Consider the following 288,358-nt stretch of genomic DNA (forward strand, 5'->3'; position numbering starts at 1 on the left):
GATGGGTCGTTCTATAAAATTTATAGAGCACAAAAACCCCGTAGCCAAAGACTTACATCTATACATGGCCCGCATGGACTGGTATATACAGATGAAGATAAGGTAGAAGTATTTGCAGATACCTTTGAACTGCAATTCTCACCAAACACTAATACTTCAAATGTTCAGGTCGAGAGAGTGCTTAGAACTATTAATGAATATTTTGATAATCCTCCACCTGAAACACAAACAGCTCTCACTCCAACAGATATCAATGAATTAAAAACAATAATAAAACATTTGAAAATTCGGAAAGCATCTGGGCATGACCTAATTTCAAATATGGCACTGAAGAATTTGCCCAATAATATTTTAGAATATATTGTCAAAATTTTTAATAGATTGCGTGAGCTCAAATATTTCCCATCTAACTGGAAAACAGCAATTGTTAAAATTATACCAAAAGCTGGCCAAGATTTACACTTTCCAAGCAATTGGAGACCCATCTCATTGCTTAGTAATTTTGGAAAGTTATTCGAGAGAGTTGTGGTAACACGTATCAACACTTACGAAAAATCTCATCCAACAATTGGGCCCGAACAACATGGATTTAGAGACGGTCATTCTACAACCGCACAATTATTAAGAGTTATAGAAACACTCCAAGAAGCTAGAATTTATCATGATACAGCTGCAGTTGCACTGTTGGATTTAAGTAAGTCATTTGACAAAGTGTGACATGAGGGGTTGCTCTATAAAGTGATTAGAATGGCCCTACCCTTTAGCATAATTACAATTATACGTCATTATCTAGCAGCAAGAACTCTTTATGTAAAAATCAATGACACAATATCTAGAACTAGACGAATTAGATCATCTATAGTGCAAGGCAGTGTTATAGGACCTTGCCTCCTCAATTATCACATGAATGATTTTCCAGTGGCAATTAAGGGTATTACTGCGCTGTACGCAGACGATTCAATGATAATTTGTACAGATAGAAAACCACAGAAGGCATTAAGTAATTTACAAGAATTAATTGATCAAGTCGAAACATGGTGCGAAAACAGCAGAGTTGAACTTAATGCAGACAAGACAGTATTTATGTGGATCACAGGAAAATTAGATCTACCCCCAGTTGCCGGAATAGTGGTTGAGGGGAAATTCATTGAACCTGTTTTAAGTACTAAATGCATGGGAATAATAATTGACAAACGATTGACATTTGTGCAACAACGCAATTATGTAATACAAAGAGCAGACGTAGCAAAACACACTTTAAAACGCATACTTGCAAGCAGATCAACATTGAATATCAAGAACAAATTAAATGTATACAAAATGGCTATCAGATCCATACTTTTATATGCTGCACCAGTGTGGCTCTACTCGAGCAATCAACACATGGTTAAATTAGAACAATATCAAAACAAAACAATAAGAGCTATGCTGGGAGCCAATTGGTTCATCAGGAATAGAAGTATAAGAAACGATATAGGAATGCCCACCATACACGCCTTTGCTCAAAAGCTGGCTAATAATCTCTTCCAAACTCTTGAAGAGTCAGAATACCAACATCTTAGGGAAATATCCACTTACCCAAAAGATCAGATATCAGCTTTCTCCAGACCCAAAAACTTTCTGGTTATGAAAAGACCGGAGGTACCGGGATTATGAAAAATGTATATAAGCAACTATATATAGTGTAAATAATTAGACCAACTGCAAAATATCAAATTTTGTAGATAATATATATTTAATCAAATCAGCATAATTAACTGCATTTAATAACATACAATCGCATTTATTAATATGATATATAGTTGACGCTAAATATAAAAATGAGATTAGTGTTAAAAGAATAGCATTAATTATAACTTAATGACGTCCTAACAGGCTGATGAAATGACATTCTGTCACTGCCCTGTTGAGTGACACTTTCTGCTTTCTATTTCCCCTCCAGCCTACTTCAGCTTTCTTTCCCCCCTAGCTTAATAACCCAATATGGGTAATATTAAACTCTAAGTAGTTTAAAAATAAAACATATGCAACCATGGCGAAAATCGCACTACTAGTCCAGGATGGCTAAGAAATGACTCAGGGGTATGCACTGTTTGCCAATTTCAGTCGGAACCCACAGGCCACTATGTCATATTTAGGATTTAGGATAGAACTTGAATTCTTCGCGCCACCATGAGTTTCTCATAATTTTGGCGTCATACATCGAATCACTTAGAAACGGTTTTTTATTTTGAAAGAATATTTTCACTTCTTAAACAAAATTTGGAGAAGTAAGATTGGATTTTGATGCGTGAATCACGCATCTAGATACGTTCTGGCGGTCGCTGGTATTCCCTTATACATCAATAAATTTTCGGGCCACGAATGGTGTTCTGATAAAAAGTACCTATGCAAATACGAAGGCCACAACAGACAAAATGCCAACGATGTGGGTGAAAAAACATGCCCATAAAAATATGGATGCCGAATGTATATCTAAACTATGTCAAAAATACAGCAAACCCAATAAGAGTAATAAAGAAACCAATAATTATGATAAATACTTGGGTTGACCATAAAAACACGGGGAATCGGAATCCATACAGCATAACCTAAATTATCGTCAATTTTTGCATTTGTCAAATGTAAGTACAGCAGACTCGCGACTATCCGGCCCAGTTAAAAAATATATATTAAAATATTAATGAATTACAATGCAACTTTTCATATTTGTGTAACCATTTATCAATGGTCAGCAAAATAAATTTAAATAATTTTTGTAAGAACTTAGCCCACGTTTATGACATTAGTTCATTCTGAAGGTGTGCATTGTCAAAGGCAAATATTGTTAAAGGCAAGTAAAATGGTCGAGCACTAATGAAATTATTGTCAAAGGCAAGTGAAGTTGCCATCTATCGCTTGTTGAAAATTCGCCAATGACGGGAAATAGAGGTCATGCTGCAAGTCACAATGGTTCAAAACATAATTCACAAAAAAATATGTTTGATAAATATTTGGTTATATTAATGTATTCGACAAAATAGATTATATGATTACTTATATTAATTATAATGAAATTCATAAGTCATGAAGATATAATCTTAACATAAATTTCAATAATTCAACTAATCCTTGTAGAAAATAGGGAATGAAAAGGACATATAAGAAAGTTTTGATGACCAAAATTACGGTCACGTACTATGTATATGTTACTGCCAAAGCCCGAAGTACGGCCAATTCGCGACGGGACCGGCTAATTCGTGAATTAACCAAGAGTTTTGATCAAAGTCTGAACTCAATAAATATTCGGACTTTGGCCAGCCATTTCGCGAAGTGGCTGAAAAAAATGCCCAAAGCTCGATGTGATGATGTAAGACGACCCAATAGAAAATTTCTGGCACAATAACGGAATGTACAATGTAACTGGTTGATATACAGACAGACATAACCACTGACCGCCCAGAGAGAGACCATCTTGGGATGGATTGCGCTCTTTCCCAAAGGGATGGACGGTCTCGGAGAGCCTGATATATCAGAGTTCATTGTGGAGGAAAAAAACACCTATTTTACCCCAGGAAACACCATTAACATTTCGCGAGCAGACATTTAGTGCCCCCTAAGGTTTAAATTTTTGCATTAAAAAAATACAGTATTCTAACAACGTTTCAGTATTACATTCACTGACTGAAAAACACTGTCGCAAATCAGTCCAGCTCGTCATTCCTCGACACACAAACTCTCAAATATTGACACGTTGATATTAATACATAGCCTACTACAACTCTTGTAGTAGAAAGGCGATTTATTTATTCCAATTTATGTACATTGTATGCCTATATTACCTGTACCTTTTGCATACACTTTCGATTGCCACAAAACACATATTATAATATTGCACTCATTAAAACATATGCACAAAGCAAAATAAGATTGTGGGAAGAAAGAAAAAAAAATTGTCAAACTCAGTTAGTTGAATCAGAACCAGTATCCAGCTAGAGCGTGCGCATCCACCAGAGCAGCGCGTTATATCACAGTATATCAACATGCACGCCCGCGCGGAAAGTCACAGCACAGATCACTGTCCCCCACGGATGTGCTTGATATATTTTCAACTTCCTTTCTTCGCTGCAGTCGTGTATAATATCTCGCTCGACGTGGTTCGGCGTCGTAGGGCTAGTCTTCGGAATCCTCAAGCGAGTCCCTCTGCCTTCTGATGAGGAAGTCGTCGTGTTGTTCAAAAAAAAGTCATCATATCATGTATCTTGTTGCAGTCAATGGGATGATTGAGGAGTACTTTTTCCCAACTTCCTGAGCTATCTTCAGCTCGTACTTTGACGTGATAGGACGATGTAGTCACGCACTCCGACATGTAGTGTCTGAGGTCTCCCTTTTGTACACACACACACACGTTATAGTGGGAACAGTGCGGAATCGGTGTAGGTACGCCTGAAAGGGCCCGTGTTCAGTTACGAACAAAGTGTTACTTCGTCTCCACGGATGGATTCTGAGATTTATCCTTTGTCGTACAGCGAAGGTGGACCTTCAAGTAATTGCGTGTGTCCATCTCTTCTGCCATGTCGAGAGCAGGTCTTGCTGGAGGATTCGTTTGGTCACACACACACTTATCAGTATATAGACAATATTGCAATTATGAAAAGATACAAAAGAATTGCGAATGATACATGGTGATCATAGATGCAACAAATACGACGTGCAAAATCAAAAATTAGAAAAAAAAGTCTAAAAATTCAAAAACATTTGATTTGTACAAACAAAAATACAAATATAACGAAAGATCGGCGAAAAACATCAATATGCGCCAAAAAAACTCTGTATGCAAAATTCGGTCCAGCAGACGCCAGTTGACTTTCCTTTCCGACCGTGGAATCACCAAAATGAGACGGATCAGCGCGTAGACGAGGTGTCTCGGGAGTGCAGCTGTAATGATTGATCTTGTTCACTTTCTCGTGAAAGTAGCTCACCGGGAGATGTTGTCAATACATATAACACTGGTAAGTGTGAAGTTAGAAAATTCTATCATTGCAACTTCATTCCCTATGAGTGTCGAGGCGGTCCTTATTGTATTTTCGTCGACGGACTGACTGTTGATTTTCAGTTTTATATTGGAGAATTTCAAGCCTTTTTGCCTTTTAACGTCTCTATTATTGAAATACGAGAAATCTCGTGAGCGGTCGATTAAGTGTTAATAATTTTTTTTTTTTTTATGCCAAGTGAAAATTCATTTTTGGTGGAAAAAGTAATCTCTCAGAATTTATCAAAATTCATATTTGATGAAAAGATTTCAAAATTATTCGCTAATACAGGACCCTCCGCGGCGGAGGAGCGGCTCCGCCCCTTAAAACTCGTAGCCCAGGGGCTCGTTGGGCCTACCTGTTAAGACGCTCTAATCTGTATAAATTATTTAAAAAAACTTTTCCTAATGTGTTCTAAACTTGTCTAAAAATGGGCAATACTTTTTCATATAATACAGTATTCTTAATAAATTGTTATAGGAATTATTTTCAGAGAATGTGTGTATGTGCTGCCATCTATCAGGATTATATGATTTCTCTGATTGTAAATATCATATTCTCTGATTGTATATATACTGCAGTTTTTGAAATTTTCTGTAAATAAATAGAGATTTTAGTAGAAAAATAAAATAGTAAAAACACAAATTTTAAGTTTTTTCGAAATGTTACAGACAAAATTAACTCCGATCTGAATTGTGTTATTACATTTAATCTCCCTCTACTGCTTCAAAACATTGTCAGGAATTCTTTTAAGGGAATGTTTGTGCTTCCATCTATTAGGATTATTTAATTTTTCTGATTGTAAATTCTGTAATTTTCAATATTTTCTGTAATTAAAGATTTTACTAAAAAGTTTAGTAAAAAAAACTCAAGTTTTAAGGTTTTTAGAAATATTAAGGACAAAATTGTTTGCTGATTTATTGTAAAGTTGGTATCTTACATATAATAAAAACTATTTGTAACTGTGTAATGAAATTTATTCCAAAAAATCAATGTAAACAAGTATGGTTCACGACGTTGTTGCTGCGTAACTATGTTTTTCTAATTGTGCGGACATTCGCTAAAATTACGTTAATTATCATCATCAAAATGATGAAATAACTGTTTTGTCGATTTCGTTCCTGCGTGTTAGAGGAAAAGTCCGTTCGGGGCTAATCAAAAGTATACTTCACGTCTGGGTACTTCTGCGAGCATCAATGGTTTTTACGGTCGCCGTACAGTGTCATCGTAAAACAGTTCCTCTTCTGCTGAAAAGTGTCGTCTCTTTTTGGATGGTGGTTCCGGTCTTTGCGGATATTTCGAATTCTTGAAGCAGTGAAAGTGAAGTGTCGTCGGAACTGGGTGCACTTGCTGCTTTTTTGGGCTGAAAAATGGAGCTGAGATTGGTGGCTCGAGGTTTCTCCTTCGCCGCCATTTTCTGGTAGCCCGACTGGGGTAAGTACAATTGTTGTACGTGCTCTGCCGCCCCGCCCCCCCCCCAGTAAATATTCCGCTTAATTGCCCCTATTCCGATAAGATTGAGTAGGTAAAAATACTTGAGCTTTGTAGATTTGCTGATAATATTGTTGATGATGAGAATAATCACTTGGAGTTATTTGTACAAAAATTCAAACCATGGATATGTGAAAAATATGATTTTGCTAATGATGGTATTGTTGATAACTATAACTGTGAATTACAAAATATTTGCAAAATGTTATTTCATCTTATGTTGAATATTTGGCAGAACCCTCAAATGGGTATATTATAAATAATTTGATCACACTAATGGGGTATGAAGTTCTTTAATAATATAAATGTTTATGATTGTATCCATAAGTTGCAAACAGATTCAAGAAAACTAAAGTTGTAACGTGGGCCATACGGACCAATCCAAAGTAAAATCATCACATCCGTTAAGCAACAAGCTTAAAAGCTCTGTACTTTGTGACCCAAAAGTACCACCGAAAAATACCCTAGCAAAAGGGCCTATGTACCCAATCGAAGGATAGATGTGATTGAGTTCAGTCAAAAAAGCTTCACACACAAATGATGATGATATTACTCCTACCGTAGAGGAGGGTAAAACCAAAAAAAGTACTGGCTAAAATAAAAACTCGCGATGAAAATGTTATGTCCATGTACACCGAGTGGTATCACAGTCGAAGAACTACGACATAATAAAAAAAGGAAAAAAGCTAAAAATAAACTTTACAGTGTTGAAAATTCTCTATCTTCCTTAGCAAAGGAAACAATTAATACTAAGGGGGCAATGAATGTGCCCTAATCACCCACTGCCGTGGATGGCAACTCTGCGACTGAGGACCGCGCCGGTGGTGTTGATGATGGTCCTAGTGGTGAACGTGAGGAAGACACTTCCTCATCTATCAACGGAGATGTGAAAATTGCTCTTGAGCAAAATACTGATGTCAACGGGGACTTTACTGAAGTAAATCGAAAACGTAAAAAAATCCAAAGTTACTCAAATAGTACTTACTAAATGGGGGGATAATTGGATATCAAGTTTTAAGAAAATAAAAGAACTCTGTGAATTCGTTCCTGTATCGAAACCCACCAATAAAAATATATTACTTAATGTTTTTTCAGTAAACGACCATCGTACTACAACCAAATTTCTTAATAGTCAGGGTATGGAGTACCACACCTATCAACTTGAATCGGAAAGGACAAACTTATCGACATGGGTTTCCCGGAGCATTTTATATTATTCTTCCACAGCTATGCTATCTTTCAGGAAGAACTTTTAGAGTAAAAAATGAGAAAATATTATCAAACGTGCACCCAGTGAGAGCCTCAGTTCCGCAAGGATCCTGTTTGGGCCCGCAACACTTCTTACTTTATATTAATGACATTCCTGGACTTCTGGTAGGAATCATAGCACTTTTTGCTGACGATACCTTCATACTCACCAATCATAGGAAATCTAAAAAATGCCGTGATAATCTTCAAGAAATAGTCGAGGCCATTGAGAATTGGTGTGGCATCAACGCCATTGAGCTGAACCACAGCAAGTGCCAATTTATTTGGTTCACAAGAAAAACGGACCCAGAAAACGCTCCCACCTATATCGGTGGAGCGGCCGTGGAACCAATGAGAAAAGTAAAATACCTAGGCTGTATTCTGGACCGGCCAATGACTTTTGGTCCGCAGATCGACTATGTCAGGAACAAGGCCACCCAAGCCTTAGGCATGCTCTCCAAAAAGGGCATTTCCTCAAGCTCAAGCTCGTCTCTACTTAAAGAATAGGAACATGCAAAACAGAATTCACACGCCAAATTAACCAGACTGACGATTCCAACGACTCTGAAAATACCGCTTCAGAACCAAGCCCGAAACTTCCTAGATTGCATCCCATGATAACAAGACGCAGGAGTAAAGAAAGATCAATCCAGGCAGCCCTTCCTCCCTCGGAGATACCCTCTACATCCCAATTTCAGCATCCAGATGTAAATGTACATTGTCAGTCAGTCTAAATTAGCGTGCCTTTAATCTTTTTCTTATAAATATAATATTTTCTAATAAATATATATATTTCAGTATTATTTCATTTTTATTTTATGTTTATCTTGATTGTATTGCGCTCAATGTTTTCTAATGGATTGTTTATATAGAATGTATATAACGGTGCATAGAGTTATTTAGTGTAAATTAGCGTGTGTTTTGTCCTATTTTCTTTGGTACATATATTTTATTATTTTTCTGCTATGATAATCCTGTATGTACACTGGTGAAATAAATTAAGAGAATTAGCATATTTTTTCGAATTTCATGAAAAGAACTGAAAATGTAAAACCACTACTTCTAGACAAAAATGCAAATCTTGTACGTCAAATACGTAAGCGTACACGTGTGTGTAGGTGGAGCCAGTAGAGAAACAGGCTTTATAAGCGCACGGTGCGTAAGTTAAGACGCATTTCGTTCACTAGCACACCTCGGCGAATTTCTTGGTGTTATTTTGCAGCAATCGGTTAATTTCAAATTGTAACAGTAAAAATGAGTAAACACCAACGTTTAGATGATGGAATGAGGTGGCGAATTGCGGGGAGGCTAGAAGCAGGCCAATCTCAGGTCTAGATTTGTAGAGAATGTAATTTAACGCCCAGCGTCGTGCGTAACTTATGGAAACAGTTCCAGAATACCGGATCCATCGAGAGAAAGCCTGGACAAGGTCGTCCAAGAGCCACGACGGCCAGAGAAGATAGCCATTTGTCGATTATAGCGAGGCGTAACAGGAGTGCTACAGCTTCTCAGCTCTCTCGTGACTTGTACGCAGCCACAGGAACCCGTGTATCAAGGGTGACTGTTTCCAAAAGACTTCATGAGAGAGGGTTGTTTGCAAGACGACCTGCTGTTTGCGTCCCGCTCACTTCTACGGACAGGAGAATCCGTTTATCATGGTGCAGAGAGCATAGAGATTAGAGTATGGATCAATGGGCGACCGTTCTCTTCACTGATGAGTCCCGGTTCAGCCTAAGCACCGATTCTCGCCATACGTTCATATGGACAGAACCAGTGACCCACTACCTACCCTCCAATGTCCGCGAAATCGACCATTATGGCGGGGGAGGTTTAATGGTCTGGGCAGGCATCATGTCCATGTCTTTGAAAGAGGCACTGTGACTAGTGTGAGGTATAGGGATGAGGTCTTGGAGCCCTATGTTCGCCTTTTCAGGGGTGCAGTTGGCCCTGAGTTCATTTTAATGGACGATAACGCGAGGCCACATAGAGCTCTTCTGCTCGACGATTTTCTAGAGAGTGAGGATATTCGCCGGATAGATTGGCCAGCCAGATCTCCAGACCTTAACCCTACAGAGCATGTCTGGGACGCTCTGGGGAGGGCAATTGCAACTCGCAACCCCTCTCCGGGAACCATCCAGGGAATGAAAACAGCGTTGCTGCACGGGTAAGACCAATTGCCACAGGAAATGATAAACTGCCTTATTTCAAGTATGAAATCGCGCTGCGAGACCTGTATATCTGTAAGAGGGGACCATACCCCCTATTAACCCATTTTTTTGTTTATTCTGCAACCGCTGTTTCATACCTTCCGACTCCAACGAGTGTTAGGGTACGTCCATACTGCACCGCTTCCCGCTTTATTGCTTAAACGCGGCAGTTGTAGAAGGCGAGATGATCCCGCGCGATTCTAGCCGGTGGTGGCTATAGTGCACCGCTCGCGGGAGCGTCTGCCTGCATGAGCAGTTGGCATCATGGAGCTATCACGTGGGAATCTATTGTGTTTTTGTTGACAACAAAAAATATTTATCATAAAATTAAACATGAAAGAATGACGAATGTACATAAAATGAATAGGACTCGCCTTGAAGTTGCAATGGGTTCAGTGTAATCGCTAATTATAGTTAATTAAATAATTGATAAATTAGCGATTTCGCTTTTAGTGCCACAACAAATTTTCGATTGGAAAAACAAGAATTAATCGTTACAAAATTCCGCTTGATTTAGTTTTATCGTTAATTAGTTTATTAACGATAAAACTAAATCATGATCGATAATTAGTTAATAAACTAATATCTTTAGTTATCGTTAATTAGTTAAAATGATTAACGATAAAACTAAATCAAACGGAATTTTTATTAATTAACGATATCGTTTTTATTCTGTCAACTAATTAATTAACGATTAGTATTAACAATAATTATTCATAAAAACTCCGTTGGATTTAGTATGATCATTAATGATCCTTAATTAATTAATGATTTCGCTTATTATTGTCATAACTAATTAACGATTAGTATTAGCAACAATTATCCAACAAAAACTCCGTTGGATTCAATATAATCGTTAATTAACCTTAATTAACGATATCGCTTTTATTATGCCATATTTAGTTAACGATTAGTATTAACAATAATTATTCGTCATAAAAACTCCGTTGGATTCACTATAATTGTTAATTTTCCTTAATTACTTAATTATTAACGATTTCGCTTTTATTGTCATAATTAATCAACGATAATTAATCATTACAAAAACTCCGTCGAAATTTACTATTCCACTATAAAACGAGCACTTAGAGGAAAGTATCCGTTTTAAAGTGCAAGCGGTGAGCCGGTCGAGCGAGAAAAAGAAATAATAATTCATTCCGGTTAAAGCGAGTAAAAGCCGTTTGAGCCGGTAAAAGCAGGTAGGCGAGCGCACTATGGCCGCCTCAATGAGTTTTCACGATCTTTTTTCAGCCGCGATAAAGCGAGTAGCGAGAAGCGGTTCACTATGGACGTACCCTTACGCACAATCATGCGTGTGTATTACAATTATTGAATGGTTATTTGTTGTGTATTGTATCAATGTATGTACATATCAAATTTCATTAAAATAGATACAGTAGTTCTAGAGATAATCGACCAAGTCTGCGAATTCTCTTAATTTCTTACACCAGTGTATGATAATCCTATGATTGTATTGTGCTCAATATTTTCTGATGGATTGTTTCCATAGAATGTATAAAATGGTGCATAGCCAATTTGTGTAAATTTGCCTGTTTTTCTTTGGTACTTAATTATATTTCATTTTTCTATGTTAATATTGATTGAATTGTGCTCAAAGTTTTCTGATGGATTGTTTACACAGAATGTACATAATAGTGCATGGCAAATTAGCGTGTATTTAATGTTTTCGCTGGTTTTGTATTTCATTTTTATTTCATTTCTCTGTAAGTTAATCTTGATTGTATGTATCCTCAATGTCTTCTGATGGATTGTTCCCATAGAATGTATATAATTATTTCATTTGTTGAATAAATAGAATATGCGCTCTTTTCGACACGACCCAGCCTCCTAGGAGGTGAAGTTGTCTTGCACAACAGCTCTGGACGTGAGCGGTCATCAATCAATCAATCCTTAAAGAATAAAGTCATACTATATAAATCTATACTTCTACCAATTATGACATATGCAGCCCGTCTGGGCCTACGCAAGTCATAGCAATAGCAAAAAACTGCAATCTCAGCAAAACAAGATCCTAAGGTCTCTTGCGAGGGCACCTAAATTTATGGGTGGAGCCAACATCAGGAAAGACCTGGGTATACCCCTTATACTAGACTTCATCAAGGAGCTATCTACAACCCACTATGACAAACTGGGGAACTCTGAATATGGCCATCTCAATGAGATAGTGGATTACGACCCATTACAGAAAACAATATACCATAGACCAAAAAGGGTATTGCACACTGACTGGACACTACTGATAAAGAAACATGTATTCTATTATTATTTTTGTTATAAATGTGTTCGAGAAAAAAAATGAAAAAAAGGAATATGAAAAAAAAGAAATTTAAAAAAAAAGTGAATTAGAAAAAAGAGATAGATTTGAAAAAAATATATATTTATATCGAGCATTTCTATTTTCATTAGTTCTGTATAAGTCATCCTATTATATCCCACTTTATCTAGTTTGCCACTAGTATATTGTACTTATTCTTGTATCCGTATATGTTGTCTATATATCTTATATCTATTGTATGTATTATAACAATGGTTTTGTCTTCCAACGATAATTACTGAATATTTTAATATATTGAATATTTTAATACATGTGCAAACTTGTCTTCCTCCTTCACAACGCCTCAGAAAGGCTATTTTTAAGTCGTCAGACAGCCTCATTGCCTGGGAAACGACGAAATAAATTATATTCTGTTCTGTTTTATAATTGTGCACTCTCTCCCACTTTATACTTATGGTTCACAGCTACCTCGGGGATAGGACATTTCTACTCGACGCCCACTTAAGGCATCTATTTGTTAAGGGTCAGTAATTGACCCAATACTCTTCAATATTTTTATTAACGATTTTCTTGCTCTACAAAGAGGAATTTTAGCTTTTTATGCTGACGACTCGAAAATCCTTATGGCATCCAGAGACCCTCAGCAAGCTCTGAGGAACTTGCAAAAAATGGTCCAAAAGGTCGGTGTCAGATGGTGCAGTGGTCTTAAACGAGAGCATATATAACTTTATATGGTTTGCGAGAAGGCAACTCTCGCCGAACAACACTATCTCAGTGGAGCGGACCATATTACAACCCAAGTCTCAGACAAAATATCTTGGTGTTATTTTGGATAAAAAGCTCTCTTTCAAAGCTCGCATTCATGAGGCGAAAGTTCGAGCCGCTAAGGCTGCAGGACTTCTAAACAGAGTCTGTTACACACGTTCTGTGCTTAGCCCAAAAACAAAACCATTATGTACAAGTCAGTCATTAAGCCAATTATGTACTATGCAGCACCATGCTTTTCCACAGCGAAACCCTTTATCATCAAACAATTACAAGTGCAACAAAATAAAATACTTCGGCGATATACCGGGACACAATATCAGAAATCTTGACATAATGAAGGATTTGAACATTGAAACCATACATGACTATTTAGTCAAACTATGTACAGGATATTTCGATAGGACTGAAACATCAGAATATCAGCGCAAGAGACATCTCGCCTTATCCTGCTGGAGAGATGTTGAGGTTTCTTAGACCTAAGAACATACTGACCTGTTATGGGTCAGTGAATTTGTTTGGTTTTGTTAAAAGTGTAAATAGTTCTCATTCTCTCTTCATTGATTGGAGGCATAGTGTTGCATATATACTGAACGCTACTATCAATATTTATCGCATTTAATCTTGTATCAACATGTAATCATATATATATATTGTATTTAATCACACAATTCATTAGAATAAACTCTGTTGTAACCATTAGGTGCAGAATTCCACACGTTTTTGTCAATTATTTGCTGAGATAATTGACAGTTTAGATTTTGTAATTGCATATGAAATACGTTCTTGAATTTTGATACTTCACCTCCTTCAGACATAGCTCTAAAAATTCCAAATTTTTGTGATAAGTAAGCCACAACTTATCGAATTCATTTTTTTTTAATGATATCAATTAATTTGACATATACTGACTCTGAGTACAGCAAAGGCTGTAAATTCTATTATCTTTTATTGGCACGCCTCTTATGCACGTACACACTCAACTACAGTATCACATACAAACAGTTTCTTAACTTCTTCATACAGCTCGTACGGAACAGCATCGAACAGGGAAGCTTATGGGAGTCTTAAAGACTCGGTACACCCTGAGAGAATGTATCTACCTCAGTCAGTCAGTCATCATTACGCACAATTAACTCCGATGTGAATTCTGTTATTACTATATTACTAGAACTCGGAAGTTTAAGCAGTTTCGTTTTTCAGGAAGTTTAGAGCACTAAAAGTTGTCAAAATAGGCAGGCAAAAATTCACTAAAAAGCATTTATAATAAATGGAAAAAAGAAAAGTAACTGAAAAACTAAGGTATTAAGGGTCTAAAAACTAGCTCAAAAATTGGTTGCATTTAATCCCCTCTACTGCTTTACTTATGGTTCATAATAACTGCATTATAATGCAAGTTAAACTAATTTCAAGCCCAAAATAAAATACCAGTAGACCCTCATTATTAGGTCAATTCCAGGACCACAATGCGGAGCCCGTAGAGAAATCGACACGTCAGACTCCTTCAAGTTGTGAATAATGTCGTGTTTTAACGAAATTTACTTTCATCCCTTCGGATTTCCATGAGCGTGAGCATGCAGATTGTAAAAGTAAAGGAATGACATCAATGTTTTACATGTACCAGCATGTTTTATTATATCGACGTCTCAGCAGAATAAACTTTGTACAACATTTAATGCTGCAAATCATAACAAAACAAAAACGTATACATTCAATATATATTTTGTATTTATATATAATAATATCATGTTCATATATTTATGACTATTTACAAAAAATAATAATGATGATAATTCCCCTCCAAGTGAATGTCAAACCTATTTACAATATGTCATCATACAAAAATGATTACGAACAGCAAATCATTGGCGTTAAATGCTAATTAGCTCTGTATGGCTAGATTATTTTAATCATCACATTTTTTTCTCGATCACGAACATGAAGTATCAGCCATAATATTTCGTACCGTCAACACTGAGAAAACCTATACTGTGTATTCTATAATAATCCATTCGTTCAAGCTAATTGTGTACAATTGGGAATCTGAGAATCGATTTCATAAGTGTGATTTTATAGAAATACTTTTAAAATTCGAAATTGTTTGTAGTAAGGTGCAATTTTACGTAAACTTTCGTGCAAGTGAATACCGAAGATACATCACTATGAACCAGTGGTTCTTATCTAGAGGTCCTTGGACAGAGTTCTAAGGTAGTCCGTGAGCTTGGACATTTTTTTTACATTGTTATATGCTGGATATTTTTCGGTAAAGGGGTCAGTTGTATTCAGCTTAAAGGCTCGGGGCGGGTGATTGGCCTCCGTGTCATTGGCACAATGGGTCCGTGGAACATAAAGGGTTACGAGCCCCTGCTATAGGGGATTTTGGGGGCTGTAATATATTTGTCAGGTCACATTTCCTTATATGTTAGGGACTACTAAGGACTATATCGAGAATTCCTAACGTATTTTTTTGAGTTTCTTGATAACGACTTAGATTAAAATATCTCCAATTAAAATCCATCTAAACACGTTGACCTCAATGATGTCTATGTAAATCATAAGAGAAGATGTAAAATATTTTGTGGACTTTGAATGCCTTGCAGAAAGCCACTGTAAATAGATGACAACCATCCTAAGGTATACTTGATCATAGAAGCTTTGCTCTTCACAGAAAGCTTAAACAATGAACTTAGCTTAACTTTCGAGGTGGTTGCACAGAAATCCCAATAATATAAGCAAAAATTCATTACACAGATTCATTTCCCAACTCACATTTAGAAAGAATTTTTGTCTCAATATTCAGTAGCAAAAGTCGGATTTCGAGGAATGAAGATCTAGATGACAGTGCACTCTTAATGCATTGATATATCCGGGCATAGCCTAGGGGCCTCATAGTAATGAGATCTGTATACAATTTTCGAGAGCCGTTAGACGGTGTTTCTAGCCAGGTGAGAGACCTCAGAAAAATATACTTTGCCCAAAGCTTAAGGTGCTCTTATGACGGTCCAACCTGGGCAACCACCCTAATTGATAAATCGCAGCTTTTTTCACCAGGGCCTGCTATATCTTCAGTAATATCCTGAATAATGTTGGGAATTTCACCTCGAACCGTGTAATACGTTATTCTTTTAGATTTATCATACTGAAAATCATTCTATGACTTCTCAATGATGAACATACCATCAGAGTGAGAGAGATTTGATGAAAGCATACCTGCATGTGGCTGAAAGCCATGTAATCACAGGATGAATGTAGAACGATGGATCACTACGGGAATAAATCAATTTCACTTTTTATACGATGGTTGGTGTCTTCTTCAATGTTTTCCTTCAGGGATACCTCAAACTGCCAGAAGAATCTTGAAGGACTCATAACTCCAAAATATACGTCTACGGCAATGATTCTGACGCAGCCCTGATAATTTCATTTCTAGAAATGGTAGTGCAGATGCAAATTTGAATGTTTGTGAAAGGCTTTGGTCAGAGAATATAAATGTGAAATGATGCTGGTAACCGTAAAATACCTATATGCGTCTAGCAATTCTCTCACCGATATAATGGCTGAATACTGCTCTTTTTACTTAATTCTTCTTTACTTTTTATAGAAAAATACTACTTTTTCACATCTCAGCTAGGAGCATCTCTACACATAGAAGCAAAAAAATATTCCATACATATCTTTTTCCCCTCAAAGCTGCTTACGCTAATTTGTCTCTAACCTATGTTAAGATGTAAAACAGTCTATAGAGTTTTCTCTATTCGATTATAAAATGCTCTATTTACCATTAAAAAAGCTGCTTTAACGCATTTGAGAATCGGTAATTATTTTTTGTACGTTGTTCAGTGATAGTGTTACAGAGAAAAGTATGGTCAGGGGTATGTGCCTGCCAGACGTCTTCTTTACGGATTAAATACTCAATAATGGGACAATAAGTAATCAGTACCTCCTTTGAACGGTAATGATGAAACTCCTTTAACGGTATGTCCGAAAAATTTCTTCTCCAAATCGAGATATGTGATGTTTTACTCATATAAGTATAAGTATGATCCGCATTTGATAAGAGTGGGATGTTTTCGAGAAATATTGTTCGTGCCATTAAGCAATTTTTTTTCGCGAATTTCATGATCAGTCACACCCCCTGTCCATACTAACAAGTACGAAAGTTTGAATCACGAATAAAGCTAGCGATCACACTAGTGTCCAGCCTGACTGAATAGTCATTGGAAAATATTTGCTTCCAATGTTTCCCTCTCCCCTGTGCTGCAATGAAGCATTAGTAGTATAGGCTGGTTACATTTGTCCAGCCTCGCCTAATGTTCCTTCTTGAATATTTCCTTCAAGAACACTCTCCGTAACATGACTGTAGACGTTCTTTGACCAATGTGAGGGTACCAGGCCAGACGAATTGGAAGATCGGAAATGAAGGTGGGCTCCTTTGACTCGGGGTGAGACCTGGAAGATCGTAGTCGTTCTCTTCGACCAGCCTTCCAATACATTCCTGCCTCCACCATTTGCCGATTATTACCAATTGTGGTGTGGCTACTACTCCCCATGACCTACCCTGGAACATATTGGGCCAGACTGGACACGAGGGTGGCCCTAGCTTAATGGAAACAAAAAGTAAACGGGAAGCATCATTTTACACACAGACGTCTCATCTACGCTTATATACACAGATGATGAGCATGTGTACGATGAACACACATACAAACACCATGTCATAATATCATGCGTCGGTGATCTTCGGTCGGATGACCACGAGCCGCTTCTTGTCGACGCATCCGCTGAAGCTGAAAGACCTTTCGAACATTGCAGCTCGTTCCCTGATCCGCGAAGTAGGGGGAGAACCACTGCTGATGTCCGTAGAATGTTTTGGCACTTGTTTGTACTCTGCGGGAGACTGGAACGCGTTCGAATTCGGTAGACGGAAATCATCTACTTGGACAGCCGGTGCCGCAGCGGACAGCGGGAGCCTGCTGACCGAAGGTGGGACAGACCGGGGCCTTTGTTTCACGGGAGACGAAGAAAACTTGTGCTGTCTGTGGGCAGTCCTCGCGAATCTCCCGTCGCTGGATTCAAAGGATGGCTCACTCGTGGCGGGCGTGTCTTGTCGAAGGCCACCGGTAACGTGGTCTTCGAATTGAGCAATAGATTTGAGGAACTCTTTCTTGAGTCTGGCACTCGGCTTCGTGTCAATACCCGTCGTTTCGACATTCCGCAGGAGGTATGGAGACGTGAGATCGCTACTTCTAGTCGCTACACATTCACTGAAAGGTTTCGAAGAGGTGGTGGATTTTAAACACTGCTGACCCGTGTCCGGTTTTTTCTCGTCAGTATCACAGCTTTTGCCAGTGAATCGGAACACTGGTCTGTCATCGACAGGGTCCCGATCCCCGTCTTGTTTGTCGGGAGTGTTTTTGGAAGCGCTCTGATTAGGTTCCTGGGCACTGTTCTCGCTCCGGCTTCGCAAGTAGGTGCTGAGGAATGTGCTCGAAGAGTCCACGTTGGCCCTGGTTTGCGAGTTCGTACCCGCGGATGAGATCATTGCTTTCGGATGAGGGAATCGCACCACGCACTCGGTCTGAAAAATATGCTCGTGGTTATTCCTCACTTTGAACTGTTCAAAGCTCTTAGGGCTGCCGTGGATGAGATCAACGGATGATTCTTTCGATGGACTCTGGTGGTTTATAACCTGTACGTTGAGGAACATGTTCCCTCTAGTTCGTGTTGGGGATCCGAATGCCTCGGAGACTTTAGCGTCGTCACCGCTCTTGCAAGATTCGAACTTCGTCAGCAGTTCTTTTACAGAAGGCTTGTTCTCTATCCGAAGATAGTGGGGGTAGTCCAGCGTCGAAGACCAGTCGTTCTGCTTCTTGTTATCGTGATTGTCTCTTGGCACAACGACCGACGAATCTTCGAGGCTGACCAACTTCTTTTTCGCTGGTGATTTCTTGAACTCGCTCGTTTCCTTCCGCTTGTCTTCTTTGACCTTTGGCATAGTGCTGTAAGCGAACGTATTGCTCAGTCTGCGGGCGTTGTCGGTTTTCGGTCTGTAGCTCTGCCGTTCTGCCTGCATCCTCTCCATTTCTAGCTTCATCTGCCGATCGCGGACAATCAGTCGACCTATTTCGGATTCGAATCTTCTCTTCGACTCTTCCATGGGAGACATTGGTGACACTCTCTCATTGATTTTCTTTTTGTTACCAGCGTTCGCGTCCATCGAATCTTGGGCCATCGGTGTTGCATGTCGTTGCACGAAACTCTGAGAAGCAGTGATACCAATGTCTAACTTCGCGCACATTTCAGCGGTTTCTGTTTGACTTCGACCCATGACTTTGACTATATCGTGGTGCGTCTTGTGTTCCTCATGGTCCGAAATCTCCCGATTACCATGTTCTGAAGTCTCTAATTCCTCCTCGAATCCATTTTTAGAACGTAATTTTAGAGTTTTCGCCTTCTCTGCTAAAATTTCATCATCAGGCTCAACACCTGTGCGCTTATCAGAAGTACCATTCGTCATGCTATGGACTACAGCATCAGATTTCTTCTTGAGATTGGCCATTTCTCCATTAGAATCATCGGTGGACCAACTTTGCTTGTGTAAACTCTCCTCGTAATCGAATCGTTCGGATGGCCAAGATGCCGATAACTGCTTTTCGATCGCTTGTACATCCGCCGGGCTAACGTTGATTTCGGATCCGGCACTGCTGGGCATTTCCGAGACATTATCCATCGTCGGGGAATCTGGCGTTACTACGCCACTTCCGAAGCCGCAAGCTCCCAACAGTTCCTGGGAGCTCCCTTGGCCATTCTGTGACTCGTAGGACAAGAGCTGGGATATGCTAATCGTGTCTGACAGCGTCGCAGCCATGGACGCACTGATTAGCCGATCTCTAGCTTCAGACTTGTCTTCGACGCTGGATAGTGACGGCAGGTAAGAGCTGCCGTCGTCACTCCTATTATCTTCGTCGGTCGCTTCTATCACCGAAGCTGTCGCGCTACTTGTTTGCGATGACGAGGCAGCTGCAGAACTCTTTATCCTGTCGCTGCTCGATGAAGTCTTTGCGGTTATTACTGCGTCGGCGGCACGCGTACTTCCACTGAAGCTTTCAGTTCGCCTTGCTTTCGTGATTTTCGAGTTGTTGTCGCTTTTGCTTCTTCGAACAATTGGTGGGGAACTCAGGGTATGGTACAGACGCTTCAAGCTTAGCTTCTGCGCTTTCGGACTGGGTTTCCCAGCCTCAGGAGGAGCGGGTACCCGTTGTTTCATCGAAATCTTGCCATCATTCTCATTAGCAGCGCTGTCGGTTTGTTTGTGGCTTACCGATGTCACAGTGGAAGACATTTCAGAGAGTTTTCGATCCACGTGTTCACTATCGCTCGAACACTCTTCAACCGGTGAGGTTTTTGGCTGGCGATAGCTCGTGCTCACGTCGAATTCGATCACATTCTCGAAATACGAGTCGTGCGACGTTGACCTCATATGTTTCTGATATCCTGGGGATTTGGATGGCGAGGTGATGGATCCAGCTTCTTGAAGCGGAGTGTATTCGACGGATGTCGCTTGCGAAGACCCGGTTTCATCTGAAAGGAGTAAAAAAAAATATTGTACATAACAAGTTTAGGGTAAATGGGGTGAGCCCCCATGATATTGCTCCACAACAAACAAATAATTTTCATGAAAGCCCCGTATAAGATATTTCTTACCGATCGGACTGCGTAAGTCATTGCTGTCAATGTCTTGACTCGTCAGCGTTGCTCCAAACAACAGCGATTCTGCGCTCTTGACCGTCCTCAGCTTCTTCGTTGCTGTGTGTGGAACTTCGATCTCCGTTACATCTTTATCCTGATTAACAATGGATAATAAGTGAAGTCATTAGTATTCAGCATACCGTAGAACGTAACTGAGCAAAACAAAATGTAAAAGCGAAAGATTTCGCCCGATACTTCAGTCGGATCGTAAAAGTTCAAGAATCCGATGAATGATGCTACAGCTGCCACAATTACCTGACTAGAAAGAGACGAGTTATGCACGAATATCGGACTGCTGATCTTGGGCCTCTGGCCGCCAGTCACCGTACCGCTCCTTCTCCTAGTTTTGCTTCTACCGCTAGTGGTGTGCCAACCCCTGGAGAAAAAGGACTTCCATCCTGATGGCGACTTTTTACCCTTTCCACCAGAACTTCGACTGTCGTATCAAAAATACATGAGAAAACGCAATATATATCCAATGCTCGAATGTCAATAAAAGTATGTCTCGAAGTACATATAGAGTGATTCAGAATTTCATTCATGGGCAAAACTTTAAGGACTGATAGAACACCTTGAAACATGCAATGCTTATCATACATGGTCGTATCGCAAGCGGTGGTGCGATAGTCGGCGCTGTCATTGAATGCAAGAAGCGCTAGTTCTGTCTGGCGTCATCATTTCTGTCATGGATTGCAGAAATAATGGTTGGTTTCACAAACTTCAAGAACGTGGACATATATTCCGTGTATGGTGCTGCGAATGGGAATATTTTGGAAGCTCAAAAACTGCCTCAGCAGTTGCTTTTGACAAGAGGCGTGACAGAGACCGAAAAAACTTTGAGTCATTGAACCGGTTCGGCGTCTGTGCTAAACATTCTTCTTGTGGGTTTTCTCGCATGCCTGACACACTCTGTATCTTGTACGCCACTGAGACACATCACCCCAAAATTTTCGATCTGGCACGCATCTTGTCGAGAAACGCCGGTGCAGTCTTTGAGATCCCAGAGCATTCCGGTCTCATCCTCAGCACCGTACATGAAATGAATTTCACTTTTTCCTTGGTTCGTAAGAAACCAGTCATCCCTCCTGCAATCCACGATAGAAATCACAATAATTGGAAGAACCGGTGCTTTTCTTATGCATTCAATGACATTTCTGTCCGGTGGTTCACCGCTTGCGTTATAACCATGCATTGCACGGCAAACATTATAGCAAACATTGTTTGTTTAGATTTTTCTATCATTCCTTGAAGTTTTGAAGTTTATCCCCGGGGTTCCGACAGGGGCGTACTCACGATCGACCTTTAGAGAGGACGCGAAAGTCTTGGGGGGTGGGGGAGGAAATATTTTCTTCCCGAGAAATTTTGAGTTACCACCCTTCGAAAAGCATTTAAATCGACAGAAATTGGTTAATATAGCATATAAAGGGTATTTTCTTTTGTTTTTTTAATTTTTCACTCAAATATTCATTTTTGGTCGATTTGGGGTGGGGGGCCTCCCTCTGCCACCCTCTCCCTGCGTGCGCCTCTGGGTTCTGAATCACCTGTATATGAGCTAAATCACAAAAATATGACCATTTTGTTTTACCCTGGTAAGTCGATCACTGTATGGTATTTGATCGGGAGATTGTCGGCTCCACCTCCAACTTCGATGAATTTTAACTGGGCCGACGGCGCATTCGATGCCAGGGCTCTCGACCTGGCTTCTTCTAAGGACAAAAGCTTTGTGGGAGTGGATATCGCCAATGATTTAGGTCTCGTTTTCTTGGGCGTTTCTAAAATTAAAAAGTAGAAGATATTCCACATTGCATTCACTGATAACTCAAAGTAAAAGTCGAAGTCTAGACTAAAATTACAAGTACACTGAAATATACAGGGTGGTAATAAAATAACTTTGTCGATACGCGGCCCCTAGTGGCCACAAAAATCAACGGAGAATACGAATTATATTCGAGGTTATATACGGGCTATACATAAATAGTTAATTTTTCTATTTTTTGAAGGATTAGCATTAAGGCTTTCAGAAAACGGAATCTAGCAGTAAGAGTGTTGTGCAGATGACGAGCAGTGAACACGAACAGTGTTTGGGACTTCAAAAAAGGTGAAGACACCTCGAGTCATACAGGCTGACCCAAATTGTTTGCACAGCGGATATCTCTGTAACCGTTGACTTCAGAAATATATAATACTTTCAATTACAGAATTTTTCAATAGACGTGTGGGTTACTCAAAATTAAAAACTAAATTAATTACTAAATTTTCCGGGGGGAAGGGGGTGAAATGTAAATGCGGCTCCGAAAAGTTCACGTACGTGCAAAAAATTACATATTCTTAATTAAAACATTAACGGAGTTATTTGCCTTTGAAGTTTTGTCGCCAATGATTTAAGTTGTTGTTAGTAAATTGCACCAATCAAAACTTTGAGCCAGTACACTGATAAGTTGCAAAACCACGGTGATTTTACATATTTAGTATCTCGATAAATATTTCATTTAAAAACATGAGATTTTTTGCAAAGGACTTTACAGAGCGGGATCTAAATTTCATTCTAATTAAAAGCGTGCTAAAAGCACACTGGATCTACATAAAAAGCTGATTTCTTCTTTTTTTTAATGTATACGACGCGTTGGAAAATTTAAGACATTTTGAGTAACCGCACTTCATTCGAAAACTTTTTGTGATTGAAAGTACGTTTCTAAAGCCAGCGGTTGCAGAGATACCCACTCCTGCCACATCATATCCATTTCCATGTATCCCAGATATATGCAAACACTTTGAGACAGCCGGTATATAAGAACATTAAGTCGTTAAAAGCGATATGGAAATCATAATTTTACAAAGAAAAGGCACATCTGCTATTCATTTAATTATGTAAGTTTATCTCAACGGAAATGCTCACCTTCACCGGGTACAGGACTTGGGAATGCCGGCATTTTGGAGCTGAAAATCAGGTCTGTATAGCGTATAAGATACTCAGTCAGCACAGCTTGTACTCCTACTACGTGGAGAGCACCCACGCCGCCGTTTTCAATCTCCCTTGATCTGTGAGGGGAAAAAAAAGAGAGTACATAACAATTAGCGTCTTCATACATTTTAGATATTGTGGCGCATCAATAGAAGATCAATGGCAAAATATTGTTTCTCAAAAAAATCTAGGCAAAAGCTGCTACTTCTATGGCACAGAAAAATCTAGCGCTATAGCTACTTTCTCTAGTTGCCTGCAGGTACATGAATTGTTCAGTACTCACCGGTAACGAGATCCAACGGTCACGAAAGCATAATCAAAGTACATAATTTAGCAAATTTTCAGTTTAAATATAGATTGAAATTCGATAGGAAAATTATAAGCGTTATACAACATAAATCAAACACGACACACAGGTAGGCCGGCCTACTCGTAAAACTTTCAGTGGAGGAAATGTGATCCAAAGATTTAGAGCACGGATTCACAGCCTCCGGCCCGTAGGACAAATGCTGCCACGAAGAAGTTGTATCTGGTCCGCGGAACGTGTTCCGGTAGAAAAGCATTAATACATTCCGACGCATCAATACATACCATGATGAATGCCTAGAACGACCACACACAGTAGAACCTCTCGATAACGGACACTCATGGGACCAAATAGTTTGTCCGCTAACGGGAAGTGTGTACTGATGGGGCAGTATGATATACAGTTGAACCTCGTTTACACGACGTTGGGCTTTGGTCGCAAGTGGTTCCCATACATTTATTGTTACAATGTATGTATATGTTACTCTGTGAAAGCGATTACACCAGAGGTCATGCATAATTACCAATCACCTCGATGTGAAGAAAACTTGATCAAATTTCGCAACATTTATCACTTTCACCGTCGATTATGCATAATTCCTAACTAATGTTAAAAAGTTTAATAAATGTCGAAAAATTTATACGTATTTTCAAAATTTCTCGGAAGGAAAAATTTCGTGCCCGCTCTAAAGTTGATCCCGCGTACGCCCCATCCCCATATCTACAAGTTTCTGCCTCGCGAGCGACAGAGATTCTGCATATCTGGCCTGTAGACTGAAAAGTTTGTGCTCCTCTGATTTAGAGGATCTGAGGTGATTTCCAAATCCCAGTTTATCATAAAAATCACTGAATTGAATAACTATGAATTCGAAACTCACCTCAAGAGATTCGGTGCCCACACGATAGCGACATTCTTGGGCGTCATTCCAGTCTGGGAGCCGTGAGCCGCAACTGCGCTGAGATGTCTCATCAGGTATTCCAGCGACCTGTAGTGCGGTGGAGGCAACTGTTGGACGACATCTCTCAACTTCAACAACCTTATGTCTTCGTCAGCCTGAACTGCGCTCTGGTAAAAATAAATGGAATAACTATTAAATAAGGCCATCATAATGACCACAATATTCATCATTAACTTTTCCGGACAGTTAAGCGATAACCCATAACAATAAACTACAGAACTTACCACAAACTTATCGTACAAATGGAATGTCAGGAGAGGATTCGGTAGCTCCCGGAAGTACATCTTCAACAGCGAGGCGACGCAATGAATGTCCTGTAAAATGGCTTCGTCTAACAGGTTGGGAACTCTGTCTTCATCGAAAGCATGCCTGGAAGTTGAAGCCGTATGAATTCCAATGCCAATATTCCTTAGAACTCAAAACTCAACGAAGTCTTTTAAGTTGCACAAACGGCATAGGTGCCAATTCCCGGACTTGAAAAATTTGTAGTTTATCAAGTTATCAAAAAAAACATGTCACACAAATAAACAGGGAACGCCTAGGGATTTTTTGGGATTGCAATAGGTGACCATATATAAATCCCGTTTACCCAGGACGCATCTTTGGTCGTCCCGATTTTTTTAGAAAATACATAATTAGCAAGTTTTCTTTTTTTTGGCATCATATTTGGCGGCAATTACTGATTTTTCGTACTTGAAAAAACTATGATTTTCCCATATTTTTTCCTGAGAAAACGAGGTCAGCCTGGAATTCCAAAGACTGAAAGAGTATCCTCTTCAGGGATTCCCCATTCAAACGAAGCGTAATTTGAGGACTTTTAGGGGATTTGTCTATGAAGATACAAGAAAAATCGGAAGAACCCCCTTATTTCCGACCGAAAGATTTTAATAAATTTGAAAAATCGAAAGCATTGGCACCTATGGAAACTGGAACCTGAAGACATGGAACTCACCTGAGTTTCTGTATGTTAGACGTTACACCTGATAAACGGTAGATGCCATCGACTATCCCATATTCTTCTATGAATTCAGCGCAACATTTTAACACTAATGGAACTGCAAAAAAATGAATGAAATTCCAATGAGAAAAAACGTCTACAACCAAAAACTAACAAGTCTCTATATTGTTATTCATTGATAAAATTTTGATTTAAAAAATATATATTCATTAGTTTATACACAGTCGAGTCAAATCAATGTGACCACCACATATTATTCAGAATAATCTTATCTGCTCACTACTATTACCAGTACTAAACCACACATGTACCCACATCATTCTTCTGGTGAGTTCATAATGAATTCGTACTTGTTGGAAAGTGCGTGTACGTGTTGTGTACCTAATGTGAAGTTTGTTAGTGGGTAATGTTTGTTATGCGTAGTGTAGCCATCTGCCATCAATTTTCCCAACTATGAGTGAGGTGTAATGATTGAAAAAAAGACACTGTCGTAGTCCTTCCCTTCCTGTTGCTCTCTGCGGCGAGACCGGCCCCCTCGTAGTTGAGAACCACAGCAAACCAACTTCAGTCGATCATCACTGCGGCGAAGGTGGCGTTCGAGTCCGGTTCCTTGCGATGCACGTCCATCACTATGACCCCTCGAACACCACAGTAGTATCTGCTCACTGCAATCTGCTTCGAAAGTGACAAAAGTAAGAGCTCTTGAAGTTTGCTCGAAGTCTTTGTTGTGGTAGAATCGGATTGCGGTGCATTCGAGGTGCATTGTAGTACATTACAGGTCATATTGATGGACTCGCATCGCCGCTCCATTCCATCCCATCCATCGCGAGGACCCGAAACCGACCATGACCCCAGCTCCGTCCCCCATAGGGGATAAAGCTGGTCACCCAGAGGGTTTGGGCCATGGTGAAAGAGCGATGCAACGTCCGGAGCACTAAGCACCGAAAGACAATCAGCGGGCAAGAAGACAAAAAGTTGAGGTTACATGGGCAGGTGCATACGCACGTCGCCAACAGGCCGCGAAGGAGGCCCACAAATAACTATAGACACATATATATATATATAAGAGATATATAAATATATCTCGGCTCCACTCACTCGTGCGATTCAAACGTGGGATATACACTGAAGAGCGAAATTCGGCGAATTGGAATCTGGGGACCCCCCCCCCCATGGGGAAGTTTTCTGCAGTTACCTGATGAATCACATTTGTTTTAATTACTTTGTTATTGTAAAATTCGCTTCTTCAGTAAGCTGGTGCTTTCACGTGTCCTTTTCCATAGCACGCTGATGAAGTGGGAAGAAATAAACAAGACATGTTGTAAAGGAAAAAGGGGGGAAGGGCCTTACAAAAAGATATACACTTATTTTGCATGATTGCATGATAATAAATCTTTCCAAGAGGCACCAAGAAAGTCTGTCCGGGTCCCAGAGAAGGCACGCTACGTCCCTGGGTGGACCCTCATAGGCTTCTTTCCACAAGCAGGGTCGCAACAGAGTCGATGCTTGGTCAGCCGGGCAAGATCACATTTTGGCGCCCTTTGTAATGTTGGAAGGAGGGTTAAAATTTGAAATTGGTGCCCTCTCTGGTCCGGCATATATCCGTCAGATATTTTGGTTATAATTTGGAGGTCCGAAAAATCATGAGACCCCCCCCCCCTCTAAGGCCCTCATCACAGGCCCCTCTAAAGTGAATTTACGGCGGTAAAAAACAAAAGTATGATAATAGAACCGTCCCTGGGAGCAGGCCAGTAACCAGAAATTTTGTTTGAAGGGGGGTTATTTCCATTTTGGGAACCAAAGTGATAAAACAATAGATTTGGCCATCTTTTCCCCTTTTTCGCTCATTTGTCACATTTCGGGGGTGGGGGGGGGGGAGAAAAGATCCCTAAGTCCGCTGACTCCCTCCCACTACGGTCCTGCCGGGGCCCAAGGCCATTGCCGTCTTAACGCATGAGCCCACCCGGGCACAGCACAGGGGCTGCGAAATGAGATCTGGTTGAAATTGTAAAAGACAAAAGTGAAACCGGTACGCTTATTGGTTGAATTTTTCAAGTTCTATAAAAGAACTTTTGTCAATCTCTTATAGTGTAATACCCGGACTTACGATAAGAATTTTATGGGCGACTCTATATTGATAAGTATTTTATCGGCTTCCCCCTCCCTCTTCCCCCCATTCTCGCAAGTGTCGTCTTAATGCGGGGAGGGGGGGGGGCACCCGAGCACGACCGGGAGGAGACGGGGTTCAGCTGTAGAAAGGGGACCTCATGAATATACGATCTGATATAAACATTTGAGAATAAACACGCAAATTGGTAGGCAGGTATTTTTTTCTGGGCAGATAGGAGGGGGAGGGTGGCTCAGAAAAATCACTTCACCATAGGGCTTGTGCAGGGCCGCAACTAGGGCAGATCCGGCTGGTTTGGTGAATCGGGTGCTGGACCAGAGGGGGAACAAATTTCACCGTTTAATCTGTGCTTCAACATTACAAGAGGGTGCCAAAACGCTTGCCCGACACAGCTGACCAAACCTCTAGTTGTGGCCCCGGGTCTACGATGGTCTTAAGTTTTCCTTGATGTACCAATGGGTAGGGGCAGAAAAGAGAAAGGGGGATATCTGCCCATGCGGGATCTATTCTTGGTGCCCCCGATGACGCTTCTCAGCTCAACAAATTTTTTTATTACCTTCCAACTCGGATTTGGCACCATTTCCTGGAGATGCGCCCCATGTGGCTGCACAGGTCGCACGGCCTCTGTGGGGCCTGAAAGGCTTCAGCCTAGTTTCTTATAATTTTCGTTTTTTTCATACTATAAATTCTTTATCGAGGGACCAGTGAAAAATCTGGCCTCTAAGGCCCCAACAAAGATCCCAGCTTAGCGACCCCTGCGGCAGGACGTGGGTGCGATAAATGCATCCAGTCTTCCCGACTAGGCCAGTGTTTATATGTATTCGTTCTATAGATATTTTATCTATGAAGTAATGAGTCCCGTGTATACCGGGTGACTCGAAACGTTACTCCGTCCGCCAATAACAGGTTTTTTTTTGCCTTGTAGCATTTGCAGTGAATTCGCAATGGCACTAACAGTTTTAAGGGAATTAAAATTAATTTAATACTCTAGAATACCTTAAGACATTCATTTTTAAAAATATTGTTGGTGCTGCTATTTACTTTCAAAATCAGAAGTGCCTTATGGGGTGATGACGAAGCTCAGGTATAAAAAACTAAATTCCTCATTCAGCTTTGCTCCTTATAAACTGATCTGAACATCGAGCTTATATACGGCGTGATTATAAAAAAAACTATCACGACATATGGGCCCCTAACTATCATACCATTCACAGAAACTGAATGAAATTTTGGCATAAGGTATTTTGATGTATGCGCTCAAGAATGATATGGAAAACAACAGTGTCACTCTAACAGTTACGGTTACAGTCAGAAAATTTCGAAAATATCAAATGGCGACACCAAGTTTTTTGTATTGGAATGCGATCTCCATACTGAAAAACACTATTTAAAACAATGAAAGAAATAATCTCAGCATCGATGAGATAATTCCAGCATTAACCAAAGATAATTTTAGCATTAATGAAACATAATTCCAGAATTAATTAAAGAGATACTTTCAGCATTGACGAAATTGATCATTTCAAAATTAGTGAAAGTAATAATTCTGTAGTTAATGAAAGATAATTTGGAATTAATGAAAGTAATAATTCTGTAGTTAATGAAAGATAATTCGGAATAAATGAAAGATGATTTCGGAATAAATGAAAGATGATTTCGGAATAAATGAAAGATGATTTCGGAATAAATGAAAGATGATTTCGGAATCAATGAAAGATAATTCTGGAATTAACGGAAGAAAAATTCTATATAATTAATGAAAGAGATAATTTCAGTTCCAAAATAAATAAAAGTGATAATTCCAGCATTAGTGAAAGAAAACTACAAAATTAATGAAGGGAAATTCCAGAATTGAGGAAGAAATTATTCCAGTATTAATGAAATAAATAATTTAATCTTTTTTCACCTTTAGATGAGTTCCCAATCCTTTTTTTAAATCTTTAAAACGCAATATTTAGAGACTGAGCTGTACATTTCTATGAGCAAACGAACTTTGTTTTCACCGAGTCACTGTCCAGTCAACGAGTTCACCGAGCTACCGAGTTTTGACTGGTTTCCTTGCGTTTGATGTTTCTGCCGTCGCGGTGGCTGGACGCTCCCTCTCGAATAACATAAAAGCTCGATGGACCTGAAAGATCAAACTTCCAGTTCAGTTATTTTTTCAAGACCCAAGGAAACATCCAAAATAAAGCACCTCCACACAAGCAGACGACAGATAAGATCGTAAAAAGTGAATTTTTCCGCACTCCACTTCATAGTAATGTGCTGCCATCTAGTCTCAAATTTAAAAGTGACTCATGTGGTGATGATGAAGTTTAAAGTAAATAAACTATGTTCTTCATTCCGCTCAGTTCCTTATAAGCAAAGATCATAAACTGAACTGGAAACTAAAACTGAAAGTTCGGTTATTTTATTGGAGCATAAGGAGACGTCCAAAACAAAAACCTCTTAATGAGCAGACGACAGACAAGAAGTCGGTTTGTTCGGTTCCCTACAAGCTAAGCTCACAAACAGAACTGGCAGTTCAAACTTGCAGTTCAGTAATTTTTTCAAGACACAAGGAGACATCTAAAACAAGGAACCTGAAGAGAAGCAGACGACACAGATTCTGAGGCTTTATTTATATACTGTTCGTGCTGCCATCTAGTCTCGAAATTTCAGACAACTCATGCGATGATAAAAGAGAGAAAGAGAGAGTTCTTTGTTTTTTTGAGCATAAAATTTTTTTTGAGACGAAAATTTCGGTAAAAAAATTTCGTACATTTGCAATAATTGATTCTTATTTTATGTAGAAAAATAATTATTTCTTTCCACAAAAACATTCGGACGATATGGATGATCGAACAAATAAGTGAAAATACGGATTATGTGGTCTTCAGATAGGGTTACCAGATTCAAAACTGAAAAAGGGGAACGCCTGGCTCGAACCTTAGGCAGTGCCGTCTTAACGCATGCCTCCCCCGGGCCGTAGAGAAGAGGTGCCTCAGAAAAACGAGACATAGTTGAATTTTTCAGGTAGGGCCTCCAAAAAATCCCTTGGCTCGAAGGCCCATGATGTTCTTAAGACGATCCTGCCTGTCAGCCTCTACCGTTGTGGGGGTCATGGAATTCCAGTATTTGATTTTTTTAATTCAATTAATTTACGTTAATTAAGCAAAAACACCGATAAAAAATTCGAAAAATGATCTGTTATCGAATTGCAACGTATCTACTCTATAACAAAATCAAAAACTCGAAAAGGGCCTGTTTCTATGCAACGAAATTTAGTGACGATTTTATGTAACGGAAGTTGGTGACGTTTTTGTGAAACGAAAATCGGTTACGATTTTGGGCCAACTTTTCATTCAACTCTTGCATATATCGGGGCCCATTTGACCCATCAAGATCAAGTTATGTGCATATATACCGAGAGGCTCTCACATCCTAAAGCAGGGCACCTAGGCTGGAATAGATGGCGAGCCCCCCCCCCCAAACCATCTTTTTCACGGGCCCCTCTGTGGTTAATTTATAGTGTGAAAAAAAATCAAAAAGTGATAAGACACGTTCCTGCCCTGCGTACAGCCCTGCCTTTGTGGGGAGTCATGCCGGATGTATGTATACGTATAACATAAATATCACTGCTCGCAACACACAGGGTCGGGATACCCGGGGGGGATTGCACATCCCCCCGGGGATTGCATATACCTTCATGGGGAAATTAAAACGTTTCATTTCCAGGGGCCCTTGATGGATCTCATTGTTTTATTGCTGCTTTAGCATTGAAAAACTTGCTATAGCGGAAGCCCAAGATATATCCGGGCTGGGGGCTCCATAAAATTCACGAATTCACGGGTAATTGCGTGGGGGGGCCAGATTTTATTCGTTGGTAAAATGAATATTTGCTGTGGCCCTCACAGGGGTATAGCCGATAAACTTCCGAGTCAAGGACCCCGTCTCATTTTGGGGCCCTGGATGAATCTCATGCTTTTCTGTTGTTTAACATTGTAGAATTTGCAAAAGCGGAAGCCCGAGATAAATCCACTCTGGGTCCCTCACTAAAAATCTGCGTATTGGGTCCCCACTACTGGATGTGGGGCCCTCGATATTATTCGTTGTAAAGTTGATAAAAACGGAAAATTTTCGTGGCCTCTCGCAGTGGGGATACCCGACAAGCCTCCAAGTCGGGGCCCCCATGGAAAAGTTTACAGGTTCCATTTCGGGGCCCTTGGATGAATCTCATTCTTTTCTGTTGTTTAACATTGTAGAATTTGCAACAGCGGAAGCCCGAGATAAAGCCAATCTGGGGGCCCCACTAAAAGTATGCGAACTAGTGTCCCGGGTAATTGGTTGGGAGTCCTGGATTTTATTCGTTGGTAAAATGAACACAAATAAAAATATTTCATGGCACTCGCAGCGGGGGATGTCCGACAACCTTCCAAGTCTGGGGCCCCATATTTACAGGTTCAATTTTAGGGGCCCTGGATGAATCTCATTTTTTTCTGTTGTTTAGAATTTTAGAATTTGCAACAGCGGAAGCCCGAGATAAATCCAATCTGGGGGCCCCACTAAAAGTATGCGAACTGGTGTCCCGGGTAATTGGTTGGGAGTCCTGGATTTTATTCGTTGGTAAAATGAACACAAATAAAAATATTTCATGGCACTCGCAGCGGGGGATGTCCGACAACCTTCCAAGTCTGGGGCCCCATATTTACAGGTTCAATTTTGGGGGGCCCTGGATGAATCTCATTCTTTTCTGTTGTTTAACATTTTAGAATTTGCAACAGCGGAAGCCCGAGATAAATCCAATCTGGGTCCCCCACTAAAAATCTGTGTATTGGGTCCCCGCTACTGGATGTGGGCCCTGAATTTTAATCGTTGTAAAATTGATAAAAATGAAAAATTTTCATGACTTCTCCCAGGGAGGATGTCCGACAAACCTCCAGGTCGGGCCCCATGGAAAAGTCGATAGGTTTCATTTCGGGTGTCCGTGGATGAATCTCATTCATTTTTGTTGTTTAACATTGAAAAATTTACATTACATCGCTATCCCGAGATAAATCCAATCAGGGACCCACTAAAATTCAGCGAATTGGAGTCTGGGGGAAACTTTCCTCACACACATGGGGAAGTTTTCTGCAGTTACTTGATGAATCACATTTGTTTTTGTTACTTCATTATTGTAAAATTCGCTTCTTCAGTAAACTGGTGCTTTCACATGTCCTTTTCCATAGCAGGCTGATGAAGTGGGACAAAATAAACAAGATATGTTGTGAAGAGAAACGGGGGAAGGGTGGCGGCCAAAGGCGACCCTTAATATTTCATAAGAGATGACGAAGCAATTTTAAAAGTGTTTTTATGCAGTTAATGCAGTTAAAAACATGTAATTTGTTTGTTGGGCTCAGAAGAGAAAGAGCAACAACTGTCCAATTGGAGGGGGGGAGGTCGTATAAAAATGTACATTTTCTATTTTGTGTACACTGTATTTTCCCCCCTCAAAACTCGTACAGGGTGATTTCTGGTCACATTTTGAGAATTTTTGAAATTAGAACCATACCACTACGATAACAGTTGATGAGATAAAGGCTGTAACAACACTCCAAGGAGAAACCACTGAATCTTAGAATGGCCATAATATTACCAATAGGGAGGGCCTCAACTAGTGGGGGGGGGGGGAGCAGGTGGGTGTGGTGCCCCGGGCGCATCATAGAAGGGGGCGCAAATTTAACCATTTAACCTATCCTTCAGCATTACGAGAGGGGTGCCTAAATGAGTAGTTCCCCTATCCAACCAAGCATCCAGTTGCTGCCCTGCCAATAGGTTATCTTATTTCTGACGAATCACCGTTATATTGGATATTTTTCCTTTTAGATACATTCTCATGTTTGTAATTTATACCTGGTAGTATCTTTTATTTCTATAGATCAAAACACAGTTGATCCACTAATGACCCACAAAAATCATGTCCTTATTCTGTAGAACTTGGTTTACTGCATTAAATCTGGTTCCGATTTTCAACAGTAAATATGCAAATAGGTAGGTAGGAATTTGTAAGCTATAGGTAGTGGTGCCTCTCTCAGAAAAATCGTTTTGTATGTGGGCGTATGATAATGTTAAGACAGCCCAGGGCGTACTTTATGAAAATTGTGAAACGCTAATCGAGAGAAAAACTCAGCAATAATGTGAAGTCTATTTTGCAATATCATTAGTTTCTTATGTTTTGTGCCATCCTTGTGATAACGATCTTCAACCGTACAATCAAGTGTTCTTAAAATTTTAGGATCTTCTATTGGACGATCGATGTTGAAAAAACATTGTACATTAAAACAAAAAATATACCATTTGATATCTTTTTGTGGTGCCGCTTTTGTACAGATGCCCTAAGCACGTGCTTATTTTGCTTAATGGTTAATCCGGCCCTGGACCACCGGTAGATGCCAACTTCATTTCCCACCCGACTCTACTGATTGGAAATTGATGTACGGTGATATGATTTGGTGGGCGGTAAATTAGTAGATCCCACAAATAGGTTATAGGCTACCTTACAAGACGTGGGGACAGGGGTGTAGCACCGTGGATATTTTAGACAAAAAAGTGCTCAAAATTTCTCAATCTAGTTTCAGAGATACCGTTGTGCTCTACTGGAAAGCTGACAGTCAATTTTTCTATGCAAATCGTCCGATAATTCACTTGTTAAAACTGATATAGCAATTTTCATAGTGCACATTAGTATCGCACATTATATTAATACCAAGAAAGTTCGCGTTATGTGTTATACCGCATCAGTAAGGCGCTATTGATGTCATAAGTAGGCAGTGATCACAATAATGTGACTCGACTGAATCCAATCACTGTGTGGTCATGAAGTGTGAGTGGGTATGATTCGGTCCCGGTATCCTAGGACCTGCATAGGATATGTACTCATTCATATTTTGCGAATAAGGTACATAACAAGCACTCACTGTCTCTGCCAGAGTTCATGAGGTGCTCGCCGAGATCACAGCCGAATACCCTTTCCTTGAGAATCCCGCTCTGTTTCAGCTTCCGTCTGGATGGCCTGGACAGCAGGAATTGCCGGAAGAATGCGATCAGCTTGCCGTGCTTTCTCAGAACTATTCCAGACACATGAAGAAATAACTGTCACCGAGGACACTCAACATGAATCATAACTCATAGATCATAAAATCAGGGTACGCCGATTAAATCACTAGATTATTTTTTAAATCATTGACTTAAATTTCATTGTTCCTTTACATAATTTCAAACATATTGAAGTAAAAGTAGCCTAGTATGGTATGCATGGTTATTGATATGTAATAAAGTTTGCGATTTAAAGAAGTATACATCTGGTATGTACAGGGCGATTCCTAAATTCATGGGACAAACTTTAAGAGGTGATAGAGGACTCGTAAATAAGCGTTTTTGGTCATAGAACGTGTGGTCAAATCACTAGAGTAAAGGTGGTCGAGGGTGTTCTTAGAGGGTTCACAACAACACTTTACCAAAAACAAATATCATATTTTTCCGGGAGATTTGCTGCGATACGTGCTATCAACTACTCGAGGGTGCCTATGTACCTTCAGATCGAATTGGAGTTTGTTTCTTATTCGTGGAAAATCATCGAAACACTTCAAGCGGTACAATCACTTGTGGTAGAATTCACGTTACCCAGGTTGCAACATGAGAAGACCTACCACATTACAGTACCCTGCAGCCCCTCGAATGGTTGAGTGCACTTATTGCAGCGAATCCGTCAGCAAAATATGATATTTGCTTCTGGTGAAGCGTTGTTGTGCACTCACCAAAAACCACCCTCTACCGCCTTTGCTATTGCGATTCGACCACATGTTCTATGATCAAAAATACTTGTTTAGATGTCTCATATCGATTCTTAAAGTCTGCCCCTTTAATTTAGAATCACCCTGTAGAGTGTTGTTGAACCTAATCCCTAGAAGTAGTGCAGAAAGATAGTTGTTCCATTCCTAGAGTTTGTGAATGGAAAAAATGCAGAAAAATATAGGGAGCTGAGTTAGATGTAATTGCACTAAGTATCTTCAATATGCATTTCAGTGGAGTAATAGGTCTCTTCTGATAAAAAGTGAAAATGTCTGGAATTTGCTCGCTCATTTTAAAATCAAAACTCATTAAATTTGTGAAAGAATACAAATGTGTAAATTATTAAGTAAAATAATTCAAGTTGGAAACACATAGTAAATGTATTAATCAATTGCGCAAAAAACAATCTTGTCAATTAAATATGTTTTTAGTTTACTTGATGCTGATTGGTCCTTTGTTTATACATCCAGTTAATAGAGAAGTATGCATCATGTCATACCGAGTTGCCACCAGGCATTGACTTTGGGGGGGGGGGGACAATCATGAATAGAAGCATTTTCTCCACAAGGAAAATGTTAATCCATGACTTTAATTCAGGCTCAATGACATTTCATGTTACGAAAGCACAGATTTTTTTTATTGATATTTTTTTGCATGTAGTTCATTCATTAATGCAGAGCCGCCCTTACGGGTGTGTGACAGATGCGATACACCGGACCCCGCGTTTCTGGGGGACCCCTCACTCTTATGTAATTATTATTAAATAAATTTTCCTTATTTTCATCAACTCTGGGAATTATTACTTTCATTTATTCTGAATTTTCATCAATACCGAAATTATTTCTTTTATTTATGCCGAATTTTCATGGATGCCAGAATCATCTTTGTCAATCGTTTCTCTTATTTTCAATTCATCATTTCTGAATTTTCATTAATTCTCAGACAATTTCTTACATTTTTCCCTAAATTCGATTTGTTTTGGAATTATTTCTTCCATCAATTAAAAATTTTCTTCAGTTCAAAGTTTTCATTAATTATTTTGGTAATTTACATCTATATAAGCGTGTCTATATTATTATTTTTCAGCATTCGTGTACATTCTGTAATAATGTATGAATTTTTGGTTGTGCCGAAAGACGCAGCCGGCCCCTCTATTATTATCGCACCGTGCGCCGTGTCTGATGAGGTCGGCCCCGCATTAATGATGAATTTAATTTGATAGAATAGGAGAAAAAAAACTAGGTAGGTGATACGAAATATTCATTCTTAATAATTAACTGCTGTTCTAATTGATAAGCAGTCAACTAAATCGTCTAATTAATAAACTTAAATCAAAAAAAAATCCGATAAAAAATCAGAAAAACATAATTTAAATTAAAACAACACTGGTGAAATAAATTAAGAGAATTTGCATATTTTATCGAATTTCATGAAAAGATGTGAACTGAATGTGAAACACTGCTTCTAGACAAAAATGCAAATCTTGTACGTCAAATATGTAAGCGTACACGTCTGTGTAGGCAGAGCCAGTAGAGAAACAGGCTTTATAAGCGCGCGTAAGTTAAGACGCATTTCGTTCGCTAGCACATCTCGGCGAATTTCTTGGTGTTATTTTGCAGCAATCGGTTAATTTCAAATTGTAACAGTAAAAATGAGTAACCACCAACGTTTAGATGATGGAATGAGGTGGCGAATTGTGGGGAGGCTAGAAGCAGGCCAATCTCAAGTCCAGATTTGTAGAGAGTTCAATTTAACGCCCAGCGTCGTGTGTAACTTATGGAAACAGTTCCAGGATACCGGATCCATCGAGAGAAAGCCTGGGCAAGGTCGTCCAAGAGCCACGACGGCCAGAGAAGATCGCCATTTGTCGATTATAGCGAGGCGTAACAGGAGTGCTACAGCTTCTCAGCTCTCTCTCGTGACTTGTATGCAGCCACAGGAACCCGTGTATCAAGGGTGATAGTTTCCAAAAGACTGCATGAGAAAGGGTTGTTTGCAAGAAGACCTGCTGTTTGCGTCCCGCTCACTTCTACGGACAGGAGAATCCGTTTATCATGGTGCAGAGAGCATAGAGATTGGAGTATGGATCAATGGGCGACCGTTCTCTTCACTGATGAGTCCCGGTTCAGCCTAAGCACCGAGTCTCTGGAGAGAACCAGAGACACGCTACCTGCCCTCCAATGTCCGCGAAATCGACCATTATGGCGGAGAAGGTTTAATGGTCTGGGCAGGCATCATGTTGGATGGCCGCACACCTCTCCATGTCTTTGAAAGAGGCACTGTGACTGGTGTGAGGTATAGGGATGAGGTCTTGGAGCCCTATGTTCGCCTTTTCCGGGGTGCAGTTGGCCCGAAGTTCATTTTAATGGACGATAACGCCCAGCCACATAGAGCTCTTCTGCTCGACGATTTTCTAGAGAGTGAGGATATTCGCCGGATGGATTGGCCAGCCAGACCTTAACCCTATAAAGCATGTCTGGGACGCTCTGGGGAGGGCAATTGCAACTCGCAACCCCCCCTCCGGGAACCATCCAGGGAATGAAAACAGCGTTGCTGAACGAGTGGGACCAATTGCCGCTGGAAATGATAAACTGCCTTATTTCAAGTATGAAATCGCGCTGCGAGACCTGCATATCTGTAAGAGGGGATCATACCCCCCCCCCCCTATTAACCCATCTATTAACCCATTTTTTTGGTTATTCTGCAACCGCTGTTTCATACCTTCCGCCTCCAACGAGTGTTACGCACGATCATGCGTGTGTATTACAATTATTGAATGGGTATTTGTTTTGTATTGTATCAATGTATGTACATATCAAATTTCATTAAAATCGATACAGTAGTTCTAGAGATAATCGACCAAGTCTGCGAATTCTCTTAATTTCTTACACCAGCGTATTTTTTCCTACTGATGAAATCATGATTTTTCCATACACTGCATAACATTTTTATGCATAGGTGACATGAAAAATTGCATTAATTTCAAAGGTAAAAAAGCAAATTTCACGATTTTTTTTTAAATTACTAAAACATAGATTTCTATTCAATAGTAAATAGTACTACAGATGAATACTGCAAATTTAAAAAAGATGTATCGAAGGTAATGCTGCATACCTGGCTTAGCTGGAGCCTTGGGAATCTTTATGGTGTTTGGCACTTTGTCACCAATGATTTCTACGCATTCACAAGGGAAGAAGCCGACCTGAAGAAAGTATAAGTAATATTTCAATTGCATGCGCCTATTACAAAATGTATATATGTTACGGTGTAAATGTGATATATCGGTTATTATGCATAATCGCCAATCATCTCGGTTAGGTTGATATATGTATCACTTTGTCCGGTGATTATGTCCCATATCCAAGTGTCGTCTGTAAAGTTTATAAACACTCAAAAAAAATTATACGTAATGATAATTTGGTAAAATGGTACGTAATATGGGGGTATGATGGTGAAATTTGTTAAATGAGATTCATTATATGAGGTACAAGGGTTAAATTTCTTAAATAAAAGTTTTTTACATCGAGGTCCGATTGTAGAATTCGTTATATATGAGTTTGTTATGTTGGGTCTGGCTTTACAAGCACAAAACTTGTGAAATTAGAAAATCAAATAATTTGTTAAATAAGAGTTCGTTATATCGGCGTGTGATCGTAAAATTTGTTACATGAAAGTTTGTTATATCAAAGTCTGATTTCAGAATTTGTAAAATAGAAGTAAATAATAGGAGTTATGTCGGGGATGGTTCGTTAAATCAGGGATCATTATATCCGGTACAGACTCCGGCTCACACGCACGCACGATAATCTAAATAACAAATCTTATCACGGCAATGGGACGGATTTATCATATTTACCAATACAAAATGGTGATTATGAGTTATAACGGCATATGTGATGAATTTAGTTTGACTTTGTTTAGCAGCGATGCTTGGGTACTATGCATAATCACCGATACTACAGGGAAATTTATCAAACTTATCTAAATGGTTCACGATTATACATTATAGATAATGACATTTATCACATAGCCGTATTATAAACAATTTAATGTATTAGTAAGATGTATGATTTGTAATTTGATGTTTCCATGGATAATTACCTGAAAACCTTTTTTACCACGCCACCATGTTGATTCTTCAGGCGGGGGCATGTCTATCACAGATATTATATCACCAACCTGTGAAAAGCGTATCAAATATATCTTTATTATTACGATAATGAAATACACCACATTTGAGTAGGGCTCCATGAAATCCCAGTCCGACTCATCCTTCATCTTCGAGCCCAATTGTGGCATCAGTATTATTGCTATAGCCAATCGCTGTGCCCTATCCTACTTTTTTTTTCAACGATCAGACGTCACTTGAAGTGGTAAACCCAGTTTTTTTGTTCTGAGATGGAGGACGATGCATCCGCTCTACTTTCTAAGAGCTTATTTTGCGAAACTCGATGCCTAGGTTCAGAGCTCAGTTATACCGAGTGCGGCCAGAAACGGGGGAGCGGATACATCGTCCTCCATATTTGAACAATGGAATGGTTTTATTGCTCTAAATGGCATCAGTCGTTAAAAAAGCAGGATGGGGGAACAACAATTGGGCTAAAAATGTAATACTGACGCCCTACACAGATCGCGGATGAGTCAGCCTAGAATTCCAAGGAGCTCCAATTTCACAATTGTATACAGACAATCTAATTCATACATGCTCAATGCGGCCCACGACAAATAACCGAACCACTCCAGTTGCCCACTAAAGATTATCAAATCACTTGAATGTCCCGTGGCACATTTCCAGATTATTCAGTGGCTCACGCTACATTTTCAGATAATTCAAGCTGCCAACGGCATATTTCCAAATCATTTGAGTGGCACGTGACAGTTCTCGGCCTCAATTCAGCAAATTACTCGAGGTGATCGCGACACGCTTCCAGGGGACTTCAGCGGCCCGCGACACATTTACAGTTCACTTAAGCGAACCGTGGCGTTTTTATAAATCACTTGAGTGGTTTTTAGCACATTTCTAGATGATTTCAGCGATTCGAAGAACATTTCCAAGATCACTTCAGGCTCTCAAATCACCCGAGTGGCTCAAGGCCTATACAGGGTGTCCTGTAAGTACTAATGCGGCCTTTATCTCATCAACCATCCGTCGTACAGTTATGATTCTAATTTAAAAAAATACTTAAAAGGTGTTAAAAAACTACCCCGCACCAGTTTTGGGAGTAAGAGTACAGTGTCACAAAATAGATAATCTAAATTTTTATACTGTCCCCTTGTCCTCTAACTTTCAATTAGAAAGTTGTTGCCCTGTTTCTTCTGTGGACAACAACAAAAAATTCCATCTTTCCAAGTGCAATATTCGCTGACATATTTGATTTCAAAAGCAGAGGAAAAAGGGAAAAACAGCACTAAGTAACGGACGACATTTTATTGTTTTTACCCTCATTTATGCTGTCCTTTTTCCAAACCTTTCTCTGATTTTTGTATTCAATATATGGTGATATTTTTCTCAGCCACTCAGTTGGGCATTTAGCCTATTGTTTGGGCATTGCGCCCCTTGTATTTGAATATCAATGACATAGGATTTTACCTCTAACGGTATTTCATCATTGGCTTGAGCCGCGTAGCGCTTGATGACATAAGCAGCCGCAACGGCAGGAGTGTTGATCGCTGCTTCATCCGTCACAATTAGACGGTACCCTCTGTTGTCCAGCTGCAAATATAGGTGAATTAGACATGAATACATAGATGGAGTTATAACAACAACAGTTTATGCTAGTCCAAATGTGCGAATCCTACCTCAAGCCAATTGAGCACCGGCCCGCAGTTTATCAGGCTTCCGGCCAGTTGCGAGAATCTCTCCAAGTATTCTTTCAACATTCTTCGAACCCCATCCTTGAAAGAAAAATGATATCATATATAACCAAAGGTTGTCTTAGGGTATCTTATATAAATGCGGTCTTAACTCTTTACGGGTCAGAGGTTTTTTTTCGGTATTTCGTTGGTACGCGGTTCATACTTTATAGCAAAATATGGAAATTTCTCGCAAAATAAGGAAAAATAACGGGGAAATTTGTCCCTTCGCAGTTTTTGCATAGCTTATTTTATAAGACAACAGCAATCATCACTAAAATCATGTTTAACATTCTCAAAACGCATTTTGTGCAGAATACAAAAACGAGACAACAGCAAATGTTATAATGGAGACAATAACACTAGTGTTAGGCGTATCCTGGATGTTGAACCCACGTAAAGGCGACACCCTGAGAACAAAGAGAAGCTGAAAAATATTGAATAATCATTCAAATTAAAAGACCACGAAAAACCCGTCCGAATCACATTTGCCTTTCAATTTCGTCACGAGTAGGACACACGATAAATACAATAGCCGTATACAAAATACACAATACATTATAAAGCAACACGATCCTCTGTCGAAGATTGAACGTAACTTTCTTGAAACCAATGACAACAAGAGCTTTCTTTCATCTTTGCTAATGGCCCGCGGCTCGATCCCCGCCACCACGACCGAAAGAAAATCCCATAAATCCTGAATAAAATCCTAAAAGTGAATTCAGTTTATCCAAACAAAAGGACGACCGAAAAGTGAAAAAAGTAAAATAAAAAAACCCGTCACGTTCCTTTTGACAAATGGCCGTGGAGAAGAGAGGATATGTCCTATCTAAGTTGCCTTTGATGGTACCACGACGGCGTACCGGAACCTGATGTAATCACGAAAATTTGGATCCCTTGTATTGTAAACGTACTCATACGCTGTTCCATTTAGATTAGATCGCGGGAGAAGGGAAGCACACCATGCTGTGACTCACGCGAGAGGTACCTACACACACACACACACACCAAACATTGGGGAGAGAATGGTTGGGAGGCGCATATGGTAAATGACTCTCTCGGCTGATTTGCATATTGCCTTTATGTGTAAAAAAGGATACGTATACGTACACGTTTCTTGGTAGTAAGGGGACGTGGAACGTAAATCATTTCTGTGGAGAAGGGGAACGTTGAAGGGGGTAATGAGATTAAAGAAAGAGTGCATTTCTTCATCGATCCTCGTGGCCATAAGAGAGCATTATGGACTTTTGATATCAATAAGGTAATGTCTGACTTTGTAACTTTCGTAATTTCAGAATTTAAAACCCATGATAATATCCACGGAGGTAGCGTGTAGGTATCTATAATGTCAATTGCAATGGTCCTCAAAGCCTTACATGTCTGACATTGGCCATGTGACTAGATTCAAAGCCAAAATAAATTATCTGTATGTCTAAATTCTTCTTTCCGAAGGCCAATGTTGAACGTCAAAGTTTAAAGGACGTCTACACACTACTCTGACGTGACGTGGGATCCCTGCCACGTCACAGTAGTTTGTAGTGGCCTTAAGCCTGGAAGTAACATTTTCGTTAGGTGCTACTGGAACATAAAGGCTGGTGCAGACGGAATTAAACCAGAAGTTTCGTATACACCTACGGTGCACTTTATGGGACGTCTACACCATCAGTGCTCAGGAAGAAACTGACTGAAAGTAAAGACTGGAGCTAAATTTGTGTCTTCGAGGGCTACCCTCATGTGAAAGCCGAAGAGGTCTGTTTGCCGACTTACTGAAACTTGTACTGTAGGTGTAAAGTCTAAACTAAACGTCTGGTTCAAATGCACCCGGAACACTGTCCCCCCCCCCCACCACCACCACCCCGCAAAGGGTTAGATTTCTACATGGGTGAGTGGGGGGGGGGGCATCTGTCCAGGGCCCCCTAATTTGAACATCTTATATTCATCTGGCACTATGCATGAGATACTGCATGACATACCACGTATAGAAATTTAGAATTCCATAATTCCTTATTCGATGACGTATGAGTATTTTTAGTAAAAAAATTTCAATTGCGCTTATGCACAGGAAGAACACCCATTTTTCATAATTTGGTTGTTGGATATATAATGAAACGCAATATAAAAATTCCAGTTGAATGTCGTGAAAATTCAGAAAGATATACGCGATATCGTGAGTTGTAAGAGAGCTGGGAGGCTGGCAGTACCTGGTTTATAAAAGACTAGCTATAATACCCGGCGTCGCCCGGGTTTTCTTCAATGAGGCTTTATGAACCACGTGATATCTCCCTCTTTCTTTGAGGGACATGCAAACCGTGTCTAAAGATAACCAATATGGCGACGTCCTCCGCGACTCATGAAATAAACAAATCTAAATTTAAAGAAACGTAGAAATGAATAGTCCCCTCCCCCTTTTTTTTTGATGGGTGCTAGGTATTTCGATTCCCTCCCCCTGAACTTCAAGTTATCCATCTCTGCCGGTTTCAGCTTCCAAAAATGCTTAATTATAGCTGTGAAATTTTTTCGATGCACTTTACGGGGCCCATAACTAATTTTAAAAACATCCTAAACTATGTGAATTTATGCAAATAAATATCAAAAGACAATAAGGAGACATTAATTTTCATGCTTGAGGAGATATAAATAAAAAGTTGAAATCAATGATATTGCATGGATATCCAACTCAAAAGTAGATCCGGCTAATTACTTCATACTTAATTTTCTGGGCTTCGTATCTCCAAGCGAATTCAATATTTCAAAAATCAATTTAATTTCATTCAATTTAATTTTTAAAATTATTGATGTGGCAGGAACCCCCCCCCCCACTAAATTTCCGTATTTATGCAGTTAAATCGAAAATTTTAGCACTGATTTCTATGAGGATCACCCTTTTCCTGACTTTCAAAGCGATGCTGATGATGATTATGACGTCTATTCAAAAAGCCTCATTACTGAGAGTATATTGAAAATGTGGCAAACCATTATAAAGGCATAAACTATTATACATATACTAACAGGATTAAAGAAGTGACAAACCGTTGTAAAGGCGTATACACGTCTGAAACGCATTGCTAGGGAACCACGGTAACCAAAGTAAACGTTCGGAAAGTGATTGTTGAGGCCCAAAAACTATTGTTGCCGGGCAGTTTTTTGCCCATTTGGGGCATTTGTCCTAGGCTGACGAAATTTTAAATTAGCCTATCGTTCAAGTCGGGTCCCATTTGGTATATATGCAAAATTTGGCGACGATCGATCTAAAATTGTAGATTTGTATAGAGAACATACACACACACAGACACACAGACACACAGAAAATCAATTTTATATATATAGAAGATAGATAGATTTTTCACACAAATTGGTATTTCGATAGTTTTCTGTCGTTTGATTATTTCATTCAGTTTCTTCATTTCGACACGATCCAATTGTATTATGTTCAAGCATTTCTCTTTGGCCGGTATTACACTATAAGAGTTTGATAAAATCCCTTTTATAAATCTCGAAAAATTCAACCAATAAAGCTCATAGGTTACATTCGAGCAAATTCAACTGATAATTTTATTGGTTGAATTTTTCAAGTTTTATAAAAGGACTTTTAGAAAACTTTGATAGTGTAATCCTTGCCTAAGGCCGGTATTACACTATAAAAGTTTGATAAAATCCATTTTATAAAACTTAAAAAATCTAACCAATAAGGTTATTGGTTACATTCTAGAAAATGTAATCGTTGATCTCATTGGCTGCATTTTTCAAGTTTTATAATAGGCTTTAGGCCGGTATTACACTATAAAAGTTTGATAAAAGATCTTTTAAAAAACTCGAAAAATCAACCAATATTAATATTGGTTACATTCGCTCAAATGTAACTGATTATCTTATCGGTTGCATTTTTCAAGTTTTATAAATGAACTTTTATGAAACTTTTATAGTGTAATCCCGGCCTTATATAGCATCAGATACGTCTTCGCTGATTCGCATAAAGGTGTGGGCTTATTTTTGAGATAATAATGAAATAATCAAAACAGCAATTTGTGGAGAAAGAAAAATCCCTTATCTTTTCCGGGTACTCTTAGCAAGTAACTTCGATATCATTTCGGAATTTGCACGACACTCAACTAGAATTTTTACATTAAATGCACCAAATATCTGGCAACCAAATTATGAAAAAATAAAATATATATTTAACTTCTGCGCATGCGCGATTAATAATCATTTACTAAAAATGCTCATATCTTATTGAATAATGAATTGTCACATTCTAAAGCCCTACACAGGGTGCCATGTGTGATGTCAATTTTTCTATGAATTTTTTCCACAAAAATTTGCTGGAAACTCCAAATGCTATAAGCAAAAGAAAATGTGATGTAAATTGGAACTTTTATGGAAAACAATTTATATCTTCGCGAATATACATGCTGTTCCCACGAAATTGTATACAAGTATCGCACGAAGTTGGTGCAATATGTTGTGAAAAAATTACAAATTATTTCTGTTTTTTTTTCTCACCCCAGGGTTGATCAAAAACCTTTTTTTTTTCCTAATTTCACATTTTGTCGATCACTTAAACGCACTCGTTACTAAATTTTCACTGGAAATTGTGAGAACAAGCATAGAGTTCACATGACCAAAATTTCAGAACGTCACACACATTCACATTTCCTACAGTGCCAAGCATTGTTTCTAGGAATTCGAGGACTTCCAAAAGGACGGGCATACTTTTAGCAATAAAGTGTATATCCATGCCCCCCCCCATCCTGGAGCAGGGCCCCTAGGCTGGGTTCTTTTGTGGGTCCCCCGGTCAGACTTCTTCACGGACCCTTCTATAGTTAATTTATAGCGTGAAAATGCAAAAAAATGATTAGAATTGTCCTGGGCTTCAAATTTAACAACTTATATTAGAGCCTTGTCAGACCCGCCCTTGTGGGGGCCCATGCCTCTGAAGCGTTAGTTATACAAACATATTTTCAACCATTGAGCGTTTAAAATAACGTGCCCATTTTTGATTGTCATTTATTTTCTAGAGACAATATATGTCTGAGCACCCAAGTGTCGTGGTAATAAGATGCTCGTCTACCACCGTGAAAGTTGCTGCCACGGTCCCGGGTTCGAACCCGAGGGAGAATATATACAAGATATTTTCCCTAACGAACTTGAAGCGACCACCGATACACATCGCCTTCATGTCCAACCCATCTCATTAATGGCAATAGCGATATGGCCAGAGTTGGAGTTTGGTAATGTAATATATATATATGTACTGAAATACACATTTTAATGTTTTATGCAATCTCCAGTTCTCTAAGATCTAAGGGAATTTCTCTCCCTTGAATATTCTTAGGGAAAATGGAAAAAGCAGCGTGTGAGGCCTTCCAACACCTTCTGAAGCAGACCAACACCTTCTGCTTTAGAAGGTGTGTTGGGCCAGCACCTCCTAGAAATAGAAGGCCTCCGCAGTCTGCTTGCGTCGTCAGTAAGTAGTCCATTTTCCCTAAGAATATTCAGGGAAAAAATTCCTGTTCGTGCCAGTATCATCGTTGTGCGATATCATCTAGATGCCCGAGTGGCATGGTGGTAAGATGCTCGTCTACCATCTCGAAGGTTGTTGTCAGGGTCCCGGGTTCGAACCTAAAGGAGGATATAGTTAAGATATTTCCCCTAACGAACTCGAGGAGACCAACGATAGACAGCTCCTTCACTTCCAACCCATCTCACTAATGGCAGTAAATTGCAATATAGCGAAATGGCCAGAGTTGGTGTTTGGTGAAGTAGTAGTATCATCGTTGTGAGGAAAAGAAATGATCGGAATTGGCGATTTCTATGCCCCCACATCCAATCACTATGCGGTTTTTGTGAGCCAATCAGGACTATTTTACGCCAAAATAAGAAGAAACGAAATAGGATGCTGTGTTTCAAAATGCGTCAAACTTGCTATGTAGTTCTGAATGACGTTTACGGCAAACACTGCAGAGACCTTCTATGACTAGGAGGTGCTGGTTGAGACAGTGTTTGTACGTCACGGCTCCTGGGGGAGTAGCTCGAGATATTGATTGTTTGTTCGTTCTTACCTAGGCTTTGAAATGGTTATTTTCTAATTGAAAATATCTACTGAACTATTCTAGGGAACCACGAATTGGGCAAGGGAGCAACGGGTGACAAAAAATTTGAGAAATATTGGGTAAAGGGGAACGTTTCAGAATGTGGAAGAGCTTTAATGAACTGCAACTACAAAAGTAGATTTCGATTTTTTTTTTTTTTGAGTTTGCAACTTACTACTGAATGTACTGTTGTTTTAATCATGTTTAGAGATTTTTGAACTGAAATATCTCGGCTAATATTGCACTTAAATTTTATATTAAATTACTTTTTTCTTCTCTTTTTTGAGCGGGGCTTGCAAAACATACAGGGGGAAAAACTTTACAATTGGAAAGTAAAGGAGGGGTGGGGGAACCAAAAATAAAATTTTGTATCTCAGTACATATGCGGATTCGGCTCCTAGTACAGGGCATGGCATATTCGAAATGGGGACGTTATTTGGATACTTCCATAATTGAAAGTATGTTTCTCTATCACCAGCGGTTGGAAAGACAAAGGGATAAGGATATATATGACTTTATACTTTGGTTAATTATGCCAGGGTTATATTTCCAACAACTATATTAGTGGTGTAGGTGTTGAAGGTAAATGGACATCTAGTGAGAGGAAAAGAAACAAATATGAATCGAATGATCACTAATAGAATTACACGATTTTAGATTTTATTCAATTAAAATCCAAATTTCATGTACCAAAAATGAATTTCTATATGAAATATGTATCTGAAAAAAACAAAAAAAAACTTTTAAATTTTCAAATAGTTAAAAAATGATATATAAGTTTTTCGTAGTTATACTTTTCCTGTGGGGACTGTACATCTTAAAGTTTTTCGAATGTGGGAGTGGTTAACTCTCACCTAACCGCTTGAAAATTCTTAACTGTATCCCGTTTTCACGACAAAGTGTTTTCAACCCCCCCCCCCCCCCTTCAAAGTATTGTGGAACTCCTGGCGGCCCTTAGAAGTGATTTGGAAAAACTATCAACAGAAATATATGACTTTGAAGTTTCGAACATTTATCGCAAATGTATGAGGGTGTAGTTCACAAAATTCAAAATTGTAAAGATTCTGTGTAATTGTCAACATAGGATGTCAACAAATAAACTTATTATTTATTATGAATAAAAAATAAATAAAATGGTTGTTCTCATTCTGTTTGTGTACAATCCGCTGAAAACGGCACGTTTCGAGCCAATGAAAACTTGCCAACACAGTGGTCAGTTGCAAAATCATTTATTTTACACCTCTGTGTGTGTGTGTGGTTTCTTTATTTAATTACTGACTGGATTAAGGAACTGACAAGCCATTGTAAAGGCATATGAAAGTCTGGTAACCAAAGTAAACATTCCGAAAGTGATTGTTGAGGCTCAAAAACCATTATTGCTCGACAGTTTTTTGCCCATCTCTGACAAACTTTTAAAATAGCCTATCGTTCAAGTCGGGAACCGTTTGGATGTATGCAAAATATGGCGACGATCGATCTAAAATTGTGGATTTGTATAGAGCACATACACGCACACAGAAAATCAATTTTATACATACAGATTTAATATCTCGATAAATATTGCATTTAAAAATATTGTGTCTTTAGCAAATGACTTACCAGAGTAGGATTTCACATTTCACAATAATTATAACTTTTATCTCACGAAGACTGAAAGAAAATTTAATTTCTTCATTTTTTTTTCTATATATTTTTTATCCCTTAATTAATGTATTCGCGCTAAATGAATTTTGAGATTCTAAATAACTATTTTTGGCTTGTCAACCGGGCCGCGTTGCTTATAAGGACGGCCCTGACTTGGCGGACACCCTGTATGCAACTAAACACCACGTGCCAGTATGTGCCAGGGACCGAGAATAGCCTTCTTCTTGGACATCGAATGAATAATTATTAGTAGCTGGTAGGCTCATTCGAGATCGACTAAAATCTGAAAATTCACTTACCAGGAATTGATATCCAATCGCCATCCATTCTGGATAACAAACTCAGGGATAAGAATAATAATCTACCATGGGGATACGGGGGGGGGGGGGGCACAACTATACGTATTTCTTGGTAACAGCTATTGGGAAATTGTTAGGGGTTTGCACTGCAACAGAGAGTCGAGTTGAGCACGATACACACGCACTGGACACAGGTTCGTTCCCTTGTGTTTGTATGAGAAAGAGATGGCGACGGATTTTTCCGTCCGGGATCGGGAAAACGCGTTGTTGGTGAGGGAGGTAAGGACATCTATGGGCATACATACATTAAACTCAAAATGATCTAGGGAGGATAGGAGAGGCTCCGCGATGGGATTTTATGAGGGGAGGAATACAAGCGGGAGAATTGCCAAAGGATGCGGGGGTGGCCACGCTTGCCGATGGGTGACGTTGTCACAGGGGGAATAAAAAACTTACACGCGCGTGGACGTGGGAGTCCAGTGACGTCATCTTCGATTCATTCATGAGAAGGGTTTCGTGCGATCTCCCCAAGTTTTTTTTTCGATGTTTTTCAATATTATGGGCTTCATGTTCAACATTTCCGCAGAAAGGAATTTCCGTCGAGAAGATGGTTGATGTTTTAGTGGGAAATGGATTTGTTACTTGCGTTTTGAAATCATTCGAAAATCGGGCCACGTGAGTGTGGTGAGTGACCATACGAGTGAGAGTGTGTAGGTGAGCGAGTGATGAGTCTTTCATACGAGAAGTCATTCAGTCGCTCGCTCTGTCAATAACTCACCGTCTCACTTGGTCACTCATGCGGTCGCTGATTCGCTCAATCGCTCACTCAGTCGGTAACTCACCTACTCACTCCATCACTCAATCGCATTGTTACTCGGTCATTCACATTGTCACTCATCTGATCACTCACATCGTCACCGAATTGCTCAATCATCCAGTTATTCGTTCGTTTGCCCATTCACTGGATCACTCATACTGTCACTCAATCACTCACTCTTCCACTCACTTGGCCACTCTTACGGTCACTCACTCATATGGTCACTCATTCACTCGATCACTCCTACGGTCACTCACCCACTAATTTGGGCCCCATCCGGGGGCAAAACGGCGGGGCTGTTTCCGTAAACCGGACTCAGATTCTCAGACTATAGACATTCTCCAAGTGATTCTTAGACCACGTACATTCTGTGGGCGATTCCTAGAACACGGACATTCCGTAGGCTATTGTTTTTCCAACCTGTAGTCCGCTGGCCCTCAGGGATCAGTAAATATTTTTGGGAGAGGGTTCGAGGGATCATCTTAATTTACTTCCATTGCAAAAGTGGCAAATTTAATGGCACCTTGCTCCAAGGTATCCGTGATACTGAAATGGTTTGAAAACACTGCTGTAGGAGAAGCGCAATTCCTAGACCATGGACATTCTCCAAGTTATTCTTGGATCATGAACATTTTCCTGTCGATTTCTGTGTCATAGACATTTTCCAGATAATTCCAAGACCAGGGATCTTTTTCTGGTGATTCCTAGACCAGAGACAATCTCCAGATAATTTCCAGACCTGAGATATACCCCTTGGAATTCCTGGGACATGGGCGTTCTCCAAGTGATTACTGGACCACCACGGACATTCTCCAAATTAATTCTACACCATTATCATTTTCAAAATGATTTCTAGGCCATGCACAGTTACCCAGGTAGTTCAAAGCAATGGGATCTCAGAGACCATGTTCCGGATTCCTAGGCCATGTAATCTCTGAGACTATTTCCGGATTTTCTGCCACTGATTCTCTCTGAGATCATTTCCCAATTTTTTACCACTGATTCTTTGAGACCAGATTCCTAGATCACAGTTTTGCAGGTAATTCCTAGAACCACGTATGCTGACTTCGAGTAATAAATGTTAACTTCCACGTCACTTTTGACTTGATTTGTATAATGTGGAATTCCGGTTTTTTATGCTTCGTACTTTTTTTTAATGAAAACAAGAAGTTAACCATGACATCTTAGAGGGGAAGGAAGTGATTATACCCCGTATAAACGGGATGCATGGTCTATGCGCTTGTAAAAAACGTCGCCAAACTCTAAATTAAACAATGTAACCCTAAGTAAGGACAATATTATTGAAAAGTCAGAAACTTTCAAACATTTTTTGCCTATTTGAATATTTACAAGTTTGTTTTTTTATTTTTTTACGTACCTAGAACATGCATTTTATTTAATAATCAATTTTATAGCCATTAAATTTGAATATTAATTCAATGATATCAAAACTAAATAAATTTTATGAGTCACATTCTGTTCAAATTTATTTATTTTCCTTTCACTAGATGGCGGCATATCTTCATAAAATCTATTCAGGATGTTTAAGGGCCCTTTCACACGGAGCGGATGCGGGTCCGGAAGAAGTTTTAACAATTGGAATATACTGCGCCTTTCAGACGAGCCGAAAAATCTCCGCACCTAGGAAATGTTCATGCGGGTCCGGACGTCGTCCGCATGTGTCAAAACCTAAGTGCGGGCTCCGCATCCGCACATAGAAGTTTTGACAATAGGTTTATTCGCGGCTATTCAGACGATGCGGATGCGGAGCGAATTCGTCCGCATCTTTGGCTACTTTTTGAAGGTGATTTTGCACGGAATTTTTTTAATTATTTGCCATAAATACCCTTAAAAACACCATATGATGGTCCCTGCTCATTAATATAATGTACCTACATACGTGTATCCCTTCGTTTCCTTCTGAGATTGAGATATAGCAACTTCAACTGCCTTTTGTCCATATTTCACAATTTTATACAATAAAACCTGCCAACAACGGCCACTGACGGGACCAAAATTATAAGCCGTTCTGTTCATTACGAATATTTAATTGACTAAATACTTTAATAACTTTTAAATTTAATTTAAAAATTTTAATTTTTAAATTTTTAAAATTATTTAAAAATATAAATATCTGAAATATTATTTTAAATATTTGTTATTTTTTTAAATTTTTAATCTGTTAATTTTTTTAAATTTTAAAAACAACTTTTATTAAACAACGTTATCCACGTACGGTGTTCACTCAGGGCCGGATTAAGACGTTTGAAGACCCTAGCGCTTGAATATTTTTGGTGGTTCCCTCAATACCTACAAGTATATTTTACTCAATATTTAGTCTATAAACTTAAAAAAATGAAATTTTATATTTCAGAAGTGACTAATCTAAGGATGGGATTTCACTCTAAAAGGTTTATGAAAGTTATTTTATAAAACTTGAAAAAAGCAACTAATAAATTGCAAGTGCAACCGATAAATTTATTAGTTGCTTTTTTAAAATAATTATTATAAAATTTTTATAGTGTAATCCGTACTTGAGGCCGGGATTATACTATAAAGTTTTGTAAAAGATCTTTTATAAAAGTTGAAAAATTCAACCAATAGGCGCATCGGTTGCATTCAAGCAAATGCAACCGGTGATTTTAATGGTTGAATTTTTCACGTTTTATCAAAGAGCTTTTACAAAACTTTTATAGTGTAATCCCGGCCTAAGACAGAATCGTGATGTGAATATTTCTAAGCACAGACATTTTGAAAGTCCCAACCCCTCCTTTTTTTTATACTTGCAAATTCTTTGATATTTGCTGAATTTTTTTTTTTTTTTTTGGAACATCGAATGTTTTGGATATTTTCGGATTGGATTTTTCGAACATTGGATGTTTTTGGAATTTTCTTTCATATTTTTCCGAAAAGACAGATTTTTTTTCAAAATTTTTTGAAAATATTTTAAGATATTTTCTCCCATCGACTACTTGTGAGGATCGGAATGGAGGCATCTTTAGGCTCAATGATAAAAACCACCAAAGAATGCCTCTAGGCTGCCTATGGGCACTGAATCAGGGGTGAAGGAGAAAAATAATTACAAAAATTGCGAAAAAACAGTTTTTATGCACGAATTTCGAACTAAAGATGCGGGCGATTCGTCCGCATCTTCAGTGCTCGTTTGAAAGGGTATGCGGACCCGCATCCGCATCCGCTCCGTGTGAAAGGGGCCTAAGTCGTACCCTTATACAGAGAGCAGTGGTTTTTTACCGGGGGTGCGGGAGTGTATTTTTGCGGGGTGCGAGAAAGAAAAAGAATTACATGTTGACTGATTATTTAGAAAAATTTAAATTATGATAAAATTAATAAATTTAAATTATAATAAAATTAATTAATTTAAATTATGATAAAATTAATTAATTTAAATTATAAAATTAATTAATTTAAATTATGATAAAATTAATTAATTTAAATTATATGATAATTCTTCAAATAAATATGAATCGCACTGAAATTTTGACACCTCAGTTTAGCTCTCGTTTGCAGGAAATATGACACGCGAAATTTGCATTGCTAAGATTTCGTTGTCAACTAGAGACTGTGCTTGTTTTCTGTTCCGATTGAAAAACAATACCATTAATAATCAAATCACCCTAGATCCGCCTACCTCGGCTTTATTCGCAGCTGAAGATGTTTCTACCTCGGCTTCATTTACCACCGAAAAACGAAAGACGTTTGCATTCGCAGCTGAAGAACTGAAAATGCCTGTCTCCACTCACAGTGAAAGAGCTGATGATGTCTGAATTCGCTCCATTCGTAGCTGAAGATATCTCCCTTTGCTTCATTTGCAGCTGAAGATACCTGCTTCGGCTTCATTCGCAGTTAAAGATGTCTGTCTTCGCTCTATTCTCAACTGAGCATGTCTGCCTTAACTCCCTTCGCAGCTGAAGTTGTCTGTTTTCACTCCATTCGAATCTGAAGATGTCCGACTCCGCTTCATTCACGGCAGAAGATGACTGCTTTCGCTCGGGCATGGATCTAATGTGGGGAAATAGGAACGATTGCCCCTCCCAAGAGCCGAATGATGTGGAAAAATTTGTCTGTCCCGTAAAATACGGGATGAACCACAGAACTCACACGATTCGTCCCTCCCAACTCATCGTCTTGGATCCGCGCCTGGAACACGGATATTGCTTCAAGGGTTCTGTAGATTCTAGTTTCAAGGATACATAGAGAACATAAAAATTATTTCATGGGACTAAAAAGGGAATATAGCACACAAATGCTGTTTTGGTCTATTAAGCCATTATCTGGAATTAAGAACAGAACCAGACTCTTGTAGGCAGCGGCAGACTTCCAAAATGGTGACACAAGCATTCGTAATGACAGAGGATTTAACCACCGGTGTCCCTGAAAATTAAGACAGTAAATCCTCTGGACTTATGCCAAATTTTCAAAATTCTATTCCCTTTTTTTTTTTTTGGTGGAGATGAGCTTACGTGATGGCCATCTGTATGTGAGCGACTCACTTATAATCTTCCCTATGTGGAAGAGATTCCAGGCATCGAAGAGGCTGATGCTCAACAGCTGATCTCCACGTTACTGTTAATAGAATTTCAAGGGACAAATAAAAAACGGGACACGTGACACAAACGTTAAGAACTTGACGAAGACAAAAAAAAATACAACAATTCGTCAGCTAACAAAAAAATTTAGAAGAGGGGGACATTCATCCATCGGTTCCGACACTGAAAACAAAAGCTGAGTGTGTAGCTGAGGTATCTATTAATAAGCATGGAGGGAGAGGGACGATTCAGCTACTCCTGTCGGTGTGTGTGTGTATAGTGGATGGAACAGCAGTAGCGACATCACTTTTTGCTGCTTATCTGAGCGGTGAGTCACGACGCTAACGACAAGAAGAATGGCAGGGAGGCTGTGCTGCTGGATACTGATGATGATGACAGGCACACACACACTGTCGTCGACGCTGGAGGCAGGTAAATGAGTCACGTGACATATCTCTACGGGGTACACACACACTTGAGAACTGATTGCTTGTAGCAGAGATTTGCTTCTTTTTTTGGCTCCCTCCCCTGATGAGTGTAGAATCTGTCAACCCCAAAGACCCGAGTTTTGATAATCATTTTAAAACTGGTTCGATTGGTCGTAAACAGGTCACGTGACTCAGAATAGCTTTTGATCCTGCGTAATTATACAATGCAAGGTGTCTCCAAAATAAATGTAGACATTTCCAGGAAGATAAGGTGTCCAAAGACAAGCCAGAATCATGAGCTAGTGTACAGAGAGGACAACAAATGAGGAACAGCACAGGAAAAAGTGTTTCCATTGCCAAAGAGGCGTGTGTGCGGAAATTCCACCAACAACAATTCATCGCCACGCAATTCACACGGCTCTCAAAATTCACCGCCACGCAGTTCACCGACACGACAAACAATTCATAGACAAATTATACATAGTGAGTGAGTCACTCATTAATGACGCTCTGTCACATTTCTGCTATCACTGTATATTTGTTGATATCGATCGCAAATTTCTTCACTGAATGTACTTAGAAGCAAAAGTGCAATTCTTTATAAATTGTTACCGGTTATTTAAGGTATTTTTTTTTTTCAAATAACTATGTCTGTATTGCAGACATCTTACGGAGTTTAGCATAACTCAATTTACGAAGACGCGCAGTTGAATGCGCAAGCGAAACATGCAATTCCGCTTTTCTTTCAGTTTTATTTCATTAAAAAATCAAATGACATCAATCAAACGCAGACTTGCGCAAGTCGGACCAAATCAGAAATAGAGGATTTAGGATAAAGGAGGAAAAAAAAAAAATATATAATAGAGTACGAGCAAACCCTGTCAGGAAAATAATGAAATGAATTTAAAAAAACAAACTAGATTACATATTCGCGTACGCCATCTGTAATTCATTTCAAGTAGTAGAACGATATGGAATTTTTTGTAAAGATAAAATGTTAAGGTCGCACACTTTTCCTTGTATCGATAAAATGTAAGCCACAGACCCCCCTGTATTAATATAGTGAACGTCGTGGATCCCTCGAATGGATGAAACGAAGTACGTGAATTCCTTGTGTAGATAAAACAAAGGTCGTGGACCTTTTCTATCGATAAAATGAGGGATACGGACCTCTTCACAGAAAAACATTCGATTCACTTACACACTATAAGTATGAGTTGTTTTCTCAACATCATCCTTGGAAAACCCCTGAGATACAGCGTCCACGTGGAATGCCCCTTACAGCCAGGATCATTTAAAAAAAGCCATATTGGAATGATCTTTGAACCTTCACTCGTATATCGGGGTGCCGTAGATGAGAGTTTAACAGCTCGTACTCTCTTCATCGTCGCTCTGCCAATTAAATGCAGTTGGGCATTGACGCCATGGTTGGTACAAGAGAATAGGGAATGATGACAATTTAAGACTCCTCTCACACCATGTGATGAAAAATTTCGAAATGTAGCTGGAAGTACCCCGGGAATTAACAGCCACCTCTCTCCACAGGAACTGATAGATATCATATATTGATGATAATTGATGCTAACTAATTATACGTGATAATATGACGGAATATGAATAAATGATAATAAACTCACCATACGGTGAGTAAGGTTATGGAGATGCAATTACTGCTATATGGATATGATAATGCAGATAAAAATAATAATGGTGAATAATACTCAACTTTAGGTTAAATAGGGGAATATAATATGTGTAAGAGTCATGAAGTATTTATAATGACATATGCAGTACATCAATTCTGACAGTACAAGAATGGACAGAATCAGCCATCTAATACAAGTACACGTCAGAATATTGGATCTGGACATCTCGAGAAAATTTTTAGGCTTTTTAAGTCTAAAAGTATCAATGCTATTATAATTGGTGCTTTCGCAAAGATGTTCATAGTCAGAGATTGCGTAGAGAATCTAAGCAGTTTCTGGAGAGCCTTTCGGCATAATCCATGATTATTATAATCTTGGTATTCCTATTTCTGATGAACCGGAGGGACCTGGCAAAACTTCTAAGTGTTACGTTTCGGAAACGTTCTAGAGCAATAATATTAGGATTTCTAGCATGTATCCAGGCAGGAGCTGCGTAAAGTAATGTAGGGTAGTGTACACACTAGGCAGTGACCAAGCCGCATGACTTCAAAGGATAATAATTATGAGTGATTGGGAATTTCCGGGCAATATAAAACCCCTTTCGACCATTGGACTCGTTGGTTTTTACCGTTGGCCATTATTTATGGCCAGCGGTAAAAACCTCTAGCAGTCCTATTGCATTGATTTAGTATAACTTCTCAGAAATGAACGGAATATTTTACACATGCGTGGCGAATATCAGCGGCTAATCAGTGAAGCACCTACTGTATACAGAAAATAGCGTGTTTTGAATCGGTCATCAAGGTTCAACATAACTACGTGTGATAACTCTAATACTGTTTTCTTTGCAAAAACGCAGTGAATTACGTTGCGAGAGTTTTCGTTTGTCCAAATGATAGGTTCACAAATCTAAATTTTTGTTAAAAAATAGAGAAAAGTTTAAGTTTTAGAGTAGAAAAATCGCGATCAAAGTTTTGAAATTTATCGAGTTACACAATTTAACACAAGCATCTATCGTGACTATACCGAAAAGTGTTTCGAAGTTATTAAAAAAGTGTTGCGTCGATGTCAGCACAAATAAATTTAATGAAAACTTATTTTTGTACACACTTTGCGAAATTTAGTCTATAAAATTGGATATTAAGACGTTTCGTTTGACTTGCGATCAATTGAATTTTCTAATGAGACAGAGGGGGTGGGGGCACCGAATTGAAGAAAACATTGAGGGGGCTGAAAGTTGTCATTTGTCCCGTATATACGGGCTGAAACCCTTATGCAGAAGAGGGAGTGGTACTTTGCATTGTATATTAATTAATCATTGGGGGTCAGCCCCCAATATTAATTGGGGAAATTATTGGGGTGCTCAAACAGCCTCAGTATCCGGCACCTAAGCAAAGAGAATGTTTACTGCAGTTGCTGATGAAACGCTCTGCTTATGTTATGACTTCTGCACGTTATTAATACATTACCGAAAAAAAGGTTTTACATCACTCCTAAGATAATAATGGATTCAATTCATTAAAATGGTTTTAACTAATTAAAGTGATTTAAATTATTTAATCAATTAATTAAAATGGTTGAAATTAAATAATTTTAAGGGTTTAAATTAATTAATCAATTAAAGGGGTTTTAATTAATTAATCATAATTATCTCGCAATTAAAATGTAATTGGCTGTTTATCAATTATTATCTTATGAACGAGTAAGCTATTCTAGACCGGGCCGTACGTAGACTCAGAGAGAGAACCAGTGATGTAGGGCATACGATCAATTTATACAAAATGACTGTTGTGTTGATAGAACGGGCCGCAGCACGCCTGGAAATTTTGCTATGAGCCACCTCTGGCTAGTTCGGTTTTTTTAATTACTTCAGAATAATGATAGGCGAACGAAAGACGTTTATTGAAAATTACAGCAAGGTATTTATATGTATATCAAACGGATGAATATAATGTTTCCTCGCACATTTATAAATGCATTAGGGGGAAGCTCAATTTTATATTGCAATAAGGATACCACACACACAGCATATCCGAGATTGGTACTGTAATTGCAATATAAATAGTAAAAGAAAAATTATATAGATCAATTAAATTTTTTTTACCTCGTCCAACGTCGGCTGTTGCACAGCATCCGTTATGTCCACCAGGCCGCTGAACTTCCGCTCGAAGACGCATTTGTGGAGCTGATGATCCAGCATCTGGAAGTTGTCCAGGGACCTCTTAACGTCCCAGCTACGGCCGTTGCTGTTGACCCTCGCGCAGAACCACATTTCGTTGCTCGTCGAATCGTTCAAGGGAGCTTTGGATGTCGGTTCCGGTGTTTCTTCACACAGAGACACCTACCGAAAATGAACGAAATGTATATAAGAATGGTAAATTAAATAGTTTTTGCAAAGAAATTGGTAAAATTCGATGCATAATAAAGCATTCAAATCGAACGCAATGGTCGGCTGAACTTGATTATCTGTCCCTTACGTCCTTTGGAACTGTGCCGCGGGTCACTGAAGTGATCTGAAAATGTGCCGGGAGCAATCAAGTCATGTGTGAACGTGCTGTGGGCCACTTGAGGGGTGTGGAACAGCACTGCGGGACACTTAATTGCTCTAAAACTGTGTCACGCAACGTTTAAGTGATCTGTTAATATGTCGTGGGTCACCTAAGTGATTTGTAAATGCGCCGCGGGTAGCATAAGTGATCTTTCAATCTGCCGCGGGCCACTTGAGTGATGTCGAACTGTACCACGGGAGATTTAATTGATCTGTAGATGTGCCGAGGATCACAGAAGTGATCTGAAAATGTTTCACGCAGGCCGCTCAAGTGCTCTGGCACTGTGCCGGGCATCACTCAAGTGGTTGGACCCACGGGTGAAAATCAAGTGAAAGAAGAGCCACGCCAGGTCATTGAGGGGGTTGCGACAGCACCCTGCCCGAACACCCCTAAGGGCAGCAATAATAACAGTCCAAAAATAATTCCAACTGATTTTTTTCATCTAACCCACTTTGCTTCTTGGTTTTCATGATCTAACAACATATAGCCTATACCAATCGTTCTCAACCTGGGGCCATATGGCCCTTTTGTGGTCCTGGGATATTGTAAGAGGACCACGGGTGAAAATCAAGTGGCAGGAGAGCAAAAACGGTGGTTATGGGTACCACAAAGGCGTGTAAAGGATTAGAGCATTTTAGTGTGAAATATGTGGTGGGAAAAAAAATCCGAATACTCTTCAGAGCCTATAGAACCCGGATCATCTTAATGCATGGGCTCATACGGGCATGACCCGGGGCACCTAATACCCATTGGAGACTTGGGCCTACATCAGGATATCTAATACCGCACATGATTTCCGCAATTAAGTATAAAAACATGCAAGTTGTAACTTTCTTCTAAATGTCAGGCTACAGAACATCACTTTTCCCGAGGACTCGTGATGTTGAGACTGCCCTGCATTCCGCCCCCCCCCCCCTCCCAAGAGGAAAGAAGATCGACGAACGCGGATCCGGGGGTGACATATCACGAAGCGCGATTTATTATGTAGATAGACTGGATCGACCCGTTTACGGGACAGACCATTTTTCAAATATAATTCGGCTTTTAGGAGAAATGACTACTAAAACACACATGCACCTCATTTACATTCCTCTGCGGAACTTCTAACGAATAGGAACATGCTGTTGAATCGTGCGTGTACGCATTGTGAACCTGACGCGAAGTTTGTTTCTGTGTAATGCTACTAATCATCAATTTTTCTATCAGTTAAGTGTAATTATTGAATAATTGTATCGTTGTAGGCCTGTTGTTCTCTGTGGCGAGGCTGTGACGAGAATCTCCAGATAGGAGAAATAACTGCCTCTATCGCCCCTACAAGGGTGGGGCTGACTAGGCCGGGGGAAATTCTCATCAATTTTTTGCTTTTCACGCTATAAATTTATCATGGAAGGGAGGGCCCGTGGAAAGTCTGACAGAGGGGCCCCCCCGTAAATGATCCCAGCCTAGATACCCTGCTCCAGGATGTGAGGGTCATGCTGCTCCCTATTACCCAAGAACCCGGAGATCAGCCTTATTTATAAAATTTTTATTCGTATTTAGTGTTGAGACTAAATTCAATTCAATGAGTAGAAAAGCTCCTCTCTCTTGGGTGAGGTGTTCTGGATGAGCCGGGGGTCCACAAGAAGAAAATATGGTCGAGGAGGAGGGGGCCCATGGGCAAATTGACTGAATAAAAATTGACTAATGGGAAATATTGAGATGTTTTGATGATGATTTAAGATGTTTTTGAAATTTATGCATACACATATATTTTTTTTAACTTGAAAAATTCATAAAATTTTAACGAATTGTCAAATATGCAAGTTCGAGGTTTATTTTACTAGCACATGTCGGGTGAACATTTCAACAAAATTCAAGAATTTTTGGCGCTCTGCAGGTTTTTATTCTTACGGATGAGCTAAAAAACAGCAATCTGAAATAAGCACGTTTAAAATTTTTCCTGTTCCATGCATTTACCCTACAATTATGATTAATTTTTTTCTTTCATTTCGGAAGAATTACTTCCTTCGTCAATTCTGTGGGGAATTATTTGTTTCGTCAATATTCTGGAATTACCGTCGAATCCCGTTATGACGAACTCCAAGAGAAAGGAGAAATCACTTCGTTTTAACGAAATTTCGTTAATAAGGACTTCCACACAGGTTTTTGCAATGTTCCCATGTAAACTTATCTGGGAGGGGATTAGAAAAGTGTTCGTTGAAACGAATTTTTTTTCGCTATAACGGTATTCGTTATAACGGGTTTCGACTGTATTCCTTTCATCAATTCCGGAATTATTTCGTTCGTCAATTCTGGGGACTTAATTGTTTCATCAATTCTGAAACTATTTCTTTAAATAATTATTATTCTTTTCATCCCTTCCGGAATTATTTCGTTCATCAATTTTGGGGAATTATTTCGTTCATCAATTTTGGGGAATTATTTCTTTCATCAATTTTGGGGAATTATTTCTTTCATCAATTTTGGGGAATTATTTCTTTCATAAATTCTGGGCAATTATTTCTTTCATCAATTTTGGGGAATTATTTCTTTCATCAATTCTGGGCAATTATTTATTTTATCGATTCTGGGCAATTATCTCTTTTTCATCAGTTCTGAGCAATTATCTCTTTTTCATCAATTCTGAGCAATTATTTCTTTCATCAATTCTGGGGACTTAGTTGTTTCATCAATTCTGGAACTATTTCTTTCAATTCTGGAAAAATTTCTTTCATCAATTCCGGAAAAACTTCTTTCATCAATTCCGGAAAAATTTCTTTCATCAATTCCGGAAAAATTTCTTTCATCAATTCTCGGGAATTATTTCGTTCATCAATTCTCGGGAATTATTTCGTTCATCAATTCTCGGGAATTATTTCGTTCATCAATTCTCGGGAATTATTTCGTTCATCAATTCTGTATTATTCAATTATTCCATCAATTCTGTATTATTCAATTATTCCATCAATTCTGTATTATTCAATTATTCCATCAATTCTGTATTATTCAATTATTCCATCAATTCTGTATTATTCAATTATTCCATCAATTCTGTATTATTCAATTATTCCATCAATTCTGTATTATTCAATTATTCCATCAATTCTGTATTATTCAATTATTCCATCAATTCTGTATTATTCAATTATTCCATCAATTCTGTATTATTCAATTATTCCATCAATTCTGTATTATTCAATTATTCCATCAATTCTGTATTATTCAATTATTCCATCAATTCTGTATTATTCAATTATTCCATCAATTCTGTATTATTCAATTATTCCATCAATTCTGTATTATTCAATTATTCCATCAATTCTGTATTATTCAATTATTCCATCAATTCTGTGTGATAATTTCGTTCAATTCTGGAATTATTTTTTTGATGCAACATTTCCATGAGTTCTGGAATTATTTCTCCCAGTAATTCTGAATTTTTACCGATTGCCAAAAAAAAACGCATTTGATTAGCAATTGAATGAAATATTATTTCAGATCCATTTTTTAAAAAGAAAAATCGACTTGAGGGGTCACGACACCACTTGAACTACTACTCAGTACACGCACCTAAACACCCTTCAAAAATGTTTAAAGTCGATCATAATTACCTAAAGGTGACGATAGTCCATTGAATGCACATAACCTGTCATATCCAAAAAGCGAAACAAAAAACAAATACAAAATCCACGTTTTTCGAGAGTCACGACACCACGACAAAAGCCATCTCACGCAGCGTCTACACCTGGCGAAATGGGAGCAAATGCTTCAGACTAAGAATGAAAGTAAGCAGTAACAGAGCATGTGTGCGCGTCCCTGGCACATTCTATTCCAAGAAAGTATTAAAAAAGAGCGAAAGTCCTCTATGTTTCCCCCCCCCCTCATATCACGGGGAAGAGATAGATGATGGTTACAGTGCTCAGTGAGTGGAATGGGAAAGCAAAAAAACTTAAACGCCCCGAGCGAAAAGACACGAGCGTACAACGTTTGTAGAGGCTCGGTAATAAGTTCCCTGTGCGTTAACATGTCACCCAGCACGAGACGGAAACCCTATTCGAAAGTATATTCACCAAATACTTTCTCTCGAAAAGGGAGGGGGCGGGGGGAAATGTCACGATGATAACAGTTATTATTATCATGCTTGAGAGGTTTTTTTTATTCACGAATTAGTCGAATAACAATGGTTTTGAGAGCTTTTTTTTTTTTAACTTTTAACATCCCAGGGGCTACGGGTGTGTGAACATTACTAGATGGTTAGAATAGCAGTGTGAATGCGTCCAGCCACGTAATGTTTGTTGATAATTCACTCATTGAAAGTATCAACGACCGGCCGAGTAGTATAGGCTGGTTCGACTCTGGACCACAATCAACATTAGGGTAAATTATTTCGCGTTTTGATATTCTATAAATTCCTCATCCGACTCCAGTTGTTTTACAATACGTGAACAATAACAAAGAATAACCATAGATGAATGTTTAAAAATTTAACATCATCTCTTCTTTCACTATGAGCATCATGTAGAGCAGCGGTTCTCAACCGGTGATCCGCGGAGCCCTAGGGGCTACGCGGCAGCTCGATGAAAAAAAAAAACACTAAATTTGAAGAACAAAATTATAAATATTTTAAATAATAAAAATAAATCAGTAACTTTGATGAATAAATAAAAAAATTAAAAATAAGGCCTACGGAGCTCCGCCATAGAAATTGTAGATCAGAAAGGGCTCCGCGTGTCAAAAAAGTTTGAGAACCGCTGATGTAGAGCATAGTTTCCCAACCTTTTTTTTGTCCCAACGCCCCCTTCTTCAGAAATTTTTATTTTTCCCATCGCCCCCCAACGCAATCTAACCCATAGAATCCTATATTATATCCGTAGCTTCTACCGCCCCATCCTGGAACATTCCATCGCCCCCCAGGAGCCCACGTTGGGAATCAGTAACGTAGAGAAAAAGGCTATAAATACTTCTTGGAACTTAATGTGTGTACTCGAAGTTTTGACGGAAGAGTCTACTTGCTTCCCGCCTATACTACTCGGCCGTACAGTTAAATTATGTACCACGGACGCGTTAGCGTCGGACGTTTCATCCCTGGGACGTTCCGCCCCTGGCACTCTTCGCTCCTTCCGGACGTTTCGCCCCTGATATTTCGCCACCCTCGTTTCACTCCGGACCGGACCAAGTGAGTGGATGGATGAGAGTGACTGTATTAGTGAGTGAGTGAGTAAATGACCGTGAGAGAGAGTGAGTGAGTGAATAACCAAGTGAGTGACCATATGAGTGGTTAAATGAGGGGTCGTATGAGTGATCAGATGAGTTACCGAGTGAGTGAGTGAATGGCCGTACGAGTGCGTGAGTGACCATATGAGTGATTAAATGAGGGGTCGTATGAGTGATTAGAGGAGTACCCCTATGAGTAACCGAGTGAGTGAATGACAGTATGAGCGACCAAGTGAGTGAGTGATTGACCGTATTAGTGACCAAGTGAATGGGTGAGTGGCCATATGAGTGATTAAGTGAGTGACCATATGAGTGAGTAAGTGAATGACCATATGAGTGAATAAGTGAATGACAGTATGAGTGATCGAGTGAATGACCGTATGAGCGACAAAGTGAGTGGCTGACTGACCTTATAAGTGATCGAGTGAATGACCGTATGAGCGACCAAGTGAGTGGCTGACTGACCGTATAAGTGATCAAGTGAATGAGTGAGTGCATCTTTCATAAATTCCCTTACTCAATCGCTCGCTCCATCAGTCGATAACTTGCCCTCTCACTAGGTCACTCAATCGCATACACATTCAGTCATTAATCCGATAAAAAATGAAACCAATTTGGCTCCAATTCACTATTTTCAGATCAGAAACAGAAACGAGGGAGGCAGGTTTGGTCGAAACATTTCCGCAAAGTATCGCCAAAGTCAGTTTCCAGTCCGCTAACAGAGCCAAATGGTTCATTTTTTGAATGGTCGATCTAAACCAGGGGTCCACAGACCCCTTAGAAATCCTTGGAGACGTTTCAAGGTGGTCCGTGAGATTGTTGGTGAACAAACTTACTATTTTTATTTTATCGTAATATACTGATATTCCATGAAGAGATGGCCTCCAACTGATTGAGAGAGGATGTCCCTCGCATCTGTCTCATCGACCCGAAAGGTCTGTGAAGCACGAGCAAAAAGTTAAGAACCTTGACGCTTAATAAAATGCATTATGACAGGAGTTCTTAACCTTTTGCTTCCGTACCCCTTGGACCAATAAAATGGAAGCCATGGGGCCCCTTCAACCTGATGGCCACAGAATATTTCCAGCATTTAATATAAAAATAGAGAGTTAATCATTTTTTCTTGTGCAAGCGCATGGACCCCTGACACCAGCGTGGACTACCGGTTAGGAACCTACGTACTATAATAAAAATTGCAAGATCTGGAAGCACATGAAAATGAATACTGTTAAATATTATCCTGAAACTTATCATGTGAAGAGCGCCATCTAGTAACGGTATTCAAATAACCAAAAATTCTCAACTTTAGGTACATTTTATCACAAGTTTGCCAGGATATGGTGGATTTTAATGTCAATAATAACCAGATTTATTTGGTGAACAAAAACTTAGATCACACACATAATGCTGAGGCTGTACTCAGCGAGGATCCTTGTAAGCTAATTTATGAGAAACTTTGGTTCTATTTGTTAATAACCGCCTCAGCATTACTGATGCGAAATTATAAGGTACGTGTTGCGTTCCAAGTCATACCAATTCGCGAATCGACCGAGAATTCCCACTAAAGTCCGATTTTCAGAAATGTTTCAGGCTTTGACCGGGGAATAGGCTGTTGATCCCTAGTCGAAGTTCGATGTGCTGACGTGAGACAGTCCATTGGGCGCCATGTATATTTTTTTTATAATCGCCAACGGGTAAATACATCGTTACATGTAGCAGCTGTATTGGAAGCGCCACTTTTAGCCTGGTGGTTAAAAATTGAATTTTTTTTTTTATTTCACGAATTTCTCTCCCATGGTCTTAATTACTACGTGTGTGTCCTAAAAATTTGGCTGCATTCAGATAAGCAGTTTTTTGAGGAAAAACTACTCGGAATACGGGAACTTTAATTATAATCACCCTGTATATCGAAATTATGTTTTTCATTTGTTCTTGAAATTAGTTTTTCAATTTTCTTCAGCTTCTTACTTTTCAATTAGTTCTTCTGTAACCTTTGACACCTTGTTAAGACAACCCTGCTAATTTTTCAGATGCACAGCGCCGTTAGCGATTTTGTTATAGGTATTTCTTAAAATTAATTAGCTGGCCATGGCGAGGGCCACATTTGGCCCGTGGGCATTAAATACACCTGCTACTGTCTCTATAGTTTTCCAAAGTTTTCTCTTGTATCGTCCCCTTTCTTGAACAACCTAATAGGATTCCACATTGTAACCGGAGCTACTAATCCCTACTTTGGGGAACACTGCTATAAACCTCCCTACAGCGGAGAGAATGCCGTTTAGGATTCCTGATATACACTGTAACACATTTATTAAGACACATTTTACGTCATTTGACTCCAAATCTTACCTCGATGAGTCCAAGCTCGACGTTATCGTAATGGAAATGGGCACATTCATCCAATTTCGGGAATCGGCTCGATTCTTCGGATTTATTGCTATTGAATAACAAGGAGGAAAAAAAATAATTAACCAAATTAATAACCATTAAATTGCACCAAATATTTCTACTGATAACATTAATAACAAAAAGTATTAACGAGATTCATGTTTTTGTTATTCAACCCTTTCAGACAATGTTGCCACAAATGTGTGTGAATTTTTTTTTTGTTTTGATCTCAGAGAGTTAAGCCCATGGCTTAAAGAGTTGTGTAAGTTTTGAGTTAGAAACATGGTGGAAAATGAACTTTAAGGGCTTTTATCAGAGGGCAGCACTTTCAGGAGGTTTTCAAGATGGCTCTTTAGGACAAAGAGCCTCCGGGGAAAAGTATGATTTATTGCATTAAATTTAACGATAAAATTCTGGAAAAAAATTGTATGTGAAAATGAGTATATATTTTGCATTATCTTGGCTGAAAAATACTCAACGAAGTGAAGTATTTTTTTAACAAAAAAAAATTGAAAAAAAAAAGTTCAAAAAATGAAGATTTTTTGCTCCGACAATCGATGTTTTCCAGGAACTTTTTGTGAATCGAAAATGCCAAAACGTTTCGAAAATTTCAAAAAGTGAATGTTCGGGTCTAAAAGGGTTGAGCAGGAAGATTTAGTTTTCTAGGAAAATGCCTAAATCGGATTAAAATTCATCAAATCCCCACGTTTTTGATAAATCGCAAATCTCAAGGAACACAATACTGTGCATTTTTTTTTTTTTTCCTGCTTAATTTTTAATCCATTTAAATTCAGTGAGTATTATTTTCCTGAGCCATATTTATTCGGTAGGTAATCCGAAATAGCTCGTTCTTCTGAAGTGGACTTTTGTTACCATTTCCCCCCCCCCCCCATAAGGATGGGACCCCAGACAATTCTCATTATTACTTTTTTTACACTAAATTTACTATACGAATGCTCGTGAAAGTCTGGTCTGGAGGGGCCTACGGGGACTTCCAGCCTAGCGGCCCTGCTGCAGGATGTGATGGGGCATGATTATTATTTATGTTATATGTTATTATTAATTTATTTAGTTGATTATTAATTTATTGATGTTATTATTAATTTATTTAGTTGATTATTAATTTATTTAGTTGATTATTAATTTATTTAGTTGACTTCATTTCATTTATGTGACTATTATATACGGGATATCGCTAATAATGGCTAAAAAACTAGCCGGTTTTCGGCAAAATTTCTAAAAATGGTGAGAGTCTATAAAGGCTAGTAAAAGTATTATTATTTTATTTAAATGTATTTCATGAAAAAAAAACACTGAAAATGACCAAAACACTGAGATGGATATTTAATCTCATATATGAACCGTAATTTATACAAGTTATAAAGAAAACGTTTTTATAAAGACAATCAAAATAAGGGGATGATATAGGAACGTGGTGGTCATATAGCCCAGCCCTGAGGCCCCAGACAATTCTCTCTTTTTTCCATTCTATAAATTTACTATAGGAAGGCTCGTGAAAGTCTGCCCTAGGAGGCCTACCGAGAATCCCAGCCTAGCGGCCCTGCTGAAGGATGTGTGGGGAGGGGGGAGCGTGATTATTATTTATGTGACTCTTAATTCATTTATGTGACTATCATTTTTATTTATACCCTACATAAGAAGATTCTCTCCCTGGGTGATGAATTTCAATCCTATCTCTCTGGGATAAGAAAGTTTGGCTACATGACATCCATAAAAGCTATTATTTACTTTCGGATTCATGGGAATTCCTCAAGAGAACAACCTTTAAAAATAATAATCGCTTTCCAAAAGTTCCGTCAATGCACCTCAGTCACGTGACTGGCTGTATCAACTAACCAAAACGCCCCCGGGATATAAAGCTATCTATATCAATATCAGGTAAACAACGCCATCTTTGTCAGGGAAGGATAAGTATATCCAGCATCAAGAAGGAGGGGGGAAAAAGAACGAACCAACCTCGGTTTAATGGCCTCTTTATAGAGCGTCCGTGTTGGTGTTTCAAAAAGGGGAAAAGAAACAGTTGTTAAACGCTCTGCTAAACTCGAAGAAGGTACACACATGGAAAAGGAGAGACGGTGAAGAGTCTCGAGTTCTACAATGAATTTATGAACTTGGAAAGGCGAGACCTCGCCAAACTTGATCAGCAAGCAACATGAAGAAGATACTTTTTTCTGATTGTGGAAGAATCATCTTTGTTGTGAGACAAAAGAAAAAAACGCCAAACTCTTTTCTTGCATTTCTTGTTCCTCCATGTTAGGCATTGGCATCCATGCTAAGTACGCGTAAGTCAACAAATTCGGCATGAGTTCCAATGTCTTAAATCGAGCTCAAAATGCAACTTAAGTAAGCGAAATTCTAATTATCCGTTCGAATTTGGTCGTCATGACCAGTCGCATATTATTTGAGCCGTGTGGTGCAGTAGAGCCCGTTTAATCGGGTAACCGATAAACAGATAAAATCCTCTGGAACGAAAATTTCTCACGTAGAGACAAAGTTCCCCGTTCAAGCGAATAAATTCAACAACTCCGCCGCCTGCCCCCCTTTTAATGGAAGATAATGACTATTATAGGACAACTGTTAACCCTCTATTTGGCACAGAGCCGCACTAACGAGTGTAGTGTGCGACAGGTGCGGTCACACCGAGCCCTGTAGTTTGTGTGTGCTGGGGGGGGGGCATACTTACCGTAATAGAGGTGGAAAATATATACGTATAATATATCAAAAATATTATTTTTTTTTGTAATAAAAAAAGGTGTCTGAGCTTCAACTGATTTAATTCTAGGATTTTCAGCAATTCTAGAATTATTAATTTTATTAATTCTGAATTTCCATCAATGCTGGGATTTATTCTTCGATTAATTCTCAATTTTCATTAATGAGTTGATAATTTTACATAAATAAGAATAATACATTAATCTTTGCATGCAAGATTTTCCCAGCTCCCACAAAATATAGCCCATAGAAAGCATTAATTTTCGCAAAGAAAATTTAAAATCTCAAGTATCGTGTGATCGTTGTAATTCAACGTAGTTGTCATTTCATTTTTATGTCTATTTTATTCCAGAAGCTCTATTAATTTTGATCCTTCATCAGTTTTCAATATACAAACTATACAACGATGTTAAACAACAATTGAATTGTTCCCTGTATAACGAAATAACCAAACAACTCGTTTAATTGGATATCGTGTGCTGGAACCGTTCATATCTGTGTGAGTGGAGCTGAATCCATTTCAGTTTGACTAATGAGTAACCTTGAAATCCCTTTTCCCCATTCCAGAAATCTATTTCTCACAACGCACACACACACACACACATATCGGTCATGAATGAATTTTGTTTACGACAGCGTTTCTACTTCATTTTGATGCTTAATAAATCCATAAAAAATGGTTGTACCTGGTGACGTGTTTTATTCGGACACTCGGCTGAGCCACTGGACTTCCTCCACCGCCGCCGGCGTCTTTGCAGCTGTCCAGCACATCAGACATGGAACACAGTCCGCCCTGCTGAATACAAAAGAAACGAATGAGGATCAGTCATGTTTAAATCCAACAGACATCATTAAACTTGCAAACTTGTTAAATTCGGCCTGTAGTGGAGGCCAATTTATGTTTGCTCAAGAGTCGATAAAATTCAAGTTACAGTATATGGTAGCATCAACAGATCGGTCATTGTTTTTATTCGATGTTAATTAATAATGCGAGGATTCAATAGACATAGTTATTGCTTAAGACACGGTGGATCAATAAAAAACTGAAACATTAATAGTATACTGTGACTGTTAGTTATATTTGTAGCAATTTGGTCAGTTAAACAGAAAGAAAAGTGCAGCCAAATCGACGAATGTGGGAAAGCTATAATTCCGTGAATTCAGTCTCATTAACAGTCTCATAAGGAATTGAAACATGCCGGAACATGTTACGTTGTCAAAATATTGCCTGTATTGTGTTATATATTTGTACTGCGATCTGTCTTCTAGATTTTGAAGTGCAAACGACTACTTCTAAAGGATACTGCAGGGTGTCTCAGAACTCGTTGAAATGAGAATTGTGCTAGCATACACCAAAAGAAACGATTCTTGCAATTAAATGTTTCTCTCGTGATGAAACCCACCTATTTGACTTATACGTGCATTATCCCACTTAAGACGTCACCAAAAATGGCAACCCTGCTCACATCATGTGGAATGACAGAGACTCTTTTCTCTCGTGCGTATTAGGAGATATTTTCTTCTTCTTTCCCTTCCTGGGTTCTAAACTAGCGAATTAAAACATTCCGTCGTGATTTGGCTATGTGGCGAATGGTAGATGCAACCCTGACCAAACCGCAGTTGGATAGTAAATGTAAAACGCATTCTGGAGGTAATAAAAAAACTTATTTTTAGGGTTTTGCTCCGATTCATCAACTTTGAGAGCTGAAAAAAGCAACTAGTCTAACAGAACACGCTTGCAGATGGACAATTCATGGATGCTCTTCCTATTTTGCAGGTATCAATCATTCTAGGGAGACGGTTGGCCTGGAGGGATCAATCATTGACATTTCATTTACCTACGTGCTGTATGTATAACGTGTCTCGGAACTCTACCGCTGAAATGAAGGGGGGGGGGGGTAATACACATGAAAAATAACTTTGCGATGAAACCAAGAATAGCAAATGATTGTATTTTTTTTTTTTTTTTTTTTTGTTCAGCGCATGTTAATATGGCGGTCAAGAGAATGGCCCGAAAAAAAAGGGAAAGAAGAGGTCCTGAACCCAGGAAGGGAAAGAAGAGGAAAATATCTCCTAATACGCACGAGAGAAAAGAGTCTCTGTCATTCCACGTGATGTGAGCAGGGTTGCCATTTTTGGTGACGTCTTAAGTGGGATAATGCACGTATAAGTCAAATAGGTGGGTTTCATCACGAGAGAAACATTTAATTGCAAGAATCGTTTCTTTTGGTGTATGCTAGCACCATTCTCATTTCAACGAGTTCTGAGACACCCTGCAGTATCCTTTAGAAGTCGTTTGCACTTCAAAATCTAGAAGACAGATCGCAGTACAAATATATAACACAATACAGGCAATATTTTGACAACGTAACATGTTCCGGCATGTTTCAATTCCTTATAAATTCTGCAAAAGAATGCTTACGAGGCGCACGTGCGGTCAAGTACTGGTATGCTTTTGAAAGGGAGAAACACACAGGAAGAGATTGTGAGTGATGTTAATTGAATACATATAAGGTTTAATTAGTTTCAGCATCAACTGCAGCCATAGATTAATGATATGGGAAACTCTGCGAAATTTAGTATTAATACAATCTTCATCAGGTTGCATTTGCGATTTTCTTGCAGAAAAAATTAAAACAGCCAAATAAAATGCGCTCTCATCATGCCAATACCGTCATATCTACAACAGTCAAGGGTCAAAGAATCTAAGCCATCATAACCGAATACGAGAGATTCATAGATAGCAGTCCATCGCGTTATCATTCACGTACCAAGAAAAGAATCTAGTTTCGGTCTCTTCAGCGGTGGCCTCCACTTGATGTGAAAGGAGCCAAATGAGAACTCTGCCAAACATGAAACAGAGTCAATGTCATCAAGTGAAATTCCAACTTTCCTCGCTGTTGCCGCGCATTAAAAATTTCTCCAAATATATATTTAGTTCATGTGTGAAAGGAAAGGCCAGGGATTCCCTCGGAGATATACACGAAGGAGAATTACCAGCATTGGCCTGGATTCCCAAACAGACAGACAAGACACACAAAAAAACAAGATAAACCGAAAACTTGCTGACGGTTACGCAACCTGAAACCCCCGCATCGTAAAAGATTATTCAAACGCCAAAAACTTTAAATGGCTGCTATTTCCAGTGACATCAGACGGTTTTTTTTTAAAGTTTGTTTGACAGCTTGGAGACCTATTTGTCAGAGTTTGTCCAAGGAAAAAAAAAAGTTTGACATAAAAAGTCAGAGAAGGCTTAGGGTCAAACACCTATTATACACTATATTCTTTTCAACCAATTTCTTATATTTTTGTTTGGCGAGGAGGATTTTTTTTTCTTGTGACTTTTTTAGAATAGACTGCGCCAATCGATCATGTCCGTCTTGACAACATGGCTGAGAAAATGATATAAACCGATTATATTTAATTTTTTGAGTATTTATGCTTGAGCGCATTTGAATTTCGTGTGTGTAGCTATTGAAATTGATTAAAGAATTGATTCTGTATTTCCCCTCGTTGTCAATAGATAGCGCTTTACACCGTTGTGCTTGGCTTTGGTTTCCTTGTAGATGGCGCTCTAACATTCTGTTCTCAAAAAAAAAAAAAATTGTTAACGGATTTAGTATTTATCTCTCTTTTCAGAAGCATTCTTTCTTTCACCGCCGAGCACACAACTCAGGTCTATCACCATCTATTGGTGATTTACTACCCAAGTGAGTTGCGCCGGAAGTGTAACTGTGTGTGTACCTAACAGTCTGGGTGCGTATGTAGCGTTGTGTTTGATTCGTCAGTGCTGCAATCTATATTTCAGAAGTGAAGCCGGGATTACACTACCAAAGTTTGATAAAAGTTCTTTGATAAAAGTCGAAAATACAACCAATAAGAGCATCGGTTACATTCGAGCAAATGTAATCAATGGGCCTATTGATATAAGATCTTTTATCATAGATCTAATAATGTAATCCCGAGTGTGTTACATGATATTTGCAATTACATTTTTATACCGTCTCTCTCTGTTCTCTAGCTTCCAATTAGAAAGTTGTTGCTCTGTCTCTTCTGAGGCCAACAAAAGTACTTCACTTTTCAAACTGCAAAATTCGTCAAGATATTTGAACGCTCCTTTCCTTCATTTATGCTGTCCTTTCCCTTCCGATTTTAATATAGCTCAGTGAATATTGCAGTTAAAAACATAGGAGTTTATTTGTTTGGCTCACAGAACAGACAGGGCAATAACTTTAATAAAAGTTAGAGGACAGGGGGAAACCGTATAAATATTTTCGTTTTTTTTTTTTTTTTGCTTTGTGGCACTGTATTTTCACTCTTAAAACTGGTGCAGGGTGATTTCTGAACATATTTTGAGCATTTCTTAAAATTGTACCGTACTTCAACGATGAATGGTTGATGTAGGTCGAATTAGGACAGGACTAAAACTTACAGGACATCCTGTATTTCTCGTTGAGGGGTTTTTTTCAGCAATATTTGGTGATTTCATCTGCAATTTGAAACATTTCTTTCGAGAATTCACAATGTCCCGTACTTGTGATTTCAATTTCCCGTATTTTTACTCGATCAATCGGCTGACCATGTTTGATCGAGTAAAAATACGGGAAATTGAAATCACAAGTACGGGACATTGTGAATTCTCGAAAGATATATATATACATATATATATATATATATATATATATATTTTGTCAAAAATGATCCTGAAAATATTAGCTTCGGTTGTAGCGACATCTTGTTTTAACGACAAAAAATTTACGGAATCTTCAGTGGCGTTGTGACGAAAATTTGAATGTATCACATCAGAAGCAATCGGAATTTATTTATTTTTTCATTAATAAAAGTTTTGAAATTTTTAATATATGTTAATGGTTAAAAAAATTAATAATTTTCATGAAAAATATGTAACTGAATTCTGTAACGTGACGTCTTAAGTAGAATGGAATAGTTCAAGACACGTCCTTACGCGATGTCTCTTGTGGATTGATTAATCGATGTAATCCAGGAACGAGACTTTCTCTGAATTATAGTGAACAAAAAAACTTATCTCTGGGCTATCAGCGAGGTGTCAATGCATGGTCATCTCCACGTCATGGCCTTCCGGACAAACTGATATTCTGGATATGCTCCGTACTTAGTATGTAAGGTAACGCCCTAGTTATAGCACACAAACACCAAACATATGGCCCCCGCTCTGTCCCTTGTGGGATATAAGCAGGTCCTAGTTATAGCAGGATAATTACATATTCAGTCTCCACTGGTGTAGAGTACAGTAGAATCTAGATCAGTGTTTCCCAACGTAGGCGTTAACGCCCCCGTCGGGGCGATGGAATGTTCCAGGGGGGCGGTAGAAGCTACGGGTATAACATGGGATCCTATGGGTTAGATTGCGATAGGAGACAAAAATTTCTGAAGAAGGAGGCGATAGGACAAAATAGGTGAGGAAACTATGGTCCAGATGAACGCCACCGAGGCCAACTCGGATAACTCAATACTTGAATTCTCCAAAAAACAATATAAGTAGGCTTTTAGGGGGGGGGGGAGAGTCAGGGGACTTAGACTAACGTATTCGTACTTTCTCTTTCCTCTCACCTATTTTGTTCTTAATTCTTAGCTTTGCTCATTTATTCTCAAACTTTTTCCACCCGCGGCTTCCTTGGCCTTATCATCGTTCATCCGCGGCTCTCCATAATAGTTTAGAACAGTAGTTCTCAGCCTAGAGCTATATGGCCGCCCTTGCGGTCCTGGGATGTTCTGGGGAGGGGGACCACGGTTGGTTGAGAATAATGTTAAAGGATGAGTCACGACAAGTGGTTAAGGGGGCCACAGAGAGTTGTGAAGGCATAAAGCTATCAAGAGAAATGCAGTGGGAAAAAATGTGACTATTTTTTCAGAATCAAACAGAGCTGTTCATAGAAATCAGGGCCATCTTAACATATGTGGGCATGACTGGAGGCCTCGTGTCCACAGAGTCTACATGATGAGATCTGGTACTATGATTTCAAATGTAAATATATAAGCTGTTACGTCCAGCTAAGTATGGGGGCACCCAGAGCATTAATTTGCCCGGTGATCCGCAATGTTGAGACGGCTATACATAATCCCCCCCCCCCCCACAAAAAAAAAGATTACCGAACATTAGCCGAGGGTAGGCGTGGACCCATGTTGATGTGTCAGGAGGTTTGATTTATTGTGCAGGTTCTTTGAATCGTCCCGTATTTTCCCCAGTCCTATTTTTTTTCAGTATAATTCCGGTCTTGGAAGGAATAATCACCCACTTTCGGTGGCCGTGCCTAGCCCAGGGATCCAGATATCGATCTTATTTATAAACATTTTTGTTGATCATAAATTTAGTTTCGATTAGATTGAATAAGTAGAAAGGGTCTGGCTCTTGAATGAGGGGGGGGGGGAGCGCTCATCAGTCAGGGAGGCACGTGAAGAAAATGTGGTCTAAAGAGGGCCATGGACTGAAAAAGGTTGAGAAACACTGGTCTAGAAAAGAATCACAGAGCCTAAACAGAGGCCGAAATCATTACACCAGGAATCTTGAACTCGTGGGTCTGGGGGATACTCGTATTTCGCCGAGCTCTTTGATAATATGTGTGAAGTATAGCTCAGTTAACCGCGGACTTGGCTATAACGTCAAATATGTCCCGCGGTGTGTCTCAGCGGTTACACGCAAACTCCTCGCGATGCCCATGACAGAGGTTGCTAACGGCCCTAGGAAACGCGTTGCTCGCTTTGAGAAACACTGGCTTAGTTCAGTGTTTCTCAAAGTGTGCGTCAGCAAACATAGTTCGCCATACGGGGTTCCCCGAAGGGAGCATTTATTTTCTCCACAAAAAGAAAAAAAAAATCATCAACTCTACATCTTACCCCAGGGAGCAACCATTAACAACTCGCGAGCAGCAATTTAGTGTCCCTGGGATTTAGAATAATTACTTCACTTAAGTATTATATTTTACATTGTAATTATCACATTGTAGATATATATATTTTCGTAAAAAATCACCCTGTATAAGTATAATTCATACAGGCATTTGCTACCGATATGCTCAAGAGAGAACTTCTTAGAACAGCGGTTTCAATGCATGCCCTGCTGGCCACATGTAGCTTTAAAAACGTTTGTTCAGTGGCCCGATGACAAAAAAGTTCTTACGCAGTTGAAGAATTTGATAGAAAATGCGCTGGAAAAAGAACCCAAATACAAAAAATGCATTCCAGAATCGGTGAAAGAAGTCGTTTCAAATTCACTTCTAGAAAACATTTCTAGAGAGAAATAATTTTGAAATTATTGAAAGAAATAATTTCAGATTTATAGAGCGGAAAAATAAGTATTTCGCTATTCGTTAAAATTCACAATTAAGAAGAATATTTGGAAAATTATTGAAAGAAATATTTCCAGCATTATGAATATTTGATGGGGTGAACATTTAATTATATGAAACCAGAAATAAAACATGGTCAAAAGTGGGGAAGGACTCTCTCGAAATTATCGTAGGGCACCCGGTCAAAGTCAATTCTGAGACAATTTGCCTGAGAGACTGGAAGTAGTATAATTCGTATACTTACTCCAGAAAAACATATCACCAGATCGCATTCAGTGCCGTCTTAACGCATGCGCCCCACTCGGGCATTCAAGAAAATAGGGTCCTCACAAAAAATGAGAACCAGTTCAAATTTTCACGAATTCGCCTGGTAGGGCCTCAGAAAAATCACTTGGCCTGGGGGCCCATGATGCTCTTAAGATGGCCCTGATCGCATCATCATCGCCCCCCCCCCGTACACCTGAAGCCTTTCTGACTGCCCTAGGGATGGATCCCATGCCTTAAAAGACGGCCTCGGCACGGATGGGAAGGTAGGGTGGGGGTTTTGCTGAGTTGCGTGCGTTTGAGTTAGCGCATGCCATTCGTAACATAGAATTAGGATGAGATAAAATAAGGGCCCTTAGACTGAGATGTTTGGTTCCCACCCCCTATCCAGTGCATGAAAAGTATTATCAAAGAAGTGTTTAAAAATTCTGTAAACGCGCGCATGCGCAATTTCGATTTTTTTTTTTAAAGATTTCTGTGAATTCTCGCGATTTAAATTTATTAACGCTTCGACTTACGGACGATGCTTTGAACGAAACCTGTTCTTAAGTCCGAAAGTGACTGTATTTGTTATTCTTCGTGTCTTGTGAATTCAATAATATAGTTTGAACGCAAAAATAGAATAGAAATGAGCGGTTTCAGTTCGAATTTATAATAAAAATGGTTATTGGCCTGCGAGTAGTATCCGAAGCACATACTTAAAGGGTTGTGGTGCACCCCTGGTATAAACAAACAATATTAACAAACCGTGATAAATTTCGACACTGAGAAAATGCAATTCAGCCAAAAAAGACAACGTATATCTTTTCTTGGAGCATCGATTTCATTCAGAGGACGAACAAAAAGGTCCATTTTTCTCCATTTAATACCACTAACAGTGGTTCAATGCTTTCAGGAAAACTCAGGCAACTCGAACCAGATTTGATTAGAACCGATTCCCCACTCAGTAGAATTGTCCTCCTCAGTAGAAAAAAGCCCAGGCTTTTCAGATTTTCAAACAAAAACATAAAAAGTTGTGTAGTATCGAAAGAGGTCATTGCTACCGAATGACCAATGGCGAAATGGGCTCTTCTTTTGTTTCTTCCTGTATACCATACCCATGAGAATGAATCATTCAGCTTCAGAAGTGTTAATCTAGAAAGCTGATTCTTACCGATGAGGATAGCCCAGTTTCGTTTTCTAATAAAAAGAGAATAGAATAGGAAACACAAGAGAGAGCTAGCTACACAATCAATTATTCTCTTTCCTCTCTCTCAAATGTGGAAACCATTGTTCTTCAAAGCTCTCAAGAAAAAGCGCTTTTCTTTTTGTTTTGTGTTCGTTTCAGCCTCAATGAATGGAATGGGTAGTTATGGCCGACTAGAAGTTCAGTAAACGATTGGCGTTCGAAAATCCACTCGATGTGATTGTGAAATCTCGAAAGGGAACTTCACACAAATTCTATATTGTTCCTATTTTTACGGATCAACGTTTTTAACATTGGCTGCTCCATTTCATTAACAATGTTGAATCTGAAGTTAGTTCAGGTTCTCAAAGAGAAGATTCAGATCTTCTTTGTGCCGTATTATGATGGTAGTTAGCGAACATGTTACACACTATTGCCGAAACGATTGCTTTACACTACATTGCGTTAAAAAATAGTCTTTCAATGTTTCTGTCACCGAACACTATGAAGTGCTTCAGGGGTGCCGTGGTGGTACAAAGTCTTCCGAACTCATTTTTCTTCATCCCTCCCTCAAAAAAAAGAAAGTGATGAATACAGTCGAATCCCGTTTTATCGAATACCGTTATATCAAAAATCTCGTTTTAACGAACACTTTTCTAATCCCCCAAATAAATACAAATACAACGCCACAACAGGCAAAATGCCCAACGAGGTGACTGAAAAAAAGATGCCCATAACACATATCATATAAGTTTACCTAGGAACAATGCTAGGTAACCTGGAATTCCTTTATAACGAAATTTCGTTTTAACGAAGTGATTCCTCTGGTCTCTTGGCGTTCGTTATAACGGCATCCGTCTGCACTTATCACACTTTAACTATGCTAGCCTAAAAGATCCTCTGTTGTACCAGTAGCTTATACCGCCTTCCTGGAGCGTTCCATCCCTTCCCATATCGCCCAAGACTACTGATATAAGCCATTATCTTCACAATCCGTAAAGCTCTCGTTATAAGCTGCAACATTTTGTGAAAAAATTTGTTGTAGCGCCAGAGGGATAAATTGCGCCTAATATTTGTACCAATTTATGAAAGTAACTCAGATAATCGATGTGTTCTACTGTAGCTGTTTACGTTAAGTTATAATTGAGGAGGTTGAAGTCAGGGATTGGTGTAAGTTGATGAATCCCGATTTTGAGGAAGAGGCAGTTTTGCTAGAATTGTTGTAATCAGTCCCAAAAAAGTTTATGAGTCCCAAATTTTAGGATTTCATAATCTAAAGTGGATAAACTATTGAAGCTGAAACTTGGTTCATTTTTTCTTTCAGTTTAGCATCTCTGGATGGCATTTCTGGACTTGTCAGAATTGTTGAAAATGTAACTTACATCACTCTAACTTTAACCCTTTATTTGGCAGTGTTGCTGTCTGGTTTTTCCCCCTTCTCCGACAAATTCCCCGCATTCAATTTCAGTATCTTTGCGCTTGTATGATTTTTATTCTGCCCAAGGCCACAGCTAGGGCTTGGGTGCCCCGGACGCTGAACGAGCGAGTTGTTCTTTATTCTTCAGAACTGGCCTTGGGGGAAGTCTTCTCGCAAAGTCAGTCTCTGCCCTGGGGCCTAGCAGGCAGCAGTCGAAGATTCCTCGTTAAAAAGTCTTGCCACAGAGATCAACAGGTCTATAACGGTGCAATTAATCAACCATCACACTTCACTCATGGTTAGAAGAATTGATGACAGATGGCAGCATTACACAGATACAAACTGCACGTTAAGTTCAAAACGCGTACACACACAAATTCTGGCATGTACCAATTTGTTAGAAATTGATAGCAGAATGTGTTCGAGGTGCATGTACAGTTACGCAGTATCAGTGTTGCTCTCAAAAGCAACATGAGTTTCTTGAAATAAAGGAATTGTTTATTTTGAGCTCGTTTTGGCATTGATGCTTCTAAGCAACTCGTAATCATTCGATTTTTACTTGTAAGCTGTTCACGAAGTTTCTGCAATTACCAGCAGAATTGCTCAAAAGTACTCATGTCTCCTATTTCTTAACAAGCCAAGCAAGAATGATTTTCGGCCCTTGAATTTTAGAGAAAAATACCATGTGTGGAGGAGACATGGATTCCTCACCAACGTAATTTGGCAAACAATAAATGGCAAGTTTATACTACTCAAATCCACATAAATCATATATATTCGTGTTCCCTGAAAAGTGCAACATACCATATATAGGAAACAGTTATTTTCCGGATATTATGCTGAGGTGAGCTCGGAAAGAAAAGTCATCACGTCTCCGCCGGGACTCGAACCCAGGCCCTCTTGCATACCGGGCAAGCATGCTACCATCTACACCACTGGAGACACATGAATCTGCCTTCCTAATTTCACGCACTGTGTCGTGAGGCGCTGAAGTAGAGGCATTAGTAGCCTCTCTTAACTTCAGGAAATGGCCCCCGGGTGGGACGGTTTAGAGAGATATAGATGGCTTCTAAAGGTGAGCTCACCTCAGCATAATATCCGGAAAATAACTGTTTCCTTGATATCTCTGGCTGAGAAAGAAGCCATCTATATCTCTCTAATACCATATATATATATCGATATTTTAAAACCTCAATACATTATTTTTCTCGTGTTTTAGCATTCAGGGTACCTCATTTGCTTAACATTACCCCTCAAAAGTTTTCGCCTCATTCAATGCTTGCCAATTGAAGGGTTAACCGCCTCAATTATGAAAATGAACAAACACATTTAGACTGTTTTCATAGCATCATTGTACAAATCCTGTAATAATTATTTTTAAACAATCATCAAGAAAGCACCGATGAAGATGGTCTCAATCGTGGCAAAGTTAAAATAACTGAATATATGAAACTCAAGTTTTCATAGATTAATCAGCCATAGAGTTTTCATAGAGTCATGAAATTACTGAGTTTAGCTTGTATCATTGTCACTATGCTTTTATAATCGGTACAAAATCCACAAAATTAAAATGATATCCAGTGGCTGAAGTTCTAAATCAACTCAGATAGACCCACTTGAAGAAGTTTTCAAAATGAAAATCTGTTCATTCAATACAGCATTGATTGAGATTGTTGAATGCTATGCTTGCCAGATTTAAAATGCTTGCTGTAAGGCATGGAATTAGAATTACATGTTTCACTGAATCATTAATGCAAGAGGTAAAAAAAAAAAGAAGGAATCGCACAAACTTTCGGATCTGCCGGTAAATCAAATGCGTCTCCTTGTACAAAACGGTATAATCACAAGACATACAGAATCTGAATCCAAATACTAAAAACCAAGGAAACCTCAATACGGTCTACAAGAATCGTCCGTACGGTATAGGGAATAATAATAAAAAAATAACCGCGGTAATTTATTACTTGGGCGTAAAAATCCAAGACATTTCTCAGCCGTGTTGTTTGTGAATTACGGTCCCTTTTTCTTTGCCCAGTTTATGACGACCTGCTTTCTTATTTTATGACTTTCTTCTAGTAGTTGATGGCAAAAGGAAAGCGCTTTTCTTAGATTTAAGCTCTATGGAAATGAAAGGAAGGGAATTCTTTTTTTCTTTTCTTGAAGAGAATTGACCTGAGAAGCGAGTGGGTGTGAATTAGAACGACTTTTTCTTCCGAGCAAAATACTCGAAAACGCCCTCCTTTCTGTCGAAATATTTCGAAAGATTAGATAAATTATTTCAAAAAAAAAAAAAAAATGTCTAGAGAAAAACGGCCTGAAATGCCCTCGTTCGAACTGGACACTTCGGGACAAACGCCCACGTAATGTCCGCGCAACACTGTAGGCTTAATACAAGTATTCGTACTAGTAAGGTGAGATTTTGTGTCACAATATAAAACTTCCGGGATATACGGTTACTTAGGTTTCTATTTGAAGCATGAATCAGAAGATGTTCGCAGTCGAGAATTTGTCAAAGAATCTTCGCCCTTATTAGGTGTTTTGTAGTATAATAGAAACCTGTTAACTCACACCTACATCTCTAGATCCTCTTTTAAGTGATCCTAAGAACCCAGGGGGTTCCTCAAGCTTTTGCTGAGTGCTCCATGAAATTTGTTTCTGAATAAAGAATAAATTAGAATGAAAATTTAGCATGAAGCAACGACTATGGCTCAATTTGTCGAAAGAGTTGAAAACTAATTTTTGTTTGCCAAAAACTTGTTTTTAATTTTCAATTAATTTTTTTTTTTTTTTTTTTTTTTTTTTTTGCTGTAGTAGCTCTATCTGGCGTTTCGAAATGTACGTTCGACCTCCCCTTAGTAGCCAAAATCTGTGCTAGGCTTCTCTCAAACTTCCATAATCTGCACTCGGCTTCTTCCGGGCTACAAAAATCTGCACTCGGCTTCTTCCGGGCTACAAAAATCTGCACACGGCCTCTCCAGATTTAAAATCCAGATACAATAACCTTCATTCGGCTGCTCCTGGTCTTCCAAAATTCACTATCGGCTTGTCCCGGAGCTTCCAAGATTCGCAAATCTTACAAATTTGTCCTGTTTTAGGGTATCTCTGAAACTGTATTTATGTTCAAGGAATATATGATATTATGGGAGGTCACACACGCACAATTGACATAGCTATGCATTACTGTAATTGAGGAACCCCTATATATATATTTTTTTTTTTTCCTTTATTTTACAAAAAATTTTCTAAACCGATATTTTTTTTTAGCCCGGTTACTGACACTCACTCTCTCGCGGAACCCTTTGGCTTTATATCTTAAGGAGTATTCGTTTTCAACCTAACCCCGGTTGAGTTCAATGAGAGATTAAAATTTCAATCACAATTCAATTTTTCAAAATATTCAACATACTACCAGTAGAAAATATTATTGGAAAAAAGAGCCTAAAGCACAAAAAAAAATTCGATTAAGGCGCCATCCGGTTCTATTTTTCATCGTTTCATCACATTGTTTGTTTTGAATAAAATTTCGAGCCTTTTCCAGAAACAGAACGTAATTTGTCCAATGAAGTGCAAAAAGAATTATAATTATTCATAATTTTGTTTTATTTTCGATATTCATAAATGTCTACTTTCGTAAAAAGGTAACATTATTCATGAATATTATTTATATAGTTTGGAATTGTGGGATTACACTTCACCCAGGGTATGTAGTGCTAGTCCAAATTCTGCGATTAGCATCCTTTGTCTTTCACTTGTGGCAGCAGCAACATTCGACTCCGTTTGTTGCTTTGTTGCACAAGTGAATTGTGACTAATAATTCCCTAGGTGCAGCACTAATTACATTCATGAATCCGTGCTTTTCAGGTACGTCACCAGCACTTCGCAAACGTGTTACAGTTGATCGTACTCTGCCTCAACTGCTGATACAATTAAAGAGAATGGAAAATATATAACCACACTATTATTCGCATATTCACACTAATAATTCTAATACTTTTCACTATAATTCGTACACTTGGCGCTTTAAATTTCGAATACATTTAGACATTGATAAGCAAATGGATGTTTAAAATTCATATCCATAATAACCGCAACCAAGTAAGTTTCTGCTAATTATAATTATTTAATACTTATAATTTAGCAATGAATTAATTAACCACTATAGTTATTTAATTAATTTACTCTGAACAGTAAAAGCCGTTTTTAATGAATCAATTAGCCATCATGGACTAGTTCCTAACACTTGTTATTTAATAATCATAATTCATTCATAATTAACCAATCGTGGGTATTATTACCACGTTTTAATATCCATTCTTTTGTGCTGCTCTAACGGTTTTAAAACATTATTCTAACCTTTAGACTTGTACTATCGGTCCGAAGACCTATAGTGCACACCCATCCCGGCATGGCCCAGAGGCTTAGGGACTTTAGAGGCTTTAGATCTCCATAGGAACCTAGTGCCTATTTGGTGAGATCCAGTGCTAAATCTTGAATTGGTCTTAAAGGGAGCCAGGAGAAGAGGAGAGCTCATTGAACTCTTGCCCGGTGATCCAGCGACCAACCTTATAAAAAAAGTTCGCTATAAAAAAACCAGTGAGTCCAATAAACGGAGGGGGTTTAGGGAGGTCATCCTCCCAACTGTGAACATGGCGAGACGGGGGGGAGGGCCTAGGGGCACCTTGTATCGCCGGTTTGTCTATAGTGAACCACCGGGCCAGAGCTCAATGTGAGCTCCCTCTCCTTCGGATTCCCTTCAGACCCAATTAAGCATCATGGCCCATTTTTTACAGGGCCCCACCCTGTAAAAAATTTTCATAGGGCTCCGTATTTATCTGGAAGTAGCAACTTACATGTCCAAATAATTATTCTCGTAGCGCTAGATCTCATCATATAGGCTCTAGATCGCTACGGAGATGACGACTCCGGGCCATGCTCGGATCATGGGCCCATGCATAAAGACGGCCTTCACCCTATGGGTATATTATGAAAATAGTCACACTTTTCACCATTTTCCATTTTCTGTAGCCTCTTAACCCCTTTTCATGGCTTTTCTTAAAATTGATTTTTACCCGTGGTCTCCCTTGAAATATTCTAATACTACAAAGGGGTCATATGGCCCCAGGTTGAGAATTTCTCAACCTGGGGCCTATTCTCCTCTCTGTCTATTCTGTCTCTAAACTGAAATTAATCGCTGAAAATGCATGAAAAAACAATTATGCACGACAGTGAAGACTAAAGGACTCCGAAAGACTGAACTCGTAATTCGAAATCAAGGCATATACAGGGTGGTCATAGAATGACTTTTCCGATATACGATCTCCTAGCGGCCGCAAAAGTCGAGTCCGCAATGCGTGTGAAATTCGAGGTACAGCTGTTTCCCAAAATATGCGCTCTAGAAGAAAAAAAAAGATTTAAAACAAAATCCTAGCTCTCGTGGTTACGGTCACAGGAAAAATATTTTGAAAAATTCAAACAGCACAGCACACTCATTTTTAAGCTTTGCAAAGTTACCAGTGCGGAGGAAAACCGCCTCGGAATTGCACCTGTAGCATGATAAACGCCGCCGCAGGATGCAGGCGCAAAAACATGCCGAAAAAAAACCAATGCAAATCGCACTACTACCGCTAGACGTCCCCCACCGAAATGTTAGCGCACCAATCCTTTGGTGTGACCTTTGTGTGCGTCCTCCGCCGGCGTTTATGGTGCTGCATGTATCGTTCCAATACCATCCATAGTTTTTTCACTGCAGGAAGGCATAAAAATGAGTGTTGGCATTTGTCATTTGAATTTTTCAAAATTTTGTTGTGTTGACCATATCCACGAGAGATTGGGTATAATTTTTTTTCTCTTCATTCTTGAGTGCATACTTTAAAACACCTATATCTCGAATTTCATTCGAATTCGTTGTTTTCTGCTGCCACTAGAGGCTCGTACATCGGCAAAGTTATTTTATGATCACCCTGTATAGTCAATCTCTGTGGTAACTACCCCTCGCCACAAAACATCAATATTCGACCGCTCCAGCTAATTCCAATGAAGAATAACTCGAATGAAACTCGCTTATAACGTCGATGCAGACGTAACGGCCTCTGATATAACTACACATTTTTCGTCGCTTTGATTCTTTTTCTTAAGAAGTTCCTAGAAAACTCACAGAGAAATGTCGTATCTTTTCGATGAAGCTTGATTTAATTCAAATACTAAAACCTAGGGATGTAGATAGTCCGAAATTTCTCACAAAATATGTCATAAGAATATGATTATAAATAATAATAAAAAATCGTAAACTTTTGAATTCCTCATAGACTCGCAGTTGCACTTTATTTCCAGACTATGGTAATTTATAGGTAATAATTGGCAGTTTTTTTCCGAAATCGGCAGCATCTTTGGTGAGTATAGCCGATGTCCCGTGTTTATGAGAGATACCATTTTCCCGTATTTTCCTCGGTAAAACGCGGTAACCCAGCACCTCCTAGAAATAGAAAGCCTCTGCATGGGCAGGGCCGTCTTAAGAGTATGATGGATCCCCGGGCCAATTGATTTTTTCTGAGGCCCTACCAAACAAATTCTCGAAAATTTCAACCAGATCTAATTTTTCTGAGGCCCCTCTTCGCTTGAAGACCCCCGGGTCGTGCCTGGTCAGGCCCATGCCTTAAGACGTCACTGTGCACGGGTTTCCAAGTTCATCTGCGACGTCATGAGAGTCGTTCGATAAGACTACCAAAAAAGTTTGCCACATAATGAACCACAGTACCCTGTTTCGTTTCTTCTTATTTTGGCGTAGAATCTTCGGGGTTTGGCTCATAAATATCGCACGGTTATTGGATGTGGGGCATAGAGATCGCCAACTGTGTGCCCGATCGTTTCTTTTCCACACAATGATGACACTAGCAAATGCAGCGGATTTTTTCCCTCCTGAATATTCTGAGTTAGGATGAACTACTTGCGTGACGTCACGAGCAGCGTGCGGAGGCTTTGCAGGGTCACCACCCTGTATCATCATTTCAGATTTATTTCACTCTGACGGAGTCTAAAATAATACAATCCAATGACAATTAGCTTATCGTCACCGCGTCGATATTCAAATCAACGAGGGGACTCCAATTGACGTGTCTGGATGACTGATTGTCACACGTCGATTATCTTCATTAAGAATCTGACGTCACAGACAGGCCGACCACGACCGCCTTTTAATTACGCGTATCGATTCGTATTTTTAATGAGGAAATAAAAACAAAGAGCGATGTCACCACGAGACGGACAAAAATGGCCAAGTGATGACAGATAGACAGTCGGTCATGCGTCACAATCGCCTCCGTAGACACAACAAACAAGACATAATCGTTATTTTGCAAGCGCGTCAATGTTTTCGGGCTTGGGTTATTTCTCAGAACAACCAGAGTGAATGAATTAATAGCTCGGTAACTTATGGGGGAATGAAATAAAGCCGTTGCGGATTGCTGAGATCATTAGCGTATGTTTATATTTAATAAAATCTCTGATTTGTTGACAAGGAGGTTAATAGATAATTAAGGGACATGAGGAATTATATATGGGCGGGTTCCTTTCACAGCGTACAGCCAAGTCCTGGGTCTGGGGACTTTTCTAAAGGCCTTGATAAACAATTCGAACCTCTGACTCGTTCCTTTTATCACTGGTTTCGTTCGTTCTGGCATCACCGTCAAGGGTGATAGTGACAGCAACCGAGAGACACCCCAGGCCCCGTCACACTAGGTAATGTAAGCACATTGTTCCGGGGGAACTCGGATGCCTCTAGGGGAAGCCTATCCCTTCATTGATCTATGAAAATAACAATGCTTCTTGGCCTCTTGGTCTGCAGTGATGGAAGACTTCAACAGCCTTCATCACTGGAGACTTGAACAAAAATGTATGTACATGGGAAGGTGCATGGAACCTTCATGCACATTGTCAGTAAACAAAAATGTAAAACCGATTTATAACCGCAAAAACGATAGGGAGAGGGGGGGGGGGTAAATTAATCGTATAAATCTTCATGATTTTTACAGGGGTGGTCACTGTTCAAGGGCCAAAACATAATATTCAGCTACAGCGCACCAGGGACAACACTCCGATGTATAAGCCTCACCAGTAAAATTGACTAGAAAACTCGCAGATTTGTGTCAGCCATAAGTAATATGGTGAAAAACGGGCAATATTCAGCAATTAAAATTTTATCATTGGCTCCACTTCATAAACTGATACGTATCAATTGTTTTTCTGGTTCCCAGCTAGTTGATGCAATACATCAAAAATTGCTGTTTCTCTAGCGAATTAGTACATTCAATTATATCCATAATTTGAATTTTACAGACAAACGGTTTTTTTTTTCTACAGCTTTCTGCAATTATTTTTATCGCTTACTTGTGATTTGGCAACCGATGGGGCCACACGGGTCGAATAGACGCTCAAGAAATTGATTCACCCATCGTTAAGCTCGAAACACCTTAACACCTTGTAACGTGATTTCATGTCATGTCAAAGACGTTGTGAGTTCTTTTTCGTGGGAATTACACGTCACATAATTTCCATGTCATAGCATTTCCACGAATCGGAATTCACAACGTCACGTCAGTGCAGTGCGTTCCGATCTAGCCGATATCTCCGTTAAAAAGTCTCGCCGCAGAGAGCAACAGGCCCACAACTCTAAAACCGTCAATATTACACTTCAATCATAGTTAGAAAATTTGACGGCAGATGGCAGCACTTTACTCAATAAGCAATACACAAAAACAAACACTTCACGTTAGGTTCACACACACACAACACGTACTCTCACATTCTAACATGTACCAATTTATTAAAAGTTCCACAGAAGAATATGGACGACGTGCATATGTGTGTAGTTATTACCTGTCGTTATATTAGATAAAAACGTTAGGTGGTCGTTATAATGAGCGTCGACTGTATTTTGGTTTGAAAAAGTGTTAGTCTGCCTCGATGTGAAATGCCACCAACTCGAAATTTAGAGATGACGGCTTCTCTGTTTTCGACACAAAAAATCATCATGTGTAATTGTGGAACTGTTTTGTTCAACGGCAGGCACAATATGAACCCGTCCATCCCATATTTTGCTCTTTGGAACCAGAGTGTTGGGGTATCCGTAGCCTAGTCGGTTATAATTAGGAGGTGTCATCGTAAGTTGGCATCCACTTCGAAATTTCGTCACTGTGAGCAGAACACCAAATATACATTCAGATAAAAATACAGGTTCCTCAAAAAGGCAACTTGCCCAACGAAATAGCAGAAAGAAATGGGGTAAAAATGCGTATAACAACTTTAAGAGCAATGCGTGTGTACGAAAAGGCAGTGTGATGAGAACATGGCTAATTACTATCGTCACCAGAAATAATGAATGTAAACAGTCTGTCAATCAGGCTCGCTTTAGAAAAATGATGATTTATATAATAAGAAAATGAATTTGATGCACACAGTATGTGATCGCGGGCCGCACAAAATCACCTAACGGGCCAACTGTTGGGCACCCCCCTCGTTTAGTACTATGGAATTGTTCTTGGTAATCGGCATAATATTTCTTTTCGGGATTTCCATTGGCTACTTTTGAGCTGAATTTCATTTCTTTCTCTCGCGGCCTCCTAATAATAACTTAATCACCCTGAAAGCAGGGTTGTTCCCGGTGTGCCACTGAATTTCAAAAATTATCTCAGAAACACCACCCCTCCCCCAGGAGCGTAAGCATTATCGACTATTGGAAGGGGCGGGCGGCCACAAGGAATCTATTCCAGAGAAATTTTCAGTTACTAACCTTCAGAAATTGACTATGATATCGAAAAATGGTGTTTTTTCGATATTTTGAATTTTTTTCTAAATACATTTACAAATATTTAGATTTCCCATTGTCTTGGGGGGGGGAGGACGGGTCACAAGGGTCCCGCATTCCCTCTTTGCATATATACGCCTCTGACCTTCCTTTCCCGTTTACAATCATTAATGACTTAGATAGGACCCTATGTGAGCATGGCCTTTACCTCATAATCAAGGGCCGTCCTGGGCAAATATAAATTTTTCAATAACTTTGTGTATAGTGTTCAGCTATTGCGTTTTCAAACGCAATCCTATTGCTTCAAAAGTGTTCGCGCAAATTTTCACGTCATTCTACCCAGTGTTTTTTATTTGACGGAGTTTTGAAATCATAACTTTAATCATAATCGCCCTGTATATACTACTCTTTAACCGTACATGCACCTCATACACATTCCTCTACGGTATTTCTAACGAATCGGCACAGACCGGAATGAATGTTCTGAGAGTATGTGTAGCCCTAACGTATTTATGTGTGTGTGTTGTCGAGTTGCGCGCAATATACTACTATTATTAAACCGGACATGGGCCTCGTCCATATTCCTCTGCGGAACTTCTAACCCTGTATATACTAAAGTTTGACTCGTGATAATGTCAATTAAATTTTTTTTTGAAGAAATATTTCTTTATTACATAATCGTCATTGCAATTCAATGCTTTATGATTTGGGAATTTGAATATGCCAAAAAAGGCTTTAAGCGTACATGATCACGTGACTGGTCCACACCATTTTAGTGACTCGCAGTACTTTCCATGTAACTTAAGTAACCCGCGGCACATTCCCAAATAAGTCTGTACTAATTACAGAAATTAACATGAAGAAGACGAGAGTTTTAAATGCTCGGTACTTCGCGTACAACTAGAAACGGCACGATTTGATGTGTTTGTAAAATCTCAACGCTCTGAAACAGAGCAGCCCTTAAGCCAGAGCCACACTTATGTCCAAGGCTTGCACAATACGTTAAAAGGTTGGCCATTGGCAAGTGGTGTAGTCACTCCACCATTGGCAGCGATCGTCAAATAGTGGAGGCTGGAAGGTATTGTAAGGCTCGTCGAACAGAACAACCAGTACCTTCCAACTTCAAACTCCTGTGTGTGTACCGCCTTCCTTCCCGATCTTCCAATCCGTCTGGCCACACAATGGACGAAGAACGCCAACAGTCACAACACGGAGAGTGTTCCGGATGCAAATATTCTCCAAGGAATATTGGGCCACGCTGGGCCAGTGTGTAGCTGGCCTATGCCGCTGCTGCTTCTTTGTACCGGGAGAGGCCAGGCTTGACACGAGTGTGGCTCTGAGTTTAAGGGTGTTGCAACATGTGCGGTTGCAACGGACCCCGCACTTACGGTTTTAATGTCTTTCATAAATTCTGAATTTTCCTCAATATTCTTGAGTTATTTTGTTATAAAATCTGAATTTCTATCAATTCTGTATTTAATTTAATTAATTCAATTCTAGAAATACTTCATTCATTCTGAATTTTCATTGGGTCTGGAATTGTTTCTTTCATTTATTCTGTTGCCGCTGTGGTGGTCGAGTGGTTATAGTGACGGACTCGCGATGCGAGGATCCGGGTTCGAACCCCACAGTGGTGGTCGGCTGAAGTTGGTTTTCTGTGGTTCCCAACTTCAAGGCGCAAATGCGAGCTGATCTCCCCGTTAGAAAGTCTCGCCACAGAGAGCAACAGTCCTACAACAATAAATCATTCAATCATAACACTTCACTCTTAGTTAGAAAAACTAGTGGCAGATGGCAGCACTACACATAACAAGCATTACAGAGAAACAACAAAAACTTCACGTCAGGTTTCACTACACGTACACGCACATTCCCGCATGTACCGATTCGTTGAGGGGTTCCGGGGGGTGTGGGCGGGGCACATGTGTGGTGTAGTAGTAGTAGGTAGGGCCTCCAAAAAAATGGCTCGGGGATCCATGATGTTCTTAAGTCAGCCACCTCGTTGGGCAATTTGCCTGTTGTGGCGTTGTATTTGTATTTGATTTTTCATTAGTCGACAGACAATTTCTTTCAGTAGGTCGTAATTTTAATTTCTTTTGGAGTCAGTTCTTTCATCAATTTAAAATTTTCTTCAAATTTGTCATTAATTTTTTTTATTAATTTACATTTAATTGTAAGTACAGTGGAACTTTGGTTAAAGAGCTTAATTCGTTCCGCGAACGTGCTCGTTATTCGAATCAAATTCCCCCATAGGAAATAATAGAAACACCGATAATTCGTCCCACAATTATTCATTCACATAAAAATGACTAATAAGAACGACATTTAATGAATATACAATGCAATAATAATAATATATATAATAAAATATATAAATCAGACGAGACAATGAATTTTCAGATATATTGACCTTGACCCGCGCCTATCCTGAGCTAGAAATCAGTGAACTTCCCTCTTACGGAGAGAGCGCGTCTCAACATCATGAGACGGCAGGAAAAGTGCAGGGTCTTAAGAGCCCCATCGGATTCCCCCTTAGATACAATAATTTTTCAGGCTCCTCACTTAGATAGAAATGCCTGTCTAGTATGATATTCACATATTGAAGCTCTCGAAAATTTTGACCAAATATCGTTATCATGAGCACCTCTTCCAAACTTGAGGCACCCGGGCCGTTCCAGGGTGGGTCCACGTATTAAGACGACTGACAAAGTATTCTGGGGCCACCCGTACTTGGCTGGATGGAAGTGATAGCTTACATATTACTTACGTTCAGAAATTGTAGTATTAGATCTCATCATGTGCCCTCTATGGATCATGGGCGGAGATACGGGGGGGGGGCGACAAATGTGGAGTCGACTGATCTAATGTATACATGAATTTAAATCATCATCGTGTCCTCCAGGAATAATGACCGTGCCCCCCCCCCAGACTTCTAGGTCTATCTCCACCTATGCTATGGATATGAGGGCCCGGGCCCTACCCATATAGGCCCACGGATTTAGATGGTCCTGGTTCCATGCTGTGCTGGATTCAGGACGTATTAACATTTTCTCCCACCATAATTCACTTGAAATCTATCACCTCTCTCTCTGAGGGCCCCTCCATCTGATATTCAGCTGTGCTCCCCTTTCCAGAATATCTCAGAGACGCTAGAGCAGTGATTCCCAACGTGGACGTTAACGCCCCATTGGGGGCGATGGAATGTTCCAGTGGGGCGGTAGAAGCTACTTGTATAACATAGGATACTATGGGTTAGATTGCGTTGGGGGGCGATGGGAGGAAAAAATTTCTGAAGAAGGGGGGCGTTGGGACAAAAAAGGTTGGGAAACTATGCGCTAGAGGGTCATATGACAATATGTTAATAAGAACCACTGCAATCTAACATGTTAATAACTTAATCATTGATATGAAATATCTGCTGCCATCTAACGAATAAAACTAATATGATTTTTCAATTGACATTTTTAAAAAAATTTCTGATTGGTTAACTATATCGAAAAAATAATATAATGGAGTGTAATAAAATGTTTTTATAAACAATAATATTTATTAAATTTTCAAATTAGCTTCAAAATTTTAATCGTTAATATTTTTGTGAAGTAAAATAATATGAGTATGCTTCCAAAGTTGAGTCGTCCTTGCAAGTTTCTTCTTTGCGAGAATGATTCTTCACAAAATTCATGTCCTCTTTAATTGCAATCGCTCATTAAAACCGTAGACGACCCGGACGGCACTTTTGACTAAATTTATCGGTATTACATTACTGTACACAAACATTAACAGGTAAAAAATTATCAGTAAATTCGATAATTTTATATATATTATTGTTTTTTAAGATACTATTAATATGATACAATATTTTTTTTATTATTTTATAACGTTATTTAGAAGCTAATCAGCAACTTTTTAATCGGAAAATTATAACAGTTTTGTTCGATAGGTGACAGCAAAAGTTTCAGTGAAATGATTTTTATTTGCATATTATATAATACTGCAGTAGTTCGCAACCTGATGTCATGTGGCCCTGGGATACTCTGAAAAGGGGAGCCACAGATAGGAAGGAGACCAAAAATGGAAAGGGGAGCCACAAGTGCTGAAGGGGGCCACACACACAGAAAGAGAGGTGAAGAATTAGAGCTTTCTCTCTCAAGTGAAATATGCACAGTATATATAATGTAATAACGCCGTAAACAAACATGCGATATACGATACTGTATACAAATTAACTTACTCTAAACTACGAGAGAGAGAAGAGGACTATCTCGTGTTGGACGATTTACGGACTCGCAGTTGTTTGTATTCTTATTTTTAGATAGATAGAAGCGCTCACAACCCCGGATAACCACCTTACTTCCGTTACCTCAAAAGAGGCAGAGTTGTTTTGTCGGTCCTCCTTTTTAGGATTTCTTGGAGATGGGAAATTGCATTGTCGTTGGACAGATTTATTGCTTGCTTTACTGTGCTTCTATTTCATTGGTACTTTTCTACAGAATTTTGCACGGATTCCCACATTTTACACATCTCTAATCACATTTGAAAAGTTAGGAACTTCTCACTTCTCTAGTCCTCAGAAAAAGATACCTTTAATATAAGCTCTTGCTGTTGCGTGCAATGGAGGTCCATCAGTTCGTCTATAGTCAACTCCTGACCAAGCAGAATTTATATAAAAAACAAGCGCACATACGCGCAATTACAGTGCGACATCTAGTTTCATATAATAGTCACACTCAATTTTTCCGGTGAGGCACGCTGACCGGATATATTTTGTAATGAATGGATTTTTGGAGTTGATTTCTCCCCCACAAGGGTTCGGGGGGGGGGGACAGAAATTATTTTCTCACCGATCCCCGCATCTGCGTGGAGACATTTTGTTGACGCTCTGTAAATGCATGAAAAATAAATTAGAAGCAAAAGTTGTTCGTCCTTCGGATGAGAAGGATTCCTGCCGAGTGTGCATCTGATCACTTCGAGAGTGATGCGCGAGCCCCTGGGCACATCGACAGAAACAAAAATGCCTTTCACAGTAGGACACATCTCTGCAACTTCGTAGGAACTCGCTCAGAAACGCAGTATGCATTTAGCATCATTCCCAACGACCTATGCTGTCAGGTGTTTCCTGGATAGCAAGCACGTGTCTGCTTCGACTAATTTAACCACATCTCTCTACATATTCTACTAATTTATGATTGTGTTAACGCATTTCCAGCCACACAAGGAAAGATAAATTAAAAAAATAAATCTCTAGGGGTAAAAGGGACCGCTACCAAGTGTTTAAGTCAGCACATTTTTAGTCATCACTTTTGACCTCCCTCCCCCTTCGGCAAGATTTCGTCATTTTCCCTACGCCCTAACATTGGCCCTAACGCCCTACGCCCATTCCCCCCCCCCCAGGTGATCAAAAATTTATTTTTTTGATGAAAAAAAGTTTTTTTAAATAAATTTTTGCATTTTTCATTTCAACGCTCTAATGATGCTTACGTAATCAACCGTACTCTATAAAAATATGAAGTATTCTTAATGACAACTTACTTGGTGTGACAGAAACGAGAAAAACCTTTCACTATTTTTGTGGGCACCTGAGCTAAGATTACCCTATTGATATGTCCTCTACAGAGCTACTTTAGTGATCTCTAAATGTTCCACGGAGCCTTTAAGTGATATGGAAATGTGTCCGAGCCGCTCAAGCGCTCTAGAAATGTATCGCGGACTCTTCCCCCCCCCCCATCGATGCTAACGTAATAATCGAATGAGATGAATGAAAATGAAATGAACTGAATTTTTGAATTATCATGTCTAAAATGGTCTAATTATGTGATAAATCACATTTTTCAAAATAAATCACATAGGCACTTTCTCCTTGAACTCATCTTAAAAAATCCCTTAAAGTTTAAGGGCTGTCCTCTGATGAAAGCTTCCCAAAGTTCATATTCACCACATTTCTAACTCACCACTAACACAATCCTCTAAGTCAGAACTTAACTCCCTGAGGTCAAAAGAAAAAATTCTACAGTGAGAAAAGGAACCATTTGTGGCATAAGGATCTGAAAGGGTTAATCAATGTATGTTAATTGAATATTCTTTTTTTAAAAGTTGATAACCTGGAAGAAATTCATCGTGGCCCCACTCCAAAGGTCAATTCTGCGTACGCCCCCAGCCCCCGACGATATCCAGCTCCACTATTCTCATGGCTCCTACAAAAAGGCTGAACGTACTACATTTAGGCTTTTCGAATCAACTTTGAAAAAGTAATAAGGTACACCGGGCTAAGTGGGACCCAGTGTTGGCCAATACGCATCTAGATGCGTGATTCACGCATCAATGTCCAATTTTACTCCAAATTTCGTTGAGAGTGATTTTTTTTTCTTCAAATTTTAGGTGTTTTTAATAGAATAATGTATCGGTTTTTTTATCAAAAAACGTACCCCGCTTTTTACAAAAGTGTCCCTTAAAAATTTGGAGAGAAGTGAAATTACTTTGTAAAAATTATTTGTTCCCGGACAACACCGGTGGAACCCAATATGGTCTGTGAAATTATTCAGTTAACGTCTGGGAACGGTCAATAAAACTGTTCTTGGTTCACTAGCGCTGCTCGTACATGATTACAAGGAGGTTCCATATTGAGAAGTTGGGCTTGTAACCACGTTGCTGCTACCTGTTGTGTTCTTTCTATTTCAACTATTTCCGAAAGAGCAGATTGACCTAATATCGATATTTCGATACAATTTTTTACTTGTTTTAACTTCATCTCGATTTTTGCCGAGGGTCAATTATTTCGTGTATAAAATAGTTTGCTACCCATTAACAACCGCAAATTTTGAAGGCCACCAGTCTTCCAACGGTTCCATGGGCCATCCTGAGTCATTAGCACCAGTGCCGTCTTAACCCATGGGTCCACCCGAGCACGGCCCGGGGGCCTCAAGAGAATGCGGGCCTCACAAAAATGAGAACCAGTTAAAATTTTCGAGACAAGTGGGGTCTCAGAAAAATCACTTGGCCCGGGGGGCCCCTAGATGCTCTAAAGACGGCCCTGCCTACAACAGTCAATCACCGCTAATAGCGAAATAGCTTCAAGGTTATATACAACTTATATATCCAGGAGTGCCGAATTCGATCTCTGGGGAATCAGAATTACTCACCGAAGGGTTTGTTGTTCGTGTAATCTTACACTGGAATCTTTGAAGCGAATAGCATCAGTCTAAAAATAACTGAAGGAAAGATGAATTACACTGTAATATGACTTCTTACATTTTCAATTGCGTAGACAATCCCGGATGTTTCCTCCTATGCAATGTCACAAGACTGAAAAATCTGGTTGTACAAGAGATGAGCAGGTTAACTATATGTAGAACGCATTTCAAGGACACGCAACAGTCACACAACACATTTGAAACTGTCATAATTGCGATGCTTGTTTTGCTCAGTAAACTAAATTCATGGTTGGTTTGATCCAAAATAACACTGTAGTTACATCCCATGCGTTAGGATAAAATCCCAAACAGTTCAAGACAGTAAAGAAAATTAGGTGCGTATATATCCATCATATTTAGGAGTACTTGACATTATAACTTATCATGTCACGGATGATGATACTTGAATGAGCATGATAACAGCATCACAATAGAATGATAGTTTTTTAGTGCTTTTTTTTTTCCTCCTTCAATGTGGTATATTTTTTTATTTTAGAGGATTTTGTGAAGCGTTGTGCCAATTGGTTTCCAATGTTTAATGTCCTGTCATAAAGTGCAACATGCGTCCAATGTGATTTGTCCAGAACCACTGACAACAAGGACGTACCCATTCGGTTTGATGACGTAGAAGAAATCATATTGTTGCAATTTGTGACATTACCTGGAACAAAAAAATTGAGGATGTCACACAAGAAAAATGTTCTAAACCCTAGTCTCATTCCCAAAATGCCGAGAGAGTTACCAAATCCCAGGCATAGACAACATGTCAAGTATTCCCATGACTTCTATAGAGATGGAGCACTATACTGACTCAGAGTAATCGTGGATGCATATGTTTTAGTTAGGATAGGAAATACCGACCTAACATCGGGCTTACAAGCCCTTCATCATGAAAAATTGCAGTCGAACTTGCTTACTTCGAAGTCCAAAGTCACTTGAAAAAAAAGTTCGAATTTTCCAATTAATCTTCCCTGTATCTGTGAAATGACTATAAATTGCAACTTAATCATCAACATTCACACAAACTGTTTCTCAAATTTTAATAATTTATGAATAACTGATCTTATCTACTACACTGTTCAACTGCTCTGGCGCCCCAGCATCACTGTAGAATTTCTTGGCATGTTCAAATCCTGGATACAGAATACGGAAACAATTCATGATCATCCGTTATGAAACTTTTAATTTTATGCAAATTTCGAAGAGCTTTTGATTCGCAAATCTATTCAGGCTTAGGATCGAAGACATGTTTCCCAAAATTTGCTATCATTCTTATGGTATGAAGGAAATATATTTTCATTAACTTATTAGAAATCTGAACTTTCCGATACTTCCCATACTCTTGATGAGGACAGAAAGATTCAGATTTGTAATTGCACATCTATAGGTTGAAAAGCCATAATCGGTATTAAGTGTAGTACATAGTCTCGATGAACTCCAGCTGAACAATGTAAAAAAAGGGCACCGCATTATGTCAAAAAAGAGTAGAGAAAAACAGAATTTTCAAACTTCTATTGGTCTTTAAATTTTTTTGTTTAACAACTTGATCGAGAAAAACAAAGTCTGGCATCTTGTAGAATTTTTCCAAACTAAGTTTGCTAATACAAAAATCACGATTTTTCCCTCCAACTGCGAATCATCGAGAAGAATTCGGAAAGAGTTCGAATTAAAAATAAATTTCAATATTAAATTTAGGTGGAAAGCTCAAAGGGAAGTTCGCAAAAGCTCAAATTTGAATCAATCAAGTTCTACTGCATATTTCTAAGAGCCTCTCATAATAATCGAAGGAGAAAATGAAAACCAATGGCCAACACAAGCACGTGTTTCAAATAATTCCTCCAATGAGATTAATTAGATTTTTTTTCTAAAATCTAATCACGTAAAATTGCCTAAACTGGGTCTAATCCTGTAATAAGGTCATAAATATCCAACGTCGATCCCACCCCCCCCCCCCAAAACCTCGTCGTAAATATGAAAATTGGTTATTTTAAACACATTGTCTACGTACAAAATCGATCACGTGAACCCCTATCACAGATAATAGGGGAAAAAATGTAAATTTAAAAATGGTAGTTTTTCTCTCATTTTTCAGTTACGGTACACACGTTGGTACCCTGTCCCGCCCCTAGAGGCATACAGGTTTCAGTTACAGTGCATATTACAAGGGGATTTAAGAGGCACGACTTTAACCCCGAGGAGCACTACAGGGCTGGACAAATCTCCAAACATTTGCATGCCCGGTCGGGCATGGACCTTAAAATAATAGATGTCCGAATCAAAAAAAAAAAATTGTCTGTCCAAATCAAAAATTTACGCACCCGAAAAATATTATCACTGGATTTACTTGAAAAATTTAAAAAAAAAAATTGATTCATTTGTATGTAAGTATCAAAAGTGGTACAGTTTTCGACTAAATCGAAGTTTTGAAAGAAATGCGAAAATTTAAGAGGAACTTTGACACCAATTAAAGAGCTGAAATTAGTCAAGCCTTAATTATAATTTTCAGCACTGTTGGCATCGGAAAAGAATTCACCTAGTTACAATACACCTCTCGCTTATAAAATCATACATAATCTACGGTAAGAGACGGGATTTAGGCAGGCGCGGGCCTAGGAAGGGTGTCCAGATCGTGGGGAGTCCTTACACTTTTTGAGAGATCAACACTTGATCGTGAATCTACTGGAGACATCACGATAAAAAAAAAATGATAACCCTTTGCCATTGTAACCTTATGATCGAAGTGATCGTGTAAAATAACTTACACTCTTCTGCTTTTAAAAATTTTCTTCGAAAGATATTCAACTCGGAAATATTGGAAATAAACTAAAAAATATATATTTTTTAAGAATTTCTTAACTATCTTTCAATAATTTCTTGTATGCTGTCTCGATATTTCCTGCTACTGTATTATAATCTACGCTAGAGGATGCAACGCCCGACCCGCAAAGAAAGTGTTCCGATAGAAAACTTTCGATACATACAACTTGATAAATGCTTTAGGCTGTGTGAATATATTTCCGTCATAATACTAACACGGGAAATCGATATACATACGGGATATCAACAATTATCGCAAAAAATGACAACGGAAGCTGCCAATTGAAGTAGAAAAATTTGTCAAAGTTGTCAATTGCCATGAAAGAAATTCTCAAAGGCAAGCAAAGTTGACAATTGCCGTAAAAGTAATTTTCAAAGGCAAGAAAAGTTGTCAATTTTGGCCAAAAAATTGTCAAAGACAATTAAAATTGTCATCTGTCGCTAAAAACTGCTGAAGTATCGCCGATAGCGAGAAATGGAAGGTTATTGCAAGTCGCAATGGGTATAAAATTCAGCAAAGAAATATGTTCGACAATATGTTTCAAAAAAAGTATATGCTCGACAAACAAAATGCGAGGTGAATATATATATTTATTTATACGATTATAATTAATTATGTTAGAGTAATAATTATCATAATATTATTTATAAGTCGCGAAAGAGTAATTTTGATTAATTCCTGATCTCAAAAATCAAAGTATGGCTTGTAAATTAAGGGAAGAAAACGGAGCATTTTCTAAGAAAAAAAAATCGGGACGGCCAAAACTGCAGAATTATCCTATGAAATACGGGTTGTATAGTGACCTTATATGTACAACTTTCTGGCCCGCGGGCTGAAAAGATTGTGCATCCCCCTGATCTACACAATCGCATATTGAATCCATATCAATTTGTCATCTCCACCAACATCATTTCTTGGACACCGAACGGAGGAGATCAATATAAATGAATAACCAGCATATGGTTCTACCATGGAGGTGTCATCACAATCCATCATAATAACGTAAAAAAAAAAAAAGCCCGGATGTAGGACAGAAAAGGGGTCAAAAAACTCTGTAGAAAAAAAAGGTGCAAATCTCTCGGGTGTCCGATAGTAATTTCTGTGTATCATTTTTTTTTTTTAAACACACAAAACACATACGAATCCTTTTTCATTCATAGGAGAATGAGAGAAGGGCTCGTTTTTTTCGTACTCTTCTTGCACGCAATCAAAGAAAATTGCACGTTCCAGAACAAAATGTATATTCGTTCTTTCCTTCAAAACTACATGCATAAGAAAGTATTGTAATACAGGGGAAAAATAAAATAAATGACTTGGGAAATCATGCAAAACAAATCACGCGATTCTCTTCAAGAGGTTCTTATTTTTCTCGTGCGTGTCTTTTGTGGCATCGAGGAAAGAATAAGAAAAAGACGGTGGCGAGGACGCGTGATTTTTCTTACGATCAACAACCTCTTCTCTTTGCAATTTTATTACAATTACTTTTTTGTTTTTACTCTTTCGAATTTCCTCCTGCAGTTTTTCCTTTCCATGAATTTCATTGAAACAGTTGTGGCTAAAAAAAAACACATGCTACCGGTTGGTCATGGATTGAAACACTTCCAAAAGACGTGTTGAATGGAGTTATCGTTTGACGATTCGGAGAGTGATGTGAATAACTCAAATAATAACTCCCGGAATTGATTTTTCTCTCGTCATCTTGAAATGAATGGAACGATTTGGATTTTTTTTTTTAAGGGATACCTAGAAGGCATGGTTATAACTACACAGCGAGATCTATTATTATTAATTCCAATTTATTTCCGTACATGAAAATATTACAGTGCGTTATAGAACATGTATGATTATTGATGGAGGTGGGAGCATTGAACAATATGACAGAAAAACTGTGCATGTACAGTCGAACCACGAAGAAAAGGGCAGGGAAATGCCCTGACGAGCTCCGTGGCCGATTAGAAGGGTTGGTAAAACAAATGGAAAAGTCGGGAAAAAAAACAACAATACAGATTGATGCTATTATAATGAGGAAAAAGAAGGAAAAATACTACATCACTGATGGCTGTTGTGTTAAATAGATTTTTAGACGGGTCTTAAACATTGCGTAGGCTATTGATTTCTCTTGAAGCGGCAGGTAGCATATTCCAGCTTCGTGGGCCCGTAGTATTTATATTGTTGAAAAGCATATTAGTGCGAGCCGCAGCGGGGTAAAGTACATTACGACTACGGGTATTATATTCATGGTTAATCGAAGTCAATTGTATAATATCTGAGAACATATGTAGTTTAATTGCCTTGAACATAAAAATTGAAAGATAATCGTGGAACATATGAACAGGAAGGATCTTAGTATTATGGGAGGGGGAATGACGCGAAATTGTTCTCAGGAAGCGTCTCTGGATGGTGGCTAGATTATTCAGGTTTTCGGACGATGTATACGGCCCCAAATCAAGTGACAGTAAGTGGGTGTAGGAAGTATAAGAGTGTTGTACAGTAAAAGTTTAATTTTTAACGGAATGATAGTAGATAACTTGGCAATGACACCCGTTGCCTGTCTCAGTTTAATACGGGTGGTATGTATATGGTCATCCCATTTTAAGTGAGAATTGAAAACCACACCCAGGAATTTTACTGAAGAATCGTATTGAATTTCAAAGTTATTTATGGAAACTGGTTGGATAACAAGAGGAATCGGCTTGTTAATTTGTCGAAATAAGATACTTTTGGTTTTTATGTGATTCATTGTTAAAGAATTGCAACAAAACCAATCGAAAATTTTATTAGGCCTATACTGGGAAATTATTTGGCCCAAAAAGGGAGTGAGCGCATCCGAGTGATGTCCGTTAAGAGGGGTTTTACTGTATTTACATAAACATAAGATCTATTCTTATGTGGCTTATATATTGTTATGTGTGGTACGTATGCGGACGACTATATTCATTTTAGTAGTTATATATATATTTTTAGTAGTAATATTATATTTCTACTTTAGGCCGAAGCCCGTGAGCAAACGAACACAAACTTACATTAAGCAACAGAATTGGGGGGAGTGAGTGAGTTGAGATATATACTCATTAAAGACAGATGATAAGAGAACATCAAATCATCAAATATCTACAATTAAAAGAATATAACAAGCATAATTTACATGTCAGAGTTGGCAATTCGCATTTTCACAGAATTGACAAAATCGCAAACCCGACCTGGCTGGGTATTCAAGAAACTGATTAAATCCGATAGGGAAAGGTGAGAAGTATCGAAAGGTGATCGCGTAAGGAGATCAACATACGGCAGGTGCAAAAGACATGTAAAAAATCTCTGGGACTTCGCCCGTCAGAGCGGGACAGTAGAGGTTGAAACGACTGCAACCCAGTATAGAATTATAGCGAGCCTACAAAAGGACTGATATGTAGGTCTTATTATTAGAAATGTCAAGATACGGCGCAGGGTAGGAGGCGGAATCGATATATCTGTAGAGAGGATTGGGGTTGCTAACGCATATTTTTTTGGGTAAAATTCTTCACATAAATATCAATTAGGGATTCCAAAAGCAGTCCAGAAGAAGAAAATTCAGTTCCAAGTTACGCAATTCGGTGGGAAAAAATTCTGACAAAAAGTTACAAATCCGGTTGCTTCGGCCCTGTTTGGTATGGAGACACCAATTTAAACTAGGTTTAAGTATAAGATTGTGTGAATTTTTTGCTCTATCCAACCACTCGAGAGTACGTTCAAACATAATGAAAGAAACTGGGAGCCTTCTGAAAACTCCATGTAGATTATATGGGAAGAGGTGTGTGTCGAGACATAGTAACTTCTTTTCTGTATTCATTTTCTATTTCTGGTTCATTTTACTTTTTAAACATAATTGTTGAAAGCTGTGTAAAAATAAAATTTCTAGTTCTTTTCTTGAACTTTAAAAGAACAAAAAAAACTGTATTTGGAGGAAAAACTTAAAAAAAAAAATGAAAAGTTTAAGAAAAACAAACTAAAGAAATTAAGACTTTTTTTCATTTTAAAACTCTACAGGCGAGTATTGAAGTAACAATCAGACAAGAGTACTGATAATACTTTCAGGGAAGGAACATAAAAGCTTATCCTAAAGTTACTCAGCAATGCCGGATAACTTCGGGAAAAGATTAATTTTTTGTCTCTCCATATTTATTTTATAAATAATTTTACATAATCGGGTATGGTAAGCAAGCAGAAGCTTATAGCTATACTTTCCTCTAGAAATCATGTTGTTAACACTCACAGTATGGATACGATATTCAGTATTGGGCTATGCATGTCAAAGTTATCAGTTTACGGTGCTCCTAAAATTACAGTCAACAATCATTTTGTGAAACTAGTTGGGGGAAACTGCCTGAATCGATGATCAGTAGGAGATTTTCGGTACCGTTTTCCCCGTTTCAAAGACTTCTAATATCCCAGGGTTTTGTCAGTAGAGAGCATATTTTGCTTAGACGATATCATGATTAACTTCAATAAACGGGATCATTTTTCACAAGGATTCCCAATAATATGCTATCCAATACATAAATTAAGAGCATGCAAAAATGCATCTAATCCAAGACTGGACAAATCTGAAAGAAATCTAGGCGCTAGCCACCAGAAAAAAAATTTAGAATCCAAAACATTTTTACTCGGAGGAAAAGGTCCAAAATAATGTTTCTTTTGGCTTTTTCGGGGAATAGTGGCCCTCTTTCACATGTTAGCAGGCATGCTGCTATAAATTGCAAACATTTTTTGCTGTTCTCAGCCTGTAATTTAGTAACTACACAAAAAAAATATTAGGAGCCAATACCAGTTTTTTAGTCGCCATGGTGACCTGGCGCCTTATATTTGTCCACCCCTGGTCTAATCTATTTTCAACCCAATAAAGACGGCATTTCCGGACACATCCCTGGACAAAAAAATACTTTGGGATTACTCACTACTACTGGCCAGATATTTACACGTCGCCCTGTACATACTATTCCAGTAGCAACCCGATTTTAGTCTCTCTTGGTATTAAATACGTTCTCCTCAGAGGGTGTTTGTTTATTGTAAGTTGTGTAATTCGAAACGTTTATACACTCGAGAATCTTTCAAGAACTGTTTATGCACTTGACACGCATTTTCAACACTTTCAATGGTAATAGAAATGCGCACTTATCTCCAAATAACTAAATAAAACGCCCACATTCTAGATTCATTTGCTTAAAAAAAAAATAATCGGAAATAATTCACGGAAAAAAATTCGTATCTAATGCCCCCACATTCGTTTAGTCACATTTTTTCCTCGAATGAGGAAAATTTTGACATTTATTCCAGAATAAACTGGGTGTTCCGCGAATATCGTTTGCTTTGTTTGTCATGTTACCTGACGAACCTTTTCATTATTTTTATAAAGCATTACATAAAAGCTTGCATAATTAATATTTTTCTTTGAATAAAATAATGTCTTTCCAAAATAGCGACAAAATATGAAGATTTACAGGGTGCCCAGTTATTTGTAAGTAGTTCAAAAATTTAAAAAAATGCTTAAATTGGTGTGTTAAAAAGCGGTTTGCAAAAACTAAATTCTTAAGTAGATTTATTTTGTTTTCTAATTTTCGAAAAGAATTAGTTCAAATTTTTGTCGACAGATGACGCTAAAGGAAAACAAAACACCGGATATATGCCAATCAGTCCTATAATATGTATGGTGTACGATTAACACTTACTTCAACCTGGAATCACCGGATAGAGCTTTACGGACACAGAAGAGATTGAAGAAAGGTTCGGATCCAGCATGCTATGACTAGCTTTCGTGCAGCGCCCCCATCGATAAAAGTATTAACTAACTTTTCTTCTGGACCAAAAAATAATCCCCCCTTCGTGAGAATAACTTTTCTCAAAAACCACACATTCAAATCTTCCAATTTCTTCAACTTTTATGAATTTTTAAACTACTTTAATTTATGGGACACTCCGTAAACTTATTATTTAATTTCCTTCTTTTATTTTTTCCGTCTCATTTTCAATAATCAATCCTGTATAGATATCATATCCCATATGTTCAGACTCTTAGTTAATATTTAAATTATTACAGAATTTTTTGAGTTTTGTCGATTCAAAACAAAAAATCTAACACTGTGGGATTTTAAATTGAAATTTATTATTATTATTATTATAAAATATAAAAGTAGAACTCGACTTGTTCGTAACTCCCTAGTTTCTTGGTTGTTTGGAGCGTGATGTATGTAAGAAAAAAAAAATAGGAACGAACCGGTTGAAACTGGTTTTCCTTTTTGCACAATTTCTTCGATTCCCCTACCCGCTATTGTGCCTGGCCTACCTTTTCTTCACGGGCCTTCCACATAGGCGAATAATAAAAAATTATATACCTACAGCATAAAGGGGGGAAATTACAGGCAACAGAGCAGGGTAAGATATAATCTAGGCCCAATGTAACAAGCACATTTTTCAAAACTCTTTTTAAGCATTTTGAGAGAAGATTATACTAAGATATACAATATTTTTTGAAAAATATGATTTGAATAATAAAACTTTCTTAATATTCCAAAGACTTAATGACTCACAATAGAAATTATTATCAGAAAACTAAAGTAATCTAAAAAATGGTAATCCCAAAAATTATTTAACTAATAAAATAAAGACAATAATAATAAGCTTGAATACAAATATTCAAAATTTTCACACACCGTACGTATCACCAGAGTTTTATCGAAATTCATTTCAATGGGGTTTTTTTCATTGAGATAGGAATAGCGTTGATTTGGTTATTTGATTTGATTCATGGAGCCCAATTTTTAATATTCAAAAAAAGGATCATATTGATTAAATAAATGATTTTTCCCATTATTACATATTAACATATGTTCTCAGCATAGTCATTTTGAATATTTTTGATACCCATACCCGAGATATATTACCGCTTACTCATACTCAGGATACATTCCATGGTTTTTAAATGTCTTTTATAGTATATTATTTATAATTAATATAATTTTATTCAGGATATATTTCATCATTCTTTGTTAACCAAGATATATTCCATATTTTTACCTATAATATATTTATTCATATTCTCTCTCTCAGAATGTGTTCCTTATTATTCAAAAAAGACACTAAATCCCCAATTTTGTTCGTATCAGGATATATTCCATATTCTGTTCATGCTCAAGATGTAGTACCTGTTATTCATACTCCGTGTACATTGATAATTAGAATAACATTCAGGATATATTCCCTGTTATTCGTACTCAGGATAAATTAATAATTATATTTATACTCGGGATATGTTGCCAATTACATTTGTATTCGGGATGTATTGCGTATTATATTTATACTCAGGATATATTGACAATTTTCACTCAGGATATGCTCCCAATTATATTTATGCTCAAGATATATTTTTTCCCCATCATTCATAATCACAGATCTTCCATTTTTCACGTGTTCTATCCATCTCTCTCTCTCTCTCTCTCTCCCTCTCTCTTTCAGAAAAAAAAAGACATTCCTTATTATTAACTCTTCAGGATGCATTCCGCGTTTCTGAAACGCATATTGCGTATATTATCCCCTTATTAATTATACTTGTTCAGAATATACTGTATTCAATTTTTGTATACTCTTGATATATTCCACTGCAGTCTTTCCTGAGTTCCAACAAAAAAAGAAAATAATAATCAACGATTCTAAGTGCAATATTCGCTGAGATATTTGAATTCAAAATGGAAAAGAAATTGAGAAAGAACAGCATAAACTAAAGAACAATGATTTTTTTTCTCCCGCTTATGGTGTTCTTTCATAACTGCGATTTTCGAATTCAAATATCTCAACGAATATTGCACTTAGATAAGTGGAATTTTTTATCCACATCTTGTAAACTTTCATTTTTGTAAACCATAAAGGAATGTTGCCTTTCTTGGTTGTTTTTGTCCATCTGATGTATAAATGTGAATTGTAATCATGTATGTTTGTTCTTCATACAAATCTACAATTTTAGACCGATTGTCACCAAAGTTTACACATATACCAAACAGGACCGGGATTAAACTGTAGTCTACTTTAAAAGTTCGTCAGAGCAGGACAAATGGGCAAAAACCCGGGCAACAATTGTTCCTGGCCTACAACAATCACTTTCGGAATATTTACTTTTGTTACCGTGGCTTCTAAACAATGCGTTTCAGACACGCATAGTATGCATTGTAAATATATGCAATGCATATATGCCTTTACAATGATTTGCCTCTTCTTTTATGTATGGTAGTTCATTCCATCATAATGGTTCGTCACTTTTTCGATCCCATCAGTAACTGAAGAAAACCCGGACAGCGCCGGGTATTGTAGCTAGTAATCAATAAACGGGTAAAAATAAAATTTTATCAGCAAAAATATGCCTTCTAGAAAATAGAGATAGACTAGGAAATATAAAGGAGTATGCAGTTTACATGAGTTTTTTCGGAATTCATTTCAATGGAGTTTTTTTCATTGAGATAGGAATAGCGTTGATTTGGTTATTTGATTTGATTCATGGAGCCCAATTTTTAATATACAAAAAAAGGATCATATTGATTAAATAAATGATTTTTCCTATTATTATATATTAACATATATTCTCATCATAGTCATTTTGAATATTCTGATACCCATATGCGAGATATATTACCGCTTACTCATACTCAGGATACATTCCATGGTTCCAATTATTTAACTAATAAAATAAAGACAATAATAATAAAATGTGTATAAGAAACATAATTTAAACTAAACCCTCTGCTGCCACCTATCAAACAAAAACCACAACTGTTATAATTTTCTCATGAAAATTGGTTACTGGTTCTTCCTTTATGAGTTTCATTGAAAAAAAAATGTGGTATGATATCACTGAATGATTTATAAGCAATAATTATAGTTGAATCATAAAGTTTGCTTAGGCATTTAAATAGTTGTCGTAATAAGATAAAGTGGCATGAGTAAACCTTGCACGAAAAATTTACTTGGTTTGCACGACCTTTCATTTGCATCAAATGATAGCTACGGAGGACGTGGACATGAACCGGTCACCAATATTGTATAGGATAATAAAAGCAGTTGCGTTTTTATTTGATAGGTGGCAGCAGAGATTCGAATGATGTATCTTACACTCACATATGCATGACGATTACTTAATTCTCCTAGCCTCATTTTACTGGCGAACCGTTGATCTTAGACGCACACTTCCAGTTTAGAAAGTATCTAAATAACGTGTAGAACTCAGATACGTAATTTATGTTGCAAGGGGTTGTATAGTTTTGGCTCCAAATCCCAGTTGGAATACCTTTGCCCTTTCTCTTCTGACCAACAAAAAACATTCCCCGTTTCCAAGTGCAATATTCTTATAGATATTTGAATTTAAAAAACCATAGGTAAGTTGGGAAAAGAACAGCATAAATCAGGGAAAAAGTAGCCTTGTCCGTTAGTTTTTTTTTTATGCTGGTTTTTCCCACCTTTCCTCCGTTTTTGAATTCAAATTTCTCAGCGAGTGTTGCGCTTGCAAATGTGGAATATTTTTGTCAGACTCGGGTAAGACAGGACCAACGACTTCCCAGTTGGGTTTTTGAAGACAATGTGCCCGTATAAAAAGTTTTATTTATTTATTTAATAACTACACAGCTCCTTGTGACGTGAATGACGTATCTGAGTTCTACACGTTATTTGAATACTTTTCTAATTGGAAGTATGCCTCTAGGATCAACGGTTCGCCAGTAAAATGCGGTAAAGATAAATTATGGAATCGCCCTGTATATCTAAATCGGTATCAGCGGTTCTCAACCGGTGCTCCGTGTGCGCTTCCCAGGAGCTTCGCTGCCACTCGGGGATAATAAAAAAAATCAATAAATTTAATAAACAAACAAATAAAAGAGGCCTAAAGGGCACCACCATATAAATAATACACTAAAAAGGGGTTCCTCGAGTTAAACAGGGCTCCGAAATAGAAATTATACGCTGCAAAGGGCTCCGCGAGTCAGAAAAGGTTGAGAACCGCTGGTATGGGGAACCCTTCGAATAATATTAACTTCTTCACTTCAAAATGAGGTGAATTTCGAAGATAAGATTTTTACAGTTACCGTAATCGGTCTTTGATATAATTCCACCCACTAGGCCGAACCTAGATTATCAAGATGCCGCGTCCAGCCCATCATAACAAAATACAATGAAATTCGCTGAAAAGGCATTTTTCAGTTTTTATTTCGAGTAAAGGTCGAGGTCTTTTTATATGTTTATAAATACTTCACTTTTTCTTTTGTTTAATTACATTTTCTTTTCGTTCGGTATTTGTGTATTGCGTTGGTGGAGCGGTTGGGTTCGGCCGTTTGACCTTATAAGTCCGTCTCGTTCGAGACTAGAGGCGTGTTTTTCGTAAGCGTAGGTAGGTCGCCTTATAAGCCGAGTTTATACGTATAAAAAAGCTAGTTTTCCTCTCTCTTTTTCTCTGAAAATATATTGGATCATCGATACTTACTGATGTATCGGCATGATACCTTAATCATCGCTTAAATTACACGAATTAACAGCTGGTATTTATTTTTTCGATATTTATGAGAATTTCAGAAACATCAAAATGTTTGATGCTTTTAAAATTGTAGGAATTTCCAGAACATTCAAAACTGTTTGAATTTTTGGTACTGCAAAAACTGTTGTAATTTTTTGATACTGTCAAAACTTGCAATTTTTGGTACACTGAAAACTGTTGTAATTTTAGGTACACTGAGAACTGTTGTAATTTTAGGTACACTGAAAACTGTTGTAATTTTAGGTACACTGAAAACTGTTGTAATTTTAGGTACACTGAAAACTGTTGTAATTTCAGGTACTTCCGAAACTGTTGTAATTTCAGGTACTTCCGAAACTGTTGTATTTTCAGGTACTTCCGAAACTGTTGTAATTTCAGGTACTTCCGAAACTGTTGTAATTTCAGGTACTTCCGAAACTGTTGTAATTTCAGGTACTTCCGAAACTGTTGTAATTTTTTGATACTGTCAAAACTTACAATTTTTGGTACACTCAAAACTGTTGGAATTTTAGGTACTTTCGAAACTATTGAAATTTTTGGTAATTTCAAACACACAATCAGCACTTTTTTTTCATTATGTGACAAACAAAAACACATATTTTTACAAAAAGACAAAATTTTCACATCTACGCTTTGCTGCCGTAACCCATCATTTGGAAATCACCGGCGATTAAGCACACATAAATGCTGTATCAATAATAATGTCCTTAAGTAATTTTACCAATAATGTCGAATAATTTATAATTTACGATGTTTTTATCGACACAGGCGGAAGTTTGAATCTAATTTATTAAAATTTTCATTTTTGATCACATTTTAATTGATTAAAATTGCAACTTATTTCTTGTTTTGTTCTTTACATCACAAGTTTATTAATTAAAATTTTAATTTATTTCTCGTTTGTTTTTCTTTACATCACAAATTTACTAATTTCAATTTTATTTCTTGTCTCTTTCATTGCACACTAAAAATACTGGAAAAAATTATTGATATTTATAATTGATCAGAAAATTATATAACTTTGAAAAATATATTTGTTGAAAACATCTTTATAGTTCTGTACTTATTTAAAAATTGTAATACAATAATAATCACAATGAAATACAAGCCAAACGAAAATATCTATAGGCATAATATTTATCAATTCGGTTCTGATTTTTATGATTTTGTTCACCAATAATCATCTCATTTTTCTTCCACTTGGTTGAGGCGGCAAAAACAAATTATGGGTGCCCCGTAAAAAAGTATTATGTAAGAATAATGTTTCTAATTAATTTAAAAATCATATTTTCATACCGATAAATTCGGAACTATAGGTACACTTCTTTAAAAATCTAATTTTTTCTATCAAATTCCAGTGAGTTTAAATTTTAATTTATATTTACTTTTTTTATCTGTACAAACTAAAAATTCTTGTTTTTATACAGATATTTCTAATTAAGTTGTAATATTGTTTTGCAAATCATATTCGTTGAAGGAGTCGTTATAGAGTGATTCGTACTTATTTAAATTCTAAAACGGCAATAAAATCAGTGCCGTTTTAACGCATGCAGGCCCGGAGGCCTAGAAAAATTAGATCTGGTTGAAATTTTCTAGAATTTACCAGGTAGGGGCCTCAGACAAACCACTTGGCCCAAGGGCTCATGATGCTCTTGAATACAATTAAAAAGCCATGGAATACAACCCGAATGAAAATACATATAAGCATAATACTATTTATAAATTCGGTACTGATTTTACGATTTTGTTTACCAATAATAATCTCATTTTTCTCGTACTGGGGTGCGGCGGGAGAAATAAATTATGGGCGCCCTGTGTAATAATAAATTCTGTTATCTGTATTTTTATAATTTTGTTGTACAAACTTTCCCTTACATTTTTCCTCTCCCTATCGTACTACTTGCTAGTTATTATGCTAAAATAATTCCTATAGGCTCGTAGGCCTCGTCATTATAGAGAATTCCTGACCCTGACAGATGGAGAGCGGCGCTAGGCAAAAAAAAAAAAGGTACATAAGAAAAATCCGGCCGCGGGTTGAAAGGTCAAAGACTGGCAGGTGGGACGTGATGAACGCGAAAATACGAGAAAACCTCCCGTGAACTCATGTATATAATGAGTGGGTACTTCTATAGGAACCCTACTTTGTCCAGTACCTGAAAATTTGCTTTCTCTAGATGAACAGAAAATTCCAGAGTTTTTCAACTCATTTTTTCTCTCCCCAAAAACAGTTCGACAAAGATCATTTCATACTAAATTGTGGGATAATTTACACAGCAATAATTTTCTTATTTATTTTGTCCAGGAAAAAAAAAAGTTTAATGTATTTTTCGTAATTATATAGACTTTCTCTTGGTGCACAGGAAATTTCAGAATTTTCCACTCATTTTCTCTTTAACACAAATTATTCAAAGAATTTCTTAAAATTTGACAGTTTGACCCATTTGCATTCGTTTTTTTTAAAATTTCGATACGTTTCAAGGATGGTGAATCATAGAAGGCCAAAAGTTAAGAAATTTCATTCTAAATAATATATGTAAACGTTATAATTTAATACATTACTTTGTGCAAGAAAAATTTTTATGTATTTTTCGTAATTGTATAACAATTAACCCTCTATGATCAGGAGTATATTCGAATATGCATGGCAAGTTCATGGTCAAAAGACCTATTGTACCGATTTCTTTCCTCTCTTTATTTGGCATTTTACAAGATTTTTATTTAGATCTTGGAGTGTCATTTCAGTAAAAAATACGATTATGTAAGCACAATACTTTTTAGTTAATTCCTTGTATTACGATGTATTATTAGGTCTCATTTTGCGACTGCTGCTAAAATTTTACGCGTTCAAAGATTTATAACATCGCGCTAAATTGAGGGGATTGAAAATAAATCTCAATGTGACAACTTTTCAATTAACAAAGCAATATTTTCTTAATTTACATGTAACCGTAAAATAGAGGAAAACTATATTTTACCCACAATTGGCCATTTTTAACTAATTGAAGAACCCACTCTTAACTAATTAAGTTTCTATGTTGATTTAAAGGCAATCTGAGACACTATCCATTTGCATCCGTAATTTTTTCCAATACGTTTTTATGTGGGCTTAACGATAAAGAATGAGTACTTTCATGACAGTCCACATCACATATCAATACGATCCATAGTTTATAATAATTATTATCGATTTTCGATATTAAAATACATTTTTTTTTTTTTTAGATGGTCATCAAAAGTATTTAGATACCTTAATAGGAACTAACTGAACCATCCTGGAGTTTCTGGTCATAGTAGAAGCCGTCGTCGGCGGTGTCCATGTCCACCTGATGTTGTCCAAATCGCCGGATGTCGAGCTAACATTTCGATAAGATCGATCCTCGCAATCAATCGGTGAAGTATCCAATGACCATAGCCTTCCGGTAAACATTCGGAGTGTCTATATCCATAATTTCTGTCATTTCCCACCACTGGTCATTCGCTAACTCCTTAAATGAAGTTTTTTTGTTTTTTTGAGCAGTGGGTTCCGTATTGAAAAAGCTTCGATGTTTTTTCAGAAAAAAAACCACTAGTAACAGAGTGTGTTACATCTCAATTTACATCAACACGGTTCCTACTTTACCTACACAACACGGCACGGTGTATCCAGCCTCAGCAACAAGCGGCCACATAATAAAGATAGCATTAAAAAAAAAAAAACAAGCCCCATCTCTTTTCAACCTAAATACTGAAAACCCTCTCTTCTACTATATCTGGTTGCTATTGGCTACGAATTGGGACGGATCCGTCGCCAAAGCAATGAGACCATTTACGTACGTATATCGCTGGTGTTGGCGCGTTTTTTCAGTGCGATCAAGTAAAGAAACAAAAAAATGTATGACTTTCTATACGGAATTTTTTTTTTTTTTTTTTTTTTTTTTTAAATAATGAATGATTTTTTTTTAAAAAATTGTGAAATTCAATTCATTGACAGTTTCGTTGTTTGAGAAAAAAAATTAATTGTTATTGAAAATTGAGAAAAAGAAATTTGCGTGAGTATAAATTTGGAAGATGTATAAGAATTCAGATAGTTTTGAATTAAGTTTTAAAAAATTGTTAAATTAGATTAAAAAAATTAGTAAATGATAAAAAATTGTTTGTGAAAGGTTTTATTTTTTTTTTTAAATCAGGAAATTTTATGAATGAAATTTAAGAAAATTTAACAATTGTTTTTTGGTTTTTTTAGGTTTTTTAAAACCTAGAAAAATTTAAAAGAATATTTCAAAGGCTTTTTTTTTAAAGAAAAATTATAATAAATTGTGTGAAATTTTTTTTTTGGAATATCAAAAACTGGTAAGAAACTGCGTGAATAAAGTATTGGAGAAATTATATTAATAAAATTTTAGGGGGAAGTTGCAAGAATAAAATTTTGAAAATCGAGAACTAATAGCATATTAAGCATTAGCATTGCATTAGTAAAATTTTAGAAATTTAAGAAGTGATAAAAGAGAGCGAAAGAGAGGAAATCACATGAATAAAATTCTAGAAGTTCAAGAACTGTTAAGAGAGAGAAAAAAAAAATTCATGAATAAAATTTTAAAAAATTGTAGAAATTTTTCGGAAAATTTATTGTTTTGGAAAATGAAGAATTAAAAAGAAATCCCATGAATAAGAACTTCGGAAAATTGAGAATTGATAAGAAGTTGCATGAATAAAATTTTGGGAACTTAACAACTGATAATAAATTTTTCATAATTTTTTTTTAATAAGGAAATTATACAAACGAATTTAAATAATCTAGAAAAATTAAGAATTTCTTTGAATTAAGTACTTTTTTAAAGAAAAAAAAGAGTAATTATTTTAAGAAAAATTGAGAAATTCTTTGAATGAAACTTAAAAAAATTAGGAAATTATATGAATAAAATTAAAAAATGGGGAAATTGTGAGAGATCATGATTAAACCATTCGAATGAAGTTTTAAAAAAAACTAAGAAATACTATGAATAAAAGTAAAAAACAATAAGAAATTTTTTCAGTAAATTTTTGAAACAACGAAAATAAATTTTCACAAAAATGAAAACCAACTTAAATACTGTTGCAATGTATCTATCAATTGCTCAATTATATCATAACAAATTAAATTTTTTCAAATATACTCTTAAAAATTAAGTATTTGCGGTCGAAAACTCGAAGAATGCACATAAATTTCATACACACACACACACACACACACCATGATGAAAAATTAGTTAAAATTCCATTAGAATCTGAGAAAACTGATCTCGCGTTCCAAACTATTATGAAATAAATAAATTTTATTTTGGAAATCGGAAAAGAAAATGTAAAATTTATAGTAAACGTAAAAATAATAACAATAATATTAAAATAAAAATATTTTAATAAAAAGTAAAGATATTTTGGAAAATATATATAATTTTTTTTAATTTTATAAATTTTTGACTAATATAAAAGAGCAGCTTTTGGCGTAGAAATTGATCCAAATCTATGAGATATTGTAGAAGCCATATCTCATAGACATCCGTATTGATAATAAGTAGGGCAAGGATTATATGTAGATGCATAAGCGCATGTATAATTGCATGTAATTTGCACTTTTTAAAGTAAGTGCACATAAATGCATAAAATCATCGAAATTTTTTAGAATAAGTTCGCTATTTTCAGCATTTTTTTTTCTTAAATGCGTGTTTTTGCACCTCTTAAATGCATATTTTTGCACCTCTTAAATGCATACTTTTACACTTTTTAAATGCATACTTTTACACTTCTTAAATGCATACTTTTACACTTCTTAAATGCATTTTTTTGCATTTCTAAATGCATATTTTTGCACTTCTTAAATGCATGTTTCCGCACATCTAAATGCATGTTTCCGCACATCTAAATGCATGTTTCCGCACATCTAAATGCATGTTTCCGCACATCTAAATGCATGTTTCCGCACATCTAAATGCATGTTTTTTTCGTGTTTTGCGCTGCTTTTTTAGTTTACTGCATTTTTCCCACTCTTATGCCATGTGTCAGTGCTTCCAAACATGCTTTTTTTTTATTTTTATGCATATTTTTCTTTTTGTGCATATTTTTCATTTTTAGGTCGTATTTCTGGACTTGATGCACGCTTTATACTTTCCATTTTTTTACGCATATTTATATTTTCGTTCTTTATGGGAACTTCAGCGCTTTTAAATTAATACATATATATATTTCATTTAATGTATATTTTTTAATATTCTTCAATATGCCCTCAGATAATTTAAGACAAATTTTTATTTTTATTTTATGCAAATTTCAGTTTTTTGAAATACATATTTGAGCAGTTTTTTGAAATACATATTTGAGCAATTTTTGCAATGCATATTTTAGCAAAAATTTAAATGCACATTTATCGTTATCTTCAGGCATATTCCAGCGGTTTTTAATGCTTATATTTTGTCATTTTTTAGCGCATATGATCCGGGCTTTATATATAATAAGAATCGATCTTGGCGAGGAAATATTAGGGATTGGCGCCAGATTTCGCGCCAAATCTCTCTCTTCACGGTCAAGGTAAGATTGATTGAGGTTAGTGAATGGAAGGGGAAGAGAGAGTTGGATTTTTTTCTTTTCGTGGGGTGAAAGCTCAAAAAAGGCTTTTATCTGTTCTTTTCGATATAACGTGGAGAAGGGTGGTTTTTTTTTTACTCTCGACAACCCTTCGTATGCACCTGAATAATGGGGAAAATTTTTCAGGGTTTTTTTTTCGATATAAAGAACGATATAATCACCGTATTCTCGATCCAATAATAGGTTTTCTTCGGAGATCGGGGCCTCTTTGGGGTGGTACCGGCGCCGCAAGTTTCTACGGGGGTTTGAATTTTTAATTTCTGAAAACTTACTAATCTCCGAATTTGTTTTCTATGAGGAAAAATGTTTAGTTCCATCATTCCTGCGATACTTGAAGACATATTTAAACACTATTAAAGGGCTAAAAAAAGATTAATGAGGCATCCTGGAAGATTCGAGTTTTGTAATGTCTGGTATCTTAAAGGAGGAGTAAATTAGCAGTTACCAGTGACATCCGACATCAACCCAGGCCTGTCAAAGGATGACTTACTGCCTGCTACCCCCGAGGGGGTGGGTTGAAGCGTAAAAAGGCTTCCATCACACACTCCGGAGCCGCAGATACCTGTGTGGGCGACGCCCCTCCAAGCATCTGATTCCCCCAGACCATTCCATCAGGGTAACCCAGTGGGTATCCCTCTGCTCATCTCTCGGCTGGACCACGGTCTCCCAGGACTGTTTAGTGAATCAAAAATCGGTACATACAAAAATGGGCATCACCCCCTGGGCACATTTCAGATTATATGAAGATATTTACAAAGAATATAAGTTCTGATGCGGCCTTTATCTCAACAACCGTTCATAGCAGAGGTATGGTTATAAGGCGGCTGTGTACCCTACTACGTAGTACTTTTTTCTTAAAACGGTCATTTTGGATAAAAAAACACGTGGTTTTGGTTTGCATATGATGTATAATGTTAAGGAAATAAATATAATTTTATGAATATTTTGGCAAAAATATATATATATTGTGCTGATTATACAGTATATGTACAATTACGATATTTCTTTTTGGTGATATGATCATATACGTGAAAAAGTACGCGTTTTTCGTTTAAAATACCGTATATTTTCTCAATTCAAAATCATGTAGGCATATTTTTAGATTTTAGTTCATTGCACAGTCAGAACTGTTTAAAATACAATGGGGGAAAGTTCCATAGAGTTATAGTAAAAAATTATTCCAATATCAATCACACACACACACAGAAAACACATCCAAAGATTTCATTTCAAAACAAAGACCATCAAAGTCGTTTTACTTGAATGGAAATAACTTTGCTACTAGTTATCGTAGAGATGAAAATTTATTTCTTTATTTATTTATGCAATGTTGTTGGCCATTCAAAAGAACGCGGTAGATTTGTACGCATGTGCTTTGTAACATTTGACAAGAAATCAGAGATCGTGGGAGAGTTAACAATGGTAGAGGGGGAGCTTGTTTAAATCAACTATGGTCTTGGGGGAGAAACTGAATTTAAAACAATCCGTAGCCTTCCACTGGAAACATAGGAAGGCTTAGTCAAAATACCGGGCGTTTCGAAATTTAAATGACCATGAATAATCTTGTAAAGCATGGCCAAACGGGTGATAAGTCGTGAGTAGCGAGTGGGTGGAGATTAAGTTGGAAACTGAACTGAAAGATGACCAGCAGTCGTGAATTGACTGGGCAGATTTATTTTGGATAGACTCAAGTTTGTAAATTTTACTAGAGGTGTAGCAAAAATTTAGAAAAAAAAATTGATTCGATTAACGAGCGATGATTCGCATTACGAGCAAAAATTTTGCGCTTTGTTTATTTATTGCCACATTTTCGCAACTAAGCTGATGATTTTTCGCTTTCGTGCACACACGTACTGTGGAATTGTAGGTAATATTCTCCCCTACAGTTACATGGTATTTTATACTGATATAATATGTACATATATATTTTATTTATATATTTATATATTTATTTATATATACATACATATATCCCTTTCAGCACTTGTCGTGGCTCCCCTTTTCATCTGTGGCCCCCTTTTAGAGTATCCCAGGGCCACAAACGGGCCACATGGCATCAGGTTGCGAACTACTGTAGTATTATATAACATTCAAAGAAAAATCATTTCACTGGAACTTTTACTGTCACCTATCGAATAAAACTGTTAACATTTTCGGATTGGAGCTGCCGACTGGCTTCTGAATAACATAATCAAGTAATAAAAAAAATATTGTATCATATTGATAATGTTTCAAAAACTATTAATATATATAAAATTAATAAATTTACAGCAAATTATTTATCAGTTGATATTTGCGCACAGTAGTATAATGTTGATAAATTTTGGCAAGTGTGGTTGTCTACCACTTTAATGAATGAATTGAGATCAAACAGGACTTAAACCGGAATCAAACTGTGCCCTCACAAGACCAAGGACGGATCTACTTTGCATGCATACTAATGTTACTTTACTTTACAAAAATATCAAACGTTTAAATTTTGAAGTAAATTTGATAATTTAAATAAATATTATTGTTTATAAAAATATTTTATCATAGCATGTTATGTTATTTTTTAATTTAGTTCACTAATTGGAAAACCTTTCACCAATGTAAATTAAAAAATCATATTAGTTTTATTCGGCAGGTGGCAGCAGATATTTGAGATCACTGAAATTAACATATTAACATGTTAGATTGCAGTGGTTTTTAACATTGTACTATATGGCCCTCTAGCATCTCTGGGATATTCTGGGGGGAAGCACAGGTGAAAATCAGATGAAGGGGAACCACGATAAGAGAGAGAGTGCTGAAGAGGGGCCCTCAGAGAGATAGGTGATAGATTTCAAGTGAATTAAGAGTGGTGGAAGAAATTGTTAATACTTCTTGAATCCAGCACAGCATGGAAACAGGACGATCTAAATCCGTGGGCCCACATGGGCAGGGCCCTCATATCCATAGAGGAGGCACATGATGAGATCTGGTACTAAAATTTTTGGATGTAATTAATATGTAAGCTATTACTTCTCTCCAGCCAAGCACGGGTGACCCCAGAACACTTTGTCAGTGTCGTCTTAATACGTGGGCCCACCCTGGAACGGCCCGGGAGCCTCAAGTTTGAAAAGGGTGCTCATGATAACGATATTTGGTCAAAATTTTCGAGAGCTTTAATAAGTGAATAGCATACTAGACAAGCATTTCTATCCAAGTACAGGGCCTTAGAAAAATTACTGTATCCAAGGGGGGAAGCCGATGGGGCGCTTAAGACAACCCTGCACTTTTCCTGCGGACCCATGATGTTAAGACGCCCTCCCCGCAAGAGGGAATCTCACTGATTTCTAGCCCAGGATAGCCGCGGCCCAAATATACGTATTTTATTGTACAATATATATGTATATCTACTCTATAATATAAAATCACAAACTCGAAAAGGGCCTGTTTCTAAGCAACCGAAATTAGTGACGATTTTATGTTACGAAAGTGGGTGACGTTTTTGAGTGACGGAAATCTGTTACGGAAGTTGGTTACGATTTTGGGTCGAGTATTCATTTAACTCTAGCACATATCAGGACCCATTTGACCCATCGGGACCATGTTATGTGTATGTACTGAGAGGCTCCCCCATCCTACAGCAGGGCCTTTAGGCTGGAATTTAGATGGCTGGCCCTAAACCAGCTTTTCAGGGGCCCCTCTGTGGTTAATTTATAGTGTGAAAAATCAAAAAGTGATAAGAATCGTTGTGGCCCCAGTCAACCCTGCCCTTGTGGGAGGGTCATGCCGAAAGGTATGTATATGTATAATATACATATAACAGCAATGCTCCCAACACACAGGGTCGGGGTACCCGGGAGGGGATTGCACGTATACCTTCATGGGAAAGTTAAAATTTTTTATTTCCAGGGGCCCTTGATGGATATCATTGTTTTCTTGCTGCTTTAACGTTGAAAAATTTGCGATAGCGGAAGCACAAGATATATCCAGTCTGGGGGCCCCATAAAATTTGTAAATTCGGTCACGGGTAGTTGTGTGGGTGGGCTTGGATTTTATTCGTTGGTGAAATGAATACAAATGAAAATTTTTCATGGCACTCGCACCGGGGGATGACCGACCAGCTTTCAAGTCGGGGGCTCCGTGTTTACAGGTTTCATTTTGGGGGCCCTGGATGAATCTCATTCTTATCGTTGAAAAATTTGCAACAGCGGAAGCCCGAGATAAAGCCAGTCTGGGGCCCCACTAAAAGTATGCGAATTGTTGTCCCGGGTAATCTGTTGGGGTAATGGGTTTTATTCGTTATTAAAGCGAATACAAATGAAAATTTTTCATGGCACTCGCAGTGGGGGATAACCGACAAGCTTCCAAGTCGGGGCCCTGGATGAATCTCATTCTTTTCTGTTGTAGAATTTGCAACAGCGGAAGCCCGAGATAAAGCCAGTCCGGATCCCCACTAAAAGTATGCGAATTGGTGTCCCGGCTAATTGGTTGGGGGCCCTCGATTTTATTCTTTGGTAAAACGAATAGAAATGAAAATGTTTCATGGCACTCGCAGCGGAGGATGACCGACAAGCTTCCAAGTCGGGGACCCCATGTTTACAGGTTTCATTTTGGGGGCCCTGGATGAATCTCATTCTTTTCTGTTGTAGAATTTGCAACAACGGAAGCCCGAGATAAAGCCGGTCTGGGGCCCCACTAAAAGTATGCGAATTGGTGTCCCGGAGAATTGGTTGGGGGCCCTGGATTTTATTCATTAGTAAAACGAATACAAATGAAAATGTTTCATGGCACTCGCAGCTGGGGATGACCGACAAGCTTCCAAGTCGGAGGCCCCATGTTTACAGGTTTTATTTTGGGGGCCCTGGATGAATATAATTCTTTTTTTGTTGTTTAACATTGTGGAATTTGCAACAGCGAAAGACCGAGATAAATCCAGTCTGGATTCCCCCCTAAAAATCTGCGTATTGCGTCCCCGCTACTGGATGTGGGGCCCTGGATTTTATTCGTTGTAAAATTGATAAAAATGAAAAATTTTCTTTACCCCTCACAGGGGGGTGTCCGGCAAGCTTCCAGGTGAGGGCTCCATGGAAATGTTGACAGTTTCTAATTCGGGGCCCCTGGATGTATCTCATTACTTTTTGTTGTTTAACATTGTAAAATTTGTAACACATCGGTAGCCCGAGATATATCCAGTGTGGGGCCCCACTAAAATTCAGCGAATTGAATCTGGGGACACCCATGGGGAAGTTTTCTGGGAATCTCATTTGTTTTTTGTGACTATCTTATTATTTTTATCAAAATTCACTACTTTTTGGTGCTTTCACACGTCCCTTTCCATAGCACGCTAATGAAGTGGGACGAAATAAACAAGATATGTTGTGAAGAGAAGTCGGGGGGGGGGTGGCAGAGCCCCCTCTAGTGCATATATATCATTATTATTATTGCATTGTCTTATTGATTAAATGTCGTTCTTATTAGTCATTATTATATTGAATGAATAATTGCGGAACGAATTATCCGTGTTTCCATTATTTCCTATGGGGGAGTTTTGATTCGAATAACGAGCGATTCGCATAACGAGAGCGTTCGCGGAACAAATTAAGCTCGTTAACCGAAGTTCCCGTAGAATGTTTGAGGTTGCGGCGAAGGAAAAAAGTTTGTTGAGGCATTTCTGGCAGACATAATCGATATGATTATTCCAACGGAGATCAGTCGAGATTATGACACCCAGACATTTAAATTGAGAAACTTGGGATATATGGTTACGTTATTGATCGAGTATGAGAATTCGAGGGGAAAAGCGTTTTACGAGTAAATTCTCGCGAAAAAATTGTTTTAGGCGGGGATTACACTATAAAAGTTTTATAAAAGTTATTTTATAAAATTTGAATAATTCAAACAATAAGATTATCGATTGCATTTGCTCGAATGTAACCTATGAGTTTTATTGGTTGGATTTTTTTACGTTTTATAAAAGAGATTTTATCAAACTTTTATAGTGTAATCCCGGCCTTAGATAGGTTGGTAGGCATATGCCAAAATGAGCACCAGTCAGTTCCTTGACCAGACTTGTCATTAATTGAGTGGTAGATTACACAGTCGTCAGCAAAAAATCTAGTGGTGCAGTTGAGGGTTTCAGGGCGATCGTTTATGTACACTGCTGGCCACCCAAATTGCAACACCAAGAAAGACAAGAGATATCGCAACAATATTTATGTTGTAGATAACATGTTGACCAAGCATCAAATGATTAAATTTATAGACTTCTGTGAAGTGTGGTTCCTGCCAAAATCAGTAGCCAGAGTAGCCGCCATTGTTGGAGATCACCGCTGCCACACGCCTCGGCATTGATTCAAAGAGACTTTGGATGTGTTCTTGGGGTACAGCAGACCAAGCAGCTTCCACGCGTTGCCAAAGTTGATCTGGTGTGGCAGCTGGGGATGTAATCTGGGTCAATCGTTGAGCAACCATGGACCACATGTTTTCTATCGGCGAAAGATCCGGAGAGCGAGCTGGCCAGGGAAGCAATTCAATCTGGCGATTGACGAAGAACCTTTGGACAATGCGTGCCACGTGTGGTCGCGCATTATCTTGTTGAAATATGGCTGTGGGCAAGCCCTGAAGGTAAGGAAGGACAACTGGCTCCAACACCTCGGAGATGTAGCGCTGGCTTTTTAAAGTAACGGCAATGCGTACTAGAGGAGTGCGAGAGTGATGTCCAATACCGCCCCATACCATAATACCCGGTGCAGGACCAGTGTGGCGGTGCATAACGCAGCTGTTCAGCATCCTCTCTCCACGGTGTCTCCAGACTCGAATCCGACCATCGTGGTGTTGCAGACAGAAGCGTGACTCGTCAGTAAAGACAATTTCATTCCATTGTGCCGTCCACATCCTTCTTTCATCCCACCATTGGCGGCGGAGACGTCTGTGGTTCTGCGTCAAGGGTAGACGAAACAATGGACGTCTTGCGGACAGACCACTCTGCTGTAAACGACGTCGAATGGTACGCGCAGACACTGGATGATGCGGTACAGACTGAATGTGCTGTGCTATGGTTCGTGATGTGGCTGAGCGATCCGTCACTGCCATACGCACAATACGCCTGTCATCACGTGAAGTGGTGCACTGAGGTGGATGCGATCGAACACGTCGGTCCGTCGTACCCTCCTGCATCCAACGATCACATATCCGCATTACAGTTGTTTGGTTTCATCCAACACGACTACCGATTTCCCTGAAAGATAATCCACAATCTCGGTAGGCCACTATCCTTCCTCTGTCGAACTCGGATACTTGATCAAAAGATGATCGCTGTTTTCTACGAGGCATAATTGATCGTTTTTTTTGAAAAAACCACAAGAAAAACACAATTGACGTACTTCAAATCGTCGAAATCTCCAAGCCTTAAATAGCGCGTGATGTGCGTCTGCGCTGAAATTCTAATCATTTGCATATCTCACCTTCGCTAATGCATGTTGTAAATTTCATATTATTTGCATGCTTCCTTCAGGGTGTTGCATTTACGGTGGCCAGCAGTGTAATTAAAAACAATAATGGCAGATCCAAAAATTAAAAAAAAGAGGCCTACAAGGTTCCACCCCATAAACATTATACACAAAAAAGGGCTCCTCGTATCAAGCAGTGCTCCGCCATAGAAATTATATACTGAAAAGGGCTTCGCGAGTCAAAAAGGGGGGGGGGGGTTGAAAACCGCTGCTCCACTGGAAGGAATAGCTTTAGGTATTGGCATTCTTTAGATTTATAGTACCAGATCTCATCATGTAGGGCTCCTGTGGACGTGAAGCCCATGCTTTAAGGTAAGGCGGGTCTGTTTGGGAATTTTGATAGATTCTGTCACAGCTTTCCCCCACCACATTTTACTTAAAATATTTATTTCTTCATATCCGATTTTTTTTTTTAATCCCTTTGAAGGGCAGACATTTTTCCAAAACTCGTAGAAAAGCATGTAAACAGGTGGAACACCATCTGTCGCACCTCCCCTCTTCAAATGGTTTTAAAGCTCTCTTTGGCCTTCTCACAATGCCTCCCTTTGAACTCCACTTTCACCCGTGGCGCCTCAGAGCAGTCTTTCCCGACCGGGGTGCCGTGATATCGGCTAAGGGGTGCCACGAGATATTGTGGATAAATGATATCTTGAATAGTCAAAAAAAAAAAAAAAAAAATTGCGGTCCACTCAAGGTCTTAAAATGAATTAAATCAAATTAATTACTCTCATGCGCGACAGAGTTATCGGATAAGCCGTCATCTGGTGGAGGTGTTAGCGATGTGTTAGGTCTGGCTGTCCATGTACGACCCCATTCAGAGCACACGAGCTCGAACCCCAACGAGGATTCGTTTTCTTTGTAGTCAAGTGGTCTAGGTTGCTCACGTGAATTGGATTCTCCGAAAGGACTGTTGAATTATCTTTCTTGGACTTATCTTCGCATCAGCCGGCTGCGAAAACTTTCGTAGTAATAGTGGAATGTGGCATCACATCTTCCAATAAGCTGAAAGACCTCATTTTTCATGATTGCAAGATGCAATAGATATGTACTTTCAATTTCTTTACACTGAGAAAAATCTCGACTGGGTTGCCTCACCATTTGATTTCGCAGACAGTGCGGAGAAAATATATTTCACCGAGATCAATTTATTGATCTTTGCGCTGATTCCACACTCAAAGGTACGTTCACCAACAATGAGGCGTCGGTGGCTGCTTTTTGGCGTTTATTGAGAGAGGAGTATCCTAGCCTAATGAAGCAATTAACGCACTTTTTAACATCATATCCATACGAGCAAGCCTTCTTTGCTATGGAGACGATAAGATACAAAGCAAGAAATAGACTGCAAGACCTTGAGGACGCATTGCGTGTCCAAACTGCATGGCCTGATGTCAAGTGCCTGTGCTCTAAGCATCAATCAAGTTTCACATTAATGATTAATCGAACGAAACTCTATTGATGCGTGTTTACTGAGCGATTCTTGTTGCAGCAAATTGTATCCTGTATCAAAGGAAGGGTACCCGAAGTTTTTAATGTTATTCTCAAGGGTGCCGCGAACTTCAAAAGATTGGGAAACGCTGCCTAAGGCCGGTATTACACTGTAAAATTTTGATAAAAGCTATTTTATCAAGATTTTTTCGAGTTTGATAAAAGAACTTTTATCAAAATTTTTTCGAGTTTGATAAAAGAACTTTTATCAAAATTTTATAGTGTAATACCGGCCTTAGAGCATTCCAGTACCACAACGGTGTCATATCCCCCCCCCCCGGTTGAGACCCATTGAGTTAGAGGACAAAGGGACAGAATAGTAATTAAATCAAATTTGTAGCACACTGTGTTTTGACTCTCAAAATTGACACGGTGATTTCTGAACATATTTTGAGAATTATTTTTAAATTGAAACCTCATCTCCACGGCGAATGGTGAACGAAATAAAGACCAAATCGGGTCTCACAGGACACCCTGTATATTCATCCACACAGTTTGTCTCCGAAATTTAAGAATGCAATAAGAAATTTTCTAAAAAAAACATGAATTAATTTCATAATTTTGGTTAAAACTTAATTAGGAAACTGCTTGTAATTTGTTTTTTTTTTTTTTCATAATTTTGGAAAATCAGGAATTCGCCAGAATGCTCCCTGCATTCATTTTCTCCATGTAAAAAAAGAAGAAAAAAATTACATTTTATCCCAGGGGGCAGCACCATTAACATCTCGCGATCAGCAATTTGGTGCCCCTGGGGCTTCCACACGCAGACATGATCAAATTATTCACCCGTTGTAATTTATGTTATTTTTTTTTCCATAGGATTCAAATAAAATTATCCCTTCATACTTAGGCTCACCATGGAAATTGCGATACTAAATACGGGATGTCACTAAATTTTGCCAAAAATTTCAATATATTACTTTAAATGCAATTTGCCAATTACTGCTGAAATTGCTGAGAAGGGTGCGGAAATAAAGGTCTGCTACAAAAATCACAGTTAACAAAAATGTACAGCATTTCATGAAAAACAAAATTCAAATGATACGATGACCATATAATCCGTAAAACACGGGGCATCGCCAATTTGTCATAAAAAAAAAAACATGGCTATAAACGGGCTCAATCACACCGATCGTAAAGTGTCGTGAAAAAAACGGGAAAAATTTATAGAAAAAAAAATCAGGACGAAAATCACAGATATGTCCCGTAATACGGGACACAAGTGGTCTGTCAAATCGTGAGACATTTCACTGATCCTTGTTTTTAGAAAGGTTGAGAAACATTGCCTTAAATAGAAATCAGCGCCGACCGCTAGGTACTGACGTTTTACCAGAGGCGTCGATATAACCGAGTATGACATTGTTAAGCTAGTCTTCTTTGGTAAAATTCCAATACCGTTCCACGGCCATCAAATTGTGAAAGTGGTTTTTCTGTATTTCTGGAAGTCAAGGAGTTAATAAAGAAACGGCATTGAAGGAAAATATAAATCAAATCCGGAATCCGAGAGAGTCCCCGGATCAATAAACAATTCTAATTTAATGCTTCGCTTCCGCTCGAAAGGAGAGCCGGCATCTATTTTATGAGTGCATTCCAGTATCGCAGGGCGGCTTATTTGGTGTGTAACGCCTATTAACATCGCAAAAAATTGGCTGTTGGCAATGACGTTGGCTTGACATTTATCCGAATACATCGTAACACTTAGCGGTGGGAAGGCACTGCTTTGGTGATGAGGCTGCCTATTCGATCCATAAATCATGTTTTTGTCAAAGATTTCGTTCATTTCAGAAAAAGGCGAAGAAAAACGGTGGTAAATGTCATAAATAGTTTTCTTCGATCAGCGTTTCTAGCGCCACCTACTACAGCTATAACGTCTTGCATTTGATTCGGTTACAGTCACGGTATTATTTCCACTATAGAATTTTATCCACTAAAAACTCAACCCACTCGAAAATTAATCTATGACAAGTCCTCGCATTGTCCATTTATTTATTCTCTGATACGGAAAATAGATGGCGATGAAACACCTACTGAACTCATAAACATATCATGATTCAGTCGACGCTATATATATATAACGACCCCCTCCCTTGTCCCATCGAAAGCGGACGTTGTATTGAGAGGTCCGTTGTATCGAAAGTAATACGTATGTGATAGTCGTTCAGTGAAAACATTTGGGACTTATCCTACCACTCGTTGTAATGGAATGGTCGCTATAACGAGCGCCGTTTGTGCATCCTTTCTGATCTGGAAGAAAGATGGCGTTGCGACACCTGCTGAACACATAAACATACCACGATATCTTCTTTCTAATCTGTAAGAAAGATGGTGTTGCTACTTCTACTGAACTCATGGGCACTACGATATATCCTTCCTTATCTGGAAGAGATAGATGGCTTTCCTTTCTTTCAAATCAAGTAAAACTCCGGTCTATGTCCACGGGCAATTTACTACCGAATGAGTTGTGTTGAAAAAGTACGTGTGTACCCAAGGGTGTACTAAGTGCGTTTGATAGTGTTGTCTGTTGAGCCACACCTACTGAACTTATAAACATGCACCTCAGATCACTGAAAAAGTGTTTAATGAAAAAGTAATGCACTTACGCCAGAGTGAGACGACTCGCTGTCGCTGTCTGCGTAGAATGTGACACGTCGCCTTGGGAGCTCGACCGATGCGGGGAAACGGATGCCCTCTGCCTCCACGTGCCTTTGATTTGCATAAGAAAAAAAAATGAAATGACCTTATAAACTAATTCACATTTCAGCAGTTATGAGCATAAAAAAAGGATCAACTGTTGTTCGAATGAAACAGAAACCTGACAACAACTCAAATATCTGACAAGGTGGGAACACTGTCTGATTGGTGATTGCCGTAACACAGAACGTGGTCATTCCACGGCGAGCAGGGTCATAACTAAGATTTTTGTGAGGGGAGAGAGGCAAACGTGATTTTGCTGCAACTGTAAAATCCGATTACAATCGAATCCCGTTATAACGAACTCCAAGAGACCGGAGAAATCGCTTCATTATAACGAAATATCGTCCCAGGTTTTTGCATTGTTCCTATGTAAACTTATCTGAGGGATTACGTAAGTGTTCGTTAAAACGAGATTTTATTTCGCTATAACGATATTCGTTAAAACAGGATTCGACTGTATTTCATAACGGTGTTTTTGTCCCCTCCTAAAATTCGCCGCCCGGGGCAAAATTGTCCCCTTTGCTTCCCTCTATTTCCAGCCCTTATGGCAAGTGTCAACTTTATGGATAGAAGCTTCAAGCAATTATAATGTGCGATCTGATTAGATTCAATTCCTACGCAACACCACTGAGGTGGAAGAGGGGAATCTAATCACGCCACTGAAGCTCGAACGTTCCACTCTCTACTCATCTGACGCATATCTTATTCCAGTTGTAGCCATGGCCCCCACAAGGGTTGGGGTTGACAGAGCCCGCGATAATTACTATAATTTTTTTTTCATGCTATAAATTCACTGTAGAAGTCTGGTTTGCGGGCCCGTTAAAGATTCCGGCACAGGACCTGATCAGTCCTGCGCTGTGCAATTACCTTAATCACCAATTCATTCAGTGTTGTTCGCCTCTTGCCAATCTCAAATATTTGAGCTGTTTTTTCAACTTCATCTATATTTCGCTTGAACGAAGGCTCTTATAGAGGTTATTTCTAGGAGCTCAGCCACCTCGTTGGGCAATTTGCCTGTTGTGGCGTTGTATTTGTATATGTTTGAACAACCATGTCATCGACGGTCACAATTTATTGATGTTTAAAATTAAAAAAAATGGGTAGAGGCTGTGTCGATGACACAGCAGCAAGTTTAAACGTGAATGCGTCTTTCACCTCCCGTTGCAATGCATTGCAACCCGTTTGTCTGCTAAGTAAAACTATATACATAGATACGAGATCTCTATTTATCTCCGTCTTTTTCATATTTCCTGAGCTATAAAAATGATTCCATTATGAAAGTGCACCACAAGACTGGTATCCAAATCAGAAGATGTATCAACATCAGTAAAGTAGGATTTAGTATCGTGTAATTTGTTTCAGAAAGATCTACAGGGTTACTTTACAAACTTCTAGGAGGGGTAGGGTACACCTAGACGACTCGGAATCACACAGCATCGTTGGATGGGAAATGCTTTCCTGACATGTTAGATGCGTTGTATGGGAGCGGTTGTGCCGGGCGTTATGTCCATTAGCCTGCTCCCGATCGCCGGATCTGTCAAACTTTGATTACGTCTTTTAAGTTCCCAGATTGGAGGCATATCAAAGCATTGGTGTATGGCACCCCTGCTAACCGCACTGAAGACCTTGTTACCTGAATTGCAGGGAAGTCCTAGACATGCCCGGAATCTTCTAAAATGTTTGAAATTCAATGCGCCTGAGATGTGAGACCTGCATTACTGCTCGTTGGATGGCACCTCGAACACCTCTGATACTTTTTCCGATGCACGTTTATCATTAAAACGCGTGTTCTCTTACGTGGTGTCCTTCTGGTGTTTTCTATGTAGCCTACCGCGTCAGGGAAGCATTTTCAACCATACATTGCTATGTGACTCCGAGTCGTCTAGGCATATTATACTCCTTCTGAGACACCCTGTATTTCCCGTTATCATTAGTGTCGTACTTTTTGAGAGAGAGAGAGAAAAAAAAATTGTTTTAATAAAAGATATCCGTAGACACCAAGAACGCTCACGTATTTTGCATATTTCTCGAGTTATGTACGTTTAAAGTATTTAATAATGCCAAGAGAGCACTCGGCTTGATGTGAGAGATGATTTAATAGACACGTATTTCTCTATGAATTAAACTGACTGGAAATTAATAATTTTTTCGGTAGACTCACCTGATTTCAACCATAGGAGCACTTGAAAACCTCGTCCTAAGCAGACGCGGTGAAGACTTTGGACTACCGCCATGATCGGTGTCCGGTAAGCCTCTGGACGATCCGCTAACTGCAACAGAGAAAACAGCTCATGAACCATTTACACAGAAATTCCAATCTGGTACAAGTTATGCACTTGATATACCCATCGATATTTTCATCGTATTAATTAGTTTTCAACGGCACGGTCTTGCAAATATTCAACTGAGTTCGATTTGATGTGAGAGAGAGAAAATTTCGGTAATAATTTGTTTGTATTTTCAAGCAATCGACGTTGGCCTCAGAATTTATTCGTCGTAATATCCACCACATATTAGAAACCCCTAATAGATGTTTGGTAATATGACATCCCCCTGTTGATTATGTTTTGTACTTGTTGATTTTGTGCTCTTTTTACATTTCTTTTCACACATAAAACATTGTTTCAAATTTTTATTTGATTTTAAAATTGAAACAATTAGCGTTTATTTAAGATTTATTGTTTTTCTTTTTTAAAAAAGGTTAAAATATAATCAATTAAACTTGTCATACTATAAATGATCAAGTGTTGGCGAAGATGTAGGAATCTCTCGCTCTATGCGATTTCGAAAAGTTGATTTTTAAAATTGCGACTCGCAAAAGCTTGGTCTGTAGTTTGATTATAGTCCTGAAAATGAGGCTTGCAAATTAAAAGTAGGGCATAATATTGAAATAACAAAGTCGGATTGATTTGTTGATGTAAATGAGACAAATATGGAGGAAATGCTCCAATGCATCTCTCGCACCAGATCTCACTAATGAGCATCCACAATTCCATCAAATTTTTAATCGAAAAAAAAAGATCATAATGAAGCTGTATTTCCAAGGGATATATGTATTCAGAATTCTCTAGCTTTTCTAATTAAGTTTCGGAGTAATTAAGTTTATAAGGAGATGAAGAATGCTGCTTGGCAGCTGAATCTCGACTGCTTTCATTAAAAAGCCAATCATATCAGGCTCTCCTGGAAAGAAAACATCCACATTCACTTGAATCGTGCAGAAGTAGTGAAGACATAGAAGTGGAAAGTATTAATTAATTTTTTTGTATATATATCCTAAATTGACTAGATTTATTTATATAGTTTGAATAATTGATTTTTTATTCAAAAAAATATGCATTTTGCTGCTAGAAGTTGGTTTTCTTTTCCTCCTCTTATCCATTCTGAAGAAAAAATCCCCTATATATCCCTATCATGCCTATATTAAATTCTACTCACTTTACGCGATCATTTTGTGGAACGAATTAATTGCCTAAAGCGAGGAAAGCCTGTATTGGATTCGAATTTCTGCAGAAGACAGGGTGCTCACAAAAGCACTTGGCAATATTCAAGAAATGCTTGACTGGTTTGACGACTGGTGTGAAAGTAGGAGCGTCAGAACTTTACACTAATAAATCGATCTTCGTGTGAATCACTGGCAAAAAGGACTTACCTTCTGACGATTCTATTGAAATAAATGAATAAATGACACTCGAATCTCACCTGTCAACACTACTAGATACCTTGGTGTGATTACAGACAAGCGCTTATCTTTTAGAGCTTATTGTGAGGAGACAATCATCAAAAATAAAAAAACAAAGCACGTTGTTGAACAAAAAATTTGTCCACTCTATCTACTCCCACTTTCGCCACCAGTCATCTTATATAAAATGGAAATTTGACCCATTACGCTCTATGCCGCTCCGATCTGGATGTATTCGAGTAAAATCAATCTTATCAAATTGGAAAGACTTCAAGGATGTCGCACTCCATCATTTTCTCAATGCTCTGATGTTCAATAGAAATAAAGATACGAGAAAGGATGCTTCGTATCGCAACAATCACACATTTATGCCTAAAAACTTACTTGAAATTTCTATCAGTCATTGGATGAATATAAATTTCAACATTTGATCGAAATCGCTCCATATCCCTGTATACAAAGACAGATTTTGTCGACCTAAATACTTTCTTACGGTCATTACGGTATGGACATTATGCACGCTGATTTGTTTCCGATTATGCAAGTCATCACCGTTGCTAATTGTTTAAAACCCCAATTTTAAGTTTTTTTAACCAATCCGTAACAGCGCAGACTCGCAGAATCGGAAACCAGCGTGCACACTATATATATATGTTCGTACTCTTAGGCCTGATATAAAAGAATTATATTATGTAAATACTACATCAATCCATTTTGTATTATTCAAAATTTCACATATCTGTCTCTCTCTCAGCATAATACTGGCGTTTCGCATGTAAATATTCATCATAATAATATTTTAGGTGGTGGTATTACGCACATATATTTCTTATCTATCGTATCCCATTTTCAACATTATTTAATTTCATCATCACATCAATCATATAAATTATCTTATATATTCTAAATAACTTAATAATATTATATAATAATATAATTACATAATATTATACCCGGTATATAGGGGCATGGCTCTCCCCTGCCGTCCACGATTTTATTGAATACATTCTATTTTTCTGGAACAGAAAGGCGACAGAAAATGTAAAGTATTTTCTATTTATACTCTGTTAAAGTCATTTGCTTAGCGTACTAATGTTTTTGAATCAGCATAGATATGATAAGGCTATGACAGGCTATCAGCTGAGCCTACACTCAGCGAGGATCCTCTTACAATCATTCAAGGTTTCAAAAAAGTTGTAATATAATTATTCTCTACAGCTGGATCCACGCTCGCAACGGTACGTCGCTCAAAAACCGGTTTTCGAGATGTAGCTTAGATAAGGTACCTGGAATATACCGGTGGACTCATCGTCCTCCATTTTAGAGCGGCAAACATCAGTTTCCTGTTCTAAGTGACGTCTAATCATTAAATAAAAGAAAAAAAGTCATATGGAACAGCTATTGCAGCTATTGGCTGTAACGATAGCATTGACGTCACACTTCGCACTAATGCGGCGGATGAGCCAGCCTGGGGTTTTCAGGAGCTCTGGGCTATGATTTTGGGGTTAAAAACCGGTGAGATCAATTTTTACTGGTTTTGTCGTTGAAAACCAGTTTTTGAGATGTCACAGATGATTCCCTTCAAAAACCGGGTTTTGAGATATGGGTGAGACACTTTTGCCGTCTAAAACTGATGTCAGAAATGTGGCTGAGACGATTTTGCAGTCAAAAACTGGTGTTCGAGGTGTGGCCGTAGTGATTTTGACTGTTTTCTGTCAAAAACCGGTTTTTTGAGATGTGGATGATATGATCTCGCCATCAAAAGCTTGTTTTCGAGATGTGGCTGAGACGATTTTGCAGGCAAAACTTAGTGGTTGAGGTGTGACTGGATTGATTTTCCAGTCAAAAACCGGTTTTCGAGATATGGCTGAGGCGATTTTAGTCAAATACCAGTTTTTGAGATCTGGCCGAAGTAATTTCGAATGATTTTGCCATCAAAACCGGTTTTTAAGATGTGGCTGATGTTATTTTGCCTTATAAAAGAACGGTTTTTGCTCTGCTCGGAGCGGAGCATAGTGCTACGAGTGTGGAACCAGCTTCAGGATTAGGCTGGAGGTGTCACCCATTTTTGTGATGCAGCAGAGACGATTTCGTCGTCAAAAACCGTTTTTTTGAGATCTGGCCGAAGTAAATTTGACCGATTTTGCCGTAAAAAACGGTTTTTGATCGGCTCGGAGCGGCGCAGTGCTGCGGATGTGGAACCGGCTTCCAGTGTAGTCTGAAGTCGTCGCACCGAGTCTATATTTTACAGCATTCCAAAATATCGACACTAAATCAATTATTTTAATTTGAAAATATTTTTTAAATTAATTTTAAAAAATAATAATAAAACTTTCACCGAGCTTAATAAAGTGCAATATGTAAGCGAATGCATCCATATAATGTATATAAATTCACGTCGAGTATGATTAGCTCTGACGTAATAATTCATTATACATTTTTTCCGGGATCATCGACGCCGTTTGACCTCACACATTTTCGTTCCCGGGACGAAATAAAAAAGAAGATATTTTCCTGTTATTTTGGTATCCACACAGAGAGCATTTATCGACCTGGTGATGTCGTCAGGTTTGGCAAGTTGTCAAAAGCACTCTCTCTCTCTCTCTCTCTCAACATGTGACGCGGTTCTTTCACACAACCCACCAAGTAAAAACGCGTATTGATACATGGAAAATGTATTTCTGTTTTATCCCGTGTTTCCGGTCTTTTAGACTTTCCGGCTTTTACGAGAAAATTGCAGACGGCTCCAGTCGTTCGAACCGTCTGGACACGTTGGCTGCTGGACATGTTTATTCGTATACTCATTCGTTTCAATTTCAAAAGGGTGTGGTAAATAATTGTACATGGTTAATGGAAAAATATCATTCAAGCGCATTAAGTTTGACTTGAAATTACGATTTTTAACCATTTTATTAAAGTAGTTCCGGGATCTTCAACCTTTCAGACGGCTTCGATATCTCCTTGAGATGGGAAGCGAGGGTGTGTCCGGTCCTTCAATGTTCAACCTTTCAGACATCACGGGCAGAATTAAAACTATCCATCAAGCCCATGAGACACCAACTCTTACTACGGTGTCTGGAATCGCAAGATGCTATCCAAGCGCGCAGGAACTCGATGTACAGTGATTTCTTGATGCAGGGTGCAGCATAAACTCCGGTCTGCGGGCCAAATGCGGCCAACAAAGGGGTTCCATCCTGCGCGCGGAAGTAGTGTTCCGGTAGAAAAGTATCAATACTCACATTACGATAAATACTCAGGGCTGACCATATTTCTTTCATAAAAAAAAATACAGGATATGGCTAAAAGAGTTATAACGCAAGAGCAAATTTACCACTTACAAACCGAAAAAAAAAATCTCGAAAGCAAGTAAAGTTGCCAATAATAGCCGAAAAAATTGTAAAAGGCAAATGAAGGTGCCAACTGTGACTAAAATTGCCTCAAATCTTCTCTCAAATATGTATGAATTTTCATTAATTGTGAATCATTTTTTTAATTAAACATAATCTTTTCCCAAATTCCTGAAATTATTTCTTTCGCAAATTCTGAAAAAAAATTAAATTGCTTAATTATATCTTCTATCAACTGTGAAATTACTTTTGCCAATTTTTAAACTATTTTTCATTCGTTATGAATTTTCATGAATTATGAAGTAATATCTTTCATTAATTCTTGAAATTATTTGATAATTTCTGTGAATTCGGTAACCATATATGTTGCATAGTCCTAGGTATAGTGTCTGGTGCCGAATGCACACGAGAGAGGAGGGGTCCTGGGCAAAGCAAGAATTAGCGGCACGCACATCGTCGTCTAGTCAAGGATTTTTGGTAAGTGAGCGAATGTATGCTGTTCAAATTTTGGGGCTTCAAAACATGGGGCCCCAGACAATTGTTCCACTCGCCCATGCGGAAATCTCACTGGTTGTTCCACAGTTCTAGAATATAGTGAAGGTCTGAGTGGCCTCGTGTTTATGGATTTTTCGTTTTTTGCGGGGGGGGGGGGGCTTGCAACTGCAGATTGATTCGTGGGCCACATGTGGCCCTTGAGCCATGCGTTTCTAGACTCTTGTTTGACGGTACCCTACAAATTGTTCATGAGTAAATAATATGTATTAGGATTCTCTTCACGGATAGAATAACACCAAATTGCTTTCGTTAGTCTTCAAAAAACATATCTTAACATGAGTAAGAACATGAAAGTAGTTCGCATCTGTATTTAACAGGATGTTTCTCATTACTGGGGGTGATGATAACATTACTTTTTTTTTTTTGCTAAGGATCACAGGAAAGAAATTAAAGAAACGTTTGCTAGTAATATAGGGCCTACACCAAGGCACACATTACTACATGCTGACGACAACATCATCATCATCATCACGGTTCTGTCATCACTTGTGCACAAATGTAAGTAGTGCAAAAGGAAGGAAAAGGCTTCTCTGTTACCCTCTCCATAGAGACCATAATTTTCTCAGAGAGGCCCTTTCCGAAGCCTTCCCAATGCCTACAATGGAGTAACGCTGATACTCACACACACACATGCCAATTTGCCATGAGTTTCCACGTGAAAAATTCACACGCGGCAGGAAGTGTGAATCATGAGTTCGCCCTCTCTCTCTCTCTCTCTCTCGCTCCCTTTGTACTCATTAAAAGCCCTTTCTTTTCATATCTCTTATATTAGCTCGTTGATTATTGTATGAGGCATCGTCCACGCGGCACGAGCTGTTTCCCTATGAACTATCCGACCAGAAGCTGTTTCTCGTTTTTTTTCCGTTGATGGGATGGGAACAGAGAAGGTTCACTGGAATGAGGATCATGGATGGCTTTGGCAATATTTGTTGAGATGAAACTGATGAGTATGAAATAAATGTTCATCGAAAGGCTGAAAAAATGGCGATTCCTGAAGGAAAGGATTTTGTTTGGAATGAACTAAAAATGGCTAGCTTGCTTTTGTAATCGATCTAATGCTCAAAAACTAGCGAAAATCATAAATTGATATCCTTGGTATATATTTAAAACTTTAAAAGATTGCTCTGGTTGAAAAATGATTGCTAAATTGGTTAAAATTTTTTCTTAAATTAGTTGGAAATTCTCATTAAAATAGCTACAAATTCTTATTAATATAGATAAAAATTCTTATTGAAATAGCTACAAATTCTCATTGAAATAGCTACAAATTCTCATTAAAATAGCTACAAATTCTCATTGAAATAGCTACAAATTCTCATTAAAATAGCTACAAATTCTCATTAATATAGATAAAACTGACATTAAAATAGATAAAACTGACATTAAAATAGATTAAATGACATTAAGTAGATGAAAATTCTCATTAATATAACAAAGAATACTTATCTGCAAAGTAACTGAAAATTTTCATTGAGATAACAGAATTATTTTTAAAATAGCTACAGATTCTCCTTTAGGTGCCTAAAAATTCCCTTCAAATAGCTAAAAATTCTTTTTGAATAGTTGAAAACTCTCTCCAAATAGCTAAAATTTCTCTTTAAATAGCTAAAATTTCTCTTTGAATAGCTAAAATTTCTCTTTAAATAGCTAAAATTTCTCTTTAAATAGCTAAAATTTCTCTTTAAATAGCTGAAAACTCTTCAAATAGCTGAAAACTCTTCAAATAGCTGAAAACTCTTCAAATAGCTGAAAACTCTCTTCAAAAAGCTGAAAACTCTCTTCAAAAAAATACCTGAAACTTCTTAATGGAATGGAAATAACAACTGGAAATTCTTCTTAAAATACTCAAAAATTCTCCATGGAAATAGCTGAAAATTATCATCAGAATAGCTGAGAATTACCTTGAAAATGGCTACGTATTCTTCTTAAGGTGTTTAAAATTTCTCCACGAGATAGCTTTTTTAAAAATTCTCCTTACTTAAAAAATATTAGAAAAGCTGGGAATGAAAAAGCTGAGCAAAATTATTTTTTAAATTAGAAATAGTTTTTTAAATTAGAAATAGTTTTTTAAATTAGAAATAGTTTTTTAAATTAGAAATAGTTTTTTAAATTAGAAATAGTTTTTTAAATTAGAAATTATTTTTTTAATTAGGAATTATTTTTTTAATTAGAAATTATTTTTTAAATTAGAAATTATTTTTTAAATTAGAAATTATTTTTAAACTAGAAATTCGCATTAAAATAATAAGCAATTGTCCTTATAAAATACGTAGCTAAAAATTAACCATAAGATTGCTAAAAATTCGTTTTTAAAATTAATCGTAAAATTCTCTGTAAAAAAAATATCAAAAATTTTCCTTAAAAAAATGTAAAGATTCACCTCAGAATAAATATATAAAAAAATTATGCACAAATAAAAAAATGTCTAAAATTTTTCCTTAAACAGCTAAAAATTCTCATTAAACGAATTGAAAACTCTTTTGAAAGTAGCTGAAAATTTATTTAATTAGTTTTAGAAGAATTTATTGAAGCTAAAATTTTCTTTTTTGAAAAAAAATCTTAAAAATTCTAAAATTTTTAAATAGTTAAATTTCATTTTAAAAAATGCCTGAAAATTCATTTCAAAACAGCCGCACGAAAACAACTAAACAAAAAACTACGAAATTGTTTGAAAATAAAAATTAGAATAAATAAAGGAAATCTATAAAATACAAACTCGGTAATTCTCAATATTGTTTTTCATTCTTTTTATTATTCTTTCGAACTATATCTTAATTTATATAATTTTTTCAAAATTTATGTAAAATTATGTAAAAATAGCTGTTTTTATTTTCGATAGAAATAGCTGAATCGTGTCCGTACACTACCAATGAACAAAACAATGTCTTCCACAGAAAACAAAAATAACTTTCAGAAATAGCAGCAGAATTTCATCGATAAAATCTAATAGAACTTGCTTAGAGACCTAGAAAAATTTCGTTATGAAGATAAAAAGTATTTTCCTCAAAAATAACAAATTTATTTATAAAAAAAAACTGAAAAAAAAAAAAATCTCCCCCTTGAGAGGAAACCAAATTACTTTTAAAATATAGAAAAAAAATTCTTCCATAAAACAGCGGGAAAAAAAAATATTTCAGTATCGTGTGATGGCATTTTCCGAAAATATCTTTAGAAAACATGAAAAAAAATAATTTTGAAATCCTATTTACAACTAAAAATAGAAATCCATATATCAAGGTTTTAAAGAAAACTATTTCTACTACTATGTAGTTCATAAATGTTTTAAAAATATTTCTATAAAAAATCTTATTTTCTTGAAAAATACGAAAAAAAAATTGTCTCGAAACATTAATTTTCCAAATTTTTTCAGAAAAAATAACTTTTCACATCACACTCTTTGAAATATCAATTATTTATTTGTAATTATCACCATTTCTGGTTATTACATTGACACAATGGGAAAACAACATCCGTTCATTTCAACGAAAACGGACGGATCGGGACAAGGTCTTTTTGATAATAACACACAGAAAATAGCGTGTTTAGAGGATTATATGGTAAAACACACAAAAAAATAAGTAAATAAATAAATAATGAAGTGCATTATTATTATATGACAAACGACTTCCGGAATCGAGATAATTTACGGAGCAATTATGAAAATTATGTCTCTCGGACGACGATTGATGAGTTTTTGGGCGTTTCGGGTCATCGTGTTCCCCTTTTTTCGCATTCTTTCAAGTTTACCGAAATTTTTTTTATGTTTTCGTTCTAAAAAATTGTAAATAAAGAAGAAAATTATAATTAGACACATGCATATACAGGGGAAGATTTTTCTCAATTTTTCGGAAAATTTTCTAAAGAAAATCTTTTGGCTCCAAAGATTCAAGTATCGCAAAAAGTTATCGTTAAGTCAAACATTCTTGACTTTTACTGCTGATAAATATTGTATTTTGGGCACATTTTCGTTAATTCGAAAATCATGTTTCCATTCAATAAGAATTTCATTGGCACTGAAAATTTTCATCAAATGTGAATTTTCATTAATTTTCAAATTTTTTGTATGCAAATACAAATGCAAAAACGCTACAACAGACAAAATGGCCTACGAGGTGGCTGAAAAAAAAAATACCCATAAAAGTTATGGATGTCAAATACGTGTATGTATATCGAATAATGTGAATAATATACAATAAATGTGAAGTTAATATTCATGCATATTCTGAATATGAACTTGATTAACTCTGAAATATTTCATCGACTAATTTTTGATAATTCTCAATTCTTTTATCAAATACAGTAGTAATTTTCATTTTTCAGAAATTATTTTTTCATTGAATATGAATTTGCATTAATTCTGAAATTACTTTTTGCATTAAATATGAATTTCATTAATTTTGGAGCAATTATTTGAATGTGAATTTCATTAATTTTGGAGTAATTATTTGAATGTGAATTTCATTAATTTTGGAGTAATTATTTGAATGTGAATTTCATTAATTTTGGAGTAATTATTTGAATGTGAATTTCATTAATTTTGGAGTAATTATTTGAATGTGAATTTCATTAATTTTGGAGTAATTATTTGAATGTGAATTTCATTAATTTTGGAGTAATTATTTGAATGTGAATTTCATTAATTTTGGAGTAATTATTTGAATGTGAATTTCATTAATTTTGGAGTAATTATTTGAATGTGAATTTCATTAATTTCGTAATAATCCTTTCACCGAATATGTATTTCGTCCAATTCTGAGATTTTTACATCAAATATGATTTTTTTTCCATCACTGAAATGTTTTGATTAATTATGAATTTTTCATAAATTGCGAAATAATTTTTTCCAACACTCTGAAATTGTTTCTTTTAATAATTATCAATTCGTTTCTTTCAACAATTATGAAATTATTTCTCTCATATATTCTAAAATTATTTCTCATCAATTCTGAAAATATTTCTCATTTACCCTAACGTCGTATCGCATTACACACATATCTCATGCATACTTTCATCATTTTTTCACACTTGCATTTCAATTTTATTTGCAAAAACTAATTTAATTAAAACTAGTTAATAATTCTTTCTTTGTGACAGGACACATTCGGCCCTAACCAAAAAATATCGATTGAAAATTATATCTCATTAATTCTGAAATTTATTTCCATGAATTCTGAAACAATTTCTCATTATTTCTAAATTAACTTTAAAATTATTTCTTCCATCAATTTGAGAATACATTTTTCTCTACTGAGTTTTTTTCTTCAATTTTCGGAACTAAGCAAGTCTCGTCATCGGCGGGTCGCACGAGGGCCGTGTGCGGAAAATTCACCGCCAGCAATTCACCGACAACAATTCACCGCCGGAAAATTCACCGCTAGGAAAATTCACCGACAACAGTTCAATGCGAGTCAGTTAGCGAGGGAGTGAGCGATTGAGTTACTGAGTGAGTGAGTGACCCAGTGAGTGATTGAGTGACCGAGTCAGTGATTGAGTGACCGAGTCAGTGATTGAGTGAGTGACCCAGTAGTGACTGAGTGACCGAGTGAGTAAGTGATTAAGCGGGTGAGTGAGTGACCCAGTGAGTGACTGAGTGACCGAGTAAGTAAGTTATTGAGTGACCGAGTAAGTAAGTTATTGAGTGACCGAGTAAGTAAGTTATTGAGTGACCGAGTGAGTAAGTGATTGAGCGGGTGAGTGAGTGACCCAATAGTGACTGAGTGACCGAGTGAGTAAGTGATTGAGCGGGTGAGTGAGTGACCCAATAGTGACTGAGTGACCGAGTGAGTAAGTGATTGATCGAGTCAATCTTTAATTCGAGAAAATTTTTAATTTTTATCAATTTTAAAACGAATAAAATTCAGGGCCCACATCCAGTAACGGGGACCCAATACGCAGATATTTAGTGGGGCACCCAGACACTGGATTTATCTCGGGCTTCCGCTGTTGAAAATTCTACAATGTTAAACGACAGAAAAGAATGAGATTCATCCAGTGCCCCCAAAATGAAACGGGACCCCTAACTCGGAAGCCAATCGGGCATCCCCCTGTGAGGGCCACTGCAAATATTCATTTTACCAACGAATAAAATCCAGCGCCCCCCCCCCCACGCAATTACCCTTGACCGAATTCGCAAATTTTATGGGGTACCAGACTGGATATACCTTGGGCTTCCACTATCGCAAGGACCCCTGGAAATGAAACCTTTTTAACTTCCCCATGAAGGTATATGTGCAATCCCCCGGGTACCCCGACCCTGTATGTTGGGAGCACTGGTGATATATGTATATTTTACGTATACATACCTCTCGGCATGACCCCCACGAGGGCAGGGCTGACAGGGCCCGGAACGTTTCTTATCGCTTTTTGATATTTTCACACTATAAATTAAGCACAGAGGGGCCCGTGAAAAAGCTGGTTTGGGGGCCCGCCATCCATTTCAGCTTAGGGGACCTGCTGTAGGATGTGGGAACCTCTGGGTACATGCACATAACTTTGTCCCGATGTGTCAAATGGGTCCCGATATATCCAAGAGTTAAATGAAAACTTGACTCCAAAATCGTAACCGACTTCCGTAACACAAAAACGTAACAGATTTCCATCACTCAAAAAACGTCACCGACTCCCGTAATAAAAAAATCGTCACTAATTTCCGTTGCATAGGAAGTATATATATACTTATGTAGTAAATATAGAGTACATATACTAGATACGCACTAAGGCGGGATTCCTGAAAGTTCATCACGTGAAATCGCGGGTAACAGCTAGTTCAGCATAAGAAAAAATCCATTGGTTACTGATGATCACAGCGATGTTTTTTATAACATCAAAGTGATAACAGGAGATGATTTTAAGCATTTTTAGGAAGTTAATTCATCGCGTATCCACTTACTTTATTATCTTTTAATTCTGTTATTATCCCTTTTAACATTCCATTAGAACTTTCTGAGTAAAACAGAGTTAATGGAATTTTGTTGAATATACTATCTTGTATTGGGCAACAGCAATTTGTAATTTATACAAATACAAGGCCACAACAGGCAAAATGCCCAGCGAGGTGGCTGAGAAAAAGATGCCCACAATAAATATGGATGTCATATATTTCAAAAATACAGCAACCCGAATCCGTATCATCTGAATTTCTTCTCATAAAGTCATTATTTAAACTTGCTCGCTAACTGACTCGCATCGAACTGTCGTCGGTGAATTTTCCGTAAACCCATGAGGGCGTGCAGACCTATGATAATGTACCTGTCACGGCAGCACTACTGCACAGGACTGGAATCAGGGAATTACGTGCTGTATGAATTACTGAATATATTATTATATTCTGTAATTTTAATTCAATTAAAAAAATAATTTATACTTTTTAGACACATAATAACGTTCAATCATGATGTAAATAGTTTTATTACGTGAATGATGTACCAAATTTTCAAACTATTGATAACTATGTCAGTTTTATTCTTTTAAAAAAATTTTCAAAAGATGGCGTTAAATATGTCCAAATTAAAGAGGTGGAAAAAATTTATCTAAATTCAACATTTTTTTAAGAACACGAATTTTAATGAATTACAAAATTTGTTACTTTTTTTATGAAAACACAAACAGTGTTCACTTTTCGAAAACAGTTGAAAATGTCTGTTTCCTTGAACCTAGCACCTTCATTCGTATATCCGGGGTGCCGTAGCTAAGGCTTTAACAGCTCATAAACCCTCCCCCCCCCCACCTTCATCTCTCTGCCAATCAAATGCAGTAATGCATTGAGGCCATGGTTGGTACAGTACAAGAGAATAGGGATGAGATGACAATTTAAGAGTCATCTCACAAGATGACGAAAAATTTAGAAATTTGGCTAGCAGTACATCTGCACCCCGGAAGGTACCAGCCACCTCCACAGGAACTAATGGATATCATATATTGATCAATATTGATTTCTTATTATTGTTGTAAGACTGATTTGCGATAAAAATGGGAAAAGAATTGAGTAAAAAGTTTCGTTTAAATATACGAAAATAAATTCACAAAAATTTATTCATCATGATTTTACGTAGTCCAAATGCATTGCAAAATGAGGAAATTGAAAATTCCTTTTACAATACAGCCAAAAATGAATGTAAGATTTGTTTAGAAAATTTAAATAGTGTATGTCGTTCAGTAATTTAGAAAAAATTGTAGGATGTAAAAAACTTTCTGGATGTACACAATTAACTTTCAATCACGTTATAAATAATTTTATTACGCCAATGGTGTCTGAAATATATTTAATTACCATCAATTATGCTCATCGTCGACATGTCGGTGGAAAAATTAAAATTTCAACATTTTAAGAAACACAAAGTTTAAGTAGTTACGATTTTTGTTTTACTTTATCAATGACGTATATGATTGGTGTTCAATTTTCGAAAAAAAGTTAAAAATTTCTATTGAAGTTCTTATTTTCCAGCAGGGATCTGTACATGGATATTATGTTATTGCAAGAATAGTATTGCCAATTATCAAAAAATTATAATTTGCGTTTCAAATAGAAGAAAAAGTAAAAATTTCTGTTTAAATAACGCGAAAGATATTCAAACAAAATTATTTATCAAGAATTTTGATAGTTAAAATCCATAACGAAATAAGGAAATTGAAAATTCCCTTCACAAAAACAACATAAATTTTATGAGAAATTAAAATATATTTCATTTAATAACTTTTCTTTTAATCAAATAATGAATTTGAACTTTTTAAATGTACGATAACTATTAATTGTGATGCAGCTGGCCAACGGTGTCTCAAATTTTATTAATTATCATCAATTATGTTTTCTTGCATGAAACCATATGTCGACAGATGACGCTGTAAGTATCCAAATTGAGAAGTGGAAAATATAATTATTTAAATTTCAATTTAATTAAATTATTAATTACGTACATAGACGGTGATCACTTTTCAAAAAACTAAAAATCTCTGTTTGAAGTTCTAACAGGACCCTGTACATAGATATTCAAAATTAATTTGTTATTATTGCTGTAAGACTGTAATTCGAGATAAAAATGCGAAAAAAAGTAAAAGTTTCTGTGTTTTGAAAATCTATCATGAATTTAAACAATTAAAACCCATTACAATATAAGAAAATTTAAAAATTCTTTTACAATATAGCCAGAAATATGTAAAATTTTAACAGAGCAGAATTTAATTTTTCCTGTCGATTTCCATCCTAATGAGGCCATCCAACGACTTACAAATTTGAAATTTATATGGAAAATTTAAATACATGTTGCTTAATAATTTTCTTTCAAATCAAAGAAAGAATTTGAACTTATTATATGTGCAATGACTTTTAATTACGCGCGTGGTATGAGTAATTTTATTACGCCGACGGTGTCTCAAATTAATCGAATTATCTAAATTATTAATTTATCTATTATCGAATGACTATGTTCGTTTTGTCGCGAGAAAAATCATACATGTTGACAAACATCGTTAGAAATATTTAAATTTGGTAGGTGGAAAAATGTAAATTTCAACATTTTAAGAAATACAAATTTTAATTAATTACATTTTTTTTACTTTATTAACAATTGACGTAGACGGTGTTCGTTTTCTTCGGAAGAAGGGGAAAATTTCTGTTTCAAATTCCAATTCTGGCAGAAGTCTGTAGTTAATACAAATTGGTTATGTTATTTCTATAAAACTGTAAATTACGGTGGAAATCGAAAAAAAAATATATATCAGTAAAAATTGTTTAAATATGCAAAAACAAATTGCAAGAAAATTATTTACCAAGAATATAGATGACTAGCTATAATACCCGGCGTTGCCCGGGTTTTCTTCAATGAGGCTTTTTTTGGATCACGTGATATCTCCCTCTTTCTTTGAGGGACATGCAAACCGTGTCTAAGTTAACCAATATGGCGACTTCCTGCGCGACTTCATGAAATAAACAAATCTACATTTAAAGAGACATAGAAACGAATATATATTTTTTTCTTTTTTAAGGGGTGCTAGGTATTTCGATCCTCCCCCCCCCCCCCACCCACCTGAACTTTAAGTTATCCATCTGCCTGTTACAGCTTTCAAAAATGCTTAATTGAAGCTGTGGAATTTTTTCGATGCACTTTTCACGGGCTCATAACTAATTTTAAGATATCCAAACCCGCATGAATTTATGCAAATAAATATCAAAAGAGACAATATGGAGACATTAATTTTCATACTTGAGAAGATATAAATGAAATCAATGATATTGCTCGAATATCCAACTCAAAAGTATAGGTTTGGCTAATTACTTCATATTTAATCTCCTGGGCTTCGTATATCTCTAAGCGAACTGAATATTTCAAAAATCGAGAATTCAATACAATTTTTAAAATTATTGATGGGGCGTAAAATCCCACTAATTTCCGCATTTCTACAGTAAAATCGACAATTTTAGCACTGATTTCTATGAGGATCACCCTTTTCCTGACTCTCAAAGCGATGATTATGACGTCTATTCAAAAATCCTCATTACTGAGAGTATATTGAAAATGTGGCAAACCATTATAAAGGCATTTTTTGCCCATTTGGGGCATTTGCCCTGGGCTGATGAAATTTTAAAGTAGCCTATCGTTCAAGTCGGGTCCCATTTGGTATATATGCAAAATTTGGCGACGATCGATCTAAAATTGTAGATTTGTATAGAGAACATACACACAGACAGACAGACAGACAGACAGAAAATCAATTTTATATATATAGAAGATTAAAAACCATTACAAAATGAGGAAACTGAACAATCCTTTATAATACAGTGAAAAAAAATTGAAATGTATATGAAATATCAAAATTGCATATTTTTAATAATTTTCTTTTACATTACAAAAAAAACTTTTTAGATGTGCAATAACTTTTAATTGTGTTATAAGTAATTTAAATACGCCAGCGATATCTCAAATTTATCGAAATATCAACACACGTTCTCATTAAAAATATCTAAATATGTTATCATTAAAAGTAAATTAGAGAGTTGGAATAATGTAAATTTCACCATTTCAAGGAACTCAAATTTTAATTAATTAATTTTTGTTTACTCTGTTAAGGACGGACGTAGGCCGTATCATTTTCTTCGGAAAAGGTTAAAAATTTCTTTTTCAAATTCCAATCCTGACAAGATTTCTATAAATATTTCAAGAGAATTTAATTTTATATATTATTTCTATAAGACTGCAATTTACGATGAAAATTAAAAAAAAGAAAAATCGAGAAATCAATTATCAAGAATTTATATAATTAATATCCATTACGAAATGTGTAAATTGAAAAATTCTTCACAATACAGGAAAAACAAAATATGAAATTTATACGAGAAATTAAAATAAACGTCATTCAATGATTTTCTTTTAAATCAAAAAGAATTTGAACTTTTTTAGATACACGAAAAGTTTTAATTATGATTTAATTAGTTTTGTTTCGCCGACGGTGTCTCAAATTTATCGAATTATCAATAATAACGTTAATTTTGTGGCTAGACGCCATATCTTCTGATAGATAGTGTTAAAAATATTTAAATTATCTCTAATTTAAATATTAATTATGGAAATTAAGTGGATTATTAAGTGGAAAAATGTGAATTCACCATTTCAAGAGAAACGGAAATTTCAATTAATTTATAATTTTTTTTTTACTTTGTTAAGGGCGGACGTAGACGGTGTTCAATTTCTTCGGAAAAGGATAAAATGTGTCTGGCTCAAATTCCAATTCCTTTAGGGGGCCGTATAGATATTACGAGAGAACTAATTGTTCATATTATTTCAGCAAGACTAATTTACGATGAAAATGAAAGAAAATTTTCATTTAAATATACAAAAAAAAGATATATTCGAAGAAAATTATTTATCATTAATTTAGATAATTAAAATCCCTTACAAAATGCTGAAATTGAAAAATTCCTTCACGATATAGCCAAAAAATTCAAAATTAATAATACGCTTATGAAATGAAATGTACACGACGCGTGTCGAATTCGGCTTTTTTGCTGTTACCCGGTAATTATGATAGTTTTTACGTACTTTTTCCAATTTCTCAGAGACGTAAATCTTTGGCCGATCGCCAAGAAAACGCAAATGAGATTAACTCTGGAACGCGTTGAAAAACGTTGATGCCAAAGATAGAAGTGGAAATTTGATAAAGTCACGGCGATAATTTGGTTTTATTTTTTTGCACGGAATTGAGTTTCCGCCCTCCCTCTTTTCGACTCCCATTATAAAAGAATTTATTCTGAAATATTTACGGAATGTTCTGGAACAACTTACAGTTCATTTTATTATTATTAACTGTCCCAGTAATAATGCCCCGACATTAACAGCTCCGGTGAGATTACCCGTGAATTGAGACATTTTTGCGGGACTGTACTAGTGAAATTTATTTATGAATGAGGGTATATATATGACGTATTATATACGTCATCGTAGAGCACGAACTTAATTGAAGAATTTATTGAAAAGCAGCGCCTATATATCGTGTGACACTGTGAGGTGTCTCAATAAATCAATAATTCTCAATGCGTTCTTGGATGACGTCTCTCGGGACCTTGCGTGTTAATCACGTGACCACGTGACAGCTGGGACGAATCCGATAATCAGACAGATTCTCATTGGCTGATTTCAACGTCTCAATCAACAGAACAGCTGAATATAAGACACGTATAGACTCAACCACACATAAGCAAAGAAGTAGTGTAGCCCAGAGATTCTTAACCGGGAGCCATATGTGCCTTGTGGTGAAGCCACGGGTGAAAATCAAGTGTCAAATCAAGTGTGGCAGGTGATCAAAGAGCAACGGAGCAGTGAAAAAAAAAAAATCGAAAGTGAAGAAATAAAGGTTTTTTTTGTGAGTGAAACATGGTGGTAAAAAGTCCGACTAGTTTTCTGAATACAGCAGAACCACTCATAAAACCAGGGCCGTCTTAACGCATGGGGACTATCCAGGCATTGTCCGGATGTATCATGTTCATAAGATCCTAGTGCCCACATGATGAGATCTGGTGCTGGGATTTTCGAGAATAAGTATGTAAATATGAGAGTGGCTATATATATATATATATACTTGCAGCTAGTACGGGGCCCCAGAACACCACTTTGTCCAGGGGCCTCATTGTTTTTGAGACGTCCTTGAACCAAACGAGAAGACGGAAGCTCACTTAACTTTATCATAGGGGTCCGGAGAAAAACTGCTCACCGTACAAATTCACTGTAGAAAATTCAAAAAGTACAAAGGGTTTCATTTCTGAATAGTGGTCCCTATACAAGACGGGGGGGGGGGGGAAGGCACGAGCAGAAACTATGGTCCAAAAGAGGCCCAAGGTTGAAAAAGGGTTAGAAAGCACTGGTCTAGCCTATAAGAGTTGTAGCAACGGTGCCCAATATTTTTCGTTTTCGGGCAGCATTAACTGAAGTTTAGGGGAATATATTTTAAATACAAGTGATATAATGGACCACACATACCACTTATAAGTCCAACTTATATTTCAATCTGGGCAGCATGTGGCCCACAAAAGATTCCAGTCAAACATTTTTTGAGCATGCCAACAGAAATAGATAGCAGAAAAGTTTCCTCTCCATTGATTAGTTCTATAGGCAATAAATTCAAGATGCCTGGATCAAGCAGGGATGCCTGGATCTTCAATAAATTCAAGATGCCTGGAGATGCTCCTTGGAGACCTTCGAAATGGTCTCCAAGGAGCCGTGGTCTTGAAACATCCTCTAATTTCAATCACACTGTTAGAAGTTTATTTTAATACTAACTGAAATGCTTCTTGATAATCAGTGTCAATGATTAATGAAGGATACAGATCATTCAGATTTCCCCTCTTTGTCGAGCTCTCGCGTCTTGCAACCGTGATTTTTAGCGGATCCTCTCTCTATAATATTGATTCGAACACATTATTAGAGGTGAGCAATAGGGTGTGTCGAAAAAAAATGGATTTTTTATTTCCAAATCGCTATAAAATGCCGAAAAGTTGCCTCCTTTAAATAAGAAAAGCGACGCAAAAAATGCTAGAAAATCGGTTGGCATCTTCCGTTCGTGCGCATCGCACTCGAAGTTAATGGATATTGACGAAATCGAACATTTCTCTTGAATGACTTAACATTAGTTAAAATTCTATGATCTCGACACTCAAATGTTTGTTATGCTTCAATATAGTTCAGTAAAGTGAAATATAAATTAAAACACCATTGCAATATTTCAATGTTCATTGGTCGTGCAACGTGTTCGAAAAACTGGAATTATTCAAATTTTTGCAAGTTGGATTGTGCAGCGTTTCACCCGTTTTGTCAGAACAGAACGACCAAGAATTCATCACAATGAGGTAGCTGCACGTCGAGTTCCACCCACACCCTACCCAATCAACCATCCCAAGTAGTCGCGTGTGTGTAATTTACATTATATTTCATAACTAGTAATCAAACTCCATGACTAGGAGAAAGATTCAGTGGTTTACAGTTACTTCTAATGTTTTTTTTCCAAGTGTATACGTTTGAAGTCTGACCTTAGGCAGAAATCAGGCACACACACACACACACACGACTGATTTTGACAATAGCGTAGATCTGATGTAGCTATATCTCTAGATTCATGTCACATACTTTAGTTGAGGCCTCAGTAACTATTTAGGCATGTCTCTTGGCTGCCTAAGTGTGACTGGAGCATTTGTGAATTGCACGTGGGAAGACCACTGCAGTGAATCGTGGATCTATTCCATTTCAACTTCCTCTCCGTCATATTTTTCAGTCGCGTGTAGATGGTGCAATGAATCAATGAACGCCAGGACTTTGCCACCGGACTTATCCTGTTGCCGAGATCTCTTCCAGCCCAGCTTCGTTACGGAGTCTGGAACAAAACGTGTGTGTGTGTGTACCTGACTGGAGAATCAGCTCGCATTCGCGCCTCGAAGTTGGGAACCACAGATATAGATGGAACATCCACAGGGCCAAAATGTTTTTCTGGGCCCATTAAATAACAGCTCGCTGGATGTGGCCGAGTATGAATCAGTAGATTATTTGATTCCAGAAGTAGACAGAAATATGCTGAGCAAAGACCAGTAGTACTGTATTTATTAGACATATCCAAAACAATAAAGCCAGGGTCTAAGTCCAGAGGATTTCTCAATTAGAGATTCTGGTCGTATGTCAGATTCTAGATGGCTAAATGTGACCAATAGAGTGCTGAGGTTGTAGGACTACCGAAGTTGAAGTTCCTGAAGTTCTCTCTTGTGGTTCCATATAAAAAAAGAACAAGTATTTATGTTTTTTTCCAGCATATCAAACATTGCGATATTTATTTGACGACTTGCTTGAAGTTGTTAATCCAGTAATTGAACGTAATGCGTTCCTTACACACCCTGAAGATTTACTGTTGGCTATGATCGTTGATACCAGAGAACACATTCGAGAGAGCTTGGATAGAGAAGAACTTTAACCCTTCATACCCCGACGGTACTTTAAAGTACCAGGTAAGATAATTTGTTTCGAACTAATTGTTTCAAAAACACTGTTTTTGTTTGTCTTTAATTAGAATAAAATTATCTACCATTACATGATAATTATTTATTATTGTCATCGCATTTATACTTTTAACTTATTATAATTTTCTTCTTGTTCTACTTTTCACAATGTCGGACATAAAGGGTAAAAAGCAAGACAATCCAGCTGTAAAAAAAAAAAACGATTAGGCACTTCGTGTTACGTAAGTTAAACTTACTTTAAGCTACCGATTACACTGCTGGAATAGGTAACCGGAATGCTTGCCTGTTGTATCCTTCCACCAATGATACGGGAAATACGTGATATTCCAACACTGTCCACATCAGAGGCACCGAAAAGTTTCTCCGACGGACAGTCGAGAGATGTATCAAACTTGTTATCGAGGCCTCAACTAAAGTTCGTAGACATGAAGCTATAGATGTACATCAGATCTCCGCTAATATCAACATCTGCTATGTCTGATTTCTCCCAAAAGTCATGTTTTGAAAGCGTCAATTTTGGTGTCTAGTTTTAAAATATAATGTAAATTACACGCACACACACGCGACTACTTTGGATGGTTGATTTGGTAGGTTGTGGATGGAACTCGACGTGCAGCTACCTCCTTGTGATGAATTCTTGGTCGTTTTGTTCTGACAAAACGGGTGAAAAGCTGCACAATCAAACTAGCAAAAATTTGGATAATTCCTGTTTTTCGAACACGTTGCACGACCAATAAACATTGAAATATTAATGATGTTTTAATTTATTTTACTTTGTTGAACCATAAAATAAGAGTAACAAACATTTGTGTCGATTTTGGAATTTCAACTAATATTAAAAAATTCAAGAAAAATGTTCGATTTCGTCAATATCCATAAACTTCGATTGCAATGCGCGAACGGAAGATATCAACCCATATTAGCATTTTCTACGTCGTTTTTCTTATTAAAGGAGGCAACTTTTCCGCACTATAGCGATTTTAAAATAAAAAACCCATTTTTTTTCGACCCACCCTATTGAGCAATCTTCCTACGCATTTCGAAGGGTACATATGCGTTCTTTGCATTTCGAGAGATATTCAATCATATCGAAGTCATTTCTGAAAATAAGCGATCCTTTTATGCATTCCTACGCGGTACGTAAGCTTTCTGCTCATTTCTAGTGGTACTCTTCAAAAGAGGTAAGTGATCCTCCTACGCATTTGCAGAGGTACGCAAGCTTCTCGAACACATATAAACAGTTGAGCGATCCTCCTGAGAATTTAAAAGGGAACGCATGCCTCCTATTCTAGGGGTGCTTAAGAAAAGTCCTTGGGAAGTTTCCAGAGGGTCCATGAGCTATGATGAGAAAACAATTAAAACTCGTCTTTTTTAAAGTATATACTAAATATTATTTTGAAAAAAGGCGTCGTCCTTCAATCTTACCGCTATCAGGAAAGTAGTACTAACCTTGATTTTTATTAGTAAAGAGGTCCGTAGCCTTCATTATATAAGTAAAGGGGTCCATGGAACGCGAAACGATAAGGACCCCTGTTCTATGCTTTTCCAGGGGGTACACAAGTCTCGCACACATGGATATGGTATATGTAAACCTCCAATGCATTTCTGGGAGGAGAGCGTACTTGAATCCAGAAAGCTTGGAACCACTGCTCTAGAGAGCTTGGCATGTTATGGATCACGATCATGTACTGCCCACGTGACCTCCCCCCCCCCCGTTAATATCTATGGGCGGGACCCCCCAATGCCAGGACTCATAGCAGGCCCCTGTCATTGATTTTCTTGTGAACGTATAATATATAAAAAATAAAAATTAAAAACAGTAGCACATCTATACCTGGGGGCCTCCCGGGATACAACCCTGTTGGCATCCCTCTCAAAATTAGGGGGGGCTCGAGAAAAAAATCAGCTTGATCCAACAGCATGAAAAGACTACATTTCTAAAATTTGACTTACCTAAGGCTTTCAGCTTATTCATCTGAACAACGTAAGGATATTAAAATCCATGACCTGGTCATGAGGGGAGGGGGGGGAGGCGAAATCACGTGATTCTTATCCGGTACCGATGAAGTACTTCAATGGTAATGAACATGCCAATCGGTCACCGGAAGGTAATTGATCACAAGTCATAACTGGAAGTTTGTTGTGGATTTCTCTTTGGTGGACGTGTGTGCGCGTCGCGTACAGGGGGCAGCTGCAGTCCCGCGCACACGAAATCACCCGGATACGGAAATATAAATATATATACACACATTCATGTACATGTACAAACATTCCTGAAAACTTTCCAAGTCGCTATACAACCAAAGATACAGAACACAGAACCAACGACTCACCACACTGATGTTCGCTTCGTGGTCTTCGCTTTGTCGGTGGAGTTTCGGATCTCCTGAGCATAAGTGAGCATTAACTAATTGATAGAAGAGGCTATTATATCATCAAAGAAATTGGGACCCCGGTCCTTTTTTTTTTTGTTTTCCTTGAAGGGTCCTACTCACACGTTTTCTTTTTCCCCACTGGTTGTGACCATCACATCACATGGTTGTTATGTGTTTTGCGGGGTTGGGCCGTCCGTCCGTGTATCATCTCAACCAACCCATCTTTCCCCCGCCTTCGACTCCCGTTAAGTCTCTTTCTTTTTTTGTTCTTGCCCGTCCGCGAGGTGGCGCTCGTCACGTCACAGTGCGGGATGGGTGACGTCACGGGGTTAGGTTTATATTGATTTTATGATCGGGATGGCGGGAATAAAAATGGTATAGCAATGTATGTGTGTGTGTGTTAATAACGTGGCGGAGAACCTCGTGTATTGATTCAATCCATTCCTATGTATACATTATGTGTATCTTAGTCACGAAAATTAAAAAAAAAAAGGAAACTTCCGTCGATATCTTGTGTAGTGTACGGCTATTCCCTGACTTACGAACGGTGTGTAAGTCGGGAGTGGACAGAAAACTACTCTCAGTAGTTCTCAAAATACAGTGTCATGGAACAAGCAGGCAGACCTAAAACGCGATACTTACATAATACAAAAATTCGATCATTTACCATTCTTCAAAATATGGAAGACAGATGGCAGCATCAGAAAAAACACGAAACAAGCACAACTCTGACAGCAAGAATACGTTAGAGGCTGGATTCGAATCCAGCACAGCAGTGGTCATCTGAAGTTGGTTACCTGTGGTTTCCAAGACGATCCAGCCGATCTCCCCATTGACATGTCTCGCCCCCAGAGAGCAAAGGGATACGGAAATATCTCCTGCTACGTTTCGTCCCCGGTAAATTCCGCTCCAGGAAATTTCGCACTTGACATTTCAACCCGGGTACGTTTTATTCCCAAATTCTCGCACCGAAATTTCGCTTGCCCTGGTCGTATAACTGGCTGACTGTTTGAGTGGCCAAGTGATTAGGTGAGTGACTATATAAATGGGGGATTTACTCACTCATGCAGTCAGTCACTCACTCATGCGGTCGCATGATTGACCGAGCGTGACCACGTGAATGACTAAGAGAGTGAGTTGACCGAGTCAGTGACCAAGAGAGTTACCGTATGAGTATGCGAGTGTAAATGACTGTATTGGGTTGAGCGAATACCCATATGAATAATCAATCGTCAAGTGAGTGGAAATATGAATGTTCAAATATTCAATATCTACTACTGTACCACACATGCACCTCGTTCATTCTAACGAATGGTAGTACGTGTCGTGAACTTAACATGAAGTTTGTTTCTGGATAATGCTTGCTATGTGTAGCGCTGCCATCTGCTACCAATTTTTCTATGAATGTAGTGTAATTCTTGAATAATTGTACCGTTGTATGCTTGGTGCTTTCAGGGGCAAGACTTTTTAACGAGGAGATCGGCTCGCACTCGTGCCTTGAAGTTGGGAAACACAGAAAGCCGACTTCGGCCAGCCACCAAGCGCGTAACTGTATGAGTGAATGTCAGGGGGTAAATGTCCAACTGATTTGATCATTCATACGGTCATGCACTTATCACTCATACAATCACTTACTTTGCCACTCACATAATCACTTACTTGGTCACTTATACGGTCATTCATAAGGTCAGGGCAGGCGAAATGTCGAGGGCAAAGTTTCCATAAACCAAGAGCGACAGGCCTACAGAGTTCGAATATTCAATCGTTACACATCACTCATAGTTTAAAAATTAGATGGATCACTGAAATTCACGCACTCAGACTGTTAGGTACACATGCACACTTCCGGCAAAACTCACTCGGAAGTAAATTGCTTATAGCGATAGACCGGTGTTGTGCTCGGTTTAAAAGAAGTCACCACACACACACACACACACATGTACTATGGACACTTCACCGGCTGTAGAACTGGATTGCAGGATCACCACGGTGAGTGATTTTGCTTTTCTGGCTAATCTCGATGTTGGGATTTTGTCGAAGTGATCCTCCGCAAGAAGTCTTTTCTGGGCTAATCCGAAGCAAATCTGGATTTGTAGATGATATTCAAGTACCGGTTCTCGAAGGAACTTGAATATCATCTACAAATCCAGATTTGCTTCGGATTAGCCCAGAAAAGACTTCTTGCGGAGGAACACTTCGACAAAATTCCAACATTGACTAGCCAAAAAGCAAAATCGCTCACCGTAGATATTTAAGTTCCGGTCCGAAGGGTAATTCAAATGTGAATGCCCAGCACTGTGAACTGTTTGATTATTCCCGTCGCACTGGAGGCTCTGTGTGTTTTCATCTGTGTATGTGTATATTGCATATTCCGTAAAAAGAAAGGGAAGCAAAATTGCTCAGCACTGTGGACGGAGGCTTTGTTTCCTCGTTCCCCGTCACAGTGGAGGCGTTGTATATATGTATTTTGTATGTATTGTGTATTTAGATCATTCGAATCTTCCACCTGAACATGCCAACTTTATCTTCTTACTTGCCACACAAGTCTTCCCCTCACTTCTTTTGAAATCCCAAGCTGCGGTCTACAGCCCTTATGTGCCACTGAGAGCGCATGCAATTTTCCTCCTTGGCCATTGGGTTCAGCTATCAATATCTAGTCAAATGGCTTGTACGTTACATCGACTTGATAACTGTCTTCATAGGGAGAACGACGCGAGTGATTTGATACTTTTGGCACGGGGATAGGGGGCCACTACTATTAATTTTTGCTAATTTTTCCGAAAAAACCCTGCTTCTTTTGAGGTAACGGAAGTAAGTTGCTTTTTTTTTTTTTTGCATCAGTCCGGGGTTGTGAGCGGTTCTATCTATCCATCCGGTTCATCGGTTATTCAAACCATTTGCGATATATTTTTTTTCCTGTTCCCGGAAAAGAAAACAAATGCATTTCATTTTGTAAGAAGGTAAAATAGAACAAAATTTAATTTATTTCGTCCTTTCCCAGCCCAATGAGGATGTCTGGCGACTTACAAATAGCCTTTCTGAGGCTTTGTGAAGGAGCAAGACAAGTTCGTACATGTACAGGGTGATCAGCGAATAAGCCCTTATTTCAAAATTAAATATCTCTACAACAAAGACCAATAGAATTATGCGGTAAACGGTACGTTTATTAGCGAAACTGTAAGAATGTTGTACAGAAATTTCGAAAATTTAGTTTTTTTTTTATTTTTTAAAATTAAAAAAAAAAACAACAAAACTGGAGATTTTAGGGTTCCGAAAATCCTCATTTGTGTGAAGAGAAACCACTGCTTCGCCTAAAGTTACTGCATGGGCTGCGGTATGCGCCATGTGTGCTGACAAATTGTTCCAAAATTGTAACGTAACGTTCAGTAGTAATCGTTTCTCGCACGGAGAAGGGGCCGATAATGCCTCTGGCGCAGCCCATGCAGTAACTTTAGGCGAATGCAGTGGTTTCTCTTCGCACAAATAAGGATTTTCGGAACCCCAAAATCTCCAGTTTTGTTTTTTTTTTTTAATTTAAAAAAAAACTAAATTTTCGAAATTTCTGTACAACATTCTTACAGTTTTGCTAATAAACGTACCGTTTACCGCATAATTCTATTGATCTTTGTTGTAGAGATATTTAAATTTGAAATAAGGGCTTATTCGCTGATCACCCTGTATGTGTAAAGCATGAGTGTGTGTTTGTGCAAACAAAAATCCAGTACAACGTCATGTCCCGAGTACAAATGTAGTATGCGCTCTAAAAGATCACAATAATGGGGAAAAACTGAAACATTCAATATTTAAAAAAAATCGTTGGTAGACAAAAGCCATATAACACATATAAGATATAAAAATAACACATACGGATACGAAAATGAATACAATATACCAGTGGCAAAGTAGATAAAGTGGGATACAATAGGATGACATATACAGAACATTAAAAATATAAATGCATAATATAAATACATAGTTTTTCCAATCTATTACCAATCTCAGGGCATTTCTATGCCCTTTTCTTCGTGGTTCGACTGTACATGTAGTTTTTTTCTGTCATATTGTTCAATGCTCTCACTTGTATCAATCATACATGTTCTGTAATACACTGTAATATTTTCATGTACAGAAATAAATTGAAATTGAATTGAAACTATACTCCATTTTTTCTAATTCAATTTTTTTTTTTTCAATATTTCTTCTTTCCTTTTTTTTTTCATTTTTTCTCAAAAAAACATTTATAACAAAAATAATTATAGAATACATAATTTTCTTTATCAGTGGAGTGTCCAGTAAGAATGCAATACCCTTTTTGTCCTATGGTATATTGTTATCTGCAATGGGTCGTAATTCACTCTCTCATTGAGATGGCCATATTCAGAGCTCTGTAGTTTGTCATAGTGGGTCGTAGATAGCTCCTTGATGAAGTCCAGTATAAGGGGTATAACCCAGGTCTTTCCTGATGTCGGCTCCACCTATAAATTTAGGTGCCTTCGCAAGAGACCTTAGGATCTTGTTTTGCTGAGATTGCAGTTTTTGACTTGCGTTGGCCCAGACCGAGGCTGAATATGTCATAATTGGTCGAAGTATAGATTTATGTATGGCTTTATTCTCTTTAAGGAAGAGACGAGCTTGAGGAAATGTCATTTCGGAAAGCATGCCAAAGGCTTGGGTGGCGTCTTGATCTCGCAAGTGTGAAGCTATATACAGGGTGTCCGCTCATCGTTGTCCAATGGCTGTTTCCTGGGGATCCGGAACTTTCGCCCCCGACATCTCGCCCCTGGAACGTTTCGTCCCCGTTACATTTGGCCCCCGAAAATTTCGCCCCCAGAAATTTCGCCCCTGACATTTCGCCCGGTGCATTTTGCCCCTGGTGCGTTTGGCCCCCGAAAAATTCACACCTGACATTTCACCTACCCTGAACGTGAGTGACCGTATGAGTGATTGACTGTATGAGTGACAGTGTGAGTGATCGAGTGACCGTATGAGTGACAGTGTGAGTGATCGAGTGACCGTATGAGTGACCAAGTGAGTGGGAAATGGACTGTAGGAGAGCGTTAGTGACCGTACAAATGACTAAGCGAGTGGCAGAATGACTCACCACGTGAGCGACCGTACAAATGACTAAGCGAGTGGCAGAATGACTCACCGCGTGAGCGACCGTACAAATGACTAAGCGAGTGGCAGAATGACTCACCACGTGTGACCGTATCAACTAGTGTGCAATTGACTTTATGAGTGAATGACCGTATGAGTGACCACGTGACTGACCTTTTGGCAGTATGAGGGACCAAATGAATGACCGTAAGAGCGACCAAGTGATTAACTGTATAAGTGATCAAGTGAGTGATCGAGGGATTGACCGTGGGAGTGACAAAGGGAGTTACTGAACGTTTGAGTGAATAAGTGACCAAGTGAGTGACTAATTAAATATTGGTGTAAGTTTCCTAGTGAGTGATTGAGCGTATGAGTGACCAATGGAAATACTGAATGATTGAGCGTATAAGTGACCGAGTGGCTGACGGAATGAAAGACCGAGTGAATGCTTGAATAAACTTCCGAGTGACTGAGTGATTGTGAGCATATGAGTGATCAAGGGAGAGACTGAGTGATTAACCGTATGACTGATCAAGGGAGAGACTGAGTGATTGTGAGCATATGAGTGATCAAGGGAGAGACTGAGTGATTAACCGTATGACTGACCGAGTGACTGACCGAATGGCCGTATTAGTGACCAAGTGAATGACCGCATGAGTGACCAAGTGAGTGACTATATGTGACCAGGTGAGTGACTGTATATGTGACTAGGTAAGTGATGGTACGAGTGTCTAAGTGAGTGATCAAGGGACTGACCGTGTGAGTGACCAAGGGAGTTACTGAGTGATGAAACGTATATGCTGCATGAGTGACAGAAATATTGATAAAGTGAACGACCGTATGATTGACCCAGTGAGCGATTGAGTGATTGACAAAGTGAGCGATTGAGTGATTGACAAAGTTCGAGGGTGGAGTGTCTGCAAAGATGATCCTCCTCATCCCTCCCTTTTTATAGGCGGTTACGTAGCACTGAGTGACCAAGTGAATGACCGCTTTCACTTGGTCATTCAGTGCCACGTAACTGAGTGACCAAGTAACTCACTTTAATGGATCCTAAGAATTTGGAATTTTCAGTTGAAGCATAAAATATTTTTCCCAAATTTACGTTGCTGCGAAATTTTGCAATATAAGAAGAGTGTATTACCGTGTCCTGAACAAAAACATTAAAATCCCCCCCCCAAGGTACCTTTTCCCTCCACTCCTAGATATCCTGATGGGTTTAAATAAAAACCTTCATACTTAGGTTCACCATGCATCATCGAGGAGAATGCAGGAAATTGCAATGTGCTGAATACGGCTTATCACTAAATTTTGAAAAAAATTCCAATTTATTGCACTCATATGATCACTCACTGGGTCAGGGCAGGTGAAATGTCCGGGGGTAAATTTTCATTAAATTTATTTAATTTCATTTTCATTTCTTAAAACTCGATCACTCATACATTCACTCACTTGATCACTCATGTGGTCACTCACTTGGTCACTCGTACCATCATTCATATGTTCACTCATACGGTCACGCGTACGGTCAAGGTAGGCAAAATGACAGGGGGTCAATTTCCGATTCCCTTGATTACTCACTGAGTAACTCATATGATCACTCACTGGGTCACTCATATGGTCAGGGCAGGTGAAATGTCCGGGGGTAAATTTTCAATTCACTCGATCACTCATGTATTCACTCATGTGGTCACTCACTTAGTCACTCGTACCATCATTCATATGTTCACGCGTACGGTCAGGGCAGGTGAAATGTCCGGAGGTAAATTTTCAATTCCCTCTATCACTCATATATTTACTCATGCGGTCAGAGGAAGCAAAATGTCACGAGTCCAACTCACTTGATCACTCATGTGGTCACTCACTTGGTCACTTGTACCATCATTCATATGTTCACTCATACAGTCACGCGTACGATCAGGGCAGGCGAAATATCAGAGATAAATTTCCGATTTACTTGATTATACTCACTGAGTCCCTCATATGGTCACTCACTGGGTCACTCATATGATCAGGGCAGGAGAAATGTCAGGGCGAAATTACCGGAGGCCAAATGTACCGGGGTGAGATGTCAGAACCATTTCCTGAGCCATTGGTTGTAGAGGCAATTTCCAATTAGCAAAAATGTTTCAAATGATGTCACCCATCATATTAAACGCCGTTGAGATGAAAACAATTATTAATAAAAACGTTACAAAATTTAATTTTTCATACGATTCCCGGGCCCTCTGCCTTTCAATCAGGAAGTTATAGCCCTGTCTCTCCCGAGGATAACAAAATGATATCCATGTTTCCGGCTGCAATATTCGCTGAGATATTTGGACTAAAAACACAGAAAAAAAGGAAGAACAGCAAAAACCAACGGGCAACAATGATTCCTGTCGTTATCGCAAATAATATAAATGGAAGTTGTGTCTTCAGTTAGCTCAAAAGTTACATAAAGTAAATTCTCGAACAGGGTTGCAGACCATATCAAATACAAATACAACGCCACAACAGGCAAATTGCCCAACGAGGTGGCTGACTTAAGAACATCATGGATCCCCGAGCCCTACCTACTACTGCTACACCACACATGCACCCCCACCCCCCGCGAAACCCCCCCTTCCCCAACGAATCGGTACATGCGGGAATGTGCGTGTACGTGTAGTGCAACCTGACATAAAGTTTGTTTCTGTGTAATGCTTGTTATGTGTAGTGCTGTCATCTGCCCCCAATTTTTACTAACTATGAGTGAAGTGTTATGGTTGAATGATTTACCGTTGTAGGACTGTTGCTCTCTGTGGCGAGACTTTTTAACGGGGAGATCGGCTCGCATTTGCGCCTTGAAGTTGGGAACCACAGAAAACCAACTTCAGCCGACCACACCAACTTCAGCCGACCACCCCGGCCCCATCAAATAGGGTATTAGAATGATTCTGGTCGATGAGGTTGGGTGGAGAGAAACTCGTGTCTCAAAACCCTGCGCGCAAGTGGGACAAAATGGCGAGGGGGAGACCAAGGTGGTGGCTCAAAACTGCCTCTGGTGGCATATGCCTCTTGGTGTAGTCTCGATAAAGAAGGAAAGCCTAACCATCCGCAGTGAAAGCGGCGGGTGCTTTGCCTTCTTGGTTTTTGATTTTCCATGAAACCTCGGAAAAGGTGTGGCGACAGCCAAAGTGACTTCAGCAAAGTGACTTCCGTGGAAAGGGTAAATTAGGAGATCGCACCAAGTCACAACCTCCTTGATCCAAGCACCTTTAATTTGGTTTGTGAAAAAAACTTTATGATTATATAGCCGCGTAATATAAAACTAATCTCAAGTGTCTATGTTCAATATTTTTCGTAATATTAGGTGCCTTCTAGTAGTCGTTCCACTAGGTGTCTCCTCCTAGGTTATATAGGAGGTTGTGATCATGTTCCCTCTTGGTATAACAAGTGGATTTCCCGAGTCCGTTCATATTGCATTTGATGAAATTTGATGGCTCGAATTTATTCTATTTACGGACACGTTTCGTTTTAGAGCAGCGGTTCTCAACCGGTGCTCCGTCACCTCCAGGGGCTCCGCGGCCGCTTGAGGGAAAAAAAAGAAAAAACAGTAAAATTAAAAACAATCTATAAATATTTTCAAATAGTAAAAATAAATCAGTGATTTTGATTAATAATTAAGAAATGGGCCTACGGGGCTCCGCCATATAATGTTTTTACTAAAAAAAAGGCTCCGCGAGTCAAAAAAGGTTGAGAACCGCTGTTTTAGAGGGATCCTGAAGTGAGGTAGCGGATTCCAATTTCTTCATTCCTAGATAATTTGTTCATGGAATATCTACTTCATTTCTACAAGCTTCATTGATTGCAACAAATGTGATTGGACCAATCCATCTGTTATTTTTCTGGGAAACTTGACACTCTATACTTCTACATTAATAATATATATATATATCCGTCATTTCTCTTTTTTTCTTTGTAAAGAAGGGCGAGAAAATTGATGGAAATGGAATTTTTATATGCAATTGTGCGTTCCCCCAATGCTTCAGCTTCCCAAAGTTGAAACTGCTGAAAAACTTCCACTGGCAAAAAATAGAAATCTATTGAAACTCACTTAAAATTTACTCACCAAAAAACAAACATATATGTTTGACAAATTTTTCAGATTTTTTCCTTCTGAGGGGGGGGGGGGGTTTACCTTTTTTCCTGTAAAATAACACTATAATCCTGTGTAATGCTTGTTATGTGTAGTACTGCCATCTGCGCAATCAATTTTTTTTTTAAACTATGAATTTATTTTCTCAACTCGTAGTGAGGGCAGTGTGATGAATGAATAATTGTAACGTTTTGTGTGTAGGCCTGTTGTTCTCTGCTGCGAGACTTATTAACGGGGAGATCGGCTCGCATTCGCGCCTCGAAGTTGGGAACCGCAGAAAACAAACTTCGGCCGACTACCACTGTGGCGACGGTGGGAGACACCCCCCCCCCCATGAATAAGATTATTATATAAGATTATCTTGTATATGCAAGGGGATGTTGCCTTGGCTTATCAGTGGGCGTGGTCTCGGAGCTGCAGCGTGAAGTCAATGCTCAAATACGTTTTAGCACCTTGAAGTAGCTTATTTCACAGTTTTAAGTGAGTGATTTCACGTTCATAGTGGTGTTTTTTGCGTTGTTCAGGGGTTTCTTGCGTTACAGCCCGTAAGGGCTGGTGTTTTTTTCCCCTATTTTCCATCTCGAACGGAAGAAAATTCAGCTTGTATTATGTCTCCGCAAGCTCGCTTCACATACACGCACTCACAATTTTACACAGACAATAAATACTCTATTTCTCTCTTCATAGGGTTCAAAGAGCCACTTTTTAAAGCCGCGAGATGGCAAAGCCGGGAACCGGCGTAAATTCACATTCTGGTCTGGTCTGGTCTGGTCTGGTCATAGTGGTGTGTTTTTTGTGTGTGATTCTTACGTTAATTAAAGATCAGCAAAGATATGAGTTGTTGCGCGATTGCCAGGTCCATTTTCACTCGTGGACTAACCAGGGCTTGCTAAAGGTGTTCCTGAAAAACGATATTGAATAATAAAACATGACAGATACACTACTTTCTGGTCAGATGCGGGGGGGGGGGGGATCCAGGCCAATAATTTCGGGGAGGTTGAATTGATGGAAATGGGGAGCGTACGATGAATAAACACCCCGTTTTTTACGGGAACAGAACGATTATTTGTTATTGTGAGTGTGATCACCCCCTCATGCCCCCCACCCCCGGACTCACACTTGTTTCTGGCCTGCAAACGGTTCCCATATCACACATCTTGAAACAACGAAGTCAACGCTTCTGAAAATCACGCCTTATTCGAATGAAACCAAAAGAAAACAAATGAGAAATTATCAGACATTTCTAAAGATAATTGAAATAATCCGTGTCGAGTTATAAATTTCTTAATTCAAATTTTCAAATGGTTGAAGGAACCAAACCAATAAATATGCAGATACTGATCAGAATAATCGAGAAGATAATTATGGAAATAATTGAATAAAAAGTACAATGATTGCAAAATTTTTTTATTAATTAGTGTGCGAGCATAGTGCGCACTGGTTTCCGATTCTGCAAGTCCGTGCCGTTGCGGATTGCTTAAAATCCGGAAATTCAAGTTTTCAGCCCATCCGTAACGGCGTGGATTCGCAGAATTGGAAAAAAGTGTGCACTATGCTAACACTCTAAATTACCAAAAAGCGGACTTACTTCGGTTCTGTCAGAGCAATGACGTCACGCATTACGTCAGCTGATATTGACTCCGACGCGACATGAGACAGCCCTTAGTTTGACCCGTTCACACCTGAACGTTCATTTTTTTTCCTGGAATTTTCAAAATGTTTTTGAATGTTTGGTGTTTTCCCTATTTTCACCACTCACGGACCAGTACTTTCACTCGCTAAGTCACTCTTTTGGTCATTCACATGCTTGCATACTCATTTTGATAGATCACCAATCTGGTCTCTCTCTCTCCCTCTCCCTAAATCCCTCATTTTGCCACTCACTGACCTGTTCGTTCGCTCACTAAGTCACTCTTTCCGTCCTGCTCACACTCTAGATCAGTGGTTCTCAACCTTTGGAAGCCCTCGGCCCGGTAGGCTTACTTTTTTGAGTGGAAGGTCCGGGTCATAAACTCGACTAACAGGAAATAAATGGGACGAAAATGAAATGATGAATCACACTCACGGCACGGTATGACTGTCTCAGGGCCCGGTGGTTGAGAAATACTGCTCCTGGTCACTCTCTTCGTCACCTACGGACTTGATTCTTCGCTCTCCAAGTCATTCTCTTGGTCATCCACATTTTTGCACACTGTTCTAGTCACTCACATGCTTGCAAACTCTTTTGGTCACAAACATTCTTTCACATACTCTAAGTCAGTGGTTCTCAACCGGGGGTCATATGGCCTGGGGGGCCCTAGGATATTCCATGGAGGGGCCACGGATGAAAATATCGCAAAAGGGGAGCCACGGCTACTGATACGGCGGCCACGAAGAAGTGGCGAAAGAAAAACCTAGAGAGTGTTTGTGCATGCGAGTGACCTAGAGAAAGCAATAGAACCGGTCGGTGAGAACCAAAAGAGTGATCTATAGAGTGAGGGACGATGTCGCTGAGTGACCAAAAGAGCGGTGGTTCTCAACCTTTAGAATCCCGCTGCACTGTTGAATTCATTTTTGAGTGGAAGGTCCAGACATGAACACGAGTAATAGGAAATAAAGGGGGGGGGTCGGAATTAAACGATAAATTAGACCCGGAACACTGATTTAGAGTGTATAATCACGCGAGTGGGCAAAACAGGATGCAAGCATGTGAATGATCAAAAGGGTGACTTGGGAAAGTGGCGTATTTACTGGGAGTAGAAGGGGGCTAAGCGGGCTGTAGCCCAGTGTGGCAAATCTGAAGAACATGTGGTCAAGAAAATTAGACAAGAATGTAAAAAGGGCGGTGAAATTCATATAGCCCGCAAGTATCAAAACCCATAAACCTGTAGCATGTTTAAAAATCACTTCGGTGACTCGCGGCTCGTTAACGGATCACTTGAATAACCCATGTTCAATTGCTCTGTAACTGTGTCGTGTGTCGCTACTCGTTCACAGATCACTTGAATAACACACGACACAGTGACAGAGCAATTGAGCGGCCCAGTTCGATATCACTCAAGCAGCTGGCGACACATTTACAGACCACTTTCTCTCTTTCAAACCGAGCACAAATCAGGTCTATCACCATCTATGGGCGATATACTACCTAGTCAGTTGTGCCGGAAATGTAGCTGAGTAGTGCTGCCATCTATATTCCAGAAGTGAAGTTAGTGATGTGTTATGACTGAATTATATTTGTACTGTTTGTAGGTCTGCTGTTCTCTGTGGCGAGACTTTTTAACGGGGAGATATGCTCGCATTCACGCCTCGAAGTTAGGATTTACAGACCACTTGAGTGCAGTGCCATCTTAATGCATGGACCAACTCGAGCACAGCCCGAGGGTCTCAAGTGTATAGGGGGGTCTCATCAAAATGAGATCCAGTTGAAATTTTCGAGAGTAGGCATGTGAACTGGTAAGCAGGAATTTATAGTCACGTAGGAGCCTCAGAAAAATGCCCGGGGCCCCATTATGCTGATAAGACAGTCCTGCTTAAGTGACCCGTGTCACATTTAAAGTGATCTGAGGCCCAGTTTTGGAACACTTAAGCGGCCCAGTTCCACATCCTTATGTCACCCCGACTGAAAATGTGTCGGGGTGACATAAGGATGTGGTATATTCACGGTATATTCACAGAGATGACTTATGTGACCTGCGGGGCTGTTCCAATTCACACAAAGTGGTTCGCGGCACGTTTTCGAACCTCTGGAGGTTGAGCACCTTGTTTTAAGACAATGTTTTGGAAGGGGGGCTATAATAATTATGTAGGTTAATTTTTTAGCGGACAGTCACATTTTTTCCTACAGTATCCTACTCGGGCCGGGATTACACTAAAAAAGTTGTTTTGAAAGTTCTTTTATAAAACTTGAAAATTCAACCAATGAGCGTATCGGTTACATTGGAGCAAATAAGAAGCGAAATAATTCCAGGCAATTATTTTATACGAATGGACTCACATTGATTGTTTCTTTTTAAAGTTTTTTAAAAGATCCCATCAATTTCCAGGGAGTGATTGAATGGTCCCAGGAAAGGGGGCGGTGATAGAAATTTCGGGTATAATATGGGATTCTATGGGTTACATTCGCTTGAACATAAACGATAAGTTTCACAAAAGCACTTTTATCAAACTTTAAAAAAAATGCAACCAATAAACGTATCGGTTACATTCAAGCCGAATGTAGGTAAATTTTTTTGAAATAACTTTTATCCAATTTTTACAATGTAAGGCTGGCATTACACTATAAAATTTTGATATAAGTTCGTTTATAAAACTTCCACAATGTAACCAATAAGCACATCTTAACATAAGCACAATCTGTTACATTCGAACGAACTTAACTGATCCGTCTATTGGTTGCATTTTTCAAGTTTTATAAAATAATTTTTATCAAACTTTTATAGTGTAATACCGGCCTTAGGAAATATTACACTACATTATAAAAGGTTTAGAAAGTTATTTTATAAAACTTCAAAAATGCAACCACTAAGCGTATCGGTTATATTTGACTGAATGTAACCAATAGACATTGATTGTTATTGTTTTTTTAAATATCTGTAACTAAAATTGGAAAAAAAAACAACCAGTAAGCTTACTGGTTACATTCGCTCTAATATAACCAATGCGCTTATTGGTTGCTTCTTTTTCGAGTTTTGAAAAAGATCTTTTATCAAACTTTTATAGTGCAATCCAGTTTTAATGCCGGCTTTTGCCAAAAAATATAAAAGCTTATCCCAAAACTCTATCTAAAGATATCACGATGTGCCGCCATCTAGTGTTAAAATTTTCAACGTTAACCAATGTTTTTTAACATTTTCTTTGATTTTGTAACAAATAGAAAGTTATGAAGGGCCACATGAATATGTTTAAATTATTTTAATGTAAATATTCAATATTGCTTGAAATAATCTTATCAATTAATTAAAATAAAAATTATTATACATAAATATTATGTCAATTAATCATTAATGTTAAAAAAAAAAGGGATTTAGAAAGGAATAATAGTTAATCATACTGAAGTTATGATTGGAAAGACCTTGTATTACTAATGTACCACAGCATAGTATAGATAAATATTACTATAAATAAATTTCATCAAATTTTTGTGAAATGATGGAAATGTTAATCACTACCGGTCAATTCCATTTTTAACATTGGTGGAGTGAGAACAGTTTATTCATAAAATTAAATATTAATTGAAAGGTATATGGTATGAACGCTTTGTGAATTATATAACCATTTGTTATGTGACCTAATCAGCATAGATTTTTTAATTTAATGTAATTGTCAAATGTTCAAGAGTTACGTAATATGATTCTGAGGAGTGTATTGAGGTTCTATAAATTCTAATGACCATTTGTAACCTTATACTCTATTTTTCTATTTTATAATTATATATTTTTTAAATATGTTTGTCAAATGTTTAGAAATCATATTGAATGGTTTTGGTGACATTATTGGAGTTTTCATGTATATACACATTTCAATTTTTTGTCTAAATGGAAATATATTGCAAAATATGCTGTAAACTTATGTTGTGTTAATCACTTTGTGAAAAACTGATTTGTTTAATATTGTACATATTGTGAAAATATTTGTAGTCGACGAGATTTATTTGAAAGTAAGTGTAATCTGATGGGGTAGAAGATGTTTTAACCCGTGAAAACTGTTAACAGTATATTAATATTGTTTTGTATTAGTGAGAATATTTTATATATAAAGGGTTATATATAATTAAAAAAAAATGACCGGTGGTTGTTTTTAAGCAACCATTTTGCCACTGACTGATCAATATCTCTACCTAAGTAGAGAAACCAAGACGAAGAAGACGAGAGCTCAGTGCTCGGTACTTCGCACTAACAACGGTAACGGCATTAATGTTAAAATTGGAAAATTCATTTTGAATAAATTGAGGTCCTGCCTCGAATTCTGATGTATTAAACAGGAATGAAATAGGCCTCTCCGACGGATTAACTAATTCCATTTTGAAGAAATTAGTTCCTGAAATATTCGTAAAAATTTTATTTAATTTGATTATATTCTTTTATCGGGGGGGGGGGGGGAGCGTTGTCCAGGGCCGTCATCAGCCATTTTTGGATTTAAAATTAAGAGAATTCGGCCTTTTTTCTGTGAAAACACTAATGGATAAGCCTTTTAATCGCCTTCATCGGGGCATCAAACCCTTTGAAAATACCTAGAACTTACGTGCTCTCCCATGTGCAAAATGTGTGGCCCCTCGGCTTCATGTAATGTGGGCCCGCAACTTCAAACCTAATTTTATAAAAATGAACTGTGTGGCACAGAGATGTTGCTGATGACCCTCGATGCAGTTCCATATCACTTGAAGAGTCCCCGGCATATTTACAGAGCACCCGAGTGGCATGCGGAAAAATTACGGAAATTTGAATTTACTGAAAGAAATAATACTAGCACTAATTAAAATTTAGAATTAATGAAGGAAATAATTCGAGAGTCAGGAAAATTTAGAAATGAAGAAAATCCAAATTTAATGAAGGAAATGATTTTAGAACTAATAAAAATTAAAAATAAATGAAAGAGAAATGATTCGAGAACTAATTAAAACTTAGAAATACAGTCGAATCCCGTTTTAACGAATACCGTTGAAGCGAAAATCTCGTTTCAACGAACACTTTTCTATAATCCCCCAAATAAGTTTACATAGGAACAATACTAAGGTAACCTGGAATTCCTTTATAACGAAATTTCGTTTTAACGAAGTTATTCTTCCGGTCTCTTGGCGTTCGTTGTAACGGGATCCGACTGTAATAAACATTCGGGAGTGAAAAAACAACAATAATTGCAAATTAATGAGATATAATTCCAGAATTTAAGAAATAAATAAATTCAAAATTAGCAGAGAACGCGTTCAATAATCTGTAAACCTCGTTTGATTTAAGGCCCGGGCCCGGTCACTGTTGGCTCACCCACCAAGATGCTACTGCCCGTAAATTGGCCCCGTTGCTAATCTCACTCCTGGGCCCCCTCGGCTTTGACTTGGAAGTAAATTTCCTATACATAGATCCAGAATTTACCCTTTTTTTTTATAGAATAATTGTAAACACAGACCACCCTATATTATATGAAAAGTGATAATCCGTATAAAAACGTGGAAATGGTTCGCATTTTTGAGGAATTCCGATAACTGCACGAAATAATTACGGCGGCCCGATTTTCTCACGCCAAAAAAGATAAATAATCATCGCCCTTGAGAATGTCTTTCATCGGATTATTTCTGATTATCCAGGAATCCGTTTCTCAGTCATCACTTATAAGTGTCATCAATCCTCGAACTACGCCGCTGTAATGGGAAAAACAGTAACGTTCATATGCCTGATGATGCGCAGTTGATAATGGTGGCGTAAATGCGTAGGAGAAATAAATTATCGTCGATAATGCACAGAAGAAACGTCTCCAAAAGACGTTCTCTTTGATTTTTTATTTTCAGATAGTTCCAGTGGTGTTCGATGGCGTATGAACGACATCCTGCTTAACTTTTTCCACGAATCACATTTATGACTATCCCGTGGGTTTGTATATATGTACAGTATTTAAATTAGTTACCGCGATCACAACTATCCCAACACCACCATGGGCCCCTGGGTGAATTAGTGCACGAGGGCAGTGGTTCTCATTCCTAGTTAATGGGTGAAAATCAAATGGGGGGAAGTCGTGACAGGTGGCTTGGGGGGGTGGGGGGGCATAGAAAATGCAAAAAGTACAGATATGAAAAAAAATAAAGCTTTTAAAGAGGCCCTTTTTAGATATGGGTCGTTAAAAAAATTTGAGTCGCAGGGACTCAAAAAAACCATGACAGAATTCATGAGGGAAATAATTCAAGAATTTATGAAAGAAATGGTTCTTTTTGAATTTAGCAAAAAATTAAGTTTGCGAAATGTTCCGGAATTCGTGAAAATTCTGGAAGAAATTATTCTAGAAATCGTGAAAATTCTGAAAGAAATTATTCCAAAATTTATGAAAAAAATAGTTCTTTTTGAATTTATCAAAAATTAAATTACAGAATTTATGGGCGAAATATTCCGGAATTCGTGAAAATTCTGGAAAAAATTATTCCAGAATGCATGAAAATCATGAAAGTTCTGAAAGAAATTATCCCAGAAATCATGAAAATTCTGAAAGAAATTATTCCAGAAAAATCATGAAAATTCAGAAAAAAAATTATTCCAAAAAATCATGAAAATTCAAAAAAAATTTGTTCCAAAAAATCATGAAAATTCTGAAAGAAATTATTCCAAAATTTATGAAAAAAATAGTTCTTTTTGAATTTATCAAAAATTAAATTTTACAGAATTTATGAGCTAAATATTCCGGAATTCGTGAAAATTCTGATTTTAAAATAATTTCCAGAATTCATAAAAGAAATTACAAGTCAATTGGTTGCTTTTTTTAGCTGTAATATTATAGAATACTGTAATTTTATCTTAAGAACATTGCACGTGCTCAAGCAATTTTCCCCGTATAATGAGAGTATGCTTTTCAAATATTAAAATATGCATATAATATTAATTTATTTTATATAAAAAAATCGTATTTCGTCAACCATTCACAAAAAAATACGTAATTACTTTTACGTCCCGCTTTCATCATTATCATTGCACAGTAACCCTATCAGTTGGCGTTATTATTGCGAACCGCGCCAAATCGCTCAGACTATATTACCAGAGTAAATCCGCCAACCCGTCAGTTCTCCTTTCCCCTCGCTTAAGTAAGGACGTTCTCGATTCGCTCTTATCTCTGTGGATAATAATAATTAAACAAAACAAAAGTACACGTTTCACTGACAGCTCAGCACTACTACTACTACGAGTTTGTTTATTTTGGTTGGAGAAATATACACAACGTGGTTGTTTTATTATCGGATCTTCACCTCTCTTTGGATTTTAAAGGAAAACCGTCAGTGAAATCGCAAGAAATGGCCTTCATGATGCCCGTAATGAAAAACGACTACAACATCTACGCGAGCCGATCACGGACCAGTAGTTCCAGCAGCAGCGTCGTCGTCCAAAGTAGGCGTTGCACCCAATCCGAATCGGCACCGGTCAGCTTGTCCTGCTCGCCAGGATCGGACGTCGAGGAGAGACTAGCCGCTATATCCCTGGGGTGCTCACCTCGACGGGGAAGCCACTTCCCGTCCGAACTCACGTCGCCGAAATCGGCGTCGCAGACCTCGTTGACGAAGTTCCACTCGAGGGTCGTCGAAAAACTGCGAAGGAAGCTGAGGTCCAAAGACAACACCGACGACGACGATTCGACGTCCCGGAGTAACAGCAAGACCCCCCAACAGGACTCGTCCTAGTCCAATCGGCAACGGTCAGCTTGTCCTGTTCGCCGGGATCGGACGTCGAAGAGAGGCTAGCCGCTATATCACTGGGGTGCTCACCTCGACGGGGAAGCCACTTCCCGTCTGAGCGTACGTCAACGAAATCGTATTCACAGACCTCGTTGACAAAGTTCCACTCGAGGGTCGTTGAAAAAAAATCTACGAAGGGAGCTGCGGTCGAAAGATAACATCGCCGATTTGACGCCAGGACTTATCCTAGCCGAATCGACACCGATCAGCTTGTCCTGTTCGCTCGCCGGGATCAGATTCCAGAAAAGCGTAGCCGCTATGTCCCTTGGGTGCTCACTACGACGGAGAAGCCACTTCCCATCCGAACTCACGTCACCGAAATCGGCATCGCAGACCTCGTTGACGAAGTTCTATTCGAGGGTCGTCGAAAAGGTGCGAACCAAAGAAAACAACATCTACGATGATTCGACGTCCAGGACCAACAGGACTCGTTCTAGCCGATATCTTCTAGAAAACTGTGTATCATATAGGTCAGTGTTTCTCAACCTTTTTTCAGCCCAATGCCCCCTTCGCACTATATTTATCCCCCTATCTAGGGTGCCCCTCTACCCTCTTCCAGCAGCAAGGCCCTTTTGTTCTTGTTGAATTAAATTTAGTTAAAACTATATTAAAAATTAGAAAAAAATTATTGCTATCGATCTCTGAAACCCTAGGCCAGGACGATCTTAATATCTTAACGCATGGGCATGCCTTACGTTAGTGAGACCTGTTTAAGATTTTCAAGATCAAGTATGTAAATTTATAAGCACGTATTTCTGGCCAGGTATGGGCCCCTCAGAAAAATCTCTTCGCCCGGGGGCCTATGATGCACTTAAGGTTGCACCCACCTTGGGCCAGTCATTGAATCCTCCATCCAGAATGGAGTTGATCATCCTTCACAGAAGTATATTTTAATGTCTATATTTTTCATGAATTGGGATCCTCCCAGTTATAGGGGAGAAACTGGTCTGCAAAATACGTGATGATCCAAGGAACACCAATAAATCATACATTTACCCTGCGCCTACTGCGCGCTCCTACCCTTAACTAGAGTCCAGAGAGTTTCCTTCTGGGGGGAGGGGTGTTCTATGCATGGCCAGCTCTACATCAGGGGTCCTCAGGCATAAGTATGGTGTTCTGGCGCCCCCATACTTATCTGCAAGTAACAGATAACATTTATATCTTTACACTTGAAAATCATAGTAAATCGCTCATCATGTAGGTACCCCTATAAATATGGGGTCTCAATGTGTAGTGCCATCTTAACACATAGGCCCCACTCGGGGATCTCATGAAAATTAAGATATTATTAAAAATTTCGCGAGAAACATGCAAATTGATTCGTGGTCATTTCTATCTTAATAGGAGGCCTTGAGAAAACATATTTTACCTGGGACCCCATGAAGATTATCTTAAGCCAGTTCTGCCCATGGGTTGATATGGCCTTGGTTCTATGAACAGCTCTACTGGAATCTGAAATTAGTAACTTTTTCCCCCACCATATTTCACTTAAAACTTAGTTCAATCATACTTGTAATGGCTTCCCCTTCCATCTGATTTTCATCCGTGGGCCCCCTTAGATTATCCCAGGACCACACGACAGGTTGAGAACCACTGATATAGGTCATACATACCATTATGATGGAGATGATAATAACATGGACGGTGAATTGGCAGAGCTGTGGTTGGGAACTATTCCTATGTACATACATATACATAGTCAATTACTCATTTAACGTTTATGTGCGCGCATGTGTTTTGTAAATATTATATTTATGTGCATTTACACTATGAGAATATAGCGGAGAGAGAGAAATGCCAATTTAAGAGGTATGTGGCCGATAATTTTTAGTTTATAAAAGGTGCTATACACTGAAGATATATGGCCTAATGAATAATAGTAAATTATTAATATTATTATTACAAGAACAATATATCTATGCAGTTAAGATTTAAAATATTTCTCTGTAACGTGCCAATGTTCATTGAAAACAATTCATTAAAAAACTACATCAAAACACATGCCTGTATGTTCTAATACAGGCTTAGTAGTCACTATTATAGAAAGGATCTATCTAGTCATGTGATGACTAGACTTGTACCTCTAGTACACCTTATAATTATTATTATTTTATAATTTATTTCAGTGTTTGTTATTTTGATAGTTAAATTTGAAAAAAAACAATTGAAATTGTTCTTGATAACCTTTTTTTTTAAATGAAAGCTCTAGTCAGAGTGATAATTGTTTCACAGGGAAATTACTGATAATTGTTGATATTGGGGAAAGAAATTATTATTTGCATTATCACAGTGCAAGCTAATTAGGTATTCCACAAATTGCCTCAATAAAGTATATAACTGAATAATTCCTTCAAGTCTTTACCCTCAGGGGATCGAAAATAATTCTTAATAGATTTTAAACTAATAATTTGCAGTAAAAAAATCTTGTCTTGTGTCCTGATTTAAATATTTTTACTCGATACTATTTCAGGGCTTGACAAATCCTAGACGCCAGGTCACCATGGTGACCAGAAAATTGGTATTGGTGTCAATTATTTTCTAAATATAATTACGAAATAGGTATAAATGTCTAAATTGTTGTCTAAGAATGACACAAAATTTTCCGATTTCATTACACTAGTGTTTTTTTAACATGAGGGGGAAAAAGTGAAAGAAAACATTATTTAGGAACGGTTTTCATGGGCGAAAAAAACCATGCTTGGCTCCTAAGAAATTTGGCTTTCACCTAAATATTTGTTTCGATTTGTCAAGCCCTGTACTATCTTGTGAAGATATTTCTCATATTCAATCATTACATCCAATAGAAATTCCCATTTAAATATCCTAAAATATTTTGGTACCATGTGCTTATAGTGGCAAGAGAGCATTACATAATCTACTTTGAGGGACAATAATGCTTGGTCTAGACATGGCATACTATGAGGCAAAAATCTATTTTTGGGTCATCAACAGCTAAGGGGAAATGGAATTAGACCTTTTCTTAGCGCTGTGAACACTAAAAAAAATAATTATGGATGATACCATTGACATTGCAAGCTTATTTGGTATATTATAAACTGCCTTGAGGGAGTGTATAACTGATAATTCAGTCTTTAAATCATGATACACACGTGGGCTCACAATAATTCTTAATACATATATTTTGCACTAAAAAAAATAATTGGCACTAAAAAAAATCCTTGATTTGTGAAGATATATCCTGTATTTAATCGTGGAGATAGAAATTCTTACTGAATGGCATACAATAAGTGTTGCAACCATAGCACAGTTAATGAGAGAGCAATCATCAGGGATGCACATGCACAACCTCTTGCCCGCGAAATGTGTTTCGGTGGAAAAATATCATTACACACAACACAACAAATGCCTAGGCCGAACATATTTCATGCATAAAAAATACGGGAAATAGGGATCCATACGGAATATTATTAATTATCGCAAAAAAAAAAAAAAAAGTCAAACACAAGTGAAATTATAAGTCAAGTTCCCAATTACAACCAAAAAATTGTCAGAGGCTCGTAAAATTGCCATCTATCGCTGAAATTGGTAAAAAATCTCGACATTATGGGAAATAGAGGGACAATTGCAAGTCGCAATTGGTGTAAAAATGTAACTCATCAAAAACACTTATATGTGAGTATGTACTTATATAACCATAATTTATAGGTCATGAAAATCTCAATTCTTGATTTCAAAAGTTCAAGCAAGCCTTATTGGAAAATAAGGTTAAGATAAAACGGGTTATTTTTCATAAAATGTTTGGACGGCAAAAATTACTGACATGGCCCTTAAAGTACGGGCTATATTGTCACCCGATATATCGAGTTCTTGCCCGCGAATTGAAAAAGGCTGTGCATCCCTGCATTACATAATCTATTTCCCAGGGACAATAATGGTTAGTCTAGACATGGCATGGAAAGTGCCAAGAAATCTATTCTTGGTTCTTTCTACGACTAAGTAGGTAGAATTTGATCTTTTCTTGGCACACCCTGAGCACTTAGATAAAACACTGGCAGTGCGTTAAACAATTATGTGACGATACCATTGATGTACTTAGTTAACTTAATCATTAGCTTGCATTGTGTGTTTGATTTATTTTATTAATGTTGGCTTTGAGAGTAATCTCAAGTACTTATTATTACATACTTTTAATGTGAAAGATGAATGTCTCGATAAGCTCATTAACCATGGCTCAAATGCTCAATGTTTTCTAAAGTGAATTCGAAGCCAATATCAAAAACTTTTAAGTACTTAATCATTATTCCCATGAGGTAATTATGTCGATTATGCCCTTTTGGCCTCCGTTTCTCTCATTGAATGGTAACTATAATTTATTATACCGAATTGACGTTGGAGATGATATCCGAATATTTTAGTTACTTTATATTGCGCGTAGAATTTTTCAGTTCGATGAAAAAGTTTTCAGTTTTATGTATTATCAGTTATGATTTGAATGTGTGGACGATGTTTTCACAAATGGAAACATTCCAAAATGTGTGACATATCTTTGGAAATAAAAGTGTAAATAAACATTTCTTTTCATTTGAAATTTGTGCTTTTTTGTTGTTTTTTTTGCGTGTATTGGATTGTGTGAATTAGAACCGACCTTTTAGAAGTTTGCGGTCGCAACGGGCCCTCGCGCTCACGGTAATAGAAATGAAAAAATACTTATCAATTTTTTTTTAAATTAGTAAGAAAGTCAATTTGAATTAGTGTATTACGGGAACTTGTTCGTCTCGTGAAGAGGTTTAGTTAATAAATGCATTTTTGTTTCTTGTTGTTGGCCAAAGGGACCCGAATCAAGCCGGTGGACCTTAAATTATTGAATGCTTTCTTCAATATTCTTAACATATATTCGTAACCAATATTTTTCTAATTTTAAACGAATATACATTGGTTCAAAACGGTATTTTTTCAGTATCTTTTTCAAAATCATAAAAAAATTTGAAATATTCTATATAAATGATCATCAGAAACCTCCGATGTATGAGAACTATATTTTGCGGCGAAGGAATGCACTCTCTACCTTTCTTTCCACTGCAAAGTTAACCTGAAACAAACTATAGACTACCCCAAAGAATAGTTTTAGATTCGTTTTGAAATTATTGCTTCACCATTACGTCCTGTGACGTCCATTAGTTTTGGAATTCTTTCATTAGGTCTTAATGTTCATTAATCTAAAATTTACTTAAATTCTAAAATTTTCATCAATTTTTGTGTTGATTGACATTGAAATTGTGTGTGTATATTATGTTTTTGTGAATATTTCCCAGCATTCCTGTGTATTCTGAAATCACATGAATTTTTAGGTGACGATAACCCCCGCTCCGAAACTGTTTAGACGTCCTTGCAATTATTTCCGCACGGAGTCCCGCAACTGCTAAGGGTGACCCTTTATTTCAATAATGATGAAACACTAAATTAGACATGCAATGAAACAGCAGAAATGCGTGACGTTAATCGAATACGGATGGATCTTCAAGACGGGAAATCCATTGACGTCATTCGGATTTGTTTTGCATCTTATCACGAATATTAATGAAGGGTAGACATGTGTTAAGCGTTTCGTAATTTTTCATCAGGAACGTGTTATTTTAAGAGTCACGCTCATTCACATGGAGATTATTCTGGGAGGAGTATTTCAATGTATAATATGCCTCCACATATATTAACTATCAAGGATCTTTACGGACTGATGTCCTTGCATGTAAGCCGTGGACTCGCCATCCGGTGACCTGAATTCTCTAGCGATGGAATTGCGTATAATCCGTATAACTTTTGCTTCATTTAAATCTCCACACATGAGGTGCACGTGACCTTACCACGTACTCAGTACTAAGGATAATTCACAATTCGCTGTAATATATAATTAGAGAAAGTTGATTTAATATTTTCACCTTCACTTTACATCGAATCATGCGTTCACGTTTGAACCTTCAACAATTATTTTTGAATTTAACTTAAAAATTTGAGTTTTGGTAAAAAAAAAGGGTATAATATTGTTGAAATTTGTGATAAAATATGAATTATTTATGTTATAATGTCAATAGGTGGCGCAAATTACTGTTGTGTACGTTAGGAGCCATTTCAAGTATTATGTGCGCAGAATTTCGGCAAAATTTTTTTACCTCTTTTCCCTGTCAGCGGAAAGTAAGCAAAGCACTGCGAGCCTTTTTTTAAAGGTTTATCCACACACACATCAGTGCAGTCGTCACACGGTCTTTGTTCAGTCGACCTGTATGCATCCGACCTGTTACGGTGTGGGCTATTCACACCCAATTTTGGTCGATGTCGGTCATTTACCAACAAGCAATTCAATGAAGTTAGCTAGTGAGTGGGCTCATGAGCCAATAATTTTTTGATTTGGGGGGGGGGGCTCAATCGCTCACTCCTATGCTCACTTGCTCAATCACCACTCCTATGCTCAGTGATTCGCTCATTCACTTCCTTCTATGCTCACTTGCTCACTGATTCGCTCATTCACAACTTCTGTGCACACCTGCTCACTTATTTTCTCATTCGCTCACCCCTATGCTCACTTACTCACTGATTTGGTCACTCAATAGCCCACTTGAATGTGCAAATCAGGAAGCAAGTGAGCACAGAAGTAGTGAACTAGCAAGCACTTGAGCATAGGAATGAGTGAATGAGCGAATCGTAGCTCAGAAGTGAGCAAATGAGCAAATTAGTGAGCAAGTAAGAACAGAAATGAATAGCATAAGAGAGAGAAAAAATAAAAACATTTTAACTTAAAATTTGGAGAAAAAAAAAATTGGCTCAGGCGGTCGTCCGATTTGTCAAAAATTTGCTTCCGAAGAAACCGAAACATGACGGCAATCAGACTGGCGAGTCGCCTAATGAGTGGCTACCGCAGGCGACAAGAATGTTTTTTTTGATCGATGACCTACTATTTTTCTATGAATCATTATGACTCTGGCTACGCTGTTGGATGCCCTTTCTTCAAAATGGCTTACCAGTTTGAATTTGTTATAAAATGGTGTGAAGCACTCCCCCCTCCCCCCAAAATACACACACACTTGTCAGCAAAATTGAATAATCTGGGAAAAAGCCTCCTAGACTGTGGTGCCGATCTCTATCTAGGAGACTTCGCCAACTCTCATAGGAATACGCAGGGACATAGGAATACCCCCCCCCCCCCGAGATAATCCCTTGCTCTTCAAAACATTAAAAAAAAAAATGTTTCTGTTGAAAAATTAAAGTATAGAGAGACTTAATTCCTTGAATATGGGTTTACATTGGAAGAACGCAGCTGTCACGGGAGATATGATCGAAGTGTTTAAAATGTTTAACACGGGATGGATAGGATGGACCATGAGTTATTAATACACCGTTGATCAACCGCTTCGACAAGGTAACACCAGACGGTGGTGTTTCGGAGAGTTGCTCCCTCTATGGGTTGTTAATAAATGGAATAACTTACCTCCGGGGGTCGTGAATTCCTATACAACTGACTCAATTGAAATACGATGCTTATTTAATGGGAGGAATCGAGAAAGCTATTCATATTTAGGTGAGACAACCGCAATCTTTTTTTTTTTTATAGGCAGTGTATTATACAGGGTGATTACTTAATTCCCTTGCCACATTTTTCTGGCGAACCATTGATCCTAGAGGCTTACTTCAAATCAGAAAAATTACCCCCACAACGTGTAGAACTCAGATACGACATTCATGTTGGAAGGGGTTGTGTAGTTATCAAAATAAAAAAATAACTTCATACGGACGTCCTCTCCTCAAAAACTCAATTGGAGAGCTGTTACCCTGTTTCTCCCGAGGCCAACGAAAAAATCTACGTTCCAAGTGGAATATTCGCTGAGATATTTGAATTCAAAAATGAGAGGAAAGTTTGCGAAGAACAACGTAAATCACAGGGAAAGAAGCATTTTCTGTTAGTTTATATGCTGGGTTTCTTTTCCCCCTCCAACTTTTCCCTCCGTTTTTCAGAATTCGAATATTTCAGTAAATATCACTCTTGGAAACGTGGAATTTCTTTGTTGGTATCAGAAGAGACAGGGCAACAACTTTCTCATTGGGTTTTCGGGGACAGGGCGTGCATCCTCGGTAAAATAATTAAAATGTACATTTTTATAACTACACAACCCCTCGCAACATCAATGACGTATCTGAGTTCTATATACACGTTATTTGGATAATTTTTCAAATTGGAAGTAAGCCTCTAGGATATCAACGGTCCACCAGTGAAATGCGACAAAGGGAATTAAGTAATCACCCTGTATTTTATTAATTACTAGTTTTTTTCGTTTTAACGAATACCGTTATAGCTCAAAATCCCGTTGTAACAAAAATTTTTTCTAATCTCCCAGCAAAGTTTACATAGGAACAATGTAAAAAATCAGGACTTCCTTAATAACGAAATTTCGTTATTACGAAGTTGGTTCTCCGGTCTCTCGGGTTTGCGTTATAACGGGATTCGACTACAAAATTTTCGGAAATCATTTGATCAATACGTAATCGTCATCCGAACTCTCTCGCCCATAACTTTTTCATAAGGAACGTGTTATTTTAAGAGTCTCATTTATATGTAGATTACGCTGGGAGGAACATTTTTATCAAGGACCTTTACCGGCTTTTATGTCCTTGCAGAGTTTAGCTGAGAATGGATTCAGGATTGACCAGCCAGTGACCTGAATTCTTAGTAAGAGGTCATTCCAGTATTAAGTCAACATGGGGGGGGGGGGGTTGGATTTGCTGACTTTTGCTCACAAGGAGGGAGGGGGGGTCAATAATGGCTGAAAATCTACGTAATTCTTGAATGGCCCCTAATGGAGTTAATTTTCATTTTTACGGCAATTTACTTCGACATCATTCCATCTTGTTTCATCAACGGAACGTAAACCTACTACACACAGCAGTTCCTGTATACTTGAATTTTCCAAATTAAAAAATTTCCGAATAGTGAATTTCGTATTTATTCGCAAAAATGAAAACAAAAATTTACAAGTTAAGTATTTTGCATTCATTTTCCAAAACAACCCCCCCCCCCCTCCACAAAAAAAAATTGCATTGATTTGATCCTCTAATAAATATTTTTCGAATTAAAAAAATTTTGCAATCACACACAAATAAAATTGCACATAAATTTCGAATTCATCCCTCCTCGAAAATATTTTTGAAATCAGAAATTTTCCGTTCACTCGCAAGAAAATTTTTTGAAATCGAAAATTTCCCATTCTTCATCAAAATATTTTTGATGTCGTTAGTTTTTTAGATTAAACTAAAGATACAATTTTTGTTATAGTTTAATTACTTTGCCAAATATTAAATACTTGCTTGAAAATTCAATATTCTAGAATTCAAGTGTTCAGAGCAAAATTATATCTATTTTCACTTCGAAAAGTGTAAATTATCAATATTTCGCTGAAAATTGGTAAAGAGCCAAATATTGCTAAAATAATGATTATTAATATTAATATTACTATAAAATATAAATCAAATTTTTGCTTCTATTTTCTCATCAAAAATTCCGAATTTCCCATTTTATTGCTTCATTTCACAAGTACGAAAATTACCTACATCTATCTCTAGTTATTATTACATCTCCTTGTGTGTAAAAATATGCAATTTTTAGAATATCTTTTATTGATCGAAATTATGAAATTGGAGAAAATTTTATGGTTTTATTCAAGCATCTCCACTTATAGTTGGGATGAAAATTATTGAAATTCTTCGACCGAATTTGTTTATGATGAAGTAGTAAATGAAAATCGATATAAATGTTGTACACGATAAAAAAAAAAAAAAAAAAAACGTTACGGTGCCAACGTAGTAGTGAAATGCAATATTTGGCTCTTTGCCAAATTCTCTCCTACTATCTTCGCCCGCGAGACGTCCTCAGACTGACCGAATTGAATCTTGGGTAAAGAAATCATTGGGCGCGGTTCAATGACGTAAACATTTTGTAGTAATACTCTAAATACAGTGTGCTCGTGAAAAATGCGTGCCGCCATGTGAGTCATTACTTATAAAAAAAACAATCAAGCTGGATAATTTAGACCAGGAGTGTTCAACCCACGAACTGATAACACTAAATACAACCCGCTTTACATCATTGAGTGGCAAATGTACCACATTGCCACTCAAGTGAACTGAAGGTGTTCCGCGGGTCGCTCAAGTGATTTTGATATATACTTGAAGTTGCTTAAACCGGATATGCGCTGTCGGCAGCTTCAGCCACTGAAGTAGTTTGGAAATGTGCTACGGGTCACTTAAGATGTTGTCCCTGTAAGAGTTCGGTATCCGATCCTGAAACCTGATTAACATGAACAGGTTTTCGACGTAACGAATGTGCAATGGTCAGTAACTTTATTAATGTGGCCCGTGAGTCATGCTTTGCAGAACCCCTGCTCAAAATCAAGGGTGTTCAACTTTTCGGGGAGGGCAGGCTACTTCACTGGGTTGAGAACCCACATAGGGGGAGATGACAGGGCTGGGGCCCGGGACGGTTATCACCATTTTTTTTTTCTTTTTCACGCTATAAATCAACTACAGAAGGGGCCCGTTAAAATTCTGACCGAGGGGCCAGCAAATGATTCCGCTACAGGATGTGAGGGCCATGTTGAGAACGTATCGTGAGTCACTTTTAAAAGATCTGTAAGTGTGCCGTGAAACACGTGAGTGATCTGTAAATGTGCCGCGGGACAAGTAATTGATATGTGAATGCACCACGGGTCACTTAAGTGATCTGTAAACATGCCGCGGGTCACTTGATCTGAAACTGTGCTGCGAATCACTTAAGTTATCTGTAAATTTATGTTGCGGGTCACTTCAGTGATGTGGGACTGCACCGTGGATGACTTAAATGATCTATAAACATACCGGTGTTAGTTGATTCTTACAAAATTACTTTTGAGGGCAAGGGCAATACCAGATGTCTCCTAGTGCCACATTTGGCCCTCGGAGACATGGCTACGTGTTGAGCACGTATGCCACGTGAGGGCACGGACGCCTGATCAGAGTGGAAACTAGAGGGGGGGGGGGCAGGTGGGTCTGATGCTTTTCTGGCACTGGACCAGAGGGGGCGCCGAATTTACGCCTTAAATCAAATCAGGAGCTCTTAACCTTCATCTCATTTCATACCGTGCACCGCCCAGACTCTATCGACATTGTCAATTTTAGTCATTGTCCCGGATGAGAGGCTGGAAGGTATCGCCATGGCCTTTGGACCACGTCAAACTTGAGTCATGGGGGAGATGGGGAGGCTTCCGAGATAAGTTTTTCAAATCCACTTACGGCCAGGGACTCTTGTGCTATGTGTCCCGATCCGAACTTGATTTGCAAGGGCTCCCAAGATGGGTCATAAGAGTGTACTTACGGTCAGAGACTCTCTGAGACTCTGGGTTACGACCAGTGTTTGCCAATTCGCATCGAAATTCAATTTTACTCTTCCAAATTTCATTGAGAAGTGAAAATACTCCGGCAAATTTCAGGTGATTTTTTTTTTTAATGGGCTCTCTCTTATTCCTTAAAAATACCCTTCTCTGTACAAAACGGAATCAGTGCATTTACAACAGACTCTAAGTGGATTCGAATGACTCTTCTAGGAAGCCACTGCTAACCAAGTTTGGGTCAAGACCCATAGCTCAAGAGGCCGCCCTGACCATAATTATATTCGTACGGCCATTTCTCGGAAGCCCACGCGAATAAAGTTCGGGTCGTGATCAGTGTTGTTCGAAGAAACGATTTTGAAGAGTAATTGACAAAATGCATTATATATACTCATTCTATTCTTTTATTAATATTCAGCTATGGGTTCCCAAACTTGATGATTCGTAGGGGGGCTTCCGAGAAGGGTCGTACGGATCCACTTAGGGTCTGTTATAAATGCACTTATGTCACTGGTTTCTCTAATTTCGAAGAACAAAGTCCCATGGGCCGCAAGCTTATTTTGTAGTTGATTTTGGGTCGCGGCTGAAAAGGGTTGAGAGAACCCCTGCTTTAATTACTACTTCTACATTTACACAGGGCGCCCAAAATGCCTCCTTGCCCCGGGTGACAAAGCATCTAGTTGCAGCCCTGCGCCCTGAAATCTAGAAATCTTTTGATGCCGACTGACAAAAATATATCTTTAAAAAGTCAGAAATAAAATCCATGGATTTCGTCGTTATCCGAGCTAGAGAAATCCATCAGGGGGGTCGCTCGAATTTCAATAACGCATATGCGATGTGGCTTCCTATTTACGTCATCTACGTACGATGGCTGCGTAATAATAAGATATCTATTTCGGGGACCCAACCTTTTCTCTTCAACTCTTATTAGAGTGACACTAAAAATAGATCAAAGAACAAAAGTGGGTCCGTTGCCAACTTTTTCTATATAAGTATCAATTCCTTAAACTTGAACCCATGCCTAAAGAAATTAATGAAAAAAGCAAAAGAGGTGAGATGATTCACACACACGCACCACACGCCATCTAGCTCAGCTTTCAACGTCGGTAATGGCCCCTGTGGCCCACAAAACGATGGCGCCATCGAGCAGAGAGTTTGACGTTCATCTCAGGGAGACAGACAGAAATACACACACACACTCGCCTTCCTGGAGCAGGTGGTTTATTTTTTTTATTAGGTGTAGACTCTCTCTCTCGAAAGGAATGCCGTGCGTATACATTAATGGTCTTGAGTGGCTTCGTGATGACGCCGCTCTTTGTTTTTTGATCGATCGCATGACGCATGGGAATGTCCGACATCGCGACGCTGGGCCATCGGTTCGGCGTCGATGAAGATCACGGTCCCCACGAAGACGGGGGGGGGGGGAAGGGGTTGACAGGGCTCTAGCCCTGGGGCCCGGGACAGTTCTCGTATTTTTTTTGCTTTTTCACGCTATAAATTAACTACGGAAGGGGCCCCGCTCCAGGATGTGGGAGGCCACGATGAAGATTCAGCCTGACTGACGAGATTTTTTAGTACTTCAGGAACTGAGTTTGCGTATCGGAGATCTGTGTTCAGCATACCATCGTTTCAACCAGCCTGGAGAATCCCAGCTGGGACACAGATACCTTCGTTGGCCCAGGCATTCGTTATCGGGTCTATACTGAAGTGCCTACTGTAAGGGCTGTAATGTACGGACATAGTGCAGGCTAGTTTCTGACACAAGTCGGTGCCTTAAGCCTAGATTACACTATAAAAGATTTGTAAAAGTGCTTTTTTTATAAAACTTGAAAAATCACATTCGAGCAAATTCACCCGATCAGTTTTTTGTTCTGTTCTTCAAGTTTTATAAAAGCGCTTTTACAAATCTTTTATAGTGTAATCCCGGCTTTACGGATTGGTAAAAAAAGAAGGAATTTCATTTTTTTTAACCTTCCTTACGGATTGGTATAAGGCCGGGATTACACTGTAAAAGTTTTAAAAACGTTCTTTTATAAAACTTGAAAAAATGCACCCATCAAACGCATCGGTTGCATTCGCAGAATTTAACCGATGCGTTTATTGGTTGCATTTTTCATGTTTTATAAATGAACTTCTGTGAAACTTAAAAGTTTAATCCCGACCTTATATAGGTTAAAACCCTAAATTTCACGTCATTCCCGTTCGTTTCCCTTCGGTTGAAGCTAGGGTATCAACAAAAGGGAAACCAGAAGGGGGCTCTGGCAATCCGATCTGACAGGAATAGTAAAAAATCTCGGTCACATAGAAGGGTGCTCATCAAAGTGCTCGTTCGTTGGCAAAACGTAAGGAATGAAATATCGTAAACCCCCCCCCCCCCGATTCTCAATGGGGACGGAAAAATTCCGTCCCACCGTTGTCCGCAAAAGAGAGGTTTACTGCAGTAGATTACTTTATGCCTATATATATATAGGTGATTTAAGGCACGTATTCGGGCAACCAGCATTCCTACCAAGAAGTCAATCAGGCCATAAAAACGCGTGGGTACAGTACCACTCTTTGCGGACACGAAAGGTGGGACAAACAAAACAAAATCGTCCGTGAAAAAAGCAGGGGGGTTTGAAATACTTACTTTTAATCTTATATATAAATGTGAAAGTATGTATGTATGTATGTATGTATGTATGTATGCTCTTTATACAAATCTACAGTTTTAGACCGATCATCGCCAGATTTTGCATATATACCAAACAGGACCGGGATTGAGCCGTAGGCTACTTTAAAAGTTCGTCAGAGCTGGGCAAATGCCCGAAATGGGCGAAAAACTGTCGGGCAACAATGGTTTTGGGGGCCTCAACAATCACTTTCGGAACGTTTACTTTGGTTACCGTGGTTCCCAACAATGGGTTTTGAGACGTGTATATGTCTTTACAATGGTTTGTCACACCTTTAACGCTGCCATCATAACAGTTTATTCCTACGGGGCGGGCAACGTCGCCGGGTATCAGCTAGTATATTATATATACAGGAAATAATTATTTGGGCGTAAAAGAGAAGTGACCGCATCTGAGCGGTGTCCGTTAAGAGAGGTTTTACTGTATTGATATACGCAAGAGCTTTGCGCGTCTCTCATGGCCTCGCCGTAAATCTTTATCGATAAATTTTGGGACGTATCTCAAGAGGATACAATTAGATGGTAATGAGGGGGGAATTAGGGCTAATCCTCTTGACCTCGATCAGCTTTTTTATTTTATCCTCGAGCCTCAATGTCTCTCAGATTTCACAAGGTCGGCTTTTCACGTTGTCGACTTCCTCAGACAAGTTGGTCATCATCGTTCCAGTCTAGTCTGTGGCCACAAGTCGCTCACGCTGCGCCAAAATCGATCCGATACTCGCCGTATTGCGTAATTTGGATAAGGTGGGGGAGGGTGTCGCGAACCGTGTGGCCCGCCCGCCCGCCCGATCGATATTTCCGTCGTTGCCACGGTTACCGTCTGGCAAGGTCAGGAACTTTTGCGCGGGAAATCTATAATTAGATGCCGTTGTACGTGGATATTTACCCAAGACGCAGCGGATTCCCGCTCTGCGCGTAAAAACCGTTCCCGTCTTAAAGAGGTATAAGGGGGGGCGTCGCATATCTTGTTGTGACGTCACCGACCTACTCCCGTTATCCCAGAATTCCTTTCGTACGGTATGAACGAAGAAAAAAGTGACCTTTCAATCAAAGGTCACCGAACTTTTGTGACCTAACTTCGATATTTTATAGAGTTTGAGTGATTTTTTCAAAATAACAATCACTCTGTCCAACAAGTAAAATGTTTTTAATCTAAATTTTCACACATGTTTTTTCTCTTTTGCCCACATGTGCTTACTCAGGGCCGTATTCACCGACATGGTTTAAACCTGAATTTAACCAATATCCGTGTAGATCTCTTATCAAAAAATTGTGACCATAGTTTAAAACATGTCGGTAAATACCGCCCAAAAACTGACACATACATTATGCCCTTGTCTTTCCCTTCACACGTAGTCTCCACGACGAGGCTACAATTTGTAAGCCCGCAGATTGGCCCGGGAAGATAACTCTAATTCTGGTCTGGTCGTGTTTGGTCTGGCGGTTACCCAAAAGTAAGTCAAGTTGTGGTCTACGGTACTATTGTTAGTAGTAAAACCTCAAGCAATCATAGGCCACTCTCATTGCCGCGCTCAATAAAAGTGCGATATGAAACTGTCTTGTTGCCGCGGTACCGTCGAAAATCGTTTCATTTAGGTCAGGTTGTGCGGCAGCTCTGGTACAGTACTTTTTTCTTGTGTAAATCGTCCGTCACAAGATAGAATAGGGAAAAGCGTTTATCCAATGATTTCAATCGGTTTTACGTTTTGGCACTACGCTGCTGTAGAATCTCACACTAAAAAATGTTCGGAGTCCTTGAAACGAATTAATCTATTTTTTTTTTTTTTTTACATTGATTTCTAGGGGAAACAACTGTTTCGGTTTCTGAACAATTCGGTTGAACAGACTTCCGGAACGAATTAATAAGTTCGTAAACAGTGTGTCGACTGTTCGTAGAAGCATAGACAGGCTCGCCATTTGGGGGGGGGGGGGTCAAGGGGGCCCCTGGCTTCTGAAAATACACTAAAAATGGTACACATATATATATATATATACAAATATATACCGTATATACTCGTGTATAAGCCGACTCGTATATAAGCCGACCCCCCTACTTCAGGACCACCAAAACCGCAATAAATTGAAAACCCGTGTATAAGCCGACCCCAAAAAATCCGTGCGTTTCAGAGTAAAAAAATTCTTATATTCCCATGCAAAATGAATAGCTTACGGAAATTTACGGTAGAAAACGATTCAAACTTTTTAACCCGTTTCTTCTGAGTCTCCAAGCTCATCGTGATCCATCAGATCATCATAGAAAGTGCGGCATTGCCCCTATGATGGGTACGCTGTCATCGCCATTGTCACTTTCAAAGAGGATATCATCTTCAGTTCCGTCCATCGCATTGCTGATGCAACACTTTTTGAAGGATCGGATGATAATTTCGGAGGAAACAGAATTCCCATGTACCCATTGGCACACTAGGCCAATGTCAGGTTTCTTCAAGGCCCCCCACTTTTTGTAGTTTCTTTATCATCGGAACTCATCCATTCGATTCACAAATTCCTCAAATAGTCTTTGAAAGGCTTGTTGATGGCTTTAACATAAGGCTTTACAATCTTCGTTAGTTCACTTGGTATCAAAGTCAATGATGTTTTCGATTTCTTTGCCTCGTCTTTGACATTTTCGGGGGTTTGAACATATTCCATACCAATAATGCCGGTTTCTCGAACACTGCTATAAAAATGACTGATTGTGCGGGGTCGATATTTTCTCATCAAAAACTGACCCGAGTATAAGCCGACCCCCCCCCCCCCCCACTTGAAGAACGAATTTTTCCACAAAAAAACTCGGCTTATACACGAGTATATACGGTATATGCGTACATTGAGTACATGCTCTTCGCCCTCCAATGGAAAAAGTGTTTGCCCCTCCCCCCTGGGAAAAGTTAAAATGACGGGCCTGAGAGAGCATAGACGTTATAATATGAGACTTGGAGGGAGTACTAAAGACCCTTCCCCCTCCAGTAATTTATGAGTATATAATGCAACGCATCTCACCTTTCATGGCATACGCCCTAAAATCACGTATATATGTAAGGGGCCGTTAAAGTATTAAGGCAGCGAATTTTTAGCCATTTTTGACCCCCTCCCCCTTGTCAGCAAAATTCAGCCAAACTCTGACTGCCCCCCCCCCTCCCCGTCAGCCCGTAAGGGTGGATTGGTGGGAAGAGGGGGGAGGGGCATAAGGGGCTCGTGTGCCTCCCCCACCCCAGACGAAAAAAAAAATTTAAAGTTTAAGAAAATTTAATGTCAAAAGCATTTTAAGAAAAAAAATTAAAATTTCGAAAGCAAATACCTTTACATGTGTTATTATGATCTATTTCTGTTAACTTCAATGCTATTCGAAGAACTCAAAATTTATCTTTAAGAAATTCATTGTGACCCACCCTCTAAGCCATATATGATAAACCCTTGACCCGCGGACCAAATGTGGCCCTGAAGATTATCAGATGTGGCTTGCCCCCGTCAAACCCAATTTTGTAAAAATGAACTGAGCAGCACATTTTTACAGACCGCTTAAATGACCCGTGGCACAATTCCAGAGCATTTAAGTGGATTAAGATTCCAGAGCATTTTAGATCACTGAAGTAGGTCCTTGACACATTCAAAGGTCACTTAAGTAACCCGCGGAACAGTTAAAGAACACTTGAACAATCCGTGGCACATTTACAGAGCCCTTGAGTGACATGTGGCACAATTTTAGAGCGCTTAAGCGGCCCCCAGTGCGATTCTACATCACTCAAGTTACCCGCGGAACATTTCCAGATTACTTAAGTGATCCGTGGCATAATTACGGATTACTTAAGTGATGTGTTGCACAGTTCCAGAGCACTTAAGCGGCCCAGATACATTTTCAGAGCACTTGAGAAGCCCGGAAACATTTCCTTAGCACTTAAGCAGCCCGGACACATTTCCTAAGCACTTTTTTACATTTAGAGATCGCTGAAGTGGCTATATAAGAGAGGGATTTATCATTAGCGAGAATGTTAGTTCAGGTGCCCACAAACTAGCGAAATATTTTTCTTGTTTTTGGTGCACCGAGTAAGATGCCATTAAGAATATTTCATATCTTCATAAAGGGTGGTTGATGACGTAAACATCATCCAAACCCCCCTCCTTCCCCCCGTCAGAAAAAGTCAGCAAATCGGAAATCCCATGCCTCCCCATCGATGCTGACGTAATACTTGAATGACCCCTAACATCTGAGAACCATGGATCCAATCCTGATGTTTTATTCGTTTTTGCGCTTCTGTGTAGAAGTAGTGTGATAATATTTTTGTAATACAATGTGCAATTTTACACTGTAATGCCCACCAAACGGGAGTTTTAAAAATGTCCCGGTTTTTAACAACGATTTCCAGAATCTATCTATCCCGGTTTTTCAGGCACCTCATCTGGTCACCCTACCCCCAGAACCGTGCGTCCTGTTCGACAAAACGGGACGTATGTTTACCGTACTTGCGAGCGAGGTTTTTTTCGGATATAATTATCGCGTTCGGTTATTGTAATTAGAAACCTCATATCCCAATGTGATCACACAAAGCGGCGTGGACCGTATTTGCCAATATCACCGAACTAAAAGCGTTCTAATAAACGTTACCGGACATCGAGTAGTTTCTTTGCTAAAATGTCGCTGTTCGGCAGGTCAGTTTTGGCCCCTTGTTTTGTCTGATTAGCCGAATTGCTACAATAAATACAAAGAGAGTGAATGTTGTATTTTAAAACCGTTTATTTGAAGTTTCGGACTTTCACAACTGGACGTGAACTATCCATTTTACGGCGAGTTTGGTGGCAACGAAAGTAAATGCACAACTTCATCGATCCCATCTCTCTGCGAGACCAATGCCTATTTCTTCCAGTATGAGATGCTTATGTGGGTCAGTTGTGCAACATCTGTCGCCTGGGTAACGACTAGGAATATGGAAACCAAACTGTTCTCCACGATAAACCATAACCGTAGCAAAAAGAGAAAAAGCAATCGATGTGACATTTCGCGCGAAATCATCACCGAAATTCCCCAAAAAGAGAAAGTCGCAGAGTCATTTGATTATGTACTACAGTCAACGCCGCTTATTAAAATCATGGATAATGTTGCCATTCGGGTTTTATTGTTCCTTTTTCTGCAAAGAACGGAACGGACCAGCAACATAACATGGCGCCCGAGTGGCGTAGTGGTGAGATGCTCGTCTTCTACTGTGAAGGTTACCATAAAAGGTTCGAATCCGGGCATAGAACGTCAGAAGCAAGTTCTTTACCTACTGAGCCTAGGCAACACCGCCTATAGCACGAAGGCCTCCGCACGAAGCTTGTGACGTCAGTGAAAGCCATTTCTTCTATTGCCATTGGGTATATTACAAAAAAGTTAAAGATATCGCATGCGTCGGCCTGCTATATCCAATGGCAATAGGTGAAATGACCTTCTCCGGTGACGTCACGAGCTTCGTGCGGAGGCCTTGTTCTATAGGAGGTGTTGGCCTAGAGTGACCACCGATGGATGGAACCTTCATATCCCCCACAACTTCACTGGTTGGTAATTGCAGTATGGCGATCGATATATGAGCAGAGTGGGTGTGCAGTAAAATAGTAACATAACATGCCCGCGGTGGCAAAATGTTCGTCTGTCACTATGAAGGTTACCGTCAAGGCCCACGGGTTCGAATCCGGGCATAGGACGTCAGAAACAAGTTCTTTACCTACCGAATTTGGGGCGACCACCGATAGAGGGAGCCTTCATCTCTCACCCAGTTCCACTGGTTGAAAATTGCCGTATGGCCATATATGAGCAAAGTTGGCGTGCTGTAAAGTAGTAGCATAACATGGGAAAAAATTCGTACACAGTTATCGGGACCTCACATAATGTTATCAATTTTTTTCTCCCCTTGTAAGTTATCATTATCGGGTTGCAAGACTATCTATGAGTCTAGAAAGTGTTCTTTCATCCCTCCCTTGTTGACGAAAATTCCTGTACTTGATATCGTAATCAGTCCGCAGTATTCACCGTGGTCCACGTACGTGTGGGTCTACTTCTGCCATGGCCATTCTTCAGTGAAAGTAAATGTATGACACAAGAAAAAAAGCCCTTTCCTTCAGTTCTTGTTCAGTTTCTTTCAGTTGACGAGATTCAGATTTCTTTTTTCCGAGAGACTTTCTCGAAGGATGATCTACGAAACATATAGTACTGTAACAAATGTATCGTAATCCGTATTATTAGACAGTTCCATTTTAACGCCTCGCAATGGCTGAATGCAACATTTTAGCCTAAAGGAAGGGAAAAAAGTTTGCAACCAATTAGGGGCCGTTCAAGTATTACGTCATCACCGATGGGAGGGAGGGGGTTTCCGATTTGCTGACTTTTGATGACAAGGGGAGAGGGGCGGGGATTTGGATAATGCTTACGTTATCAACCACCTTTTATGAAAATATGAGTTAGGATTCAGAGGGGCAGAGCTGATGACGAAATTTTACTGACAAGGGGGGGGGGAGAAGTCAGCGTTTCGCTGACTTTTGCTGACAAGTTGGGGGAGAGGGGTCAAAAATGGCTAAAAATTTGCTTACGTAATACTTGAACGGGTGTACGGGTCAGAAAACTTGCAAACGGTATGTTTCGGATATTGTTATCATTTGGTTATTGTTATCAGTATGGCTCGGATTTTCATGACCTTAAAAACATGAAAATATGACCTTATAATTTTCCCGTCATTTCACCCCCCCCCCTTTTTTTTTTAGTAATGGTTTCTCATCTTATGAGATTAAACAAACAACGAAAAATTCATCGGTTTATCTTTTCAATTAAAAATTATCTTGCCAACTGCAAAAGAAAGCAACGCCTACCTTAATTTATGTTCCTCAGTGAATAACCGTCATATAAGCGTTAATAAACGTCAATAAGCGTTAGTCTATAACGCTTAATTATTGCGAGATGCAGTTTCAGATGTTTTTAAAAAAAAAACTGCCATTGTGTGTTTAAGAAAGCAAATGCTTTCTGAATGTTATGCTGAGGTGAACTCTCGGAAAAACAAAAGGCATCTTGTCTCCACCGGGACTCCGCAGGCCTACGTGCAAGCATGCTACTATCTACACCACTGGAGCCACAGCGCGTGACGTAAGGAAGGCAAGGTAGTGTCTCCAGTGGAGTAGATGGTAGCATGCTTACCCGGTGTGCAAGAGAGCCTGGGTTCGAGTCCCGGCGGAGAGAAGATGACTTTTCTTTCCGTGTTCATCCCGCCATAATATCAAGAAAATATCTGTTTCTTGATACCTAAGGCCGGTATTACACTATAAAAGTTTGATAAAATCCCTTTTATAAAGCTTGAAAAATCCAACCAATATAAGATTATTGGTTACATCCTAGGGCATGCAACCGGTGACCTTATTGGCTGCATTTTTCAAGTTTTATAAAAGGACTTTTACCAAACTTTTAAAGTGTAATACTGGCCTTACACTATAAAAGTTTGATAAAAGTTCGTTTATAAAACTTGAAAAATGCAAACAATGCGCGGATTAGTTACGTTTGCTCGAATGTAACAAATGTGCTTATTGGTTACATTTTTCAAGCTTTATAAAATAATTTGTATCAAACTTTCATAGTGTAATACCGGCCTTAGGCTGAGAAAAAGCCGTCTATCTCTCTCTGCTATTGTTTAGTTTCTTCTAAGGCCGGGATTGCACTGTAAAAGTTTTAAACAAGTTCTTTAATAAAACTTGATAAATGCGATTAATAAAAGCGTATCGGTTACATTGCATCGAATGTAATAGACGCCCTTATTGGTTGCATTTTTCAAGTTTGATAAAATGCCTTTCATAAAACTTGAAAAATTTAACCAATAAGGTTATTGGTCGCATTCTAGAAAATGTAACCCTTGACCTTATTGGCTGCATTTTTCAAGTTTTATAATAGGACTTTTATCAAACTTTTATAGTGTTATACCGGTCTAAGAAACATTTGAGGAAACTACTTTGCGCGAAGGTTTTTTTTTTGAAATAAAATTTCGTTAAAAATTACCAGATGGAGCAATATTTGAAGGCGGCTTGTGTCATAGAGCGGAGAGACGTCTAGTTTCTGCAATCGCTTTCGTTGTATCTCAAGCTGAATTGCAATGTTACAGCACAATTTTTGTGCTGTAACTTTCAACATGTTTAAAAAAATACGATACAGTTGGTACCATCGGTCCCTCCTTTTTTTTTAAACCGCTCACAACTCTGGTTTGCCGTCGTAGGGCAATTCACTACCGATCTCCTTTACAGAGCTAAGTGATTTATGCCGAAAGTGTGCATGTCCATATTTAAATGATATATGCCTAACCGTGTGTGTGTGCGTATCTAGCGTTGTGTATGAAGTTAGGGCTGTGCAATCTTCATTTCGAATTGCGAGTGAAGTGCAATGATTGAATATCAGGGCCCAACTCCCCTACTGGGAAGGGTAGTTGGACCAGGATGGCCATCAAGTTTGCTTTATGCTCGTTCAAAATTACCAGCGCACTAAAATGCATACTTGCCTCGACCGACAGTATCAATTTTTGTTGCGTTTGGGCGTGATGGAAATTTCATTTAAGGGGTCATTCAAGTATTACGTCAGTATCGAGGGGGGTTTCGGATTTGCTGACTTTTGATGACAAGGGGAGGGAGGGGGGGGGGGTTGAAGGTTGCTTACGTCATCAACCATCCCTCTTTGAAAATATGAAGTATTCAAAGCTGCTGACGAAATTTTGCTGACGGGGGGGGGGGGGGTGGTCAGTGTTTTGTTGACAAGGGGGGGGGGTCAAAAATGGCTGAAAATCTGCTTACGTAATACTTGAATGGCCCCCTAATACGGAGATGTCCGAGTGAATAAGATCTGTCAAGTGTTCTTAGCGCGCCATACAGTTTCTCTTAGCAAGACGATCCTCCAAGCCGAGCCTTAGTTATCACAACCCCCCCCCCCCCTCCGAGTCCCGAAATATCTTAGAGGATTATACCCTCATACCTCCTCCAAGGTCCCGATGTGATCACATTAAGCGGCGTGGACCGTATATTTAAAAACAAAACATATACAAAATAGGTGTGTAATATTCCGTTGTTTTGTCAACATCGAGACGGCAGTGACCTCATTTTTTAGGGCCGAATTAACAGCAGAAAAGATTCTTTGTCGTCTGCTTTTTTTCCTCCCTCTCTCTCTCCAAAAGAACCTTCATTGATTTTTTTCATTAAAATTTTCTTTCCCCCTCCCCGCCCCCCCCGAGAGTGTAACGAACACTCTTCTCATTGGTTAAAAGAGCGGGAAAGGAGGGGGATTGGAGAGCGAGAGCGTCCTTCGAGTATTGGCACGGTGCCAGAACACGTGCCCGAGGGGCTTCCCGCCATTTCGGCGCCAGTTATCAACTGGCGGGATGTTTCCTTTCGAGGACGCCCTTTTTCTTTTCTGTTCTTTTCCCTTCGCATTATTATTGTTATCATCATCAGTATCAAAAGAATAAAATAAATAAATAATTGTTCTCCAACGAAATGAATGCCGCCTAGGATATCCGGCGACTTCCTCTTCTTGAATGACGGCAAATTAACGCGTGCGTGCCTGAATATCGCCAAAGTGCTGTTCTTCGTCGCCAATATATCGCCAAGAACGTAATTTTGTTTTTGTTTTTTTTTGTAAGTGACATTTTCGTATTCAAAATTGAAAGAGCTTGAAATATCGAATGTCGACCCTCGTTTTGGCGATGGATTAGTGAGATACTCGCCAAGTTACCCGATCGGAGCCGCAACCTCTCGGTGTGTGTTTATTTACTCACCTGGCGAGGTTTTCATTTTTTACGGGGGAAAAGTAGATGTGTTTTTTCAATATAAAAATCGAGGAACGTAATTTGATTTAAAAATTTCCTGCATGCAAAATTAATTTTCGGGTGCTCGGAACCGTGTGCCACAAAATGCTTTTGGGTGCTTGGGCACACCCCCCCCCTCCTCCCCCTGACAGGGCTCTGTCATGACACGACTTTCTCTACGAAGGTTTTAATAACTGGCTGTTGCGAAGACATATTTTGGAAAGAGAGAAAATTCAACTGCCCCTGCTCGGGGAATCGAACCTACGTCCTTTCACTTTCCGGGTGAACGCACTAGACTACAGAGGCACCGAATCTCCCAATCTTTCCTTGGAGCTCGTGTACGTATTTTCTCTCTTTCCAAAATATATCTTCGCAACAGCCAGTTGTTAAAACCTTCGTATGGTAGCGGAGAGTGACGTCATCCTTGTGCGACTTTCTCTCATTCTAGTGCAGTGTTTCCCAAGGTGGGCGATGGAATCTACTGGTTCTACGTAAGTTCGCTTGAGTAGGGGGGCGATGAGAGAGATGGAACGAAAAGTTTGGAAAACCATGTTCTAGTGCAGCGGTTCTCAACCGGTGCTTCGCGGCGACTCGAGGAAAATAAAATGAATCAGTAAATTTGATAGATAAGTAAATAAGAGATGCCTACAAGGTTCTGCCATAAAAATTATGTACAAAAAAGGGGCTCCTCGAGTCAAACAGGGCTCCGCCATAGAAATTACATACTGAAAAGGGCTCCGTGAGTCAAAAAAGGTTGAGAACCGCTGTTCTAGTGTAATTTTCTTGACTGCTCTTTCCTCGAATCCACCCCCATGCACTATAACTCGCCCCCCCCCCCGTTCTCCTACTCCTGCAAGTACACCTGTGTCTCGTGAGTCACTCTTTTGATCCCGCACTCTCTAGGTCACTCGTTTTTAAGTCTTTCACATGCTTTTGCACACTGTTTCGGTTACTCCCATGCTTGCACACAGGGCCGGATTAACCACTAAGCGAAATAATCAGGGGCATCAGGAGGAAAGGGGGCGCCCCAATTAAGTTATGAAAGTGTTCCTTTCTTTAATGAACATTTTTTACCTGCCTAATTGTCGCGAATCGTAAAGCCAACGAGGGAATACGTGGTCCAGGACCTGGCCTGGCCGCCATCATCGAACCCCACCGTCACGACAGGGGTGGTCGGCTGGAGTTGGTTTTCTATGGTTTCCGACTTCAAGGCTGCGCGAATACGAGCCGATCTCCCCTTCAAAGTCTCGTCACAGAGAGCAACAGACCTACAAACAGTACAAATGAAATTCAATCATAACACATCACTCACTTTTCACTTGTGAAATATAGATGGGCAGCAGTGAGAAATCAAACACAACACTACATACGCACTCACACTGTTAGGTACATGGACGCAGTTACACTTCCGACACAACTCACTAGGTAGTAAATCGCCCATAGATGGTGATAGACCTGAGCTGTGCTCGTCGGTTTGAAAGGAAGAAAAAAAACAGAGACGTTTGTGTGAGAAAGTCAGAAGAGACCCCTGCGCTGAGGTGACCCTGCCCAAGGTTCCAAACTAGGTCTTCGCCACAGTTAAAACCGTTCTGGCATCGGTGGGAATCGACTAATTAATACAAGTTGTCGCCATCTAGCAGTTATAAATTAAACTCCATCGGAAGAAAGACGTTCAAATAATCTTATAATTTTCTAGTTTCCTCTATCTTCCATTGTGAATAAAATCAATAATTTTATACACGTATTTTATATAAAAAATAATTCATACAGTGATTTGTAAAATTACCTCTAATTTATCAGTTGCTATAAAAGTAAACTAAAAATTATTTGTATTTATAAAACGTAATAAATGTGATAGCTGGGTCAAGAATATGTTAATTGAAATCGCCGATGGTTGTTCTTGAGCCACCATTTTGCCATTAACTGATCAATATGTACTACTAAGTAGAGTGAAGCCGGGTTTTCTCCTACGAGTAAAATTTCTGCGCAGTGTGCAGTGTGAATACGCTGATTGGGTAAAAACTTGAAATTCAGGTTTTTTTTGTTTTTTTTTACCCAATCAGCGTTTTCACGCTGCGCGCGCTGTAGAAACCTGCTCCTAGGAAAACCCGCGTTAAGCCAGGTTTTTACTCGTAGGAAAACCCGGTTTTAAGCATGACAAGAGCTCGGTACTTCGCCCCAATTTAGTAGCGGCAAAAGGCTATATTATTATCGCTAAAGCCTGGTTTCCCTAGGAGCAGGTTTCTACAGCATTTGCAGCGTGAAAACGCTGATTGGTCAAAAAAAAAATAAACTTGAATTTCAGGTTTTTAACCAATCGGCATTTTGACGCTGCACACGGCGCAGAAAATCTACTTCTAGGAGAACCCGGCTTTGGTAAAAAAAAAATCGGTCGATCCAAAGAACGAATGGTCAGAGCGTTAGCTTGAAATACAATATTGGGAATCACGATTTACGCATTAATTAGGCTCCCAGAATTTTAAGCGCATGTTTAAGCCATTGGCCGGGCTCTTCTTAACGCACCCGTTGTTACATTTCAAGAACACACGATGTTGAAATCACATGTTGAAGGTCGAACTTGATGAAATATGTGTCAATGAAATCCGTGTGGAGAGTATGCTTCATATGAATCACCGGTTTATCATTTATAAATCTGGGAAATTCAGCTTAGATCAGTATATCCCAACCTACGATACGCGTACGGTGGATATACGTGAGAAATATTCCCATTTTAGTGGGTGGAGAGTAACTGGTAAAAAATTGCTAAATGTTAGTAAGCTCCGTAACGCATTTCTACTTCAGGAGTACGGAAACCTCCAATGCATGTCTAAGGGTACGTGAACCTACCACATATATCGAGTACATACCGACGATGAGCCTATAAGTTTGGGACCCCTTCAAATTTAAGCAATTCATGTTTGCTATAATCAACATCGTTAACCCTAGTCGGAAGAGTCTACAATGGTCCGCGCTTTGCCCAGAGTCCCTTTCAACTCAAAGTCGTTCCATGTGCGCACGCTTTCTACGCATTTCTGCTTACACATGAATTATGCATAGGGATATAAGCAGGCCTCCTCTGAATTTCCTTTTGAATTTAGTTCACGTGTCTTCTTTGCATTGCCTTAGACACGTCTAAGAGACATCCTTTGCGTACAACCCTATCCCTTCCCCAAGACATGCGTAGGAAGTAATCGGTGCTCTTTTTAAATGTTTAGAAAACTTTCGTATCCCTAAAAATGCGCAGAAGGCATGTATACTCCTAAATATGTTTAAATTGCTTGCGTAACTTGTTTAAGTGCGTAGAAATCTTGCGCACCACTCTTGGAATGCGCAAGAAGCGCAACATGGAAAATTAGAGGATGTAGATCATATATGCTCACAATCTATTGCCCTCGGGCTAAATCTGGGTCCTCGGAGTCATGTGATGTGGCCCGTGACCTCAAACCCAATTTTCTAAAAATTAACTGAACGGTGCATTTGCAGATCACTTGAGCGAACCCACGCCACAGTTCCGGAACACTCAAGTGGCCCGCAGAACATTGACAGATCACTTCAGTGGCTCGGGGCACATTTACAAATCGCTCAAGTGACCCGCGACATATTTACAGGTCATTCAAGTGACGTGTGGCACTGTTCGAGAGCACTTAAATTTGCCGCGGTGCAGTTCCCCCATCACTCAAGTCACTCGTGGCACTGTTCTAGATCACTCAAGTGGCCTACGGTGCGTTTCCACTTAAGTGGCTCGCGGCAGATTCCCAGATCACTCGTGTAATGCGCGGCACATTTGCAGATCACTTAAGTGGCTCGTGACACGTTTTCTAATCAGTAAAGTGGCCCGAACTCTATTATAGGTTGAGACCCTTGATGCAGATGTTGCCAAAAGCCACGTGGAAAACTCGTGATCTCTAAATTCTACGAGGACGGAATTACTTAAAAAGTCACCTCCTCCTACCAGATCATGGCCCGCCGCTCTGTCTCGCCGCTTGTTTCTGTGTAATGCTTATTATAGTGCTACCATCAATTTTTCAAGGCTGTGATTGAAGAATTGTACCGTTGTAGGCCCGTTGCGAGACTTTTTAACGGGGAGATCGGATCGGAGATGGAAACCACAGAAAACCAACTTCAGCTGACCACCACTGTGGCGACGGTGGGGCGTTGAACCCCCGGGTCCTCGCATGAGAAGAGATATTTTAAGGTTATATCTTCTGGCAGACAGTGGGGGTTCCTTGATTCCCGTTGCTGTCAATGGACAATGTCACCTGTCTTGTATATACAGTATTACAGTCGAATCCTGTTATAACGAACGCCAAGAGCCCGGACGAATCATATCGTTAAGACGAAATTTCGTTATAAAGGAATTCCAGGTTACCTAGCATTGTTCCTCTGTAAACTTATTTGGGGGGGGGGATTAGAAAAGTGTTCGTTGAAACGAGATTTTCGATATAACGGTATTCGTTAAAACGGAATTCGACTATATATAAATGTGTGTTTGTATGTATATGTTTATATATCTCTCTTATATATGTGTGTCTATAGTTATTCGTGGGCCCCTCTGAGGCCTGCTGGCGACGTGCGTATGTACCTGCCCACGGTAACCTCAACTTTTTTGTCTTCTTGCCCGCTGGCGGTCTCTCGGTGCTGAGTGCTCCGGACGTTGCAGCATCGCTCTTCCACCACGGTCCAAAACCCTCTGGGTGACCAGCTTATATCCCCCTATGGGGTGACAGGTCTGGGGCCACGGTCGGTTTCGGGTCCTCGCGATGCGAGTCCGTCACTATGACCACACGGCCGCTCCAACGGCTAACTCGAAAAAAAGTCACCGAAAAACAATTGGTTTTTGGGGTGGACGGACCCGGAGGACGCTTCGAAAAAAATGTTGATGGTTCCAACAATATTTCGGGAATTTTCACGAGGAAAAACGATCGGGAGTTCCGCGAAGCGTTTCGTGATATTGGAAATGGATCCCTGGGAAAAGAGATGATTCCAAGTTTCGTTTCTTGATTTGACGGGGATTGGAGCAGAAAAGGTAGGTGTGTTTATGTTGTGAGATCAGCTGACCTGAACGTTTTTTTGTTTTGGTCGTTGCCAAACCGTGAGAGAGAAATAATGAATGTATTGTATGTATGTATGTACACACGCGCAGGTTTCGATGTCGGCGGAAGTCGTGGCAACTCTTCTTTTTTTCTCTTGTTACTTCTTTGGCAATTTCGCAAGCGGCTCCTCTCTTTGATACTTACGTCATAGTCCTATATAGCAGGTTGGGGTTTTTTTTCGGGGGACATTGTGCATATTAAATGTCATCTCATTTTGAGGTTGTTTCTGTTCAGATACCTGGTTTTGAAATCTGTCCACGGAAACTTGGCCTCGATATTTCGTCCCTGGACGTGACGAAGTGAATGGGTGAGTTACCGACTGAGTGGGCGATTGAGGGACTGAGTGAAGGGGTGAGTTATCGACTGAGTAAATGATTGAGTGACTGAGTGAGTGACTGAGTGAGCGATTGAGTGACTGAGTGAAGGGGTGAGTTACCGACTGAGTGAGCGATTGAGTGAAGGGGTGAGTTATCGACTGAGTGAGCGATTGAGTGAAGGGGTGTGTTACCGACTGAGTGAGCGATTGATTGAAGGGGTGAGTTACCGACTGAGTGAGCGATTGAATGAAGGGGTGTGTTACCGACTGAGTGAGCGATTGAGTGACTAAGTGAATGGGTGAGTTACCGCTTGAGTGAGCGATTGAGTGAAAGGGTGAGTTACCGACTGAGTGAGTGATTGAGTGACTAAGTGAATGGGTGAGTTACCGCTTGAGTGATCGATTGAGTGAATGCATGTATGAAAGACTCACTCATCAGTTACTCACCCACTAGTTTGGTCACGCATACGGTCATCACTCACCCACCAACTCGCTTGGTCACTTCCACGGTCACTCATTCACTCACTCGTATGATCACTTACCCACTAACTTGGTCACTCACATAGTCACTTACTAACCCATTAACTTGGTCGCTCATACGGTGGTCACTCACTTGGTCCTGTCCGGGACAAAATGCCGGGGCCGGATTTTCCGGATCCCTTGGAACACAAGCGGATACGCGCGCCCGGATTACCGAAAGAATGCATAGTGAATGGAGGAGGTGCGGATGTCAACCTCTGCTCTCTCCCACCTATGCTAATGATGCAAATTTTTCACGGGGGGGGGGGCATTTTTACACCTATACCTTGGAATCGTATCTGCATGTGCCACTAGATTTCCTTTCCAGAACCTGTCCAAGCAGGGCTGCCTTTACGAGACGCGCGGCCAGAGACGAGGCGTCTAAACAATTTCGGACCCCAATTTTATAAATTTTTCGGAGGACGGCAATCGGCATCTGAAAATTAATACGCGGCACATTTTTTTTAATTATCAGGATACACGGGAATGCTAAAGTATATCCACACAAAAGATAATAGCACAAAATTAATTCTAGATTAATGAGATTAATGAAAATTTTAAAACTACCAAAATTTCAAGTAATGAAAGAAAGAAATAATACCGAGCTGGGGAAATAAATAAATAATACCGAAGCTAATGAAAGAAATAACACCTGAATACATGGTGAGTTTCAATTCTGCTCTAACTTGAACTCTCATGCGTTACGATCTAAAAACTTCATGTGGAGTTTCTCGGCCATATCTCTCCGAGACCTCCTCTGCTCCTTTTCTAAAAAAGGGTACCGCAGACAGGAGCAGCCTCAAATTTTCTGATATGGCCTTTACCGGTTGCGGTTTTCCATAATCTCCCACATACAGAGATTCAATATAATGGTAACTGATACCATAACTTTCGTCCCCAGAGCGGCCACAAACTCTGGGAATTTCCACAGAGTAATGTTTCTCTTCATATCCACATGACCCACAACTCATGTTATACCACTTGGTGTTAGAGCAATGGGCAAAATTTGCCTAGGCCTTTCCCTTACGGGACACCAAATGATGATGATGATGAATGAAAGAAATAATGCCGAAGCTAATGAAAGAAAGAAATAATGTCGAAGCTAATGAAAGCAATAATACTGAAACTAATAAAAGAAGAAATGCCAAAACTGATGAAAAGAGTAATACCGAAACTAATGAGAGAGAAATAATATATTAGAAATTAATAAAAGTAATACCGAAACTAATATTTCTTAAGGCCAATACAAGAGGACGCGGTAGATTTTGCACATAAATATTTAGCAATATTTGACAAGAAATCAGAAATCGCAGGGGGAGCTAACAATACTGGAGGACCAAATAATAATAATTAATAGCATGCCAACGGCCATACTATGCTGAAAACACCGGTTCTCGTCCGATCACCGAAGTTAAGCAGCATCGGGCGTGGTTAGTACTTGGGAGGGTGACCACCTGGGAACACCGCGTGCTGTTGGCATCACTTTTTTTTTTTAATGCGAGCCGATCTCCCCGTTAGAAAGTCTCGCCACAGAGAGCAACAGTCCTACAAACAGTACAAATATTTAGTCACTACACATCACTCACTTCACTTCTGAGATATAGATGGCAGCACTGAAAAATCATACACAACACTAGATACGCACTCAGACAGTTAGGTACAAGCACTTACACTTCCGGCACAACTCACTAGGTAGTAAATTGCCTATGGCAATAGACCTGAGTTGTGCTCGGTTTGGAAAAAAAAAAAAAGAAGTGGAGGACAGTTTGTTCCATTCAATTATGGTATTCGGAAAGAAACTGTATTTAAAAGTGTCTGTATAAAGGCAAAAATTGGTTTTAATTTTTTGGGATGGTCAGATCCACTGAAAACATGGGAATCTAATGAAAGAAATAATACCAAACTAATGAAAGAAATAATACCAAACCAATGAAAGAAATAATACCAAACTAATGAAAGAAATAATACGAAACTAATGAAAGAAATAATACCAAACTAATGAAAGAAATAATACGAAACTAATGAAAGAAATAATACCAAACTAATGAAAGAAATAATACCAAACTAATGAAAGAAATAATACGAAACTAATGAAAGAAATAATACCAAACTAATGAAAGAAATAATACCAAACTAATGAAAGAAATAATACCAAACTAATGAAAGAAATAATACGAAACTAATGAAAGAAATAATACCAAACTAATGAAAGAAATAATACCAAACTAATGAAAGAAATAATACCAAACTAATGAAAGAAATAATACCAAACTAATGAAAGAAATAATACCAAACCAATGAAAGAAATAATACCAAACCAATGAAAGAAATAATACGAAACCAATGAAAGAAATAATACGAAACCAATGAAAGAAATAATACGAAACCAATGAAAGAAATAATACGAAACCAATGAAAGAAATAATACGAAACCAATGAAAGAAATAATACCAAACTAATGAAAGAAATAATACGAAACCAATGAAAGAAATAATACGAAACTAATGAAAGAAATAATACCAAACTAATGAAAGAAATAATACCAAACTAATGAAAGAAATAATACCAAACTAATGAAAGAAATAATACCAAACTAATGAAAGAAATAATACGAAACTAATGAAAGAAATAATACCAAACTAATGAAAGAAATAATACCAAACTAATGAAAGAAATAATACCAAACTAATGAAAGAAATAATACCAAACTAATGAAAGAAATAATACCAAACCAATGAAAGAAATAATACCAAACCAATGAAAGAAATAATACGAAACCAATGAAAGAAATAATACGAAACCAATGAAAGAAATAATACGAAACCAATGAAAGAAATAATACCAAACCAATGAAAGAAATAATACGAAACCAATGAAAGAAATAATACGAAACCAATGAAAGAAATAATACCAAACTAATGAAAGAAATAATACCAAACTAATGAAAGAAATAATACCAAACTAATGAAAGAAATAATACCAAACTAATGAAAGAAATAATACCAAACCAATGAAAGAAATAATACCAAACCAATGAAAGAAATAATACGAAACCAATGAAAGAAATAATACGAAACCAATGAAAGAAATAATACGAAACCAATGAAAGAAATAATACCAAACTAATGAAAGAAATAATACCAAACCAATGAAAGAAATAATACCAAACTAATGAAAGAAATAATACCAAACTAATGAAAGAAATAATACCAAACTAATGAAAGAAATAATACCAAACTAATGAAAGAAATAATACCAAACCAATGAAAGAAATAATACGAAACCAATGAAAGAAATAATACGAAACCAATGAAAGAAATAATACGAAACCAATGAAAGAAATAATACCAAACTAATGAAAGAAATAATACCAAACTAATGAAAGAAATAATACCAAACTAATGAAAGAAATAATACCAAACTAATGAAAGAAATAATACCAAACTAATGAAAGAAATAATACCAAACCAATGAAAGAAATAATACGAAACCAATGAAAGAAATAATACCAAACTAATGAAAGAAATAATACCAAACTAATGAAAGAAATAATACCAAACTAATGAAAGAAATAATACGAAACTAATGAGAGATAATGTTAAAAACTGATTAAAATCGTACTCAAACTAATTAAGTAATAAACCAAAACTAATGAAAAACAGGATCTAATATTTCGAAGTAACCCGAGAACTGACGAAATTTTACAATTGATGAATTGAAAAATTCTGCAGCACCTATATGAAAATTCAGAATTAACAAAAGAAATAATTTCGTAATGATGAATATTCATAATTCACGACGGAAATATTTCCAGAATCGAGAAAAATTCACAGAATGGGAAAGAATTGATTTTACAGTTTTTAGAATTAGGGGGGGGGAATTCTGAATATTAATGAAAGAAAAAAAATTTAGAATTATTAAAAGAAATTTCATATTTATTCATATTTTCAATGGAAAAAAATAATAATTTCACAATTTATGTGAATTATTTTTTAATGGAAAAATAGACCTAATAATAATAGAATAATGGGAAAATATTTCAGGAATATAATGAAAATTCAAATTTGAGAAAAGTAATTTAAGGTTAATGAAAAATATCTTTTTGATGAAAAAAAATAATTACGGAATTATTGAAAATTCATTTTTAATTTTAAAAAAAATCTCAATAAGTTGCATTTTCAAATAATAGATTTATAATTATTATTATAAACAGAGTTCCCTGTTTGACTCAGAGCCATGGGCCTCGTTGAACCCACCTGATAAGACTCTACTGTGTGAATCCAGATACCGCAGTATGTCTTGTTGGCCCTCGGACTTCATGGAAATTACTTATTGGTCCGCAATGTCTCAATGGTTGGAGACCCCTCCCTGCTTTAAAAAAAATCGCAGGCTTCCAGTTCGAGAACCACCGTTCTATACGTTTAGGGAGTCCAATAATCGGGGTCTTTACCAGGTCGGGTCGCTGCAGGCTGGTCTAGTGCCCCGGTCGCTAAACTAGAGGAGGTGCCGAACTGGTCCTCTAACTCAGGCCTCTTCAACCCGTTGCTCGCGAGCACCACGGTGCTTCCTGAAGCACCCAGAGTACTCGAGAGCACTTGATCAACGTTCCAATTAAATACCTTGCACAAATTGCGTTATGAGATTGAAATCATCCTGTCATCCATCATTTCTATTTCATGCATTCGTATGTCGAACTTGCCGAAAAGGGTGCTCTTCTTTTGATGATGGATGCATGCAGTGCTCGTGACAAGAACAAAATTGAGGACCTCTGCTGTAACTCATACATGCTCAACCCATGACCCGCGGACCAAATGTGCCCGTCCGAATCATGTGATGTGGCTCGTGACGAATAACCGAACTACTCAAGAGGTCCACGAAAAATTATCTAATCACTTAAGTGGCCCGTGGCCCATTTCTAGATTACTTCGGCGGCTCGTGGTATATTTTCAGATCATTTAACCTGCCAGTATCACATATCCAGATCACTTAGTGACCCCAAGCACACTTCCAAATTACTTGAGCGACCCGCGGCAGGTCTCCACTTCACTCAAGTGGCTCGGTTCATTTGCAGACAAATGCAGACAAGTCACAAGCGGCCTTCGACATTTACTGTTCACTTGAGTGGTACGCGACATGTTTATAAATCACTTATATAGATGATCACTATCACAAGTAGCTCTTAACCCAATTCCAGATCATTTAAGTGGCTCGAAGCGAATTTCCAGATCATTTTAAGTGACTCAAGGTGCAATTCCAGATAACTTCAATTATCCACGGCATATTTTTGGATCATTTCAATGGCCCGCGGCAGGCACATTTCCAGGCACGATCAGCAGGCCCGTCATTTGAGGCTGGGGGGGGGGGGCAACGGCCCCTAACGGCCCAACAACCTAGCTTTTGAAAATACACTACAAATGGTATATATATATGCGTACCTTTAGTACATGCCCCCCCCCCGGAAAAAGTTGAAATGACGGCCCTGACGATCACTCAAATTGCCTGCGGAATCCCTGAACGACTCGAGACTCATTTCCAGATAACCCAAGTAACCCGCTACACGTTTACCCGTGAAGTGCGGTAAAGGTTAAACACTCTCGAAAAAGGTTAAACACCCCCGCTTTTAACACCCCTTTTCTACATCAGGCGCCGCACGCAATCCGTGCTTGCCTCTGCTGACGAATTATCTGGTTGCGGCCCTGCCGATGGAGTCTACGCGGACGGTTTCTGGTTTTGCAGTTGGCAATTTGCGGTCGATCCCCCCGACTTTCACGATATTCGGGTATGAAAGGGTAAAAAAAAACGGGGAGCCGAATTAATCCGCCACCGGGCGCCGACATGGCGGCGGAGGCGGATTCGTTGACGCCGCCGTGTCTGCGGAATGCTGCCGTGTGTTGGCTAAATCCGTCTGCGCCTACTCTGCCGAGTTCATGTGATGGTGGCATTTTATTCTTTTTTCCCCTCTCGCTTGTCAATTTCTGGCTGGCAGAGGCCAAGCCAGACGCGGCAAGAGAAACTCCCGTTTATACATCGCTCAGTTATACGACTTCCATATTTATACGACGTTTGACTTCGGTAGGGTAGCGCAATATTGGCTCCCGTACATTTTTTAGCAGTGGCGTATTTATTGGGGGGGGGGGGATAGCCCAATGTGGTAAGTTCAGTGGGGTGACAAATTTGGGGAATGAGGGGCCAAGAACATTAGTATAATGCGAGAAGGGCGGTGAAATTTGTTTTACCCACAATAAATCCGCCTCCGCCCAGACAGCGAGGGACTGGGCCAGTGAGTGACCCATAGAGTTTGGAAACACGTGAGTGAGCAAAAGAGTGACTTAGAACGTGAATAAGCATGTTAATGAGGAAACGAGTGACATGGACGGAGATACGGGGGGAGGGGCGTGGGGCATCCCCCCCGCGTCAAAGGTAGAGTCGCCTGATCTAATGCATATATGAACTGGCATCATCATCATCGTGCCCCCCCCCTCAGCAATAATGACCTTTCCCCCCCCCAGAGTTCCAAGTCAATCTCCGCCTATGACGAGTGACCTACAGAGCGAGGGAGCAAGCTGGTGAGTGGCCTAGACCATCTTAAGAGCATATTGGGCTCCCGAGCACCGTGATTCCTTGAGGCCCCCTCAACCTTCAACCTTCCGAGACGTGTTCACATTTTCAAGAGGCCCCCCCCCCTCTACACTTGAGCAGCTCCGTCTTCCCACCCGGGCAAGGCCCAGGAGCCTCGTGATAATGCTGCAACCTGGTTAAAATTTCCGAGATTGATCATGTTAATCGGTACGCTGGAATTTATAGTCAGATGAGGTCCTCAAAAAAAAAAAATCAATTTTCTCCGAGGTCGTGATGCTGTTGGGACGGCCCTGAACTTGAGGCCCGCGGGCTCTGTCCGGGTGGGCCCATGCGTTAAGATGGAGCCGTCTAGAGCGTGCGCAAACTTGTGAGTGACCGAAACAGTGTGCGAGCATGTGAATGACTAAAAGAGTGACTTTAACGCAGATTTACTTGCAGGAGTTGGGGGGGGGGACAAGCGGGTTATAGCACAGGGTGGCGAATTCAAGGAAACAGGAGTCAAGAAGATCATGCTAAAAAAATAGAAGGGCGGCAAAAAATTCGTGTAGCCCACGGGCGGCGATACCGTAAACGCACTTCTGCATTTTAATTGTTACAATAGTTCATTTATTCGAGGCAAAATCGTACTAAATTTATCATTTTTTCCCGGTTATTATACATAATCACCATTTCGTATTGGTAAACATGATCAATCGGTTTCACTGCCATTGAGGCAAAGTCTCAACCGTATATAATGAACTCTGATGTAATGAAATTTTTCCGAGAACATCAGTAACTCATTACCGATAATAGTGATCTTTCATTCGACAAATTTTACGATTAAATCCCGATATAACATACACTCATTTAACAAATTATTTGATATAACGATTTTTTACAAGATCACGTGCATATACAATATAAGACCTCAATATAACAATCTCCTATTCAACGAATTCTACAATCGGACTCGGATATAACGAACTCCTATTTAATGAATTTCGCGATAGTGGTGGTGCCATGAACTGTCATTTAACAAATTTCACGATCACAAATTTTTTTCATCTTCATCAAATTCACCAATTACACCAAGGCAATGCGCATAACCATCGGTGAGAAAAGAATAAATTCCCATTTGTTAATAAATGGAATAGCTTACCTCCGGGGGGGGGGGGGGGGGAGTCGTGACTTCTAACACAGCTGGCGCATTTAAAAAGAAGTACGGTATTCACGTTGGGAGGAATCGAAAAGCTCTATCCATACTTACAATAGGACAATCATAATCTTTGCTACGGGCAGTGAATTATACAGGGTGTCCTGCAAGTAGGGCCGTCTTAAGAGTATCATGGGCCCCCGGGCCAATTGATATTTCTGAGGCCCTACCAAAAAAATTCTCGAAAATTTCAAGTAGATCAAGTTATCAAGTAGTAGTGTGAGGCCCCTCTTCGCGTGAGGCCCCCTGGCCGTACCCGGGTGGGCCCACGCCTTAAGACGGCACTGCCTGCAAGTAGTAGCACGACCTTTATCTCATTAACCGTCCATTGTAGAGGTGTGATTCCGATTCAAAAAATGCTCAACAGGCGTTCAAAAAATTACCCTGTGCCAATACAGTGTGTAACAAAATAAAGAATCTAAATTTCTATACAGCCCTCTTCCCTCGTGTTCTAACTTCCAATTAGAAAGTTGTTGCCCCTGTCTCTTCTGATGCGAACAAAAAATATCTCTTGTGTTTCTAAGTGCAATATTCACTGAGATATTCGAATTCGAAAAACAGAGGAAATTTGGGAAACATTAGCGTTGAATGCGGACAAAACGGGTTTTCACTTGAAATTGCACGTAAAAACATGGAATTTTTCTTTTCTTTTCTGTTGGTATCAGGAGGTACAGAGAGTACGGGGAGGGGTATCAGGAGATACACAACGTCTTTCTAATTCAGCGGTTCTCAGCCGGTGCTCCGTGGAGTCCTTGGGGCTCCGTGTGCGCTTCCCAGGGGGGGGATGATAATAAAATAAATCAATAAATTTGATAAACAAACAAAAAAAGAAGCCTTAAGGATAACGTCATACAAATAATATACTAAGCAGGGCTCCTAGAGTTAAACAGGGCTCCGCCATAGAAATTATACACCGAGTCAGAAAAGGTTGAGAACCGCTGTTCTAATTGGAAGTTAGAGCAAATGGGGACCATCTAAAAATTTAAGATTTTTTTTTATTATTTTGTTACACGCTGTATTTTCACTCTCAAAACTGGTACTGGGTAATTTTTGAACGCCTGTTGAGCATTTTTTAAACTAAAACATTACGTCTACGACGAACGGTTGATGATATAAAGGCCGTGCTACTACTTGCAGGACACCCTGTATAGTATTAATTATTAGTTTATTCGTTTGTTCTTCCGTGATATGTGCTTTTATATCGGGATGCTGCATTTTGGTTATATTTGGCATCCATATTTTTTATGTCATGTTTATATTATTACCCTTTTAAGCTCATGGCCCCCTATGGATCACATTTTTTTTTCTCGTGGCCCCCCTGTCCTATCCAAGCCCCCCCCCCCTCTATTCCTCATCCAAAAGAGTGAGGTACTTTCTATTTTTTTTATTGTGAATGAAATCAGATCAATCTCTGGAATCCTGGGTAGGCACGGATTCAAATAGTGGAATATCATCTCTATGCCAGGAGTCAAATTATATGGTGAAAAACGGTCTGTGTAAAACACGGGACGATCCAACGAACCCGCACGATAAATTATTCACGCGACATTTCGACGGGGCTTCTTGAACGTCGTACAAACGAGGTTCCACCGTGTGTATTTAAGACGCTCGCCAAAAATATGCAAATTAGCAGCGATATTTCCTTTCTCTCTGCTCTATTTTCCCTTCTTTTCTCTCTAAAAAAGAAGCAAACCTTGGCCAAATTACGACATTCGAGATTTAAATAACCGCCATTTAAATTAAAATGATATTTAACATGCGCCGAGAGGGGGGTTTTTCCATAACCGCGGATTCGATCACTTGTCGTAGGAATCGGGTTCAAAAACCTCCGGCGCGTATAAAAAAAAAAACCACCAGCCATAACAAAGAAGACGGCACGTCTGCGTGCGGTCAACCAGACATCTTTTTAGGCTTGGGTTATTTTGTTAGTAGTGAAAAAAGCCGAGTTTGTGTGTTTGGTGTGCAATTCGATCCTGCTCTAAGAGGTTGTTCAACCTCTATCTCTGATGTTTGATTGCAGACAAGGAAATACCAAAGATTTCTGGTAATGTGCAAATGTATATACCGGAACCATATTCTCCGATTAGTCCATAAGCATCAACGACGTTAATTGGATCGCTGTATTGTACTGTTTTTGGCGGGCTAAATGGACATTAGGGTCAAGACCTTTGTCTATATCGATGAAGACATTTTAGGGCAGTTTCTCAACCACTGGACCATCATTGATTCATCTGTTTCGTTTTTCCTCATTTATTTTCTGTTTGTCGTATGCAGAGGCGTTAGGGGGACCGTTCGAGTATTACGTCATCATCGATGGGGGGGGGGAGGGGTTTCGATAATGCTTACGTCAACAACCACCCTTTATAAAAATATGAAATATTTTTAATGGCATCTTACTCGGTGCCCCGAAAAACGAGAAAAACCTTTGAATAGTTTGTGGGCACTTGGAGTAACACACCCCCCCACCCCCCCAATTGATAAGTGCTCTACAGATTTAGTGATCTCTAAATGTTTCGCGGATCCAAGTGCTCTGGAAATGTGCCACGCATCACTCAAGTGATCCGTAATTATATGCCGCGGATCACACTTAAATAATCTGAGAATGTGTGCCGCGGGTAACTTGAGTGATGTAGAACCGCACTGGGGGGGAGGGGGGCACTTAAGTGCTCTAAAACTACGTCACATGTCACTCAAGGCATCTCTAAATGTGTCACGGATCGCTTAAATGTTCTGGAACTGTGTCCCGGGTCATTTAAGAAAGATCTGAAAATGTGCCATGGGCCGCTTAAATGTTCTGGAACTCTGTCCCGGGTCATTTAAGAAAGATCTGAAAATGTGCCATGGGCCGCTTAAATGTTCTGGAACTCTGTCCCGGGTCATTTAAGAAAGATCTGAAAATGTGCCACGGGCCGCTTAAATGTTCTGGAATTGTTCCACGGGACACTTAAGCGATCTGTAAAAATGTGCCGCTTAGTTCATTTTTACAAAATTAGGTTTGAGGAGGGCAGGCCGTATCTGATAACCACCAGGGCCATATATGTTCCGCGGGCCAAGGGTCATCATGCAATTTATCATTATATGGCTTAGAGGGTGGGTCGCAATGAATTTATTAAAGATAAATTTTGAGTTCATTAGCCTTCAAATAACATCGAAATTAACAAAAATTTATTATAATAACATATAAAAGTATTGTCTCTTCCGAAATTTCAAATTTAAAATAATATTTTTTGCATTAAAAAATAAATTTTTGATCGTGGGAGGGGGGGGGGTGCACGAGAGGGTGCACGAGGTGTAATACCGGGCTTAATCAAATGTGGAAGCACCGAGCCAATCAACTCTAGGGACGCTAACAGTAAGTATTTTTGATTAGTTTGCACTCGTAAAATTTTAAAATTTGTTTTTTAATAATTAATTTCTTTAAGATTCTCGTGAATCATATTTTTATTTAATGAATGCAAAATTTACATTCAAATTTTTACACGATAAAGTTTATCTAGAAACTTTGATCAGTTTTGATTGTATTACTCAATTCATGGTTCTTTGACTTATAATCCGGTAGATGGCTCTTGTCAATTTTTTTTTCTCTATTGTTTCCTGAAATTTTAATTGGTTTGATATTGTCAAAAAATAATTCGTCAATGAAATAAAATCCATATGTAAATCTTGAATTCAAAAATTTAGAATAAATAAACTAACTGGTTTTTTTCTTTCAGTTACGCACCTGCAGCGAACTAATGATAGAAGATATAAGACGACTACAGGTGCGTAAATGTGTGTGAGATGAGAGTTCTCCTTGCTGACTTGGCATTCAACTTTATTTGCATGCAGTGGCAGCTGTGGCGATTCCTATTTGGTGATCAGTCGGCCTTTGACGTCAAGAACGTACGCGTCTTATGTGAAGTAGATCTTAAAAAGCATTCCCCGTAATTACGTTCGAGATGCCAAAAGTGACAAGGTAGCAGTTGGTCGGTTGGTAATTGTCATTTTGTGTGAGCTGGGCATGATAATGTTCTTACTGACTATAAATGCATCTCAAAGCAGAATTGACACGTTTCCACTGTACAAAATTTTTCACCTTTTTACACTACACATTTATACGAAAAAAAAATCGAGTTTTTCTATATAATACAGTCGACGCTCGTTATAACGACACCCCACGTTGTAGCGACCATCCCATTACAACGACCGGAAGGACGAGTCCCAAATGTGTTTTCATAGAATTTGCATCATATACGTTTTACTTTAGATATAACGACCTTCCCAATATAACGTCCTTTTTCGATGAGACAACGGGGGTCGTTATATCGAGTGCGTCTACCGTGTATAAATTTAGATAATATTTCGAGCTAAGGCTTTGTTAAGCAAAGCACTTTAATTTTGTTAAAATCAAAGAAATGCTTGGCCAATGTACTGTAATCCCGTTTTACGGACACTAATAGTTTAAGAATTGCATCCCCGTGCAATTGCCAAAATCCTTGGCCCTATTTATACGGCTAAACAAAGCCCTCCAACCGCCCAGGGAGGATCCAGGATGCCCTGCTCTTCCATGGACAACATTCTCCGTGCCGAGTAGCGATCCAGAACGCCATCCTACTTCATTGACGAAATAGGACGGAGTCATGCCCAATTAGGAATTCAGAGAATAGTCCTACCTGATACACAAAGTCCTCCATGCTTCAGAAGGCTGTCCAGCTTCAAAGACAAAGTACTGAATGCTCCAGTAGGGAATAAAGTCTTCCATACCCCAGTGGGAATCCAGGTAGCATTCCTACCTCACTGACTGTTCTACGTAATCCAGTGGGGGAACCAGGGGACCATCCTATGGCCTGTGGTGATATAGGGCACCATCCTATTCTATTGACAGTCTTCCACGCCTCAGTAGGGATATAGAAGGCCATCTTACCTTACGCACTAAGTTCTCAATGCTCCAGAAGGCGGTCTTACTTCTTGGACAAACTCTCCCATGCTCCAGTAGGGATCCAGATAGTCATCCTACGACACTGATATCCTACCTCATGATCCAGCAGGGAACCAGAGGGTCATCTTACTCCATGGAGAAAAAGCTTTCCATACCCCACTAAGGGTACGGGCAGCCATCATAATCAGGATGCTGAACAGGCGCGGTTTCAGGGCAATGTGTAAGCAGGGGCGATTTATTGTGTCGGGCAGATGTATCGTTCCGTATTTTACGGGGCAGACAAATTTTTCCCATATTATTTGGCTCTCTTCTCCCGCCCCCTACCCCGGATCCCCTCTGATGCCGATAAGGGCTTACAGTCGGCCCAAGATATTTCAAACGCTGGCTAGTACTGCTAAAAACTTTCTTGACAGTCCAGTCCAGCTCCGCGAAAAAAACAAAATCAATAAAATTTCTTTTGGACAATCGCCAAAGAATGGCGATTTTTTTTTCCCCCACCATCTATCTCTACGCGTTTCGGAAATCCGATCGATACGAAATCCGTGTTATCGGTGATTTATATGACAGCGTATACAACGTCTCTTTGACGTTCCAGATGAAACATTATCGAGTCGGACGTCCTTCATATGACCCTGGATATAAAGTCACGGGCTCAATGCTTATCTTGGATTACGTCCTCGTCTTGGAATCGTTGCCTCTTGGACGAATTCCAAGCATTCCTAGGGGATGTGTGTTTAATAATAATAATGACCAGCCATATTCCATAAAGTTGCTAAAATACACGGAAATCTGAGAAAAAACTGGTTTTTTGAGACAAAATATCCAAGGAAAGCGACATGACTTCCTGATCATGTATTCATCCCAGAACAAAATAAACACTGTAAAAGGACGGCCGAGACGACATCTTGTGTTTACAAACACGGTTATAGTAATAATGCATATACAAAAAAAAAAAGAGAGGAAAGATTCAGGTCGTCGAGCATGTATACGGTCCATACCAAGTTGCGAGGTCGTCACTTAGTTATGAGGTTTTTTCGCATTTTTCTTCTTTTTCTCTCATTGGCAAATACATTTGCTCCGGGTGATGACTTTCATGTGTTGCCCTACTTTAACAAGTTCCAGCCGAACACAAAATGCGGCCAAGGAAGTCGTTGCCATAATCAGAAACGAAAATCTTATCTCTAGAATATATTACGCCTATTGAACAATTTCACTATTGGGTTGTTGTTTTCTTTTCATTTTAGCGTCTTTAACCAGTTGCTCGCTAGCACAGTGGTGATTCTTGAAGACACCAACAATGCTCGATATCTTCTATATATATAAAATTGATTTTCTGTGTGTCTGTGTGTGTGTATGTTCTCTATACAAATCTACAATTTTAGATCGATCGTCGCCAAATTTTGCATATATACCAAATGGGACCCGACTTGAACGATAGGCTACTTTAAAATTTCGTCAGACCAGGGCAAATGCCCCAAATGGGCAAAAAACTGTCCGGCAACAATGGTTTTTGGGCCTCAACAATCACTTTCCGAACGTTTACTTTGGTTACCGTGGTTCCCTAGCGATGAGTTTCAGACGCGTTTATGTCTTTACAATGGTTTGTCACTTCTTTAATGCTGCCAGTTATGTATAATAGTTTATGCCTTTATAATGGTTTGCCACATTTTCAATATACTCTCAGTAATGAGGCTTTTTGAATAGACGTCATAATCATCACCATCATCGCTTTGAGGGTCAGGAAAAGGGTGATACTCATAGAAATCACTATTAAAATTGCCGATTTAACTGCATAAATGCGGAAATTTAGTGAGGGGGGGGGGGGTCCCTGCCACATCAATAATTTTAAAAATTAAATTGAATTCTCGATTTTTGAAATATGGAATTCACTTGGAGATACGAAGCCCAGAAAATTAAAAATATGAATAATTAGCCGGATCTACTTTTGAGTTGGATATCCATGTAATAACATTGATTTCAACTTTTTATTTATATCTTCTCAAGCATGAAAATTAAGTTCTCCGTATTGTCTTTTGATATTTATTTGCATAAATTCATATAGTTTAGGATGTTTTTAAAATTAGTTATGGGCCCCGTAAAGTGCATCGAAAAAATTCCACAGCTTTAATTAAGCATTTTTGGAAGCTCAAACAGGCAGAAATAGATAACTTGAAGTTCAGGGGGAGGGAATCGAAATACCTAACACCCATAAAAAAAAGGGGGGGGGGGACTATTCATTTCTACGTTTCTTTAAATTTAGATTTATTTCTTTCATGAGTCGCGCAGGACGTCGCCATATTGGTTAACTTAGACACGGTTTGCATGTCCCTCAAAGAAAGAGGGAGATATCACGTGTTTCTAACAGCCACATTGAAGAAAACCCGGGCAGCGCCGGGTATTATAGCTAGTTTTAAATATTTTCGATGGAAGCCCCGACCGTGGAATCCATGTTGAAAATCCACGTAAGAGGTCTCCTACCAGGGGCTACTCTTGGACCGTATCACCCGTGCGTGACACTAGAAGAGGCGCCAAATATGAGTTGAAAGGGTGAAAAATAGCTTCGTCTTCCAAAAAAGACATCTGTAAGGGTGGATTTACATCTACCGACACTCACCGTGTCGTGTCAGACACGGCAGACATTCTTTAACATTAACTAATGAAAATATTCATGTCTATCGTATCGTGCAGACGTAGGCAAACATTTTTATGTTAAAGAATTGTTGCGCGTCTGACACGACACGGTGAGTGTCTGTGGATGTGAATCCGCCTTAATACGTTCCACACATGAGTAGTGAATTTTTTCTCGACCCCTACCTTTTTACATAGGAAAAAGCTATACGCTGGTACAGTTCCCAAAATGTGGGTCGCAATCGCAAGGGGATCGCGTTAATGAACTGGAGCGGTCTCGACAGAAAATCCAAAATAAAAACGTCCGAACGAAAAAAAAACATTAATTTTTCGCAACGCGAGTGAAAATTCGTCAAAACTAACCAGTTATACATGTGGACAACTGAGCTACTTGCCATTCATGTATGATTTATCAAATTCGACACGCACACTAATCAATGCATCAACTTGATATTCATACGGGGGAAGGGATTTCAGAGAGATTCACACATCCGTTTTTTAAATATTTTAATGTTGTTCCAAAAATTAAAAACACACAATGGTGAGTGATGTGAGAACGTATAGTAGAAACGTCTACGTTTTTTTATCAATTACGCTAGTGTGTCGTTTATGAAGCTCTTTTTCGATGAACAAGTGAAGTTATTGAAAACATTGAGAGGGGCTCAAATATATATCAGGAAGAGGGGACGCGGGTTGAAAATATTGTTTGGCGTACACCCGGTACACGTTACAGTAAAGTGTATGGATGCTAGTGTCAATACACTTTGTGCCACAAGCATGAAAATGTTATGAATATTCAAAAATAAAATGCAACTAATAAACTAAATTCCCGACATTTTTATTTATTTTCACTATGTGAACCCTGGTAATGTGACCCTGGTTTTGATTACCGAGTTTATTATCAACTCTGCATCATTGCAATTAGCAAGATACGTATCCCGCTCTAATGCGCGGCTGTGTTGACACCTTTCCCCGTCCGTCCACTGGATTCAAATCTAAAAACGCAACGTGGATAGTTTGGAATTGCATAATAAAACAGTTCTGCTATCAAATACCGGAAAATAATTATTTTTCGAAAAACATAGTATCAAATTCTGATACTGTGTTTTTCGACAATAATTATGTAAATGGTGTACGGATACTCCAAGTCACGTTGGGAGGACCTTGATGCTGTTAAAACGGTTCTGCATAGAACCAGGGTCATCAAAACGCATGGCGGCTCATCCAAGCATAGCCCTCAGCCTGATGCCAGTAGCGCTGATGAGATCTGGTACAATGATTTGCAAGAGTAAGTTCACATACGTAAGCGGTTGCTTCCAGCCAAGTACGGGGCTCCCATAACATGATTTCGCCCGAGGGTGTATATCATTGAGACAGCACTGCATATCGAATACCCACAAAAACTCAATGAATCAGCGGTCGACTTGATCATGAAATTTTTGTGCATTGTCAATGTGTTCTCAAAAAAAAAAATCATTTGAAATAAAACCTCCCACTTCTTAGGGGGGAAAAGGGCCCGTAAAGGCTATTGGGGCCAACGAGAAAAAATATTGGCAAAGGGTGCCACACGGGTGAAAAAACCGTGCTTTACCGAACCCACAAGAAAGCTCTACCGGGGATGCGCGAATTCCGAACTTTGTAATATACATGTACAAATTTTTTTCTAAATTTAAAATATTTTACGAAATTTAAAAATATAATTAATCATTCAAGGTGATGTTGTGAATCAATGCGTATCGTGTGTGAAACAAAAAATGATGAATCGATTTCACGTATCATCTCGGAAATAAACACACACTTCCACGAGGAAGGAGGAAAAAAAATGCGCATATATTGCGAGATTTGTTTATTTTGAAATTGATTATATCAGAGGTTTTTGTGTACATTTCAGTTGCGAAATTTACATCACACGCACGCATATCATCTCCACGATCGATATCGAGTGGATATTACGATGCGAATCGGCAATTCACTCTCGTGAGAGAGAGAGGAAAGAAACGGAATTATATCAACACCGCCAAACTCAGCCAACGCTCATTGAAAAAATAATAATTTCGATCTTTACGTGATCAGCGTCTGGCGAGTAATCTCGCTATTGGCTGAAAAAATGGCGTCTGTTCGAGCGATAGACTCACCAATGTGATTATTCATTGTGTACTACCGTAGGCCGTGTCTGTTCCTAATAAATTGGATTTCATTCATGAATTTGGAAACAGTTTCGATGCGTGTAAAATAATGTTATTCGTGGTTGTAATTTTCCAAGAAACTCAATTTTGTTGATTCGTTTATCGCATATTTGGGAATGCGAGGATGAGTGTTAATTCCTCTGTGGGGCCATTCAAGTATTACGTCAGCAATCGATGGGGGGGGGGGGGATTCCGATTTGCTGACTTTTGATGACAAGGGGGGAAGGGGGGTGTTTGGATAATGCTAACGTCATCAACCACCCTTTATGAAAATATGAAATATTCTTAATGGCATCTTGCTCGGTGCTCCAAAAACGAGGAAAACCTTTCAATAGTTTGTGGGCACTTGAAGAAACATTCCCCCTACTGATAAATGCCGTACAGAGCCACTTTAGTGATCTCTAAATGTTTCACGGATCCGATGATCTCTGGAAATGTGTCCGTGCCGCTTAAGTGCTCTGGAACTATGCCACGCATCACTCAAGTCATCCGTAATTATATGCCGCGGATCACTTAAATAATCTCAGAATTTGCCGCGGGTAACTTGAGTGATGTAGAACCGCATTGGACACGGATCGTTTAAGTGTTCTGGAACTGTGCCACGGGCCATTTAAATGCTCTGGAATTGTACCACGGGACACTTAAGCGATCTGTAAATGTGCCGCTTGGTTCATTTTTACAAAATTAGGTTTGACGAAGGCAAGCCACATCTGATAACCTTCAGGGCCACACTTGGTCCGTGGGTCAAGGGTTTACCATATATGGCTTAAAGGGTGGGTCGAAATGAATTTCTTAAAGAGAAATTTTGAGTTCTTCAAATATCATTGAAGTTAACAGAAATAGATCATGGAATCGGCAATGAATTGTAGCTCCCGATCTAATTAGCCCTCGCGTGCAAAAAATGACTGTGTTGCGACAAAAATGATCAACCTCTCTTTCGCGGACACCGGCGAGACATAGAAAGTTCATCTGGAAAAAAGGGGTGGGGGTGACCGTTAAGCAGAGTTTTGAAATGCATAAGTTTATTACAGACGGGGTAATAATCATTTGGCCTTGAAAGATGTGTGACCGCAATAGAGGGGCGTCTGTTAAAATGGGGGGTTTCATTGTATTACGATATGGGCGTGACCCGAATGGCACATGGAACATTTGCCATCGACCTCATAACTTCGCCCCGAAATTTCAATAAACATGCACATCTTTGACTCCAGTTGCAAAGGGATCCCACTGATTATGACCCCCCCTCATATCTTTGACCGCAGTTGTGAGAGGACCCCACCCCCCTTTACATCTATGCAGTACAAAAATTATAACGCTTTATCCATGCAATGTTAACGTGAATATTTGCGCACCTCGAAGTTCGAAAACCGACTTCAGCCGACCACCACTGTACCTCCAACGGGGGTTCGAGTATGAATCCTCGCTGTGAGAGTCCAGCACAGTGTCCTCGCGACGGCACGGCGGTTTTCGATGTCAACTGTGTGTAGCATGTGAGAAAACACAAATTAGATGTTAGCACTCTGAAAATGTATCGTTCGCCACCAAAACAGCCCATGGAGCTCATAGAGAAAATGATCTGTGGGACTCTCCCCTTGAGTTTTGAATAATTCTCGTTTATTTGTTGTATTATTCGGAATAATCATCATTTCTCTGTAGTTGAAGCACGGCTATTTTGTTCTATTATTGTGAAATATTGCCACGTATGCGGGGACCCCTTCAAGCGCGTTCCTGTGTGGCCGCATCTGTCGCACACCCCCGGGGCGACTCTAGTTAATTTAATCGAATACTAAATATGTGTGTTTTTGATAAATAGCCATGGTCGTTTGCAGTGCATTTATGGCGCAAAAAATGAAATCAAAACAACATGGGTCACAGAGCCCTGTCTGCTCCTACCCTGCCTTGTGTGAGCCATGGTATCAATTCATGACCTCTTGGGGCAATTATCGGTCCGCTGTACACATACAGCAGTCTAATGCCTGAGCGAGACGTGAAGAAACCAAAAAAATTTCTTATTTTCCCCTGCTTTTGTAACACGGGCTGCGTTTCTCTGAAACAAAATTATTCACGTCTAACACCATCCGGTTAAAGCAAAGTTAATGCATGGCAACACCAATCTCTCATATCATTTATTCGAGATCAAATGTGGGGCTTTCTGATGATAATTAATACTGAGCGTTGGAAAAGAGCAATTCTTTTGAAGTTCTGAATGCTCAAAATATCCAAGTTTTATAGATCACGCCCTGTGAAATTCACTAACAAACTTAGAACTATGATAAAATACGCATTTACAGCATGAAAATTTCGAAAAGACCTTTCACAATTAACCGTTAATTCGTACAACGGAGTGACCATCTCCCTAGTGATCACTCATATTAGTCTGTCAACAGACGTAATGAATAGAGATGATTTGGAATTGATTTTGATTAATTATAAGAATTCAAATAGCTTAAGGTTCAACTAATTGGTTAGTTATTTATACAAATACAATCTTATTGGATCACGTTTGCTAAATTAATAAACAGCTGAAAATTCTCACCTATATTAGTTGCTAATTATTAATTCGTATTGGTGAACGGAATGAATGTGTAAAAAACATAACGAATATCCCGAAATTTGAGTCTCGCATTATGATCAAAAGATGGCAGCAGAAACAAATTTCTAAGATTCAGTTATCGAAGAGAGGTACGCCACCCATACGTATAAGAATACACTCTGTGAATACACTACAGGTCCAGGTCCTTATGTCGTTGGTTCTCCAGACCATATTTGCTCGTTGCAGACGTCATCTTAGTTATGTAATTTCTGAGTTGGGAAGATAATTTTAATCGTTGATTTGAGCAATAAAAGTCAAGTTGGCCTCGTTGAAAATACGTAGGAAAACTGGGACATTTTCGCAAAAAAAGTCGGGACAGCCAGAAAAAACCGGGACTGTCCCGGCACATACGGTATGTATGGCTACCATATTCAGACCTCCCCTTGTGCTGGTGAGATGAAGACCACGAACTAGGGTTAACAGAGGTCCTCCTTTTTGATGTCATTTCAAGCATCCTCCCTGTTAGGGAAAATTATTATTTTTGTGGTCGGTTTTATTAGTCAGAATAGTGCACCATCTGTTGTGCCAATTGGGAGAAGTGACGTTGCCAACGGTGCGTGTGCAAGCGTCCTCCTTTCTCATTTTTTCGAAACTCGTAACCCTATCACGAACCTTGCCCTCCAACCCTGTGCCATTCAAAGAAAGTCCACAGCCCAGGCACGGATCTATGGGGGAAAGGGGGGAGGAGATGAGGGTGATCGCCCCTCTGGGGGGGGGGCGCAAATCACCCGCAATTCAATACAAGCAATTGATACAAATTGTCTGTATCAATATTTTTACTTAAATAACCAAGTAAAAAAAATTTCGACTAAAAACCGAAGAAAAACGGGGCATTTTTGACAAAGAGAAAACCCTGACTGTCCCGGAAAATACGGGACAATGCGGGACGTATGGTCCACCAAAATGAAAATCGCCCTTTCCTACAGCCACCCTAGACCCCCCACGGCCCCCTGCGCAGAATAATATTCAGCGTGAAATAATGCAGCATAGTTGTTCCAACTTTTTTTTTTATGCACTTGTCCCGTTTTTCCAACGATGCTTATTTCAATTTGGGATAAAATCGTGAATAAACAGTATTTCATAACTTATAAATTAACATTATGATAATCATGGCTGTATGAATACAAATGTCCCCCCCAAGGCCTTATAATACTGTACATTATATTAAATATTCCTAGGCCCTGTAAATAGGAATATTCCTTCATGGCTATAAATAATATATCCCAGTGGCCGCTAGTCACAAAAATTCTATATGGAGCGAGCCAAAATCGTTTTGCATTGTATTATGATCTGGGCAGGGTCCGATTTCCACATAAGCAAGTGGGGAGATGTCCGTGAACCTCATAGATTTGGGGGGGGGGGGCCCAAAATTTTTAACACATATTCCTTCGCAAATCAGATATTTTTGACCCAGGTGCTGTGGGAATCCCACCAATTTCCGCTTCGCCTACGGCCTATTGAAATAAAAATCGTGCCTTGGGTCTGGGTAATCTCTACAATTTTCTTTTCTTCAAATCATTATCCACATTATCTGTATGCAGTACAAAAATAATAATGCTCTATCTACGCAACATTAACGAATTTGTGCTGTGAGCCTAACCGATATCTTTATACCGTTCAAATCATCATTTGAGGTTCAGCACAGGATCACTTTTTCGAGGGGGGGGGGCGAAGCACATGTATTCAATGTATGTATATATATATATATATATTTGTATATACATATACCATTTTTAGTGTATTTTCATAAGCCAGGCGCCCCCCCCCCCGAATGACGGGCCTGGTTCAGCAGTTGTACTTGGTAAATCGTTTTGTTTGCAAATTCTGCAAAAAATTTGTACTCTTGCGGGGGATCGCCGCAGCCCGGGGGATGCCCCGGACGCTGAACCAGAATTCACCCTTTAACTGCTTCACTGGGTGCACGTTTGATAATGTTTTTACAGTTTTGACTCTGAAAGTTCTTCCTGAAAGATAGCTAAGGAAGAATAATATAAAATGCTCCGGGAAGCCCCCATGTGTCGATAAGTTTGACCAGTAGTGTATCATGTCGAACGCCCTACTTATGTCAAGACATGCTGCACAGACGTAATCTTTGTAGTTAAATGAGCCAATTATGAATTCGGTCACCCTGTGCAATTGGGTTACACAGGAGTGCCCTCGGCGGAAGCCATGTTGCTCAGGTCGGATGATGTTATGTTGATTAAGATAGTTATCAAGTCGTGTTTTATATATACTCTCAAATAATTTAGAGATACAAGAGCAGGGCCGTCTTAACGCATGGGCTCAACCGGGCACCTCAAGAGAAGAGGGGCCTCAGAAAAACGAGAAATAGTTGAATTTTTCGAGAATTTTCCAGATAGGGCCTCAGAAAAATCACTTGGCCCGGGGACTCATGATGCTCTTAAGACGGCCCTGTGCAAGAGAGAAAGCTGATGGGTCTATAACTTTTTGCAATGAGACGATCCGTACCCATTTTATGAATTGGTTTTATAATAGAAAGCTTCCAGATGCGTGGAAAATAGTTGATTCGGAGCATTCTGTTGAAGAGATTTGTGAGAGTAGAGATAATTGGAGGAGGTAAGTTTTTAATAGCGTATTTGGAGATTTCGTCATGGCCAGTGGATTCCTTAGTTTTGAGTTTATTAATAAGGGTCTCAACCTCGTCCGAGGAGGTTAGCTCTGTTTCACTAAATCCACATAGAGCCGGTCTTGGTATGCTCAGGAAATCTTGAAGTTTCCTCTGATGTTCGATGATAGATGGTTGATTGGAGTTCGGTGAGAACTGCTCCTCGTAGTTGTTGGGCAGTACTTCGGTTATTTCACTTTCGGAGAAGACAAATTCATTTCTTTGGTTTTTGATCTTGTTGATGTTGCCCCCTTCGACCTTGCAGTTCTTCCAGGCCCTCCAAAGCGATCCATCCGCTGCTGTAGCATCTTCTATAAAGTTGGAAAATCGTTCGTTGACGTAGGCTGAAGTCTCTTTTCGTAGTTCTTTGTCCAGTCTGTTAAGAGCTTACTCTTTCTTTGTCCATTCGCCTCCTGTGATGTTGCCACATTTTCCTGATCTTGTTCTTCAGTTTGATCTTGTTTCGCAGCTCTTGGGAGATGCCAAATCTGTTATCATTATCTGTTACATTGGAAGGAACCACTGCTTTGGTGGGAGCGGATCGGCGCCTGAAAAGAGAAATTACCGCCCAGCTCAAAAAAGTATGACCGTCCCCTACAGCGTATGGGGCCCTGATTTTGAAATGTGTTTTTTTCCCCTTTTTTATAACTTACATTATCTCAATTTTAAATTACTTAATTATTTTTACTTACTTACGAATATATTATCAAACTGTTTTGGCAAAAATAGTGATTCAAATTTTTTATTTCATATAGACCAATTTATTATGCAGCTGATAAAAATGGCTGAGAATTACTGTGTTTATGCTTTTTTTTTAAAGAAAATGTATTTGATAATGTTTATGAAGTATAGATGGCAGCACCACTTATTAGAATAATGTCGAAAATATTTTAATGGTTTTTTTAAATAAATGTTCACATTTGGGAATGACAAATGTGGGCTTGGTCCCACAAGTGAATGATAAGTGGGGGGGGGGGGTGCATTCAGGGCCGCGACTAGGGGAGGGGGGAAGTGGGTCTGGTGCCCTGAGTGCCGGAACAGGGAGGACGCAAATCCTACATAGAATTTTCTCGGGGGGGGGGGGGAGTTGCGGTCTCTCCTGCAAAATAACACTATAATCTCGGCTTGGTGGAGGGTTAGAACTCCAATCCCCCCCCCCCGGGTGCAGGAAGCCTACGGGTGGGAAGCTGACGGGGCCCCAGCCGGAAACGATTTGCTCATCATTTATTTTCCTCTCCCACCGACTTCACTGCGGAGGGTGCACGGGCGGAGATACGGGGTGGCATCGGGGGTAGGGGTGGTGTTGCCTTCTCCAGCGTCGGAGGTGGAGCCACAGGCGGAGATAGACTTTCTTTCAAACCGAGCACAACTCAGGTCTATCACCACCTATGGGCGATATGGGCGATTTACTACCTAGTGAGCTGTGCCGGAAGTGTAACTGTGTGTTGTGTACCTAACAGTCTGAGTGCGTGTGTAGTGTTGTATTTGATTTTTTTTCAGTGCTGCCATCTATATTTCAGAAGTGAAGTGAGTGATGTGTTATGTACATTTGTACTGATTGCAGGCCTGTTGCTGTCTGTGGCGAGACTTTTTAAAGGTGGTGGGGATGGGGGAGATAGACTCTCGCCTTGAAGTGGGGAGCCACAGAAAACCAACTTCAGCCCACCACCACTGTGGTGACGGTGGGGTTCGAAACCGGGGTCTCGCGACCACCACAGCGGCGGCGGAGATAGCCTTGGAAGTCTGGGGGTGCGATGATGATGATGTCAATTAATATATACATTAGATCATTCGACTCCACCTTTGACGCTGGGGAGGGTGGCAATGCCCCCCGTATCTCCGCCCATGGGTGGAGCCTACTGATCGAATTAATGTATATGAATTGAAATCATCATCACCCCCCCCCCCCCCAACAATCTTCATCGTTTCCTCCCCCCCCAGACTTTCACGTCTACGGAGTGAAATTCTGTGGCCCTTTAAAAAATCGGAATGGGTCAGGTTTACCAGATTCGAAAACTGAAAGGAAAGGAGGGACGCGCCTGCGCGTGCACAGTTTTAACGTTACTTTTCTCAATTTTCAGAACAGATGGCGCCACTAAGATTCAGAATAGAATGGTTTTCTTTTCATCTTGTTTTCGTTGTTTCTCAATGGAAGAGAAAAAGTCAGCATCCCCATCAATAGCAAGAGCCCCCACATCCTGGAGCATGGGGGGGCCCCCCAGGCTGGGACTTTTAATGCCCTCCCCCGTCCCGATAGTGAGCTTATAGTGGGATTAAACAAAAAATTATGAGAATTTGCCAGTGGCGTATTTACAGGATGGGGTGGAGGGCTTAGCGGGCTATAACCCAGGGCGGCAAGTTCAGAAGGGTGTCAGATTTGAGGAATGAGAGGCCAAGAAAGTTAGTGGAATAATATTAGTAGAAAAATAGTAGAATGGTGGCAAAAATTTGTATCAAACTAAATGCTAAATAAATCCGCCTCTGCCGAGACAGTAATGACCAAGGTTAGTGAGCGTTTGACCTAGAGAGTTTGCAAGCATCTGATCTAGAGCATATTATGGTCCAAAGAATGACATGGAGCAAGGTCCTCGAACATTTTTCCAGCACACATTCCAGCAGCGGACCACGATCTGGTTAGAACGAGGTCAGTGAGTGATCTAGAGCGTGTGTGCAAGCGTATGAGTGCCCAAAAGAGTGACCTAGAGCGCGTGCAAGTACGTAAGAGACCAAAACTGTGTGTAATCACGTGAGTCACCAAAACAGTGTGCAAGCATGGGTGAGAGTGACCAAACGAGTGACTTAGAGACACAACATGCAGGAGATGTGGGGGGGGGGGGAGGCCAAGCGGTTTATAGCACTAGGCAAATATAAGAAAAGAGTTGTCGAGAAAATTAAAGTAGAATGGGAGAAGGGCGGCAAAACCCATAAATGAACCTCTGACCGGTGCCACCATCTGCCTTTGTTTGCCATCACTTAAAATAGAGTGGTAGCGCTTTCTGCTGTCTTTTCTTTTTGCTTTGCTCGCTTTCTATTTCGTCTGGTGCCCATGAGTGCCGGGGAGACGCGGGGGGGGGGGCGCCTCGTTATATTGAAAGTTCGGAATCAATGACCGAAACAGCTTCAGAGTTATCGGAAAACCGGAATCAAAATAAATAATTGCAAAATTGGGACCCTCAGAGGCCCGTAGGCATGGCCCCCACATCCTGGAGCAGGGCCCTAGGCTGGGATCTTTTGCGGGGCCCCCCCGACCAGACTTTCACGGGCGTCTTTTTGATAAATTTATGGCGTGAAAAAGCAAAAAAATTGTGAAAATTGTCCCGGGCCCCAGGCTAGAGCCTTGTCAGCCCACCCCTCGTGGAGGCCATGCCCGTAGGATCACCTACTAAGGCACCGAGTGCACTAAAAAACTGCATATGTAGATATTTCTTCATATGCCATCAGGGTTCCGTGTACAAAAGCCTCTCCACGGATAGTAAGCAGACTTTCAACACACGATACTAATACAAACACGAGAATTCGGAATCAGTCTGATTCGATTGTGTTATGAAAGGCAGATGGCGCCACATTTCGAACACGATGCATGCATTTATATAATATATTAATATATAATATAATATATTATATCACACCCCAATTCCTTATAAATTCCCCAGAGCACCAGTTCACCTGGTGCAAATATATGGTTTAGTGGTATGTAGCAGTAGTTTTCCGTGGGTGCCACTGGTTTAGGGGCCATTCAAGTATTACGTCAGCAAATTATGACTCCCTTTAGCCATTTTTGACTCCCCCCCCCCCAATAATCAATTTCTGTTAATTTCAATGCTATTTGAAGGCTATGAACTCAAAATTTATCTGTAATAAATTTCATTGCGACACACCCTCTAAGCCATATAATGATAAATCGCATAAAGGTCCTTGGCCCATGAATCAAATATGGCCCTGGGGGGGTTATCTGATGCGACCTGCCTCCTCTCAAACCCAATTTTGTAAAAATGAACTAAGCGGCATATTTACAGATCTCTTAAGTGCCCCGTGGTACAATTCGAGAGCATTTAAGCGGCCCGTGGCACGTTTTCAGATCACTTAAGTGACCCGGGACACAGCTCCAGAACACGTAAGCGATCCGTCACACATTTAGAGATCCCTTGACTGAAATGCGGCATAATTTTAGAGCACTTAGGCGGCCCCTCAGTGCGGTTCTACATCACTCAAGTTATCGGCTGCACATTCTCAGATTATTTAAGTGATCCGCGGCATATAATTACGGATGACTTCAGTGATGCGTGGCACAGTTGCAGAGCACTTAAGCGGCTCGGACACATTTCCAGAGATCATCGGATCCGTGAAACATTTAGAGATCACCAAAGTGGCTCTGTAGGACACTTATCAATGGTGGGAAATGACCGTAAGGCTTTTCCCGTTTTTGAAGCACTGAGTAAGATGCCGTTAAGAATCTATATATATAAAATTGATTTTCTGTCTGTCTGTGTGTCTGTATGTGTGTATGTTCTCTATACAAAACTACAAATTTAGATCGATCGTCGCCAAATTTTGCATATATACCAAATGGGACCCGACTTGAAGGATAGGCTACATTAAAATTTCGTCAGAGCAGGGCAAATGCCCCAAATCGGCAAAAAACTGTCGGGCAACAATGGTTTTTGGGCCTCAACAATCACTTTCCGAACGTTTACTTTGTTTATTTATACCGTGGTTCAATAGCAATGCATTTCAGACGTGTTTCATGCCTTTACAACGGTTTGTCACTTCTTTAATTCTGCTAGCATATGTATGTATAATAGTTTATATATAATGTATATTATGTATAATATTTCAATACGTATGTATAATAGTTTATACCTTTATAATGGTTTGTCACATTTTCAATACTCTCAGTAATGAGGGTTTTTGAATAGACGTCATCAATCATCATCAGCATCGCTTTGAGGATCAGGAAAAGGGTGATCCTTATAGAAATCAGTGTTAAAATTGCCGATTTTACCGTAGAAATGCGGAAATTTAGTGGGGTTTTCTGTCAAATCAATAATTTTAAAAATTGTATTGAATTCTCGATTGTTTGAATACTGAAGTTCGCTTAGAGATACGAAGCCCAGAAAATGAAAGGTAAAGTAATTAGCCGGACCTACTTTTGAGTTGGATATTGTCTTTTAATATTCAACTGAATAAATTCATATAGTTTAGGATGTTTTAAAATTAATTATGGGCCCATAAAGTACATCGAAGAAATTCCACAGCTTTAACTAAGCATTTTTGGAAGCTGAAACAGGCAGATATAGATAACTCGAAGTTCGGGAGGGGGATCGAAATACGTAGCGCCACTTAAAAATGAAAACAAAAATTTGTTTCCATGTTTCTTTAAATCGAGATTTGTTTATTTCATGAAGTCACGCAGGAAGTCGCCATATTGGTCAACTTAGACACGGTTTGTATGTCTCTCAAACAAAGAGGGAGATATCACGTGATCCAAACAGCCTCATTAAAGAAATCCCGGGCAACGCCGGGTATTATAGCTAGTATATCATAAAAATATATTATTAAATAAATAAAATGTAAATAAATTCCAAATAAATTAGTTGGCAAAAATATGATGTCAGATGCATGTTTGCAGAGGAAAGTGCTCTTATAATGAGTTTAATACCTCTGTCACACACACACACACACACACGCACAAATAATGCGGTGTCTCGAAGAATACTGGACGTGCCAGATGATGTTCACAGCACAGTCACAAGTCACGTCAAAGGTTGTGAATTTGTTTTCCTATCCAAGTCGACGAAAGCACCGACGTTGCGCAATATTCTGCGCTACTTGTAATTGCTAAGCACTTGAAAGAGAATTCAAAGTAAATCTTTTTACTATAATACCCGGCAGCACCGGGTATTATAGCTAGTATTTCATATTTTCATAAAGGGTGGTTGATGACGTAATCATTATCCAAGGCCGCCCCCCCCTTCCCTTGTCATCAAAAGTCAGAAAATCGGAACCCCCCCCCCCCCATCGATTCTGACGTAATACTTGAATGGCCCCTTATAGAACTTTTGACGTTTAATGCGTGTTACGTTTCGGGTCTTACGGGTACCAAAAACAGACAAAACAAAATTGAAGAATCCAACGAAGACAAAGTTGTCAAGGGGAGACGTGAAATGAAAACAAAGCCATGCGATCACCTGAAGAGCACAGGGGTGCTCATCTTAGGATTAATCGATAATAAAAATGAGTATAAAAACCCATACTTATCCTTCTACAAATATTTGTCACTTCATAAATGCTTGCATCTTTAGACACCTTATATCAATGCTTCTTAATCTTTTTTCTACCCATGGCACCGCTTTCGATCATATTTTTTTCTCGTGGCTACCATGTCTTACCCAGGGTCTTCGACTTTCACCCAGAAGCGATATCCTTTCTACGTATTGAATTGATTGATCTCCATGCCACTGGGCTAGAACTGTATTTACCGTTTATCTTTGAAATTTTATTGTACTGTACGAAATTTTTCATGAGGTGGGGAGTGAGTCACTTATGGACATGAGAACCCCCCCCCCCCCACCCCTCCGGGCATGGCCTGTCACAGGAGTGGGACTGACAGACTTGAAGCTTGAGGGGGGGTGTGGACCCGATATGATTCTCATCAATTTGTGTTTTTTTTCACAGTATAAATTTAATATAGCGGGACCAGCGAAAAACCTACCCAGGAGACCTACGAACGATTCCGTCCTTGGGCCCCTGCTGTAAAATGTAGAGGGTCAGAGAGACAAGGAAGGGTAAAGATGCCTTAAGATGACACTGGTTTTACGGGTGGCTTTGTTGGACTCTATATGTAGTCACAGCACCCCCTCCCCCTACATTTGACTCAAAACATACATGGTCAGTCCATGGCCTGCGGGCTAAATGTGGCCCTCAGAGTCATCTGATGTGGCCCGCGACCTCAAACTTAACTTTGTAAAAATGAACGAAGCAGCACATTGACCATTTGCAGCATATTCAAAAATCAATCAATTGATCCGGAGTACTATTCTAGATAATTTAACTGACCAGCGGTACATTTCCAGATCACTTGAGTGGCCCGTTTTCATGTTTTCAAACCAATGAATTGTGACCCACACTCTTCAATGAGTTGAATTTGAACGCCCTTGACTTGAAAAAAGCTTTATTTCTTCACACCTAAATTTTTCTTCTAGCCCTCTAAGGCCAGGGGCGTAGCCAGAAATTTCGTTCGGGGGGGGGGACCACTTTCATTTCGGGGGGGGACCAAAGTGACAGAACAATGGATTTGGCCATCTTTTTCCCTTTTTTCGGTCATTTTCTCACATTTCGGGGGGGGGGACCAGACCCCCAAGTCCCCCCCCCTGGCTACGCCCTTGTCTAAGGCCCTCCAACAAACTACCTGTCATGACCTCCCCCCCCCCCTTACGACTGCATTTTATCCCGTGGGGCCCAATGAAATGTCCCCTTGGCCCCCGGTTGAGAACCACTGTCTTATATAACCACCAGGACCGTCTTTATCGAATGAGGGACCCGTTGCAAAAAAAATAGTCACGGGGGGGGGGGGGGGGGGTGTTCTGCAATTGTAAAATAAAATGCATTGTGTCACCTACAGATCGAACATCCATTCAGATGGTTTGAGCTGGGGGCGATGAGAAGAACAGAAAATTTAAGGGGGGGACAGATATGGAACAAAAAATTTGGGGAAGTATGCTTTAAATCAGTGGTTTTCAACCTTTTTTTGTCCATGGCCCCCCTTCAACCATTTCTCATTCTTATGGCCCCCCTCTTGCAAACACGAATAATTTTCTACACCCCCCCCCCCCCCCGTTTTTCCATTAGAAGATAGTTATTCACAAATTGTCTAAAGTATATAAATATGTTTGAATTTAATTTGATTAATTTTTAATTTATGAAAATAACGAAAGAGCAAAATAAACGTAATAGGAATACAGTAAAAAAAAAAAATAGAATAAATTATTTTCAATCAATGTAAACTCGAACTTGAAGACGACACAATGTCATCAAGTTACTGTAAATACAAATACAACCACACAACAGGCAAAATGTCCAGCGAGGTGGCTGAGAAAAAGATGCCCATAAAAAAATATGGGTGTGATATATTTAAAAAATACAGCATCCCAATTAAAAACTAAAATTATAAACAATATATACACACATGATAAAATACTATAAAATGCCCATGAAGAATACTTATGGTTGTCTTAATCTAAGAATGGATAGCTTCTCGATTTACCCCAACATGTTTATCGTATTTGTTTTTAAACGTGTCAGTTGTGTTACAATTTACTACCTCGTAAGCTATTCCATTTATTAACAACCCTATTAGAGAAAAATTCCCCGCGACACCATAGCCTTGCATTGTCCCTCACCAATCGATACTGGTGTCCCCTTGTAAATGCAGTTGACTTACAGTGTATGAATTATTCATGGTCCCTCCTATCCATCCCATTGGGAACTTTGAACACTTCGATCATATCTCCTCGACACCTGCGTTCATCCAATGTAAACATATTCAAAAAATGAAGTCTCTCTTCATAACTCAAGCCCCGTGTGTCAATAAGGACACGCGTAGCTCTTCTCTACACCCCTTCAACCAATCTATGTCCCTCTATTGGTATATTCTCCATAACCTTACAGCATACTCCAGTCCAGGACGAACTAAGCCTCGAAAAAGCGGTACAATGATTTTTGGAGGAGGCGAAGAGACCTTTTTGAAAATGAAACCGAGCATTCTATTCGATTTTTTGACCACCGCTGAACAATGTTCAGAAAACCTAAGCCGCTCGTCAATGAGAATTACTAAATCGGTGACCCTAGTTGCATCCGGGATAGTGACACCATTCAACTCGAAAGAGAACCGTGGGTTGTTCGAACCAAAATGAGCGACCATGCACTTATCAACGCTAAACGTCATGTTCCATTCATTTGCCCATTCTGCAATCCTGTTTAAGTTGGTCTGGAGCAACTCCCTATCGCATTGATTTCCGATTACCCCCATTAGCTTCACAGCATCTGCGAATTTGCTAGTAATTCCATCGATACCCTGATCGAGTTTGTCGATAAAAAGTGAAAAAAGTATGGGGCCAAGGACACTTCCCTGAGGAACTCCACTTGTGACGTCTGTCCAACCAGAGAATTCCCCGTTCACCATAACTCGTTGCGACCTATCTCTTAACCACGATTCTATCCAATTCAGCAAGTTCCCCCCCAATTCCAATCTCGTGTAAACGCTTCAATAGTGTACCATGTTGGACCGATCGAATGCCTTCTGGAAATCAAGGTAAACAGCATCTACATTTTTGCTCTAACCCAAAGCCTTAGTCACGTGATCATAGAAGCAAAGGAGGTTAGTTACACATGACTTCCCCTTCCTGAACCCATGCTGATTATCCGACAATACATTATTCTCGTCTATCCACTCCACAAACTGCCTTTTTATGATAATTTCCAAAATTTTCGAGATGGAGCTCGTCAAACTCACTGGACGATAATTGGACGCAGCTTCTCTACCACCCTTCTTAAATATCGGAACAACATTAGCAAGTTTCCAATCCCTTGGGACGACACCCTCAGCAACACTACTCCTGTATATCTGTGCGACTGGCCCCAACAATTTATTAACACATTCCCTGAGGACCCTGGGATAGATATCTCCTGGTGCTTTGCTTGCACATACATTTCTTAGAAGATTTAGGACCTCCACGTCTTCTACTTGATCGTCTTCTTCTCATTGAATATCGTTGAGGGTTTTATTACCCCATGCAACACCCGTAAATCGAATATCATTATCTCCATTAAAAACCGACGCGAAAAAGTCATTGAAAGCACTATACATGCCCACATTGCTCTCTAACCTAGAGCCTCCTATGGAGAGGGGGCAACGGGTAATTACATCCATTATTGATGTATCGAAAAAATGATTTTGGGTCAAAGATAATGTTATCTGCCAACCTAGATTCAGCTTCCTTTTTACTATCCCTTATCACTCTCTTCGACACTCTTCTTTTATCAGTAAACAATGATTGGTCACCTCGTCCACTTTTATACTCTCTGAATGCTCTTTTCTTTTCAAGATAAAGGTTACGCACGCTATCCGTGAACCATAGAGGGTGCGATGTACAAAGACGCTTTTTTCGAACAAAGGGTATGACGTCGTGCAAAACAGAGGACAGCTTCTTACTAAATGCTTCCCATTGACTTACCACCCCTACTGATTCCAACCGGTCTTTGAAAACTTCCTCTCAAAACATCAAAGTTGGTTCTTCGAAAACAAGGAACCAGTCTTTTGTTATCAACCTTACCCAAGGAAAAGTTAGTGAAATCTGACTATACGCTGATCACTGGATGAAAACCCTTCCCCCACCGAAACATGTTCAACAAGATCCTCAGAACTAATAAGAACTAAATCCAAAATAGCAGTACCCCTAGTGGCTTCTGACACATGCTGATACAAAAAATTTTCGAGCACCAACTTAAGAAAGTCTCTTCCATACTGATCTCTAGATGAAAGGTTCTCCCAATACCTGGTAATTGAAATCCCCTAGTATGAGAACCCTCTTACGCTTACACATGTAGGAAAATTCATCATGAATGAAATTTGTTTAATTCAAATTATCTTATTTTTGTGTAAATGATTATGGTTTCGTTGACAAAATGTCAGTTGTGGCTTCCAAAATACGCGTTCTTGTAGTGATAAAAATCGCAAAAAGTGGTAGCAAGCAGTTTTATTAATTTTATTCTCTTCACGCGGATAAAAGTAGTTAACAGTAGCCACACAAATTAATCGCAATTGAAAAGTTCAACCTTTCACATCGTTTTCAACAATAATACATGTATCAAGGAGTTTTAGCCATACTATGAACTTGAAAAAATGAACTAAAGTACGTGTGAAAAATATTTAAATATTTGTTTGAAACATTCATTCCAGAGAAATCATGTGCGCAGTCACGGGGCCGGATTAACCATTAAGCAAAATAAGCACGTGCTTAGGGCATCAGTACTAAAGGGGCACCACCAAAAAGATATCATATGGTATTTTTTTCTTTTTAATGCGCGATTTTTTTTCAACATCCATCATCCGATAGAAGATCCTAAAATTTTAAGAACACTTGATTGTACGGTTGAAGATCATTATCACTAGGATGGCACAAAAAATGAGAAACTAATAAAACTAGACCACATTATTTTGCAGAGTTTTTTGATTAGCTTTTCGCAATTTTCATAAAGTACGCCCAGGGCTGTCTCTTAACATTATCACACGCCCACATACAAAGCGATTTTTCTGAGAGAGGCACTAAAACCTAGCTAAAAATTCCTACCTACCTATTTGCATATTTACTCTTGAAAATCAGAACCAGATCTAATTGCCACTTGCTTTCCAGAAGTTGCTCAGGTGGGCCCACGCAGTAAACCAAGTTCTACAGAAAAAGGACATGATTTTTGTGGGTCATTAGTGGATCAACTGTGTAGTTTGATCTATAGAAGTAAAAGAAATGCTACCAGTTGTAAATTACGAACTTGAGAATGTATCTATAAATAAAAAATACCCAATATATATATATAACGGTGATTCGTCAGAAATAAGATACCTACTGGCAGGGCCGCAACTGGATACTTGGTTAGCCGGGGCAACCACTCACTTAAGCACCACCCCCCCCCCCGTAATGCTGAAGGATAGGTTGAATGGTTAAATCTGCGCCCCCTTTTTAATGCGCCCGGGGCACCAGACTGCCCCCCCCCAACTACTTGCGGCCCTGCCTATTGGTAATATTATGGCCATTCTAAGATTCAATGGTTTCTCCTTGGAGTGTTGTTACAGCCTTTGTCCATCAACCGTTCGTCGTAGTGGGGTATGGTTCTAATTTTAAAAATTCTCAAAATGTGACCAGAAATCACCCTGTATGAGTTTTGAGGAGGAAATTACAGTGTACACAAAATCAAAAATGAAATTTTTATACGATCCCACCCCCCGCCCCCGTCCTCTAACTTCCAATCAGACAGTTGTTGCTCTTTCTCTTCTGAGCTCGACAAACAAATTACATGTTTTTAACTGCTTTATACCCTGAGATACTTAAATTCAAAAATCGGAGACAAGTCGGGGCTTAGGAGAATTTCATGGCTAAATGCAAAAAAAAAAAAAATTGCGGCCCCCCTCTAAAATTTTTGATGTAGTTGCTCCACGACTTACAAACTTTTCGAGTTACGAACATAAATCTTGAAGGGGAAATTTTGTTTTCACGAAAAGAACGAATTCTATCACACTCATTTTTTTTTTTCATTATTTCAGGAACGCGTTGATAGTCTGGATCGTAATCAAACATGATACATTGAGAGGGAATGAGATTTAAATTACTTTTACAAAATTCATAGATTATTAATAATAATTAGCGCGCGGTCCACCTGCTGACACTTCATCGTGGCTCGAATCATATTGAACAGACATAAAGTTTTGTCATACTTTTAAAGCGCTTCATCATCTCTTTATCAAATATACGTTGCAATTCGATAACTTTGATCATTTTCCGTTGCTGTTTTTGTTTAATTAATGTAAATTAATAGAAGTAAAGGAACCAGGTACTGGAATTCCGTGACCCCCACAAGAGTGGGGCTGACAGGCAGGATCGTCGTAATAGCATCATAGGCCCCGAGCCAAGGGAATTTTTGGAGGCCCTACATGGAAAATTCTCGAAAAATTCATAAATTGGTAACCCTATCTGAAGACCTCATAATTCGTCTTTTCACTTATTTTTTCCATCATCCATATTGTCCGAATGTTTTTGTGGAAAGAACTAATAATTTTTTCTACATAAAAATATCGATTCTTGCAAATGTACAATTTTTGTTACCGAAATTTTCGTCTCATAAAAAAATTTCATGCCAAAAAATAACAAAGAGAACTCTCTATTTCTCTTTCATCATGGCATGAGTTGCCTGAAATTTCGAGATTAAATGGCAGCACCAACAGTATATAAATCAAGCCTCCGGAGAGAGTATGACGTCAGCGGTCTCCGTTATTTTCTTAGGGCATAAATAGGAGTTTAAAACAATAAATTAAAAAATAATTTCAGCATGGACGAGATAATTCCAAAATTAATGAAAGTTATAATTTCAGCATTAAAGAAATAATTTCAGCATTAATGGAAGAAAATATTCTAGAATTAATGTAAGAGATAATTACAGCATTGATAAAAGTGATAATTCCTAAATTAGTGAAAGAATTAATGAAAGCGATAATAATAAAATTAATGAAAGATAATTCCAAAATTAATGAAAAAGGGACAATTCCAGAATTAATGACAGAAATAATTCCAGCATTAATAAAAGAAATAATTTCAGCATTAATAAAAGAAATAATTCCAGCATTAATGAAAGAAATAATTTCAGCATTAATAAAAGAAATAATTCCAGCATTAATGAAAGAAACAAATCTAGAATTGATGAAAGCAATTATTTGAGAAGTAATGAAAGTAATAAAATAATTAATGAAGGAAATAATTCCAGAATTAATGAAAGAATATTCAAGAAATAATGAAGAAAAATTTCAGAATTAATGAAGAAAAATTTCAGAATTAATGAAGAAAAATTTCAGAATTAATGAAAGAATATTCAAGAATTAATGAAAGAATATTCAAGAAATAATGAAAGAATATTCAAGAAATAATGAAGGAAAATCCAGAATTAATGAATTAAAATTCAAGAAATTATAAAAGAAAGATTCCGGTATTAAATGAAAATAATTTGATCTTTTTTCATCTCCCTTTAGATGAGTTCTTCTCTCTATAATTTCTTTTAAATCTTTAAAACCCAATATTTAGAGACCGAACTGTACATTTCTATGGAAAAATTGCCAGGCGGGAAGTTTGTTTTGACCGAGTCCCGTAATTTCCTCGAATTTGATGTCGCTGCAGTCGCGGTGGCCGGATGCTCCCTCCTGTAATAAAGAATCTCTGTCGTCTGCTTCTCTCCAGGTTCCTTGTTTTGGGCGTCTCCTTGTGTCCTGAAAAAATAGCTGAACTGGCAGTTCGAACTTCCAGTTCTGTTTGTGAGCTTAGCTTGTAGGGACCCGAACAAATCGACTTCTCATCTGTCGTCTGCTCATTAGGAGGTTTGTTGTTTTGGACGTCTCCTTATGCTCAAATAAAATAACCGAACTTATAGTTTGGATTTCCAGTTCAGTTCACGAGCTTTGAACTTCATCATCACCACATGAGTCACTTTTAAATTCGACATTAGATGGCAGCACATTACTATAAAGTGCAGTGTGGAAACATTCACTTTTTACGATCTTACCTGTCGTCGGACGTGGAGGTCCTATGTTTTGGATGCCTCCTTGGGTCTTGAAAAAATTACTGAACTGGAAGTTTGATTTTTCAGGTCAGTTTATAAGTTTTTTTTTTATAAAGAGCGTAGCTGAATGAAGAATTTAGTTTTTTATACCTGAGCTTTTCTCGTCATCACCACATAAGGCACTTCTGATTTTCAAAGTAGGTAGCAGCACCAACAATATTTTTAAAAATGAATTTCTTAAAGTATTCTAGAGTATTAAATTAATTTTAATTCCCTTAAAACTGTGTTAGTGCCATTGTGAATTCACTGCAAATGTTACAAGGCAAAAAAAAAAACTGCTTTGGCGGCGTAACATTTCGAGTCACCCGGTATATACGGGTTTTGTCATTGCGTAACGCAGTGACAAAACTGTTCATGTGAACATAACAATGATTCATTATCAGGATTTCAAGCCCATCGTAAAATATAAATAAGGGGCCATTCAAGTATTACGTAAGCAGATTTTCAGCCATTTTTGACCCCCTTCTCCCCCCCCCCTCCCGTCAGCAAAACACTGATCCCCCCTCCCTCCCTTGTCAGCAAAATTTTGTCAGCAGCTTAGAATATTTCATATCTTCAAAAAGGGGTGGCTGATGACGTAAGAAACCTTCAACCCCCCCCCCCTCCGTCATCAAAAGTCAGCAAAACCGAAACCCCCTCTTAGCAGTTTGTTGACTTCAATTTCGATACGGTGAAAATCTGATATTTCGTTGGATGACAAGCTAATTTCAAGTGGCTGTTGGTTTATAACATGGCCGCTCTCTCGCAGGCGAACGAAGCAACGTGCGAGTTGGCTTAAACATAACACAATATTTTACATAACAGCCCGTACTATATTTAATATACAAGGCGCATAGGTAACGGGGCATATGGCATTTTACTGGCGAACCATTGGTCCTAGAGGCATACTTCCAGTTGGAAAAAGTTCCCGAATAATGTGGAGTACTCAGATATTTGATTCATGTTGCCAGGGGTTATATAGTTATTAAAATAAAAATATTAACTTTAAATGTGGGTACACTGTGCCCCAAAACCCAACTGGGGGAAGTTGTTTCCCGGTCTCCAACAAAATAATTCATCGTTTCTAAGTGGAATATTCACTGAGATATTTGAAGAAAGTTGGAAAAAGAATCATTAAATGAGAGGAAACCATTTTACCCGCATTTAATGCTGTTTTTTTCCCAAATTTCCCCAATTTTTCGAATTCGCATATCTCGGTGAATATTGCTGTTAGAAACGTGAAATTATTTTAGCAAGGGATCGGGAAAGACAAAGAAACAACTTCTGAATTGGGTTCTTTGGCACACGGGGATGGTATAAAAAGTTGTTTTTTATTTTATTTTATAACTATACAACCCCTTACAACATGAATGACATATCTGAGTTGGGCACGTGATTTGGATACTTTTTCTAGTTGGGTAATACCCAGTGGGTATGCCTCTAAGACTAACGGCTCGGCAGTAAAGTGTCATACGCTCTGTTACCCATTCAGTCTGCATATACACGTAAAAAAATAGTTTGAGACGAAATACAATCGACTCTAGTTTTAACGAATACCGTTATAACAGAAAAAAATATTATGCAAAGATACGCATTGAGCCTGTTGTGGACAAAGTGAAGACTTACGTGAGAATTTATAACACGTTTCTGAGAAATCAGCAGATGCAGTGAGTCTCTAATAAACGGATTTAAATTCATTAATGTCGTCATACACCATTTTAGAAATTTTTTTTCTAATGTCCACAACATTGTTCTTGCAGGGTAGGAAAATCGAATTGAAATTATTTGGGATGTTGCAGGCCAGTAGTAGGCCAGCAGCAGGCTTACATAGTAGGGCAGTTAATAGGAAGCATTACAGTGTAGATTAAAAAAACTTTAAAGATATGGTGTCAATCTTAGAGGAAGTCCCTATACATTATCTGCTTGGATTGCATATAGAAACCAATCAGCACAAACCAAATGACGTTAAGACCGTCTTAAATATGTTTAAAATCACGTTTTTCCTGTTAAATTGAAAGGAATGACATATGAACACTTGCGATTTTGAAACAACAGCAAATTTATGCAATTAGGGGACGTTCAAGTATTACGACATCATTGATGGGGAGGGGGGTTTGGATAATGCTTACGTCATCAACCACCTTTTATGAAAATATGAAATATTTTTAATGGCATCTTACTCGGTGCGCCAAAAACGAGAAAAACCTTTCGATAGTTTGTGGGCAATTGAAGCAATATCCCCCTATTGATAAGTGCCCTACAGAGCCACATTAGTGATCTCAATGTTTCACGGATCCAAGCGATCTTGAAATGTGTCCGGGCCGCTTAAGTGCTCTGGAAATGTGCCACGCATCACTTAAATAATCCGAAAATGTGCCGCTGGTAATTTGAGTGATGTATAACCGCACTGGGGGCCAGTTAAGTGCTCTAAAACTACGTCACATATCACTCAAGGGATCTCTAAATGTGTCACGGATCGCTTAAGTGTTCTGGAACTGTGTCTCCAGTCATTTAAGTGATCTGAAAATATGCCACGGGCCGCTTAAATGTTCTGGAATTGTACCACGAGACACTTAAGCGATCTGTAAACGTGCCGCTTAGTTCATTTTTACAAAATTAGGTTTGAAGGGGGCAGGCAGCATCAAGTAACCCCCAGGGCCATATTTGGTCCACAGGCCAAGGAACTTTATGTGATTTATCATTATATGGCTAGGAGGGTGGGTCGCAATGAATTTATTAAAGATAAATTTTGAGTTCATAGCCTTCAAATAACATTGAAATTAACAGAAATTGATTGTAATAACATATAAACGTATTTTCTTCCAAAATTTCAAATTTTATAAAAATTATTTTTTTTGCATTAAAAAAATAAATTTTTGATCTTGGGAAGGGGGCACGAGAGAGCGCCCCCCCCCCCCCCGTAAACGTCTCTGATCCCACCAATATGCTTTAGGTTTCAGAGGAGCAGAGCTGATAGCGAAAAATTTTGCTGATAAGGGGGAGGGGGGTCAGCGTTGTGCTTACTTTCGCTGACAAGGGGAGAGGGTCAAAAAGGGCTAAAAATTTGCTTACGCAATACTTGAACGGCCCCTTACAGTTTCTTAAGTTATACAATAATGTAGTTTTAAAAAATTTAATTTCGCGGGTATTTTTCCTCATGTATGATTTGGTCTCTTGGAGTTCGTTATAACTGAATTCGACTTTATTTCTTTTCAGTGGAGGCAATGGGTTGGCACACCCCTCCCCAAAAATGCATAAAAAAATACCCCAGAGAAATCGTTCTTTATTCGATTTTTATATTCCCCATCAGACCACTCAAATTCAGAGGTGCCGCAAGTTCGATACCCGGTTCGTCCTTGTCAGAAAACTTTCCTGACACAGGGGAACAACAAGAAATGTCGACTTGACAGCAGCAAAAAATTGCTACCCCCATCGAGGGGTTAGCGCACCAACCTCTCGATGAGTATAAGAAACAAGCCTGCCGTTCGGAATCGGCAATAAATTGTAGGTCGCGGTCTAATTAGCCCTCGTGTGCAAAAAATGACCGTGGTGCGACAAAAATGATCAATGATCAGACCATTCAGTGCCGGTTGAAGATAGCTTTGTGCTAAACTAGATGGCTATCCGTCTGTAATTGCATGAAAACGATGGGTTTTTTACAAGCTTTCATTTTTCACCCATCTACTTCTTGGATTGCATTTATTACCAGCACTCAAAAGAATGTCAATGAATGGTCAACAAATCTTTGTCTGCTTTCTTTATGGCAGCCCTCTTTGAATGAAAAGTCTTCGAACACACACAACACTTTCTATCTTTACGGTTACTCCATTTTGCTTTAAACCTCTTCTATAGTTTGTGTCAGGGCCTACTGTCACCCCCAAGTCGTAAACCCACCGGGAGATTACATGCAACGCTTTTTTCATTTCCTTCCTCGTGTTAATGTTACTTGAATAGCGGGAAAAAATTTTTAAAATATATTCTATGCATTTTTTGTTTGAAACTAAATTTTTTTTAGTCAGAGTGACTGAAAAAATTTAATTCCACAAACTTCTTCGTGGCCCCCGTATCAGTAGCCGTGGCTCCCCTTCTGACAGATTTTCATCCGTGGCCACCCTGGAATATCCTAGGGGCCCCCCCCTGAGGCCATATGGCCCCGGTTGAGAACCACTGCTTTAAATCATAGTTTCCCAACCTTTTTTGTCCCATCGCCCCCGTTCAGAAATATTTTTCTCCCATCGCCCCCCAACGCAATCTAACCCATAGGATCCAATGTTATACCCGTAGCTTCTACCGCCCCCCTGGAACTTTCCATCGCCCCCAAGGGGGCGTTAACGCCCACGTTGGGAATCACTGCTTTAAATCAAAGGTGTCGAACAGGGTTATACAACAAAAACGGCGACATAACCGCAGGAAAAAATTGCTACCTCAGGGAGCCCCCCCCCCCCATCGAGGGGTTAGCGCACCAACCCCTCGATGAGTATAAAAAACAAGCCTGCCGTTCGGAACCGGCAATGAATTGTAGGCCCCGGTCTAATTAGCCCCCGTGTGCAGAAAAAAAACCGTGGTGCGACAAAAATGATCAAAGAAATATACCGTCATTAACGTATTACATTACAATCTGAACCTTCCTTTACTTTCCATGCTCTTAATGACGACAAAAAGATTAAGATTTCGAATGTTACGCCAGTGGTTCTCTACCGGGGGGGGCCATGTGACCCCCTTGTAGTACGGGGATATTTCAAGAGGGCCGGGGGAAAAAATGAAGTGGAAAGTGGGCCATAACAGGTGATTTGGAGGGCCACAGAGACCTCGAGAAGAAAAATTTAAGGTGTGAAAAAATGAAGCTTTTACATTAGTGACTATACGCTTACAGAATCCAGCACAACCATCTTAGGACATGGACCCACCGGGGCCTGACCCCCCCCCCTACATTTTGCAGCAGGTTCCCTAGGATGGGGTGTTTCGCGTTTCCCCCCCCCCCCCGTCTAAATTTTTCACGGACCCCTCTATTAAGTTTATGGTGTGAAAAAACAAGAAACCGTGAGCATATCGGGCTAACGGGCTGCAGCTCTCTCAGTCCCACTGTGGTGAGGGGGTCATGCCCGGTGGTCTCATGTACATAAATTACCCCACCTCGTGAGATTTCGTATATAGTGCAATAAATTTTCTTTTAAATGAGTACTAAATATGTAGGCTGTTCACTTCCAACTGAGTATGGGACTACCATAACATCACTTTGCCTATGGGGGGGGGGGCATAATGTTGAGACGGTCCTGAATAGAACTCGGACTAGCGGGGTGCTCAATAAATTCTAGCCCACCAGTGGTCTGGACACCAATCTTATTTGCAAAATTTTCGTTCAGTATAAAATTTACTGAAAAAATAAATATAATACGTATAAAGGATCTCGCTTGTGGATGAGGGTCGAATACTCTGGGTAAGACAGGGAAGCAACGAGGGGAAAAAAATATTGTCCGGAGGGGGCCACGGGTAAAAGAAAGGGTTAAGAAACATTGCGTCACACCTTGACGCATAGGTTTCAAACACACAATCGTCATTACGCGGTACACATTCTCGATGCACTCCAGCTGAATAACTTTGAAATTCGCACTAAATTGATCGAAGGAAAGACAAAGTCTGCCCTCTTGTAGAACTTTTCCAAACTAAATTTGCTCATACAACAATCGTGATTTCCCCCCCCCCCCACCCCGATTTTGAATTATCCAAAAAATTCGGAAAAAAGTTGGAATTGAAGAAGAAATTTTAACATTAAATTAGATAGAAAACTCAAGAGGGGGGGGGGGAGGTTCTTAACTTATCCAAAATTCGAATTAACCAAGTTCTACTGTAGTTTTAACGGTAGATACTTTGAAAGGACTGCTCCTTTCTTCTAGGATGCCAGAAGGATACGCTCCGTACACAACGACATTGATAATAAATGCGCGAAAATTATAATAAATTACTTCAAAGAAATACGAACAACTAATTATTTCTGTGAACGTGCCCTTGAATTGAACATTTACCGCCGAGTTCCAGCCTTTCAAAGCCGACGGTTGTCTTACGAGCTTTCTCGGAGGAGCCTATGAAACAAGTGTGGAATGCATTCTTGAAGTGACTCGATTTTCTGTATATACAGTCGACGCTCGGTATAACAACCTTCGTCGTTCCACTGAAAACGGATGTTATATACGGAGGTCGTTATATCGGAAGTGAAACACGTAGAACAGTCGATATACAGGGTGCATAGCAAATAGGGGATACGGCATTTTGCTGGCGAACCGTTGATCCTAGAGGTATTCTTCTAATTAGGAAAAGTTTCCAAATGACTTGTAGTTTTCAGACATGTCATTCATGTTTCAAGGGGTTGTATCTTATATATAAATGTGAAAGTGTGTATGTTCTTTATACAAATCTACAGTTTTAGGCCGATCGTCGCCAGATTTTGCATACATATACCAAACAGGACCGGGAATGAACCGTATGCTACTTTAAAAGTTCGTCAGAGCTGGGCAAAAAACTGTCGAGCAACAATGGTTTTGGAGCCTCAACAATCACTTTCAGAACTTTTACTTTGGTTACCGTGGTTCCCAACAATGCGTTTCAGACGTGTATATGTCTTTACAATGGTTTGTCATATCTTTAATGCTGCCATTAGAACAGTTTATTCCTTTATAATGGTTTGCCACTTTTCCAATCCTCCCAGTAATTAAAGAAAACCCGGGAAGCTCTGGGTATTTTTGCTAGCTTATAAACAGGGTGTCCTGTAAGTGATAATGCGGCCTTTATTTCATCAACCGCCCACCGTAGAGGTATAGTTTCAATTTAAAAAAATGTTAAAAGCCCTTTTAATAATATTCGCTACTCAAGCTGGACATATGACGTCACTAACAACAGAGAACAACAACTACGACGACAAAACTGAGAATAAAACTGTTCAACGCCAGCTGTTGAACTCAATGCTTGCCTCAAATCATCAACACTCTGGCACGAAGTTAAAAAATTATCATTATCCACCAACATGCGAGTTCAACTGCAAAATGACTCGGCACTGCTATCATTTTCACATCAGTTGATCAAACATGGCAATGGAAGAATTCCCGTAGACCCAAGCACTGGACTGATTACGTTCCCAAATGGATTTTGCCAGTTGTTAAACTCAGTTCAAGACCTTGCAAAGTCTTCCCAAACATTCAACAAAATCACCCAAACCATGAGCGGCTGTGTGAGAGAGCGATTCTGGCACCGAAAAATGGCAGTGCGAACAAAATCGGCGTAAAAATAATAAAAATTATTCCGGGAGACTCCGCATCTTACAAATCGGTTGACACAGTGACAGACTCAGCGCAGACAGTTCTGTATCCTGCAGAATTTCTGAATTCTTTGGATATTCCGGGTGTGCCACCACACAACTTGACCCTCAAAGTCGGAGCACCTATAATGCTTTTAAGAAATTTGGAGACACCGAGACTCTGCAATGGCAGCAGACACTGCGTGAAGAAACTGCACAATTACATCATCGAAGCAACGATTCTAACTGGGTGTGCCAAAAGAGAAGACGTCTTCACATTCCACGTATCCCAATGGTCACTGAAGAAATGCCATTCACTTTCAAGCGATTGCAATTCCCGATTCGTTTAGCTTTTGCCATGACAATCAACAAAGCTCAAGGCCAGTCGTTAGCAGTACCGGGTATCAACCCACTTGAGCCGTGTTTTTCACACGGACAGCTTTTCGTCCCCTGTTCGCGTGTTGGTAACCCCAAAAATTTGTACATCTACACACCAGATGGGAAAACAAAAAATATCGCGTATCCACAAGCGATTGCCTCAAGCTTTAATTAAACTTGAGCATTACTTAACGTAGAATTTTTTTGATTGAGAAATAATTAATAAGCCATACGTATATAATTTTTTTACGGGGCGGGCAACGTCGCCGGGTATCAGCTAGTAGTCATTAAAATTTAAAAATAACTTTTTATACAGTCCCCGTGTGTCCCACAATCCAATTAGAAAATTGGTGCCCTCTCTCTTCTGATGCCAGGAGCAATTCCATGTTTCTAAGCACAATATTCACAGAGATATTATAAAGAGTTCGAAAAACCGAGGAAATTTGACGGAAAAAACAGCATTAAATGCTGGTAAAAAACATTTTTTGCCCACACACACACACAATTAGAGCTGTTTTTTTTTTCCTAAATTTCCTCTGTTTTTCGAACTCGAGAATATCTCTGTGAGTGTTGCACTTAGAAACATGGAATTTTGTTGGCATCAGAAGAGACAGAGCAACAATTTTCTAATTGGATTGTGGGACACACGGGGAGTGTATAAAAAGTTATTTTTTCTATTTTAATAACTACATTATACAACCCCTTGCAACATAAATGACATATCTGAGTACGCGTTATTTGTGAAGTTTTTCTAACGGAAAGTATACCTCTAAGATCAACGATTCGCCGATAAATTGTCATACTTCTCTGTTTGCTATGCACCCTGTATATTAATACGTTTGGGATTTTTCCAACTAGTCGTAGCAATAAAATTGTCGTTATAACGTGGGGTCATTATAACGAGCGTCGACTTTAAAAATATAATATTTGTCACTCCCCCCCACCCCCCGCCCGCTCTAAATTGATGTTTCGTCGGAAAATTTCGCGGACAAATCGCCCCGGATTAGTGATCTTTAGAAGTTTTAGATGGCAGCACCAACGTCATTCTTCCGGGACTTGATACATCATCCCGTCCCCCCCATGCTAGAAGAAAGCATGAATGTGGGCCCGTAGCCAGATGTTTCGTTCGGGGAGGGGGGGGGGGACCAACGTGATAGAATAATATATTTGGCCATCTTTTTCCCTTTCTTCGGTCATTTTCTCACATTTTGGGGGGGGGACCACACCCCCTAGCCCCCCCCCCCCCCCCCCCACGGCATTGCATGAATGTGAAAATTTTCACGTTTTTTTTTTTTTTTATCAGCGGGTTGGATACCTAATTTTGCTACGTAAGTTTTGCCTGAAACGAGAAAGCAGGGCCGCAACTAGATGCTTCGTCACCAGGGGCAAGCGCGCATTTTGATGCCCCCTTATAAAGTTGAAGGAGAGATTTCAGAATGAAATTTGCGCCCCCTCGGGTCCAGCGCCCGGGGCACGAGACCCGCCTGCTTCTCCCTAGTTGCGGCCCTGCGTGAAAGTACATCCCTATTGAAACACATGTTACCAAACATTTAAGGAAAATAACTTCCATAGAGTAATAACACATGGGTAGAATAAACATTCACACGTCCTTTCGTTCGTTCTTTTTTTTTTTTCCACCATTCATGCTTCTTAACATGAGGTGGACGATGGTACTCTTTTTTCCCCCATGGTGTATGTAAAGCCGGATCCACATCCGCAGTGCTAAGCAGCATCAGCCCTTAGCCATCCCGTCTAAAACCGGTTTTGCTCAGCGCAGAATCGTGCAGCGCAACCGATGCCGCGCGACTCGGCTTAAAACATAAAATCCATTAATGTTTTTTTCACAATAATGAAACCGGTTCCACACTAGTGGAACTCTCGCGCAAAAAAAACCGGTTCTGTAGTGTGTCTACGCAAAATCGGCCATTTATATCGCCCGCGCTTTGCTTCCCCCCCCCCCTCTCCCTCCCACCTACCTCGAAACCGGTTGTTGTGCTGCGGAATCCAGCAGAGTTCTGCTGGCGTGGATTCGGTTTACGAAATATCCAATGTGAATAGCACTGAATAGCTTTTCATTAACCCTTTTACGATCACGGACGAAATATTTCGTCCAAACGCCTGTGGAACAAATTCAAAATGCAGTTCTTTGTATTTTCTTCCCGCTCTCCTGACAATCGCGAAGATTTATTGCAACCTTATGAACGGAAGTTGTTTTTTTTTACGTCCTTTTTTTTTTCTATACTCCTCTTAGTGCGATTGTTTTTCCTACATCTAATGCATCTTTCCACTATACAATAAAATGTATAACTATAAGAGCAAAAGAGAACACGTAGGGGGTGAGGGTGAAAAAAGAAATCTACTCTGTCTACTTTCTTATCTACTTATCTATTATACTGTTTTTTCCCTTTTCATCTATTTTTTTCTTTCCCTCCTTTTTCCTAACGTGCGGTCGGGTTTGGACAAGTTTACCAGATTTATCGCCGATTCGTGCAACAGAGATCATCCGAATTTTCTTTGGCAAAAGCTTGCGCGTGATGGGGGTTAACATTCGTATATGCCCCGTAAATGTATGTATTCTTGTTGGGAAAGATATATTTATTATACAGCAATACCAGAGAATGTTCCGGATATTGTGTGTGCCATACATAAGGTTTTTTTTTTTTTGGTTTTTTTTGGTATTTTTTGTTATTATTGCTGAAAACAAGAATCTTTTCTAAAGGTGAGTGAACGTATTTCAATAGAGAAAATAATCGTGTCATTCTGTGTTCGATTCGTTATTGACGTCAGCAAATAACGTCATTGGCAATGCCTGCACCGGCTTCTAATGATAGGTAAGCAGTGCTGCCATTGTAATGGTATATAGACCACCTGAGGAGCCGTCGTTTCAATATTGTGTGTGTGTTAGGTAACCACGGCCTAGACTTCGCCTCAATCCTCTTTCGCAATCCTCTTGATAATTTAAAAAATAAAGGTTTTTCTTTTGTAATTTTTTTGTGTTGACGAAATAAAAATTTTCTTCTCGACGATTCTGGATATGTTTTGGTTCTGACGTTCCACCAATGTCTTTTCGATTTGGAATTTTTCAGCACGATAATTGGTTATGGTTCTCAATCAGTTTCGACATGTACTGAAATGCCAGAAAAACTGGTACAGACGAGCGTTTGCAAACAAGGGCGCAATGCAACTACGAACAGCGTAATTCGATGCCTCCCCGGAATTCCATTTTCTCATCACTCATAGCAATTGTCACTAACTTTTACGCGTTTATAATTTTTGTTAATTGCATTTTTAATTGGGTTGCTGTATTTTTGAAATATATAACATCCATATTTTTATGGGCATCTTTTTCTCAGCCACCTCGTTGGGCATTTTGCCTGTTGTGGCGTTGTATTTGTATACCTAGGTCTTCATGGCCAGCCTGTATGCTGACAGTCCGCCCCTGAGGGCTGGGAATCAGCTGGAAATTTAATTCTGGGCTGGTCTGATTTCACGTGTTTCCAAAAACATAAAAATAGGTGTCGATAGCCCGCATCACGAAATGATCGCCTTTCTAAGTGACTGCTGTCCACAGCTTATATTATCCCGGAGCGGGCGTAAAAATGGGTAAAATACGTCATAATACAATCGAATTGGTGCAAAAAAAACGATTTTTCAAGTCGATTCATCACATGTCATCGATACAGGCCGAAAAGACCTGCAGTCAACGTGCTAAGAGATAAACACATCCGACGTGACATTTTGATTATTTCAGCACTGCACTTGATATTTATGCTCTATACTCCTCGCAACGTGTTCCATATATACGGTCTCAGTATTTTGGTACTTTATCTTTAACTTGGACATAGGCACTTACTCTGAATAATTTATTTCTGAATTGCATTTATATATATATATTTTTTGTATTCGTGTTTCTCGCTCCTTTTTTTCATCAATTTTTTATGGGGACAAAAGATTTCAAATTTGTCTCGGTTTTTCCAGAGCCCGAGTTGCATCCTTAAATGCAAAGCCTTGAGATGAGACATTACTGCAGCTTGAAAATGTTGCAACCAAAGGAATTTGGATTTTTTTTTTATCCCCTCCCCTAACTTATGATCGAACCTTCCTTCTAGTTACCCAATGCCAAGAGAGAGACATTTTTATATGTTTTGCACAGCACTGATCGAAAATTAATCATGTTGAAAACATGTGTTTTTTCCCGAAATAACAGAAGTCTCTAAACTGAAACATGAGGTAAATTGAAATATATAATATATTGGTTTACAATTATTGTGACGTATTACAGTTATAGTGACGGACTCGCGATGCGAGGATCCGGGTTCGAACCCCACAGTGGTGGTCGGCTGAAGTTGGTTTTCTGTGGTTCCCAACTTCAAGGCGCAAATGCGAGCCGATCTCTCCGTTAAAAAGTCTCGCCACAGAGAGCAACAGTCCTACAACGATAAATCATTCAATCATAACACTTTACTCATAGTTAGAAAAAAAAAAACTAGTGGCAGATGGCAGCACTACACATAAAAGTCTCGCCACAGAGAGCAACAGGCCTACAAACAGTACAAATATACAGTCACTACACATCACTCACTTCATTTCTGAGATATAGATGGCAGCACTGAAAAATCATACACAACACTAGATACTCACTCAGACTGTTAGGTACACACACTTACAATTCCGGCACAACTCGCTAGGTAGTAAATTGCCTATGGCGATAGACCTGAGTTGTGCTCGGTATAAAAAAAAAAAAAAAGCACTACACATAACAAGCATTACAGAGAAACAACAAAACTTCACGTCAGTTTTCACTACACGTACACGCACATTCCCGCATGTACCGATTCGTTGGGGGGGGGGGATTTCCGCGGGGGGGTGTGGGCGGGGTGCATGTGTGGTGTAGTAGTAGTAGTAGGTAGGTAGGGCCTCCAAAAAATGGCTCGGGGATTCATAGTGTTTTTAAGTCATCCACCTCGTTGGGCAATTTACCTGTTGTGGCGTTGTATTTGTATTTGTATTTGTATAATTATATATCTCTCAAAAAAAAGTAGCCAAGGATAAGGACATTTAATAAAGACACTATGGCCTCTTTTCCTCTGAATAAATCTAATTTGTGAAGCAATTTGCAATTCCAATTGATTTAAAAGGACTTGCAAGTTATGGCCACAATCTTCTTTGCCGTGCCAACAGAAAATTTCGTAACATAGGTGGTGTAGGGCTTAAACAGATGTTTCAAAAACGGCACAAATGGAAAAAAATACGCTGGGGAAAATTTTCATTTGGCTATAACTATTGATAAAAAGTATTTAAATAATAATAATCACAAAAATTATTAAATAAATAAATTTATAATCAAATTAATAATTAAATTAATTATCAATTGAGTTTTTAAATAAATAAATAAAAATATTTTTAAAATTATGAAAAAGATGAAACGTGGAAAAAGTACTCTGACGCTCTAAAAATATATATTATTTAAAAATAATAATATATTTTTGTTTTAAGATAAAAAGATGGAATTTGAAGTTCTTTCCTAATATATTAAACATAAACTGCTGAGGACACAAATTAGGCAAATTTCGCAGGAATCACCCATGTAAGTAACCGCTGCCCCGTGGAGCCCTTGGGGCTCCGTCTGCACTGTGGTTCCCAAGGGCTCCACAGCCACCTGAGGTAAATGAAATTAAAACTATAAATGTGATAAAAAAAAAAAAAGCACCTTAAACAGTTCCGCCATGTAAATTATGTACTAAAAAGAGCTCCTACAGTTAAACATGGTTCCGGCATAGAAATTATACACTTTTATTACCAGACGCGCCCTGCTCCCCATCCGATACAGACATCAGAGCGTTCCCGAAGGTCGGCCACGTCTGGAAAATCCAGGCAATTTTTTTTTTTTTTTTTTTTTTTTTTGTCTCGTCAACGGACGATTAATAAATCGCAATCGCCGTCCGCGGACAGATGTATGTGAAATCTGAATCGTCAATACAGAAATCCAAGAATACACTGCTCAAAACAAATAGAGGAGCAAGCAAAAAAGTGAAGAAAACCGTGCGAGACAGCCACGTATTGGCATACAATGGATAGTACACGCGTATCAATGCGCAATACAGAAAAAAGACGTAAAAAAATTTGGAATTAAGCTTTAATTCTTTGAAAATATGGAAAAAACATGAAAAGATGATTTAGGGCAACAATTTGGTTACATGTAAACGATAAAAAAAAGTACTGTTTAGACATGATGCATGAGTTTTAATAAGGCGTGTGGTCTCCTCGAACAGCTAAGACTGCTGCACACCTGTTTGCCCTGGATGCGATGAGGTTATCGATCAGACTTTGGGGAATACTGTTCCACTCCTCAAGAAGTGCAATCTGCAAGTCTCGGACAGTAACAGGCGGCCTTGGTCGTGCAGCAATGCGTCGTCCGAGCATGTCGATTGGATTCAGGTCAGGCATAGCCCACTAAACAATTAAGGCCCTCCAACTCAGAGCGTCACGTGACCTGACGTCATTTTACCCGTCCCAGTGTCCGGTAGCTGCTTGTGGGAAGGAAGAAGACATTCGCCATGTATAGCAGTACTAAATAGATAGTTTCAGCGTGATTTTTTCCTTCGTTTTTTAAAAATGCCTGACCGTTGTTTTGTAACTTCTTGCCATTCCAATTACGACGGAACTACGGAATACTTTTCCGTGTTCCAATTTCCGAAGGAAAAAAAATTGAAAGAGATTTGGATCAAGAAGATTCCTAGGAATGACTTATTGCCAACACACCGTAGTGTAGTATGTGAAAGGCATTTCGCAGAAGAATGCATCGTACGTTTCGATGAATTCGTTTCTAATGGTGAACTGGTGAAGTTAAAAAGACGTCGACCAAAACTAAAAGTGGGATCTGTGCCGACCATCTTTCCCGGTTGCCCATCGTATTTATCTACCACTACTACTCAACCTAGAGAAAGTAGAGACAGTAAACTGAGAAAAGCTCACGAAACCAATCTCAGCAAATTCGTTTGTAATGATAAAATTGCGAACTTTGAAGATTTCAATTCTACATTCTCCAGCAAGATCCAAGTGCCGGACAATGTTTTGGTGTTCAAAACCAGTGAGTCATGTGTTTGCATTTTGTTTATGTGTTTCAATGACATACCAAAAGTAAAAAAAAGTATAAAAGTATCGTCAACTTTAAATGTGCAGGTTTTTGTCGGGGAAAATAAATTGGATGACAAACTTTATTGCCATTTGTTAAATGATGGAAAACTTTCTTTTTGGAGTCAATTAGAAAATTTACTTTCAATTGTGAGGAATAGCCAGGTGAACTATGCTGAACCGAATAGGTATGAAGCAGCATTAGAAAGTCTCCAACTCCTAGCTTCTGAGAATACAGATAATCCAAAAAATCGCCATATCAAGTTTCTATATGAACAGCTCTTGTTGTTTTCAAAAGATAAACACGGCCACAGGTACAGTACTGATGTATATTATTTTGCTTCCAATCTGTACACTGTATCTCCAGCATGCTATAAAGCACTATTAAATTCTGATGTTTTAACACTGCCATGCATTAGCTCTCTTAAAAAATTGATGAATGTTTTAAGTTTGAATGGTTCCCCAATTAATAAGGATAATATTGACTATGTCACATTGAAATGTCAAAAGCTTGGAGATGAAGAAAGGTTGGTGAACCTACTAATAGATGAAATTCACGTGAAGCCAAAAGTGTGTTTCAAAGGCAAAAAAATCATGGGTTATGCTGAAAATGAAAAAAATAAAGAAGCCACCTCTGTTCAAGCATTCATGATAGCATCAGTTTTTTCCTCCTACAAAGAGATTATAGCTCTTGTGCCTGTATGTAAAATGTCTGCAGAAGATCTTTGTTTACTTGTTAAACAAGCTCTGGAATTACTTTTTAGAGCTGGTTTTGAAGTCTGTGCCCTTGTTTCAGATAACAACAGTGTAAATAGAAAGATGTTTACAGCATTGGCCAATCTTGAGAACTCCACATATGTCAGCAAAATACCACCTACAGTTATTGCCAACCCAATAAATGGAGCTGACCTCTTCTTACTTTTTGATGCAGTGCATATACTGAAATGCATAAGAAACAATTGGCTAAACCAATTAGATGCTGACAAAACATTTGTTTGTCCAGATCCTTCAGGAGAAAAAGAACTAATTAAACCTCGCTTTGGATTATTAAGAAAAATTTATAATGAGGAAAAATCATGCACTATAAAATATGCATTCAAATTGAATGTTAAGTCATTGTACCCGACAAGCATGGAGCGACAAAATGTTCTTCCCGCAGTGAACATATTTCATGAATCAAACTGTGCTGCTCTGCAAAGACTTTCAGAGAAACCTAATTCTGGAATTTTTCAAGTAGATGACACCATAAAGTTCTTGAAATATGTAAAGCGATGGTGGGATATTTTGAATGTATCTCATCAAAACAAAGGCGCCCATACAAGAAATGAAAACTCCTTTCCTCTAACAGCTGAGGATGCTGAAAATTTCATGTTTCTTTCCTCTTTTGCTGAATGGGCCACAAAATGGCAAAACATGAAATTGAAAGCCAGACATGGTTGCCTTTCTCAAGAAACCTTTCTTGCACTCATTCACACCACTTCAACAATCATAGATGTATCCAAGCGATTGCTAAAAGATGGTGCTAAGTATGTCCTGACAACAAAATTCCACACTGATGCACTCGAATTCAGGTTTTCCCAATATCTAATTATAATTTTTATATTAACGAATATTGATGAACATGTGTGCAAGCTACAATTTAGAAAAAAAAAATTGTAGACAAAAAGAAACGTGATCTTAATTTTCTCATCTACAACGTAATATGCACTTGCTCTACAATATACATGTGCATATGTAAATACGTGTACAGTTAATGATAACTTAGAATTTAGTTAGTTTTTATCTGCAAATGTGTATCTGTAAATATGTATATATGTAAATATCTAATTATAGTTTTTATATTAATGAATATTGATGAACATATGTACAAGCTACAATTTGGAAAAGAAAGATTGTAGACCAAAATTAACCTGATCTTAATTTCCCCATCTACAACCTAATGTGTACTTGCTCTACAGCGTTAATGTGCATATGTAAATATGCATATAGTTAATGATAATTTAGAATTTAGTTAAGTTTTTATCTGCAAATGTATATATATATATGTGAATACCTAATTATAATTTTTATATTAACGAATATTGATGAACAGGTGTGCAAGCTACAATTCGGAAAAAAAAAATTGCAAACAAAAAGAAACGTGATCTTAATTTCCTCATCTACAACGTAATATGCACTTGCTCTACAATATACATGTGCATATATGTAAATATGTGTACAGTTAATGATAACTTAGAATTTAGTTAGTTTTTATCTGCAAATGTGTATCTGTAAATATGTATATAGTAAATATCTAATTATAATTTTTATATGAACAAATATTGAACATATTTGGAAGCTACAATTTGAAAAAGAAAAATTGTCAACATAAAGAGGCGTGATCTGTGTCTATGTAAAATTAAATTATAACCACATGTGCACATTGTAATAAATGTTTATATGTAAAATTAAATCATGTCATTAAATATAAGATGTTTAATTGATGATAATTTAGAATTTAGTTAGTTTTTATTCGTAAATATGTATGCATGTAAATTTTTAATTTTTATTAACAAATATTGATGATCATATGAACAAGCTCACAAGTTGGGAAAGAAAAATTGTAGATGGAAAAGAAACTTGATCTGAATTACTTCATCTGCAAAGTAAATATGTGCATGTGTTTTTATTTGTAAATGTATATAGGTAAATTTTTATTTTTATGTAATATCTAATTAAGGTTTTTATTAACGAGCATGTAAGAAAGCTTACAATTGGGAAAAGAAAGATTGTAGGTGAAAAAAACTTTATTGGAATCAATCTACAACGTAAATGTGTACATGTAAATATATGTATATTTAACTATAATTAAGAATTTTATATATCTCTATATGTAGAATTTATGTATCTAAGTATTCACATATGTAAATAGTAATTATCTAATGATAGTGAGAAACCCAATTTGCAAATGGAAGTTTATATACTGAATGAAATGTGGACTTTGCCAATTTCATTCACTATTTTGCATCAAAATTTATTGTTGGAATAAAATTTTGTGTAATATATTCTTCAATGTAAAGAAATAAAAACAGTTTGATGTTTTAAAGTGTTAGTTTTTTTTTCCGCAGTTTCTTTCATGAAATGTTTTTTGCAGCTTTTTTTTTAAATTGAGTGATGATGAACATATTTTGAAATATATTAATAAAATGGGACTAAATTTAGTTTCCAAGGTCAAGAATAATTGTGTTAATAAAATTCGGTTGGCCAGTTTCTGATATTAGGATGAAAAATCTCAAAAATCAAGTAATTAAATTTTATATATATCGAAATAGTTTTTATTTTCTTTAACAGCATATTGTTCTTCATGAATAAATACTATAGAGATAATTTTGATTAAAATGTGTTATAAATTTACGAGTAATCATAGTAGATAATTTTCGTATTAATTTCGCTCAAAAACATATTTGCGGATCAAAAATGATGTCATTCCTTAATAAATCTTACTTTATTTAAAAAAAACATCTTTTTAACGGAAAAATATGATAGTTTCTTGATAAAGTGTTAAAAAAAAATTGGATATATATGTGGGCATTTTCATCCAAACTAAACGGAGTTTCTCAAATTGAAACGAGGGATATTTATTTTTTGTATCGCCTAAGAAAGAGCTCCTTGAAAAACCTTCCTATTAGAAGAGCCTTAGCTAAGGGGAAAGACGGAATATGTGACGTCACGCGGAGGAGTTATCTGGCCTTGAATGTCTAGTCGGCCGTGGGTCAGGAGAGCACGCTGGCCATTTCATACGCTGTATTGTTTCAGCTTCAAGCATGTTCTCCACCAGACGAGCTCTATGCGGTCGGGCATTATCATCCTGGAAAACAAAGGAATCTCCAATGACTCCAGCGTAAGGGATGACATGAGGTCGCAGTATCTCGTCTGCATACCTTCGGGCCGTCAAAGTGCCATTCCGAATGATATGCAGGTCCGTACGTCCGCCTATGCTGATTCCACTCCATACCATCCAACCAGCTCGTCTGTATTGTGACCTTTCACGAACGAATGTGGGGTTATTTCGAGTGCCCCTGTCCCTCCATACCAGAACACGTCGGGTGTCACACTCCAGACTGAATCGGGACTCGTCTGTAAACAGCACTTGGCTCCAATCATGTTGCTCCCAATCTCGATGTTCAGCAGCCCATCTTCTTCGGGCCGCACGGTGGCGTGGGGTCAACGGAATGCAGACCATTGGCCTACGTGCATAGAGCCCTCCTTCATGAAGCCGATTACGTACTGTTTGGCTGGACACCCTTCGTCCTGTTGCAACCGTCTTTGCAGCTGCGTAGCATTCTCTGTTCTGTTTCGACGGGCTGTTAACCGTACATACCGGTCATCAGTTGCTGTAGTGGCGCGTGGCCAACCTTGCCCTGGTCGACGTCTAACATTTCCTGTTTCTTAGAATCCATTCCACAGCCTTGCAACAACACTTGTGGTGACTCCAACAGCGTCCGCGACACTACGTTGTGTTTGCCCGGATTCCAGTCTGCCTATAACACGCCATGCCATGGATTCCGGTAAATCACGTTGTTGAGACATCCTCAAGTCACCTTGTCTCAAAAAAAAAATACTGCGCAATCGAATTTCACAGTAAAACAGACGTTTCTGCAACATCCCGATTTCTGCCCTTATTTCCTTTTTCTGGTTTTTGACGTCATGAACTTTGATTTGCATATGAAGTTTTCTTCTTCCGTTTCCTGCTAGGCTTTAAATTATGGATGATTCATTTTATGTTACTTATCGGTATACATCTTTGCGTAATTTTATTAAAACCATGTGCTCCCCTAATTGTTTTGAGCAGTGTAGATCAGTGTTTCTTAACCTTTTTTTGCCCGTGGCCCCCTTTGAACCATATTTTTTTCCTCGTGGCTCCCCTGTCCTACCCAGAGTTTTCGACCCTCATCTAGAAGCAGGATTCTTTATAGGTATTGAATTGATTTTTTCAGTGAATTTATACTGAACGAAAATTTTGCAAATAAGATTGGTCTCCAGACCACTGGCCTAGAATTTATTGAGCTCCCCGCTAGTCCGAGTTCTATTCAGGACCGTCTGAACATCATGGGTGCCCCCTTAGGCAAAGTGATGCTATGGTAGTCCCATACTTAGCTGGAAATAAACAGCGCGCATATTTCCTACGTATTTTCAAAATTTATTGTACTATACAAAATATAAGGTGGGGTCACTTATGGACATGAAACCCCCCCCCCCTTCCCTGGCATGACCCCTCACAAGAGTGGGACTGACAGAGCTGCAGCCCGGAGCCTGATATGGTTTTCATCATTTTTGTTTTTCACACTATAAATTTAATATAGAGGAGGGGTCTGTGAAAAATCTAGCCGAGGGCCTGCGAAAAACCCCATCCTAGGGAACCTGCTGCAAAATGTAGGTGGTGAGGCCCGGGTGGGTCCATGCCCAAAGATGGCCCTGGTTTTATGGGTGGCTTTGTTTGATTCTGTAAGTATATTGTCACTAAAAAAATATATAAAAGCTTTATTTCTACCCCCCTTAATTTTTTTCTCAGCTCTCTACAGACCTCCAAACCACCTGTCATGGCCCCTTTCTCCATTTTCTTCCGTGGCCCCCCTTGAAGTATCCCAGTACCACTAGGGGGCCATATGGCCCCCGGTTGAGAACCACTGGTGTAGATGACTTGCTAATCTTCGTCTTAAGCGTCCTGTGCGCTCCCGTCGTCACGCCGGGATCTATTACGCCTAAAAATAAAATCGCAATTGACAATATATGATTAGGATCTTGAATCTTCATCAGTAATGCTAACGATTTATCTGTTCTCTTTTTTTGACGTCTGAGGGCTGAATTCTTGATGCTCTTCCATTTGTCCACAATTATCTTATTGCTCCTGTCTTCTACTGGTGCCCAATTTCCAAAAATCGATGAAGTCTTAATGGGAGGGCTCAGTTATTTTTCGATCGTGATCGAGTTACTGGTGGAGAACTACGGCCTTGCATATTATGTGCCGTCGATCTTGTTCGAGGAGGAGAATACGACGGATCTATTTCTTTGTTCCGACCTCTGTAGTAACTTGCTCTTTTGTTATGCAGCAATAATAAATTTGCTTCTAGAAATGTCAGAAGATTCGAAATTCTGTTAGAGTCCATTGGGTTACGAAGAATTCTTTTCTTCGAAATGGCAAGCGATTGCTCGGAAACGTTGCTGAAGTGATACCGCTTAGTCTTTGGGCATTGCGTCACATAATGCAGAAGCGTGCCCACCTTCCAGCATACACATTGATCATTTGACGAGCGCTTAAAGCGATAAAGGTATGCTGGTAGAGGACCATGCTCTGTTAAAATCATCGTCCACCATCTAGGCCAAACCCCCACTCTCGGCTCGACTCTCTCCTGGAAGTAGTGAGCGTCCTTACCTATGAGGGTATTCCATCTGGGCTGCCATACATCAATCATATTGTTCTTCATTTGGCGTTTTCCATGACTGTGTGGCCATGGCAGTGAAGTCCATGTTGGCTGTTGTATTGCTTCCTTGGCAAGCCTGTCTGCTGCCTCGTTACCTTGTTGACCAACATGAGCTTTAACCCATTTAATCCCGATGTCGACATGCTCCAGCAACAGATTTCGAATTTGCCTAATTGTGCTGTGACGACTACGCACTTCTTTGATACCTGTGAGAGCTGAGAGACAATCATATCAGTGGAAACGGTTGTTGGTATTTTTGATGCAACCGCATATAATACTGCCCTATGTATCGCTTGGTAAATTGAGTTGTTAGGCCCGAGCCTTGTGCTCCATCTATCCACGATGTCTTCGCTTCCTCTGTATACCACAAACGCTGATCCCGTGCCAAGCTCTGATTTGGAGCCGTCTGTATAGATCTTTTGTTCAATTGACGTATCCTCGTTTAATCCAAATTGCTGCACTTGTCCCTCCTGCAGATCAACACTAGGATATGGCATAGCACTACCAAACATTTCCACAGAAATGGTAGGATACTATCGGTGAACGCACATCGAAAAATTTCTGGTAGATATCTTACTGTTAAAACCCAAAATTGGCCAGATCACGAATTTGTCAATTTCGTTGTAAATTGACATGACCAATGTCCGAATTTCGGACTTTGGTAGTGGCCAAAGTCCGATAAAAAAAAAAAAGATGTGATTCGGAGTCATTGATAAGTTTGCGTATTTTTTCGTGAGAATTATGGCTACGTTAGCTATGTCAACCCATCATATCGCGGTCACGATGCGGTAATCACTTCCCCCCCCTTCAAAATTTGACGGAAAAACTATCATTATTTCTAGAGTAAGGTTTTTTTTAAGAAATTTGTTTTTTTTTCTCAAATTTTTCTTTCTTTTTTTTCTCTCGTCACATGGAGATAATCTAATACAGCTACTAGCCATGTATCATACATTGACGATGAAAAAAGATTATTTTGTAGCCTACTGGACCAACCGTCTTACATCAGCGCATCGAACTCTGTCCAGTGATTTCTGGTCACTTAGGGGTCATTCAAGTATTACGTCAGCATCGGGGGGGGCGGTTTTGGATTTGCTGACTTTTGATGGCAAGCAAAGGGCCGTCATTTCAACTTTTTCCAGGCGAGGGGGGGGGGGGGGCAAAGCACATGTACTCAATGTAGTATATATATATATATTTGTATGCAATACCATTTTTAGTGTATTTTCAAAAGCCAGGAGGGCAACGGCCCCCCCCGTCCCCCTAAATGACGGGCTTGATGACAAGGAGGGGGGTGGGTTTAAGGGTTGCTTACGTCATCAACCACCCTTTTTGAGGATACGAAATATTCTAAGCTGCTGACAAACTTTTGCTGACGGGGGGGGGGGGTTAAAATGACTAAAAATTTGCTGACGTAATACTGTTATGGTATGTAAATGTAAAAAATTAATTTTTCTGTAAATGGTATGATAGTTAGGGGCCCATATGTCGGGATAGTTTTTTTATAATCACCCGATTTAGCCGGACAAGGCTCAGATCAATTGAAATTCGCACTTTGCCCGAAACTCTCGCAATTGGCCGCACTTCAGGCTTTGGCAGTGGTATATAATACAGGGTGATTATAAAAAAAACTATCCCGACATATGGGCCCCTAACTATCATACCATTCACAGAAACTGAATGAAATTTTGGCATAAGGTATTTTGAGGTATGCGCTCAAGAATCATATGGAAAACAACATTGTCACTCTAACAGTTACGGTTACAGTGAGAAAATATCAAATGGCAACACCAAGTTTTTTGTATTGGAATGTGATCTCCATTGTGAAAAACCCTAAATAGCGTTCGAACGGCAACTGTAGCATGAAAATCACCGGCGGTAGATAGGCTAAGAGTGAGGACAACCAATAAGGACAGAGAAGCAGCATAAAATAAAGCATTTTATTGTGTTTCACAAATTTTCCACATGACCTTGTGGGGGACTAATCAGGCTGGGATCTCAGCCGAAGAAACGGTGTGACGAATGAAACGAACATTAATGCTCTGGTGCACGGCAAAGTCCTTTTTACTTTTCCTTGCCTAGCTCCGGGCATTTTCATGATACAGGTGCCATTCCAACGCTATTTAGTGTTTCTCAGTATGGAGATCGCATTCCAATACAAAAAACTTGGTGTTGCCATTTGATATTTTCGAAATTTTCTCACTGTAACCGTAACTGTTAGAGTGACACTGTTGTTTTCCATATCATTCTTGAGCGCATACCTCAAAATACCTTATGCCAAAATTTCATTCAGTTTCTGTAAATGGTATGATAGTTAGGGGCCCATATGTCGGGATAGTTTTTTTATAATCACCCCGTATATAAACTCCGGTATATTATATATATATATATATACGGCTTTCACAGAAATACTGTAACATCCTGGTCTTGAAAACGAAAAATAACGTTTTATTATAATACTATAGACTCTGGTAATAGATGTAATTTGGTGCTTCTTGATCGGTAGCAAGCACGAATTGAATCGCAAGTAAAAAAGGTCATGATGCCAAAACTCAATTGAGTAAGCAGACATTTCAGATTCATAACATCATGCTGAGTTCTGTCAGCGAGAACTTCCTCTGAACAGCGGCGTGTTAACACTCCGCGTATAAGAACACGGATTCTGGAGGTGTTGGACGCATGGAATCGCACAGCGAGGGTATTTTTGCATCCAATCAGGAAAAACTCAGCGGTGTCCTCGCTGAGCTTTTCAATGTGTAGGTAATTTACAACCAACGTGACACTGCTACTGGAACACGTATGGGTTTCTATTAAAAATACAATTATAATGGGATTCTCTTCTTTTTAAAGCTTTCACGGCTTTATGGGGGGCCTTGTAGGGTTGGCCTACGTTTAAGTTGCTGTTGGTTTCTTGAAGGAGTGAGATCGAACATCATTAATTATTCTATTTCATCATGGCTTCTTGTAGGATCCACTCATGTCTGATCATCGATCGGTGATAATCACCGATTCTTGATAAAAATGATGCCAATCATGTAACTTGCCAAATATTTCTTATAAATACCACATTTCCCCCGCATTAGCCGGCATGCTGGGAAACGGCGAGAGAGACTAGGATGGCCGAAATAATCGTATTTTTCCGGTATGCCGGGAAATTCAAGCCGCAGATTCCAGAAAAATCTTAAATATCCTTATTCTAAAGATCCATAATTGACTGAATGCATACTGTGATCCAGTGGTGGTAACCTCGTCAAGCAAAATTTCCCTTTTGACTAAATTTTTCCCACACATTCCTAAAATTGTCCTGACATCTATCGGTGGAAATAGAAAAAGAATTTTTTTTTTTTTTAATTGGAAAAAAAAAATTCTTTTGTTTGATGAGCTCTGAAAATTTCCCACAAACACCAAGAAATATCCCATGTGGACCACTTTTGGCCAATTTTCCCACGAATATGGGAAATTTCCCACGAGTTACCATCACAGTGTGATCCTTAGAAAACTTCGGTAGCCCATGGTGAGAAATACGGTGCTGCAGCATATCTGCAGTGATTCTAAATGCACAGGGGTATCCCATAAATTTTTAAATAGCTTAAAATTTCATAAAGTATTCGGAAACGGTTAGTGAAAAAGTTATTCTCACGAAGGGGGGATAAAAGAGCGCTGCATGAAAGCAAATCACAGAATTCTGAATATGAACCGTTCTTTAATCTCTTCTGCATCCGGAAAGCTCGTAAGGCTTCGGACGGAGATTCGTGACCGTAGTAAAAAAAAAAATCACCAATAATGCTTCATGCACCAATGTCAACATCACAATGAAAACTTTACGTAAGCGGAAGTAAGAGGAAAATTCAGAAATGTAAATCGTACACCCTGCATTTTATGACTCCGATTTGCTGGGGTTTGCTTTCGTGTAGTGTCTTCCACCGGCTAAATTTTGAACTGAATTTTTTTCAGTATCGAATAAAATCCCCCCTTCATGAGAATAACTTTTCTGCAAACCGTATCAAGGAAAAAAAACAATTCTTTCAATCTTTGTGAATTTTTATCTATTTACAAATTTACGGGATACCCTGTCTTTCACGAAATTTTATTTAGAATGTGGAAGATATACATGATAAATATTTATGTTTCGCCATCGTAGAGTAAGTCCTAAATTGCCGTCATCTGTATTCATTGGCTACTATTTTACAGGGGAGCGGGCGCTCGTACCACCCTGGGCGAGTGACCTAGAGTTTGTTTGACGAGGTCCATCTCGAAAATTTTGGACATTATCATCAAAAGGTAGTTTGTGAAGTGGATAGACGAGAATAATGTATTGTCGGATAATCAGCATGGGTTCAGGAAGGGGAAGTCATGTGTAACCAACCTCCTTTGCTTCTATCATCACGTGACTAAGGCTTTGGGTAAGAGCAAAAATGTAGATGTTGTTTACCTTGATTTCCATAAGGCATTCAATCGGGTCCAACACGGTAAACTCTTGAAGCGTTTACACGAGATTGGAATTGGGGGAAACTTGCTGAATTGGATAGAATCGTGGTTAAGAGATAGGTCGCAACGAGTTATGGTGAACGGGGAATTCTCTAGTTGGACAGGCGTCACAAGTGGAGTTCCTCAAGGAAGTGTCCTTGGTCCCATACTTTTTTCACTTTTTATCGATAAACTCGATCAGGGTATCGATGGGATTAATAGCAAATTCGCAGATGATGTGAAGCTAATGGGGGTAATCGGGAATCAAAGCGATAGGGTGTTGATGCAGACCAACTTAAACAGGATTGCAGCATGGGCAAATGAATGGAGCATGACGTTTAGCGTTGATAAGTGCATGGTAGCTCATTTTGGTTCGAGCAACCCACGGTTCTCTTACGAGTTGAATGGTGTCACTATCCCGGATGCAACTAGGGTCACCGATTTGGGAATTCTCATTGACGAGCGGTTTAGGTTTTCTGAACATTGTTCAGCGGTTGTCAAAAAAGCGAATAGAATGCTTGGTCTCATTTTCAAAAAGGTCTCTTCGCGTTCTCCTAAAGTTATTCTTCCGCTTTTTCGAGGCTTAGTTCGTCCTGGACTGGAATATGCTGTAAGGTTTTGGAGACCATACCTACAGAGGGACATAGACTTGGTTGAAGGGGTGCAGAGAAGAGCTACGCGTGTCCTTGTTGGCACACAGGGCTTGAGTTATGAAGAGAGACTTCATTTTTTGAATGTTTACATTGGATGAACGCAGGTGTCGAGGAGATATGATTGAAGTGTTCAAAATTTTCAATGGGATGGATAGGATGGACCATAGCAATTTTTCTCTAATAGGGTTGTTAATGAATGGAATAGCTTACAACCGGAGGTAGTAAATTGTAACACAATTGACACGTTTAAAAACAAATACGATAAACATGTTGGGGTAAATCTAGAAGTTATCCATTCTTAGAATAAGACAGCCATAAGTATTCTTTATGGGCATTGTATAATATTTTATCATGTGTATAATATTTTATCATGTGTATAATATTTTATCATGTGTATATATTGATTATAATTTTTGTTAATTGCATTTTTAATTGGGTTGCTATATTTTTGAAATATATGACATCCGTCTTTTTCTCAGCCACTTCGTTGGGCATTTTGCCTGTTGTGGCGTTGTATTTGTAAGCATGTGAGAAAACAAAAGAGTGTGCAAGCTCGTCAGAGAGCAAAAGAGTGACCTAGAGCGTGTGCAAGCATGCGGATATGATTAAAAGACTGACAAAGAAGCATAGGCGTATGTACAAGAGTGGGGTCCAAGCACCATGGGAAAAGAGCGCAAAAATCATAAATATGTGTCTGTCGCTATTCCCTTATAACAACCATGGCTTCAATCAACACCACCTATACAACATGGCCGCCGCACGAAGCTTGTGACGTCAATGAAGAAGGTCATTTCTCCTATTGCCATTGGATATACTGCAAGAAAAAGGTAAAGATATCGCATGCGCCGTCCTGCTATATCCAATGGCAATAGGTGAAATGTCTTTCTTTTAGTGACGTCGCGAATTTCGTGCGGAGGCCTTGTTCTATAGGTGGTGTTGCTGCATTTAATTGGCGGGGGTATGAGAGCTGTTATGCTATTATAGTCTCATTTACGGCACCCCGACATACGAGTGAAGTACCTATTTTGCGTAATTTATAACTTGTGTTATAAATTACGCAAATAACCTTCATCTCGGATTCTAGTAAAGATAATGAATAATAATGATCTTCGTTCACAAAGCGGATCATTTAAAAAATAATAATTTTTATAATAGAAAAATTTTCATTATATAAAAACATTTCACAATAACAAAATAGTCCAAGTGCAAGATTAAAGGGAAATGATGGAATGCCCCATATACGGGTCACGTTGGAGCGTTACAAATGTAATAAATTTCCAGCGTAGGTATAACAAAACAAAAGATAAGTGTTGAGCCAGAATTCTAGGAATTCCTTGAGAAAGCGCTTTAAAACGGTGGCAAAAATGTGTCGTTGTATCAGAGGTCGGTACATTTTCATTGACGTTATAAGCAAGGTACATTAACATTATTCTCTATGGGAATCAGCCGTGATTAAGATATCAGTAACAATATCAGCAATCATCGACGTTACAGCCAAGGTGTCTTTATAACGGATTTTGACTGTATCGCTTTTGAAACCACCTTGGAAGTAACGGTATTTGAACGTGAGACCGGACTATTCCGCGGACAGCTTTGCATTTTCGGTGTGATTTTTGTTCGTTTTCTCTCCCGCGAAAAAAAAAGCGACCATTTGCAAGAGCGGACTATTTCGCTTTCGATGACAAGAGCAATCACTATATTGCGGACTACTTCGCATTTTTGGCAATAACCGACCATTTACATTGGCGGACTCCCCCCTATTCCCCCTATCGGTGACAAGAACAATCTTTATTTCGCAGATTATTTCTCAAATATTTGATGATAAGGAACAATAAAAGTTTGCGGATGCAAATTTGTTAAAAGAGGATGCAGATTCTATAATTTTTCGAATATTTTTGCAGATTTTAATTTGTCCGACACGACAAACTTTGATTACAAACGCAATTATCACAACAAATGTTTGAGCTAATTTTTTGGATAAAAATAAAATTACTATAATATATAGTATTGACATATACAGTATGTAAATTTATATGCACTGTTGACTGTTGTTTAAGGTAATTTAAAATAGGTTTTCTGCGTTTTTACTTAGACTAAAGAAACTCCTACCTAATTCCACGAGTGTGGATTTATTGCCGTTTTATTGAAATGGGCAAATCAAACGGTCCAAGAAGCTAGGGTTTTTGGAGCTCTGTGTCGTGGAACGACACGATCGTTTCAGAAAACGTTTTATTCCAGAATTAGTGCAAGAAGTCATTCGTTGACAAATAATTTCAGAATTGGTGATAAAAATGACATAAATCAATGATGGACATGATTTCGTGATAGAAATTACTTGACAATCAATAAAATAGTAATTGCATAGTTATTGGAAGATATACCGAGAAGGGAAAACAATTTTTCTGAATTATTGAAATAATTTCAAAATCATTTAAAGTGATTTCAGATTAAAACTAATCTCGGAATTAATTAATTTTTCATGTAGCATGGATTTATATTGCGTGTTTTGAAAATATAAATTTTTAAAATCGTGTCATTCTCATTTATGTGAACCCGGTAGGCCTACTTCACATTCCACATCGACATTTGCATCTGGAAGCAGAATAATTCTTGAGTTCATGAGTGTCTCTCTTATCTAATCAAAGTGGTCGCTCTTCTGATCGATCACTCACCAGTCCCCTCTCTCTGTAGGGCACTGCTTTGGCCATTCACATGCTTACACACTCTGTTTCGGTCACTCACATGCTTGCACACTGGTCACTCCATTGATCGATCACTAACCTAGTTCCTTCTCTTCAGGTCACTGTTTTAGTCATTCACATGCTTTTGCACCTTTTTGGTCACTCACATGCTTTTGCACCTTTTTGGTCACTCACATGCTTTTGCACCTTTTTGGTCACTCGCATGCTTGCACACTGTATAGGTCACCGTTTAAGTCACTCACATGCTTACACACTCTATAGGTAACCGTTTTAGTCACTCATGCTTGCACACTGGTCACTCTTTTTGGTCGATCACTGACCTGGTCCCTTACTCTTCAGGTCACTGTTTTAGTCATTCACATGCTTGCACACTGTATAGGTCACTGTTTAAGTCATTCACATGCTTTCACACTCTATATATAACCGTTTTAGTCACTCACGTGCTCACTCTATAGGTCACCGTTTTAGTCACTCATGCTTGCACACTATTCACTCTTTTTGGTCGATCACTGACCTGGTCCTTTACTCTTCAGGTCACTGTTTTAGTCACTCTCATGCTTGCACACCTTTTTTGGTCACCTCACATGCTCACACACTGTCTAAGTCATCCCTTCTTCGATATATTTTTTGTAGTATAATCTAGCCCCTTACTCTCTAGGTCACTGTTTAGTCATTCGTATGCTTTCACATTGTTTTGGAAACTCACATGCTTTCACACACTCTAGGTCGCTCTGTTTCGATCTCGCACTAACCCGACTCGCTCTTCTGTAGGTCACTCTTTTAGTTCGTCACTGACCTGGTACCTCGCTCTCTAGCTCACTGTTGCAGTGCCACTCATACTTGCACGCCTTTTTGTTCACTCTCAGGCGTTTACGCCTTTTTTTGATCATTCACATGCTTTTGCATCTTTTTTGCACGCACACACACACTCACATGCTTCCACACCTTTCTTTTGTCACTAACGTGCTTGCGCGCACACACACACTCTTTAGCAGTGCCCTACCGTGCCTTTTCAGGTCCCCGTGGGCAGACTTTTCCTTCGGGGCCCTTCTTGAAAGGGTTGTTATTACGCAAAAGATATGTAAATTTTTGTGGGGGGGGGGGCTCCATTCGGCTCGGGAGCCCTGGGGCAGTGCCCCGGTTGCCACAGCCTAGTTAGGGCCCTGCTCTTTAGGTCACTCATTAGGTCTCTCTCTGACCTGAGATCCCATGCTCTCTCGTCAGAAGCATATTTATGGTTACATACCGCTTTTTCGCATCCTAATTTAATATTCTTCACCACTCACTCCTTAAATTTGCCGCCCCCTTCGTGATTGCCACCCTAGGCTAGGAAGAGTGAGAATGAAAATTGCAAATATATTTATATAAAATTTTAAAACTCCCCATCCGTAAAAAAAAACATACTGCACCATCACTTAATTTGAGTGAGCTCCCTAAGCCACTTAGCCGCCCGCTCCCCGTAAATTACGCTTCTGGTGGGGAGGCTGGATCAGGTTTTTCCGATGCACCCAAAATTCAAAAATAATTCCTGGGCCTCTAGGGCAGATCCCTTTCATCGTGGAAAGCATGCATTAATTTTGAAAGCAATGATTTTGGTACAGCATCCCCATGTACATGCAATTAATTCCTTACATGACGACTTGATTGCCATATTCACAAGCTAAGCATTATAAATACAATATCATTTCAAGAGCATTCCCAGGAACTGTCCCGCGAGTCCAATTTTTCTATGTATACGTATCCTAAAGGTTCCTGGAAAAAAAAAGCGAAAAACCATTGCATAAACCTTTTCTTTATTTTTGTTTTTCTCCTGATCCAGGCCAAAAACGAATTTTCTGCCCTTGTAAACTTGTTCGATTCCTCTCGCTCGCCCCGGCTCCGCACGCGCCCCGTGACGTCAGCGTGACGCACTTCCGGACGCCGTGGAGCGCCATTGACGTCATTGGGACGTCACCGCCACGTTGATGAAAAAGAGTTTTTTGAGGGTTTCGGGGTGGAGTATGGTGTGTGAGTGTGCGGGGAGGGGGGGGGGCCCTTGATGATGAAGGTCCTGCCGCCGCTGCCTTTGGGGGAAAAGGTGGAAAGGGCTTATACTCTCTTACCGCTTATTATGGTGTAATATCTCGAGAACCCAGTCGTGTATATATAATAAGCTCGTATAATGTTTTGAAACAAACCATCCCCTTTGGAAACCGTTGCTGTGGCTATTTATTAATTTTCGCTCACATCAACATGAATTCATCAAGTTTCGCATTCTTGAGTGTGCACATGAACGGATTCGCGTGAACCCAGGCCGTATTTCGGGTCTTCTCCGCTTTTGTGTGGAGTCATATTTTGCACCGACATTTGCAGCTCAACCTCAACAATAATGGACCTAAAAATGTGTTTCACCATGCGCATCTCCACGTGGCTAAATACGGCCTTGCACTGATGCGCAATTTTTCACATTAATTGCGAAAATTTTGAATTTGAAAATAATTTTTACACAATTTTGAATGTTCAATTTTTTTTTTGCATTGAATAATAGGGGGTCGCCACATGTTGAACACGCCTGAATACGGCCCTGCACGCACTAATACACAATTTTAAATATTAAAAATTTTGTATTGCATGTTAGGGTTGAATGCACCTAAATATGGCCTCGCACGCACTAGTACACAATTTTGTTTATTAATTGAGACAATTTTGAATTTTAAAAAAAAATTGTACAGTTTTAAATATTCAAATTCCTGCATTGAATATTAGGATCTCCACATCTTGAACATACAGTGTTCACTGCACGCACTAATGCACAATTGTAAGTATTCAAATTTTTGCATTGAATATGCATCAACATCAGGGTCACCACATGTTCAATATGCCTAAATATGGCCCTGCACACACTAATACACAATTTTGTTTATTAATTGAGACAATTTTGAATTTTAAAGTAATTTTTGGACAATTATAAATATTCAAATTTTCGCATTGAATATTATCGTTTCTACATGTTGAACATGCTTATATAAGACCCTGCACGCACTAATACACAATTTTAAAGATTCAAATTATTGCATTGAATATTAGCGTCTTATATGTTGACCATGCCTAAATACGGCCCTGTGAACACAATTTTAGATATTAAAATTTTCCCTTTGATTATTAGGATCTCCACAAGTTGAACATGGCTCTGCACGCACTAATACACAATGTCACATATGACTTACGACAATTTTGAGTTTGAAAATAACTTTTATACATTTGTAAATATTCTAATTTTCTTATTGAATGTTAGGGTCTCCACATAGTGATCATGCCTAAATAAGGCCCTGCACGCACTAATACAAAATTTTAAATATTAATTGCTTATTACTGTAATACCAAATTCGAAAATAATTTTTAGACTCAACGTTCTCAAATTTCTGCACTAAATATTAGTGTCAAATATTTTTCTCTTAATATCTACATTGATCATTTTATCTAAGGAAAAAGGCACACGCGACACTCATTATTATGTGGTGCAAATATTTCCCACCCGATTTTTCCGGATTTTTCTTAGCACCGGAAAAGCATTAATGCCAAGGACATTGGCTATAAACCGAGGTCATGATAAGCATGAAAAAAACGAAACAAAAAAACTCCGTCCGTCAATTTGGCGAGATGTTTTGGCGTCATTTTTATGGACAATCGGACATCGATAATGTTTCAGTTTTTGTGTGTATGTGACGTTATTTCCGGAATGAAATTCCTTTTTTTATTATTTTAGGATTCTAATGGAATTTCCCAAAAGGGAAATTATGGATATTTTAGAGCTGAACAAACTTTTTTTTTTCTTCGTTTTGGTGCCAATTTTTGAGCAGCTAAATTTAGTTTTTTTTACCTGATTTTGCTATTTTTCACTGTTGTTTTCCGAAATACGCCACTGACTGCGATTGTATTTTATTTATAATTGGCTTGTTATATTCGCATGTAAATGATAATTTGATAGTTTTGGAAACGGTCAAAAATAGTCTTCATTGTCTCACGAAATTTCTATGTATTAGGCACGGGTTTAGCCAAACCTACAGCTCAACTGTAATCGAGCTCGGGATTTGAAACTTTAATGTCAAACTCATGGCATTCTTTATGATTTTCCAACTCATGAAACTTTGTGGTATTTAATGGGGGGAGGGGGTTCGAGAAAAACATTTTCACATGTGGGACGCATCTTTTCAGCACCCCTTCTAGTGCAAGCCGCATCCTTAAAACGACCCTAAAGGCTCACAGATCGGTACTGCGCATGAGTAAAGACACGTAGAAACGGGAAAAACAATTTTCAAGTAGGAAATTTCGCATTTATTCTCAAAATTGCATAAAAATAAAGTTTTATTTCAAGAATTTTTTGTATTCATCCACATTAAAAAAAAATTGAAAATTTACGTTCATCCGCTGGAATATTTTTTAAATCAAAAATTTCTTACTTATCAGTAAAAAAAAATTTTTTTTGGTTGAAAATTTGCCTTAAAATCAAAAATTCTGCATTCATACGCAAAAATATTTCTCAAATAAAAACTTAGCTTTTTAAGTTCCTCCTGAAAAAAAAAATTTTCAAATCAAAATTTCGCTTTTAATTGCAAAGAATACGAAATTTTTTATTTGGAAAATATTTCGTATTCACCCGCAAAAATATTTCGCAAAAAATACTTTTGAAAAATTTTGAATTTATCCGAAAAAAATTTTCAAATCAAAAATTCTCAATTCATCCCCAAAAATATTTTTCACATTAAAAATTGTCTAATCACTCGCAAAAAAAAAATATATTCTGCATTTATCCCCAAATATACACTGGTGAAATAAATTAATAGAATTTGCAAATTTTATCGAATTTCATGAAAAGAACTGAACTGAATGTAAAACCACTGCTTCTAGACAAAAATGCAAATCTTATACGTCAAATACGTAAGCGTACACGTGTGTGTAGGCGGAGCCAGTAGAGAAACAGGCTTTATAAGCGCGCGTAAGTTAAGACGCATTTCGTTCGCAAGCACACCTCGGCGAATTTCTTGGTGTTATTTTGCAGCAATCGGTTAATTTCAAATTGTAACAGTAAAAATGAGTAACCACCAAGGTTTAGATGATGGAATGAGGTGGCGAATTGTGGGGAGGCTAGAAGCAGGCCAATCTCAAGTCCAGATTTGTAGAGAGTTCAATTTAACGCCCAGCGTCGTGTGTAACTTATGGAAACAGTTCCTGGATACCGGATCCATCGAGAGAAAGCCTGAGCAAGAGCCACGACGGCTAGAGAAGATCGCCATTTGTCGATTATAGCGAGGCGTAACAGGAGTACTACAGCTTCTCAGCTCTCTCGTGATGCAGCCACAGGAACCCGTGTATCAAGGGTGACTGTTTCCAAAAGACTTCATGAGAGAGGGTTGTTTGCAAGAAGACCTGCTGTTTGCGTCCCGCTCACTTCTACGGACAGGAGAATCCGTTTATCATGGTGCAGAAATTTCTTACACCAGTGTACATACATTTCAAATCAAAAATTTCGCATCCATCCGGAAAAGTATTTCTAAAGCTGGGATTACACTATAAAAGTTTTCTAAAAGTTCTTTTATAAAATTTGAAAACTTCAACCAATAAGATTATGGGTTGCATTTGCTCGAATGTAACCAATGAGCTTTATTTGCTTGATTTTAAGGTTTTATAAAAGGGATTTTATCTAACTTTTATAGTGTAATCCTGGCCCAAATGACATATTTTGAAAAAAAATTTTGAAATCAAAAGTTTCGCATTCATCTGAAAAAATGTTTCTCGAACCAACAAAAATTTTGAATTCAACCGCAAAAAAAAATTGAAATCGAAATTTTGCTTTTATTCGCAAACAATTTCAAATAGAAATTTTGCATTCATTTGCAAAAATATTTCCCAAATCAAAAAAAAAATTGTATTCATCCACAAAAAAAAAAAATTGCAAATCGAAAATTCTGCATTTATTCGAAAAAATATTTTTCAAATCAAAAATTTCGCATCCATCAGCAAAAATACTTCTCGAATCAACAAAAATTTTGAATTCAACCGCACAAAAATTTCAAATCGTAATTTTGCTTTTAGTCGCAAAAAAATTTCAAATGAAAATTTTGCATTTATTTACAAAAATATTTCCCTCATCACAGGCCCGTCATTTGGAGGGGGGGGGGGTCGGGGGAGGCGTTGACCCCTCCCATCTTCTGAAAATACACTAAATTGAGTACATGAGTATACACAAACATTGAGTACATGTTCTTTGCCCCCCCCCCCCTCTCCCTCGAAAAAGTTGAAATGACGGCCCTGCCTCATCAAAAATTTTGTATTCATCCGCAAAAATATTTTTCAAATCGAAAATTTTTCATTCATTCGCAAAAAATTGGGAAATTTCACATCTCTATCGTATGTATTTCGTTAATACAAAAATTACGTATCCTTAGACATGAGTGTCATCATGTCAAATATTTTTCCTGGGGCTGATACTAGGTCGCAATCTGATACTTTGCCAGCAGGAACAAGTAGGCATTTTTGTGTCCCTTCTGGTCCGGCATCCAGGCCACCATCTCAGCCTGCCCCACCCCGTCAATTGTGGCGTCGGTTTACTCTTTAAAAACTGGCGTATGTATCTTGTTGCCGAACTGTGCTCCCATCAAAAATCAGTTTCCTCAGGAAATTATTCCGTAGTTTAAATTTTACCGACGAAACATTTTTTTGGCAAATTTTTCTGTAATTACTTCTCTGTCCTACCACCCCCCCCCCGACCCCTCTGATTTCGTGCGCCTTTTGTCTGCATGGGTTGTACAGTACTAACGCCACTCCTGGCCATTGGATGGAAAAACAGCAGAAACTTGTTTATCAGGGCACCGATTAACCGGGAAGTGGATTGACCATGCTACGCGAAAATTTTAGTTTCATGTTTGGCTCTTGCCTATCTGTGTTGTTGTGTGTGTATGTTTTTTTCATTGGTTACGTAAAAAAAGATTTTGTGAAGGTTTTGGTAATGAAAACCTTTTTCTATTTTGTAGAAAAACTGCTGGATTTATTCATTCTTTTACATTAGTCTATGACGACTAATTATTGTTAATATTAGTCGTTAATTATTTATGACATAATAAAAGCGATGTCGTTAATTAATCAAAATACCGTTGGATTTAGTTGTATCGTTAATTAGTTAGTTAATTAATTAATTAACGATAAAACTAAATCCAGCGGAATTTTGTAACGATTAATTGTCGTTTTTCTAATTTAAAACTAGTTATGACAATAAAAGCGAAAAATCGCTGATTTATCATCAATTAATTAATTAACTAGAATCAGAGCGGTTACACTAAATCCATTACAACTTCAGGGCAAGTCCTATTCATTTCATGGACGTTCGTCATGAAAGGCAACTGATCACGTTCAAATGACGTTTTTCTTTCGAAAATTGCCGAAAATGGTTTTATAAATTCATTTTTTCAAAACCAAATTTCTCAAAAATATATTTTCAGCTGTTTGAATAAAAAAAAATTGAATTTTTTTGTGAAAATTCACGTATTTGTTTCACAAAAATTGCCATATTTCGGAGAACATTTTATGTACCTTAAAAGTTTTAGTTCATTGCACACACAGATAACAATCATAACACAAATAAATAGTGTGGTTTTCAGTGTACAATGTCTGGCGTATGTACTGAAAATGAGCCAATTTTTTGAGGATTTAGAATGTCTCAAAGTTTCAGAGATACAGTCGAATCCCGTTTTAACGAATACCGTTATAGCGAAAATCTCGTTTTAACGAACACTTTTCCAATCCCCCAAATACGTTTACATAGTAATAATGCTAAGGTAAACTGGAATTCCTTTACAACGAAATTTCGTTTTAACGAAGTGATTCCTCGGGTGTCTTGGCGTTCGTTATAACGGGATTCGACTGTACTTCAGAAGTTTCACTTGATTTCCTTATTTCATACAGTATTTTGATTCAAACTCCAATTGTTTTGTGCAAATCGCAGAGTTTTCAAAAACAGTGCCCCATACAGTCAGTTGCTTTAAAAAAAGAAAAAATTCTGTCCTGGTGGTTTAACCGTGTTTTTCGGTTATCCATGATCACCCCCCCCCCCTTCCATTTGCCCGTATAATCGAGGTTCACTTATATATTGTTCTATGGCCGTTAAACACGGAAATTGTGGAGAAGAAATTGAATGGTTTTGATGTTTTCTCCACGGGTAACTTGAGTAATCTGGAACTGGAATACTGGTCACTTATGTGTTCTATATAACTCGGTTGAAAGTAACTCAAGTGATCTATAAATATGCTGTGGGGGCCACTTAAATGTGTAGCAGACCCACTTAAATGATGCGGGAACGTGTCGCGGGCCACTTAAGTAATGTAAAGCTGCACCGCGGATCATTGTAGAGATCTGTAGATATGCCGCGAGAGTCCCTTAAGTGATGTGGAAATGAGTTGCGGGCCACTTAAGTGATGTGGAAATGAGTTGCGGGCCACTTAAGTGATGTGGAACTGCACCGTATCGCTTAACCCTTTCGTGGACTTTTTTTTTTAGATTTCTCAAATTTTCTTTGTGATTTATTGTTGTCATTTCTTCGTTGGATGTAATGAATGTAATTTTTTTATTTCATTGAAATACATTGGGTTTCCCATCATGTGAGTCCAAACTGTTATAGTGCGATGTGCACTTTCCTCATTTAAGAAGAGTAAGTGGGAAGTTCCTGCTGCCTTAGAAAGGATTAAATGAAAATCTGTAAACAAGCCGCTTAGTTTATTTTTAGTAAATTAGGTTTGTGAGGTCGTGGGCTACATCACACGAATTCTAGCGCCACATTTGGCCCGTGGGCCATGGGTTCAGAACTTATGATTTATAGTCAAGTGTGTAGATTCAATAATTTCTAAGAAAAAGTGTATAATAGAGGTCTTCAAGGCATGGCCCGCGAGCCGGATGTGGTCCTCGGAGCTTTTTGCCGTGGCCCACCGTCTATTGCGGGGAAAATAACTGTTCAACATTGAAAGACCATCAAATAAGCAAAGAAAGAAATGAGAATCCAGAATTAATGAAAATTCATATTTAATGAAAGTAATGATTTTTCGTATTCATTGAAAGAAATTACTTCTCATGTTAAAATGAAATGATTTCATATTTCGTGAAGGAAATTATTGTCACATGATTTCAGAATTATGGAAATTGGACACCACCTCCTTATATACTAGACACAGTATATTATACCTAGGTGGCCCGCCAGCTCGTAAAAGTTTTTTTTTAGCCCGCAATGTCGGAAAAGTTGAAGACCCCTCGTATAAAATGTGAGATCAGATCCGTTAAATGGCTAGCTATCCATGATGACCTTTGACCTTTGAAGACCGGACACATCCCGCTTCCCATCTCATGATGACCCGTTCATAATCATCTCTAATCAGTTCCGGTCTAATTAGACATCAAGTCAATCTTGAAACGGTATTTAAGATATCAGAGACTATATTTAATGGTTTTGCCACCTGTAGTCCACACAGATTTTGCCGCCTTTCTAACTTTTTTGACCACTCATTCTTCGAATTTGCCGCCCTAGGCTGCAGCCCCAAACTTGCAAATACGCCTGCCTCTCTTTTTTTTTTTTTTGGTCACACTTATGCGAACCCTTTCTTAGTGTCATTTTTTTCATCACTCTTTAGTCACTCAATAACCTCTTTATTTGCTCTCTAGGTCATTCCAATACGTTCACACTCACTCTTTTGGTCGCTCTCATGCCCATGCACTCTCTAGGTTTCTCTCATACTCATATATTCTCTAGGTTTCTCTCATGCTCATACACTCTCTAGGTTTCTCTCATGCTCATACACTCTCTAGGTTACTTTTTCGGTCGCTCATTGATTTTCTAGTGCTCCAAGTTTTCTCTTTTGATTATTCACATGCTTGTGCATACTGTTTTTTTTTAACCCACATGATCGCTGCACACTGTTCTGGTCACTCACATGCTAGCACACGCTCTAGGTGACTCGTTTCGTCACTCATATGCTTACACACGCTATAGATCACTCTTTTAGGGATTGACATGCTTGCACATTTTCTTGATCACTCTTTTGGTCGTTCATTGACCTCGCTATCTAGGACACTCTTTTTCATCACTCCTACGCTTACATACTCTTTAAGTCACTCTTTTGTCACTCACACTGACATGTTCCCTCACTCTCAAGATCACGCTTTTTGCTCACTCACATGCTTTCACATTTTTTTGGTCACTCACACTGATCTAGTCCCTCGCTCTCCCTAAGCCGAGGCGAATTTATGGTTTTTGACCTATTTAAACCTATAAAAATATTGCTGCCCTTCTCTCATTCTATTCATTTTCTTGTCCACTCGTTTCTCCAATTCGCCGCCCTGGGCGGCTGTAGCCCGCTAATCCCCCCCCCCCACACTTCACCCGTAAATACGCTTCTGCCTATAATATTCTCTTCACTGGAACCGTAAACGACCGTTGAAAAGCTACCAGGAATGAACTTCCGAGTGTGGTACACATTGTATAAGCTTCCAAGAATAGAGCAATACCCCTTCGAGCCTTCCGTATGTTAACATTGTGTGGAATTCCAGTCAACATCCATTTCACATGATCACCGTTTCACTGCACGACCTGCGGTTTTCGAGTTGATTCGAGTGGTTAAACAGAAACATCGATAGCCTAACAGGAATTCGTACAGAATTGTGGTTGGCGGTTGGCCATACGTCTTGGTCAATGTCGATGAACTTTTGTGACATGCGCGTGCGGAAAATCCATTACATCCATGTTGTAGGTTTGTGATGAAGAATAACAGTATAAAACGTTTAGTAGCTGATTAATATTGAAACAGAGTAAAAACAAATCCATAGAACGTGGCGAAACAAACGTTGTGTTTCAGAATTTGTCGGTGCTCACTTATGAGCATTCGCGTGAGTATCGTGATGGACTCTCATCGCGAGGACTCGGGTTCGAACCTCGTTGGCAGCGATTTAGGAAAATTCACCGACAGCAATTCACCGCCACGCAATTTACCGGCAGGAAAATCGACCGCTGAGAAAATTCACCGACAGCAATTCGTCACCACGCATATTACCGACAGGAATATTCACCGCTGAGAAAATTCACCTACAACAGTTCGTCACCAGTGATTGAGCCGCTGAGTCAATATTTGAGCGAATGAGTGACCGAATGAGTTGGTGAGTGATCCAGTGAGTGACATTGATTTGTTGAATGATCTAGTGAGTGACATTGATTTGGTGAATGAACTAGTGAGTGACATTGATTTGGTGAATGAACTAGTGAGTAAGTGACCGAGTGAGTGAGTAAGTGACCGCATGAGTGAGCGATTGAGTAGCTGCATGAATGAGTGATTGAGTGAGTAACCGTATGGTTGAATATGAATGGGTTAGTAACCGAGTGAGTTAGCAATCTAGTAAGTGAGTGAACGTATGAGGGACGAGTGAGTTGGTGTGTGAATGACAAAATGAATTACTGGGTGAGTGGCAGTATGCATGAGTAGGTGAGTTACCGATTGAATGAACAATTGAGTGAGTCACTTACTCACTCGGTTACACATGCGGTCGCTCGGTCACTCACTCTTTCTCACTCACTCATCACCTCCCTGACTCACTAGATCAATCATTCACTTGTTCAATTACTCACTCACCTGCTCATCTACTCACTCACTTCGTCGATGAAATGTTTGTCGGTGAATTCCGATGAATTGATGTCGGGGGAATGTTCCAGCGCTGAATTGTTGGTGTTGAGTTTTTCGTACATGGTTGGCGGCCCACTGAAGTTGGTTTTCTACTGGTTTCCAGCTTGGAGGAGTCTCGCCGCATAGAGCAAGGAGACTTTCAACACGATACTTATATTACATAAAAATCCAGGCACTTGTCGTTTTCACTTCAAAATATCAAAGTCAGATGGCAGCACCGGTATAACACGAGAAAACCTAATTCTATCAACATAAATAGTTAGGGCCACACATGCACCTAGAACATATATTCCGGCATGTACAGATTCGTTAAAAATTTCGCAGAGAAATGTTTACCAGGTGCTTGTACGGAGAAGTAGTAGATATTGATTCACTGTAATTTTGTCTCAGGCATTTCGTCCCCTTCAATTCGCCCCTGCAACGCGATCGGTTGAAGGGGTGAGTGATTGTATGAGAGACCAAGTGAGTGTGGTCACTCAAAACAGTCACTAACTTTATCATTCATAAGATCGCTAATACGGTCACTTATACTGCCTTACGCATTTGGTCACTCGAACAGTCACTCATATGGTCACTCACTCACTTTCACACACACACACAGTCACTCATGTTGTCAATCACTCACAGTCGCTCGCTTGATCATTCATATGGTCATTCAGTCAACAATAGTCACCGTAACTCGCTTGATCATTCATATGGCTATTCAGTCAACCATACAGTCACTCACACTTACTCATACAGTCACTCGCTTGATCATTCATACGATCATTCACTTGGTCGCTCATGCAGTCATTCACACTCACTTGGTCACTCATGCAGTCATTCACACTCATGCAGTCATTCACACTCACTTGGTCACTCATGCAGTCATTCACACTCACTTGGTCACTCATGCAGTCATTCACACTCACTTGGTCACTCATGCAGTTATTCACACTCACTTGGTCACTCATACAGTCATTAACACTCACTTGGTCACTCATACAGTCATTCACACTCACTTGGTCACTCATTCACCCAAACAATCACTTGGTCATTCACATTCATTCAGTCACTCATACGCTCAGGGCAAGCAAAATGAAAGGGGGCGAAATTTCCGGGGACGAATCGTCGAGAGCGAAAAATGTCGGCGGTAAAAAAGAAAGATTTGTTGAACTGATACACATGTAAGCATCAGTACAATGATTTATCTGTTGCAGTGCCATCCATTGGCGTACGCAAGGGTGGGTTCTAACCCCCCCCCCCTCCTCCTCAAGCCGAGATTATAGTGTTATTTTGCAGGGAAAAACGTAAACCTCCCACCGAAAGTCCCAACTTCTCTGGAGCTGCTGCTACCCCCATATTTGAAGATGAATCAACAAATGAGTTTGTAATCACTTCAACAAGTCATCGAGACCACAATAACCATTCGTGCAATTTACAAACCACTTAATAATCGTGTTGATATCAATCTCATGAACAATCTCGTTAATATCAACAATTCGGTACTAATTGCTGGCGACTGAAATTGTAAAAGTCCTACATTCTTCATCCATTCCACAAATAGACACGGTAGAGTTCTCGGAAGATTTTGTAAGGATAATTGCTTGTGCATTTATTCATCGAACATTCCGACCAATTATCCTACTAATCGATTTTATCGACCCGATGTTCTGGACTATGGAATCTCCAAGAACTTTAGACACAACATCTCTTTCGAAACAACTGCCAAACTTAATTCAACTCCCAACCCTATAATTTTCACAATCGATATAAGTAGACCAAAGGATATTCCATACTGGTTACCAACTGGGAAACCTTTCGCTCTACGCTGGAAAGATGACATGCGTGGAACTCAGCGGAATTGACGACAAACTGTATTAAAAATGCAGTAGTTGATGTGACTGAACAAATTAAAACAGCTATTCAAGCCTCCACCGGGAAAATCAAGGCAAAAGAAAACAGATTTGACATTTCTGAAGAATTGCGGAACAAAATCGGACTAAAAAACCGAGTCCGAAAACTCTAGTAAAGATTTAGACGACGGTCTCACAAAACCACTTTAAACAGATTATAAAAAAGGAAATAACTGAATATGTCAATGCAAGGGCGTAGCGAGGACGAACGAAATTTCTGGCATATCTCATACACCCTGACACACTCATACACCCTCATACACCCTGACACACTCATACACCCTCATACACACTGGCACACTCATACACCCTCTCTCACTTTCTACGAGTACTCGTACTCTCTACCAATTTCTAGGAATACCCCCACTTCGTACCCATTTCAAAAATTTCCTGAACCTCCAACGCATTTCTGGAGATACGGATGCCTCCTACGAATTTCCAGGAATACACGAACTTGTTGCGCATTTTTGGAGATTCTAGCGCTTCCTACGAATTTCTTGGGATACGTGAACTTCCTACGCATTTTTGATAATACGAACGCTTTCTACGATTTTCTGAGGATACACGAATTTCTTCCTACGGATTTCTAGAGACACGGAAACTTCCTATGCATTTCTAAGAATACGCAAAGCTCTTACAATTTTTTTTTTTTCTTTTTAGTGTACTCAAACTTTCTACGAATTTTCATGGGAAGGTGGTGCTTGAAGCATGAAAAGTGGGAACCAGTGCACTTGAGTGAATAATCAATCATAAACAGAGTTCTTTAAGAGATGGTATTTTTTCGGCCTGAAATATACTGAGAAAAAAATTGAACATCCAAAAAATTCAATTTCTCAGAGTTTACTTTGCCCGGAAATTTTCTAAATTCTGTAGTGCCAGCAAATACGTACGCAAGTACCAACTCTCGTGTGCCATGGGATCGCCATATCTGGTCCATACGTATAATTATATACCCACCGTTTACATATTTTCTTATTTACTCGAGCGTCATGTAGGAACGTGATTTTCAGGTGGTTTCCGCAGACTACTCGGGGTCCACAGGGAATCACTAATGATTTGTGTGAAAAAAACGCAAGGCTGTCTTTATCAGACGTGGGGCCCGGTGCGAAAATTATATCGGAGTTCCTTAGCCGTGAGTTCAAATATTTTTGGGGGAGGGGGAATCGGCATCCATAGATTCGTACATTATCAGAGAATGTTCAGAAATGTTGAAAAATATCTACCACAAAAAATATAAGCACAATTAAATGTAAATTAACGCAAAAATTAATGAAAATGTTGAATCAATGAAAAATAAAATTTTAAACTGATGAAAGAAACAATTTATCAAAACTAATGAAAATTAAGGCCTAATTATCTGCGAACTGATGGTAATTTAAAATTAATGAATTAAAAATGAGAAATTATTCCAACACTCACAAATGAAAGTTCAGAATTAGTGAAAGAAAGAAAATCTAAGAATGCTGAGAATTTAAAATTAATGAATTAAAAATGAGAAATTATTCCAACACTCACAAATGAAAGTTCAGAATTAGTGAAAGAAAGAAAATCTAAGAATGCTGAGAATTTAAAATTAATGAAAGAGAAAAAATTCAGAATTGAGCAAAATTCGGAACTAATGAAAAAATTCATAAATTGATCAAAATTCAGAACTAATGAGAGCAGAAACCTCAGAATTACTGAAAATGTAGAATTAATGAGAGAGAAAAAAATTCTAGAATCGGTGAAAATGCAGAATTAATCAGGAAGAAAAATTCTAGATTCGATGAAAATGCAAAATTAATGAGAGAAAAATTCTAGAATCGATGAAAATACAGAATTAATGAGAGAAAAATTCTAGAATCGATGAAAATACAGAATTAATGAGAAAGAAAAATTCTAGAATCGATGAAAATGCAGAATTAATGAGAGAGAAAAATTCTAGAATCGATGAAAATGCAGAATTAATGAGAAAGAAAAATTCTAGAATCGATGAAAATGCAGAATTAATGAGAGAAAAATTCTAGAATCGATGAAAATACAGAATTAATGAGAAAGAAAAATTCTAGAATCGATGAAAATGCAGAATTAATGAGAGAAAAATTCTAGAATCGATGAAAATGCAGAATTAATGACAGAAAAATTCTAGATTCGATGAAAATGCAAAATTAATGAGAGAAAAATTCTAGAATCGATGAAAATACAGAATTAATGAGAAAGAAAAATTCTAGAATCGATGAAAAAGCAGAATTAATGAGAAAGAAAAATTCTAGAATCGATGAAAATGCAGAATTAATGAGAGAGAAAAATTCTAGAATCGATGAAAATGCAGAATTAATGAGAGAGAAAAATTCTAGAATCGATGAAAATGCAGAATTAATGAGAAAGAAAAATTCTAGAATCGATGAAAATACAGAATTAATGAGAAAGAAAAATTCTAGAATCGATGAAAATGCAGAATTAATGAGAGAGAAAAATTCTAGAATCGATGAAAATGCAGAATTAATGAGAAAGAAAAATTCTAGAATCGATGAAAATACAGAATTAATGAGAAAGAAAAATTCTAGAATCGATGAAAATGCAGAATTAATGAGAGAAAAATTCTAGAATCGATGAAAATGCAGAATTAATGACAGAAAAATTCTAGATTCGATGAAAATGCAAAATTAATGAGAGAAAAATTCTAGAATCGATGAAAATACAGAATTAATGAGAGAAAAATTCTAGAATCGATGAAAATGCAGAATTAATGAGAAAGAAAAATTCTAGAATCGATGAAAATGCAGAATTAATGAGAGAGAAAAATTCTAGAATCGATGAAAATGCAGAATTAATGAGAAAGAAAAATTCTAGAATCGATGAAAATGCAGAATTAATGAGAGAGAAAAATTCTAGAATCGATGAAAATACAGAATTAATGAGAAAGAAAAATTCTAGAATCGATGAAAATGCAGAATTAATGAGAGAAAAATTCTAGAATCGATGAAAATACAGAATTAATGACAGAAAAATTCTAGATTCGATGAAAATGCAAAATTAATGAGAGAAAAATTCTAGAATCGATGAAAATACAGAATTAATGAGAGAAAAATTCTAGAATCGATGAAAATGCAGAATTAATGAGAAAGAAAAATTCTAGAATCAATGAAAATGCAGAATTAATGAGAAAGAAAAATTCTAGAATCGATGAAAATGCAGAATTAATGAGAGAGAAAAATTCTAGAATCGATGAAAATGCAGAATTAATGAGAGAGAAAAATTCTAGAATCGATGAAAATGCAGAATTAATGAGAAAGAAAAATTCTAGAATCGATGAAAATGCAGAATTAATGAGAGAGAAAAATTCTAGAATCGATGAAAATGCAGAATTAATGAGAGAGAAAAATTCTAGAATCGATGAAAATGCAGAATTAATGAGAAAGAAAAATTCTAGAATCGATGAAAATGCAGAATTAATGAGAGAAAAATTCTAGAATCGATGAAAATGCAGAATTAATGACAGAAAAATTCTAGATTCGATGAAAATGCAAAATTAATGAGAGAAAAATTCTAGAATCGATGAAAATACAGAATTAATGAGAAAAAAATTCTAGAATCGATGAAAATGCAGAATTAATGAGAAAGAAAAATTCTAGAATCGATGAAAATGCAGAATTAATGAGAAAGAAAAATTCTAGAATCGATGAAAAAGCAGAATTAATGAGAAAGAAAAATTCTAGAATCGATGAAAATGCAGAATTAATGAGAGAAAAATTCTAGATTCGATGAAAATACAGAATTAATGAGAGAAAAATTCTAGAATCGATGAAAATACAGAATTAATGAGAGAAAAATTCTAGAATCGATGAAAATGCAGAATTAATGAGAGAGAAAAATTCTAGAATCGATGAAAATGCAGAATTAATGAGAAAGAAAAATTCTAGAATCGATGAAAAAGCAGAATTAATGAGAGAGAAAAATTCTAGAATCGACCATTTGCAGAATTAATTAGAGAAATAATTCCAGAATAGATGAAAACTAAGAATTTATGAAATAAAATACTTCTAGAATTGATGAAAATTCCCGAATGAAATCAACTGAAGCTCAGAAACCCTACTTTCTACAAAAAACAATGTATTTTTTGATACATTTATATTTTTTTCACTTCCACCGTGAGTGTGGGAGGGCCCCTAAACAACGGGGCCTGGTGCGACCGCACCTGTCGCACATCCTAAAAAGGGCGACTCGGAACTTTTTTCTTAATATGTTCGTATATATGATAATTTATATCACATAAATTATTAATAAATTTAGAATTTTTCAGAAAGAAGAAAAAATATCAGTAAATATGGATTCATAAATGAAATAGCAAGTTTTTGACAAAAGATGGCGCTGCAATATCATCTAGGTTAAATTTTTAATTGCAGATTCCATACTTCTTTTATTTTTATGAGTTACTTCTTATGAGTTTCTTTGTAGAAAATCATTGGTAGAAACATCTTTTTGTGAAGCATTTCCAGGAATTGTTTTTTGTTTTTTAGTTCATGTTAATTAAACTCCCGTAATTTACTAGATATGTTAATATCTCGTATATATATATGACTCATATAGCATGGGCGGAGATACGGGGGCACGTGGGGGGGGGGGGCATTGCCTCCTCAGCGTGAAAGGTGGAGTCGACTGATCTAATGTATATACGTATATATGAATTGTCATCATCATCATCTTGCCCCCCCCCAGACTTCCAAGTCTATCACCGCCTATGTCATATAGTCAGCAGAAGAGGGGGGGGGATGCCCAACCCCTGTGATTCACCCCTCTCATTAAATGTGGCCCCAATTTACGGAAATATTGATGTGGCCCTCGGATGGAAAACGTTGGAAGACCCCCAACTTAGAGTGGCCCTGTCTTCTCTAGAAGGATCTGTTGTTTTTTCGAGAAAAAGACTAAATTGGATTTTAACTGGGACCATTGGTAGACACACGATAATGTTATATATAAAGACATCGTTTCACAGATCGGAAAGCCTATCTCTGAATAAATATCTAAAAGGCTATATTCCAAATATACAAAAAAAAAATTGCAATGGTGTAAATGTGGAAAGTGAATGAAATTTTCTGAACACTCCTCTTGTCATCAAATACGTAGAATACTTGCTTATTCCGAGAAATATCTTGGAATCTTGCGTAGCACCCAAAAAAAAATGTCTGGGAGGGTTGCGTATCACCAGGAAAGTGCGGTGGGTGAGCGTATTCCTGAAAATGCGTAGGGACTATGCGCATCACCCTCTATATTCTACCAAAGCAAATATTTCGTATGACTCTACTTGCTTTTTTTTTTCCTCCATTGCTGATTATTTCCCGCGTACCTCTTGGAATGATCCGTAACGCACCCTCTCCCCTTTGGGCACGTGTACTTAAATATTTAAAGATGTGATACCACACTCTCTGCCATTCATACGAAAGTTTCAACAGCTGACCGACGCGAAAATGAATTCAAAAATGTCGAGAAAATGCCAGTAGGCCTATAGGTAAGCTATCAGCTGAGTTATGTCTGACTGTCCATGTACGATCCCGTCCAGCACATATAAGCTTCAAGAAGAGAAATTCGTTGCTTCTATTGAGTAGTGGTCTTGTGCACTCCTCCCTCATGCAAAAGGATGGTGGTTCGATTCCCCATTTAGGCCGTTGAATTCTCTTTTCTGAATTCATCTTCCCATCAGCCGGCTGTTGGAGCCTTCGTACGGGTAAGAACATACAGCGCAAGTTTTCCGATTCTAAAAGTGGGTGCCATCGTGGGTTGGTGCCCTTAACCCTTTAAGTGGTGCTGATGAGATACCTCGCTTCATTAAAAGCCTCGTATTTTAGCACTGGGGAGCTCAGGTATTTTGTGTATTTTATTTCTCGCAGGAAAACTTTTCCCACAAACCCCTTAAAGCCGGGTTTTCCTAGGAGCAGGTTTCCTCTGCCTCGCGCAACGTGA

At 38.7% G+C, this 288,358-nt stretch overlaps 3 protein-coding genes and 1 non-coding gene across 9 annotated transcripts; 3 read left to right on the forward strand and 1 right to left on the reverse strand.

Moving 5' to 3' along the window:
• Nucleotides 1-15,580: 15,580 nt before the first annotated feature.
• On the reverse strand, nt 15,581-154,514 carry LOC149081365 (uncharacterized). Of its 6 annotated transcripts, none has more exons than XM_089238176.1 (19): nt 154,253-154,514; nt 131,013-131,121; nt 128,758-128,860; nt 70,766-70,872; nt 67,308-67,395; nt 59,321-59,557; nt 41,693-41,788; nt 41,484-41,606; nt 39,995-40,072; nt 39,008-39,095; nt 35,020-35,169; nt 25,948-26,050; nt 25,220-25,364; nt 24,915-25,102; nt 23,665-23,807; nt 22,354-22,540; nt 21,024-21,204; nt 20,724-20,862; nt 15,581-20,600 (listed from the first exon to the last, which is right to left on the reverse strand). In XM_089238176.1, exons 1-19 carry the CDS (start codon nt 154,311-154,313, stop codon nt 17,743-17,745), a joined length of 5,184 nt encoding a protein of 1,727 aa, XP_089094302.1. In that variant the 5' UTR covers nt 154,314-154,514; the 3' UTR covers nt 15,581-17,742. The 6 variants fall into 6 exon arrangements, with proteins under 6 accessions (XP_089094302.1, XP_089094303.1, XP_089094301.1 ...); XM_089238177.1 differs by having other exon boundaries at nt 23,665-23,801; nt 70,766-70,875; XM_089238175.1 differs by having other exon boundaries at nt 70,766-70,875.
• Nucleotides 154,515-172,257: 17,743 nt separating this feature from the next.
• LOC149081366 (uncharacterized) lies at nt 172,258-177,466 on the forward strand. The gene has a single exon (XM_089238183.1). It carries the CDS (start codon nt 172,480-172,482, stop codon nt 172,861-172,863), a length of 384 nt encoding a protein of 127 aa, XP_089094309.1. The 5' UTR covers nt 172,258-172,479; the 3' UTR covers nt 172,864-177,466.
• Nucleotides 177,467-204,036: 26,570 nt separating this feature from the next.
• On the forward strand, nt 204,037-204,155 carry LOC149081367 (5S ribosomal RNA). Its single transcript, XR_016193484.1, has one exon. It is a non-coding gene; the product is annotated as a 5S ribosomal RNA (ribosomal RNA).
• A 49,725-nt stretch (nt 204,156-253,880) lies between these two features.
• LOC149081368 (uncharacterized) lies at nt 253,881-256,212 on the forward strand. Its single transcript, XM_089238326.1, has one exon. It carries the CDS (start codon nt 254,035-254,037, stop codon nt 256,210-256,212), a length of 2,178 nt encoding a protein of 725 aa, XP_089094452.1. The 5' UTR covers nt 253,881-254,034.
• The last annotated feature ends 32,146 nt before the right edge of the window (nt 256,213-288,358 follow it).

This window comes from Pholcus phalangioides, unplaced genomic scaffold, assembly GCF_987345545.1.
Source record: "Pholcus phalangioides strain wild (caught in Gottingen) unplaced genomic scaffold, Ppha-v1.0 ptg000010l_1, whole genome shotgun sequence".
Classification (NCBI taxonomy): Eukaryota; Metazoa; Arthropoda; class Arachnida; order Araneae; family Pholcidae; genus Pholcus; species Pholcus phalangioides.

What these genes read in the sequence shown, in the direction of transcription:
- LOC149081365 (XM_089238175.1), bottom strand. Translation starts at nt 154,313, where the DNA reads ATGCTCAGGAGATCCGAAACTCCACCGACAAAGCGAAGACCACGAAGC. An exon ending in ATTTGTACGATAAGTTTGTG is followed by an intron (nt 25,103 to 25,219) that starts GTAAGTTCTGTA and finishes TATTTTTACCAG; the next exon opens with AGCGCAGTTCAGGCTGACGA. An exon ending in AAGTCCTGTACCCGGTGAAG is followed by an intron (nt 22,541 to 23,664) that starts GTGAGCATTTCC and finishes TTTTAATTTTAG; the next exon opens with AAACGCCCAAGAAAACGAGA.
- LOC149081366 (XM_089238183.1), top strand. Translation starts at nt 172,480, where the DNA reads ATGGCCTTCATGATGCCCGTAATGAAAAACGACTACAACATCTACGCG.
- LOC149081368 (XM_089238326.1), top strand. Translation starts at nt 254,035, where the DNA reads ATGCCTGACCGTTGTTTTGTAACTTCTTGCCATTCCAATTACGACGGA.